We start from the raw sequence: 288,358 nt of genomic DNA, 5'->3' as shown, positions 1-288,358 counted from the left end.
CCTTGACATGGGCGCCAGGGGCAGGCAGCTGACATCACTGGATGTCAGCTGCCCGTCCACTTCCTTCTGAACATGCACGCCTATGTAAGGGTGCCTCAGAGCACCCTTACATATGATGTGTGCACGTTCCACACGTCGTCGACCATCGAATGATGTGGGCGTTCCCCTGCAGGCTGCAAATGAATGTTTCTGTAAAACATCCATTCGCAACCAGTGTGAAGGAATGCTGTCGTACCACCATTCGCAAGGCGGGGTTAGTTTGACTTGCAAAGGATGTGAATTCTCAAGTGCAGCAGCAAAAGCAAACCGGGCACTGGCATGCATTAAAAGGAGTATGGATTCAAGGGATGCCAATGTGATAGTGCCTCTTTACAAGTCATTGGTGAGACCACACTTGAAATATTGTGTTCAGTTCTGGGCACTGTAGCTTATAAAGGAATGGAACAGGTACAGAGAAGGGCGACTAAAAGTGCCCACACACTAGAACGATTTTTTGGCTGATTGGCCGATTTCCGATAAATCGGCCCATTATATCGTCCGATGTTTACCAATAATCGGTCAAAAATCGGCTGCCATTTGTCCAATGCACTCTCTCGTGGATCTTTTGCTAAATCTTCTGATCTTACGTGCTGCATGAAAGATCAGAAGATTTAACAAAAGATCCATAGGAACGCACACGGGATCTTAAGAAAAATCTTTGGTAAAGATGTGCGCTTGCCTGAAATCTTCTGTCAAGGACGGAAAAAAGATTTCAAGGCTAATTTATGCGCACATCTTACGATCGCAGATCTTTCTAGTGTGTGGGCACATTTAGCTAGTAAAAGGTCTTGAATCACTAGAATACAAAGATAGGTTAGCAGGCTGAATATGTTTATACTGGAGAAACAGAGGTTGAGAGGTGATATGATTAGTATGTTCAAATACAGGACTGGGAATTATATGGAACTGGGAGATGATTTGTTCACTAACAGGCCTATAGGACACGCGGGCACGTACTGAGGCTCGAGGAAAATAAATTCCGTACTGAATTAAGAAGAGGATTCTTCACCATTAGAGGGGATGCAGTTTAGATCCCGGCGGTCGGGATCCCGGCGTTCAGATTCCCGACGCTGGAATCCCGACCGCCGAAATCCCGACACTTTCTCCCTCCGTGAGTGTCCACGACACCCCTGGAGGGAGATTAAATTAGCGTGTCGAGCATAGGGAGGCACCGGGCCCGCTGCGTGGCGAGCGCAGGGTCGGCGATCCACGTCCCCCCCTTGTCGGGATTTCGGCGGTCGGGATTCCGGCGTCGGGATTTTGAACGCCGGTATCCCGACCGCCGGGATTTCATACTGAATCCCATTAGAGCATTAAAATTCTGGAACTCATTGCCTGTGGGGGTGATTACAGCAACTACTGTTAATAAATTTAAATCAAAACTGGATGCATTTTTGAAAACTAAGGGAATCCTGTAGATATGACTTACTCAAGTCAGTAGTTACAAGTTAGATAGGTTGAACTTAATGGACTAACGTCTTTTTTCAGCCTTAATGACCATGTTACTATATATGTAACCCCCTAACAAAATATAAAGTGCTGGACAGTTGGTAGAAATATTAGATGGTGTTTTTGGAATATAACACCACATTGATTACAATATATGCTAGTTCTGAACCCTATTTATGAAAAAATATATACAAAAACAATAACATTTGGCTAAGCTCTTTTATGTAGCTTTCACATCACATAAAACATTTTGAAATGTTTTGAAAAACTGTCATTTTAAATGGTATTTTAAACGGGTCTAGTGTTCATATTGCAGCAGATTACCATTTAAAAATACCGTTTAAGTACCATTCACATCACCAGTCAATCCGTTTAACCTCTGAACACGTTTCTACCCACAGCTTACAGTATTTCCTGGTTCAGGGAAGGGACACAAGACAAGGGACAGCCTATCACAGTGCTCTAACCTTTATTTTTTACTAAATACCATTTCAGTGCCATTCAGACAGCACAAAAAACGGCTCTGAATTGGCTTTAAAACGGGTAGGACTCTGCTTTTTAAACATGTTGAAATACCAGTTAACTTTAAATGGTATTTCAACTATGACACTTTCACACTGCAGCCTTAAACGTTTTAAAAGGCAAAAAAACGGCAATATACCGTTTTAAAAGTGTGATGTGAAAGCTACATATATTGAGTTACAGAAGCAAATATTTATGATCCTATCCTAGCCGTTCCATTGGGTTTCAAGTATGGCCATATGCATGTGAAGCAAGGTTAAACCTACTAGAATGTAGTTTTGTTTATCAAGTTCATAGATGTATTTGTTCACCATGGTATTTTATGGTATGTGTGCCATGCTATTTTATGATATGCAGTGTGTACAATTATTACAACCATTCAAAACGCATTGGACAAAAGAGAGTTGTTGCAGTGTGTACATCTGAACAGTTGACCATCTGTCCTAGTGCTATGGTCATACAGGCACACCCTAATGCGTATGCTGGGCCACCGCCCACCCGTCCGCCATGTCATGCCCGCCAATCGTGGGGGGGCTACTTCACACACTCCGGTTTTAACGGTATGGCAAAAGCCGGACAAACTTTGTCCACCTTTTTTGACGACAGAGCCTTTCACATGCACCGTTTTTTAGCTGGATAAATGTTGTGCTTATAAAGAAAAGGTACATAAAATACTGTATCCAATAAAATATGTACAAGAGAAAAACAAATTGCTCACTGGAAATGGGTTAGAAAAAACTAACCAGATTGCAAAAAAACCTGCCGCTTTAGTAGAGATATATTAGTTTAATAATCAGTTGCAATTTTTAAATACCCGCTGCATACATCGCCTGTGAGTATGCCTTTCTTTACCCACAGAAAAAACATATAAGAGAGAAAACACAGCCGTTGGCTCCGAATACCTCTGTTAGTACAAAATGAACCCGGACACACTGTTTACAATAAAATATCACATTTTATGTACTATATTTTAGTTCATTCTAAAAAATATCACATTATACAAGGTACAATATAAACAATATAAATAAAGAAAATAATAAAATAAATCAAAACAAATAGATAATAACTAATGAAATCATATAATAGCAGCAATTTGCGGTTGGGTCTCCACGTTTTCTATATAGCAAGCTTTCAAAAGCGTATATTGTAGATATATGCTAGCATATAGTTGCAGTTAATATCCACATTCTGTTAGCAATTAAAAGTCACAAGGATCCATATAGCATCAAATTAATATGTGGGAGATTGTATAATTGACGGCAGTCTTTTTAGCATGTAGGCAAACACGCATATATAATGGCTTTAGCCGTGTTACTGTAATAGATTGGGGAGAGTTAGTTTGTATAAAGCAATATGTTAAAGCTTAATTCCTCTCCCTTAAATCAAATGTAGTCCCCACCAATAGATTGGCTTTGTTGTTAACACAATGGAAATTAATTTGTATACCTCACCCCACTGTAGGCGGCATACGCCGCTAGTTTGAAGGTATTCCACTCCGTGAGAGGCACTTAGTTGTTCCGAACAGGACACTTTTTCTGCGGATGCCAGCAACCAGTCCTTCACAGCGTGCAGTGGGGGATAGGATAGAGGCCGCCCATTCACGTCACCGCTGGACGGAGGCTGGAGTATGGTAGTTGTTGGAGCAGCAAGTGTGCTAACAGCATGAAGAGTTGAGGGAGACCCAGCACCTGATATCTGATGATGTCAATGCGTTTTGTTTCCTCTATTGCCTGGAAACTTTTTCAAGATGGAGCGAACTCTTGAAAAAGTTTCCAGGCAATAGAGGAAACAAAACGCCTTTACGTCATCAGATATCCGGCGCTGGGTGAAAAAATGGGGGGTATGTAAAAAACAATCTGGATAAGTATTGCTCCAGTGAGTGGGTTAAAGCAGCAGTTTAAATGCACCAGTAATGATTGGATAGTTACCAATTGGAGGGAGGTAGGTTCAGGGGAAATGTTAAAAAGAATGTTAGAAAGAATTCCTTCACAGAAAGGGTAGTGGATAAGTGGAATAGCCTCCTATCAGAGGTGGTAGAGGCTAAGACAGTAGAACAATTTAAACATGCTTGGGATAGGCATATCCTTACAAAGAAATAAGGATTAAAAAGGGTTGAGATTACCTGAAGGGTAAAAAAAGGGGCAGACTAGATGGGCCAAATGGTTCTTATCTGCCGTCAAATTCTATGTTTCTAAGTGTGGAGCTTGACAGTCTCTCTCCTATGTTTTTTTTAAAGGAGAATTAGCAGTGTTCCGGAGAATTATCCATTGCTAAAATGCTGGATAATTCTCCGGGACCCTACTAATTCTCCTTCAAAAAAACATAGGAGAGAGACTGTCAAACTCCACACTTGGGGTGACATTCTATGCTATGCGCTAAATGCGCATGTTTTATTTGCGCACCACATCGCCGCAAATCGCACTTTTAGAAATCACATTTTTCAGTCAAAATGCGCATATTTAATGTGATGCGCATTGGAGGCTGAAAAGTGCGAAGAGGGGCGATTTGCAGCGAAGTGGTGCGCTGTATTTAGTCCGGCGCTGAGATGTTTCCTCCTCGGCGTCTCTGCACCGAATAATTTCTTGGCCAATCAGGAGCCGAGAAAGTCGGCTCCTGATTGGCCAGAAATCATTCTAACTAGAGACGCCGAGGAGAAAACATCTCTGCTCTAGATGCGCTGAGATGTTACTTCCTCGGCGTCTGTATTCAGAATGATTTCTGGCCAATCAGGAGCCGACTTTCCCGGCTCCTGATTGGCCAAGAAATCATTCTGTGCAGAGACGCCGAGGAGGAAACATCTCAGCGCCGGTCAAAGTCCTGCAAGCCGGGTACCAGATGGGAGCAGCGCAGTCACCGGTGAGGAGTCCTAGGTCGCCGCCGGGGACCAGGTAAGTTGGATTTGCTTCCTTAGGTACCCCTGGGGACTACCTCGGATCCCGGACCCCGGATTCTGCAGCCCAGGAGCCCCGGAACCCCAGGACCAAGGCCCCGGAACCGGACTCTTCTGCCCTGGAGCCCCGGAGGACGGACCCAGGATCCAGGGACCGACCTACGGGCTCAAGGTAGGTAAGTATCAGTGTGTGTGTGTTTTGTGTGTATTAAAGTTTTATTTCACAGTGTGTCAGTGTGATTTTGTGCACTATTTTTTGCACTGCAGAACTACAAGTGCCAGCGGGCCCTTTAATGCCCCGCATGCTGGGACTTGTGGTTCCCCAAGTCCCAGCATGCGGGGTAGGCTTGCTGGGACTCATAGTTCGCCAGTATAAAACAATAGTTTTAATTCTTTTTTTTTACACAAATCATCAGCCCGATGCCCACCGTCCAGGGGCATCGGGGACAGCCCCGGACTATCAGCATGGGCTGGTAAGTCCTGGAGGGGGGGGGACCCCTTCATTGGGGGTGTCCCCACTTCCCCAGGACCCCTGCCCATGCGGACCAGCCAGGGGGTTAATGCTTTGGCCGCGGGAGCTTATATAATAAGTTTCCCCCGGCTGTGGCATTACCCTGCTGGCTGGTTGTGTCCGGTGCTGGTTCTTAAAATACGGGGGACCCCTAGTCACTTTGTCCCCCGTATTTTGGGAACCAGCGCCGGACCTTGAGTCTGGTGCTGGTTTCATGAAATCAAGGGGACCCCTATTTGTCGGGGACCCTGATTTTATGTCACCAGCACCGGCTCAGTGAGCCCGGGGCTGGTTATACTCGGGTGGGGGACCCCGCGCTCGTTTTTTTTTTTTTTTTACCCTTTCTTTTATTTTTTACTGCAGAACCCTGCACAGAACATTGTGATCTGTGCAGGGTTCTGGTTAATTCGCCTAACAGACCCTGGTCTGAAATTAGTGCAATAATTAGCCACCTAAAAAATGTGATGTGCAAATGCGCATAGCATTAAATAAGCGACTTGTATACTTTTGTATTGGAAAACATCTGGATGCGATAAAAATGCGAATTAATCTCGCATTTTTATTCAGCATACCTTAACGCACATAATATGCGATTTCAGTCCCTGAGCGCATCCCATTAAATAAACGATTTAATGGGAAAATGCGATATCGCCATTTTGTGGTCTAATTACCGCAAAAAAACGATAATCGCATCCCATAGAATGTCACCCTTGGTAACTATCCAATCATTACTGGTGCATTTGAACTGCTGCTTTAACCCACTCAATGGAGCAATACTTGTCCAGATTGTTTTTTACATATCCCCCATTTTTTTGTTGAATAAGAGAATTCTCTATAGTCAATATTTTAAATTGTATTTTATTGATGTATAATAAATGTATTTTATTGGTTAAATTGTACTAGCCTTTTATTCAGTCAAACCTAGCGCTGTATAATTTTCTTTTTTCCATCCGCAGAAAAAGTTTGGAACAACTAAGTGCCTCCCACGGAGTGGAATACCTTCAGACTAGCGGCGTATGCCGCCCACAGTGGGGTGAGGTATACAAATCATTTCCATCATGTTAACAACAAAGCCAATCTATTGGTGGGGACTACATTTGATTTAAGGGAGAGGAATTAAGCTCTAACATATTGCTTTATACAAACTAACTCTGCCCAATCTATTACAGTAACACGGCTAAAGCCATTATATATGCGTGTTTGCCTACATGCTAAAAAGACTGCCGTCAGTTATACAATCTCCCACATATTGATTTCATGCTATATGGATCCTTGTGACTTTTAATTGCTAACAGCCTGTGGATATTAACTGCAACTATATGCTATCATATATCTACAATATACGCTTTTGAAAGCTTGCTATATAGAAAACGTGGAGACCCAACCGCAAATTGCTGCTATTATATGATTTCATTAGTTATTATCTTTTTGTTTTGATTTATTTTATTATTATCTTTATTTATATTGTTTATATTGTACCTTGTATCTTATGTGATATTTTTTTGAATGAACTAAAATATAGTACATAAAATTTGATATTTTATTATATATACATTTTATTATATATAAATGTTATTATAAACAGTGTGTCCGGGTTCATTTTGTACTAACAGAGGTAGGTACTTGTGTATTTAGGCGGCGCCCCCGATCTCCACCGCGCAATGTTTTAATCGCATCGCATGCCATGCACCCGATGGCATGTGATGCGACGCGATTTTTGCCCCCTATGCGATGAAAGATTGTATAAGCACCCTAAAGGGTGCTTTTAAGCACCCTAATGGGTGCTTACAATGTTAAATGCACCCCCACGCCACCCCCCACTATAAACGTGAACCCGAAGCGTGACGAGCGCAGCGAGCCTGCGAGGGGCGGCGGTACGCGTCCTCCGACCTTTTCATGCCCCCACTATCCACGTCGGCGTGGAGTTGAGAATAGAAAGTGTGGCGAGCGCAGCGAGCCACCGAGCCCGAAGCGTGGCGAGCCCCGCGAGGGGACGCGGATACCTTCACAGGTATCGGAGTCCCTTGCGGGCTTCACAGGTATCCGCGTCCCCTCGCCTCGCTGCGCTCGCCACACTTTCTATTCTCAACTCCACACCGACGTGGATAGTGGGGGTATGAAAAGGTCGGAGGACGCGTAACGCCGCTGCTCGCCATGCTTCGGGTTCACATTTATAGTGGGGGGGTGGCGTGGGAGTGCATTTAACATTGTAAGCACCCATTAGGGTGCTTATACAATGTTTAATCGCATCGCATTGTATGGCATTGTATGCCATAAACAATGTCATACAATTTTAAAATTGTATGGCATTGTACAATATCGCGCGATATCGCGTCGCATCGCATACCTTATGGTATGCGATGCGATGGGCGCCGCCAAAATACACAAGTACCCAGAGGTATTTAGAGCCAATTGATATACTACAGCGCAATACTCACCACTGTGTTTTATATCCAATAAAATATAAAAATATTTTAAATATATCTACATATATTTCTGCCATGCTTGGCAAATTAATTGTGCAGGCCGGGTCTCAATGTGATGTCAAGTTGGTGCGAGGAAAGCTGCAGTTGCACACCAAAAAACGGTGTGTGTGTATGTGTGTGGGCTGTTTCACACTCTCTGGCTGACGCCGGCCGGTAACACACCGCACGGACAAAAGCCGTGCCGTACACAGTAGTTAATAATGGACAGGATTGTGTAAGTTCACACAGGACGGTCATGGCCCATCCGCCCGGTTACAGCCGGATGTCACCACTGGAAAGGACGGCTGTCGGGTTGTGGCCATCCCAACCATTGTAAACTTCTGTGCATGACACGGCTTCTTGGCCTTGCAGGGCTTCGCCGCCCGGCGTCAGCCGGAGCGTGTGAAACAGCTCTAAGGCTCATTTGCCTGTGTAATATACTGTCATGTTGGGACGGTCTGGCCACAGACCGGCTAGGACCCGGATGTATCCATTGAAGAGGACTGCTGCCAGGCCGTGGCAGGACTGTGAAAGCACCCTAAACCCCATATTATACATTAACAGCCCACCACAGCTTTTTTGCACTCTGGCGTATTGCCATCCGGCCTAAGCCAGATAATGTAAAATAGCCCTAAGATGGACAGATTCACCCCCTTTAATGCACGGACAGGGTTTTTTCTTGGGGTGGGGGAGACACTGTATTTAATTATAGTGAGTGCAATATATTTGTTTAAATACTGCATGTGCCCATGTGATTATGTTTGTACTTCAGAGGCCAGTGTGATTGTGGTACTTTAAAGGCCAATATGAAAGTGTTACTGTGGAGGCCAGTGTGATTGTTTTACTGTGAGGGCCAGTGGGATTGTTTAATTACTGTGGGGGCCATTACATTTCTTTAATTGATGTGGTGGCCATTTTACATTGATGTACAGTAGGCGGTGATAGACACGTGCAGTAGGTGGTGATAGACATTCCCCCTTCAATGGTGCACCCTCTAATAAAATGGGCTGCGCACCTCTATGGCTAACTGAGGCCATTTTTCTGACAAGAGATCATCTTATAACATTTTGTCTTGTTTATTTATTTATTTATTTTTTGGGTGTGTATTAAGCAAAACGAAATTAAATAGTTGAAAGTTGTTTTTTTACCATGTAACCATGATATGAAGACATCTGTTATAAAGAGAGTAAAATATCCTCCATTTACAGCTGAGACAGCTTGACACGCTTCTATATAACATATAGTCTATAAGTGAACACACCCCTGAAATGATTTGTATCGGATTTAACAGCGGACAGAAGACACATTATTGATAACGTGGTTGTAATTTCCACTAGGGCAGTGATGGCTAACCTTGACACTCCAGCTGTTGTTGAACTACACATCCCAGCATGCCCTGCATCAGTTTTAGCATGGCCAAATAGTGACTAGGGTGTTAATATTACACTTTTAGTTTGTGCTCTTATTCTCGTTTTTTTTATTTTTTATAAAGGATGATTGAGAAGACATTGCTTTTGTGATTTTTTTACAACATCTAGGGAATCTTACAAGAGATGGAGACAGATTTTGTATCTAATGCTGGCCATACATCTACATCAGTGGTGGGATTCAAATAAAATAACAACAGGTTCTATGTCCTAATTCCCATTGCACATAAAGCTGCACGCCATAATGCCAATTACACATAAGGCCACACACCGTGATGCCTATTACACATTTTGCCACACACCATGATGCCCATTACATATTTGAAACATAGTGCCACTTACTTACATGATCATTGCTAGGGGAAGGGGGTTGCTCGATGCCAGGGGCTTCATGCTGGATGCCAAGGGACTTCATGCTTATTGCCAAGGGGGAATACATGCTGGTTGCCAAGGGGGAGTGAATTGCTCATTGCCAGGGGGAGTAAATTGCTCATTGTCAAGGGGGAGTGAAATACTACCGCACTATGTAAAGAACAGATCCGCCAGCCATGCACGATGTAAAGCTGTGACAGCTGGGCAGAGAGCTGCATGCTGCCCGGTTGTATACTGAAAGCAGATCCGCGGCTATTTAGAACTCTCCCACTCGACCGCAACCCAATAGGAGCTCTCGGCCCGGCAGCCAATAAGGAGCCACCACTGCCGCTCCTTATTGGCTGCCGGACTGCAAGCTCCTATTGGCTCGTGGTGCAGCAGTAGCATTCAAAATAGCCACGGACCTGCTTTGTGTATACAGCCTGGCAGCATGCAGCTCTCTGCCCAGCTGTCACAGCTTTACAGTACCTTGTGAGCGGCAGCTTCTGTCTAAATTACAAGGAGCGGACAGCGCGGCGCTCCTTAGCAAACGCTTCTGCAGAACGGATAGTATATTAGGTATTGGTTCTGCAGAACCGATGCTAACCGACTGAATCCCACCTCTGATCTACATATTTATTGTCCAATCTGGCTGGTTGGAACAAAACCTGGTAATGGATGAGAGGACTATGGTGTATTGTCGGGATACATACGATATCCTGGCGGCGGGAAGCTGGTGGTTAAAAGAACGTCAAGATACTCAGGCAAGTCAATACTCAGGTAACAGGGGGAAATTTACTAAGATGGGAGATTTATTCATATGGGATGTTGCTATTGGCAACCAATCAGATACTATCTATTATATTCTAGAAGGCGCTAAATAAAAAAGTAGATTCTGATAGGTTGCCCATAGCAACATCCCATGTGAAATAGAACTCCCATCTCAGTAAATTTCCCCCTGTTACCTGAGTATTGACTATTCACCCAGTCTACTGTTTTATTTTGCCACTGTCATTACTAACTCATAGGGGGCCAGATGCACTAAACTTCAAAAGGTATAAAAGGGACAGTGATAAACAACCAACCAATCAGCTCCTGTCTGACATTTTTCAAACACAGGGCAAGATGTATTAAAATACATTGCCTCCCCTCCACAGCGATGCTAACATATGTGACTAGCATCGCAATGCAGTGACAGAGACCCCAGCGATACCTGTGGTGTGAGGGGGTCTCCATCACATCCCTGGGAGAAGTCCTCCCCCCTGCAGCTGGAAGGACCTCCGTCTGTGTTGCTAGGGGGAGGAGGATTTTACCTTCCGGGACCAGGGTCAGGATTCCTGGAGCCTAGGAACTTAGGTATGCCAGGGGGTTAGGGGGGTCAGCATCTGCCGTGGGGGTCGGCCGGTAGATAGAAGCCCATAGGCTTTTATAGGGTATCGCCACCAAAATGTGATGATATCCTGCCTGGTGAAGGTTTTAGTACAGTTAAAAATGCGGTAAAACCCCCGAAAACTGGGTTTTTACCACATTTTTACCTTAGTACATCTAGCCCACAATCTGTGACGTGGCAGGTAGGAGCTGATTGACTGGCTGTTTATCACTCTCCATTTTATCACTTTTAAAGCTTAGTGCATCTGGCCCAGGATCTTTTTTTTATTTCTCATGAGTACAATCTATAAATAAATTGTGATTATTTATTGTTCTAGTGGGCATTTTTGTTTCTATTAGAACAGTTACATTATTTATATATTTAATAAGCATTGGCGCTGCCTTTCTAGCTTTCCTCTTCTGCCTCTGAGGATGGTATAGGGATCCTGATGCTTGCGATTCAGAAGACCGACAGCGGCATTCCGATGTGTGAAATTCCGGTACCTAGTATTCCCTCGAGTGCTAACCTTGACACTCCAGCTGTTGTTGAACTACACATCCCAGCATGCTCTGCTTCAGTTTTGCTATTTGGCCATGCTAAATCTGATGCAGAGCATACTGGGATGGGTAGTTCAACAACAGCTGGAGTGTCAAGGTAGTATTCTAACCCTCTTCCTTAACTCTCCCTACCAACTGACTAACCCTAAATCCTTGCTAATGCCTAACCCTCAACCCCTTTCAGCTTAACTCCATCCTTACCCCATTAGTGCATACTTGTATTTGGGGTGCCAACAGTCAGGATTCTGGCACCCGCATTGTGAATGATCTTGGAGTTCCATGGCAGTGTTCTGTATTCCGATTGCCAGGATCACAAACCCTGGTATGCCAAGCGCATTCCCTGCCTCTGACATGGTGAATTGTAGACTACCAAGTAATAATAATATGCTTGAAACTGCAATATTGTGAGTGGACAATCAACACCCTTCCTACAGTTTTGTAACCGCTTTTCCTGAAATGCAGTGCAGTGTAATTGATTGCAGTGTATAAGGAAATATACAGTTTTTGTTGTATATTTTATTAAAAAAATATTTTTAAACCTCCAACAAAACCAGGGGTATACTGTACATCACAATCATCCTAAGCCATCTTCAAGGAAACCAGTTTGGATATCAACATCGTGTATGAACATCATTACAGCCATACACCTTACATATGTTTTCCCACACGCCATAATAACACAACACAGTATTTTGGTGGCTACACGATCAACGTCCCTTTTTCCACAGTGTGCAGCTGCAGAACAAGCCCCCTGGGTGTTTCTCTGAACCATGATAACAACAAACAGGCCAGTTCCGGATAGGTTGTGGTTTCCAGAGGGAGACTTTTGTGGGACGGACCAAACATGGCAGCCCCCTGAGAATAATTCATGCTTTGCACCGACACCGGCGCCGTATTTATGTATTGAGTGTTTTCAGCGCCTGGATCCCCGGCTTCTGCAGGCTCCGGTCATGTTTGCCAAGCCCTTCAAAGCGAGGTCTAACACGGCCATGAAAGGCTCCGACAGGTGATGCCGCCGCTCGGGCTCTGTAGTATATAGCAGTATACAGCATCCATCTTCGAACATTGGGGTCTGTGTACTAAGTCTTGGTGATAGATAAACCACCAGTCAATAAGCTCCTACGTGGCATTTTTCAAACACAAAGTACAATTTGGCAGCTAGGAGCTGATTGGCTGATACTTTATCTCTCCCCACTTTATCATTACACAGTGTTAGTACGTAGACCCATTTGTTCCTGTTTTACTCCTGCAGCTTGTATACGGTGTCTGCTCTGTGTTGGTGGCAACAAAGCATCCTATATTATTATGTGACCAGGGGCCTAAGCTTCAAAAGTGATAAAATGGAAAGTGATAACCAACCAATCCGCTCCTGTCTGACATTTTTCAAACACAGTCTGTGGCATTACAGGTAGAAGCTGGTTGTTTCTCACTATCCGTTTTATCACTTTTGAAGCTTAGTGCATATTGCTGCACTGTTTTTACTGCCTGATGCAGGCCTGGCCAACCTGTGTCCCTCCTGTTGTGAGACTATACAATCCAACATGTTTTGCCACTGTTTTAGCATTCTCTAATAGCAAAACTGTGGCAAGGCATGCTGGGACTTGTAGTTTCACAACAGCGGGAGAGCCACAGGTTGGCTAGGCCTGCCCTGGTGGTTTACTTTGTTTAGGTCAGGATGTTCCCTTATGTTGCTGCTTAGTAGGGTCAAGGGTGAAGTATAATGGCAACATTTTCATTGCTGCACTGTTCTAATGATTTTCTTTTCAGTATTTACCAGATGTAAGCGTTTAACCCTAAAACCTTTTTCTGTATCTCTCACACCGTATGTTACATATATATGTAAGGGGATACATATGATATCACGGTGGTCAGGATGCTGGCACCCTCTCCTCCTACTCCCTCGCGTTAACGATCCCTTGCAGTCTGACCCTAGGCTGCATCTACATATTGACTTTTGACAGGACGCAGTTGAACAGGATCCTGTTTAGAGGGATGAAGCTTCTTGCGTCTACACACATCCTGTTTAGCAGGATGCAGCAGGCTTTTGTATGTAAGTCTTGAGTAAGCATCCTTATAAACAGCTCCTTTTCAATGGCATCCTGCTAAAAGGCAATGTGTAGATGCAGCCATAGACTTAAATGTGCAATCTCCTTTAAAAAGGGACCTGTCAAAAGGCAATGTGTAGATTTAGCCTAACTCTCCCACCTAGTGCCTAAACCTAACCCCTGGCGCCACAGCCTAACCCCAAATGTAGCCTAACCCACCCCACTAGAGCCTAAGCTAACAGCCCCTTCCCTGGCTGCACGCTAGCCCACCAAGCATACTTATCAATCAAGATGCCAGCTGTCGGTATTCTGGCATTGGCATTCTGATCCTTTTCAAAGTTTCGTCATGTGGCTAATTAGGGCACATTAACTTTTTTTGTGCCTGTTTAGCTTACAAAGTGCAAACGACTGTTGTAATAAAGGTCAGGCAGCTTTTCATTAGGGAACTGTGTAGCCAGACAACCATCTGACATTTGGGAGCCCTTAACTCATCATGCCTAGTGGAAACACTGCACATATAATAAGGAAAAACAAACATCAGTACGTGGTGAGGTCGACAATAAATAGGTCCACCACTATTGGTTGACACATGAGAAAGGTCGCCATGAAAAAGATTGTCATGGGTTTTACACATTTTTTTTCCAAAACAGGTGTTTTTATTTTCATTCTTTAGTATACAGATAGTCATAGATGAAGAATATAATAACGTAGCGAGCGAACGCGGTACACTTACATTGTATGTATGTCGACGTAGATACGAAGTTTGAATTTTGACCTAATGTGTGTGTTGACCTCTTGACCTGAGCCATGTCAATAATTTTTAATGTGTCGACTTATGGCCTGTCAACCAATAGTGGTCGACCTAATGACTATCAACCTTCTTAGAGCAGACATGACACTGCAGTACAGTCTACCCAGTATGTAGTTTCCACGTTTTGATGTCTCTGTGATACTGTGTTGCTTAGTGGGTGCTACAGACTAATACATTTTAGCTGTACATTTATGCTTATGTTCTTAAGACATATTTAAAACACTTACCTAATAGTTCAAGATGAGATTTTTTAGCTTTGATCTAGTTGAAATGGTCTATTATACTTACTGAACATGTTGCAGTTCTGTCAGTTTCAGACAAATTATCCAGATAATCTAGATACATTCCTCACGCCAGGTATATGCAGCTTGGCGTTCCATGACAGTGACACATTTGACTGTAGGTTTCTTTAATAATTGAATTTGGCAACCAGATTACTATGTATTTGTGTCCAGCTATTAACTTGTATCCGATGTTAAAAGATATCAGATAGTAATTAGTTGGTATCACATTAGCTGTATTTATTTATTATTTATTTATTTACAGTTTCTTATATAGCGCAGCAGATTCCATTGCGCTTTACAATAGTAGACAGTGATAAAACAAACTGGGTAACAGACAGACTTGGGGGTTAGAGGGCCCTGCTGCAAGCTTACAATCTATAGGTACATAGGAGGGAAACACAAGGACAGGCACCAGTAATAGCATAGCAGTCCCATCAAGTTACAAGTCCAGAAGGGAAGCTATATAATACATAAGTGCCTCAGAGGGTTATGTGTGTAGAACTTAAATATGATAGGCTTGCCTGAAGAGTTGAGTTTTCAGGGAATGCTTTAAAGTTTGGAGGCTAGTGGAGAGTCTTATTGTGCGTGGAAGGGCATTCCATGGATGGGAGCAGCCTGATGAAAGTCCTGTAATAGTGAATGGGAGCTAGTGATCCATTCAGAAGAGAGACGCAAATCTTGACCAGATATCATTGTTTGCGTGGCCTTCCTCAATCTTATTATGGTGATTTTGCTTTTTTCACGTGTTTACTCTAAAGTACAAGTTACCTTTGTATCACAAAGTAATGGTGCCTACACACAGGGCAACTTCAGCCATTTTTTAAGTGATCTGAGAGACTGCTTAGAAAATAACCCTACATCTCTTCATGGCCACAGTCCCGCGCGACGCTATCGCCAGGGGATTAAGATTCTGCATGCAGGATAAATCTAGTCAGATTACCAGTCAAGGTCAGTGTTCTCACATCTTTTTATTTAAATCATACTTAATGGACCCATATTACTGTGGTAAATGTTTAACTGCAGAAGCTCTTAAGTTAGAAATATATCCACATTCATTACCCTTTTACTTAGACAATGTCCTCTTGTCTGACCACAATGTTGTTTCAACAGTGAAACCAATAGATTGGTGAAAAAAGGAAATTGGTTCAGAAACTGTAGCAAGTAATGAAAATCTGGTAACCTGTAGCTGAGACAGTAAGAATAACCACCCTTTGCAAAATTGCGAGAGAAATGCGAATGGATTTTTAATCACTCGCAAATCCATTTCATAACCCAATGAAAGCATTATACTTTCTGCAAATCAATGTGAGTAGGTCTGAGGCTTCCATTAATCTGTGACTGAGACAGGCTGGAAGTGGTCATCGCTGACATCCCAGACCCTTCTCAAAAACACCTGGCACATCTGTATATTTTTTCCACAAAATGACAGGTTACCACCGCAAATGCTGACTTTCCATCAGTCACAGTGCAAGATGGTTAAGTTTATGATCCAAACACATATTCTGTCACAAATTTTCCATGCACATTCGCTAGTCAATTTTCCTTCTTATAGTAATGCCCCTTACACATTGTCACACAAACCGTAATGCCCATTACATATTATACCACACAATCAATAATGCCCTTTACACATTGTACCACACAATATGTAATGGCCGTTTTACATATTATGCCACACTTTAATACCCATTCCACACCGTAATGCCCATTACACATGATGCCACACACACTGTAATGCCTATTACATATTATGCCACACACACACCTAGTGTTCTAGCACTCGCCATCTGTGAAAACCCATGCAGTTCCTCTTCCCTGCCTGGGGTGTCGCTGTCTGCTGTCGAGCTTCTAGCAAAGTGATGTCTGTATATCAGCACTGATATTCAAACCAGACCTCTGCTAGAAACACCACAGCAGACAACGACACGCCAGACAGGGAACAGGAACTCAGGCATTCAAGAGAGTGAACATAAGGAAAGCAGCAGGACCAGATGGCATTACAAGTCAGGTCCTGAAGGCCTGTGCAGACAAGCTTGCTCCAGTGTTCACTGAGATATTCAACCTCTCACTGGATCAGTGCATCATCCCAACATGCTTCAAACAGTCCATCATTGTTCCGGTTCCCAAGAAACAACAGCCCACCGGACTGAACGACTTCCGTCCAGTGGCCCTTTCCTTAGTAGTGATGAAGTGCTTTGAGCAACTGGTCAGAGACTTCATCACTTCTTTAACGGCCACCCTAGACCCGATACAGTTTGCGTATCGCCCTAACCGATCTACTGAGGACGCCATTGCATACCTTCCTCATACAGCCCTGAGCCACCTGGACAGCAGAAGGGGGAACTATGTCAAAATGCTGTTCGTCGACTATAGTTCAGCATTTAATACTATAATCCCCTCTATACTCACCACTAAACTGGAGACCCTGGGCCTCAGCCCATCCCTGTGTTGCTGGATATCCAACTTTCTGACAGACAGCTCTCAACCAGACCTCCTAGTACCGGGACTTTCCTTCCTTCTACTAGACCTACCCCACACAATCTCTCTCTTCACTATTTCACAGCCGATCTACTTATCCTAACGTAATGTAGGACAGTTGTATAAGCATTTAACTACATATTGTACTATGTATGACTTGTATGTGACAAATAAAAATTTGATTTGATTTGAACTGCATGGGTGTTCAAAGATGCTAGAATGAACACTACACACCGTAATGCCTATTACATATTATACCCCACACACCATAATGCCTATTACATATTATGCCATACACCATTATGTCGCATACTCCATTTTATATCCCACACACACAAAAGCCACTTACAAATGATGCTACACAGTAATGCTTCTAAATACTTGCTGCCAGGTATTTCATGGGAAAGATGCCTCTTTCTGCATCTTCTCTTGGTGGCATTAGTGTTCCCGGCACCTTCGGATTACGCTATACACGCAATGGCATAATTATAAAGTTTTCAACCCCCATAGTATTTTTGTGGTGCTACACACATAATGCAATCCTGTAGTGCCACTTACAGACATAATGTCCACTCTACTGTCGCTTACCTGCATGGACAATGCCTGGGTGTTTCTTGCTCATTGCCAGGGGTTGCAAGATCACAGCCACCAGCACTCCCAGAATCCGCACTTTCAGGGCTGTACTGTGTGCCATGTGCTCCCCTGACGGACACTAGAGGTGCAGGAAGACCTCCAGCGCCTGTCCCCTCTAAGGTGGTGCCCATTTTTGGAGGTGTGCAGGATCTTTGTCTGCATGTGGACAGAGACTCTGCACCCATGTGGCGCCACTGTCCCCTGCCAGAGTCTCCCGATGCAGCAGAGGAGGGAGGTGAGGGGTAAAATGCGGCACCCTATATTATTTTCGGCTCCACCGAAGCCACCCTCCATATACCCCTGTGCTCAGTTATTCAATAATCTCTCCATTTGCAAATTCTCTAATTATCAATCAAGTCTGTTATGCACTTGGTTGGGTGCAGTCAAAACTGAGAAAAACCTGGGTACTGACAAAGCTGAAAAACTTGTGTTTCTTTTTAAGGTTTTCAATAAACCTAATGCTTAGGCTTTTTCAGATTTACAAATCAGGCAAGGCAATTGCCAACTACTGTATTGTAATGTTTACCTTCCTTGCTGTTTCTTTCCTTTTGCAGTTTGAGATTTTTGTGTAAAGTCTGCTGTGCCATTTCATGATTCCTGGTCACACCGTCAAGTCATTTACATTAAATATATTAAAGTTACAGTATTTCAAAAGAACTTTGTATTATTTGATAATTTATATAAAAATCTGATTTAAATCGAAGAGCTACGATAAAAAAAAAAAATATATATATTTTTTTTTTATAATCATGATTTTTTTCTTACATGGCAAATAAAGATTATTGCATCCGGGGACAGGACACTAATATAATTATTATGGTTGCAGAGACCTAGGGCCAGATGCAATGGGTTGCAAGTCCGACATCTGTGAGGGATGCTGGTAGAAGACAGCAGGCATGATTTCCCTTGTAAATAACTGCCCCTTTAAAAATACTTGATCATCCAACACACTGGGATCACAAACCGTTACATTCGGCCCCTTGGGGCCAGTGCTGTTGAAAGGCGTGAGGAGTAAAAAAGAGAGAAAAATAGAGAAAAAAAAGCATATGAGGGTAGAGCAGGCATGGCCAAACTATGGCCCTCCAGATGCTGTGAAACTACAAGTCCCATCATGCCTTGCCACAGTTTTGCTATTAGGGAATGCTAAAACTATGCTGGGATGTGTAGTTTCACAACAGCTGGAGGGCCATAGTTTGGACATGCCTGGGGTAGAGGGTCCTGCCTTTGAGAACTTGCATTCCTACAATGTATATTTACATTCCGACAATCCTTCATGATTGATGTTAGATTACTAGAGGTAAATAGTGTGAAACCATTAGTGAGACCACTTCACTGGTGGAGGTTTTGGTCCATGTCAGGAAAAGTCATTGCACTAAGCATTATATTAGGTGTCATTAATGAGGTTTTCTTTTGAACAGGAGAAAGCTGCGAGCGGATATCAGCTCTGCATTTCCTTCTCTAACTACTGAGAACCTGTCTGAACTTATGCCATCCAAAGAGGAGCTGAATGTTGTCAAAGTGTATGTCCACAAGGGAGATGCTGTGACCCTCTACACCCACAACCGGAATCCCATCATTTTTGAACTGGAGAGAAATCTTTATCCAACAGGTTTGATGCTTATATATATATGTTTGTAGCACATTATTGCTTTTCTTCTTGCTAACTTGTATACCTGGTCTGTCAACTTTCTGTGTCAGGTGCAGTACCTCCCATAATAAAATACATCATTCATGCAATGCTGTCACCAAGAATTACTAGGTTTTCTAAGCTGTAGCTTTAGAAAGTACAAGCATCTCAAGGTTGCCATTTCTTTACTGATCATACTTATTTCATTTCTTCATAGACAAAACTGAGATAAAGGGCCTAATTCAGACCTGATCGCTGGGCTGAGATTCCATCGATGGCTGAGATGGGAAGGTTCGCTCATGCATACTGTGGACCGTGCGCATGCGTGGTCATTTGATAACCGCTTGAACTGCAAATTTGAAGCCAAGCGATTGGGTCTGAATGAGCCCCATAGTGGGCACCATGTTCATCATTTTAAATTAAAATCACCCTCCGCCACGGTGCTTTAACCATAAAGGAATACAACAGCAATATTTTAAGTTCTATTTTTATATTGTAAATCCATTTGTATAGTTTTTTTTTTATTAACCTGTCTCAGAAGGTCTCAATGATGCGGGAGCGCGCATTTAGAGACACCGCTGGCCTGTACACACTGGATGGCTTTTGAGCTGAAAGCAGCTTAAACAACAAAACTGAGCTGCTTTCAGTGCAAAATCGCCCAGTGTGTATGGGCCTTTACAATGAACGAGTAGAGACGGGGCATCTGGTGTGAGGCGCTAGTTATTGTGTGTTCCTTGTCTAGAAGGGCATGTCCTAACACGTAAATGGCTTTAAGGTGCAAACACATGAAGCTTGCATAAATTAATTTTAGTTCTATTCAGTCACAAAGATGATGCTGTGTGTTTAACAAAAGCACTGATGTGAAGGTATTCTCTCTATACAGGAATGTGTTGTTGATGGTCACAAATACACATACAGAGATGAACATTTTGATTGACTGTGGGCAATCCACATAGCGAGCCCTTTCACTTTTGTCTCCCAGTAACATTGAGTGGTATGATGCGCACAACAATACAAGGATGTAGTAAGGGGGTGTGGAGCATTTTGTTGTCTAACACCTTAATAGCATTAATCCTGCCCTAGGGGACATTCTCACAGTCGCAATCCTAGGCCGTTTTCGGCCACCTTACCTGCAACTCGACAGGTGGAATTCAATGTCCCGCTTGTCGAGTGTCGAAAAGGGGGCATGCCGGCAAACGGACGTGGGTTCAACAGTCCACGACTATTTACGACAAAAAAGATCCGACTGGTTTTAAAGTCGGATCTGTTTTGTCGAATTCCGCCATCAATGCTGTCAGAAACGGCAGCTTTGAATAGGCGCCGGGCATTATTTCCCCTGTCTGAAATAGCTCCCGGGATTGTATACCCTCAAAAGTGTGATATGACCTGGCGCCTAATGTGATATGGCGAGGCTAACTTTTCTGAGGGGACTTGGCTGTGTCCTGATGCCAATGCATAGAATGTTGGTAGGGGTATCCGGATGGCTGACAGACAATTCCTAGGTCACCAGTCAATACTATAGGTCGACAACGTATGGTTGACATGGCAATGGCCGATGCATTAAAAGCTGTAGATGAGTTTCTTCCATTTTTTTTTTTTTACTTTCTATACTTTACCATCCATGTGGACTCCGATTGGGAGACATGGTGCGTAAAGCAAGACATGTGGGTTTATGCAGTACTCCAACTGGGGGGTCCACAAGCTCAGGTGTTGACCCCAAAAAAGGGGAAAAACTCATGTTGACCTTTTCCTATTGTTGACCTTGTGCATGTTGACCTTTTGGGATGACCTAGACATTGCCGACCTGCTATACTACACCTGTTGGGAGGTTTGTGGAGTTTGCTAGCTTGGGATTGATCATCTACAAAGTACTCGGCACTTGTGTATTATCACGGCACCCATCGCATCGCAGACCATAAGGCATGCGATGGTATGCGATGCGATGTCCCGCTATGTCATACAATGTTAAAATTGCATGGCATTGTATATGGCATACAATGCCATACAATGCGATGCGATTATAAATTGTATAAGCACCCTAATGGGTGCTTACAATGTTAAATGCACCCCCACGCCACCCCCAGTATGAACCCAAAGTGTGGCGAGCGCAGCGAGCCTGCAAGGGGCGGCGGTACGCGTCCTCCGACCTTTTCATACCCCCACTATCCACGTCGGCGTGGAGTAGACTTTATATAGTGTGGCGAGCGCACCGAGCCCGAAGCGTGGTGAGCGCAGCGAGCCCAGTACATTACTTCACAAGTATACGCGTCCCCTCGCGGGGCTCGCCACGCTTCGGGCTCGGTGGCTCGCTGCGCTCGACGTGGATAGTGGGGGTATGAAAAGGTCGGAGGACGCGTGCCGCTGCGCTCGCCACACTTCGGGTTCACGTTCATACTGGGGGGTGCATTTAACATTGTAAGCACCCATTAGGGTGCTTTTACAATTTAACATCGTATAGGGGGCTTACATCGCATCGCAGTACATCGGGTGTATGGCATGCGATAAAAAAATTGTGCGACTTAATATCGGGGGCGCCGTGATAATACACAAGTACCTTTAGCTTGTGATAATTTTCTTGCTGCTTTAGAAGACATTGCAGTCATGTAGTGATACTTGTTGGCAGTAGCCTACACTCACTAATAATTGCAGCGATACACAATGAATGAATCATACTTGATGAGGGAGATGATGATGGCCTGATGATACTGGCATACTCAGGCACTCGGAGGAACTGAAAGCGTGATCATTTGCTCTTCTATTGAAGATGAAGTCAGAAAGCAGAGATAGCTTAGTTCCCTCCATAATAGTCGATGGATCTGTACTAAATTCACACACGCAATTACAAATCAAGTCTGACGTTGGTAATTCTTATGGAAACCGTGCATATCTCTTTGGTTATATCATTTACCAAAGCATATTGGGCCTTATTCAGACTTGATCCCAAAGCACATTTTTGTCAAATGGACAAGAGTGCAGGTGAGACAAATGTAACATGTGCAGAGCAAGTTAGATGTGGGTTATATTGTTTCTATGCAGGGTAAACACTGGCTGCTTAATTTTTACACTGCAATTTAGATATCCGTTTGAACACGCCTCATTCAAATCTAAGGAGTTTATTTACTAAGATGGGAGTTCTATTGAAGGTGGGATGTTGCTATGGGCAACCAATCAGATTTGATCTCCTAGATTCAATGTGCTAAATAAAAATGTAGATTCTGAGTGGTTGCTATGGGCAACATCCGATCTTCAATAGAACTACCATCTTAGGAAATAAACCCGGAAATCCCTCTGCGCATGTTAAATGTGCCCCACCTGCATTGTAACATGGTTTTGTACATTTGAGGGAAAATGTGCAGGTCTGAATTAGGCCCATCGTGAGTACAGACTTTTACACAGAACATTTATGCTTCAGTTATATAAACAATCTGCTTACCAAATACCCAGTGGCATTGTAATATTAATGGGCAGCTTAGTAATGCTTATGTGGCTATATGTTCTAGCCTATGTAGGGTCTGGGTGTATGACTAGGCGCACTTTCACTTGGGCTAAACAGGTTAAACCTTAAATTATTGCCATGTTGTGAAACGTGTATATTACATCTCCCAGAGGCTAATTACAACAGGATTCCTTATAAACCTCAGGACATGGAACTGACTGTATGAACAGTCCTTATAGAATGGATATCACGTTCACAAATGTAAGAGTCCTTAAAAGCCATGGCACCAAGGCCCACACATACATATGCTGGGGTTCAGGGTTCAGTTTTATTGTGCTTTTACTTTTGTGTGTGTGTGTGTGTGTGTGTGTGTGTGTATTTAGACCATTGCATAAACAGTGTAATATGTGACAACTTCCTCATGCTAACGAATTAAGTGTTGGGAAATAAGGTGTGTGTATGATTAATGTATTATAGTAGAAGTCATGTTCACAAAGCATAACCACACCCTTGCTAGCAAGTGGTTCTTTAATGATGCATTGTTTCATATGAAAAGATCAGAGCTGTCTAAATAAGAATCAAACGGACTGTGTAAGTACTACAGACCATCGCCCTACCTCATACATATTTTTTCTGTTTGTCTGCATAATGCAGTTAAAGGAAAGTAATCTGAATAATTTAGCCAACCTTGATATATTTGGAATGGCCATTACCAGGAATATTAACCCAGTTCCTCTGTTATGCAAAAGCGTATACCAATAATAGCAACTTTCTAATTGGCTCTCTAGCAGGTGATGCTAAACCTTGAACTCTTTATTCAAGAAAGCTATAAATTCCACTTTGATATATTTACTTCCATTCCATTATGCCTTTCCCACCCCAAATCTAAACGAAACTTCAGACTTAAGCTGGGTACACACTGGGCAATCTATCATCAACGATATGGACGATATCGATATATCCTCCAGTGTTTACAGTTAATATAGTTAACGATACATGCGATTGCAAGTTGTTACCCCCCCTGTCATCTGTACATGCAGCTCAATCTAGCAATATTGTCATTGACTGCATGTACAGAACGGGTGGCAGGTGACGTCACTGACTGATATCGTGAACAATATCAGCGTGTGTGTACGGTCAATATCGCACATATATACACTTTAATAAAGATGGATTAACAAATGAGCACAGTGGGCACCTGACAGAGTTGGATGTAAAAAACTTGCTTATTTTCATGGGCCCTTCAATATGAGAAGGGCCATGGACAGAGTGGGTGGGGGTGTCGATGAGATGCAGTAAGATCAGTGGCGGGGATGACACTGGATAGTATGGGAGATGGATTTATACACACACACACACACACACACACACACACACACACACACACAAGCACAACAAAATTGGTGCATTTCAACTTTAAAAAATGATTAGAATAATACAAAGGTTATAGTTCAAGAAATAACTACAAGATTACATCGCAGGGGTGTGTGGGCAAAGTATAAGGGCATGACCAAGCAGAATGCATCTGATAAAAGATGTAAATGTGCCTGTTTGAGGGGACATAACTTGCAGGTACTGAAATCTGGGTGTAAAGTGCTGCTGATGGCAGCATACTCTGATTGCAGAATGCATCAAAAATAAACCTAGTAAAACAGCTGTGATTTCACTACAGTGTTTTGTACAGTATGTGAACTTTATGAGTGTATACCTGATCTAACCATTTTAATCGATTCAGGTTCTTCTTATTCACAATTTCCTGTAATGTGCATGATTTGTGCACTGTGTTTTTGCCCATATTTTGTGCTGCCAGTAAAGCTACGCATACCTGGTGCTTTGTTCCTGTTGCTATGGGCAACAGCCCATTTTCAGTAGATCTTCATAAATGAACCCCTAAGAACATCTATAAAACACTGAGGGTCTTATTCTAGTTCACTCTTTCTGACAAAATCCTTCTTAAATGGACACAACCATGTGCACTGCAGGGGGGCAGATGTAAAATGTGCAGAGAGAATTAGATTTGGGTGAGTTATTTTGTTTCTGTGCAGGGTAAATACTGACTGCTTTATTTTTACACTGCAATATAGATCTCACTTTGAAGTAAAACCCCACCCAAATCTAATTATATCTGCACAAGTTGCATCTGCCCCACCTGCAATGCACATGGTTTTGTCCATCTAAGAAGGATTTTGTCAGAAAGAGTGAACTAGAATAACCCCCTAAATGCCTATTTATTGTTTATGCTATGTCTTACAAATAAGATGGGAAATTAAGAGAAACTAATACTCACTTTGTAACATGGTGGTTTGACAAAATACAGATCATGTCTTTAAAGTAGCATAAATCAACTGTTTGTACACAAAAAAAAAATAATAATATACATATTTGTTTCTATCCACACAGTTTACACTCTGTGGGATTATCCCAATCTTCTCCCAGCTTTTTCTACTTGGCCACCAGTCCTTGAGAAAATGATAGGCGGAGCAGGTAAAGTTTTTTTTTTTTTTTTTTTTTTTTTTACATTCTCAGATCTTTATTTATATTTGATGTGTTTAGAAACAGCAGTACTGTACTTGTGCAACTATGATTGATTGTTTCCTTACTGGGCTATTGTGTTAAAGCAGAATGGTGCTACTGTCATATAAGAGGTTTTGCCTGAAGCTTATTGCTTGGCAACAGTTCACAATCTATCACAGCCAATTATTTACTGTCTGTATTCTCTGTCATAGAAGAGAGATGAGCTCATTTCACGATTTTTTTAATTTAACTATAATATTCACAGTAACCTATCAAACAATACAATAGAACGATTGCATAGAATTGTGCACACTTGTATGTGCACTTCTACCCAATGTGTTTTATCATGTGCCATGACTTTCTCAGAGGTGGGATGAAATGCTTTGGCATACATCCTAATCTCTGAATGGATGAAGTGGGAGATCAGTCGGTAAGGCGTGAGGTGATATCTATTACTTAGGGCGATATCCAATAGCTGTGATTATATTCCCGCAGCTAATGGCTTTGTCTAGGGCTTTCCAGTTCGCTCCAATAACCCAGCAGTTATCGGGGATTATGCTTCAGATTCCTCAGGCACTCAAAGCACAATCCCCAATATGCAGTCTGTATATTCGCGATAACACATTGTCATCGGAATTTATTCCGGATCCAATACGTTAAAGCCGCACCTTTTTCAGTTATCCCTATTTGGATAGCCCGATAATGACCATTGGTCATGTATCGTTTATCAGCATTTTTGTCTTATTTAAATGTCACTAAATTTGTCCCCAGAAACACATTGATTCACACCTGTTGTTGTTGTTGTTTTGAAATCTACTAAACTTGACCTTTAGTAAATATGGGGGTTATTCTAGTTCACTCTTTCTGACAAAATCCTTCTTAGATGGATAAAACCATGTGCACTGCAGGTGGGGTAGATGTGATTGTGCAGAGAGAGTTAGATTTGGGTGGAGTTTTACTTCAAAGTGAGATCTATATTGCAGTGTAAAAATAAAGCAGCCAGTATTTACCCTGCACAGAAACAAAATAACTCGCCCAAATCTAACTCTCTCTGCACATGTTACATCTGCCCCACCTGCAGTGCACATGGTTTTGTCCATCTAAGAAGTATTTTGTCAGAAAGAGTGAACTAGTATAAGGCCCTATATCCCTTATCCTATTTTTATCCATCACACGTGCCACTTACCCACACACATATAATGAAGAAGAATAAGCATCTCCTCTAATCTTGTCTGTACTATAGTGTACCATTTAATAGTTGCTACTGTTCTTATATACATATTCTTAAGGCTCTGTGGTTGAGGTATGCAGACCATATAAACGGATATTGAGCACTGTAGTACACATGAGTCACCGGTTATCTAACAACAAATTATATTATTGTAGGAAAGTTATTACAGATAGACACTTATATATGTAATGTCATACAAATACAATCCACCAACAAGCAGCACAAAGCGTGCTGTCTTCTGCTTATATGGACAAATCTATGGCTATTAAATGTTGGGTAAGTAAAGGCTCTCTTCGGCCATGAACCTATTTCACTGGTTAATGTGAAAGTCATTGCCCAAGCAAACAAGCCGTATTATGGCCTAAGCATGGGTTAAAGAGCGTGCTTCGCATAATATGCAATTTGCTTGCTGTTTTGTGATGGTAGTGGATGACTGCCACATGACTGCTTAAGCTCCGTACACATGGAGCAATTTGGAGGTTGAGCGATTTTGACTTCATATCGCTCAGCGACCAAACCACGGAGACCCTGCAGGAGAAAGCCTCTGGTCGAAGGAGCATGCTCCTCTGACCAGTACTGGGCTGGTCGTGGGAGCGCGCTCCTAGTGACCATCTCCCCATACACACAGGGATATGGTCGTTGGATAAAATCGCCCCATGTGTAAATATGTTTATAAATATCATTATTATTTACTTAAAATAAACAGAACATGCTTTGCTATAATTGACCAGACTGACAATAGTTTCCTTTGTGGGACTAAAACGAACCATAACAGAAGCTGGAGGAAACATACATACATACATACATACATACATACATACATACTTTGATAGTGCACAGTGGGTGGACACCACATTTGCCCAAACCCTCAGCTAATTTCTCTTGGATACCCATCTCATTGCCCTTATAAACTGGCTGTTATTTTAGCTGGCACGTTGGAATGATGCCCATTAGGGAAAAACAGTATGATGGCTTTGGCTATCTAGCCTTGGCAAAAGCCAAACAGAGATACTTGTTCTAGCATTCCTGAATTGGAGTATAATTGGAATCCTGTTCTGCTTTGAGAGAGAAGAGACTGGCAACAAAGGGGGGGGGGGATGGGGGTAATAATTACCCGGGAATAGGTGGGATGGAGGGGACCGGTAGGGACTTTGGAATGTTTCAATTACACCCATACAGATGTGGCCTCCTACACCTTTGGTACGGTCACTTCAAACAACCTTTCCGCATGAGAATCTTCTACCAACTAGGAAGCACAAGGAGACTGCTGATTAATGTTATGTATGACATTTCTGTGAGACTGACGGGGGTATTCAATCTCCCACAGCCATCTCCTGACAGGGGAGATGGCTGCAAGGCCCTATTCAATGCTGTCTTCCCCGACGCACCACAATCAATATAGTATACAATATCGAAGTGTGTGTACACACTGAATGATATCAGTAAATTATATTGTTCATTGACTTCATCGGGACTCGCTGAACATTCGGGTCGTTGGCTATATAGCCAAATTGACCTGCATGTTCAGCTGCAAGGAGGAGTCATTAATGACATTGAGCATGCACACAAGGACATTTTAAAAGATATTGCTCAAAAGCCCCTTTCTGAGTGATATCTTTTATAATATCCTCTAGTGTATATATAGGAGTTAATTCACACAGTCTCCTTGTCCTTGTGCATCCCAGTCACATTGTGTTGCGTTTTAATGCCAAAAAAAAGGGGCAAAGCTGCACAGACCTGGTTGTTCAGTCACACCAGACATCTCGCACTTTATGGCATATTGAGGCTAGCTGTATGAGGATACAACTCTTTCTTTTGTTAATCTCGTAGCATGGTCAACTTGAAATAATTCATCATCATCATTATCTATCTATCGTTCGTGAAACTACATCTAATAGGTTTCAAAGCATTTGCTTCGAGCGGGGGCTTACTAGTAATCTTATAATGCCAGTCTGTCTTGAATAGTACAACACATGTTATGGTCAAATTGTATAGATCTGAACAGTGATAAGTAACATTCAGAACCTGTCTGAGTAGTTGACCAGTGACAGCACATTTCTAAAGCTGGCGCTTACACTATACAATTATCTGCCAATTCTGGCTGGTCGGAATGAAAATCTATTAATGGAAGAGAGCAAATGACAATTAACAATTTGCTCCCAAACACTGGATAATGGACACAAACTGTTTAGCCAAATTGGGTAAATACGTGATTTCACAATTCATGTATTAACCATTAATTTATTAAATATCTTTTTTCCATTGTCCATTTCTGCTGACTGTTAAGTGATCCTTAAGGTGCCCATACACTGCCTGCGATGTCTCGCAGCAGTGTACGGACACCCGACAGCCTGCGAGCCGCCGGGACCTTCCAGGCGCCAGGGACGCATGCGATCCGTTGTGATGGATCGCATGCGTCCCTGCTTCCTGCCCCCCTCGCCGCCAGGAGGAACGGGCGGTCGGGTGGCCTGGTCAGGTCCAATGTGCACGGGACCGCGCATTGGACCCGACAGCATGTCAGGGAGGGACAATTTGGTCCGATTTAACGGGCCGATTGGTCGCAATCGGACAAAATCGCCTTGGTGTATGGGCACCTTTACACTGTCACATTATCCTGATCATTCGGTATAGTTTATTAAATCATACAACAATGTATACATATAGAATATGGTTTTTGCACACTCTAAGGTGACTTTAAAGCTTGCAATTTGTATACTATTATTTAGTCATTTAAAGTGATGAGTTATTTTTGTTCCCAGAAACGTCTGCACTAGATATTATTAAAAAAAACAATTGCTGTCATGTATGGCAGATGCCTCTGCAATGTACAATACTAGGTTGCTGTTCTAACCCATGGTATTATACTGTAGATGTCCTTACTCTATGGGGGAGGTGGCAGTTGTTTTTTCCTGTCATATGATGCTTGTTTCCTTTTCAGATCTGATGCTGCCCGGTGTTGTGGTGCCACCTTCTGGTCTACCTGAGGTACAGCAGGGCAGACTATGTGCAGTCACTTTAGTGGGAAACAGGTACACCAGGTGTATTGTAGAAGTAGAGTATATTTAGATTAAATATTTTGTTGACAACTTGTTTCTCGTTTGAAATGATAGTCTATGGTGGATAGGTGGGTTGTGCTTCAACGTTTGGGTTATTATGGAAAATAAAAAGTAGCTATAAGTATATGATACACACTGCAGGACCTCAAACAGTATTTACTGAGGTTGCGCTACCCAAACATAAAGATCTTATGACAAAAATTGTGTATGCGTGCGCATATGTGTAGTATGTATGTATGTGTGTGTTCACCAAAATGAATAAATATATACAACATTAAATAACGTGTGTTTTAAAAGCAGTAAAAACAGGTATCCTAATATTACCATAGAGGACATGACATGGTTAAGTGTGGAAGGAACATTCTTGTTGCTGAATAAAGTATGCCATTTTACTGCCCATTTAACAATTTAAAAAAAAAAGATTACTATTTTGTATATTGCATTTATAGACACTTTACATCTATGATAAGTAATTGCGTAGGGGATTCTGTTTATATTCTAGACCAGTGTTTCCCAACATGGAGTCCTCCTCGTACACTAGCATTCTGGGTTTGGGTTGTATCCATGTTTGGGCATGGGGGTTTGATGTTTCTGCTCTGTGTATGCATCATATCCATACTCCACATGGGCCGTGATTTGAAATGCCATCACATAGAAGATCCCAGCTCAAAGAGATTGACCGGTGGCCTGCATTCGGGACTGGTAACGCGGATTGCTAACTGAATGCAGAAGAGTCTGGTCTATTCAAACACCTTTCCAGAGGCACGCATACATTGGACCTTATTCTGGTCCACGCGATCCCATGTGAATTTGGACATTTTCATACGGATGCCCTGATGACGCAGGTGCCCGGGGAGCGGGCAGCTGACATTCCCAGCCTGCCATGTCCTCACACAGGACACACGCAAAACTAAGACACCTGAGAGTGTACTCACCACATCATTCTATGGTCGGCAACCTTCAAATGATGTGGATGTCGCCCCATAGGCTGCGAATGGATGTTTATGCAAACATCCATTCACAGCCGTGGGGGGTGAATTTGCCCTGCAAAGGGGGGCGGGCGGCAATGCGAGTGGCGTGCGGGCTGGCTAAAAAATAAATGCAGCGCTGTGAACTTAACAGCGCTGCATGTCAACCAGAATAACCTCCATTACTCATTGCTGTCTCTCTTGCTGCTGGTGAGCAGTGTGAATCTTATGCAGTGAAGGTTTGTTGGTCTTGCACACAGAGGAGTAAGTTTACTAAGGTGTTCTGTCTACGTGTGTGTGTGTTGCATGGTGTTTAGACAGTGGGGATTCCCACAGTCATTAGTCTGACATTGGAATCCTGACTGCCAGGACTCTGATGGGGGCGAGCACTACACAGCACCCCTGCAAATGCTGAACTTTCAGCGTTCCTTTGGAGGATGAAGCAGGGTTTAGGAATACTATGGATTGGAAGATGGAAAATGGTGTTTTAGTAAATACTGTATTATTATGTATGTGAATGTAATATTAAATCAGTACTCTATATGCATCTGAATTGATTAGCGCAGGCTCTGTAAAAGTTTTACTTTTGTAGCTTAAGACCTTGTGTCTGCTTAATAGCACCCCACTACCGTGTTTCCCCGATAATAAGACACTGTCTTATTTTTTATTTTCAGTCCAAAAAACACCATAGGGCTTATTTTCAGGGTAGGGCTTATTTTAGCCCCTCAGTCCCTGCTTTTATCCACATCATGCCCCTCAATCACCTTATACTTTAAGCACAACTGACGCTTTTCTTTCCTTCTGCATTTTTCAGCCACTCAGCCTTTCCGGCGCCGCTCAGTATCTCCGCTTCCGCCTGTGTACAGATGCCAATCAGTCCCTGAGGTGCGCAATGACGTCACATGCCCAATGCATCCTTGCATCAGCAGAGGCTTCAGAGCTACAGCAGCGTCCATTTCATGCGCGGGGGGGGGGGGGGGGGCAGAGCTGGAAGTTTTGCACAGGGACTGGGCAAAATGGGGATTTAGCTAGGGCTTATTTTAGGGGTAGGGCTTATTCTGGACCATTGTCCAGAAATGAGGGTAGGGCTTATTATCAGGGTAGGTCTTATTATCGGGGAAACAGGGTACTTCTATGTCGTGTCCACACAGACACATATAGGGGTCTGCTGCTTCCTAAATTACTTAATTATAGATACAGAAATGATTGCTTTAGTACACAGTGCCATGTCCTTTTCTTTTTTCTATTTTTTCATGTAAAGAAAACCTCATAGAAAACTTCCCTACCATATTGTCCCAGAAGCACATAGTTTGCTACTGCCCTAGGAATGGCAGTGACCTAACCGTGGGTGCAAAGAGGGAAATTTACTAAGATGGGAGATCTGTTTCACATGGGATGTTGCAATGGCAACCAATCAGAATCTACTACTTATTTGTTTAGCATATTCTAGAAGATAATAGATAGTATCTGATTGGTTGCCCATAGAACTCCAATCTTGGGAAATTTCCCCCAAACTCACAACAGACTTACTAACTCCAGGTCCATTATTTCACCAGACTCTAGTAGCCCACAATTGAACTGCCTGGAGATTGAGCGGAAAATATTAAAACAGAAGTGTATTTGTGGACATGTTGTCCAGATTTTGCTACAAGCAAGAAAGAAAACTCTTCAGAGGTTACTATAGAACTTGAAAAGCTTTCATCTCCCATATAGGAACTGAGGGTGAAGCAGTGACGGCAGACACCTCACAAGTATTGCAATTTTTACATAAGGGATATTTTTTTTTTTTAGATATTCTTTATTCATTTTTTAACATATAAACAGACAGTTTCCCTATTTTCATTTCACAGTATTTCAGTAATTTCACCGCACAGTAACATATTACGGAAACCAGAGACTAACATTTATACATACAAATATACATACAGATAAATCTAATTTAAAAAAAAAGAAAGAAAAAAAAACCTCATACCCTTCCTCCCACCCTCCCCCTGCTAGGTTGGTCTATTCCATCTCTAAATATATTCCACTTTTCATTTTTACTCTAATTTGGCTCGGTTTTGAATCGGTACTCCTAGTTTCGTGGTACTATAACAAAGTGCATGTGCTTATTACTAATTTTAACTCCTATTATTTAATTATCTCTTTTTGGTGCTGTGAAATGTCAATATTTCAGTTTACTTTTAAGTAAATTATCTTGTGCAGAAAAAAGCTGTTTTCAGCTGTGCATTAAAGTGCAAGGTGCAAGTTATGTGATTATTGGTCTTGTTGTGTGGCTGTTTTATCTCTATATTAAATTTGGTTATTATAAATCCACCTTATTTTCATGCCTAACGGCCTATTTATTGATATCACAGGTGCTATCTTATTTACATACAATTTAAATTTCTAAATTGGGATGTTGCTCTATCCAACGGTGCCAGATTTTTTGGTGCTTGGGTAACGCATTTCTACTAATATATACATATTTTTCGTGTTTATAGTTGTAGTTTACCAATCCTTCCCAGGATGTTAGGCTGGGACCGTTCTTTGCCATCCAGCTTCTTGCGATAATAACTTTCGCCAAGGAGCATAGGTTATTAATGTATTGCCGATGTCCGGGTTTCAGGATCCTAGTTTCCATGATATTCAAGAGACAGCCCTTCTCATTTGGGGCATGTTGCTGATGTTCGGCCCTTAAATTTGGCTAGGCGTGTCGTTGTCATATAGGATCTGTGCAGTATATAGAACTGGACCTGCTGTGTTCGTATGGCACTTGTGGATTGGGCGTATCTCCATTCCTCCTCTTCTATTGGTCCCAGGTCTTGTACCCATTTATTCCTTAAAGTCTCCATTACATCTCCGCCCTTTTCTACATTCAGCCTTTTATATATTCTACTGGTTAATTTCCTCTTGTCTCCCGCCCTTATTATTTTTTTGATTGGGGACTCGCATAGCACCGGATAGGCACTTGAGAATTGTGCTGCTTTCAGCTGCAGATAATGGAAAAAATATGATCTGGGAAGGTTGAATTCATCCCTCAATTCTATAAAAGTTTTTATATGACCAGAGGAGTATACCTGACTAATGGTCGTAATCAAATAACTATTCCAAACTTCCCGTATCTGGATTGTTGTTAGCTCTTTCAAGGTGATCTATTGGGTGTGACGGGTCAAGCCCAGGAGTATTAAGCTGTTTACCTACCTCCTGCCAGATTTTAATGGCTTGTCGTACCAATGGTGGGTCGTTTGGGTATACCCTAGGTTGTAAAATTCTATTTTTAGGGTGTATTTGAGGTGTGGCCAGGGCCACCACTGCCAGTGCAGTATTTGTATCCTCGAGGTCCACTATCCAGGGGCGACATAAGGGATTTATTACAGGTTTAGCAGTATCAATGAGTTAAAGTACAAGTATCACCTGTCAGTGTGCTTTTGTAAAAGATACAGGCAGAAGATGATTTAGAAATTCTGTCAAGTAATCAAAATAACTGACCCACATTCAAGTGTTTCGAAATATTTAACATGGAGGGTGAAATTTAATGGGGTCCGAATTTGTGACTTTTGCGATAAAATCGATAAAAATGGCCGAAATTGCACTTTTCCCGCAGTTTGCACTTTTTATAGGGTGCGATTTTGTGGCACACTTCAATATGCATCCAGATGTTTTTCCATTATAAAGTATACATCTCGCAAATTTAATGGGATGCGATTTTTGGTAAACGTTACTAAAAATCGCAAAAAAAAATAGACCAGGTTCTGACAGGCGAATTTGACAGAACCATGCACAGATCTTGTGCATGGTTCTGTTAAAATATGTGTATAGTTCCAAAAATACGGGGGACAAAAGTGTAGGGGTCCACAGTATCTCTGAAACCAGCCCTGGGCTCTTGGGAGGGGTATTCAATCTGGGGGTCACGGCCATGACCATGTCCCGTTCTCGGTCTGCTCGACCGAGAACACGCAGGCGGGATTCAATGTCCCTCAGTAGATGGTCCCCGGTGATTGAATAACCCCCTTGGACCGGTCCTGGTTCCAAAAATAAGGGGGACCCCACGCTATTATTTTTTTCCATTTTACTTTTACACATATTTTAACACAGAACCAGATCACAGAATCGCACATTTCCTGAAATTCGCACATTTTCATGAGTAAATATTGCACATTTTCATGAGTAAAAATCGCACTATATGGCACTTTTTTGGCTCAAATTCGTACCTCATTAAATATGCAAATTTTGTGGCAAAAAATGTGATTTTAAAAACTGCCATGTAGTGAGATTTCGGAAAATGCTTTTTTCTTTCGCATCCCATTAAATCTCGCCCAGAATATGGTGCTTTTTTATCATAATAACATCAACTAGAAGAGAGAGACAATTTAGGCCTTATGCCCAGAAGAGCCATACCTAAACATGGAGGACAAATTCTGAATTTATACCTAAAGTACAGTAGTTGCTACTTTTCCATCTCAATCAAGATTTTGCATCAAGATTCAACCAAGGAATGATCTATAGAATTGCATACATTGTACCCTGTGAGTGCAATCTCTGTCTATTCAAAGTGAGAGAATTTAGGATAATAAAGCACTAAACTGTTTTAACAACAGGAATCGGATAATGTCACGGGCCTACTACACAAACCATTGCTAGATGGATAAGAGAAGTCACTGGGCAGAATATAATGAGGTCCGAGTTCAGGAAATGTGCAAATTTTGTGGTAAATTTGCACATTTCCTAGAGTGTGGACAAGGTAATAAAGTGCGAGAACATGCATCTTGCATGTTTCATGTTTCTCCACTGCAATTCGCACTTACCAAACTAGCATCCAAATATTTGGGTTGTGAATTGTTTATAGCGCAAGCTCTGCCCAGTGTGGTACTGTATACGAACTGATGATCATTGTTGAGCTACACTTCTCTGTTGCTACATACAGAATTTGATTCTTTAATGTACTTTTCATCATCGACACACACACATAAGCTGGCTAAACAAAAACAAAAAACTTGTGCAGCGGAGCTCTTTGTCCTGTACATACACTGTTCATGGGTATGAGTGTTTTAGTCTAAAGTTTATATTATTCAGCCACAAGGCATTGTAACAAATACATACTTCAGTGTGGAATAATAGTGTATTGTTGTTGTACAGGGCTCCTGTGGCAATAGGCGTGGCTACTATGTCTACAAGAGAGATGCTGGCATCAGGAATGAAGGGCAAAGGGGTCAACATTTTGCACACCTACAGAGATCAGCTATGGTCAGTAGGCCTTTTCCTCATGTTTACTCAATTATCCAATATGTTAGATTGTCTATAAAGCTGGCTACTGCGATTTTGTCCGATTTCACCCTACGCTGACATATCGGTCCCAAAAATTGTTTGAAAGAGGGCAAATCGCATGTGCCGTCCTGTGTGCATCGGATAAGAGCCCCTAGATCTCAAGTGATGCACATCGGATCTGTCGGATCAGACAGACTCCTTCAGCACTTGCTTGGATCACATGCAAAAGGACCGCATGCGATATATTGCATGCAATCCCCTCGTATCTGCCTGCTAGCAGAAAAAGCATTTTCTTGGAGACTCCCATGGAGACACCTCCCCCGGCCCTCCCTCCCCACAGTGAACAGCACGGCAAGTGCATACGCAAACACCCCACCATCGGAATGGAGCGAATTCTGACCCATTCGATCATTACAGAATCCCCCCCTTTGTGTGCAATACATATAATCGAATGTCTTGTGAGCAATCATTGTTATTAGTCTAACATAAACTAGATTAACTTGTTATAACTTGGTTATTAATGGTTAGCATGTTGTTTATGCAAGTTAAGTCATTTTTAATTACATTTTCGGTATTTCAATTTTATTATGTCAGGGCTTATGGTGACAAGTCAAGTCTTCCAAATATGCCTCCAGTGGAAACCGAGAGCGCACCAGAAGTGGAGAATGTGGAACAGGTAATTTCCCAGGAGTCACTGCCTGAAAACCAAGTTAATGACAAGAAGCTAGAACGTTTGTGTCTACTGGAAGTTGCATCAGTCAGTCTCCAAGATGCAGAAGAAATTGTAGAGAATAGTGAAGATACAGAAGACACACAGGACTCTGACCACTGCCACACATCTCCACAAGGTAGGGTTGCTGTATTTTCAAAATAAAAATCCAGGACTCAAAACTCCAGCTGCACAAAGAAATACATTTAAAATTCCCATTCTCGTTATGCATTGACACTGCATGGTCACCTTTCCAGAAGTTAAATATGCCTTAGATGCTAGTTTGAGTGTCTTTGATTTAATATGAGCAGTGATGTCAGACCTCCCGCCATGGCCCATTGTAAACACTGTATATTGAGCATAATACAATTTCATTGGCATGCTCTTTAATGTTTCCTCTGACAGTGAGGATTCCCCCGGAATGGAGAATCAGCTGGTGCGGGGGTTAAACGGCGATGGTCGCTTGTTTTTGGCGATCCCCGCCACTTAACCAATTCACCATCCGCATTGAATTAGGCCCTTTATCTCTGCGGTTTGTAAAGGATGATCCTTTCAGACCAATGGAGAATTTAGATTTGCCCGTAGCAGTTGGGAAGGAAAAGATGGTCATCCATCACTGGCCTGCCATGAGACCTAATTTTGCAGCCAGATGCATATTTGTATGAGTAGTCCAATCTCGCTTCCTGGAAGTGGTAATTTGTTGTCTTTATGTTTAAGCAGAGGATCCACTATCATTTCCTATACTGCTGTATATGACAGTTTGTTTTGTCTTTTTGATTAAAGAATGCAAGTGTGTGTGTGTGTGTGTGTGTGGTAAAATAATGGCAATATCCAAACTATCTGAAATTTGAGTAAAAGACCGATTTGTAACTCTTTCAAATCTTTTTTTCTTAACACTGTAGAAAATATGGACAGCTTATTACACCAGTGCTTCTTTCAAGCTCTGAAGTACAAGGTGAAGAAGGCAGACCTTCCGCTTCTCACCAGCGCCTTTCTGCGCAACTATCTCTTCTCCTGTTGGTGAGTTTGCCTGTTCATCTTACACATTTAGTACTATTTAAAATAGGTCTTATCCTACTTTTGATGATTACACGACACTTCAGAATTCTTTCTGAAAGTCGATCTTTTTTTTCCTGCCAATGGTAAAGACTGGTACAGTGGGTGGAGCTTCAGCTACAGGCAACAAGGAGTTAAAGCTTCTTTGAGTGCAACCCAGTCTGCTCCTCCTCCATAATCCCCTACAGGCTCCAGTTTTTTCTTGGTGCCTCAACAGACAATGTCTCAGGGCAGGGCTTTTGTGCCCTGTAATTCTTTTATGTTACTTTTTATTCATTTTTTTTTCTTTTTTTATTGTTATTTTACTTTACCAGGAGACACCATGCATGTCTGCTGAGCTGCTCCCCAGGACTGGGGCCAGCGCACTGACTTCCACAGCTAGATATGCCGGCCGTCTCTTCAGCACACCGAAAACGCTGCTTTCAGTCCCAGGTAAGCAGGTTCCCCAACAAACAAACATGCACAAGGCATGTGAGCAGCGCTTAATAAATTTGAACAATAAAGTAAATGTTAAATAATTTTACGATATAAAAAAACAAGTACATAGACAATAAGTAGATATGCACATAACAATACACAGTAAAAAATGGATAAAAAATTCAAGCCACAGGAATGAGGAATATGAAATGGCCCAGGTGGACACAAAGATGAATAATGGGGTGCAGTGGGTCACTGGTAAGTGCACTTTACCGGTATTTTTGGTGACCTTTTTGTTCCAGGAAGGTCCACTTGTGTGACAATCAGATGTAAGTCCTCACTATTGATCACGGTATTTTGTAGGCCGTTTGGAGGTAGAAGTGAAATGTAGGCTTCCGCTGTTCCACTGGAAATCTGACCTGGTGGGCTATGTTGGGGTATAGACACCAGGGTGGTCCAGGGTGCGGTGTCCGCCAGGAGATGGAATGTCACTGGAAGTGGGCTTCTGCTCGCAAAGTCCCTCACACTGGGTTGGCTGGATGGTGTTGCCAAGGAGGGGCTGGTAGAGCAGTGTCCGCCACATGAAGGAGGTAGATTGACAAAAGTGGTACTTTGTATCCAAATGGGTCCACACAGGGCGATGAAATAGGCTTTTGGTTCCTGGGCATGAAATATAGGGGTAACCACTCAATGCGTTTCACTGCCAACTGCAGCTTTATCATAGCCCACCAGGTCAGATTACCAGTGGAACAGCGGAAGCCTACATTTCACTTCTACCTCCAAACGGCCTACAAAATACCGTGATCAATAGTGAGGACTTACATCTGATTGTCACACAAGTGGACCTTCCTGGAACAAAAAGGTCACCAAAAATACCGGTAAAGTGCACTTACCAGTGACCCACTGCACCCCATTATTCATCTTTGTGTCCACCTGGGCCATTTCATATTCCTCATTCCTGTGGCTTGAATTTTTAATCCATTTTTTACTGTGTATTGTTATGTACATATCTACTTATTGTCTATGTACTTGTTTTTTTATATAGTAAAATTATTTAACATTTACTTTATTGTTCAAATTTATTAAGCGCTGCTCACATGCCTTGTGCATGTTTGTTTGTGTATTTCCTTCTCTAGGCGGGGATTGACTACCCCCCCACTTTTGAGCAGCAGCTTATTCTTGGAATCACAGCTACTGCCATAGCGCTTGATCTCTTCCCCTGTGGAAAAAATCTCAGGTTCCCCAACAAGGCTGGGGTACTTTGCAGCTGTGGTGACCAGGGGTAGTGTGCATTACATGGTGACCCTGGCAGCGGCTCCCGGTCCTTTCCATGAGGCCGCTAGACCACCAGGGGATCCCACGGCCAAGGGGTGCCATACTGCGCAGTGATCCCCGGAGGTTCCAGGAGGGATCAGAATTACTCCCCGGCTCTCTGCGCCAACCCCAAGGGCAGATGCCTGTAGTGGGAATTTCCTGCTCTGGGAACCGATTCTCTCCGCCCCAGCCAGCGTTCAGGCACCATTGCACCAGCACCGCAACAGTGGAGAAGAGCACCTACCTCCCTGCTTCTCGGGACTCTTCCTACAAGACCAGGTTTTTCAGCTCTGATACTACACTATTTGAGTGTTGATACAGAGCTTAGTGTGCCCTTAGTGTGCCTTACTTTTTTCCTTTCTGCTGCGTGTATTGTATAGCTACAAAGGCATATTGTGCACCCAGACACACACATTACTTTTGACGTGCTTATCATATGGCTGTATGTTAACACATTACTGTTAAGATTGTACTTGTGCATCACTTATTTGCATTATATTGTGGGCACAGTTGCTGTACAGGTTATTTACACAGCAACTGTGTGGTGTTTATGGGTGCTGGATGGCGGGCCAACAGTCGGGATCCCATCGGTCAGTATACCAACATCGGAATCCTGACTGTTCAAATGCTCGACAGTCTGAATCCAGACTGGCAGGGGCTATTCTCCCTCGTGGGGATCCACGAGGCAGAATAACCTCTGTGGCGAGAGCAGCGAGCCACCAAGCCCGCTGCCTGACAAGTGCAGTGAGCCCACAAGGGTCTTCTTTGCACTCACCCCCTGTGGTAGTACCAGTGGTCGGGATTCCAATGTCAGTATATTGACCATTGAATCCCGACTGTCAGCACGTCATACCACACCTGTCTAATAGGGGTCCTCAGCAAAAACCTCACGGGTTAAGGATGCTCCTACGTTGCGAGCTTACTACTGTACTAATTATAAGGATATTTTTTTTATCCTTAGACCAGGATCAGACTGGTATATGTGACCGCTTTTCTTGGGGGGAATCCTGACGCACGTTCCTCTGGGGTTGCTCCATCAGTTGGACCTAAATAGGCTATGAGGGAACTTGCCTCTTACCTCACAGCTTCTAGGACACCCTTTCAGCCGGTTACAGCGACAAGTGTTTCCACACAGGCTGCACCTACTGCTGAGAACAGGTGACACTCTCAGAACCAGCATGGGTGCAGGAACGGTCATCTTCCGTTAATGGGTTGGTCCAGGTGTCTAACTCACTTCAGACTATGCTGGCACCTCGTTCTAAGCTTAGGGCCCCAAGGTTTAGTCCCACAGCCTCAGCTTTAGCTGAGATTTCCAAATCAGAGGTGAATTCAGAAGGGTGGGTATTTTTCCCATGATTCAGAAAGGGTTCCGCCTCCTTAAAGTAGAACCGTATGACTCAGTCCAGGATAGACTCCTTAATTAAAGCTGTTAGATCATTCCTTAAGATTAAGAATGATGCACCCTGGGAAATTTGGGGTTTCCCATTTGACCAGGCTGAATGCCTAAAATGGAAAAACCTCCTCAGGTTGATGCTCATGTGGCACAGTTAGTAAAATCTACCATTCTTCCCATTCCTAAGGTGGGCTCCAAAGCAATCTGAAAAACCAGCCGCATGATGAGTTGCCCCCCCCCCCCCCTGAGAAAAAGCTTGGGTGGGTGCCTTCTGCACTTTGCCACCATGGCAGGCCACGACTTCAGATTTGTGGGTAAGAGCCATAATTACCCACGTTTCCTTGTCTCCCAGACTGTTTCTTCCCTATTAGTCTTCTGGCAGGCTGGGACAAGGCAGCAGCGCTCTCTCACTCGATTCAGTCGCTCCAGTCAGCAGACATGATTATGTCTGCACCTCCCTCAGAACGTGGCACAGGTTTTAATGCAAACCTGTTCCTGGTCCAGAAGCCGGATGGCTCATTCTGACCCATTCTCAATCATTCTCAATCTGGACACCTGAACCTCTTTCTCAAAGTTCCGAAATTCAGAATGGAGTCACTACATTCCATCCTGCAGACGTTGGAACCAGGGGACTTTCTGGTGTTCCTCAATATTCAGGACATTTACCTGCATATTCCAATCAGACAGGACCATCAATGATTTATTTGTTTTGAAATACTCTCGGGGCCTATCAATAGCCTCAAGAGTATTTACCAAGGTCATTGCGATCATAGCAGCTTCCTTTGTGAACACAGGGATTCCACCTTTTGCCATACCTAAAGGATCTTCTTCTAGTTCAGTCACGGGGAGACTCTTTGCAGCTATCCTACAGCTGTCTTTGGACTTGCTCTAGTTGCATTGCTGGCTGATAAATTGGTGCAAATCCAGTATGGTCCCAAGACTGCAAGACCCAGAGGTGTTTCTTGTAGACGCCATGTCTGCTGTTCTCTCTGGCGTACTTGTTCCCTCCTGTGACCTTACTCCCTTTTTTTTTTTTGGCTGCTCAAACCATCAGTAGCCATCCTCTTAGCTCTCCACTGGCCATGGAGGGCCTGGTTTGCAGATCTACTATCTGTCCATTGCACCCCTGTGGTGCTTACCACTATGGGGTTTATTCTAGTTCATTCTTTCTGACAAAATCCTTCTTAGATGGACAAAACCATGTGCACTGCAGGGGGGCAGATGTAACATGTGCAGAGAGAATTAGATTTGGGTGAGTTATTTTGTTTCTGTGCAGGGAAAATACTGACTGCATGATTTTACACTTCAATATAGATCTCACTTTGAAGTAAAACCCCACCCAAATCTAATTCTCTCTGCACAAGTTACATCTGCCCCACCCGCAGTGCACATGGTTTTGTCCATCTAAGAAGGATTTTGTCAGAAAGAATGGACTAGAATAATCCCCTATGTCCGGATCTTCTCTTGCAGAGGCTGTGTCTTCATCTGACCCTGCCTTGGCTAGCTTTAACGGCTTTGCTGTTGAAATGGTAATCCTGATAGCGAAAGGCTATATAACCGTGGTAGTCAAAACCCATGATCACAGCAAGGAAGCCCTTGTCTGCCTTTAAAAAAGGTTTGGCGCACCTTTTTTTTATCCAAAGGAATTCCGATTGTTCTGGATTCTGACCTTCCTGCAGTATGGCCTGGGCGTCTGGCCAAACATTTAGCTGTCCAGACTTTAGGGCTTACTTCATGTTCAGCCTCCATTCATGCCTCTGGTCCATCCTTGGGACGTGTTATAAGTCCCCCTTTGAGCCTTTGGGTTCAGTAGATCTCCGCTGGCTCTCTTGGAAGACCCCACTTTTGTTATCCATTTCCTCGGCTTGTTGGGTTTCTGACTTGACGGCCAAGTTACATGCCTCTAGCTACCTGATTGTCTTCCAAAGGTGGTTTCTTGATTTCATATGAATTAGGAAATAGTGTTACCCACTCTTTCTCCTTCTGAAGAACCCCCAGACCTTTATTCTTTTGGATGTTGTCAGAGCTCTGGAGTTCTATGTTAACTAGATTTGGGAATTCTTCAAGGCTGATTCTTTGTTTTGTATGATGCCAACAAAAGGGGCTAACCGGCATCTAAACAGACTCCTGCTTGCTGGTTGCATTTTACTATCAGATAGGCTTATATACTAGCTCGTCAGTATATTCTGTTATCTATTACAGCCCACGCAACACTCTCGGTGGACCCCTCTTAAGCTGCACAATGTGGGGGTGGGGGCCTCTGCAGAGCTGCTGTGTCGTGCGGCCACATTTCCTCGGCTCACACGTTCATTTGTTTTTGTAGATTTGACACGTTCACAGTGGCAGATTCTGCTTTAGGGCATTGTGTTTTAAGTGTAGCTCAGGAACATTCCCTCCTGTGAGGAGACAGCTTTGGGAAGTCCCACTGTACCAGTGTCCACCATTGGCATGAAAGAAAAAATGGATTTGGGGCTTATATGGAAAATCTTTTTTTTCTGAATCCATGGTGGACACTGGTCGCCTGCCCTCACACACGTGGCTGACTGAGTTTTAAGGGAGCATCTTCTAGTGTATGGATGCATATTTCTGTTTCTTCTGTCCTTACACCTCCTGCAGTTGGATAGGTAACAAACTGGAGCCTGTAGGGGTTATGAGGGAGGGGGAGCCTGGGCTGCACTCAAAGAAGCTTTAACTCCTTGGTGCCTGCAGCTGAAGCTCCACCCACACCCACTGTACCAGTGTCCATGGTTTCATAAAAAAAAGGATTATCCAATTAAGCTCAAAATCCAGTTTTTTGTGTTTTTTTTTTTTTTTTTAAATCCCCTTTCCAAAAGTCTTGTAAGTATAATTCAGTGATATTCCCAAGCCATCCTGTGCATTTGCACACAATGTGTACTGTTTTTTGTTTTGTTTTTTATTCCTACCCTGTGTGCAGTTGCTTAACTTGGCTTCCCAGTTGATCTACAAACTGTGCACTCTCTCTGCCAGGCTTTCTGTAGCCATGAAATACTATTTTTTGTGGTCAAGTTTTTTTAATCGACCGATAACATATTTTTCTTTGTGTTTACTTCTACTATTGGGGTATTCAGTTGGTATTCAGTACTGATTTTTCCAATCATCAAAAAATCTGCAGTTTTCAACTATTTTTGATTGAATTTGAATTCAAACTATTTAATTAAAGTGTTGATTGTTCAACTGTTGGAAAAATCCTCATGGTTGCAAAACTCGTGGATTGGCGAATTACTTGCTGATCCATGTGTTTTTAGTCGAAAATGGATCCATTTTCGACTATTTTCTGCCAATGCAGTTTTGACTCTTTATAATAGGTCACAATTGAAGAGTCGTTTTTTTTTCCTGCTACCCCCCCAAAAAACAGACTAATTGAACACCCCCATATAAATCTTAATTTGTAGAATTGTAGAATGTACAAGCTTGTGGATCCCTAGGAGTCTACATCCGGTGGCCCAGTTATATATGGGCAGTTGTTTTAAATTGCTGACGGTATACTACTTGTGGGGGCGAATTTCTACCCTATTCTCCATACCCCAGAGACAAAGTGTGTTTATTCGGGTAGTGGTCCATTTTTTTAAAAGCCCTAATTTGATGGCAGTCAATTCTTCTTCATATATCCTAAGAACAGTGATCTCACTAGTGGAGTGTTAGTGTTTTTTCCTTGTATGAAGTGCCAAATTGGTTTGTTATATTCAATACCTTCCCAGCCCCTGAGGAAGTCAACGTTTTGACGAAACGCGTTGGGCCAACCTTTCTACTGGAAAACTTTTCATTGTTATTGTAATCAATGTATTATTATAATTTATTTGTTGCCCATGTGGCATCTTTTTATTAAATGTATTTTTTACTTTTAATTGTGTAAAATCATTGTTAGCGCACTCTGAACCCCTCTTTTCTCATATATATATATATATATATATATATATATATATATATATATATATATATATATATATATATATACATATATATACACAGATCCAATATATATATATATACACAGATCCAATATATATCATTTTTAATATGCCATGTTGTTCTGGTTTATTTTTAGCCCTGAAGGACAGCAAGTGGACATTAAGAAGTCTAGTTACAAAAAGGTAATGCAAGCAGTAAAGTCTCCCCCTCAATCTACAGAATGCATGAAAATTATGTTAAGGTGCATACTTTATGGTAAGATTAGTTTTTAAACGATATGGTAGTTTCTGACCATTCAGAACGACCGATTGTTTAAAAACTTATCGTGTGTGTGCTTGATCATGATCCAATGCGGGTGCCCGCAGGTCATTCATCAAGCCTGCTGATCCCTTCAGCAGGCGGAAAATTCAGCAACCCGTCATGCTGGATTATTCCAGCTTGGAACATTGTTCCATGAGTAGACATGATGAATGATGTGGCAGTGGCAACAGAAGCAGCATCTCCTGCCCCCACCGCTGACAGACCGAGAGAGAGGCCCGTGGTGGGCAGGAGAATTCTAAACTGTTATTCAAATGTATAGGTATACCGCTGATTGGCTGAGCAAGCATAGGGGTGAGTGAAGGCAGAGGGGCGGGCAGGGGAGCGACAGACCCTAAACACCCCTGATCATGGCGACACAGAACGATTGAGTAACCCTCTGATCGTTTACTCAAATGTTCTGTGTGAGTGGCCATTATCAGGGGTGTTCTGGATTTCAAGGGAAATTGGATAGATATCGGATTGGATCCAATATCTATCAGTGTGTGGGCACCTTAAACTGTACATCTATCTACCAAGGAGGCATCCTTAACATGAGCCTGTTGTAAAATAGAAGTCAACCACACTGATTGTGATTTTTTGTTGGTTACTTTTTAATAAATGTTGTGTACTAAGTCATTAATGTGTCTGATGCACCCCCACAGCTATCCAAATTCTTACAGGCCATGCAGCAGCGTAAGATCTTGCAGGTGAAGGAGCTGAGTAAAGGAGTGGAGAGCATTGTGGAAGTAGACTGGAAGCACCCAGAGTAAGTGCAAATTACATTATTGATGCCAGACAATGATACTATTATAACATTTAGAAGTTAATTATAATAATAATGTAGTATTTGGTCCCATTGGATCTGCACTGCATTATACCGGCTATACTGTAGCTGTTGCATTTGGTAACTCTTCTAATCCTAATAAGAGCCCTCTCTTAACTCTTCAAAATGAATACATCTCATCCTATATCTCAGCCAATCCATGTACAACTTAGAGAATGTTTTACTACTGTGGTAATGTTAGGGCATGGGGTGTGGTGTGGCTGAAGATGAGCTACTAGAAAAAAATATTACTTCTGAAAATGATGAAAGATAGAATTCTATTGCAGGGCTATGGGAGGATGTGTAACTTTACAATTGAGGTGTGCTGGTATGGAGGGAGCGGTTATACAGTAGTGATGTAAGTGGAGGGATTTCTTATTGGTAAAGCAAGAACATGGCATTACAGGGGTAGTTGCTACATGGTGGAGAGAGGCCGTGTATAATACAGGCCAAGTTTTATACAGTAAAAAAAGAAAAGGCATAGGGGATATTCTATTAGCAGTGGTAATTTACTGCTGCTAATGGATTCACCTGGGGCTATAGTTTAGCCCTGATGCTGGTTCACACTTCCCCTGATGCTGGCACTTATGAGGGATTATGCTTCAGGTTCCTCAAGCTGTGCTCTTCAAGCTCTATTAAAGGAGCACAAAGTAATGGCCAATGTTGAGGACTGTAGACTCTGTGGTCGGTCAAGAAAATTTGGTGCTTATTTACCTTTTTGAAATTGGGGGATGTCTGGCAGTGGGACCCAGGAACACCCATCAGTGATCTTTCTCCAAGAATTGAGGTAAAATTCCATTTCTTCTACATGGAAACCAGGCCAAGAACTATGCATGAAAACAAAGGCGCTGGTGTGTAGCAAAATGGACTGACAAATCAAAACTTGAAATATGTTCCTGTAGCAGAAGGCAGATTGTTCACTGAAGTGTTGGAGAACTGTACAGTGATGAGTGTCTGCAGGCAACAGTGAAGCAAGGTGGAGGTTCCTTCAAAGCCTGTGTCTGCCTTTCAGCAAATGGATTTCATGATTTTTTAAGAAATACAGGCAGGTACTTTTTCATTTTTCAATAACATCAGGGAAACCGATTGGCTCCAAAGTTATTCTACAGCGGGACATCGGCCCCAGAAATCCAGCCATAGTCATTCTAACTATATTCAGCATACAGAAGAACAAGGAGTCCTGGAAGTGATAATCTAGCCCCCACAGAGCACTGATCTTCACATCATAGAGTCTGTCTGGGATTACATGAAGAGACCAAAGGCATTAAGCAAGATTACATTCACAGTAGAACTGTGGTTCGGAGTGTGTGTGTATATCAGTGTATGTATATGGCACCTAACAATACATAATAATAGCAGCCACTAATGGTTATGCTACATGATTATAACACATACAAAATATATCTAAATGAAGGGTTAACTCAGCTGGCACTACAAGAAACAGCATGCTGGTCTGATCTAACCCTCTCAGAACACCAATATAAAATGGTAGCTTACTAAATCTCATGAAAGGGAAGGGTTATGCTAAACAAGAGAAAAAGAGTTTCCCTCAAGCAAAGATATGGTTTAGCCACCATGCCACATCAAAGCTTTTTCTGATACGTATGTTCCCTAAGCCATACGTCCTGGGGGCTTAACCAAATCTGTGCAAATATGTGCAACTACGATCTGTGATTTTTCAATTATAGTGTTCAAGTCTTACTGCTGATATGTTTTTGTGTGCTGAGTAAGCATATGGGCCTCAGCAAGATCACCTTCCAACAGTCAGGGATAGGGCAGCTTGGCATGTTAGCATCTGGAGCAGTTATGCCAGGGATTTGTTTAAGAAAGTTTTTATTGCCCCTTTAATTGAGTACTATAGTCCAACACCAGTCACAGACCAAAAAGTTTTTGCACCCCTACTCTGTTGTATAATTTTTATCATATATATTATACTACTACATGAGTATTTGCTTTCCAATATCTGGATTGGGCCCTTGTTTGGCTCACCATTTTGTGTTGTTTTTCTAGGGGTAATCTATTCCAACCAGGGTAATCCTACGCAGTGCGCCTAAAATGGCTACCTCACCTGGTGCCTTGTTAGGGTGGAATATACAACCCATGGGAGTTATTATCCAAAATGCCTGCACCTATCCTGCATCATGCTTGCTGTATGCTCCAGGGTTTCTTTTGTCTTTGACTTGTCCATTACTATACTACCTACAGTACATCCTCTGTATAATGTGCATTTTTTGGTACTTGTTTCCTAGAACGGCCACAATCGTGAGTGATCGTGGCTCTTAATTAAGGGACACGATCCTCACGATGTGGCCGATTTTTTAAAATTTTTTCACTTTGACAGAAATCGGGTCAATCGGTCGGTCGCGACCAATTAAAATCGGCCGCGATGCGACCGACCGATTGACCCGATTTTTCCATAGACTTCAATGTTAAAAAAACTTTTAACATTGAAATCGGGAGGATCGCGTCGGTCTTGTGCCATTATAATGGCACAAGATGAGATGGACTTGATTAAGTCCATCTCACATAGGGTAAAATGATAAAAAAGGTGAAATGGCCCAATATGACCCATTTCACATTTTTTATGTGCCCGCCATGACCCCACGATAGACGTCAACCCGAAGCGTGGCGAGCGCAGCGAGCCCGCGAGGGGCGGCGGTGCGCGTCCTCCGACCTTTTCATTCCCCTACTATCCACTAGGGCGTGGAGTGAGAATAGAATAGTGTGGCGAGCGCAGCGAGCCACCGAGCCCGAAGCGTGGCGAGCGCACGCGTATACCTGTGAAGTTAGACGCGTCCCCTCGCGGGGCTCGCTGCGCTCGCCACGCTTCGGGCTCGGTGGCTCGCTGCGCTCGCCACACTATTCTATTCTCACTCCACGCCCTAGTGGATAGTAGGGGAATGAAAAGGTCGGAGGACGCGCACCGCCGCCCCTCGCGGGCTCGCTGCGCTCGCCACGCTTCGGGTTGACGTCTATCGTGGGGTCTAGCCCACTTAGTAACATTGGGGGGGGCAATTGAAACAAATCTGGTGAAAAAAAAAAAAAAATCGGGTGAAAAATCGGTCGGTCGGATCGGTCGCATCGTGTGCGACCAAATCGCATGCGATGCGATCGATCCGATTTTTTATCTTACGACCACAACGATCTAAATCGTTGTGGCCGTGCTAGGAAACAAGTACCCATTTTTTTTAATGTCTGTAAAGCGTCTTAAAACTTGTTGGAGAAAGTGTGCTATAGAAATAAAACTTATATAATGGATTATATGTGTTTATATTTGTGTGGCTGTTCAGAAGCTGGCTGTATCATCTCCATTTGTGGTGAAATGGGTGTAGCAATGTGACAATAATATTTGTACTTAGGAGTTTGCCATGGGCATGTAGACTGTAAATTCTGAGGTAATAATATGCATAGTTTGTTATTTCTGATGGATCTCTTGCACCAAGGATAGGGCTCTTACAGTCAGTTGTATACAGGCAATACAACCACATAGATCTGGCCAACTCTCAATACAGAAATAAGTCTGTATTCATTTTCAAACACACACTGTCACCCCTAGGGTCTGTGTCTAAGGCCCCATACACACCAGAAAGATCAGGATCGTCTAACGATCGTCTAACGATTTTGTGTGCACTTTCCTGCGGCGCTCTCCCGTGGCCTTTTAACGATGTGCTAACGATCGTGTTCTATGTTCCATACGATTTACTAACGATGTACTCACGATACGACATCGCACATGATGGTCGTACGACAGTCGGATGTGCGGATCGTGAGTGCATCGTGAGTGCACTGGTCACGGTCGTTTTTGGAATGTAAATAAAGGGCCGGGCTACCAGAGGGGAGACAAGGTGAGGACAAAAGAACACAAAGAATTATGGGCTGGGCTAGCAGAGGAGGGTAACAAGACTAGGAGCCATTTTGCAGGACCTCATTTCTGCTTTGTGACTAGTGAGGCTTGGTGTATACCTGCTGAACGCAGCACATTGCTATTTTTGTCTGCTTTGTTTTTGCATTCCTTCTGAATGCTGCACATTGCTATTTTTGGCTGCTTTGTTTTTGCATTCCTGCAGAACGCTGCACATTGCTATTTTTGGCTGCTTTGTTTTTGCATTGCTGAACAAAGTGTGTTTTTTTCCCCCATTTTGCTTTTTTGAATTATGGATTCGTTCCAGCAAGATTTCCTGCTTTCCTACGTTGTGCTCAGGGTGAGGAGGATGAGGGCCCAGCGTAGGAAGGCTCGATCCTGCTGGACCAAGCAGTGGCTCCTGGGACGACAAGCGCGGTCTCATATGCCCCTGCTGATGGAGATTCGCGAGAATAATCCCCAGGATTATCGCAATTTCCTTCGCATGGACGATGAGACCTTCCAGGAGCTGCTGCGTCTGGTCACCCCCCACATCCAGAAGCAGGATACCAAGTACCGGATGGCTATCCCTGCTGAGGACCGGCTGGTGGTAACCCTCAGGTTTCTGGCTACAGGACGATCGCTGGCGGACCTCAAGTTTGGATCCATCATCTCCCCGCAAGCGTTGGGACTCATCATCCCGGAGACCTGTAAAGCCATCGTGAAGGTCCTGCAGCATCAGTATTGCAAGGTAAGGAAAAATATACCACACACTTGTAGTGAAAAGATAACGTTTTTTATTTAAATAATGGAACTGTGAGTTTCACAAATACTGATAATTTTTTTTTTTTTTTACAGTATAAATATAAAAATTGCCAAAAAAGTTATGCAAATATCAAAAATATAAAGCAAATGTATTGTCTTTGTTCGGACATGAGGTAGATCTCAGTATGACACATGGTGCTTGTGCAGATAATGCATGTCCCCTCCACCTCACGTGATGCATAGTGCAGATGCAATAGTCCTGGCACCATTGATATGCACTATGTGCCACGTGGCCATGTCCTTTGTCTGTACCACAAGTACCATGTGTCATACAGCACATTGAGTACACATAATTTTTAAAAGTGCTTTGTGTTGATTTAAATATTGTTATCCTAAATGCTTATATAGTAATGTTGTTTATTTAAATATTGCAAGAACATTATATTAATTGACTGGAATGCAGCAAGGGGGCAGCATGGCAGACGACGCATGTAGCGCGGACAACAAAAGCACCCTCATGCATCCATGGCGCATAGTGCAGAAGTAGTGGTCCCGGCCCCATTGCTCTGCACTCTGCGCCACTGTAGCATGAAGGTCCTTTCATTGTCTGCACAACATGCACCATGTGCCATACTGCTCCAAGCATGGACCTATAGAAAGAACACACATAGCATATAAAACATAGGCAAAGTGCCCTAAAAATAACAAGGCATTTCAAATGCTTCATTGCCATGCGGCAAGGGACAGTATGGCAGACGACGCATGTAGCGCGGACAACAAAAGCACCCTCATGCATCCATGGCGCATAGTGCAGAAGTAGTGGTCCCGGCCCCATTGCTCTGCACTCTGCGCCACTGTAGCATGAAGGTCCTTTCATTGTCTGCACAACATGCACCATGTGCCATACTGCTCCAAGCATGGACCTATAGAAAGAACACACATAGCATATAAAACATAGGCAAAGTGCCCTAAAAATAACAAGGCATTTCAAATGCTTCATTGCCATGCGGCAAGGGACAGTATGGCAGACGACGCATGTAGCGCGGACAACAAAAGCACCCTCATGCATCCATGGCGCATAGTGCAGAAGTAGTGGTCCCGGCCCCATTGCTCTGCACTCTGCGCCACTGTAGCATGAAGGTCCTTTCATTGTCTGCACAACATGCACCATGTGCCATACTGCTCCAAGCATGGACCTATAGAAAGAACACACATAGCATATAAAACATAGGCAAAGTGCCCTAAAAATAACAAGGCATTTCAAATGCTTCATTGCCATGCGGCAAGGGACAGTATGGCAGACGACGCATGTAGCGCGGACAACAAAAGCACCCTCATGCATCCATGGCGCATAGTGCAGAAGTAGTGGTCCCGGCCCCATTGCTCTGCACTCTGCGCCACTGTAGCATGAAGGTCCTTTCATTGTCTGCACAACATGCACCATGTGCCATACTGCTCCAAGCATGGACCTATAGAAAGAACACACATAGCATATAAAACATAGGCAAAGTGCCATAACTACTAAAATTATTTTAACTTAAAACCAAACCAGTGCCTCATTGCCTTGCAGTATGGAGCAGTAGAGAGACGGCGCTTGTAGCGCAGATAAAGAAAGGGACTCATGATTACCTGTTGCATACTGCATATACAATGGTCCCGGCCCCATTGTTCTACAAGTATGCAACAAGTCAGCATGGCCATTATCTCCGCCACAAGCACCGTGTTACATACTACTCCATGCCAACTGCGAAATAATTCTATGGGATGCGGTCATAAATCTTGCAAAACCGGTGTATCATCCAGGTTCGTGCTGTCTCCCAACAATGTTGTATACATGTGACTGTACCGGGGTGGGGTCTGAGGTTGGGTACAGGATTGTCTAATGGGCGGGGTGTTTAAAGGCAATGATGCAATGGCTGGTGAGGGTACGGCAGGCATCTGTTGCAGCGTCTGGTGCAATGGAAGAAGCCCCATCAGTGTGGTTTTGATTGACAGGCGGCCCTGTCGGCCCATAAACAGGAGTTCGCTTGTGACGCGTTCGAACGCCATCTGTTGGTCCGGATGTAGCTTCCGTAAGCCATCAGCCATGTACTTTCCAAAGGTGTCAAACTCATCAGATGGCCTACGCAGCACCTGTTCGGCTCGAACCAGAATATCATCGGGTTCTTGTTCAGGAACTGCCTTGGTTCTGCGTTTTTTCTTTTTGCCAAATAGTTGAGGCGGGGTGGGGGTTTCCGGAACTCCATAGATTGTCCCGATGAGTCTTGTGGCTCTGGGGTTGGATTAGGGGTTGAGGTGTGGACCACCTCTATCTCTGTACTTGTTGTCTGTGGAAAAGAAAACAACAACAATTAGTTAACATCACCTTCTCTTTTTTTCAGTTCCCCAACACCGTTCAGGAGTGGCAAAACATCGCTGCTGAATTTGATGAGGCGTGGAACTTTCCTAATTGTGGAGGAGCCATCGATGGGAAACACGTCCGGATCAATCAGCCACCCCACAGCGGTTCGTACTACTTCAACTACAAGGGGTACTTCAGTATTGTGCTGATGGCTGTGGTCAATGCGAACTACGAGTTCCTCTTTGTGGATGTCGGCAGGAATGGTCGGGCCTCAGATGGTGGAACTTTGAAGGACACCAAGTTCTACCACAGGCTCGCCTCCAACACCATGCACTTGCCCACAGCTCAACAAACCAAGCATGGGCTGAACTTTGTATTTGTTGCGGACGAGGCATTTGGGCTTCATGAACACATCATGAAGCCCTATGCCAAGCGTGTACTGGACCACGACAAACGGGTGTTCAACTACAGGCTCTCCAGGGCACGCCGGCTTGTGGAAAGTGCATTCGGGATAATGGCCAGCAGATTCCGCATTTTCCACACAGCCATCAACCTCCGGCTGGATAAAATTGACTGGGCCGTCATGGCGTGCTGCGTCCTGCACAATTTACTTCGCCGCAAAGAAAGGGCACATCGCCCGGCAGGACCAGCACCGCCGGAGGACCCAGATGATCCCAGGGAGGTTGCCCCAATTGTGTCCCTGGAGATGCCGGCCCAGCAGTACCGGGGGACAGCACGAGCCAAACAGGTCAGGGACCAATATAAGGCATATTTCAATGGTGTTGGTGCTGTCCCCTGGCAGGAAGACCACATTTAAAATCTTTTTGGATAAAGGAACAAAAAAATGATTGAAAGAAAGAAATGGGGCAAAGGGGTGATATACACATTGGACCAGTACTTACTGATAACGGCTGGGAACTTTCATCCATGGCCGCTGTCACGTCATCCGCCTCGCCTTCCACCATCATGCAGAGCCCTCGCCTTGGCACCTCCTGGCTGAGTGTGAAGGTCAGCAAGTGGTAATACCACAGCGACGTCTCATACACCTCTCCTGCACCAGCACCGGACCTTTTGGAAGACTGTATTTTTTTATGTTCCTTAAGAAACACAGTCCGCAAATTCTGGATCTTTTTACGGACCCATTCCGTATCAGCCTCTGGGTTGTAGCTCTTGCTAAATTCAAGGAGATCTTGCAGCGCTTGAGCTCTTTTGATTTTATTGCTATAGTCTTTCGACTTTGTCTTCCAGAGGCATTCAAGTTCGCGGTATTTCTCTATGAATGCCTCCACAAACTCCTGTTCTTTGGCCAGTACCTGGGACATTCCTGCCAAAAAAAAAAAAAATTTGACAATAGTCTATGTACATATTTTTCAAATGTCAATAGTTTGGTTAATATAAATAGTAGTTAAAATTAAATGTTTCATTAAACTGTATATAATTAATAAAAATAAATGTTTTGTTTTTATACATTTAAGAAATTTTAATAAATCATATTTCTATACATTTATCATCTTTACATTACATTTAGTGGTGGTGGCATAATATTTGGTAGGTAGGCCGCAGGGGAAGATTGGCGGCTGGGCTGGCATAATACATCTGGCCACCTTTATTAGTGGGCAGCGGGGACCCAGGTGGGGTGTTGAGTTCAGCGGTGGCCTGGTATGGGCAGCGGGGACCCAGGTGGGGTGTTGAGGTCAGAGGTGGCCTGGTATGGGCAGCGGGGACCCAGGTGGGGGAGTTCAGCGGTGGCCTGGTATGGGCAGCGGGGACCCAGGTGGGGTGTTGAGGTCAGCGGTGGCCTGGTATGGGCAGCGGGGACCCAGGTGGGGTGTTGAGGTCAGCGGTGGCCTGGTATGGGCAGCGGGGACCCAGGTGGGGTGTTGAGGTCAGAGGTGGCCTGGTATGGGCAGCGGGGACCCAGGTGGGGTGTTGAGTTCAGCGGTGGCCTGGTATGGGCAGCGGGGACCCAGGTGGGGTGTTGAGGTCAGAGGTGGCCTGGTATGGGCAGCGGGGACCCAGGTGGGGTGTGGAGGTCAGCGGTGGCCTGGTATGGGCAGCGGGGACCCAGGTGGGGTGTTGAGGTCAGCGGTGGCCTGCTTACCTGCTGTCAGGTGCGCGCAGTAGAAGACGCCGTGTGCTCCTTCGCTGCTGCATCCACGGGGCAATATGGCTGCGGTAGGAGTGTCCAGGAACTCGCGCGAAAACACGGATCGGATGGATGGTCGCGACGACGGAAGCACACTCAATGTGCTAACGATGTGCATATGATCAACACACAATCTGCGGTCGGATCGGCTGATTCTGCTGCAGGAGGCAAAACCGCCAATGCGACATACGAGCTGACGGGAGCGCGCATCCAATCGTTAACGACCACAATCGTGAGTAAAAAACAAACGATAGTGATAAGATTCATGCACAACCGTCGTTACGAACGACGAATTGTACCCTAATCTTGCATGAATCTTTCTGGTGTGTATGGGGCCTAAATGTTTGTAAGATGTGCTCACCAGTAGCACATATAACAAGAACTTTATTGATTAGATTCTATATGTTGGTAATAAAAAAAGCCACTAAAATCTACCAGCTGATGCATCAGTGAGTGTCCAATGTGGGCTGCTTTTATCCAACCAACTTGAGTCCAACCATTTGATCAATACAGCGCTGAGTGGCATTTGCATGTTTAATCATTAATACAGAGTTAATAAGTTAAAACTGCCTCATAATGGAGTTTGAGTTTTATATATTTAAATTTGACGGTCACTATGTTCTTATTGTTTAGTCCTTTGGAAATGACTTACATTATTGTTTTGTTATCTCTTTTCTCAGTATCCGAGCTTTTGTTGCCCCAGCTCCGATTCAGCTTCATTCTGCAAGTGCTGAAGGGGAGCACCCGTATCAGCCACCTGAAATTGTCTCACTCTATGGAATCTCTGCAAAAATGACTCCTCTATTTCAGGAATCTGGACACCGGTGAGAAATCGATGTGTGAGATTGATACTTTTCTAGTTTGTAGACCAAACCTTTTTTTAATGGTTTATGCACCCCTACTCTGTTGTATAAGCACAGATGTGCTCTGCAAAAAAAATGCATATAGACCCATTCATAGCTACCACGTAAGCATAAGAGCATAATTTAGAAAACCACCTTCACAAAAGTACAATAACCTCTCTAAATACCCCAAAATCTATATAATGAGTGTTTTTTTTTTTTTTTTTTTAAAGTACAATGTACCCATCATTAGAAACCACGTGGTAATGCATAGAGTCACAGTAGGTGGCTGAATAGTCCCAGTATTCTGCGGTCAGTCTCGGCTCTGTCGAATCTATGAATATTTAAATAAGATATTTCTCAACCCCTTCCTTTCTCACATAATGTTTCATTGTTAAACACTCACACACTTTACAATATCGCAAGGAACATGATGTGAACACTTTTGTTTCTCACACACCCAAATCTGTGGACTTTTTTTCTCCCTTAATAAATTGGGTATATTAATTTGAGCTTTTTAGAGCTGATTACTTGTTTATGTCTCTTCTGAAATCTGCAAATGTATTCTCCACCCTGCTTATATATGTCTAATTGCAGTATTGGTACCATTTTGTATTCAATAAACGAATATGCAAAAAATTGTCAGCAACACAATCATCCCTACAGCCTTTTGTCCATAGTAAAATAAAATTATTGACCCGGGGTGTTGAAGGACACATGTTTTTAAAATATAAATCGGTAAAGGTATAATAAACTGGTGTAAATATCAGCGGAACCCATAGTAAGTTTCAATGCAGTGAAGGTAAAATAATGTCGAAATTTCAAAACTACATCGCCCAATAACACTATGCTCCAAGAGAAAACCACGGTCCAAGTGGAGGCAGAGATAGTGGAGAAAAGCGAGTCTCTTTGCCTCTTGCTAATATACAATGGTGTTCGGGGGGGATCTTAGAATGCACACCCAATTTATATGAGGTGCTATCATGCTGGGACTTGTAGTTCTGCAAAGAAAAACATGTGGTGCAGATGCACACTCCATATTATTAATCAAAATATCAATCAACAATAGAGGTTCTTGGTATATTCATTGGCCAAGAAATATTTGCCCACCAACCAGCTTCACGGTGACCTCCTTTCTGGTGGGTCCCTAATACTAAGTTTGAATCTGGGGCGCGGAACGCCAAAAAGGCCAGCATAAGCCAGTCACCCCAGGGCAGCACAGAAGTGAAAAACTAAGCTATAAAAGTGTGTTAATATACAATGGTGCCCATAAATCATTTAATTTACTTTGCTTGTCCTGTAAATTATATGTGATGCTTTCCATGCATGTTATATACTGTTCTAGTAAAAAGGGTTAAAATACAATTAGCTACGATGATCTCGGTAGTGCGATTCATTGCAGCAGCAGAAGCCACTCTTTACGGTGGCTGAGGTTTGCACAAAAGTGCTTCCTGCACCATTGGGCTCCAAATACCTTTTTTTCAGCATGCAAAGGGTGTAAGTTCAGGTTCCATTGCACCTATAGTGCACAATAGGATTGTCCCCATGGTATTTAAATGCTTGAATAAAGAGCCATGTATTGGTTTGTAAGAACTTGGCACTTTATTGGTTAGCCATTGCTTTGGACACACACTCTCTTTTTTGAGGGCCATGTCACCATCTTGTTGCTTAAATATTGATAAGAAGGATGTTTCAGTCATTCTCAATAGGCCTTATATCATTTGATTAATTCAAATAATTTAGTATGGTCACAATATTTTTAATTGTAACTTGGAACACAAGATTTATTGTAAACTATCACTGTGATGGCCTTTTTTGTTAAATTATCAGTTTTAGATCAAAAGTGTAACCCGTAATCCCTGTGAATGCAGTGTCACACACTTTACTTTGATTTTCCCGGTTATTTTGCAGAAAAGGTGACCTCCTCACTCCGACCGATGTCAGAAGTGTCATCATCACTTACGTAAAGATCAATGAGCTAGTCCATCCTGACAACAAGAAGTGAGTTCATCAACAACTGCTGGCATGTATCTCACAAGTCTCGTCTCAGTCAGTGATGCCTTTTATACAGATTTCGAAGGGCCTGTTGCACCTACTGTATACTTGCTGCAAAACCTGTATCGTAGAGAGGACTTTTGAAGGCTGGTTAATCCACGTGACAGTTGCAATATCATATTTTAAATTTTAAAGAGACATATGCAATACTGATCCTTATATACACCCATGTTGGAGATCTTGGGACTTATATAGAGACGCGACTGAGACGCTGCCACCGTGAAACTAAACGAGTACCAAAAACCCTGCTAATGCACAACCAGTATGATGATTGCAGCATTAGCAGCAACAAAATCCATATCTACCAACAATTAAACTTTAACAACATACAGTAGACATTGTGTGCGCTTCCCCCCCCCAAAAGGGAGGCTTGTAGCACATACACCCTTTCCATCACTTTAAGGTTATGCCCAGCACACCGGAGTAAGTGGGCTTCCCCCAGGACTACCTTCCACCTTGTGTAGACCGCGCTCAAGCTCCAGGTATTTCCTCATTTCACTGACTGCTCTTCTTTGCACTGGTGATCGAGTGCTCCCTCCAACCCATCCTTTCCATCTTAGGGACACTATGGCAAATGCACGGGGCCGTGTCTGTAAAAACAGGGTGTCCCGCTTAACTTAGAATGGTTTGAGATACATAAATATTATATATATTTATATCTCCATAGAAAACAAATTGCAAGGGGGTAGGACAAATGGAAATGTCGCAGATAAAACTGTTGCACTCTGACAAACACATTCTACCCCCTCACCTGCGCTTTTTCAGAACGTTACTTTTACAGTTACAATATTATAAAAAGGTTGGGCACGCACTAGAAAGTTCTCGGCATGATTTGCAATTTCCAGACAAATCGGAATGACATATCATCCAGATTGTCCAGGGACATTGCACACTCCCACAGGTCACATGCAACATCTTCTGTGTAAATAACATTCCACGTGCAACCTTTTATCTTTAGTTCTATAACAAGTGTATCCTTTTGCAATGGTGCACTCTAGTTATGTTTTGTATTGCATTTTCACTGTCCATGTAAATGTATTTCTCAATTACTCTTCTTCCTTTACAGCTTTGTGACGGTAAATCCTATTATATGCGATTGCCTGCTGGACAAGTCTGAGCATCATGACATTCTGTTTCTGAAATGGGATGATCTAGTGACACGGTACAGTGCACAACTCGTTTCACTGTAAAGGCTGCATATAACATAAGTATGCTGGTTCTCTAGTGTCCAGTGTGGTAGAATAGGCCTTGTATTATTTAGGAAAATATATTGTCCCCATATACAAGGAGAATATGATTGTCATATCAGTGTATTTTATAATCACTACTATGAAAGTTGTTGGTGTGATGTAGAATTGTTAGTATTGAAACATTACATTTTTATTGCCAATTAAACTATTAAAGTTACAAAAGGTTACAAAAAACCCTGTATTAACATATGACACAAAAAACATAGCATCTTACCAAGATGTAGTTAGGTGGGTTGGGATCATTTGGTCTATTGCATTATGGTAGAAAGTCATTAGGTCGAATCCATTAGGTCGACATGCTAAAAGGTCGACATGATTCTAGGTCGACATGGGAAAAGGTCGACATGATTCTAGGTCGAAAGGTCATTAGTTCGACAAGGTCATTAGTTCGAATTTGTCTATGTCGACATTCACAAGGTCGACATGGGGTTTTTCACTGTTTTTTTACCTGAATGTCAACACAGTCGACATGGACACAGTTTAAAGTGCACTGCATCCCCTCGCATCGCTCGCTGCGCTCGCAATGCGTCGGGCACGGTGCCTCGCTACGCTCGGCACACTATTTTATTCTCCCACCACGCCCTAGTGGATGGTAGGGCATGAAATACCGCCTGTCGGCACATGTTGGCTCAAAAAACAGTGAAAAACTCCATGTCGACCTTGTGAATGTCGACATAGACAATGTCGAACTAATGACCTTGTCGAACTAATGACCTGTCGAACTAATGACCTTTCGAACTAGAATCATGTCGACCTTTTCCCATGTCGACCTAGAGTCATGTCGACCTTTTAGCATGTCGACCTAATGGATTCGACCTAATGACTTTCTACCATAATGCAGTAGACCAAATGACCGCATCCCAGTTAGGTGAGGAGGGGAGGGGGGGATATGAAATCTGTCAATATATATATAATTATATCAGTGATTTTCAACCTATTTATCTTGAGACACACTAAATAAGATTTTAAAATTGCCAAGGCACACCACGAGATCCCCACAAGGCAAAACACATTGGCCCACATAGGAAAAAAAAAACGACCTATTGGCTCCCATATAAAAAAACAATCACACTGGTCCCCACAGGTAACTAAAATAAAATACATTGGCCCTTTACATGAAAAGAAGAGACCAGTAAATAATAGTTGAACTGCTGGTGGCTGTAAACTGGTTTGTGTATCTCTAGATCTGGGGGCACACTTGAGGACAGCTCAAGGCGCACTAGTGTGCCACGGCACAGTGGTTGAAAACACTGAATTAGATATACAAATGAGGTGTTTGCATTGAATCTGCACCTTACTAAAGGTCCATACACACTGGGCGTATTTTAAGAACCAGTAACAGGTCTAACCAGCCAGCAGGGTATTGCCACAGCCGGGGGACACTTATTGTATAAGGTCCCACGGCCAAAGCATTAACCCCCTGACCGGTCAGCTTGGGCAAGGTGTCCGTCCTTCGTCGTAGTCCCCCCTCCAGAACTTTCCTGCCCAGGCTGAAGCCTGATGCTGTCTCCAGTAATAATAAACTATTGGGTTTTGCTGTGGAACTATGAGTCCCAGCAAGCCTGGTCCGCATACTGGGACTTGGAGAACCACAAGTCCCAGCATGCGGCCCATTAATGGACTTGCTGGGACTCTTCGTTCCACAGCAGAACCAATAGTTAAATAAATAGACACACCAGAAAAATAAAACTTTATTACATTCAGAGCCCATTCATACTTGACACCGTGGGTAGGTCTACCCCTATCCATCCATCCATCCAATGGTCCTGAAGAAATCCATAACGGTACCTGCGGAAGCAATCTATACTTACTGGGGTTCTCTGGCGTAGATCACGCCCTCTTCATTCGAAGTAGCATCCACGGGTCTTGGCAAAAAAAAAAAACCGACACACGCAACACCAAACCGGACTGAGGAGAACCCACAAGATGTCTTTGTTTACATCCTGCGGCTCCTCCTCCTGAATTACGCTATTGGCTGCCTAGTGGCCAATTAGGAGTCGCTAGGCGGCCAATAGCGGCATTCTGGTTTCTCTTCATCATACGACCTGTGGTGAGGGAGACTTGTGAAGGAAACAAAAACTTTGCCATAGAAAAACGACTGTTAAGAACAGGGCCGTTCTGCTTCTGCATTATGAAATGTATGGTATTGTTACTGTTACTATTCGTTTATTATTCCCGTTAAAATTGGATTAAAATAAATATGAATGGCATTTTTTTCGTACCTAAAATTGTGTAGTCATGCCACAGCTATCTGTTGCACAGTAGAAGGTATACTGTAGTTCCTTAGGGCACATAGGCATCTATACTTTTTTAGTAAATACAGTAGTTTTCTTACATAGTATTAAATGCAAGAGCCCTGGAATGTAATGTCTGCATGATGCAAACTCATAATTTTATCAAGAGTAAACAAATGTCCACATACACCCTGGTATGTTACATTTATAATGAAATAAAAGATTTGGAAATAAATAAAAGAAAAGCTAAACTTTCAAATGCATTATTCAGACTGCACACTGAGCCACCTATCTGCTGTTAGACTTTCTTCTCTTTGGCTGTTGTTCCAGGTGTTTGGAGAGAATGCAACATTCATACCAAGTGACTTTCCCTGGCTGCTCCCCTGTAATCCGAAAAGGATATATTGAGCCCATTGATATCAGCATGGCACAAAGGGGATCAAACAAAAAGGTGACTTTCTGACTTCTGTCCCCAAACAGCAGGCAAAAGAATAACTTTCCCACTGTTTCCATACTTACTCTTTTGTTAAATTCAACACCAATATACATGATTATCAAACTTTTCTTAATTCAAAAACAATATGTGCAGCCTTGGGGGACCTGGGGCAAATTATTAAGGCAGGGTTGGTGCTGCCAGCTAAGTTCAGATGGAGTACCGGGGTACAGCCAGGTAAAGGCAGTGCCTACGGCATTTCACATATGGAGCTGGCTGCAAACCATTTGGAGGCTGTGGACCAACAGCCAGTCAGGAGTCACTGCTGTGGCAGCTCCTGATTGGCTGCTGGTCCCATGTTATGATTGGCTTGCGATTGGCACTGTGTATAAAATGCCCCCGGCTCTGTCTCTGCCTGGCTGCAATAATCTGGTGGCACTGACAAACACTACTGCAACCCAGTAAACCTTTCTGTTCAGGCTTGGGGTGTCAGGTCCCACATTACCCTACTGTTAGCGGACCTGGTGCAGCCTTTTAAATGTTGTGACATTGTGTAGGGTAATTTTGCTTTATATTTATGTCATCGCCATTACATTGTAACTCATTTGTATGTTGTATATGTGGAGTTAGATCTTCTGTGTCTCCTACACATTGCAGATCACTGTGATTAAGAACCTGGAGCTGTACGGCCTAGATCCTCCTTTGGTTGCCAGTTTATTGCAGCAAAGAGTTCAGGCCAGCGCCACCTGCACAGTCCTACCCGGAACGAAAGACCGAGTTCAGGTGCAAATTCAGGGCAACCAGGTGTCACAGATTGGCAAGTTGCTGATAGGTAAGTATAATGGCCATGCAACTTATGCTCACTGTGACCATAAGGATTAGTAGGATCAATGTTTTCTGTAAAGTGTGCTTGTATCGATGTATAGAAGTCTGTATGTTTGTGTATAAATAAATATCTATCATTTTATACGGTCTTGCCCTTCTCCTCAGTGTAAGTATGTGTGCATGCCAAATGGATCCCACTGCGAAGGAGATGGGTCAGAATTATACCCCTTTTACAACGATAAATCGTGTGGCACCCAGGATTTAAGACCCGGCTTCAAACTGGGTGCGACCCTACTTGTGAACCTTTAGACTTGCCTCCCAAACCAGCATAATACTGTGTGTGTGTGTGCGGGGGGGGGGGGGGGGGGGGGGTTTGCAGGTGCCGGCTGCTCACCCTATAAAACATTCCAGGGGAATGCTTGCTGTCAGAGGATGGCGAGGATTCTGCCAAACATCGAGGCTTGCGGCTAATACAGGGACCCTGCTGCATTTAGCCGCGAGTCTCACGGTTTCTGCAGCTGCATATGCCGATTCCCCCTCACTCTAAAAATGGAGCGAGGGGGAATCGGCGTATGCAGGGGGGTCAGTTGAATACTGACAGAGCAAGCTGTGACATCGGGTGTGGATCACTTGGTTACCAGCAAGTTGTTAGACAGTCATTAGGTCTACACAAGTCTTGGTCGACATGGTCATTAGGCCGACATGGGTAAGGACAACAGGGTCATTAGGTCGACATGAGTAAGGTCGACAGTGAAAAAGTAGACATGGTTTTTTCTTTGCATTTTTTTTTTTTACCCTTATGTCCTAGTGCAGCGGTTCTCAAACTGTGGGTGCTGAACCCAAAGTGGGTCCCGACGTTCTCATAATGGGGTCGCGACTCCATGTTGTTGACCCTGATGGTCATCTCAGTCAGTGATTCAAGGAGTCTGATAAATCTGTTGAGCTGTCTGTTATTTTAGACTCTCTCATCATTTTGTGCCTCCACAATGCTGCTGTGTATGTGCTGTCTGCTGACTACACATGTGATGTGATGGCCTTCTGCAGTAACTTGCTGGGATCCTGTCATTTTTATTTCCTGATGGGGTCCCGGAGCAAAATAGTTTGAGGATCCTTGTCCTAGTGGATAATAGGGCATGAAATGCCGCCTGTCGGCAAATGTTGTGTTGACATGGACACCGAAACATACCAGGAAAAAATGAAGGATAAGTGATTCTGTGCGCTGACGACTGTCCACTAATTATGAGAAGACAATAAAGTTTGTGACATAGGAGATACGGCAAGAATAATTAAATAAAATATTACTCTCCTTATTCTTGCTGTCTTCGCCTAACTGGAGGCTCTCCATTTTTTTTTTTTTCAAATTTGTTTTTATTTTCAAGTTCAGAATCGTTAACAAACAATTGTAAAAGAACATTAGAACTTGCATACATTTTCCATTTTTGTTTTGTTAAATTTCGGTATTTTCACAGAGTTTCAAGTGCATGAGAAAAAGCATTTTCATTCAGTAACAGTTCAAATATTTTAAAGTATCTATATCAGTCAAGTAATGGGATAAACATTTTCCATGTAAATTATCTTTCTGTTTATCTTGATTTCAATAAACATGTTTGAATATTGATATAATTGCATTTTCCATTCTTTATGTATACCAAAGTAATGACATTTTCCTAGATACATATGTTATTTTATGTTAAATACGATTGAAAATAGATAGAAAATAAAGTCAAAAATTCTTATAGAGGGTGGGATTGGAGAGGGAGGGAAGGGAATAGGGGGGGGGGGGAAGAAGAACATGCGTGTCCTAGGCGATCAGTTCCAGTTGTTACTGGATGATTGGTGGATCCTGTAAAAGTATTCTGGTTTCATACCAGAGGGTTGTATGAAAACATTTGTATATTTGTTGTTTGATTTCTATTTGAAGTGTGTCTATATAACTTTCCCATATTTCAAAGAAGCTTTTGGTCTGGGATTCTTTGTGTAAAGTTGTTTCGGTCCATTCAAGTTTAAATATTTGAAACAATTTTTCTTTAAACATTGAGATTGAGGGAGGCGAAGTAGATATCCATTGTTGTAATATGCATTTCCTCGCCACTGAGGATATATACAGTAGCAGTTTTTTACAACCGACTGTTATTTTAGGAGTAGTTGGTAGGAAACCCAGAATGGCCCACTCTGGTGTTAATAAAAGATAATTTACTAAGTGATCCACTGCAAATTGTCTTAACATCCAAAATCTCTGAATTTTTGTGCATTCCCACAGACAGTGGTATAAATTTGCGTCAGAGTGGTTACATTTTGGGCATGATGACGAGTTGGCGAGGTTTATTAAGCTGGAGCGATAGGGGGATAAATAGCCTCTGTAAAATATTTTAAAAAACATATCCTTATAAGATGTGGCAGAAATTGTTTTGGTAGAGTATAAGAGAGTTTTAAGAATAGTTTTTTCATCTAGGTTGGGGAAGTGTCCCTGCCATTTAGTGATGCCTGTTTGGAATTGATCATTATAGTATGGTTCTCTTAGTATCTGATAAAAATATGTTATTGCTTTCCTGGTGTAGCTTCCATCCAAGAGCGCTTTGTCAAATTGGTTATCCCAATCTGCTTCTCCTAGGAGTTTTATTACCTTGTTGGCATAGTGTTGAATTTGAAAAAAGGCTAGATTGCAGGGTGGTAAAAAGTCGTGTATGGCTTTTGCTTGCATGTATGTTAGAATTTTTTTGGTTTCTTTATTTGCGAGTTGTCTAATGGAGCGTATCCCTTGAGAGTGCCATAGTCTGAATGGTTGTGTTGTTAAGCCATGTTGAAAATTATTGTTGCCTATGAAGGGAAGATGTAATGAATATTGGGTGTGTAATTTGTTCTTGTTGCGTACCGAGTGCCATGTGGACCATGTCGACATGAGGAGGGGATTTTCTAGTATCTGTGTGGATAATTCGTGCTTAGGTAGATGTAGGAAGCTTGTTAGATTAAGGGTAGGAAGGAATTGTTGTTCCATTGTGTAATTGGCATATTGGTCTCTCTGGTGTATCCAATCTTTTATGTATCGACATATGGCTGCTTGGTTATATAATTTGATGTTGGGGAAATTGATTCCTCCCTCCTGTCTTGTTTTCTGTAACACCTTTAGACTAATTCTCGGCTTTTTTTTTGCCCATATAAAGTTCCGAAAAAGATTAGTAATTTTTCTTTCATCAGATAGGGTAAGGACAATAGGAAGGACTTGAAGCGGATATAGAAGTTTCGGAAATGTAATTAGTTTGATTAAATTGGCTCTCCCTAGATATGATAACTGTAAATGTTGCCAGCCTTCTAATTCCGCTTCAATCTGCGAAATGAGTGGTGTTATATTTGCATAGTAAAGATTATGAATATTTTTAGTTAATTTTATTCCTAAATATTGTATGTGAGAAGAGGCCCATTGTAGATCTCCAATAGGGTTGTGTGGTTTGTATGGGTGTTTGCCTAGTGCTAGGGCCTTTGATTTTGAGAGATTTATCCGGAACCCCGAAAGTATACCATATTGGTGTAATATGTTAAACAAGGGTTCTAGGCTTGTTTCAGGGTTGGAGATAAATATCATTAAATCATCTGCAAAAGCTTGCAGTTTTAGTTCTTGGGATCCAATTTTTGCTCCTTGCAGTTCTGTCCATTGTTGTAGGTGGCGTATTAGGGGATCTAGTGCTAAATTAAATAATAAAGGGGAAAGTGGGCAGCCCTGTCGCGTCCCCCTTTGTAATGTTAGAGAGTTACCTAAGAGTCCATTCACCAATAGTTTGGTGGAGGGTTTACAGTATATGTATTTGATTAAGTTTATAAAGGGAAGGCCAAAACCTCTATGTTCCAAGACCCCAAAGAGATATTTCCATAATATTTTATCAAAAGCTTTCTCTGCGTCTAAGCTTAGCATCACTGTTGAAGTATTAGCATTATTAGACGAGGAAGTCACGACTGCTAGTGCTGAACGGATTCCCAGAACCGAATGTCGGTCTGTTGTGAATCCTAGTTGGTGTTTGGTCAAGAGGTCTGGCATCATTCCCTTTAATCTGTTTGAGAAGACTTTTGTCAGTATTTTATAGTCCTGGTTTAATAGTGCTATCGGTCTGTATGAGTCCATTTGGGAAGTGTCTTTATGTGGTTTTGGTATCAGGATTGTTATTGCTTCGTTGAAGGATGGGTATGGTATTTTATTGCTAAATATTTCTTGGTATAGTGAGGTAAGTGTTGGGATGATGTCTGTTTTTAGAATTTTATAGTAGTTGGCATTTAACCCGTCGGGTCCAGGTGCTTTATTTAATTTGAGAGAATCTATGGCCATGATTAATTCTTGTTCAGTAAATTTGTCATTTAGTTTTTCTATTTGTGCTGTCGTCAGTCTAGGAAGGCCTATGTTTTCTAAGAAGTCATCTATATCTTTTGGGTTGGGGTCATTGGATTTGTATAATTCTGTGAAGTATGATTCTAATAATTTTAAAATGTCAGGGTGGGAAGTGAGGGTTGTTCCATTTTTGGGGTCATGTAATTTAGTGATGTAGCATTTTTTGGTTTGTTTCTTTGCCATAAATGCCAATAATTTTCCTGACTTACCACCCCAACGGTAGTATTGGTTTCTCATGTAGTCAGTTTTTAGTTTTGCTTCTCGTAATAAAAAAGCTTCTAATAGGCCCTTGTTCTGTAAGTATATCTTTTTATTGTCCTCTGTCATGGTATTTAGGTAGTGTTGGTGTGATATGCGGAGTTTGTTTGTTAAGGAGTGTAGTTGTTCTTTCTTTTCCTTATTGCGTTTAGCTACATATGAGATTATATGGCCTCGCATGACTGCTTTGGATGTTTCCCAAAATAAAGCTATGTCGTCCCAATGTTGGATGTTATCGTCTGCATATAGCTGCCATTGGTTTTTAAGATACTTTTGAAAGTCTTCGTTGTGTGTTAAATATGTTGGGAAGCGCCATATTTTCGAAGTTTTGTGTGTGTTTTGTCGATTTTTGTCACAAATTATGGGGGCATGATCAGATATTATGATATTGTCTATGTAAGTGTGGGAGATACGAGGGAAAAAAGATTCTTCTAATAGAAAATAGTCTAATCTTGTAAAGGTGTCATGAACTCGTGAATGATATGTGTATTCTCTGCTTGAGCCATTTTGAAGTCTCCATGCATCTAGCAAAGCATGTTGGGAGCATAAAAAGGATATGCCCTCTTTATTGTTAGGAGGAGAGTTCATTGGAGTTTTAGAATGGTCTAGGTGTATATCATGTAGTGAGTTCATGTCACCTCCTATTATTAAATTAGGTGTATTATGTTGCATTAGTAAGTTTGATATTGTTTGGTAGAATGTGAAGTTTGGTGTGTTAGGTGCGTATAGGTTAAGTAGTGTGAAGGGTTCTCCATGTATTGTGACATTTCACAATAAGTATCTGCCTTCTGGATCTACTATTTTGTGAGTTATTTCATAGTCTAAATTCCTCTTGAATATTATAGCTACCCCTCGTTTTTTTTTTGTGTATGAGGCAGGGATACACTCCCCAATCCAGGGGCTTTTTAAGGTTGAGTTAGAGGTTTTAAGCCAATGAGTTTCTTGTAGAAACATTATATCTGAGTTGGATCTTTTCAAGTATGTAAGAACTTTACGCCTTTTGATAGTGGTGTTTAGACCAGCCACATTCCATGAAAGGAATCTAAAGGAGTTGGATGAAATTTGTGGTATTTTTAAGGGCGATGAGTGATTTGTTGTCATCCTATACCATCTCTGGAGAAAGTGTTGTGTGTGTAAATATAAACAAGTATCTCACCTGCTCTGTCCCAGCCAGCAGAGCACGTGGTGGAGTACATGATGGTAGATAGTTGTCGTCCGGACACGCATGTTCTAGGGTTGGAAGTGGGTGGGGAGAGAGAAGAGGAGGGGGGAGAGGGAAAAAGGAGGATATGCATAGAGAAAAATACAACAAAATTTTTAACATTTTTAACATCAATTAGTGTATTTTCATTGAGTCACTTACAACTAGACTAAATGAATAGAAATATAGTAATGAACGAACCACCTAAGGTGGTGTCACCAGCCAAATTTATCATTTATATATTAATGTGAGTTTTCATCCATTTGGGGGTGGGTTGTTGTCTGGGGCGGATTGAGTGATTTTAAAGTGATTTCTGGCCTGGATAGGGTCATCAAATATTTGTGTGTTACCATCCGTAGTGACTTTAAGTTTTGCTGGGTACAACAGGGCAAATCTTATATTGTTGTCGATGAGGTGTTTACAAATGGGGGTAAATTCTCTGCGTTTTTGAGTAACAGAGGTGGAAAAGTCTTGGAATATAAGGACCTGAAAATCATGAATCTGGAGGGAGCGTTTTTTACGGTACGCTGTCAGCATGTTTTCTTTGTCCCTATAATTTAGAAATTTTGCAATAACTGGGCGGGGTCTCTTGTCACGGGTGTCTCTGTCAGGTCCTATGCGGTGTGCTCTCTCAATCATGACAGTACCCGATGTCGTGGGGACATTTAGAATGGAAACAATATCGGTGCTTATTAGGTCTGTTAGGTCTGTTCCTTTGATTGATTCTGGAATGCCAATAAATCGCAAGTTACTCCTCCTAGATCTGTTCTCCAAATCTTCTAACTTGGATTCCAGTTTGGCATTAAGTTGAACCTGTTCCTCAGCAAATTGTTTAAGTTCAAGGATGGCATCTTCGTTGTCGCTGGTACGTTGTTCAACCTCAACCAGCCTTTTTGTATTTGTTTCCAAGTGGGTTAAGATTGTATTGATGGAGGCTTGGATTGCGTCCAATTTTTGTTCTATTTGTGAGGTTTGTGCTGGGTTTAAAGATTGTGAGGAATTGTTTGTGTTGTCCAGTATTGGACTGTCTGGGGGGCTGAATGAAGGAGATGGGTTTTCAGGAGCTAGATCCATGGGATTGGAGGTTGGAGTGGGTTTTGTTTTCTTTCCCATGTTTAGTGCTTGTGATGTGTTTAAGAATCTTTTCATACTACGGATGGTTAGCTTAGGTCAGAAATTGTGTATGGCCCCAGATCAAGCTTACAGGATTTTACATAGCTTTAGTAATTTAGTGACTCGCTGGGTTGTAGGGTTACATTTATAATGAATCAAAGGTCTCACAACTTTGAATAGAGATTACTATAACTCTAATTATGATATTGACTGGTTTTGTTTAGTTGTGGGAAGTACAGTAGAATAGCTTGAGTCTGTGTATAGAGTATTAATAAAGGGATGGTTTTGTTAATTTAAATTGTCTTCTGACAATCACCACAGGGTGGCAGTAGATAACTATTATATTGAATAAAGTTTAATATAACCGTCAGATATTTTGTTTGGATTATATTGTATAGGCTTGGAAACTAATATAGGAATATGTGGATCTTACAGATAGAGCATATACATTCAGGGTTCAATCGTCGAGCTTCAGATATTTTGAGATCGGCAAGTGTCACTGTTTCTTGGATAAATTGTGTGTGTGTAGCTGGGTCAGCTCACGGCGTGTGAGTTGTTACACACAGAGGGTCAGTTTACATCAGAAACAAGTCTGTGTGCTAAATGCACTGCTCCTTCCTGTGTATGGGCTCAGCGTGGTTTAATGAGGCTTTCCCAACCTACTTGTTGGTAGGGGGTGTTGGTAGATGGAAGTCAATGGGGCAGTATTTGTAATATAGCACTTTACTATTTCGACAGTATGCAGGTAGTAATTTTGGGTTTCGGCATAGGGGTGGGGTGTCAGGGCAGGTATTACGGGTGTTCTTCCGTTTGGGTGGAAGTGTTGGGTTATCTGGGGGTAAGTCAGTTAGCCGTCACCGGCCTCGTGCAGTTTTCAGTGCCACTGTCCCTATTATCTCTGTTCCAGGTCAGTTACAGGAGGGTGGGGGAGATCTCTCCCAGGTCGCCAGCACGTCTTGGCAACAGTCTTTAAGCCTCTCCTCACCTTAAGTTCAGTGTCGGCGGGTGTCCAGATGTCCAGGTGTCCGTTCGTCTGTATTGGCGTCACGCTGGGCTTAGTGTCTGCAGCGTCAGCCGCGGTCTTCTCCCCGCTTCGCGCTTCCACACGCCCAAGATGTCAGGGGGTCAGCGGCGCGCCGTCAGCGGGTCTGGGCTCCGTCTCCAGCGCAGCATCCACACCTCTCAAGCGGGCGCAGGCAGTCGGGGTCAGGCGGTCCTCGATAGGCTGTCTCCCAGGGGGTCTCGCTCACCTGATCTTCCTCCTTCTCCACGGGATTCTCACCACGTCAGCAGCAGCAGGGCTCCGACGATGAGCAGGCTCCCGTCACTCTCTCGTCGAGACGCGTGCCCCGGGAGGGTCTCCGCTGCAGGTCTCTCTCCCGTGCGCTTCCGCCCTCCACGTCCGTCCAGCAGGATCCCGTCAGGTGGGTTCTCTTTTGCCGTCGGTTTTGTCTGGTTCTGGGGTCTCACCTTGTAGATAAGGTGGCGGTGGATCTCTGCAGGGGAAGCTCCGGAGACGTTGTTTGGGCTTTTGGGTGAAGCTGGGGTTTCTCAGACTTCAGCGTATCACGCCATTCTCGTGGCGTTTAGGCCCCGATTTCAATGGGCTGGATTCCGGTGGAATTGTGCGGCCGTTTCACACTATAGATAGTGCTCCTGGTAGGAGAAGTTTTCCTTCACCAGATGTCGTGGTTTTCACGTTGGATGAAGTGAAATTTGGTGAGGATGGGGTTAGATTTCTTTTTAGTGAAACGGACCTCTGTTAAAATGCGGCCATCGCGATGCTCCGCCCACCGGCATCCCCTGGAGGCTCTCCATTAATTGATAGATTTGAGACATATGAAAAGATAGAATTGTAACATAGTGTGATATTGTAAATATAACACAATTTATTTGTACATCTCACACAATAAAACATATATGAACACAGATATTGTTACTAAGGTTTAAGATGGAGGTTTACCAGAAACTGGCGGTTTAAAATGCCTGTAGAATAGGTCTTTCAATTCTGTAAGATACCCTCGGTCCTCCGGAAAAACCCAGGGCACAGGTACTCCAAATCGCCAGTAATGGTGAGCTTTCCTCCAAAAAGTGACACAGTCCAAGCAGCAGCCTGGACTGTGTCACTTTTTGGACACACTGCATGTCTACTTTGGCTAATACTTGTCGACCTACTTGGTGGTGACCCAATGACCGTATCCCGTCACAGCTTGCCCCCGCCATTGAATACACCACAATGTGTGATGCACACATAGGTTAGCAGAATTGCTTTGTCACTTGTTATTCGCATTTCCAAGTCCATCATGGTCATCTCTGGGAAATGTCAGCAAGTTTGGTGAAGAGAATGATAGTTTGTTCTCATAGAGTTAAACATTAGCTTACAGGAGTAAGAATAATAATACGCTCTTGGAATTAGAAATGAGGCCAGTGAGGAAGTGCTCAGTATTCATTTAACAATGAGTTACTAGGGACTGTACTAGCTGCATTAAAATAAAGTTTAAATCATGGAAAGCAGAATGTCTTCATCTTGATAATATTGGTGTTCTCGAGATGATTCTGTTATTAAAAATGACATATCTTTTTTTTGCAGAATATTTTAAGATCCCTCGGAAGTATGTGAGCGGCTTAGACTTGGCAGCGAAACCCAGCAAGAAGAAATGACACCACCTGTACCCACCAATACTTATGGGCGGAGTCTGTTCAGACTAGTATAGTAACAAACCCCTGCTTATTAAACTGCCAGTAGTAAGCCCATCAACTATATCCGTCCTATATGGCCCTCGCAGGAGATTGTTAATACTTGAGGCTTTGTGATGGCAGCAAAATGGCAAATAGTCACAAGCAAAAGCATAAATTATGGACGGATAAGTAACATTTACGGCTACACGTTTTGATATTCATAATGCTAAAGAAGATAAAATAGGCTATCTTGTAACCAATTCTTACACCACAAACTGCATTATGTCCAACCAGATTATTTTGACTGATCTCTGCCATGTTATTTTTTAATTAGCTAAATATTAAAACCAAAAAGATGTGAAAGAGTCAATAATAAAAGTATTATATTGGTCTATTTTTTATAATGTCAGTGGTGTATTTAATTACTGCAATGGATATTCTGTGAGAAATAATGTCTCCTAAAATGACCTATCCTCCCCTATTACTGCATATAGAAATACTGTATGTACAGACCACAGTAAGGAGAAGTAGATTACTGTATTTCAAATAATTATCAGCAATGGTGCAGACCATTTGCTATAACACTAATGACTGAGCATACTGTTCTAGCAATCTCCATCAATCCATTCATTTTTATTAGTCAATTTCTGGTAATAATTCCTATATTAGGATCTTCCTAAATAGCCTATTATTCAATCTAATTTTAATGGCCTCTAAGCTTGATCAATTATCTACACTTTGGTGCCTCTTTATTAGGAACAGCTGCATACACAGATGTCAGTGCAAATATCGAATCAGTCATTAATGTGGCACCAACTCAATGGGCAGTATTCAATGCTCCTGATTCACCGTTTCTTTTCGGCAAATCAGACTGTTTTCACTCCTTACAGTGAATCTGATTCACCCTAGTTCAATGTTCACTGTTCGCCAAAAGCGAACAGTGAATGCCGGCCAGTTCTCCGTTTCATGCTCACTCGCAATTTGCTGGTGTATTTCAATGGGGTTTTCACTGTGATTCCCCGAGAGTGTATTCAATGCTAGGATGGAGAACTGCTTTCGGCATGATTTCGCCATGATTCACCATTTTTGCATTTGACATCTTTTTAAGGTGAACTGGAATGTGATCTTTTAAAATAAAGTTTTTTGGGTTTTTTTTTTTTTGGTGTAAAAAAAATCAGTAATTTTATTATGTGAAGGGCATGCTATTTTTATTCATGTGCGTGCGGCTCATGAATATATGTTTAATTTTTCTTTTTTTTTTTAACACATTACTCCAGCAGGGGACGGGGAGATGCTCATTACATATTCACTGCACACTGGTCACTGCACATTACATATGCACGAGCGGGACCAGCGCAGCAGCTCCCTCCACCGCATCCCCTGCCAGCTCTCCCAGCTTCTACTGCCTGTGTCCTCGGGAGCCCTCCTTCTCCCACACAAGTGTCAGGTGCAGGCAGGGAGGCTTCCATCTCCCTGCCTTGCGCCGGCTCCCTGCGGCATTTGCCAAGGGGGTTAACAATCACCGTCGGCGTTGAATAGGGTGAGAGCGAGGGCTGGCAGCGAATGCTCCAGCCCTCCGGAACACTGCGAATGTTCAGTACACTGAAACGGGATTCGCTGCACAGGGAGAAAAATCTAATTGAATACCTGCCAATGAATAAAAGCATGCAGACATGGCCAAGAGATTGGGGGGGGGAGATGTAATAAGCCTTAAACGGGGATACGATGGAGAGTGATAAACCATCAACCAATCAGCTCCTAACTGCCATGTCACAGACTGTGTTTGAAAAATGACAGGAGCTGATTGGCTAGTGTGTTATCGCTCTCCATTTATAAGTTAGCGTACCTTTATATAAAAGTCTGACTGGCCCTAAACTCCTTATTACGTGACTCCCTGGCATGATACTGACACTTCAACATGGACCAGAATGTTTCCAGCATATTTGTTTTATTCATTCTATAGAGAATTTGTGGCATAGCAGCCTTTCACTCTCAGTTACTAGAACTCTGTGTATTGTTACTGCTTTTTAAAGGCTATGACATGATGATATTGCAAAACCTGGAAAATCTAAAGAATATGGGGACAGTCAGAGATTAAGTTGTCCTTTTGCTCCTTGATCAATGGAAGCCATGAAATTGTTGAACAAAGACTGTCAATGCTACACTACTGGTATGAGCCGGTTAGATGTTGCTTGTTGCATATGATCCTGCCTTCTAGTAACATTGAAATACAATGGTCAAATACAACATGATTATGAACATAACATCATTATGGAATAATAATATTACTAATAATACCTATAAATAATCTATATTATCACAAATACTGTAGAAGTCTGGCGTCCAGCACATGCAGTGGAGGCTGGAGCATGGACCTCTGTGTGTGATGGGTTACTGAGTCACCACTGACCCCGGATGCATAATTAATTTCTATAGCCATGAGTCTTGGCTTATCAACATTAAAGGTGCCCAAACACTAGAAAGATCTGCGCTCTTAAGATGTGCACATAAATATCTTTTTTCCTTCCTGGACAAAAGATTTCAGGCAATATTAAGTGTACTGTATTTAGTTTTCTTACCTGACAGATTGAGTAGAGGTAATTTTATACGTTATAGAATCAAAATCAAATAGAAAATCAAATGTTTTAAATTTAAAACACATTTAAATGTGTTTATTAGAAACTGTTTATTATATGAAATGAATTCTCTTGAACCAATATTTTAAAGAATTGGAATTAAAAGCTACGTTTTATTTTCACTCATTATCGCTTACAATATAAAAGTGTGCCTCCCACAAGGAATCCTTTCTGTGAACAGCTACCCACTCTTTAGTGTTTGGCTGTTTCTCCCCCCTTTGAGTACTCAGCAATGTATCCATCTTTGCGGACGATACAAAACTTAGCAAAGTCATCAAATCATCAGAAGATGTCACCATGCTTCAAAATGATCTTGCAATTCTAGATGAGTGGGCAAAAAAATGGAAGATGAGGTTCAATGTAGATAAATGTAAGGTTATGCACCTTGGGAGACACAACCAGTGTGCAAGTTACAACCTTAGCGGAGAGGAACTGGGTAATTCCATACTTGAAAAGGATCTAGGAGTCCAAATAGACAGCAAACTGGGATGTAGTGCCCATTGTAATGTAGCTACAAAAAAAAGGCCAATAAAATTCTGGCATGTATTAAGAGGGGAATGAAAACTAGGGACTCAAGGGTAATTATGCCACTGTATAAAGCATTGTGAGACCTCACCTCGAGTACGGAGTGCAGTTCTGGGCCCCACACTCTAAAAAGGACATCATAGAATTAGAAAAAGTCCAAAGGCGAGCAACAAAGTTAAGCTACGGGGAGAGATTAAGCAATTTGGGACTATTTACATTAGAAAAGAGACGTTTAAGGGGGGACATGCTCAACATGTACAAGTATATCAAGGGCCAATATAAGGAACTGTCACACACCCTCTTTTCTACTAGAAAGGAATCTAGGACGCGAGGGCATGAGTATAGATTAGAAGAAAAAAAGATTTCATTCAGCTAGTAGAAAGAATTTCTTTATGGTCAGAACAGTCAAACTCTGGAACTCTCTTCCCAGAGAGGTGGTAACGGCTGGCTCATTAAATGTGTTCAAGGCAAAGTTGGACAAACATTTACTGGAGAAAAACATCCATGGGTACAAATAAGAAATATAATTTGTCTGTAAAATACCAGAACCTACCAAATCAGCAATGTATATCTATACCAGGTTGAACTAGATGGACACAAGTCTTTTTTTCAGCCTTACCTACTATGTAACTATGTAACTATGCTTATGATTTCCCCTTGAACTTCCTGTCAGTCCTGGACAAAAGATTTCGTGCAAAGGGCACATTTTTACAAAGCTTTATCTTATGATTTCAGAAATATGTGAAGCCATTTTGGTGGTATGCCCGGAGATTTTCCTGGCTGAGCTGTGCTTCCGGCCCTGGCTGCCCCGGTAAAATTTCCATGCATGCCACTGACATGTAGATGTGTGCCGTTGTTCGCCCACACACATGTCGCTCACCCCATCAACCGTGCTCCCCCCCGTGGATCACTTCAAATCCCAAACACTCAATTGAGTGCCTGAACATGTATGAGTGCCCCAATACCTTCTTTGTTGTGTGCCCTTCTAGTTTGAATTTGTGAAGCATGCATGGAATCATTGATTAAACACCAAAAAATAAGTCGGAAGGTAATAGTCAGTGCAAGAAGTGACTGGTTTCCATCATGGCTCTGTGGTTGTGAGTGTCATCCTGGTGGCTTATGTATGCCACCACTGTCACAATGTCGGACTGAACCTCCAACAGATGTCTATGTATGAGAGATTGAGCCAAGCAAAGGCCTTGTACAGAGGACTGAGGGCCCTATTCTAGTTCACTCTTTCTGAAAAAATCCTTATAGATGGACAAAACCATGTGCACTGCAGGGGGGCAGATGTAAAAAGTGCAGAGAAATTTAGATTTGGGTGAGTTATTTTGTTTCTGTGCAGGGTAAATACTGGCTGCTTTATTTTTACACTGCAATATAGATCTCACTTTGAAGTAAAACCCCACCCAAATCTAATTATCTCTGCACAAGTAACATCTGCCCCACCTGCAGTGCATAGTTTTGTCCATCTAAGAAGGAATTTGTCAGAAAGAGTGAACCAATTCCATGGACAGGATGAAAGAATGAAAGGATTTTATGTAAAATTAGGAAAGCAGAAAATAACCATCATAAACTCTGAGCTAAGAATAGAATTGAAGGAGCTATCCAGTTTCTGGACTAGAAAGAAGAAGGCATATAATGTGTACCTCTATGTGGCAGAGGGACCAGGATGATGGACTTGGAGGCCAGAAGGGAATGAACTGATTCCCTGCGCATTATCTGAATTTTCTTGAAATCTGGTGGAAAAGAACTTTGTTGGAGGACATTTCCAAAAAGTCAGGAGATAGTGGAAATCTCTGATCCATGCATACATTGAATTTGACCTCCCTTCTCCAAACTCCAGTGAATGACAGAATTTACTTCCATCTTAGGTGAGGAAAGCGGTTTTAGATGTTGCTGCGGTAACTACAGTATGGTCTTGAAAATGGAAAAGCTTCTAAGGATTTCTTGGAGTTTGCATTAGCTTGCCAAGCATGTAGCTAAAGCGCCCTCCTAGCTGGTATCTTCCACTTAGCCCTATCTTTTGTTGACAGTGGATAGAATGAAACTATACATTTGGATAATTGGAACTGTCTGGTAGGCTGAGTCCAAACCACCTCCAAGAGATCTTCTAGCTGTGCAGAAATAGGAAACTCTGAAGAAAACTATTTCTGAATCAACCCTTAGCCAGTGGAGTCTGCTCTGCATCTTCACCTAGGAGTATGACCTTGATCAGTGTGTCTACTTTAGCTTGTGACAAAAATTGTCCAGAATGGAACCTCCACCTCAAAAGTATCAGAAGCACTGGTATCCAGATCTGAGGGGAGTTTATTTCAGATTCCTTCTCTGAAAGGGGAGTAGAGATCTCCCATCTGGATTGACTATTGTTGGACCACTTGCTGCTGTCTGGAAGCTGTTGCAACAAAACCAAAACATATGCTAACCACTACACAAACTGTGTAAATGACTTCATCTGTGGAGGTTAAGCATGGGTCAGCTGTGCTGGGGGATCAGTGACCACAGATACGTATAGTGGAACAGTAGCTGAGGCCCAGACACAGGAGCTGCAAGTCTATCTACTAACTGGACATTACTTGAGTTAAGGTATAAACCCAATCTGGTTCCTTAGAAGATGATGTGGCAGGAGGCTCATCCTGTAGCTGAGCCATGTAGCAATGGACACATAGGTCATTGTCTACATCATGGGGGGAGAGAGAGTCTACAAGTGCAAGCCACAGGAGTACTGGCATCTTTGGGTGTTGCTCTTAGATGACATAGTTATGCAAGACAAGTTGTAAGCCCTCTCACACTATAAACTAATGCAGTAGTGTTCCCCATGGAGGTGAAGAGTGTAAAACATTACCCAAACACCATGAGAATGAGAAACAAATATCTATAAATATGCAATATAGATATGAAATTAGGCAACTGGGATCAATATCAGAAGGACACGCTGAGGCATCAAAATTTTACATGCACACATACCACTAAATGCACAAGACAACGTGAGAATAATACACATTAATCCAGTTATGACAGTAAGCATTCTATACTGTTACCAGTCTGCTGAGGGCAAGGTACAAGGGAGATGAGAGATAAGCCTCATCTCAGTGCTGTATACATGCAGACATTGGCTGTCCAGTGCCTTCAGGAAGTGAGGGAGAGGAGGCGTGATCTTAAGGTGAACAAGCAGGCTTAGGCTGTAGATGCCTCCCTCTAAGGTATGGAAACCAGTAGGGACCAGAGCTCTTCCCTGCTGTATCAGTGGCCTTTTTGAATATTGGCCTGTATTGCCACTTCAACCCCATGCCACCAGTGGTCTTCCACACTGGTGGTGAATAGCCACAATGATGCAGCACTTTGCAAGGAGGGAGCGGTTCTCTTACATGGCCCATGCACTGGCTGTGAGTTAGGGAGCAGCGTGTTCAGTCCCATAATGGGCACCCTTGGCAGAAGTCACTAGCTCCGTCACCAGTGCTGTTGGCACCTGCACTAGGGTGTTGGAGTGGGTGAATAGGTGTCCTATAGCAGGGGTGGGGAACCTTTTTTCTACCGAGGGCCATTTGGAAAATTTGAAAACCCGTCGGGGGCCATATAAAAATTATCAACTTAAAAATACATGTGGGCATTATACACAGGACAGCGGCATATACACGTGGGCATTATACACAGGGCAGCGGCATATACACATGGGCATTATACACCAGGCAATGGCATATACACGTGGGCATTATACACACTGGCAGCGGCATATACACGTGGGCATTATACACAGGGCAGCGGCATATACACGTGGGCATTATACACAGGGCAGCGGCATATACACGTGGGCATTATACACAGGGCAGCGGCATATACGTGTGGGCATTATACACAGGGCAGCGGCATATACGCGTGGGAATTATACACAGGGCAGCGGCATATACACGTGGGCATTATACACAGGGCAGCGGCATAGATGCGTGGGCATTATACACAGGGCAGCGGCATATACGCGTGGGCATTATACACAGGGCAACGGCATATACGCGTGGGCATTATACACAGGGCAACGGCATATACGCGTGGGCATTATACACAGGGCAGCGGCATATACACGTGGGCATTATACACAGGGCAGCGGCATATACACGTGGGCATTATACACAGGGCAGCGGCATATACGCTTGGGCATTATACACAGGGCAGCGGCATATACGCGTGGGAATTATACACAGGGCAGCGGCATATACGCGTGGGCATTATACACAGGGCAGCGGCATAGACGCGTGGGCATTATACACAGGGCAGCGGCATGTACGCGTGGGCATTATACACAGGGCAACGGCATATACGCATGGGCATTATACACAGGGAAGCGGCATATGCATGTGGCCAGAGACACCAGGACTGGCTAATTAATGCACAGCATTAATCCAGGGGTTGTCATTTACTCCTAAAAAGTGGAAAAAGTAGCAGTGTCACCCCCAAACATGTTTATGTGATTATCTCTGATTATGATAATCAGACATAATCACATAAACCTGTTTGGGTGTGAATCCAGGGGTAAATGACAACCCCTGGATCTGTCAGTCACTGGGGAAGGGAGGGTGAGAGGAGCAGCATTTACCTTTAACAGTTTTAGTTGTGGCAGCACAGCGTGATGGCTGCTGCTGTGGCTGTTGTAGGATGCTCCCGCCCATGCACTGATCCACGCGACCAGTCTCCCTCCCTACCGCCCGCATCATGCCCGCCAATCACTGTGGACGCATCACATCCACAGCCACTGTGATTGGCGGGTGCTGGTTCTCAACATCTCCCCGCAGCAGTCATCCATATGGGTGGGCGGGCGGCTGATTAGGTAGGAATAGGATTCTTGCTCGGTGGGCGGGCGGCTGCGATTAATCAGTAACATAGGCGGACGGGCGGGAGGGTGAATCAAGCTTAATCAGCCCACCGCCCACCCGCCTATATTACTGATTAATCAGCCACCCGCCCGCACAGCTATATTACTGCAGTAATATAGCCAGGCTGGCGGCTGTTAAACAATAAAATATGCAGTTGGGCGGGCCGGACAAGCAGGGTGCGGGGGCCGTATCCGGCCCGCGGGCCGGAGGTTCCCCACCCCTGCCTATAGGATGCCTGTTTAGATCGCTTAGTCAAAAAGACAATTGAAAAATAAGAATTGTAACCTAGGGGCCTCTCTAAGCAAGCCCCTAAAAATACTGTAGGTGTCTACTCCTAGCTGCACAAAACTTAAAACTGGGTGGGTTATAGTAGAGGAGCCTGAACATGCTTGGTAAGAATTGAGTAACTGTGCTCAGACTCTCCTTTTCAGGCTATGTCCCAGTGTACCCTGTGTTCCTTAGTAGATGGAAGAAGAAACTGAGATAGATGGGAGGGTGGTAAGTGATTGCTCCTCCACTCTTATTCAGTCTTAGTCTCTCCCAAAGAGAGAGAGAGAGTCTAGATAAAAGCAGGGGCCCTGATAAGCAGCTGCGGGACCGGCGATAATTCCACACATTTCTCCCCAATCGCTGGTCTATTTTGGGCCGATAAAAACCTCCACTAATTGAATACTGCTATAGTGACCATTGGTTATTAATTATAATATCTGCCCTTTTTATTAGATATTAAGACCTTCAATTTTCAGAAAAAAAAATTGGCAATTTTTGGTTTAATTGGGTAAAAAAAAAAAAATAACGTGTAGCTAGTTTTAAGATATTTTCATTAAGGTCTTGTGTGAGTGCTTGATTTCACTATTCCTCCCCAATGTATAATGTTTAGATTTATCTCTTCTGGGTTATGGTTTTTTAGATCTATAATGTCTAGGTCTACAGTCATAAGGTCGTCATGAGTTTTCAATTTCTTTTTTGGTGTCTTATGTCGACATAGGTCAGTATGGACACGTCTGTGTCCATACACACTCGGCACACTATTATATTCTCCCTCCACGGCGTTGTGGATGGTAGGGCATGAAATACTGCCTGTCGGCTAAATAAAAAAATAACCTCATGTCCACCTTTTGACTGTCGACCAATAGTGGTTGACCTTATGACTGACGACCTAGAGTCTAGTCTAGAGCCTTCTGTTACAATATATCCGATCATATCACCATCATATTCTCATCATCAGGAAATCTTCCAACACAGTCATAAAGTTTTTAAATGTACCTTGATGTAACATATAATGAAAAGATTATGTTGTTTGAAGGGAACTTGTCTTACCTATGAACTTTTTATTACTGATAGATCAACGGTATTGATTACAGCAGTAATAATATAGATGTATTGTCTACGAAACAGTCGAATATGAATAAAGTTGTTTTTATCAATTACTTTTTCATTGATAGTAGCAAAAAAATTCTCAAATAAGTCATATGTACAGGGGCAAAGCGCCCATATGGAAGAACCCCAGTGGTCCAATGTGTGTTGTAGACCTCTTTTGATTGTTGCCCTGTGGCTGTACCCAGGGGGCACCATGACAGGGGGATGGGAGTGAGCAGTGTTAGTAGTGCCAGTGTGCATTCTCAGAGAGTGAAGCGAGATAGAGAGGAGGAGAGCAGAGAGAGAGAGGGAAGTAATTGGAGTAGAAATAGGCCCTGACATTTTAAGTCCACAGGCCCACTGTGGAGTGAAAAGTGAAGGATGGAGTTGTGTGCGTGCCGAAGGTGCGCAGCCGTTTTTTTTTTTAAAGGGGGCGTGGCGATTCCAAAGGGGGTGTGTCCTTGAGTGTAGTGTACCACACCATATACCACCTTTACACATTATGCAACAAAATAGTGGACCCTATTATACTTGCCGCTTACACATGATGCCAAAAAGAGTGAGACAAAATTTCCATAATGCCACATGGATTAAGCCAAAATTCAGATAACGCCACATGGATTAAGCCATAGTATAGATAATGATGTATAAATAGGGACATTGCGCGCCGTCGCGAGCCAAAAATGTACACAGTAATGCCCATTACACATAATGTCACACACCGTAATACCAATTAAATGTCACACACTGTAATGGCCATTACACATAATGCCAACAAAGTAATGCCCATAAAACACAATGCCATACGTTGTGATGCCCATTAAACATAATGCCAATACCAAAATGCCCATAAAACATAATAATGCCTATTACATATTATACCATTTAATTGCTGCTTACCTACATAGTTATTGTCAGAGGAATATCACTTGCTGCCAGGGGTTACATGCTTCTTGCCAGGGATTTTATTCTTGTTGCCATGCCATGGGATTGATATTTTTTTTTTTTGCCAGGGGGGGAGCCAGGGTGCATGCTTGTGAAGGGTTCCATTTAAATAGTGCGCCAGCGCTACCCAAATCCACACTTTCGGGTAGCGCTGGCCGCACTCTTCTGTTCTGACAAACACTAGAGGTATAGCAGTACCTCTAGTGTCTGTCTCCTATAAGGCGGCGGCAGTGGTGTAGCTAGGTGCCACGGTGCCCGGAGCAAGGGCATGTTTCGCGCCCCCCCCCTCCCTCTCAATTTGTAGTAGGTGAGGCTCCTGCTCAGTTAAAAGTGGGCATGGACCAACATACCACTCACCGTAATGCCCATTGCACATTTTAGTGAACTTTGTAATTCCAATTACACATTAGCCCAACCATGATGCCCATTACATACTATATAACACACCGCAATGCCCATGACATACTATATAACCAGTGTTGCAAGTAAGGGGGTACGGCGTGGTACGGAGTACCTGTAAGAAATATGTTGCAGGTACACAGTACCACTTAACCCCTGACCCACTGTCAATTCTATTTTTATTTTAAGTCTAAATATAATGCATCCGCAAAGCGCTATGATTGGTGCTGTATGCAGCTACCGGCTACTGCCGACAGCATGAAGAGAAGGCTCCACAATTGTAAGCACAAACTGCCCAGCTCTCCCCCAACCAAGAGCCAACCCACCCCCATTCATTCCCTGTTTCTCATTCCCTGTCTCCTGATGCCACGCCTCTGATGTCATTTAGTCACCCCTCTAGCTTTTTGTGACCACGCCCCCTCAGACACATGGCCACGCCCATTTTTGGTGGAGGCTATATCAGTACCACCAAGAATTTTTTTTTACTTACACCACTGTATATAACACCGTAATGCCCATGACATACTATATAACACACTGTAATGCCCATTACATACTATATAACACACCGTAATGCCCGTCACATACAATATAACACACCGCAATTCCCATTACATACTATATAACACATAGTACTGCCCATTACATACTATATAACACACCGTAATGCCCATTACATACTATATAACACACCGTAATGCCCGTCACATACTAGATAACACACCGCAATGCCCATGACATACTATATAACACATCGTATTGCCCATAACATACTATATAACACACTGTAATGCCCATTACATACTATATAACACACCGTAATGCCCATTACATACTATATAACACACCGTAATGCCCGTCACATACAATATAACACACCGCAATTCCCATTACATACTATATAACACATAGTACTGCCCATTACATACTATATAACACACCGTAATGCCCATTACATACTATATAACACCATAATGCCCATTACATACTATATAACACACCGTAATGCCCGTCACATACTATATAACACACCGCAATGTCCATGACATACTATATAACACACCGTAATGCCCATTACATACTATATATCACACCATAATGCCCGTTACACATTTGACGCATAAGTGCCACTTACCTACATGCTCGATGCCAAGGGGCTTCATGCTCGACTGATTCTGCTTGGGTGCAGCAGGGTGGGAGGGTGCTTGCAGCAGGGTGGGTGCAGTAGGGTGGGAGGGTTGTGCATGCACCCCCCCACCTGTGCTGACAGCCAGCCAGTCCGCCCCGCTCGCCCGCGTCTCCCTGGTCGCCCGCTCCACAGTGTTCCCGGCCGGGAGAGAAATGTGCTCCTATCCTATGTAAAATTCATATCTCCTGCTGGACCGCTAGCCAATAGGCGCTCGCGGTCCAGCAGCCGCCAGTTGATTGGCTGCTGGACCGCAAGCGCCCATTGGCTAGCGGTCCAGCAGGAGAAGTGAATTTTAAACAGTAGCACATCTCTCTCCTGGTCGGGCACAGCGGGGGAGCGGGCAGCAGAAATAAAAAAAAACGTCTGAAATGACAGGGGGGGCTCGTGCCCGGGTGCCCCCCCTGAATCCGCCAGTGGCTGTACCCACCACAACAGACAGCCCATTGGCACTCATTACACTCATGTGCTACTATTGCATCTCTGTATTGTCTAGGGCACAGCCACTCTGCCATCCATCATCTCTCAGCATTGTGTGTGTGTGTGTGTGTGTGTGTGTGTGTATATATATATATATATATACACACATACACATAGTTCGAGGGGAGACCACACTCGCACTCACCCAATGCAACTTGGGGTGCCTTACAAGAGGTGCATTAGAGCATGCACCCAAATATAGTCCAGAGTTCCCACACTAATCTGTGTAGGATGTAAGGCACTCGCCGGAATAACAAGTATCCAAACTCTGGCCCTTATTCTGGTTGGTGCGGCCGGAGCCGCATATGCGGCTCCGACCGTGCAGGCGAATCCCCGCCTTCCATACGGATCGCCACGGCCGTCCGTACGCGGATATGTGGCGATCCGCATGAAATTGGACGGGGATACGCCTCCTCCATGGTGGGAGCAGCCCCTGCATTCGATGGTCGCCGAACATCGAATGCAGGGCCGCACGCTCCACCAGGTCCCGCAACACAAGACCACACGGACACTTGTCCGTGTGAAATCTTGTATGGGGGCGGGCAGCTGACATCCGGCGATGTCAGATGCCCGCCCCGTACCAACGCGTCACGGCCTCATTACCATGCATACGCCCCGCGTTTGCATGGGAACGCCCATGAAACGCGGGGCGTATGCATAGGGTAATGAGGATAAGTAGCCCCTCACGCCCCTCTACGCCCCCTGTGCGGCGTATAGAGAATCCTTGCGGCGAAATCGCCTGCACATGCGCAGAGTGACCTCTGCACATGCGCAGAAGATAAACATCGGCGGCCCGTACGCAAGCGGGAATATCCGCACCAACCAGAATAAGGGCCTCTGTTATAAATTCATCAAGGTTTTGGTTTTTATTCCAGTCATAGGATTGTGCTGAGATAATCACTATCCATACGACCCAATGTTTCGGTCCCTGCCTTGGACCTTTGTCAAGGAGCTTGGTATAGAAGAGTAAGAGACAGTCAGCGTAGTCAAATGGAGAAAAACCTCTAGGATGAGGAATCAGCACATTGGATAGTGCACAAATAAAAGCACTGAAACGTTGACACGACATGTCGACTTGGTCCAGTCGTCATTTTCGGTACTTGTGTATTTTGGCGGCGCCCGATTTCAGCATCGTACGATGAACGCATCGCATGGCATGTACCCGATGGCATGCGATGAGATTCGATTTTGTCCTCCTATGCGATGAAAAATCGTATAAGCACCCTAATGGGTGCTTACAATGTTAAATGCACCCCCACACCACTCCCCCCCCCCCCACTATAAACGTGAACTCGAAGCGTGGCGAGCGCAGCGGTACGCGTCCTACGACCTTTTCATACCCCCACTATCCTCGTCGGCGTGGAGTTGAGAATAGAAAGTGTGGCGACCGCAGCGAGGGGACGCGGATACCTTCACAGGTATACGCGTCCCCTGGCGGGCTTCACAGGTGTCCGCGTCCCCTCGCGTGGCTCGCCACGCGGACACCTGTAAAGCCCGCCAGGGGACGCGGATACCTGTGAAGGTATCCGCTGCGCTTTGCGCAAGTCCAATCGGCACTCACGTATCATCAGGTAAAAACTGTCTCCGGTGCCCTCAATGTAACCACCAAATGGGGTCACCATATAGAAGTCCACTTCAGCGGCACTCAAGGAAAAATATAACGCTTAACTCAGCTGGTTGTCATCGATGACAACCAGCTGAGTTAAGTGTTATATTTTTCCTTGAGTGCCACTGAAGTGGACTTCTATCTATATATATCTATATATATATATATCTATATATATATCTATATATATATATATCTATATATATATCTATATATATATATCTATATATATATCTATATATATCTATCTATATATATCTATATCTATATATATCTATATCTATATATATCTATATATATATATATCTATATATATATATATCTATATATATATATATCTATATATATATATATCTATATATATCTATATATATATATATATATATCTATATATATATCTATATATATATATATATATATATATATCTCTATCTATCTATCTATCTATCTATATCTATCTAGGTAGATGGGGGCGGCGGCACTCAGCGACAATAAAACACGATAAACCAGCAAGTGACTTGCCAACGTTTCAAAGCCGTGTGGCTTCTTTATCAAGGCATACTGTGAAGAACACAGTATGCCTTGATAAAGAAGCCACACGGCTTTGAAACGTTGGCAAGTCACTTGCTGGTTTATCGTGTTTTATTGTCGCTGAGTGCCGCCGCCCCCATCTACCTGCATATTAGGGACCGGGACACCGCTCCTTCATTGGAAGGCACCAGTGCATTATCTTCAATTACCTTAAAAGCCTGTCGGAGTGCCGCCTCAGGAAACTATATATATATCTATATATATATATCTATATCTATCTATATATATATATATATATCTATATATATATAGCATCTGTATATAATTATTTTGCCACTTCGTGATATATGATGGGGAATGAACTGGTGTTTTTGCTTGGCTGACATGCAGGATTGAGTGAATGGCAATTGGCATACCGTGGGTGTTATAAAAGATGTTATGTGCCCCTAATTTTTTTTTCTTTTTTACTTTAAACTTCACCCATGGTGCTGGACATTTCACACTCTGGGAGTATTCAATTATTGCCAGATTTTTCTCCAGATGAAAAGTTGCCACCTTTAGTCTGTTTTTAAGGCAAATTGGATTTGCCCTATTTAATTCCTGTGCTGAATCTGGCACGGAGGAAAACTACATGGACAGGCAAATTTGCTGTCAATCCACATAGCTTTGACCATTTTTTGGTCTCGAATTTCTGGCGTTTTAACTGATTTGGGGTCTGATTTCACCCATACCAATTTACAACCCCGCCCCCCCCCCCCCCCCCCCCAAAAAAAGGTCAAAAGGCATGGGGGGAAAAGTACTAAACAGGCAAAAACTCCCGCAACTGAATACTATTGGGGCGAGTTACTGTAGCCCAAAAAAACACTTAATTGAATATCCCCCCGCTCTGGTAAATCTTGGAGCTTGCTGCTGTTATGGCTACATGGTATGCTACACCTCTGGTCCTGGACATGCAAGGCTACTTTGAGTTCCCAATCTGCCCCTGTAAATGTGGTAGATAAGTGTAAATAGAGGAAACATGGTCAAGCATTGAGGTGTGTAGTAAAATCAGATTTCTGGATCTAAAGGACAAAGTATCTGCAGCTGATATTCATTGGCAGCTCGAGGTTTATGGTGATAACGTCATGTGATGGAATGTTTGGTGCACTGCCTTTGATAACACAGCAGGACAGGCGTTCAGGATGAGCAGTGATCTGTCCAAGCACGTCCGGTACAGATGACTATTTGTGCCACATTGAAGGTCTGATTCAGGACAGACCATTGAAAATGTACCTGGGTTAAATTCCATGGAGAAGTTCAGCAAACGCTCATGTCCTGGTTTGAGGTGCTTAATATTTTTATATATTTATTTATTTAACTACCTTAATATCAAACTAATTGTGAAAAGATAGTGACTGATTCAGAGATGGATGCAGCTGCTGTATGTAAAATGCTAATGCTGCTAGTGGCATCTTGTATAATACTGTAGACCCCTGATCTGTCTGAATCGGATGCATAAGTGTACATCGCAGGTGCTTTTTTTTTTTTTTTTTTTAGCACCCGCGATATATTGCATTTGATCAGGGCCATAGTTGTGTGCCAGCAGTGCCGCTATGCTGGCACATACCTGTAGTGTGAGAGCTTTTTTAACCAAACAAATGGGTGTTTCGAAGTCTCCTGGCCGCACACCGCTACCGCAGCCTGCTCTCCACTGGTTGCCCCTCGAGAGTTCTTTTACATGTAATAAATGGCACATTAAGTGCCAAATTGTATGTAGCCCTCCTGGGATGCTGAGGGGGAAGTTGAAGGGAAATCAGGTCCGATTTGTCCCTTGTACAAGTCGGACCCGTGTATGGGGGCCTTACGTCTCACTCTGGAGTTTTGTAAGCAGTGCTGTGGGACTGTAAACAAGTATATGTAAATCATGGTTTACTTTTCCAGTCAAGTCTGAACTGACTTTTATCAAAACCGATATCTGCCGAAAAGTGTGCGGGCGATGACATCTTGTGACATCCAAAGTATATCCCCATACAGTTTATGCTGAAAACTAAAAAAATACAATTAATCAATAGAACAGATTTGCTAAAAAATTTTGTTGAAACTGTTTAATATATATAATATATTTTAATACATCGGTATTTTCTACAATCTTTACATACCTTCAAACATTCTGCAAACAAAGTAAAATCAAAAGTCAAGGAAAATAACAGCAGCTGCAGAACACTATTCATTTCAACCATCAATAAGGACAATCATTTTGTGAGTACCTCACTGTTACACAGAAATATAGCAAAAAGCAGCTTGGCAGGTGTATTCAGACACACAACTGCGTGAAGCAAGGCACTGCCAGCAATGTCACATTCACCCGGGCATAAGCCCAAATGTACCAGGCACATTGTTGCAGTCACACTGTTGCGACCTGCTGCTTAGGTGCGCATTGAGCAGTACTGCATTGCTCCTAGGAAAATGTGCAGTTTGCCATAAATGGATGAAAAGAATGTATTACATTGGCTCAAGGCAGATTGTTTTACAACAAACTATATTGTTTTATGTAGGCATACAGAAAAAGTTTGAATACAGTAGGTTTCGGGAAGTCAGCGTGATACCCAAGGTTACTGCCAGTTTCCCACATTGGTGACCATCACTGGGACTTCTGTCCATCGCCTGACTACCTACTTGTGGTAAGTTACTGGTAAACTATCTTGTTTCATAAATGGAAACTATCAATATCATTTATTTTAATCCTTGTGTATAATAAAATATACTTGTCAATTTAGTTACAAAATGTATAGTTTAATTTTGTGCATTCTCCCCCATTAGGATAGCAATGGTGTCCCAGGATAAGTTTTTTTTGTCAACTTTAAATAAAGATAAGAGAACCCATAAACAACATAAGCAACATTGTAGATTGGTACACATTCCTTTCCAAATTGGTGAAAAGTGGACGGTACTACAATTATGGAATACTAGGGGCCAGCCGTACATAGTTCAAAAAATAATATCAGTATGTGAGTAAGCCCTGTTGCAACTCCATTTCTCCTCTTCAAACGTAAGTGTACACCTGGTCAGAGAGTACACCTCTATGTCACTGGCACAAGCACCATTAATGGAGTATACGCAATGTGAATCCATGCAAGACGTAATCTGTGTAAGTTTAAAGCTGGGTACACACTAGGCAATATTTTTAAGGATTTGCTGATGATGATGTCATTACGACAAACTCTTAAAATATTCCAGTGTATACCTACTACATCATTAGTGATGAGCGCTCCCACCACTCGCTAACTACGTCCCCCATTGTATGTACATGCAGCTCAATCAGGTGATGTCTCTAGCGATGCCATGCTACCGAATGCAGTATCCCCCACCAGCCAGGTCCAGTCGCTTACGAGGCTATTGGGTACACACATCCTCTAGTGTGTACCCAACATATCTCTTCATCAGCCCCTTAGATAATGTACTGTAACACAAATCGTAATGAAGGTGCATTTTCTATTCAAAATAATAAACCAAAATAGAAATTTCTCATTATGATATAATACCTTGTAACAATTGTTAAATATATTTGGATTTGAATATTTTAATCCGAGAGAAATAGTTTTTTTCTTTGTTCAGCTCTTTTTTTGGCTTCTAGCCGTATTCCATTCAGACATGTATGTATGTATGTATGTATGTATGTATGTATGCATGTAAGTAAATATAAAAAAAGGCATATACCCTACATAGAATTTGGCCAAGCATTTTTCTGCCAATCGGAAGGGGGAAAAAAAATCCAATTTCAAGGTGCAAACTTATACCGTTTTCAGACCACAAATGTCGGGTCCCATCCCCAGAGCGAAACTGCATTTGCGGTCTGAAAGCTCCGTGTCTGATCCGTCTTATTGCCAGGTCGGTGACCTCACAAGGGGCGGAGCTGAGCAGCGGCGCATAACCGGGGGCTTGGGAGGAGGCAGCACTTGGAGTTGACAGCGCTGCCTCCTCCATACTGTGAACGGGACCCGGGTAGCTTGACCCAGGCACCAGTTCACACTGCACTTGACACGGGTCAGAGCTGTGTTCAACCCTGGTCATTACCAGGTTTGAACTCCCATGTTGCTCGAACCGAGGTGGCCCTTTCAGACCGCACCTTGACCTGTGTTGGGGCCACAAGGACACGGCAATAACCCGGGTCTAGAGTGCGGTCTGAAAGCGGTATTATTTACACAGTGGTAATAAGCAGTTGCAATGTAATGCTCTCTAGAGGTTCCAGTCATTGTATGCAGTGTTAAGGGTACCTTAGCAGAGGACTCACACGCTACCCCTGCTTTCTAATACGAAATGCCTTCATTGATGGCTTATTACAAAGCACCAGCACTACTGGAATTATTTAACCATTCTGTTCTCCCCCAAATTTGCTATTGACATGGTTACAATATCATCATCCAGACTAAGGGTATATTTACTAAAGTATGGTTTTGTAGTAGTGGGGATGTTGCCCATAGCAACCAATTTCTCCCTATTATCCTCTGGAAAGTGCTAGAGAAATAAGTATAATCTGATATGGGCAACATCTCTATTTCTATAAACCTGAACTGGTAAATATACCTCTAAGGATCCATTTACTTTGCAGCACTGAGCTGGGTGCTAGAAAATATTACAACTGTGATATGCTATAAAGGAGAAGCCCAAGTACTGAGAACTTATTGGCAATTGGCAGAGTCAGACTTGGTTAAAATGTACTTTAAAGTTGCATTCAAGTCATGTTTCCCCAAACCATAAACAGTGCATACTTACAGTAATTCCATAACCTCCCAACATGACCCATTCCAGGAGGAACAAAATGCTCTGTTCCTGGACTTCCTTGCCAGCTGCATATGTGCAGCTGTAGCACAGTCCAAAATTCAATAGAGGAGCTACATCAACCGTCACTCCAAACTCTGAGAGACACTACAGCCAGGGACTCACTGACAGTTGGTGTGCCAACCCTCTTTGAATTTTGGGCTGTGCTGCGGCTGCAACTGTCACTGGCTAGGAAGTCCAGATACAGAGCATTTAGTCCCTCCTGGAATGGGTCATGTTGGGAGGTATGTAATTCTTTGTGTAGTATTAACTCTAGTTCTAGATAGAACAAATCTGTCCCTATTTGTATTTGACCTTTTTCTATAATATTGCATTGTGCACATGCTTCCCAGGCAGCACCAGTCTATTTGTGGGAAAGCAAATTGCCACCTGATACAAAGAGTGACTGTACTCTGAATGATCACCTTCATTTACTCGCAGCCATGGCTTATTCCTGCTATTGCAAACCCGCAAGTCTAAAGGCAGATGCATGTTTCCTTCATTGGAAGGTCTGTAGACAACTGAATCTTAGCTTGGTGTAAGGTGCAATGCCATATCAAAATAACTGTATAAAGCGTCTCCACAGACTATGGACCCCACCATTTAGCCTCACTCATTAGCTATATATAAAGGTGTCGCCATGTAGCAAACTGCTCTTCAGGCTTTGAAAAGATCTGAAATGAAAATTGTTTAAGTAGATTTCAATGTGACCTTTCAAGCTTGCATAACCTGACAATGTGCAATCAATAAATAAATAAATAGTATTCTGATTTGATGAGGAAAGAATACACGGTCCATAGCTGTGAAGCTTTGTTAGACCACATTTCACAAAATATACATATGGCTCTTTATCTAGTTTACCTGACATGTATCCAGCTCCTGTACAACTTGTTGCTGAGTGGATTTTGGTGACATCTCATGCTTTTTTGTGAGTTTAAAATACAACAATGCTTTGACCCTGAGATGTTGGAGCCTCGTACTTGGTCCATAGAAGCAGGTTTCATTATTGTGGGGTCAAAAAGTGCAAATGTGTCCTGCTTTTGACCTGGCCAGTGTAGGCACCTATTGAGACATCTAGTCTATAAGATACTGTATGGTTTGGTTTTCTAACCCAAATGATTGTATGTTATCCCTTGGAGTTTGCTGAACAAATGACTAAATATTCTCCTTACAGATGTTCTGCTATTTCTCCAAGAAATGTTCTGAAATCTTTTTGTCTGTCATTGTAGACTTAGAGTTATACAGGTTTTCTTGTGGTCTCAGTGAGGGCTTCCTGCAGGTGCTGGCGGAAGGAAGCATATTTCTTTTGCACTTGCAGTACTTTCTCCCGTTCCTCTTTCTCCAAAATAAGCAAGAAGTTTTGTAGTTCAGGAACGCTGAAGGCTCCCCACTGCCAATAGAGAAAGTACAACTGCAGTCACTCTGCATATATAGTAAAGCAGATCGGCTTTAGCATTCTACTAAATAGCCGTCTTTACTTGCAAGTGAATAATAACATAGAACAGAGCCCAATATAATATTCATTTTGGGATGGCTCATTTCTCATTGTAAGAGAATACATACCTGCACTTCTCCTGTTTCGTTCTCCTTTAGCACAAAACTTAGCACACTGTTTTCTGGCCCAGCTAATAGTCGCAGGTATAGCGGATGCTCAGCCAATGCCAGCTTCTGAAAAAGAACTGTACATCCACAAAAGTTAGGGGAAATTCAATTGTTTTGTGGGCACTCAAATGTAATGGACACATATTGGAGCAATTGAACTGTACCCATCCGTCGGGCGTAACGGCCTTGTGTGTGCACCCATTGGCACCAGATTTAGCCACACAAAGCAACTATACCCATCTATAGTTCTACTTATCACATATATTTATATATATATATATATATATATATATATATATATATATATATATATAAGGCAGGTGCCTATTCAATGCTGTCATTCTCAACAGCATTGAAGAGGCAGCTCGTCAGAACGGACCCGACTTTAAAAGCAGTCGGTCCTTTTTGCTAAAAACTACCATGGATTTTCAAGATCATGGCCGGATCTCGACAATCCATGTCCGTTTTCACAGACACAACCTTTTTGCCAATCAGCAGGCGGGACATTGAATCCCGCCAGCCGATAAACTGACGAGTGGGCAGAAAACGGGCCAAGGTCCCGACTGCTGGGACATACTGACAGTTGGGACAAACAATGCATAAATACACATGTGGGTATAATAAATCTACGGCAGTATCCTATTAGCCCTAATAGATTTTTTAGCCAATAAAAACAGCCTGATTACTGACTGAAGGACGCTAGCATTAGGGTTAATTGGATAGTACCTGATGTACCTATTATCAGCTGTAAAGTACCACTACTAATATGATACCCCCCCAAGTTATTCAAATTATCCAGAACCACAGTTGTTAAGACAACCATGCACAGATCACAAAACACTGATGCAATAATATAATTGCTTTATTTACTACAGCTAAGAGAGTATCAATTGATAATATATATAACTAAATGGCTTATAAACAAGAGATCCATAGGCAGACTGCCGCTTCATCATTTATAGTAAATGCTTGTAGTTTGTTAAATCAGCACTACAGAATTTACAGTCAATAAAAAAAATCTTCAAAAGGAGTTGATTGGCTGGTGCTATCTCTCCAAGGCTTAGCAAATCACTTAATATATCAGTCAATTTAATTTAGCATGGATATCCATAAAACTTGGAATGTAATGGTGGAGTCTGGGAAACTAATACTCGATTTATATAACACCACATACCACACAACTCTTTAACATTCAAGAATGTTTCTTGAGGTGCATAAACACTGTGTGATTAGGGCGGCCAATCCTGGGATCAGGATCAGCTGGATCCCGGTATTTGGCCCTACAATGTCTGGGATTTCAATTGTGCGGCCGGCCGAATCTGACTCACAGCGTCACTCACTGTGTGGGGCCAGGAGAGGTCAGGTGGCAAGTGGGTTCCGGCATGAGTGTCACTCATTGTGACCTCAGTGACTGTGTGCGGCCGAGAAAGGTCGGGCGGCGAGTGGTTTTCGAGCCTGCTCAGTGTGTGTGACTTGTGTGCAGCCGACTGGCGGGCAGGTTCTGACACATAGGCCACGCTGCGCAGGCTGCAGTGCTGCACCAACCGTGCCGGAACCAGCTCGCCACCCGACCTCTCCTAGCCGCACATGACACAATCACCTCCCTGCCTCCATTCTCTTGCCGCCTGCTCCGCTACACTAAACTAAGGCAATGTGGGGGACAGGGGCGGTTTTCTTTTAGGGATGCTAATCCTGGGATTGAGCATTTTTCAATCCCGATTCCTAGGATTGAAAAAATGCCCCACTAACCGATATCAATGGAAAAAGTTTTACGGAGGACAAGGGAAAAGCAGAACTGTTAAATGAGTTCTTCTCATCAGTGTTTACTAAAGGAGAGCAGACTGTGGAACGCACACATACCACAAATGGGATGAACAAGACGGACCTCAATATTGAATTCTCTACCGAGGAAATAATATTAAGGCTCAGCAAAATCAAAACAAATAAATCACCTGGGCTCGATGGGATTCATCCTAGGGTACTAATGGAATTAAGGGAGGAATTAGCTTCCCCTCTACGTTATATATTTGATAATTCACTATCATCAGGAAAGGTACCAAAAGACTGGAGAATAGCAGAGGTAGTGCCATTATTCAAAAAAGGAAGAAAGGAGGATCCCGCTAATTACAGACCTGTTAGTTTAACATCAATAGTGGGTAAACTATTTGAAGGATTTTTAAGAGATGGTATCCAGGAATATTTAGACCTTCATAGTTTACTCAGTAATAACCAGTATGGGTTTGTGAAAAATCGTTCATACCAAACTAATCTACTTGGTTTCTATGAAGAGGTTGGCAAAAACCTTGATAATGGAAACGTTGTAGATGTGATTTTCCTAGATTTTGCTAAAGCCTTTTGCTAAAGCCTTGGACACAGTTTCATATGTGTGGTAATATGATACCCCGCAAGTTTTTCAAATTATCCAGAACCACAGTTGTTAAGACAACCATGCACAGATCAAAAAACACTGATGCAATAATAGAATTGCTTTATTTACTACAGCTAAGAGAGTATCAATAGATAATATATATAACTAAATGGCTTATGAACAAGAGATCCATACTTAGGTTGATAAATAAAATGGAGGACATGGGATTAGGGGCAAATATCTGTAGATGGGTAGGGAACTGGCTGTGTAATAGAGAACAAAGGCCCTTATTCTGGTTGGTGCGGTAATATCCGCGTGCGTTCGTGCCGCCGATGTTTTGTGTCTGCGCATGTGCGAGCGGGGCGTACGGCCAAATCCCGCATGAAATGTGAACAATCCGAACAGGGGGTGGAGAGGGGCGTGAAGGGCTATTTGGGCTCATTACCATATGCATACGCCCCGCGTTTCATGGGCGTTCCCATGCGAACGCTGGGCGTACGTATGGTAATGCAGTCGTGACGCACGTGTAGGGGGCGGACATATGACATCGCCGGATGTCAGCTGCCCGCCCAGATCCCTGCTTTTGCACGGAAAAATGTCGGTGTGGTTTGAGGTTGCGGGAGCTGGTGGACCACTCGGTCCTGCATTCGATGGTCTGCGACCATCGAATGATGGGGGAGGCGTATTCCGTGAAAAATACACGTGCGGTCCGTTCGGCCAGCTTCTTACCGCGTACAGACGGAGTCGGCGATCCGTATGGAAGGCGGGGTTTTGCACGCACGGTCCTGGCCGCATATTCGGATCCGGCCGCACCGATCAGAATAAGGCCCAAAGAGTGGTCGTGAACAGTGCCGTATCAAATATGATACCAGTACTAAGTGAAGTGCCACAGGGTTTGGTTCTTGGGCCCATTTTGTTTAACATTTTTATTAACGATATTGGGATGGGGTTACTCAGCAATGTATCCATCTTTATGGACGATACAAAACTGAGCAGAGTTATTAAATCATCAGAAGATGTCACCACGCTTCAAAATGATCTTGACAATCTAGATGAGTGGGAAAAAAAAGTGGAAGATGACGTTCAATGTGAACAAATGCAAGGTCATGCACCTTGGTAAACATAACCAGTGTGCTAGTTATAACCTAAGCGGGGATGAATTCGGTAAATCAGGACTCGAAAAGGATCTAGGAGTCCAAATAGACAACAAACTGGGGTGCAGTGCTCAATGTAATATAGCAACAAAAAAGGCCAACAAAATTCTAGCATGTATTAAAAGGGGCATGGAAACTAGGGACTCAAAAGTAATTATGCCTCTGTACAAATCATTGGTTAGACCGCACCTCAAATACGCAGTGCAGTTCTGGGCCCCGCACTATAAAAAGGACATCATAGAATTAGAAAAAATCCAGAGCAACAAAGCTTATTAGGGGATTGGAGAATTTAAGCTATGAGGAAAGATTACAAATATTTAACTGCGTAAATGCACTAACGCAGAATTACTTACAGTCCAGAATCAGTGAAAGACGTATTTAATCATTGGAGGTAACATACAAAAACTCTGTTATATCTATTTGCATGGCCGGCCAGATATACTTATTTGCCGGATGACTTTTAAGCTGCCAAGATAAATGGCCACTATTGCAGCTGATGCTAAATTCTAAAATTAAACCTGGACATTAGTTCACTCATAGTCTAATTAAAAGAACTTAACATACTTCTTGGCTAAAATTGAACATTCAAGATATATTGGCATTCAGGTCACTGTATATTATATTTTTAACATATGTATTGTGTGTGTGTGTGTGTGTGTGTGTGTGTGTGTGTGTGTATGTGAATACATTTTTATTATATTGTGTACCTTTAGAGCGCCTTACATTCTTTTCTTTTATTACGCGTATGACATGACTTTTTCTCTGTACAAACAGACTCTCGTCCACTTCAACTATTTTACCCCGGACCGTCAATGCAGCGCTGGGGCTGCGACAGTAAATCCACGGTGCAGGCCTCCCGCATAAGGTTATTGTACAGCACGGTGGTTTTGTTCGACAACTTTAGTTGTCGCTCACAAAATGATATGCTTGTGAGCTCCTCCGCCCATGAATAAATAAAACGAATGAGGGTAAGAAATGGGATACGACACCACGGTAACCAATGTGCCGCACAGAGACTTATCTTCTTTCGGCAGGTTTTAATGTGGCAGTGCCACATGCACTCCTTCATACTCAAGCGCATTGGGTGTCCATTAACACAGGTTTGTGTCAGTGGCAGCAAATGGTGCTGCTGAAAAAATGCCACTGACTCCTCCTCTGTCTGTTCTGCAGCCATTCCTAATTAACAGCGTCAGAAAAATGCAGTCACTTCACCTCTGACTGACTGCGGTAACTGCGTAACACTGACTGACTGCGCTGGCCGCAGGAACACTACACTGAATCTGAAAGGGACGCTGAGTACGCTGGTCGCGGAAACACTACGCTACTTCTGACAGGGACGCTGACTAGGCTAACTACGCTAAGCGGCCGCGGGAACACTACGCTACTGACTGACTACGCCAACTACGCTGGATGCGCAAACACTATGCTGATTCTGACAGGGACGCTACGCTAACTATGTAACGGACACTGTGATATTACACTAAAGTACCTGCTGTAACATCTGTATGCTGCTTGCTGTACCATCCTTGCTTATGCTGATTACCTGGTAAGCTGTTTTTCCTGCTACAAAATAAAGACCAAGACTTCATCTTATCCAGTGTAGGTGTTTCTTTTAAGGGTCCAGGTCACAGGTAGATTCCTTAGCAACACAGAACTCCTGTTTCTAGTAACAGCCCAGAAGTATTTTGTGTGTATATAGCTATGCCATGTGTTTCTGACAGCCCAGCGATCCGTTTCATTAGGGGATGGGAGTCCCATTCCACTTTAAAGTAATGGGCCATTTCACCCATGAATGCTACATATGTACTTAAATGACTGTACCCCCAAAACATTACACTAAGGAGTGTACCCCCAAAACATCACACAGCATAACTTTATTAGAACCTTTTTCCCACAACTGCTCTACTTCACTATATAGGATCACTGCTGATTTCGTGGTCATATAGATCAGATCATATATAGATCAATAACAGCATCAGCCTTTAATAACTGAATAAAAATACAAACATAACACAGTTGGGCATCTTCCCCATTACCTTAACTGGATATGCCACAACCTACTTCCAATTAGTCACACTTCAGATTGTGGGGCATATGTATCAACGCTTGAAAAGAGATAACGAGATGACAAAGTACCAACCAATCAGCTCCTAATGGTCAGTTTGCAAAATGAGAGCTAGGAATTGATTGATACTTTATCTCTCCAAGCTTTGATTCATATGTCCCAAAATCCTTACATGCTGCAACAAGCACCACTAATTATAAGTTACATTCCCTGAGGAAGTTGCTATTGCCATCAAAGGAACACATTGGGTTTCACACGCAAAGCAATTAATGGCCGGTTCTGTATACCCCTGCTACAAATTAGTGGGCCGCAGTCTAAAGAGAATGAGAGGTGTTTAATGCGAGTCACAGACAAAATACTGCTATCTGACACTGGTAATAAAGCCGAACAGTGGCCCTGGTTCTAGTTAATTCAGCCCCAGGCGTGTTTGCACAGGGGACCGATGGTTTCTTTCTGCGCAGGGCTGCGGTGCGGATGCCTTCGGCGACTTGCATAATTGCCGTGGCACTTGCATGGGGCATAAGCATGCGTGCGCCCAGGAAATAGCTAGGTGTCCCCATGCGAACGCAGGCAGACTGACTTAGATTTGCAAGCAGGGTAGAAATCATTTGATGGTCGGTGACCATGGTGCATGGAAGGTTAAGCAAAACATCCATTCGCAAAGCTGCAGGGATATTCACACTGTGGCGGGGGCGGGCAATTTGCATGCCTGGCAGGTGGCGTTGGAAGGCTCGTTAAGCAAGCCAGACAACCAAAAGTGTTAGCTGACTCCTAGTCAGTATGCATAATCTCATCTCCATTTCTTTACCTTTGTACTGGTAAAAGCTCCTAATAGGACTAAAACATCTTTCAGACTGTGGAGCTATTATAGACCCTGGGCAATTGAAGGATTGGGTACTGTATTTAGCACAATCTGCCTTTTGGTCCATTTGCTTAAAACGATTACTGTGTTCTTGTGACAGTAGAGTTGGCCTATTTGCAGGTTCTTTTCACCTTGGCCTGATTCTGCTGGAGGGGACCAGTTGCAGAGGGCCGGGCAGTGGGGAGAGAGAGGATAGGCTACGCCGCAGCACAGCCTCTGTCCTCAGCTCAGCACACGCTGCTCAGTGCCGTGTGCTGAGCTGGGGAGAGTGATAGCTGCAGCGACAGAACGTCCACTCTCTCCCTGAGCGGGTGTCCCACGCGTTGGACGGTCGGTCGGCCGCCCGGACCCCATGCAATTTTTTTTTACAGGAGCGTGGCAACAACCCCTTCCATTGGCCATGTCCATTTTTTTTTATTATTATTCAATACTCATACTCATATTTTCATACATAAAAAACATTGACATCTCATTACATTACATTAATTACATAAACCACAAACACTACAACCTGAATCAGGCCCAACAAAGGGAAATTTGAAAATTAGTTGCTTGGTGTGCAGATTTTATATTATTACCAAAACCCTGCCCCCTTGCATAATTTTATTTTTTTGTTATATGTATATATTTGGCATTTTAAAAGTAAACGTAGGTGCTTTAACACACTTCTGTCTTGCTTGTTTTTATTTATACAGCACTTTACAGAGAATATTTAGACATTCATATCAATCCCTGCCCCACTGGATATTAATGTTTTTGTTGGAAGCCAATCAACCTAACAGTATAGTATGGAAGGAACCCAGAGTACCTGAAGGAAACCCATGTATAAGTGGGGAGAATATACAAACTGCACACAGTTACGGCTTTTGTGGGATTCACACCCAATAAGGTGTGTAGGCAACTTTTTTGGTCCCCTTAGCAACATTTTGAATGAGCTTCTAGAGACCCCTTTCTGTAGCAGTTGTTCATTTTATATCCCATAATAGTGCCCTAGTTAATTTCCTGGACCATAGCAGTGCCCTAGTTTATTTTATGAACTATAGTAGTGACCTAGTTCATGTTATGTCACATTGCAGGGCTGCCAGTTCACATTATGCCACACAGTATCCCCAATTCACATTATGGCATACACTGTCACCTGTTCATTTTATGGCACATGATAAAGCTCAACAGAATATGCTGCACTATATAAGAAACTGTAAATAAAGAATTAATAGTGGCCCCAGTTCATATAATGGCACACTATAGTGGTCCACTTCATATTGTGCCACATTACAATGCCCCAGTTCATATTATGCATCACTAGAATGTCCTCCAGTTTATTTTATTCTACATTACAATGAGAATGTCCAAGAGCATAACTAGAATTATTGTAGACACTGAAACAACATTTTGTAAGGGCCCCCTATGTACCACTCAATGGTGAAAAATAAATATAACACATGTAACTTTGACAGGAAAGGTGGGCCCCTCTCAATACTGCACTCATGGAAGCTACGCCCTTGCAACGACCTGAGTGCTGTGAGACCATTACACCATCTGTGCTTGATCTCTCTTTTATTTTCATACCCCATCTTCCTATCCCTGCCCACTCTTCCTACCTGCAAATTCTCACATTCTCTTTGTAGTTTGAGGTTTTTTTTTTCAATTTGTAATCTTTATTCTTTAATGTTTGCATTCATATGTACATTGTTGGGTTTTTTTTTTTTTTCATTGAGTCATAACAAATGAAGCAATCCTTGTGCCTCCTCATTACTGCTGTGGTATAATGAACACTCTTATTGGGCTCACCTTGTCCATCTTTTTGCATTTGCTTGAAGAGTGCAAATTTCAGAGGATCATCCACCACCTGGAATTTCTGCAGAAGGCCCCTGATGACCTCACTGGCCGAGGTCACACTGCTGATGTGCAGCTGTTGCACAGCATCTAGCGGCAGGTAGGAGGACGTCTGCTTCTCTGCTGGCTTATTAGGTGGCGGCTGCTCTATGGTGTAAATGGATAGTGTCTGAGAAGTGTCTGTTATGGTGACTGCACGTTGAAGCTTCAGATAGACCTTAATGAATCCGGTAAAGGTGCCATCATCTGCCTGACCATTGCAAGAAAAAGAGGCAAGACAAATTGCAACAGTTTTAATGCATTCATTAATGGACCGCTAAGTGAAAACTTAAATTTACAACTTATATATAAATGTTTCCATGCAATGATTGGACTTGAATTGTTTTAACACTGTATTCGTACAGAACTTGTTACTAAGCTGTGTCCACATGCCTCTCCATGATGTGTGAATACTTTTACTACCTTGGATTCCTCATATAAATGGATTCCCACCCACCCACCCCCCCCCCCCCCCCTATACACAGACAGTGGGTCCTGATGCAGACCTGTACTGCTTGCACACTGCACTCATGGAAACAAATGTGTGTATGCATCTATTTCCAGTGCTATTTTTCAGCAGGAACTAATCAGGAAAACCCCCCCCCCAGCGCCCAATGAGCATTCATTGGGCGCTTGAAGTTTACAACATCCTCCTCTCAAAAAGTGATGGTACCCAGAAAGGAGAAGAAATATAAATAATGTAATACCATTGTGGAGGAAAAGTAAAGTTGTTTTTGTGACAGGATCGGTCTCTCAATAAACGCTTGTGTCTACCTCATATGTAGACCTTTTTTATGGTACGAGTCAGTCGATTTACTTTCTTTGTAACCATTTGAATATCAATTATCCCTATGGTATTACACTATTTATATTTCTTCTCCTCTCTGGGTACCATCACTTTTTGAGAGGAGGATGTTGTAAACTTTAAGCGCCCAAGGAACGCTCCAAAATCAGTTTTTTGGGTATTGTATGTTGTCTTATTGAAGTGTTTCTTCAATCTTGTTATCAGTACCTCAGGCTGCTTTTATAAGCGCATGATATATTGGAACACAAACTATTTGCTTTTTCTGTTTAATCAGGAACCCACTTCCTGGACCTGTCCTGGCCAAAAACTTACTTTCCATAAAAAAAGTTTTATTTTAAAGCCTCTTTAAAGCTTCTTTTCTGAAGTGTATTAATATATATATTCTAGTAAGCCTGCACAAAGCAAAAGCTTCGAAAGCTAGTCTGCTACTGTACCTTCTGTGTTTGTACATGTGTGAGAAAGAGATGTATTTTCACTTTCTGCCAGCAGATGGCACTGTTTGAGACACACGGACACTACATATATATATTTTGAGTCTCCGAGTGCCGCATGTTACCATCCTGCTACAGTATACTATGCACCTGCGGGAGTGATCAAGCGGGCACCGGAGTAAGTAAGTCCAAGGGGACACGAAGAGTGCCAGGGTTTTCTATATGCTATATATTCCCTTCTATCTATATATCGATATACGTTTTTGTAAATACCTCCCAGAGTTCCTGAACCTATTTTTCCAGGAACTGTCTATTTCCATATGCATTCGTACATATTTCTATGGCACACCGGGTGCCGGATGACTCAACGGCAGTCAGTTTTCCGATAGTCGTTCCTCCAAAGTCGTAATCCCGACTGTCAGGAGCCTGACAGTTGGAATCCCGACATACAGTACATGGGCTATTTTACCTCATGGGGGTCTACAACCCCCACAGAGGGAGAATAGAATAGATGGCAAGTGCAGCTCACTACCGAGCCTGCAAGTGACTTGAATGCTCTCGCCCCCATCAGGCTTTTGACAACCAGGATACCGATGTTAAAAAAAACGACCGTCGGAATCCCGATGTTCAGAGAGTAATACCATACCCAGTGCACCAGCCCCCTATCTGTGTGCACTTCTTTGATACTAGACAGCATCATCAGAGCTTACTTGCACAGTCATTTACTTTGTGCAAGCGATACACCTGGAAACCAGTATATTTAATCTTCTGTCTATGGGCCTGAATCAGCAAAGCAAAAAAGCCAACAACTGTGCATAATCCATGCTTCACTGCAGCTGGGGCAAATGTAACATGTGCAGAGAGTTAGAATTGGGTGGGGTGCGTCCTCATAGAGGAGAAATCATTTGATGGTTACTCACCATCGAATGATTTCTCCTCTCCTCGTAGGTAACAGTAAGCGTGGACTTCCGTTTATCTTGCCTGTTCCTGTGCAAATTCAGGGTGGGTGCTGATGTCATGTGACGTCATCCGCCCGCCCCAAACAGGCAGGGACACGCCTGCATTTGCAGGTGTCCGCCCAGCGACTGCCACCTGCCTGTCAATCATTTTGCGAACGCCCTGGCGATTGTAAAACTCGCCAAAAGCGTTCACGCACGGGGTTTGCACATGCGCAGACCCCCACCATCAGAGACAAGGCTGAATTGGCCCCTTTGTGCTCTAAATTAGGGGAAAACACAAAAGTGTTAGCATTTTAGACATTTGTTGCATGTAAATATTATTATTAGCTATTTTATATACACCTTGTAGTTTAGTTTAATATATAACATGTATATTGTGTTATAGTTGTATTTATGAAGCAATAATATTATTACCGTATATACTCGAGTATAAGTTGACCCGAATATAAGCCGAGGTACCTGATTTTACAACAAAAAACTGGGAAAACTTATTGACTCATGTGGGACCCTTACTCGAGTATAAGCCGAGGGGGGCTTTTCCAGCATAACAAATGTTCTGAAAAAGTAGGCTTATACTCGAGTATATATGGTAACATTGCTCGTCTGTGGCTGATACACGCTGCTCACATCTCACGTACCATCTTCATAATTAGGCCGTTGTGAACCATCACGTTAAAGCTGTCTATTTTCTGTCTCAGCTCCTGAATACTCAGCTTCTTTTCTTCTTTAGGTGCATCCTGAATCTGTAACTAGAAATTGCACATGCTATCAAAATCAATGGAAAAAACAATAATAACCATAAACACTAAATCATTCTAAATCCCATAATTATCACATAGAATGTAAGACACAAGTTATGCTGTGTACACACGCTTCGAACCAGTTTTATTTTCATCCCTTCCTCCCTCCTCCTTGTTGATGCCATCACCCGCCGGGTTCCGGGAGACGTCGATATCCAATCTGAATCGACGGCCGCCGAGTTGAATCATGCGTACACATTTTATATTCTATTATTCTACTGCCCATAACGTTTATTAACGGGTCCCGCTTCTCTAGCATAATTTGGAGAAGCGGGCACGAGTTCTGGGCAGATGTATGATCCCCCCCAAGCCGATAAGGAGAGCCGTTATGTTCAGCATTTACGTCTCTCCTTACGCCCCTCCCCCCCCCCACACATGCGCAGTGCGCTCCCCCCCCCCGGACGGCTCTAATTGGCATGCTGGAGATCTCGCTAAAACCGCGAGATCTCCAGCGCTGCCTGTGCCAGAAGCAGGGCTAGCGTTATCCCCACAGTAGGGGATAGGACAACGCTGGCGAATTAATGCCTGGGCAACTGTTAATATATCGCCCCGGCCGCTAAACACTGGGGTGATTGCAGGGGACAGCCCCGCCGAGTGTAACTCGGCGGGCTGTCACTAGTGCACATTAGGTGCACTAGTAATACATTAGGAAAATCGTAATCCCTCCAGTTAACCAGCGCTAAGTGCATTTCTGCCCTTAACGCTGGTTCATACATCTGCCCCATTATTCGCTGACACATTTTAAAAGTTCACAGGTGGAGCTAATTATTTCTCCTGTGATTCTGTGTGGAGACCTGGAAAATGTGCACTGTTGAGGGGCCTGAGGACTTAGGTTGAGAACCACTGCTCTACAGTCTGTATAAGCTTATCTGGTAATTGAATATAACTTTGCTCTAGTGTGCTTAGACTGAACATGCGTGGGGACTGAAATTCATACAATCTCTCTACAGTGCTGAGTAATATTTTGGCATCATAAAGATGAACAAATGGAATCTTATTGCTCCTACAGTATGTTAGTGATCGCTTGGCTCAGTTACATGACCTGAATAGTGTTTAAGGCAAAAAATAAGCTGTCAAACAGTAAGCAATTCTACCTTTGGTGTGTTAACGTCTGCTCTTCTGTGGCCAATCATGAGAGAGCCCTGCCTGCTTACAATAGATGACAGCAGTGGGGTGTACATTGCTTAACAGGATATCCCTGGATAGTATGTGTGCCAATTATGTGACATACACATCAAGTCACTCTGGCATCTGCTGAGAAATTGCAATAAATACTCTGATGTGACCAGAGGTTTCCATCTACTTAGAACACAAGCTATGTGTGACCAAATATAGGTTTCCAACAGGATATTTTGGGTTTACTATGTACATTTCAGGCTTGTTCTTGCTTTGTTCTTATCCTTGTTTGATTTATATTTAACTATTACCATATTCTGGTCTCTGGGCAGTACCATGCATCCCCATTGATCAGTTGGCTGTTACTTTTGCCTTTGAATTTGCATATAATTTATTCTGGACTGATTTCATGTATCTAGCTTTCCTGTGGCATTATCTCATGTGATGCTATCATACCTGTGAGTCCAATGGGCTTTGTACTGGAGTTCTGATGGTGGATGTTATAGGGAAAGAAAATCACCTGGTACTTTTGTGACCGCATTGTGAAAAGTTACAAGAATGAATGTGTATATCAATCATACTGTACATTCTACACAAACAAACATATAGGTTATGCTACAGTACATGCTCTTTTTAATCACTTAGGACACTAATTACAGCTAATGCATTTTAACTATCATCAATTAATGCAGAGAGAACCCTAATGTGTTTATAGGTACAGGGATAACTTTCTTACTATGTTTTTTCCAATTATTTTACCTTAGCAATCTAACATTTCCCCACCTCCGACTAGGCTCATCCCTCTGTAAGTATGAAAATGGTAGCATATGTGCCAGTTTTATGGCATAAGCTGCTATAAGCCCCAGGTTGATGTCAGGAGACAGTAGTATCTGCGAGCGTACAGTTTACGCTGAGGTGTGCGGCTGGTGTTAGTAACAAATGCAAAAAGTTACAATACATGATTTGTATACAACACAGTATTTTAAGGAACTATAATATACATAAGATCTATTTAGGCAGTTTTAATAGTACCGTATATATGGTAATTATGTAGTACCAGGGCGCCAAATTAACATACGTATGCTAGCGTAGAGAAATCGCATTGCATCGCATGTCCCGTTTTACTGGCGTGCGATGCGATTTGCAAAGTAATTTGTTCACTGCTCTCTTGCCCCGGGCTTATCGCATCGCATGCCATCACACCTCACTCAAAATCGCATGCGATTTTATAGGGTGCGATGCCATTAACTTAACTTCACTGCAATGACTTGCAATGAGATTTTTAGGCATCCCCACTATCCACGCCACCACAAAGCGTGGCGAGCGGTGGTTGAACGTGTCCTCCCAACCTTTTCATAACCCCACTATCCACGTCAGCGTGGAGTTGACCTTATATAGTTTGGCAAGTGCAGCGAGCCACCAAGCCCGAAGCGTGTCGAGCGCACGCGGAAAACTTTTACATGTATTCCGCGTCCACTCGCCATGCTTCGGGCTCAGTGGCTTGCTGCGCACGCACACCCCACTATATAAAATCAACTCCACGCCGACATGGATAGTGGGGTTATGAAAAGGTTGGGAGGACGCGTTCCGCCGCCGCTCGCCACGCTTCGGGGTGGGGGGGTGCCTAAAAATCTCATTGAGTGTCATTGCAGTGTACTTAAGTTAATGGCATCACACCCTATAAAATCGCATGCAATTTTGCATGAGGTGAGTAGGCATGCGATGCGATAAGCACGGGGCGAGAGAGCAGTGAATAAATTACTTAGGAAGGTTGCATCGCAGGGCACTAAAACGGGACATGCGATGAGATGCAATGCGATTTCCTTACGCAGAATAGCCCACTAAGCAAATTGCTTAGTGGGCGCCCTGCTACTACATAAGTACCGTATATACCGTATATATATATATATATATATATATATATATATATATATATATATATATATACAGATCATATTTCCAAGGTAAATTATAATTATATAAAGTATTTGCAAAAACATTAACATACACATGCAAACATCATTGCAAACATCAACGCTGCTGTGAGAGATCCTCAAAATATCCGCTAAAATGCCAGCATCACAGCAACTGTTCTTTTAGTATAAACATAAAATTTGAAACATAGAATTTGACGGCAGATAAGAACCACTTGGCCCATCTAGTCTGCCCCTTTTTTTTAAACATGTTACCTCAAACCATATTTGATCCTTATTTTTTTGTAAGGATATCAATATGCTTATCCCAAGCATGTTTAAATTGTACTACTGTATTTGCGTCTACCACCTCTGTTGGGAGGCTATTCCACTTATCTACTACTCTTTGGGCGGGATGTTGTAACATCCGCGCCCATTATCGCTGGCTACCGCATTTTTAATAACGGCATATGCTATAACATATGCCGTTATTCATGCAAGGGACAGCTCTTGCGGTAAGAGCTGTCCCTTGCGATGCGGTGCCGGCGCTGGACTTCCGGGTCTGTGACCCGGGAGTCCATCTGCGCATGCGCAGACCCCGGCGCCGGCCGCAGGGCACGCTGGGAGGGATCCGTGACGGATCCCTCAAACAGCGCTGCGGTAAGAAGCCCATAGGCTTCTGCAGGGATTCGCCAGCTTTAGCTGGCGATTCCCTCCGCAGCGCTGACACTGCGGAGGCGCCATATAGCATATAGAGATGCGGTAGAAACCCCGAAAACGGGGTTTTTACCGCATTTCTGCTATATAGCATCCCGCCCTTTCTGTGAAAAAATTCTTCCTCACATTTCCCCTGAATCTTCCTCCCTCTAGTTTCAGTGCATGTCCTCGTGTTCTGCTGCTCCTCTTCCTGTGAAGAATGTCTCCCACCTGTACCTTGTTAAAGCCCTTGATATATTTGAAAGTTTCTATCATGTCCCCCCTTTCCCTTCTCTGCTCTAAAGTATATATATTAAGATCTTTTAGTCTTTCCTGGTACGTTTTGTGATGTAGGCCATGCACCATTTTAGTTGCTCTTCTGTGTACAGTCTCTAATTTATTTATATCCTTCTGGAGATATGGCCTCCAGAACTGAACACAATACTCTAGGTGAGGTCGTACCAATGACCTATACAGTGGCATTATTACTTCTTTCTTTCTACTGCTGATACCTCTCCCTATGCAACCAAGCATCTGACTTGCCTTCTTCATTGCTTTGTTACATTGCCTACCAGCTTTTAAGTCCCCTGAAATAGTGACACCTAGATCCCTCTCTTCCTCAGTAGTTTCCATTATAGTGCCATTTATACTATATTGAGTCTTTGGATTTCTGAGACCCAAGTGCATGATTTTGCATTTTTTGGCATTAAACTGTAGTTGCCATTCTTTTGACCATTTCTCTAATCTGCCTAGATCCTCAATCATTTGTTTTACCCCTCCTGGTGTGTCTACCCTGTTGCATACCTTTGTGTCATCTGCAAAAAGGCACATTTTACCCTCAATTCCATTTGCAATATCACCAATAAAGATATTAAAAAGCACCGGTCCAAGTACAGATCCCTGGGGTACTCCACTTGTAACCTTTCCCTCCTTTGACTGTACTCCGTTTACTACAACTCTCTGTTTTCTGTCCTGCAACCACGCTCTTATCCATTCAACTATCTTAGAATCCAATCCCAAGCTTTCAAGTTTATTTAACAGTCTGCGATGTGGGACAGTGTCAAAAGCTTTACTAAAGTCTAGATAAGCTACATCTACAGCCCCACCTTGATCTATTACTTTAGTCACCCAGTCAAAAAAGTCAATAAGATTTGTTTGACATGATCTTCCCCCAGTAAACCCATGCTGTTTTGGATCCTGTAAATTGCTGGTTTTGAGATATTCTACAACTCTTTGTTTTAAGAGTGTTTCCATCAATTTCCCTACTACCGATGTAAGGCTCACTGGTCGATAGTTCTCTTCCTTGCTTCCACTTTTGTGCAGTGGGACTACATTCGCTGTTTTCCAGTCCTCTGGGATTACTCCAGTAGCTAGTGACTGGTTGAATAATTCTGTTATTGGTTTTACCAGCTCCCCTTTAAGCTCTTTTAGTATCCTTGGATGTATCCCATCTGGCCCCATTGATTTATCCACTTTCAGTTTTGAGAGTTCTGTGAGGACTTTCTCCTCTGTAAATGTACTTGTCTCTCCCTCAGTTTTCTGACTATACTTGCAACTTAACTGTGGCCCCTTCCCCTCTCTTTCAGCAGTGAATACTGAGCAGAAATAATTATTAATATTATCTGCTATTACATTGTCCCCCTCAAGAAAACTTCCACTCTCTGTCTTCAGTCTAATTATTCCATTTTTTCTCCTTTCACTTATATACCTAAAAAAAGTTTTCCCCCCTTTACCCACTAACTGGGCCATTTTCTCTTCAGCCTGTGCTTTTGCACATCTGATTACCTTCTTAGCCTCCTTCTGTCTAACAAGAAACACCTCTTTGTCCTCATTCTTCTGCGTCTGCTTAAATTTCTTAAAGGCCAACTTTAACTTTAATAAATACAAATACAGCCAAGTAAATTCATTGAAGTTCAGTTAAATATTGCTCCCAAAAAAGAAGCTGCTGTGAGCGACGCTGGCATATTTCGCAGATATTTTGAGGGTCTCTCACAGCAACTTTGGCACTGAAAGGGTTCAAAGAAATTATAAATCCGCCTTCCAGATTTATGCTCTGGATACTGAAGGAATACAGTTTAAGGGGGTATTCAACCTAGACCGCTATTTCTGTAAGGGCAAATAGCAGCCACCGTCTATTCAATTCTGCTGTTTCCAACAGCAGCGGAGGCGAATTCCGACAAAACAGATCCGACTTTAAAACAAGTCAGATCGATTTTGTCGGAAACAGCAATGGCTTGTCGAACTCACAGCAGTTTTTCGACAATCCGCCATATTATGGTTGTGTATTTATTTATTATAGTATGTTTAACCTTTTCCTGACTACTTCTTATATATATAAGAAGTAGTCAGGAAAAGGTTAAACATACTATAATAAATAAATACACAACCATAATAGAACCAGCAGGAGACAGATATGCACTCTGTAAGCGCACTCTACCACCTCATGGTAAGGCTTCTGTCTCTAGTTCCTGACAGCTACTCTCTGCAGCGCTGTAACCCGTGCAGGCCATGCCTCCTTTGCCTGTGATGTCATGCACAGAGGGTGGGGTTGCCAGCATCCGAATACTACAGCAGTTTCTGGAGTCCAGGCTGCTGTAGGGGCATTACTGCCATGCTACTGGATGCAGGGTGCCCTTCCATGCACGGGCAATGGGGCGCAGCAACAGTGCTCCGACAGAGCCAATGCACTCAGTGCAGCGCACTGCTCACCCAGAACTAGTTATGGCATGGCTCTCTGGTCCATTACACTGATGGAGTGCTTAGATCCTCACAAACAACAAATTTGGCAGAAGAAGCTGCAAGCACTGGGCATGTGCGAAGCTAAACTCTGTACCTTAAACTGCATGACACAGCAGCTCTGGTAATAGTATATCATATACCATTGCTCTTATTGATAGGATTTGAGCTATTTGACACTCCTGCGTTTGCTTATGTGTATTATGATCTGTGCAAGACAATAATTGCAGTAACATAACATTATTTTACTTTGCAGATTCAAAGAAGACTCTGTCCTCACAGTTTTGTCTCTGAGAATAAAGTGGTGTATGCAAAAAGTGTGTATGGATGGATGTGTAACAATATTGAGTGCAAAAACACAATACAAAAATATGCATAATATGCATCTAAAACATACATTTATGTCAAACATTATATGACCCCCATGAAGAACTCCCACCGTGGAACTCCCTGGCATTCAGTTCCACGGCAATAGATAAAGGCTAAAAATAGTGAGCAGAATACTTTTTTTTAGAGGGGATGTTTAAATAAATTAAATGAAAACCAAAGAACAGGTAAACAATCTACAACAACATTTTCCTTGAATTTATGCTGTAAAGAAATGGAACATGATTCTAAAAACAAAACTACAATAGGGTAACCTAGATTACTCAGGAAATCTATACTGGTCATGTTGATTAATACAGTAAATATGGGCTATGCAGAAAAATACAGTTAAGCTGCCCATACATGGTCCGTTTAACGGATCCGTTTGGGACTTAAATAGCACACATCGCATCCCATGCCTTGTGCATGCAGTGTGCATGCAATGCGATCCGATGCGATGTAAAGCTAGTACAAAAAGTATGTGCAGCGCATACTTTTTGTACTGTACTATGTGATGCGCGGGAGCACGCATCGCATAGTACAGAATGGAGCCGGTCCACAACGGACAGTGTATGGGCTCCTTTACTGCTGTATTCATTAAACACATCTCCTTTAACTCTTAGTTTATAAGCAAACCTACATAAATAGAACATAGATTAATACAATAGTAAAGGCATATAAATACATGAGGCCTAATTCTGCATGAGTTGTAATTTTACGAATTTTGGCGGATTAACAAATCCCGGTGACAGTCTGAAGGGTGCGCCATGCACGCTGGGTCCCTCCCTGTGATGAGCCTGCAATATGTTGCTAGTGCGTCCCTATTGGCCAAGCTCTTTGCTATATAGCGAAGCACTTGCATGTTACGTTTAGCCCCCTGGCTGCGTGCCAATCTCAAACCCAACATCTTTTTGGTCGTAGCGGCTGCATGTGACATCTCACGGCCTCCACAGACTGCCCCCCAAACGATACAGACATGCTTGCATTGTCTGGACCGTGCCCAAAAAAATGGATGGTCGTTGCCTACACAATGCTTTGACTGCAGTCACATTTTTTGCAGTGTGATTGCAGTCCACAGCCTCACGCATGCATACATCTGCAAATATCGCAATCTGCAGGGCATTCTGAATTAGCCCAATAGACACATTTGTGGGTACACTTAAGGTTCATTGAAATAATGCTTCATTCCTCCAGAAAAGTGATGAAATGAAAAGCTATTGGGTGAAATTTACTAAGATGTAAAGTACACTTCACAAGTCATGTTGCTATGGGCAACCAATCACATCCTGTCTACTATATTCTAGAGCAGGGCTGGGCAACACCGGCCCTCCAGATGTTGATGAACTACACATCCCAGCATGCCTTGCATCAGTTTCAGCATGGCCACATAGCAAAACTAATGCAAAGCATCCTGGGATGTGTAGTTCATTAACATCTGGAGGGCCGGTGTTGCCCAGCCCTGTTCTAGAGGGTGGTAAATAAATAAGAAGTGGTACTTGTGTAGTTTCACTGCGCTGCCACGCGCACAGTCTGTCTCTGAAACTTGGCAGCTTGCCAGAGGCTCTGTTTAACTGTGCGCGTGCCGCTCTAGCTCTGCCTGACTGTGCTCGTGCCACACTAGCTGTAAGCTACGTATTGACAGCTACGTTAACAGCGGGCCCAGCGCTGACAGGTCACTGTGGGACTTGTAGTTCCATAGTAAAATAGGCAGCCCTGCGCACCGCTGACAACGGGGGCATGTAAAAGTGGACACCCCGGGCACCCCCCGGCACACCGCTACCAAAGGGGGAGTCCCCCATGCAGACGCTAAATTTAGACGCAAAAGCGTCTGAAAACCAGACTACCTGCTAGCCACTAAGAAGGGGGAGTCAGGATTCAGACGATAAAGCGTCTGAAACCCGACTACATGCTAGCCGCTACGAAGGGGTCGTGTCCCCCATGCAGACGCTAAAACTTAGACGCTTTAGCATCTGAAAACCGGACTACCTGCTAGCCGCTAACAAACCGGCGTGTCGACGCAACAACTGTCGACCTTGTAAATCCCACTATCCACGCCAACCCGAAGCGTGGCGACGCTTCGGGCTCGGTGGCTCGCTACACTTTCTATTCTCGACTCCACGCCGACGTGGATAGTGGGGGTATGAAAAGGTCGTAGGACGCGTACCGCCGCCCCTCGTGGGGCTCGCTGTACTCGCCACGCTTCGGGTTGGCGTGGATAGTGGTGCTGTTTCAGGAACACATTCACACCTGCACACTCACACACCTGAGACAGTAATGACGACATTTTTGGCAACTGTTAACTTTTTTTTTGTTGAAATTTAACTTGATGAGAACTTGAGGATATAAATGATTCAAAGAACATGTAGGAAATCAGCATAAAGAACAGTCCAATATTAATTAAAAAGTCACGATTGGTCGGTAGAACAGGAAGGAGCTTGTGCGTCGTCACCGCCAGCACTTGCAGAGGAGTCGGCCGGCTCGGTGCTCTCATCGTCCTTCTCGATCAGGGGGAGCAGGGTCAGAGCATGCACGATGCATTGGAAGGGGTCCTGGGCGCCTAAATTCTGCCTCCACATAAACTCCTGGACGTAGGAGTCCAGGTGATGGCGCGCGGTCTCCCTTTGGCGCTTATTGCGCCACTTGCAGCTGCCCCACAGGCGCTCTATGGTTTGGGTGTGCACCCCAGTGTCCGTGTCAACAAAATTGTACTTATGATTGACCTTGCCATGCAGGTAACCGGCCTGCTCGAGCTGCTGGGTGTTGTAGGCCCTCCAACAGTCCGTGTAGACGGTGGTGCCTGGCTCAACATGAGCCTCAATGGCAGCCATCAGAGTGGCTGCATCCCGCCGCTCCACCGTCTCCCTGGAGATGCCCCCAAACACCCACTGCTGGGGCAGGAGCCGTCCCACATTGTCCTTCCTCTTGACATAGAGGCTCTCATCGACCTCGACGATGTGACCCGGGCCTCCGATCCGCCGCTGAGGCTGCGCCAGCAGGTCCACCGTGCAGGCCTCCCTCATCAGATTATTATACTGCACGGCAGTTTTCTGTGAGATGTTCAGCTGACGATCACAGAACTTTATGCTGATCAGCTCTTCTGCCCAGCAATACAGGAAGCGGATCAGGTTCACAAAGCTGAGGTGAGACCCCCGAAACCACTGCGCAGACCTCACGCTCACCTTCTTGCGGCAGCTGCGAATGTGGCAGCGCCACATGCGCTCTTTCACTCTGAGCCTCATGGGGTGGCCATTGGGGCAGGTCTGGGTCTGCGGCAGGAACTGGCGGGCCTGCAGGAAAGCCACCGCCTCCTCTTCCGTCTGCGACAGACTGAACAGTGTCAGACGCTCCATCGCCATAGTCAGGTTCGCCACTGCCATTATGCACCTCAGTCTCTCACACAGTGCTACTACTGACTGACTACGCAAACTGCGTAGCGCTCTGACTGACTACGTTACGCTGTCCGCGCGGGGCTAAGCAGCAGACTGTCCGCGCGGGGCTAAGCAGAAGTAGCTTCTGATTGGTTGCCCATAGCAACATGACCTGTGAAGTGTATTTCACATCTTAGTAAATTTCATCCATTGTCTCATGTATACCTATACTATGTATGTCATAGAATAAAACTAAAAAAAACTTTGTGAAGAGATATAATATTGCTTATTACTCAAATATATTCTAAAATGGTATGGACACATTTTTGATACCCATTCAAACTATCATTATAATCCAGTGGTTCCCAAACTTTTTGTTATGGATAAATTCAGAATAAACATAAAATTACATAAATTGTGCTTATACAGTATGTCATCCTTAGGTTCAGTTGTAATGTGAGGGACAGGATTTGCTTCTATTTGTGCACATAGTTTATGATTGGCAGCCACCCGCACTGGTTCTTGTTTCCCATGGGTCCGCCTTTGTCCAGACGCATACGAATCAAAGTCAGTTTTCCCTGACTTCTATTTGCTAAGGCAGGAGAAAGCATTCGATGGTCAGCGACCATTGGATGATTTTCCTGCAGTGGAGGTATGCGAGGGATGTGTTTTCGTTACAGGGAATTGGCAGCGGGATGGGCGGGTATTCAGCACGGTGGTGTCTCAGGTGCTCGGTAAACTGCGATGTTCACAGCTTAGCGAGCAAACCAGAATCCGGCCCATGGTTTTGTCTATTTGCAAAGAAAATGTGCCCTGCGATAAGGTCTGAATGAAGTAAATAGTTCAGACTGATCCTTTTATATTTATGTACTGTTGGCACCTCCGTTAGCAATGTTTTCAGTACCATACGTGTACACAGATAGGGCCTAATTCAGCATGGATCACTAATCAGAGAATTTGAAGTGGACTGCGAGCAGAAAGCCGCCACCAAGACATTGGCAAAATCCGAACCAATTAAAAATTTTTTTCCAACTGCCCCCCCCTGTTCACGGCTATCCCACCCCTGACCACGTCGTTTAAGTAACTGGATTGGCCAATCTCCGATGAGGGGGCGGGGCCGATCTCCGATGAGGCCCCCCCCGAACGCCTGCTGAAAGTCTCCTCTCCAGACTTCTCCTGGAGAGGAGGATTAAAAAGTCGGCAAACCTGATACACGATGGCCAGCTTTGCAAAACTGAGCTTCTTTTCAGCTCAAAATCACCCAGTGTGCATGGGCCTTTAGTAAGCTGTTATTTTAAATGAAACGTGGAAGCAATTTAGCATAATTATTGCTGCACTTCCTCAGAGCAGACAGGATGCTAATGCAGAGACCACACAACCAGCCCCACATCCATCTAACTCAGGTTCTACTGTCAGACAGAACATATACAGTGGTAGATAGACCTGCTTAAAGACTTGCATAGCAAAGAAGATAGCAGCAAATTTAACAGGGTGCAGAATTCTGAGAGTCCCAAGAATCTGGCATGTTAGCAGATACATTTAAAGGAGCAATATTTAGCAAAGTCAACCTGGTCTGCTGTCATTTACTAACATGGTGCAGGACAAACAATCATACTTTTTTCTGTGCATTGGCTTTGCTTGCACTAAGTATCTGAGTTACTTAAATCTGCCTATACAGGGTTGCCGACTTTTAGATTCTCCTCTTTCAGCAGCCGTTCGTCATTAAGCCCCGCCCCCAGGATGTAAAATAGCCTAATTCACGGGTCTCCGTGGAGGGGGCAGGGCTAAACCGATGCCATTGTGTCATTTTAGCTCCGCCCCCTCCTCTGAGACCCGCGGATTGCAGTATTTAAATGCTGCGATCGGGGGGCGCAGTGGGGGTCCCCCTGAATCCGGGAGGGTTGGCCACCTTTCTGGGGGGCCGGGAGAAGGACCCGATTTTCGGGAGACTCCCGGCCATTCCGGGAGGGTAGGCAACCCTGCTATAGGATCATAGTATACAGTACATCCAGAAAGTATTCACAGCGCTTTTCCCTCAAAATTCTACACACAATACCCCATAATGACTATGTGAAAACATTTTTTTTGCAAAATCACTGGAATAGACTCTGCAGCAACCAGATTTGTGTACACACTTTCCATGTAATGTTTCCTGGTCCCAGCACTTAAATATAAACAGAAATACAGCAACAGTAGTAGTGCACCACCAATACGCAAAAATAGATACAAGCACATATCACCACCTATGGGGTGGAATATCACTTAGGGCCACTTGTAGTAATCAACCAAACAGTTGGGCAGATGTATTAAGAGATAAATTCAAGTGTGATACTGACTTTTTTCGAACACAGCCTGTAACATGGCAGTTAGCAGGTGATTGGCTGGAGGTTTATCTCTCCTTATCACACTTGCATTTATATCTTGTTAAGGCTTAATACATACAACAATAGGTGGTCACAACGTCATACTGTACAATTTGGCAGCCACACTACTAAGTACTAGATCTGCTCACTGGATATAACACTGCACCCTTATCCGATCAACGTTGTCTAAATCGGCCATGTTATGGTTGCCCACGCTTAGTCGAACCCCTCTAGTTAGATGAATAAAGATAGTCAACTAAGTCTAGATCGACAATAACAGAAGTAAGCATGGCGAGCATAGCAAGTACTCACTGTGCACTTATATAGTGTCCATATTGACCTATGTCGCCCTAGTAACATAAAAAAACCAGGAAAACCTAATGTGACTGTCGATCACGCTCCCGTTGACCTAACGCTTGCATGTAACTTTCGTTACTAGACGCTGTCAACTATCTTTAGGCATCTAACTAGACAAGCGTGGTCATCCATAACATGTTTGATCTAGTCACTGTCTAACTGCTATACCAGTGATACCTTTTTTCTCTCCCGTAGCCCTTGTTAAGGCTTTCCATTTATGAGTAACCACTCCTCTCAATTTGAAATATCCACAGTACTTATGAGTGGAGTGGAAGTGAGCGGTATGCGTGTACTTATATTGAGGAGTAGCGGAGGGGTATTGTGCGGTTAGTAATCGGGGGTCAGATGCACTAAGCTTCAACAGTGATAAAATGGAGAGTGATAAACAGCCAGCCAATCAGCTCCTACCTGCCATGTCACAGGCTGGGTTTGAAAAATGTCAGGCAGGAGCTGATTGGTTGGTTGTTTATCACTCTCCTTTTTATCACTTTTGAAGCTTAATGCATCTGGCCCCGGGTCTCTCTGTGTCTGGCCATTCACTGTGTGTACTGCCTCCAGGGTTCCCGATAACGCCTATAAGATTAGTGTTGCTGCTTCTGAACACTGATGTCTGAAGGCAGTGCAGGTAGCTCCCAGTGGACTGCTGGTTGGCAAAAGCACGAGGAGACGCTGATGATGCTGCAGACGCAACCAGAAGTGACGCAACATGGTTTATCTCTACGGCAATGAGAGACTTCTTCCACCATCGGGAGACTACTTTGTCTTCTGCCATTACCAATATTATTTAAGTACCCCCAACCAGTCTGCAGAGTACCCCCAGGGGTACTAGTACCCCGAAGTTGGGAACCAGTGCACTATAACATAACCCACTACACCTACAGTACTTGCTTTTAGAAGTACTCACGTATTTTAGTGTCACCTTCATGTATCAAAAAGATAACAAAGCAGACATTGCAGAAGTAATCCTTTATGTTATCACTAAGCTAAACTATTTTCCTTCTCACTTTCATGTATGTATATATGAAATATTTTGGAATTTAACCCCTTCCTGACAGAGCCAGTTTTTGCGTTCCTGACAGAGCCCTTTTTTTCAAATCTGACATGTCTCACTTAAGTGGGGATAACTTTTTTTTGCTTTTACTTATCCCAGTGATTTTGAGATTCTTTTTTCGTGACACATTGTACTTCAAATTAGTGGTAAATTTGGGTCGATACAGTCTGTGTTTTTTTGTGAAAAATACCAAAATGTCGTGAAAAAATGGAAAATTTAGCAATTTGCAAAATGTTAAATTTTCTGCTTGTGAGACAAATAATCATACCACTCAAAATAGTTAATAACTAACATAGACCATATGTCTACTTTATGTTGACATCATTATTTCAACTTCCTTTTCATTTTTTGGACACTAGGAGGCTTACAATATGAATAGCAAATTCTCAAATTTTCAAGAAAATTTCAAACACTGATTTTTTTAGGGACCAGTTCAGTTCTGATGTGACTTTGAGGGACTTGTATGTGAGACACCCCCATAAATGATACCATTTCAAAAACTGCACCCCTCACAATATTCAAAACAGCATTTTGGAAGTTTGTTAACCCTTTAGGTGTTTCACAGGAATTAAAACAAAGTGTAGGTGAAATTTCAAAATTTCATTTTTTTTGCAGATTTGCAATTTTAATACATTTTTCTAAGGAACACAGTACATTTTACTAGAGAAATGTGACTAAAAATTGATTCCCCCAATTCTTTTGTTTTCATAAATATCCTATATGTGGCCCTAGTGTGCACGTTGACCAAACCACAGGCTTCATAATAGAAGGAGCACCTACTTGATTTTGGAGCCTCCTTTTTATGAGATTATTTTTTAGGCACCATGTAGGTTTCTAGGCACCATAAGATGCTAAAAGTTAGGAACCCCCCCACAAGTGACCCCATTTTGCAAACTACACCCCTCAGGGAATTCATCTAGGGGTATAGTGTACATTTCAAACCCCCAGGGGTTTCACCAATTGTGGTACAACTGGGCAGTGAAAATGAAAAATTAAATTTTTTACACAAAAATGCAGTTCTGGCTCAAAATTTTTCATTTTCAGAAGGTATGAAGGAGAAAAAGCACCCCAAAATCTGTGCCCCAATTTCTCCCGAGTACGGCAATGCCTCACATGTGACCAAAAAATACCATTTGGGTGCATGGCAGGACTCAGAAAGGAAGGAGTGATTTTTGGATTTTGCAGCTCAGATTCTGGTGGAATGTTGGTGGGTGCTATGTTGCATTAGCAAGACCCCCCAAGCACCAATACAGTGGAACCCCCCCACAAGTGACCCCATTTTGCAAACTACACCCCTCAGGGAATTCATCTAGGGGTATAGTGTACATTTCAAACCCCCAGGGGTTTCACCAATTTTGATACAACTGGGCAGTGAAAATGAAAAATTACATTTTTTTTACACAAAAATGCAGTTCTGGCTCAAAATTTTTCATTTTCACAAGGAATGAAGGAGACAAAGCACCCCAAAATCTGTGCCCCAATTTCTCCCGAGTATGGCAATGCCTCATATGTGACCAAAAAATACCAGTTGGGTGCATGGCAGGACTCAGAAGGGAAGGAGTGATTTTTGGTGGTGGAATGTTGGTGGGTGCTATGTCGCATTAGCAAGACCCCCAAAGCACCAATACAGTGGAACCCCCCCACAAGTGACCCCATTTTGCAAACTACACCCCTCAGGGAATTCATCTAGGGGTATAGTGTACATTTCAAACCCCCAGGGGTTTCACCAATTTTGATACAACTGGGCAGTGAAAATGAAAAATTACATTTTTTTACACAAAAATGCAGTTCTGGCTCAAAATTTTTCATTTTCAGAAGGTATGAAGGAGAAAAAGCACCCCAAAATCTGTGCCCCAATTTCTCCCGAGTACGGCAATGCCTCACATGTGACCAAAAAATACCATTTGGGTGCGTGGCAGGACTCAGAAAGGAAGGAGTGATTTTTGGATTTTGCAGCTCAGATTCTGGTGGAATGTTGGTGGGTGCTATGTTGCATTAGCAAGACCCCCCAAGCACCAATACAGTGGAACCCCCCCACAAGTGACCCAATTTTGCAAACTACACCCCTCAGGGAATTCATCTAGGGGTATAGTGTACATTTCAAACCCCCAGGGGTTTCACCAATTTTGATACAACTGGGCAGTGAAAATGAAAAATTACATTTTTTTACACAAAAATGCAGTTCTGGCTCAAAATTTTTCATTTTCACAAGGAATGAAGGAGACAAAGCACCGCAAAATCTGTGCCCCAATTTCTCCCGAGTATGGCAATGCCTCATATGTGACCAAAAAATACCAGTTGGGTGCATGGCAGGACTCAGAAGGGAAGGAGTGATTTTTGGTGGTGGAATGTTGGTGGGTGCTATGTCGCATTAGCAAGACCCCCAAAGCACCAATACAGTGGAACCCCCCCACAAGTGACCCCATTTTGCAAACTACACCCCTCAGGGAATTCATCTAGGGGTATAGTGTACATTTCAAACCCCCAGGGGTTTCACCAATTTTGATACAACTGGGCAGTGAAAATGAAAAATTACATTTTTTTACACAAAAATGCAGTTCTGGCTCCAAATTTTTCATTTTCAGAAGGTATGAAGGAGAAAAAGCACCCCAAAATCTGTGCCCCAATTTCTCCCGAGTACGGCAATGCCTCACATGTGACCAAAAAATACCATTTGGGCGCATGGCAGGACTCAGAAGGGAAGGAGTGATTTTTGGATTTTGCAGCTCAGATTCTGGTGGAATTTTGGTGGGTGCTATGTCGCATTAGCAAGACCCCCCAAGCACCAATACAGTGGAACCCCCCCACAAGTGACCCCATTTTGCAAACTACACCCCTCAGGGAATTCATCTAGGGGTATAGTGTACATTTCAAACCCCCAGGGGTTTCACCAATTTTGATACAACTGGGCAGTGAAAATGAAAAATTACATTTTTTTACACAAAAATGCAGTTCTGGCTCAAAATTTTTCATTTTCACAAGGAATGAAGGAGACAAAGCACCCCAAAATCTGTGCCCCAATTTCTCCCGAGTATGGCAATGCCTCATATGTGACCAAAAAATACCAGTTGGGTGCATGGCAGGACTCAGAAGGGAAGGAGTGATTTTTGGTGGTGGAATGTTGGTGGGTGCTATGTCGCATTAGCAAGACCCCCAAAGCACCAATACAGTGGAACCCCCCCACAAGTGACCCCATTTTGCAAACTACACCCCTCAGGGAATTCATCTAGGGGTATAGTGTACATTTCAAACCCCCAGGGGTTTCACCAATTTTGATACAACTGGGCAGTGAAAATGAAAAATTACATTTTTTTACACAAAAATGCAGTTCTGGCTCAAAATTTTTCATTTTCAGAAGGTATGAAGGAGAAAAAGCACCCCAAAATCTGTGCCCCAATTTCTCCCGAGTACGGCAATGCCTCACATGTGACCAAAAAATACCAGTTGGGTGCATGGCAGGACTCAGAAAGGAAGGAGTGATTTTTGGATTTTGCAGCTCAGATTCTGGTGGAATGTTGGTGGGTGCTATGTTGCATTAGCAAGACCCCCCAAGCACCAATACAGTGGAACCCCCCCACAAGTGACCCCATTTTGCAAACTACACCCCTCAGGGAATTCATCTAGGGGTATAGTGTACATTTCAAACCCCCAGGGGTTTCACCAATTTTGATACAACTGGGCAGTGAAAATGAAAAATTACATTTTTTTACACAAAAATGCAGTTCTGGCTCAAAATTTTTCATTTTCACAAGGAATGAAGGAGACAAAGCACCCCAAAATCTGTGCCCCAATTTCTCCCGAGTATGGCAATGCCTCATATGTGACCAAAAAATACCAGTTGGGTGCATGGCAGGACTCAGAAGGGAAGGAGTGATTTTTGGTGGTGGAATGTTGGTGGGTGCTATGTCGCATTAGCAAGACCCCCAAAGCACCAATACAGTGGAACCCCCCACAAGTGACCCCATTTTGCAAACTACACCCCTCAGGGAATTCATCTAGGGGTATAGTGTACATTTCAAACCCCCAGGGGTTTCACCAATTTTGATACAACTGGGCAGTGAAAATGAAAAATTACATTTTTTTACACAAAAATGCAGTTCTGGCTCAAAATTTTTCATTTTCAGAAGGTATGAAGGAGAAAAAGCACCCCAAAATCTGTGCCCCAATTTCTCCCGAGTACGGCAATGCCTCATGTGTGACCAAAAAGTGTCAGGACTCAGAAGGGAAGGAGTGATATTTGGATTTTGCAGCACAAATTCTGGTGGAATGTTGGTGGGTGCTATGTCGCATTAGCAAGACCCCCAAAGCACCAATACAGTGGAACCCCCCCACAAGTGACCCCATTTTGCAAACTACACCCCTCAGGGAATTCATCTACGGGTATAGTGTACATTTCAAACCCCCAGGGGTTTCACCAATTTTGATACAACTGGTGAGTGAAAATGAAAAATTAAATTTTTTTACACAAAAATGCAGTTCTGGCTCAAAATTTTTCATTTTCAGAAGGTATGAAGGAGAAAAAGCACCCCAAAATCTGTGCCCCAATTTCTCCCGAGTACGGCAATGCCTCATGTGTGACCAAAAAGTGGCAGGACTCAGAAGGGAAGGAGTGATATTTGGATTTTGCAGCACAAATTCTGGTGGAATGTTGGTGGGTGCTATGTCGCATTAGCAAGACCCCCAAAGCACCAATACAGTGGAACCCCCCCACAAGTGACCCCATTTTGCAAACTACACCCCTCAGGGAATTCATCTAGGGGTATAGTGTACATTTCAAACCCCCAGGGGTTTCACCAATTTTGATACAACTGGGCAGTGAAAATGAAAAATTACATTTTTTTACACAAAAATGCAGTTCTGGCTCAAAATTTTTCATTTTCAGAAGGTATGAAGGAGAAAAAGCACCCCAAAATCTGTGCCCCAATTTCTCCCGAGTACGGCAATGCCTCATGTGTGACCAAAAAGTGGCAGGACTCAGAAGGGAAGGAGTGATATTTGGATTTTGCAGCACAAATTCTGGTGGAATGTTGGTGGGTGCTATGTCGCATTAGCAAGACCCCCAAAGCACCAATACAGTGGAACCCCCCCACAAGTGACCCCATTTTGCAAACTACACCCCTCAGGGAATTCATCTAGGGGTATAGTGTACATTTTAAACCCCCAGGGGTTTCACCAATTTTGATACAACTGGGCAGTGAAAATGAAAAATTACATTTTTTTACACAAAAATGCAGTTCTGGCTCAAAATTTTTTATTTTCAGAAGGTATGAAGGAGAAAAAGCACCCCAAAATCTGTGCCCCAATTTCTCCCGAGTACGGCAATGCCTCATGTGTGACCAAAAAGTGGCAGGACTCAGAAGGGAAGGAGTGATATTTGGATTTTGCAGCACAAATTCTGGTGGAATGTTGGTGGGTGCTATGTCGCATTAGCAAGACCCCCAAAGCACCAATACAGTGGAACCCCCCCACAAGTGACCCCATTTTGCAAACTACACCCCTCAGGGAATTCATCTAGGGGTATAGTGTACATTTCAAACCCCCAGGGGTTTCACCAATTTTGATACAACTGGGCAGTGAAAATGAAAAATTACATTTTTTTACACAAAAATGCAGTTCTGGCTCAAAATTTTTCATTTTCAGAAGGTATGAAGGAGAAAAAGCACCCCAAAATCTGTGCCCCAATTTCTCCCGAGTACGGCAATGCCTCATGTGTGACCAAAAAGTGGCAGGACTCAGAAGGGAAGGAGTGATATTTGGATTTTGCAGCACAAATTCTGGTGGAATGTTGGTGGGTGCTATGTCGCATTAGCAAGACCCCCAAAGCACCAATACAGTGGAACCCCCCCACAAGTGACCCCATTTTGCAAACTACACCCCTCAGGGAATTCATCTAGGGGTATAGTGTACATTTTAAACCCCCAGGGGTTTCACCAATTTTGATACAACTGGGCAGTGAAAATGAAAAATTACATTTTTTTACACAAAAATGCAGTTCTGGCTCAAAATTTTTCATTTTCAGAAGGTATGAAGGAGAAAAAGCACCCCAAAATCTGTGCCCCAATTTCTCCCGAGTACGGCAATGCCTCACATGTGACCAAAAAATACCAGTTGGGTGCATGGCAGGACTCAGAAGGGAAGGAGTGATTTTTGGATTTTGCGGCTCAGATTCTGGTGGAATGAATGTTGGGTGCTATGTGGCATTAGCAAGACCCCCGAAGCACGGTGAAATGATGAACCTAAAAATCCATAGATGTGTGGTATATTTTAAAACACTCCTTTATACATAGGCCGGGTTTGTCGGGGCAAGTGTCACACTGGAAAATAGTTTGCTTTCTTATTCCCTTTTTATAGCAAACTTTGCACCTTTTTTGTGTCCTGCCCTTTTTTCCAGTGGAGGGGATTTCATCAGGAAAATGCTGCCCTGGTACAATACGGGGGCCAGTACTAGAAGTACTGGGGCCCTCTGCCTGCTGGTTCCCAAATACTAGGCCCTTTATGACTTCCTCTTGAAAGTGCATAAATGTCCCCCTCTGGCCGGTAGAACGGAATAGCACGTAAGCGTTATACAGTGCCATCTGGATGATATACACGGCCAGCTTCTTGTACCAGATTTTTGTTTTCCGCAGGGCACTGTACGGCTTCAGTACCTGATCTGAAAGATCCACTCCGCCCATGTACCTATTGTAATCCAGGATACAATTAGGTTTGGAGGTGTGGGTACTGGTACCTCGTACAGGGACGGAGGTGGTACTGTCTCCGTGAATTGTTGTCAGTATAAGGACATCCCTCTTGTCCTTATATTTGACCAACAACATATTTTCGGTGCATATTCCCCTGCTTTCACCCCTTCTCATTACTTGGGCAATGTGCGTTTTTGGGAGGCCTCTTTGGTTCTTGCGCACAGTACCGCAAGCTGCTGTACCTCTTGAACCAAGGGCCTTAAACAGGGGGATGCTGGTGTAAAAGTTATCCACATAGAGGTGATAACCTTTATCCAGGAAGGGGTGCACTAAATCCCAGACAATTTTTCCACTAACACCTACGAGGGAGGGGGGGCATTCTGGCGGTTCAATTCTTGAATCCTTCCCTTTATATACCCTAAACCTGTGGGTGTACCCTGAGGTGCTTTCACACAGCTTATACATTTTTATGCCATACCTTGCCCTCTTACTGGGAAGGTACTGGCGGAATTTAACCCTTCCTTTAAAATGTATAAGGGACTCGTCTATGCAAATGAATTTATCTGGGATGTACATCTCTTCAAATTTGGCACTGAAATGATCAATGACCGGCCTGACTTTGAATAGCCGGTCAAAGGTGGGATCATCTCTGGGTGGGCACTGTGCATTATCGTTGTAATGCAAAAATTTAAGGATCGTCTCAAATCGAGCCCGGGGCATGGCCATACGGTAAAATGGGGTGCTGTACAGAACATCTGTACTCCAATATTGCCTAATTTCTGGCTTTTTTACTATGCCCATATGAAACACCAGACCCCAAAACGTCATCATCTCTACTGCATCTACAGGGGTCCACCTAGCAAATGATGACGTGGGGTTTTGAGCAATAAACTGCTGGGCATATAAATTAGTTTGGTCCACAATTAAATTTATAAAATCATCAGAGAAAAATAATTTGAAAAAGTCAATTTCTCTGAGACCTGTGGAATCAAATTGGATTCCTGGCATGGCCAAAAACTCAGGAACCTGGGGCTCAAAATTGTCTGGTGGTGGGGTCCATACGAGATCAATTATTGGGGGGGGGGGGTCTCAGCTGCTCTACGGGGGCGTCTTTGAGGGGGTCCCTCATCACTAGAGGAGGAAGATGAGGTTAAGATGAATCCTTCAAATTCCCCGCTTGCCTCACTGGCTGTGTCAGAATCAGAGGCAAGCATGGCATATGCCTCCTCCGCTGAATACATTCTTCTGGATGACTGGGATGACATTTGGGATGACATTTGGGATGCCATTTTTATTTTTGTGTTACTGGTAGTGAAATGTTTCAACACGTGTATAGTGTAGGGGGGGGTACAAACTTTATTTCAACCCGGGGGGTATGTAGTGTGTAGTGTGTATGTAGTGCAGAAAAAAAAAAAATACTTTATACAGGAATTTGAACCCAATTAAAAAAAAAAAAAATTGAAGGGGTTAAAAAAAAAAAAAAAAAAGGTCCTGCGCCAAAAATTGAGCACAGATGTTGGTCAGTAACGTCCGTCACTGAACAGCGCTCAAAGGCAACAGGAATTTGATCAAAAAAAAAAAAAATAGATCAACCCTGTGCCGAAAAAGCTGATCAGTGATGTACGTCACTGATCAGCGCACAGTGGCCACAGGACACCCACAAAATCGCAGTGTGTGTAAAAAAAAAATTAAAAAAAGACCCACAGCAGCCTCAAAAAAAAAAAAAGGTGATCAGTGATGCAACACTGATTACCAGTGAGGGGCAGCAGGTGCACAACCTTTGGTGCAACTGACAGTGCAACTGGCAGCAACTGACAGCAACTGACAGGTATATATAAAAAAAAAAAACCTCTGCGCCCCCAAAAAGTTGCTGATCACCTCAGATATAGTGATCAGCACAAAAGGCGGGGGTAGCAGACACAAAATATACACTCTCTATCACTCTCTGTCACTATCTCTCTCTATCTCTCTCTATCTCTCACTATCTCTCACTATCTATCACTCTAGGACACTGCAGCAGCAGCACTGACAGTTATATGTATAAAAAAAAACCTGCACCCCCAAAAAGGGGGGGTAGCAGACACAAAATATACACTCTCTATCACTCTCTGTCACTATCTCTCTCTATCTCTCTATCTCTCACTATCTATCACTATCTATCACTCTATGACACTGCAGCAGCAGCACTGACAGTTATATATATAAAAAAAAAACCTGCACCCCCAAAAAGGGGGGGTAGCAGACACAAATCTCTCTATCTCTCACTATCTATCACTATCTATCAATATCTATCACTATCTATCACTCTATGACACTGCAGCAGCAGCACTGACAGTTATTTATATATAAAAAAAACCTGCACCCCCAAAAAGGGGGGGGTAGCAGACACAAAATATAGCTCTCTCTGTCACTATCTCTCTATCTCTCTCTATCTCTCTCTCTATCTCTCTATCTCTCTATCACACTGCAGCAGCAGCAGGAAGTCCCAAGAAGTCAGATCCAGGAAGCGTCCAGCACGCTACAAGCAGTGATCAGGTAATCAGGTAAGGTATTTGCAAGGATCAGGTAAGTATTAGCAAGGATCAGGTCAGTATCACGGCAGATAGGCACGGTGACCGCTCTGCACGCTATTCCAGACCGGAATGGCGTCTGCAGCGCAGTCACCGTTAGTTTAAATGTCGCGCCTTGGCTGTGATTGGTCCGTGGGTCCCACGGACCAATCACAGCCTTGGGGGCAGGTGGGGTGAGGGTGGGGTGAGGTGTCATCGTCACCGATGACCCCCTCATGCCCCCTGACGCCCGGCGGTGATTGACACCTGTGTTACCGAGCGTCTGATTCGCTGGTAACACAGGAAAACGCTGTGAATGGCTGTTCACACTGAACAGCCAATCACAGCGATCGCCGACGGGGGGGCGACATCGCAGCCCCCCCTGGGCATGCAGGGACATGTCTGCTGTCAGGGACAGCAGACATCGTCCCTCTGTCACTGCGTCTCGAGACGCAGTGACAGTTTAAAGTCATGACGTACATTTATGCCATGTGTCGGGAAGTACATCCCGGCCATGACGTAAATGTACGTCAAATGTCGGGAAGGGGTTAACAGATACAAAATACCATTTTAAATGCAAATTATTAAAAGTTCTCTTTTATTAATGAAAGGGCTCTTTTCTTACTCTAGATGTAAAATGCTCTAATTACCTTTAAAATTATAAAGAATGTATACACTAAATACAGTAGATTCTTCTTTTTCCTCTATTTTGTCTTCGCTGTACAGATGTGTCTGCATACATCTATCCTCTGTGCACTACAAGTTGCATTATACATTATGCATAAGTGCCATGTGACATGGTAGTGCCAAGCATCCATTTTGTGTGGATTTTTCTGTTACATGCATGTTATTCATAAAGCAGCGCAAATAGGATGCACAAGCAGACTCTGCTAATTAAAATTACATGCTGCATGTCTAAATTATTTGTGCCACTGCAGCTGCAATTGTATATGAAATGGTAGCATTTGTTATGCAGATTCAAGTGATGTCGTACACATCCAGGAGTGCTGAGTGGTATAAACATCCAGGTCCTGTATTCATGTGTTAGTCAGAGTTTACATAGGCATCTCCTGACTCAAGCACGTACTATAGGCCAAATGTTTGCGTAAAAGAGCAGGTCAGGCATTAAATATGTTTTACATTGTATAGTACCTGATTACTGTGCCTCCTCAATATATGAGTTGGGTGTCATATCGACATAACTCCCCGTGCACACTAGGTGATATTGTGAACAAGATCGCTCAGAATGGGGCTTCTGAGCGATAATGTTCACAATATCGTCTAGTGTGTACACTCAGTATCATTAACGATATGCACTCCGGCAAATTGTTAATGATGATTGATTTCTTCCAAACATAAAGGTCAACTTGGCAATACAGCCAAATGACCTGCATGTTTAACAGGCTCCGATGAGGTCACTGAATGATATCGGTGGCCGATACCGTTCAGTGTGTATGGACAGTACCGGCCACCCGCAGCCATGGCTGATATGGTTAACGATACCGACCATGGCCCCGGTTGTGTAGTGTATATGGGGCTTAACAGGACTGTTGACATGCTCAGCATGTCTACATGGATGATATGTCAACATGATGAACAGCAGTCATCAAGCTGTCACTGGTGGTCCAGTGGTGTCTCACCTCGCAGCGACTGCAGTATATTCTTCTGGGTATTGAAAATCACGGAAGGATGATTGAAGTTGGTGATGTCTACGCAGTGGTGTACCAGTTATTATTAACCCTTGTATCACTAACCCTTATCCTTTCCTCTAACCTTCCTTTCTAATTTGATTCACTATACTTCAGTAATTAATTCTCCTACGCCCTCCATTTGTCTTTAGTTAAGGTTAATTCATGGTCTTCTTACTACAATAAAAAAAAATGCAGTATAACGGATGGACAATGGGCCTAATTCAGGATACAGATCACTAATCAGAGAATACGCAGTGGTCTGCGAGGAGAAAGCTACCATCAAGCCTGAAAGAAAAAAAATGGCCCTCACAAAATTACAGATGAATTGGGAATGGATCGCTAACCACGATCCACTCGCAGCTCTGTATGCAAATCCCAAAACATCAAATAGACTCTGTCTTATGAGCAAATGTGAGTAGGTCTGAGGCTGACACATATCTACGACTGAGACAGGCTGGAATCTGTCAGTGATGAAGTCAGGGACCCTCCCCAAAAATGACTGGGTACGCCTGCATTTTTAAGGCCAATATATAAAATACTCAAGCTAAGTAATCAGAAAAGTTTTAGATCTTTCTACTTTAATCTGAAAAATATTAGTATTAGTAATAAAAGTAGTTGGTATGGTTGCTTTATAAAAAAATAAATGCCTAAGCATTTGTTTTTACTATCTATAAAAAAGTTGTCAATGGCTATCCTATTTCCGCAATGGCTGTCCTCAGGGCCGTTTCTAGACAATTTAGCTCACAGGGCGAAGCAATAAAAATGCGCCCCCCCCCCCCCAAATACATAACATGGTATTGAAGAAATTGCGCGCGCCGAAATAGGGGGTCTGGCTTAATTCAAAATGGGGTGTGGCTTAATATAAGGGCGTGGCCTAGCAGGAAAACAATTACCTTGCATCACACTTTTGCAACCTGCATGTCATTGTCCTCCCGCACTTAAGTCGGCGGGCTGAAGGCCACACAGTGACATAAAAATATAAAGGCCCACACAGTGACCTAGTACGCCTCACAGATCAAGGCCAAACAATGACAGGCTACTTAAATCATTATACACTATTTATCAATGATGCCAATTACACATTACGCTGCACACTGTGATGACAAATACACATTACGCCGCACACTGTGATGACAATTACACATTATGTCGCACACCATGATGCCCATTAGACCCCACACTGTGATGCCCATTACATCCCACACTGTGATGGCAATTACACAATACTCCCCACACCGTAATGCCCATTACACATTATGCCCCACGCACCGCTGCCGCACAACTGATACCGTTTACTAATATGCCCCCACAGTGCCAGATATGCCCCCACAGTGCCACACATATATGCCCCCACAGTGCCAAAAGCTTCTTCTTCTTGGAGGGGAGCGGAGCGCATCGCGCGTCTCTCCTTCCCCTTCACTGTGTTCCTGAGCTGTCAGCCATTCATACATCGCGGGCTGGCTCCTGATTTGCTGCCGGTCCGCGAGCTCTGATTGGCTGACAGCCCAGTGACACAGTGAGAGGGGAAGGAGAGACATGCGATGCGCTCCCCTCCTCTCCCCTGGGAAATTAATCAGCAGCTGTGCCTGTGGCGCCGCACGGCGGACAGTGAGAGCCGAGAGGGGGAGGAAGGGAGGCGGCGCTGGTGTGCCCTGCCTCCATTGTTGGTCCAGATGACCACAAACCAATTCACATTATGACAGATCATAATGCCCAACAATTCATATTATACCATATCATAGTCCCCACATTTCACATAATGACCAAAAATTATTCTGCACAATTCACATTATGCCACATTTTTCAGGCAGGGAGACAAGGAGAAAGAGAGAGATAAAGGGAAGAGAATTGGGGAAGACAGAGAGACATAGCGGTGAAAAAGATATGGGGATATGGAGGAGAGATGGGGAAAGATACATAGGAGGGAAGTAGGGTACAAAGAGAGGGTAATAGGGGGGGGGGGGGCTTTAGGGGGAAAAAAAAACCTGCAATAGCTAGCAACCCTACAAATTATGGGTTTAAAATACAGTATTTACTGAGAGCAGTTATTTCATTTAATACTGTACTCTTGTCTACATAAGAATGCCAAATATCAGTGTGTGTAAATAATCCCTATATCAGCATATGCTGATGTTGATAGAAAAAACAACAACAACAGAGTAACAGAGTTTCCCTATACCGCCAGTCTGCAGTCTCTCCAGATGATCGCAACACTTACCAGTCTGATTTTTCTCACTGCTCCCAGTTACTAATACCGCTTTCAGACCACACTCCGAACACGGCTTATTGCCGTGTTCGCGGGGCCTAAACACGGGTCACGGTGCGGTCTGAAAAGGCCACCATGGGTCGAGCAACACGGGTGTTCAACCCTGGTAATGACCAGGGTTGAACACGGCTATGACCCGTGTCAAGTGCAGTGTGAACGGGTGCCTGGGTCGAGCGACCCATGTCCCGTTCACAGTATGGAGGAGGCAGCACTGTCAGCTCCAAGTACTGCCTCCTCCCGAGCCCCCGATGACGCGCCGCCGCCCAGCACCGCCCCATGTGACGTCACCGACTCGGCAATATGCCGTGTCGGTGTCGGAACTTTCAGACCGCATTGCCGTGTTGCTCTGGGGATGGGGCCCGTGTCCTAATCCCGTGTGCGACACGGCATTTGCGGTCTGAAAGTAGTATAAATTACCTTCAGGTGCAGGAACAGTCCCGCAGTCACAGCTTTGCCTTTGGAGGATGGGAAGAAGCAGGGCCCGTGACTCCCTGCAGGAGTGAGTAGTGAGTGAGGAGCCACCAGCAAGGAAAATAGGTGCTGTGGCTATCAAGGATGAGCATTGCTGCTGTCACTGCACAGCGCCCCGGCTAAAGGTACAGCACAAGACACCTTAAGTGTGCAGACGCGGCAATGTCACCGCGTACCACTGGGACGCAACTGCTAGTGACAGAAGGGGTCTGGTCCATCCAACAGAGTAGCCAAGCTGGTAGCGCACCAGGTGAAAAGATTGTAGGCTCAGGCTGGACGCGCTACTCTGCGCTGTAACGGGGGACACCACACGCAGAAAGTTGGGCAGCCAGATCTGAATAATATCGAGCCGTTCAGCGGCCATTTGAAAAATGGAGCCTCCTCACAAGCCAATTGAAGCTCGCCCAGCAACCAATCAGGAGCCACTGCTGCCTGATTGACTGCAAGCCATTGGCTTGTGGCCAGTGCTCTATTGTACTCAGCCTGGCCGTGTACCTGCTTAGTGGTCCGCACTCCGCAAGCCTCTCCCTCCCCTCCCCCCCCCCCCCCAGGCTAGAATAAACGTCAGTCTTCTCTTCTGCTCTAACCTACTCTGTCCCTCCGGAGGCAGTGAGTAATAGCTAGGCTGTGCAGCGTGTGCAGTAGCTGGGTGACGGTCGGTCAGTGAGTGATAGCCTGTGCATAAGCCCGGATCCCTCCTCCGTCCCCTGGGTAACCAATCCTCATAGCAGGAGGGGGAGGCATTAAACTACCTGTCAGTCACAGACTCACACAGTGCTGCGCTCCACTGCCGGGTCCACTCCGCCTGGTCTCCAAGGCTCCCTCTATGCTCCGCCTCCACCCATCAGCCAGCCAATCCCCACCCTGTGCTGTGCGCCGATCGGCGCTCACAGTCACAGCCGCCTGTCACTCAATATAGACTCTAGTGTCAAGCGGCTGTGACTGTGAGCGCCGAGCGGCGCACATTACTCACACTGACAGCCAGGCTCGTCTGCAGCACCAGTCCAGCAGCAGGAGCCGGCACTGAGGCAGCATTGAAAAAACGGGACGAGCCGTGCGGCGCCCCGGGCAGTTGCACGGCTCGTCCCCCTGTAAAAACGGCCCTGGCTGTCCTATTACCAAGCCAGGGTGTGCGCTGTTGTCTCCCACTGCTGGGACAAACAGACAGGAATACCACACAGAGTTAACAGACGAATGATGGGGAGAGAAAGAGATGCAACCCGGCAAATGATTGGTCACAAATACTGATATCCAGTAATGCTTTGTACATACGCTAGTTCAATAACTTATTTGGTATACTGTGACATGTCTTAAACCTTAAAATAAGAGAAAAACACGAGGGTGTTAATGAGTGATAAACATCCAGCTGAATCAGATCCTGTACTGTTATTACTGTGTCTAAAAAATAACAGTTGGGGGCTGATTGGCTGGACGTTTATCACTCTTAATCACCCTGGCGGTTATCTCTTTTTTTAAGCATAATACATCTGCCCCACAGTAACTAGAAAATTACTCAATTTCACCACAACATTACCATTAGAATATTATGGAATGGAATTTAAGTATCGTTATCATCATAGTGTGCTTCTGGTTTTCTGTTTTTGTGAGGAAGGAGGGTGGGGAGTTTATTTGCATGTGGTGACAAAGTAGTAACTCTGACTGGGGATTTGTACTTGCGACTTTCCAAAACCGAAAAAATATCTACAATGATAATTTCCATATATATTCACAACACATTAAAACATCTCAAATTTATATAGTCCTACATAATAACAAACAAACATATTTTACCTTGAATGTACAGACTAAAACAAATCTAATTATATTATGAGCATGACATAAGGGGCCTATGCATGATCCCTTATAAGCCTGTTACACCTTTTTCTTACAGGGCCATTCATTCAGTCTAGTGACCAGATGGGCTGCATAGTATTTCTAGTGAGAACTAACGCCATCTTCAGATATGGTTGATTCCCGGAGCCCTGATAGCAGAAGTCCCCGCACTGTGAGGCCTGCTTGTGCAGATGGCTGGGTTTGCACTTCTGCAGCAGTGTTGGCAGGGCTGGATTATAGAGGGGCAAAAGGGGCCGTTTTCCTGGGACCCCACATATTAGGGGCTCCCACACTGTCCCCCAGAATCTGTCACTGGTACTATAACCATAGCACAGCATTTAGCTATGTTTCCATTCCCCCTCCTTTTTGTTGACAGCGGTTCCTTAACAGCAGCCACCGAGGAGCTCCTTTATACTTGCATACTTTTGAAAACTAGTTTCAGGGAGATTATAGTTGGTAGTAGTGCACCATTAAGGGGCGTGTCATTCTCCACCCAAAGGACGTGTCTAGTTCCATATATGGAGAGCTTGTGAAAAGAGATTGCGAACATGGGACCTAGGAGCGTGGGTGTGTACTGCAGCATCTGAGAGGAATCTTTTAAAATTACTTATATGTAGATGAGCCCCAAACAGTTATTATGTCAGGGATTGTTCATGTATTGTGTTTTACACGTGGTTCCATATAAATGGCCACAAGACATGCATGTAGCCATAGGGATCATTGTGTTTTATTATCACCAATGCTGGGGAATGTTGCTGTTGATTCAATGTAAATGTATCTATCTCTCATTCCTGTTTTCCCCCAACAATGTAACAGCTACATAATGGGGTGTATTCAATGCCGCGGCGAGCGGCCAGCGAGGGGGTTAAACAGCGAGGATTGCAGAAAACCAGCGATCCTCGCTGTTTAACCCCCGCGCCGGCCGCTCGCTCTATTCAACGTTCCGGGGAAACCCTTGCCGTCACAGGACGGCGAGAATTCCCCAAAACAGCGAGACCCGCGGCTAATGCAGGAAACTCGCTGTATTTAGCCGCGAGTCTCGCTGCTTCTGCAGCCGCATACGCCAATTTCCCCTCGCTCAAAAAATGGAGCGAGAGGGAATTGGCGTATGAGGGGGCTGCGTTGAATACCGTCAGGGTGAGTGGTGACAGCGAGCAGGAAGTCCTGCTCGCTGTCACCACTCGCCCACAGCACTGAATACCCCTAAATGTACTCTAGGTGAAATTACATAATGTGCTCTAGGTGAAATGAGGGAGATTGCTAGTCTAATCAGGGAGAAAGAGAGATTGCTGCTATTCGAGGGAGTCTCCTGAAGAATGCAGGAGGGTAGGCAACTATGAGCTCCTTAGTACACAGTCGGTCTCATGGGATAGTAAAATCCAGCAGGACACTGTGCCAGAGCCAACGCTGCTGTTGTATGTGCTATTCACTGCCCCAATGTACCTATTATGTAAGGACAGATTAATTTCTGCACGCACTGTGGATTGTCAGGGAGGGGTTAGCATTAACCTAAGGATAATAGGCTCCTTAAACTCATACTAAAGTATGGATAGGAAATATTATTGGGTTGACGCAAAGTTTAACACTTACAACCAGACAGGTGAAACAGAAGTGGTAAGAGGTTATCTCGTGTAGGCAATGATCATTTAGGATGGACACATTTGCAAAATATGGCCTATGCAGAACTGGATTTAAGCCAGTAAACAAGTACCAAGTACCTTCTGATCATGACATCTAAGCTATTCACACAGTACACTGAGATACAGCTCTGCATACGGGAAAATATATGTACACACACATATATGCATGTGTATATAGATGAAACTTTGACCTAACCACAGCGCCTGGTCTATTATTAAGGCAGAGTGCTGCCATATGTTAATCTCCTATGTTTACTCAACGGCAGCGCTGATTGTCACAGAGGGCACCACTTTATTGGACACTGCCTTTCTTTAATTCTGTTGTTTGTTGGAACAAACTCCGCCATCAGCTATATAATATATATATACACAGTTGTGCTCATAAGTTTACATACCCTAGCAGAATTTGTGATTTTCTGGCCATTTGTCAGAGAATATGAATGATAACTCATAAACTTTTCTTTCACTCATGGTTAGTGGTTGTGTGAAGCCATTTATTGTCAAATAACTGTGTTTACACTTAGTAGTAGTAGTACGTTTATTTATAAGGCGCCACAAAGTGTCTGCAGCGCCGTACATAGCAAACAAAAAACAAATGACAAGGTAACGTACAGGGTGTGTTGAAAAATACAGTATAAATAGGGGTATAGCTGGTAGAAATAGAATCAGCATCAGATTATACGCTTACACTTATACGCTTATAAATTATAATGACAACAGAAACTACCCAAATGACCCTGATCAAAAGTTTACATGCCCCAGTTCTTAATACTGTGTATTGCCCCCTTTAACATCAGTGACAGTTTGAAGTCTTTTGTGGTAGTTGTGGATGAGGCTCTTTATTTACTCTGATGGTAAAGCTGCCAATTCTTCTTGGCAAAAAGCCTCCAGTTCCTGTAAAATCTTGGGCTGTCTTGCATGAACTGCACGTTTCAGATCTCCCCAGAGTGGCTCAATCATATTGAGGTCAGGAGACTGAGATGACCACTCCAGAACCTTCACTTTATTCTGCTGTAGTCAATGACAGGTCGACTTGGCCTTGTGATCATTGTCGTGTTGGAACATCCAAGAACATCCAACATGTGCAGCTTCCGTGCTGATGAGTGCAAATTTTCCTCCAATATTTTCTGATAACATGCTGCATTCATCTTGCCATCAATTTTGACACATCCCCAAAACATCAGCGATCCACCTCCGTGTTTCACAGTAGGAATGGTATACCTTTCATCATAGGCCTTGTTGACTCCTCTCCAAATGTAAGGTTTATGGTTGTGGCCAAAAAGTAAAATTTTGGTCTCATCACTCCAAATGACTTTGTTCCAGAAGTTTTGATGCTTGTCTCTGTGCTGTTTGGAGTATTGTAAGTGGAATGCATAGTAATGGCTTTCTTCTGGCGACTCGACCATGCAGCCCATTTTTCTTCAAATGCCTCCTTATTGTGCATCTTGAAAAAACCACACCACTTTTTTTCAGAGAGTCTTGTATTTCAGCTGATGCTATTTGTGGATTTTTCTTTGCATTCTGAACAATTTTCCTGGCAGTTGTGGCTGAAATTTTTGTTGGTCTACCTGACCGTGATTTGGTTTCCACAGAATCCCTCATTTTCCACTTCTTAATTAGAGTTTGAACACTGCTGATTGGCATTCTCAATTGCTTGGATATCTTTTGTATATCCCATTCCTGTTTTCTACAGTTCAATTACCTTTTCCTGCAGATCCTTTGACAATGCTTTAGTTTTCCCCATGACTCAGAATCCAGACACTCAGTGCGGCACTGGATGAAAGATGCAAGGGTCTGTCAGGAGACCAGAAACTCACTGACCTTTTATACACACACTGATTACAATCAAAGAGATCACAGGTGAGGAGCCATTCAAACCTGTTTGTGTCAACTTGTGTGCATGTCATGAGGCCAAAATCTCCAGGGTATGTAAACTTTTGATCAGGGTCATTTGGGTAGTTTCTGTTGTCATTATGATTTAAAAAGAGTAAACACAGTTGTTTGACAACAAATGGCTTCACACAACCACTAACCATGAGTGATAGAAAAGTTTGTGAGTTATCATTCATATTATCTGACAAATGGCCAGAAAATCACAAATTCTGCTTGGGTATGTAAATTTATGAGCACAACTGTGTATATATATATATATATATATATATATATATATATATATATATATATATATATATATATATATATATATATACATATATACTTGTAGACGGTCCGGCACTCCTGCTTGTCTTTGCAGCTGCTTCCGTGCCTTCTATTAGGATGTAGATACGATTAGCTGAAGGTATAGCGGCACTGGGAGACTTTTCAAACTTCTTTATTGGCGTGCAAACATACACAATGTCCCGACGTTTCGGGGATCAACCGTCCCCTTCTTCAAGGTGTGTAAAAGGTTTTTACACACCTTGAAGAAGGGGACGGTTGATCCCCGAAACGTCGGGACATTGTGTATGTTTGCACGCCAATAAAGAAGTTTGAAAAGTCTCCCAGTGCCGCTATACCTTCAGCTAAATATATATATATATATATATATATGCATATATATATATATATATATATATATATAGATAGATAGATAGATAGATAGATAGATAGATAGAGAGAGAGAGAAAAAGAGAAAATATAAATATATAAAATGCAGTGCCTTCCTATGATGAATTATAGAACGGTGGGCGAAGAGGGTGGAAGTCAGGGATTTAAATAAATAAATAACAATGCATTAATGCATATAGGCAGACATTGACAAGGGTACCAAGTCTGTATTTCCCACATTTCTTTATGTTTTCACAGAACAGTCATTTGTTGCCAGTAAATATATTTTTACAAATAGATCAATTAGATTAGTGCGAACAGAACGCCTAACTTTAGGCATACATACAGAAAATTGGAGAGGTCTAGAGCACCGGGATCTGAGGGTTACCACTGAGGATGCCTAGCTAGCCCTGTCACCCACTGTTTTTCCAATTCACACTCCACCTCCCCCTTCCTCTTGCTGTCACCCACTGCTGTGTTGCATATTGTGAACTATATGTTTTCACCAAGGCTGACAACCCACAAGTCCTGCCAATATACCCCTACAGCCAACACATAAAAAAAGCACCTGACAGCAGGTCACAGTGTAGCCAAGCAGTTGGGCATCATAGTTACTATATTTTCAAATAATTTTCAGGGGACAGCTGCTTACATATGTGCCTAAGCAACTGACAGGCAGAACAAGGGACATTGCTCTGCCATTCCTAGTATGATACCATCATGATTGTAATGCATATTTGTTTCTTTACAATCCAGTTGTTGTATAATATTATTATATTGTGCAGTTGTAATTACATTTGCAATTGCAAATCTAAATGTAGAATTATGCACTGTTGGCAGCTATGGACTATAGGAATTGGTACTATACATTTTTTAGATGAGGCCCTACTGCAAAGGGCCACCCACCCCCGCCCACAGTCACCTATCTACACGGGAGCCAATCGCAGAGCGTAACAGTGGCCTCTTTAACCCCTTCAGTTCCAGACCCCACTGACAGCTACATGGTTGTGCTGCAGAATGTTACTCCCTGTGCAATCTATGCACCAGCAGCCATGGCACTGATATGGCAGCGTGTCTCCTACCTTAGCACTCCTTCTGGAGAGGTTCTCCCTGGCTGTAAAGAAGTAATCCTCAATGTCTTCCTCCAGGCTGCAGTATCCACTGCTCATACTTCCGCTGACCGTCATTGAAACCCCCCAGCAGTGATACCCGTGCGCCGGCAAATTAATCCGTAGAGACTGGAAACATGTTATCAGCCTGTCAGTATGTCTGTGCTGCTGCTATAGCCTGTTCCCCAGCGCCGGGCAGACAAGCAGGCTGCTTCTGTATTGCTAATAGCGGGGCCACATACACACAATGGAAATATGGGATCATGTGCAGCTACAGTGTATGGGCTTCACTTGTGTATACACCTGGCTGCATGGGTAGTACTACTGCTCATGTATTAAGAGCTGTGGGTCTCTCTACTAACAGCACACTAGTACTGACCTCACGCAGCCCTGATATATAGCATTAACCCTTTCAGTCCTGACACTAAGCACTATCCCCCTCAGCCCTCATTCAGCCCTGACACTAAGCTCTGCTGCCTCTATCACTCAGCCCTGACACTTGTTCTCTGCTGTTCCCCTAAATCAGCACAGTCAGCTCTAGTTCCCACTCAACAGCAGCACCAGCACCAGCAGCCTCCTGTCTCACTCTCTGCCTCCTCCCTCCTCATTCACTGCCTTATGCAGTTTATTCGGTTACACCACTTCCCCTGAGCTTATTTATGCAGCGATTTTCTGGGTGCTGCAATAGAGCATCTTCATACCACTGAGTGACACCCAATAACAATACTTACATTTAAGTCTTTAGATGGCACTGAAAGGTTTGAGGTGTTTCCTCAACTGGGGAGGGGGTAGTGTAATTTTTGTTGATGGTATATTTCAGTTCCTATTGACATTTTAGATGAAAACTCCCTTATACTGTCATGGGTGGATTTTATTTAGGGCACACACAATGAGGTGATTTGCCATTCACCACTAAATACTATGTGTAGCACTGGTTATGCCTTCATGGTATTCTCACTGCAGGTTATTTTCCAAGTCATGCTCCAGCACATTTGTGGTGCATAATGGAAGAATATGTAGCAGAGGGGAACTTTTATACAAGTGTCGCACAGTGTTGGGCTACATGAATGGTTCCAGCAATAAAAAAGTGTGTACATGCATGTGTGCACACAATCATATTTGCCTACCCTCCTGCATTCTGCAGGAGACTCCCTGAAATAGCAGCAATCTCCCTCTCTCCCTCATTAGTCTAGCAATCTCCCTCATTTGAGCTAGCCCACATTACACTGTTACATTTTGGTGGGGAAAAAGAATGAGAGATAGATACATTTACATTGAATCATCAGCACCATTTCCCAGCACTTTAAGTATTTGTTACTAACTGCTTTGGGGCTCATCTGCATTTGGATATAAGTCATTATAAAAGATTCCTCTCAGAGATAGCAGTGCACACCCACGCTTCTAGGTGCCATGTTCACAATCTCTCCATATATGGAACTAGACACGCCCTTTGAGTGGAGCATGACACACACCCTCAATGGGGCACTGTGCAAAATTCTATTACCAACTATAATCTCCCTGAAACTAGTTTTCAAAATTAGGCAAGTATGGCACACATACACTTCATCTTTCACTGCTGGAACTCATGTACACACAAATGCTATATATATATATGTGTATATATCATCTCTGAGAGTCTTCCTCCTACAATTGTCACACATACCACCCCCCCACCCGCCCACACACACACACACACACACCAGTGTCCTACAAGTGTCTTACAGTATTGGCCTACATGGCTAGTTCCAGCAACGAAGTATATATATATATATACATACATACATACATGTCTATGTCATATATAACATAGACAGACACCTCACATGTATATATATATATATATATAAGGCACTTACCCCCCACACACACTGTGAAGGATCCAGACCAGCACTCAAAGATAGGTGAAGAAAAGCTTTTAATCCATGCTGCGCAGTACACTGTAACAGCTGCTTAGCCCGACGGCCGTTTCAACTGGGCTCAGCCAGTTTTCGTCAGGGGTCGACCCCTGACGAAAACTGGCTGAGCCCAGTTGAAACGGCCGTCGGGCTAAGCAGCTGTTACAGTGTACTGCGCAGCATGGATTAAAAGCTTTTCTTCACCTATCTTTGAGTGCTGGTCTGGATCCTTCACAGTGTGTGTGGGGGGTAAGTGCCTTGTTTCTAAAACTTTATGGACCTTGCACCGAGTCATATTGCCCTTTGGAGTGCCGCCCTGCATAACTTTACTATATATATATATATATATATATATATATATATATATATATATATATATATATATATATATATATATATATATATATATATATGCATAACCTCTTTTTTTCATACAAGAAGTAAACTTATTGCACCTTTCTTAACTTCCTCTTGCAAAAACCCAGCAGAAGTCTTACTATGTCGTACATCCGGAAAAGCTGTAAAAAATAACGTTGATAACACTCTCTCCCACAGAAACTGCTTGTGTAAAAGGTTAGAGCACGAGCAGAAAAGACATAACCTTGCTGGACTGAATGTTTGCTTGTATGATCTACTATATATATATATATATATATATATATATATATATATATATATATATATATATATATATATATATATATATATATATATATAGATATAGATAGATAGATAGATAGATAGATAGATAGATAGATAGATATAGATATAGATATAGATATAGATTCGGGGGTCGGTTGGCACTCTGGTTGCCTGTCTGCAACTGACCGTGTTGCCTTCCCAGTGCTGAGATGTACAAAGACGTGGAAAGAATGGGCGGCACTCACGGGTTTAAATCCAAGAATAAACTTTAGTGGGGGTGTCACAGGAAAACCGACGTTTCGAGGCTTCTCTGCCTCTTTTTTTTCTCTGAAAAAGAGGCAGAGAAGCCTCGAAACGTCGGTTTTCCTGTGACACCCCCACTAAAGTTTATTCTTGGATTTAAACCCGTGAGTGCCGCCCATTCTTTCCACGTCTTTATATATATATATATATATATATATATATATATATATATATATATATATATATAAAAATATGGCCCAGTGTGTACATACCATTAGATGTGCTCAAAATCTCTCAGCCAAAATACACTCACGCCTGTGCCGTCTTTCCCATTGTGCTTAGTGGGCAGTTGCCCAGGGGCCCAAGGATTCTAGGGGCCCACCCCAATGTGGAAGACAGCACTGTCCCGGGGAGTTGCTGTGGGTGGCACGCAGTCGGGGCTTGGAGCTTGTAGCGCTATTTGCCAGGGTGAAAGCACTGCTGATCCCGCAAGGGGACGCGGATTACTTCACATGTATTCTGCGTGCGCTCGCCACGCTCGTCACACTATATACAGTGAGTGAAGACTAGCCTTTACTTGCTCCTCGCTGGGTGTTTGACACCCTGCAGGCTTCTGTGGGCATGCCACCAGTGTTTTCTGGGGGTTCCTCGGCCATTGGGAGGGAAGGAAAGATTTACTTTGCTTGCGAGCGGGGAGAAAATGATTCGATGGTGAATAGTTTACCTCGTCTGCATGGCTGCGAACATATTTGCAGCTATACACAGGGACTGGAGGGTAGGAACACAGCGGGGTGGCGATAACCTGCTCGCTGGGCTCTCGACATTTGTAGGATGTCTGAATAGGGCCCATAGTGTAGTTATGTAATGTAGCATATAGAGGCACACAGTGCAGTGTACAGGTGTAGTGATGTGCTCCTAGGTGGTGACAACTCCTTGTGATATCGATTGAACTACTGGGATGGAGGGAGCTGATGGCTGGGTGCCCAGTGGGTAACACGATGGTGACTGTGGACAGTGATTCGACACATTTACCTGCTTCCCAGACAGATATGCAGCCGTCACACATTGGGCGAGCACCGTTCTATGGCCCTTATTCTGATTGAGTCGGAAAGCTGCGTGTGCAGTCGGACGGCTGATATTTGATGTTTGCGCATGTGCAGAGGCGTTTCTGCGCATGTGTGAATGCCTCGCACGTACGAACACGGCATGAGTTCCGTGCAGAAAACGATCGGTCAGAACCATCCGAGCAGGGGGTGGAGAGGGGTGTGAAGGGGTGTTTGGGCTCATTACCATATACAATATATATACCATATACGTACGTTCCCATGCAAACGCTGGGTGTACGTATGGTAATCCGGCCGTGATGCATGTGTGGGGGCCGGACATCTAACATAGCCGGATGCCAGCTGCCCGCTCATGTCCCTGCTTTCGCACGAAGAAATGTCTGACCACTCGGTCCATCATTCGATGGTCGGCTACCATCGGAGGATGGGGGAGGTTCCCACAGATGGGGGAGGTGTTCGCATGAAACATCCACTCGCAGTCCATTCGCTCGGCGTCTTACCACATTTAGACGGTGTGAGCGATCCGTACGAAGAACACTCGGTGGCCGTCTGAAAATACGCATCCGTGCGAGTCAACTAGAATAAGGGCCCCAATGTGAACTGAGTGCACTACAATGTGGCTTATTATGGAAGCACTGTGTAGAATTATATGCACTGGGGGCACTGTAGTATGGACTGAGAGCACTACCATTGTATAACATGAACTGAAAGCATTGGGGCAAATGTGTTAAGCCTGGAAGTGATAAAGTGTTCATAAGGTTATAATGCAGCAGCCAGTCACCTTCTGCTGTACATGTTTGTTTTTCAAACCAAGATTGTGACTACACAGTTAGGAGCTGAATGTCTGGTGCGTTATCACCTTCCAATTTATCACCACTGTATCACTTCAGCAGGATTACATACATCTGCCCCATTGTATGGCATAATGTGAACTGGGGGTACTTTTAGCAAATGTGAAATGGGGGCATTACAAATGGAATAGAGTGAACTGGGGAACTAGAGCATACTTGCCTACTTTTGAAAACTAGTTTCAGAGAGATTATAACTGGTAATAGAATTTTGCAAAGCGCCCCATTGAGGGTGCGTGTCATGCCCCAACCAAAGGGTGTGTCTATTTCCATATATGGAGAGATTGTAAAATAGATTGTGAACGTGGCACCTAGAAGTGTGGGTTTATAGTCAGGGGCTGGCTGGCAACTTTCAGCCCAGGGGGTCAACACCAGTAAATGGCCCAGCGACCCCCCTGCCCAAGATGATGGGAAAGTCTCCCGAATCACTGCTCCAGCCCCCGTTCCCCCCTTCTCCGCTGCATAAAATCCCAAATTTTGTGGGTCCGCGGGGAGGACAAGGGGCTAAAATGACGCAAATCGCTACTTCACCTACTGCCACACAGCACCCCCCTCAATCCACTCAGTGTCCACACCACAGTGTTTTCCCACCCCATTCAATGTGCACACTTACAGCACCCCCCCCCCCCCCCCCCAGCACTCCCTGGTCCTCCAATATTCAACCCCCAGCGCACACAAATTTACCTTTTCCCTAGTGAAGTGTGCAGGCTGCTCCCTGAGGGCAGCATGCTCTCAGCCTCCCAACTTCTCAGTGTCACTTTACAGTGCAGATCGTCGAACAGGAAGCGTCCTCTGTGCCTGTGCCTGTCTCCCTCACACACCCGGCTGTGAGCAGTGGGGCCGGGGACCTGAGAGCAGGGCTGAGCAGGGGGAGGTGAGCGGCAAAGCTGTCACCTTTGAACCCCCTTGTTCCCGGTCCTGGCAGATTGAGCAGGAGACGGACAGCGGAGCTCAGTTGTCAGAAGGAGAACAGGCTTTACCAGCAGTACCTGACAGCCTCCTGACTAGCTGCTGCTGCTCCCGGAGGCTCTCAGGGCTGGCACCGGCATTCTATACCCGGAAGCCGCCAGACGAGCTCTGCTGTCCATCTTCTGCATGTCGCCAGACAGTGACACACAAAGCTCAGCCCAGAACGCAGCAATACATACCGGCCCGGGGGGCATGTGGCACCCTGCCCCCTGGTCCAGCCCGCCACATTATAGTGCTACATCTGAGAGGAATCTTTAAAAATGACTTATATACAAATGTAGATGAGCCCCAAAGTAGTAAGAGATACTATACTTGGTAAAGTGCTGGGAAATGGTGCTGATGATTCAATGTAAATGTATCTATCTCTCATTCCTTTTTTCCCCAAAAATGTAACAGTGTAATGTGGGCTAGGTGACATGAGGGAGATTGCTAGACTAATGAGGGAGAGTGGGAGATTGCTCTTATTTCAGGGAGTCTCCTGCAGAATGCAGGAGGGTAGGCAGCTATGAACTAGAATGTGGCATAATATGTGTAAAGTGGTGTGTGTGTGTGTGTGTGTGTGTGTGTGTGTGTGTAGTGTGTAAATGGCCACGGAACTGCAGAGCTGTTTACTCTCTGCAAGCATACTGAACATTGGCTGCAGAGGACTTCCTGAATGACAAAGTGGATAACAATTTTGCAACTTCTACCATACACCTAACGAATACATCTACATCACCCTTTATTGACATAAAGAACAATAAACAGGTATTTGGTTGTAAGATAGTGTGACAGGTGTTTGTTGCAGGGACAGTGTGCAACAAAGAACAAACATATGCAAAGATAATGGGATAATGGAGTTAAGAAACATAAGACCTGCTCTGCACATGTGCAGAACGGGCCCTGTTACTGCATAGCAAACGTATTGATGATATTGTCAGTGATTAGCTTATGTGGTATGCTATGTGCACAAAAGTGTATTTGTAACTTGTTTAAGCCTGTAACACTTGTTACTTAAGGAAGACTAGACTAGGCAAGACTAGTTCAAGGCAAAGTTGGACAAAGATTTACTGGAGAAAAACATCCATGGGTACAAATAAGAAATATAATTTGTCTGTAAAATATCAGAACCTACCAAATCAGCAATGGATATCTATACCAGGTTGAACTAGATGGACGCAAGTCTTTTTTCAGCCTTACCTACTATGTAACTATGTAAGACTAAGTTTATCTTAAACCAACCAAAATATTAATTTACTAACACAAGATGCTAATTTTTACCTCCATTTAAATATATATGCCGCAAGTTCATCAAGCTCAATATCCTCAAGGAATGTTATTGGTTCCTTGGCATGAAGGGTCTTTAAAGTGTTGCAGGGAGTGCAGGTAGAGACAAAGCAGAACATCCTAAGCCTACCATATGGTGGGTTCATGCATGGGGTACCCCTGGTGGGCCTGCTAGCATAGAAATCTTGGAGGGCATAAGGCATTATGGATGCCCTCTAAGAGGGATACTTCATCACAGAAGGTGACGAAAGACTTGAGGTCATGATACAGTTCCCTGAAGAAAGAAGGCCAGTCTTGTAAGACAAGATGAGACAACTGTAACCAGAGGTCATCCATAAGTGCCTCATAACGTAGCTCCTTCATGCACCCAGTGGCATAAGTTTGTCCCAGTTGCCTGGGGGCAATAAAAATATTGGTGCCCCCTCACACACACACACACACACACACACACACACACACACACACACACACACACACACACACACACACACACACACACCACCTTAAATAAATACATGTTATGTATATTATATTTAAATTTAAGACAGCGTGACATCTATGGTCCTGCTAGGCGGGATAGTAAGCCACTTAACCGTTATCAATGACTTTCAATTAAGTGATTTGAATGTGCAGGGGAAGAGAGGTGCCCCCTTGAGAGCAGGAGCCCTGCAGCAGATGACTCCATTGCCACCCAGAGTTCTGCCTCTGCATGCACATCAAGGAGAGGACACCAAACACCATGATCTCAACAGCATCAGGGAGACCTGAATCTGAAAGGTGAGCATGTGACACGGCGTCTGCAGCATGTAGGCCCTTTCCACATTTGTGCAATATGTTTAGATGACACCTTTGGAGTTTAGAATTAAACATTTAATTAGTGCTGAGGCAGTACCCATCAGTTGGTGGTAAACCTTAACCAGCGATAGACATCCATAGATGAATTAATGGAATTTTTCATAAGCAAAGACAATTTAATTTGAGCATAATGCAACTCAGTAAGGCCCGGATGCAAATGCAAATACATTAAGGGCACTGGATGCAAAAGACTGAGAGGTTTTAGTAGACATGATCATAATAGGACCAGGCATATCAAAATATTGGCACATCAGGCTGGAAATAAACATAGACAGTGGCTTCTACCACTGGAGCAATAACACCCATTGCTGTCATGCAATCTAACTCCATTAAAACTTTGTCCTTCATGGCCAAAGAGCATATACTGTGGCTTAAACAGGACTGCCGGGATTTCAAGGGAAATTGTACACAATCATGAGCACAATCGATCTTAAGATCGATCTTTCTGATGTATGGCCAGCTTTAAGAGTCACAGTTTGAGAGCAGTCAATAGGTGTTTTGGGGTTTGTGTGCTGGAGGAGTTCATGTCATATGACATTACACTTGGCTCCCTTTTTTTTTTTTTTTTTAAGGCATTGTTTGTCTCCTTATCTATTTTGGTGTTAAATATTTCATCCTTTTCGGCCTTATTGCAGTGTAGATCGTGTCTGTGGTGTTTTCTGGTGGAGCATGCAATGTGAACTAAGGGGCTAATTCCACAAGCCCCGCTGCTTACTGAAAATGGATATTCTTATTTCTCATATGTCGAAGACGTGCTGTAGCTCATTCTCTGTCAGCTTTCTGAACAGCTCTGTTGTACACAATTGACTTCTTGAAAAAAGCTAGAGCTGGTGAGTATGGAGGTATTCTAGCACTGCAATATGTTTCTTGGCCAAAAACAGCTTCACAGAGAGAGCTGCGTGGGCTGGTGTGTCCTGATAGAGGATATCATAATTTTTTTTCACAAGTCTAGCCTCTTCCTTCTACTTCTTTTTGTTTGAAATTATAAAATATTTTTTGTAGTAATGTTGATTAACTGTTCTGTCTTTTGGTACCCAGGGGAGATATGGTATATTATAAGGTTGGTATGTGCCGTTATTTGGCAGGACCTACTTCGCCCATTTAGCTTGGCAAATCAGATTCCTAAAAGGTGGCATGTTTTAATAGCTACTTTGAGAGTGTAAAAATTGCCTGTCCTCCGATCTTTTTTGATATCTGACTGGTGCTTGCATACATTCTGCGCATACCAGGATCAGAAATTTCCCAGACCAAAAAGTGCTAGTAACTGCACAATACTTCCACTGTATAGTGTAATATGCTATCTTGAATGGAGTGTTAATGGATAAGACAGGCACATGCTGCCGCTGTAAGCTATGCTACATAGTAAATATGTATACATAATTACAAATACAAAATGTTAGTGGCTTATTTATTATTTATTGCTCTATTAAATTGCCTATCATCAAATGAGGGCTTATAACTAATTAATGAAAATAATTAAATTAGGCTGGGGGGGGGGGGGTGTTAATGTTGGGCCTAGAGCCGCCCTCAGCCATAAATCCACCCTTGATTGAAAAGTATTTGACTAGTAGATTTGAAGTATTTGAATCCTTGCTAGAGCAAGCACAGTGCAAATTAACACAAATAGGCCTTTGTTTAACTCTACATTAGTGTAGAAATAAAAAATGTGAATTCCATAATCTATTCAAAATATGTAAATTGATATCACTAAATGAATTAAATTTATATAGTCTGTACCCTATTATTAAAGCAAAGGGTAGAATATTATACTGTATACAGTATGTTACACAAACCATCTTAGTTGACAGTTACATTTATTATGGGATAGTGAACCTACTAGTTGTAAATTCTAAAACACAAGGGAAAATATATATGTAATATATAATCAGGCGCAAGTGGTTAATTAAATAATTTAATTGTGGCCTTGTCCTTGTTTGTCCTTGTTTAGAAATGAGTCTCCTACAATGGTTTTATGATGAAAGACAGGTTCCTTTCTAATGAAAATGCTCAGAAAAAAAATGCAATCACTCACATAAAATACCAAAAAGAATATACAGTAATAACACCAGGCTGGAAAATAATAATAGTTATAGAGCCTGTGGATTGTCGAAGTCACAGCTGTTTCCAACAATTCCCGGGGCGTTTTTAAAGATTTGAGGACTTTCCTACACTCAACTGTTGGTAAAGGTGAGTGCCGGGTGGTCCTCCCGGTCTTAACGCGTTTCTCCGTCGTGGGATCAGACGGTTTCTTCTGAGGAAACCGTCTGATCCCACGACGGAGAAACGCGTTAAGACCGGGAGGACCACCCGGCACTCACCTTTACCCACCACTTTGCTTCAAATCACCAGATTTATTTCCTATCCTCGGGACCGATACCTGTGAGCAGAAGGGTGACCTGCGGCGATCCTGGACTTTACCATCCACAGGCTCCCCCGAGAGGTGTGACTCGCTCCAGACCCCGAGACCAAGTGCGGCAGGTACCCCGTCACTCCCACCGTTGGCTCTCTTCCCCAGAACGTCACGGTGGTAGATGAGACAGACTTCTCCAACATACACCTAGCCACGCCGCTGGTTCACTATGGAGTGCTCCCGGCTCATTACCATCATCTGCCGGTTGTAGCACAGATACATCTATTTCCAACAGCGAGGCTGCTCTGCGAGTCACCTTTTCATCTACAAATCCCCCTCCGTTTTTTTCCCCCCAATCAAACATCACATATTTCCATAAACTTACTGGATGGACTTTGTCTTCTCATATCTCATCAAACTCAATTACAAGTTCCCCGCTACTGGACATAACATCATCCTTAGTGGGTAAGAGCAACTGGACATTATTCATATAGCATTGTGTGGGGCATCAGTGATTGCCCAGTGGTCTATAACTATTTTATATCATATTGATTTTATTGTTATATTTTATTAAATAATTGTGATCGTTTATATGAGCTTTTCATCTATTGTTTTTTAATAAATATTTGTGCTTAATTCAGTGCGCTCTCTATAATTATTTGATTAGAATAATTATATCCCGTAAATTCTAAAAGACTAAAACCCAAGATACATCGGTACTAAATATAGCTAGACGGTAGGAGAAATGTATTTTGAATTCAAAGCATCTCATATACCTTAAAATAGATCTTTAGTCAACCCTGTCTGAGGTTTCCTATTACTTTTGCAGATAGGGATAGGATAATATTTTCAATAAATATGGTTGAGACTAGAACATATTTGTCTATGCACTTGCCACATGGCCTAGAAGATCACTGAAAGCCGATGTATCATGCAGCTGTAAGTAAGAGGCATACAACCATTTGTCACAGCATTAACCATTTTCAAGTTGGTTTGATATTTCAATATATGACCAATTCTTCACCTGTTCTGTGTAAAGTCTCTGCAAGACATATTTTATTAACATTCTTGACATACCCCTGATGAAGTTCCAGAGGAGGACAAAACGTGTAGAGTGGAAGTGCTGTGCTATTTATTACAAAGGCCGCACTGTCATCACCTTACACCCATGCAGAGGGTGAGACAGGAAGTTTAGATGATCAGCCCCAAAGTGTGGTTTTCCTAATAGAATTTACCTCAATATACAGTACTGTGTAAGCAGCATAATGAACTATGTTGCAATTTTCTTTTATACATTAAAAAAAAATCACTAATTTTTTTTTTTCTTTTTGAGTGTTTTCAATTGGTGTGAGCGTGTAATCATAGGACTACAAGGAGCAATTTTGCAAGTTTGCTTGTTTCATGTAACTACATTAAATTAGGATATTTAAAGAACATTAAAAGGTCTAAGACAACAAAAAGAACACATTTTGATCCTGGAATTCCCCTTTAAACAATGTAAGTATTGAAAGGGTTATAAGGTTAAGTCTTCATAGGTTAAGTATTGTTATATGGTTAGGCAATGCAAATGTGGCCTTGTCCTTGTTTAGAAATGAGTTTCCAACAATGGTTTTATGATGAAAGACAGGTTCCTTTCTAATGAAAATGCTCAGAAAAAAAATGCAATCACTCACATAAAATACCAAAAAGATTATACAGTAATAACACCAGGCTGGATATTAATAGCAATAACAAGGGAAGAGAAGAAAGACTGTTATGTACGTGACGCACTGTTAGGACAAGAAAAATTAATAAAATGTAACCTTTAATTGTTGAAACAAGGGGTTACCTTATAAACACTGCCAGTGCGATTGTTCACCCCCCCTCTTTCTGGATAATAATAGAGATAGAGCCTGTGGATTTTCGAAGTCACAGCTGTTTCCAACAATTCCCGGGGCGTTTTTAAAGATTTGAGGACTTTCCTACACTCAACTGTCGCTACATTGAATGCCAACAGTCGAATTAGTGTCGGAAGCATTCAAAAGCAGCCAGGATTTCGACTGTCAAATAAGGAGACACTTTTGACTCCAGTCAGCTTCAGATCCAGAGGCCATGCTGCCTGTCCTATTTTAGAAGTAGTTTATGGGTATACTTGTTCTTGTTAAACTCAGCTGATACTATTACAAGATTTAGTAACATTGCTTATGTCAAGGAACAAATGGACGCATCACTGCACGTGAGATATTGTTAACATGTATTCCGCGACCCCGATATTATATGTATATAATATCAGGGGTTAACTGCAAATATTATGTATCCCGCTAATGTATCACAGGGGACCACAGCAGGAATCTCCGATCCCTGCTGCGATCCCCCCCTGCAGAGCCGCCGGCCGCATCCCCCATAGGTTTCTATGGGGGATGCGAAGCTGCCCGATGTATCAACATCGGGCAGCCCGGCATCGCACCCCTTGGCTATCGCCATTCTGATATGGAGATAGCCCATTGTAGCGGCAGTGCAGTCGCGGGGGGTCAGCACGTAACCGCGCATGCGCAGACCCCCCGGCTTCTGGCTCCGGGCTTCGCAGGGACGGGCTCCTTTCGGAGCCCTGTCCCTGCGCCTAGCAGGCAGTGGCGGATTCAGGGGGGGGCACCTGGGCACGTGCCCCCTGTCATTTTATAGCTGAGGACCAGGGCTTTCCAACGAGCCCAGCCCCGTGTCTCTAGCCCCTTGGGAACCAAAGATATCGCCTGGCAAAGCTGTAATGTTTTTTCCCCATAGGATAATATGGGACCCGGCAATTCTGACCCCCACCTAGTTCCAACGGCTTCCAGTTCCCTCTCTGGCATCACAGAAGCTTGGGGTTGATCTCATTCAATTCCAAATCGCTGGGCCTTCAATATGATACCAGGCTGGTACATATCGGTCAATCGGTTCCAGAGAGATTTCATGTAAGCCTATTTTTTTTATTTTTGAAATGTAATTTCATGGCTGTTCATGTTCTTTGATGGCAGATTACTCTGGAACCAAATGTTTCAGTTTCACTGGACCACAATCATTCAAAGCCCACTCAAATCAATATGATACTTGTCTCATGTAAATGGGTCCGTTGGTTCCGAAGATATAGCCGGTTAAATGAGATAACTGGTTAAAGAGGGGGAGGGGTGGTTTTCTCTCCCCCTCACACCAGAAAATGCAGGGACTAGGCTGGTGTAAAGGGGGCCAACCTGGGAATGCATTTTCTGGTGTGAAAGGGGTATTATTACAAATAGCCGGGACCTGCAGTGCTCTGAATACAGCCAGGCTCTGCCACTATCAGTGGCTATCACTTCTGCCTGGCGGCTGTCCCCCATTTACCGCAAGCATGTATTCTCCCTTGGCAATGAGCATGTAATCCCACATGGCAACGAGCATGGAACCTCTGGCAATGAGCATGGAACCCTTGGCAATGAGCATGTAGATAAGCAGCACTTATGTAGCATAATTTTTAATAGGCATTATGGTGTTTGGCATAATACATAATGGACATAAGGGCGTGTAACTTAACGTGTAATGGACATTATGGCGTAAATGTTTAATGCGCGCCTTTGATGGGCAATGTCCCTGTTTATGAAGCGTATTGGGAATTTTGGCTTAATCTGTGTGGCATTATGTGAATTCTGGCTCAATGCGTGTGGCATTTTGTGAATTTTGGCTCAATCCTAGTGGCATTATGTGAATTTTGGCTTAATCCTAGTGGCATTATGTGAATTTTGACACAATCCATGTGGCATTATGTGAATTTTGGCTCAATCCATTTGGCATTATGTGAATTTTAGCTCAATCCGTGTGGCATTATGTGAATTTTGGCTCATTCCATTTGGCATCATGTGTAATGGGCAAGTATAGTGGGGTCTAGTATTTTGTTGCATAATGTGTAGAAGTTGTATATGGTGTTGTACACTACACTCAAGGACATGCCTCTTGTTGAGTGGCCACACCCCTTTTCCGGAGCGCGCCTTCGGCGCGCGCACAACTGCGTCCTTCAATTTTGTCGCCATGGGGAGCCTGCATACTTTAAATGCCAGGGCCTATTATTAATCCCATTCCCACCCTCTCTCTGACGCTCTCTTAGCATGTACACTGGCATTACTAACACCGCCCCTCCCCCACCTTAACCTTCTTTTATCATGGTGCCCCCCCTGTCATTTTATCCTGGATCTGCCCCTGCTAGCAGGTGATACATTGGGGCGAAATGATAGCATTTAACAATGCGGTCCTGGGCGGTAATATTTCGCCCAGATCGCATTGTAAATGCGATCAATGATAAATGGGGCCCTAAGTCTTATACGGCTGTACCACTGGACTTTACAGCAGTAGCACTGGACTTATACGGCTGTCCCACTGGACTTAATGGCAGGACTGGACTTATACCGTTGTCTGGACTTTACTGCAGTACCATTGAAATTAATGGTAGTACAACTGCACTTAATAACAGCAGCACAGCACCGCTGCAGGGACTATGCAGCAGCACAGGACACCAGCACTGGCAGCAGACAGCACAGTACCACAGGACACCATAGCTGTGACGAGGTCACCACCCCACGCCAGCTTCCCAGAAACACAGCCACCAACAACCACCCTCAACGCTCTCCAATGCTGGAGTGAAGATGGCGGCGGTAGCAGGGGACTTATATAGAGTTTGGCTCTCACGAGAATCTGACGCCGGGAGGATGCCGTTTTGCCTCATTTTGCGCTCCAAGGGCTGGCAGGAAAACACGAATGGCACTCGGATATCCATACTCGGATCCATACTTGGATCCCTGCCATTCGGTGGCATCCAGATTTCAGAAACCCGGACGTGCACATTCCTAGTAAAAAATCCATAAAACTTTTGTCGGTACTTGTGTAATATCCCGGCACCCGGCCACGCTATATTTTCAGCTTAGCCTAAGCCACGCTGTCAGCGTAGCCCAACGGCTGCCTAGCATAGTTAGCGTAGTGGCTCCACAGCAGCTTGACGGCTGCCTAGCGTAGTTAGCATAGTGACTCTGCGGCAGCCCAAAGGCTGTCTAACGTATTTAGTGTAGGGACTCCGCGGCAGCCCGGCTCTGTCCCCGGCGTCTATAGCTCTGTCCCCGGTGTCCATGGCTCTGTCCCCATCATCCATGGCAAGCCTAGTGAGCGCCTCTCACACAGCGCCGGCGCCCGCATGATCCCCTCTCCGCTGGTGGACACCGGCAGAGACGGGATCATGCGGGCACCGGCGGAGAGGCGCTCCATCTGTCGGAGATGCAGGAGCGTCTGAGATGCTCCTCTGTCTGAGTAACTATTGTGGCAGGGTACAGTAACAGGGTTAGGGGTTCAGTAGCGCGTGCGTCTCCTGCACAAAGAGGGGGTGCGAATCTGACAGATACGCTGACCGCGCGTACACAATGCTGATTCTGACAGCGCCGCTACGCTAACTTCTTAATGGGCGCTGTGATAATACACAAGTACTCTTTTGCCTGCTAAATTTTTGTCATCCCCATTTGGGACAAATTTAATCTGACATGCTCAAGTTCATTTGTTGTGTATTTGGCAAAATGTCCATGCAGATTAAATTATGTAGGTAAGACCATGCGCTCTTTTAAAGACTACATAGATTCGAGCAGCCATTAATGGAAAGGAGGTGGATGAGCCGCTTGCCAAGCACTTTGCGGATGCGGGACATACTCTGGCCAGCTTTCGACATGTGGTTATAGATCATGTACCGAAGGATGGTAGGGGGGGAGACAGGCATCTGAAATTAATCAGATACGAAGCTAAATGTATATTTACCATCGATACCATTAAGCCTAGAGGGTTAAATGAAAGATAAATATAAATTAATATAAATGTCTTCTTATAGAAACAATATAATGAAATAGAGGCATATATAGATCTTTGTTCCCTTTGGTATACTAGATATACAAGATTAAATAATGAATAGTATCCCTTTGTTCAAGCATTGTAGCCTTTCATATTATACAGTGTATGTTTATCTATAATTGTTCCATTTGTCTTGTCATAATATGTTTTATTTTCATTGTAACGCTCCTTGCTGCAGCCGAGGATCCAACTTTTATTGATATCTGAAATTTCAGATATCAATAAATTAATTTCAGATATCAATAAAAGTTAAATTTTAAATAATTTGGGATCATTCCCTCTCTCCCAATTATCCTCTTCTTTTTGGTGTGCATCCACCGCGCAATATTTTATCTCTCTAGTTCTTGTCTTGATCATATTGCCCGGATAGCACCCATCACCAAAATACCTAATAAAGGCGATTGAAGACCAATTCCCATTATTACACTAGGTATTTATTTTCAATACAGGTGTGTGCGGACTCCCAACTCCCCCTTATCAATTGTGCAGCCGAGGATCCCCCTGATGTCATCTTTACTCTGACAGACAGGAGAAGTGGTCCTAACCCGGAAGGGAGTGCAGGTAACTTAATGTGGGTTACACACCAGGACGATAACCAAAACGAGCCAATTTAGATACAATCTCGACCGATTGTAAGTAAATCGGCCGTGTTTTGGCCCATTTCGCTGCCCTTTTGATGCGATCCTGATCCGATGCGCGGCCCCGCAGGTCGGTCGGTCTTTTCTGAGATCCTACCTGCTGCAGGTAGGATCTCAGAAACGACCATTGTAGTGGGTGGGGGTTGCGATCACATTAGGGGCATTTTTGCATCTGGTCGGCGGCACCGTCAGCTCGTGAGCGGGTCGTACATTTCTGTGACGACCCGCTCACGAGCACCATCATCCTGGTGTGTACCGGGCATAAAGGTGTTTTGTCAAGCATCATTGTGATTGTTTGTTTAGCCTGTGGACGGGAGAATAAAACTCCCGAAACGTCGCTATCAATTATGGCTCTTTGTCTATTGATTTGAATCCATGAGAGGAGTCCTGGATGTGTGGTACTATGGGATGCATGTATGAATAATTTGTACCAGCACCTGGGCAGTTACTATTGAAGGGCCGGTGTATGTATGTATGTATGTATGTATGTATGTATGTATGTATGTATGTATGTATGTATGTATGTATGTATGTATGTATGTATGTATGTGTATATATATATGTGTATGTATGTATGTATGTATATATATATATATGTATATATGTATATATATATATATATATATATATATATATATATATATATATATATATATATATATATATATATATATATATATACATATATATATACATATATATACATATACACACACACATACATACACATACACACACTATATATAGTTCCAGTTGCTAACCATTGTTGTTAGATGTGTGGTACTATGGGATGCATGTATGAATAATTTGTACCAGCACCTGGGCAGTTACTATTGAAGGGCCGGTGTATGTATGTATGTATGTATGTATGTATGTATGTATGTATGTATATATATATGTGTATGTATGTATGTATGTATATATATATATATATATGTATATATATGTATATATGTATATATGTATATATATATATATATATATATATATATATATATATATATATATATATATATATATATATATATATATACATATATATACATATACACACACACATACATACACATACACACACTATATATAGTTCCAGTTGCTAACCATAGCCGAGAGAGCACACCAAAATCCAACGCAATCCAGCAAAAGAGTTTTATCGATACATCAACAGTTCAGTGGGACAAAAGAAGTCGACATTTTGGACCTTTTTCAAGACAGTATCAACGCAGCTCAGCAGCAGTGCAGGGGACACTGCCCTGTAAACAGATAACAGGCAGGGGTTGCTGACGTTTCAAAGCCTGCAGGCTTTTTTTTTTATCAAGGTGCTGGTGAGAAAATGAAAGGTATACAATTTGGGGCCCACTGGGGATTTTCCCTGTGGCCCGGCCAGCACAGCCCTACCCGTTCATACAGTATATATATATATATATATATATATATATATATATATATATATATATATATATATATATATATATATATATATATATATATATATATATATATATATATATATATATATAAATGTCTCTTGCGTCTTTCTTCCTGCGGCCATGCTGCACAGCTGCAGGGCTACATCAATGGTTGATGTTTGCCTGATGTGCAGCCAATGGTTGTGTCTTTGTACACAAATTTCAGATAACAAACGCCAAATATGGGCATCTCTATGTAACTACCATTTGCTGTGACATTATGACATATGATCACATCCGCTGCTTGTAAATACATTTGTATGTATCTCTGAGTGAGACCCTAGGACCTAAAATACCATCTTGTACTCTACATCTTTTATAGCTGCTGCATGAAACGTCAGCTACATTTAGAAGAATCACAGCCACCCATTGCGCTCAGCAGCTGCTGCCCACATACAACCACCCACACATAAAATATCTAATTCACAGGTGTATGAATATGGCAATAGCCATGGCAACGGTTATAATGCATTAATCAACATTGTTCTCACGCTCCAAACTAAACTATAATAGATTGTAGAATCATTAGATTTGGAACTGCGTTGTTCCTATTGCTTATATTAACACAATTGGACAAATCTCAGAGACCCAAGTATGACAGCTGTCTGCAAAATTAAAAAAATGGTTGAAATGGAAAAACACAATTTTTTTGACATTACTACAATTTTCATTTGTATGCTTTTGTGAATTAGCTGAAGACAAAAACACATCTCAAATGCATTAAGGTTCATGGCATGGGGCTCTCCTGTGTTAGTCAGGGCATCATTATTGCAACAATTAATGTAACACTTTTGAGACTTAATTTGCTTTTTACTTATGTAACACTTTTTAATAACATCATTACCACTTCTCACCTATGTAACACTTCTAGTACTTAACTGCTACTGCTTATTAGTGTAACACTTTCTAACAATTAAGCAGCTACTTCTTACTAATGTGATGCATCGGAGCAGTTGAGTTGGGTTGGCTCGGCAGGTCGCGCGTCCTGGATTTGCACCTAAAGAACTGTTAGGGACCCACCTGATGAGGTCGTCTGGCTGTAAACAGTAAGCCCATATTTTTGGCCAACATTATGCTAAGAACCTCAGTTTTACCCCATGTATGCACCTACATTTTCTTTTTTTCTCTGTGTAGCACTACAAGTCTCAGCACATATTATTACGTTTAGACTTAGGATGCACAGTCCAGTCTTGATCAAGGGTGGGAATGGAAAAACAGTGACTATTGATGAAGGAATATTTGCTCAGCCTCCTGTATCAGTAGTCACTTTCAGTAGTCACACCATTTGTCATACTTTGGCAAAAGGCATGCCAATCCCAGGATCCTGGAACCCAGTCATTTTTGAGTACCAAAAATACTTGAAATTAAGATCATTACATTTCAGGTATTCCGTAATTCAAAACACACCATGGATTGGGCCAGAGGTTGTGGAATAATACTTACCTTTTCAGTCCCATTTCTGGTTCTCTCAGGCTATACCAGCTGCCCGTACAATAGATGTAGTCCCATGATGCAGCTGCTCTGTGGTGTCTATATCACTTTGGGTGTACCCCTAGGCAATTACAGGATTTCAAACAAAAAAAATATCAAAAAGATATTGAGGGCGCTCTGCAATGAGGTGCCTGGTGAAGCAGCTGTCACAATAAATGGAAAGCGTCACTTCTCCAATACAGAAATGTTAAGGTAAAAAGGGTTTTGTAACTGCATTGGACAAGCCAAATGAATAATTAAAGGTGGGTACATTTAATCAAATAAAATACAATTTTACACAAAAATTATACATAAAAATAATATTAAAGGTTTTTAAGATAGCGAATAGTCATCCAAATGGACTGGTTCCAGCTTTAGTGTAAAGTTACTGAGTCCGTTCCTATAATACCCTGATGGTTTATATCTCCAATGTGGTAAACTACCTGTTTACCACAGTGGAGATACTGTATACACCATTGGGGTAGCTAGCGCACTTACTAACCCCTTTTTCACCTTGACACTCAAAGGATTCCAGCTCTTCTACTGCAAGCTGAGTCTGGGAGAGGACCAGATAATGCACACACTGACAAGAGAAGTCCTTTCTGATCGCTGTGAGTAAATTAATGGGAGAGAAGAGGGAAGGATGCAAGGGTGGCCGAGGCAGAAGGAAAGCAATTCCTGGGAATCCTAGATTACAAAAATGGAATGGCACTGGCTACCCAATAGAAGCATAATTAGAGGATTTAAAGGTATCTCATCAATATCCCCACTATTAATTTACTTTTTGTCTAGGTTTATCAGAGGTGATTGTCACATATGTCCTGGCTTTTGAGGGTGGACCTTCCTAAATCTGAGATCCGATGTTACCTGCACAGTGGCGTAACTAGAAATTTTGCGCCTCCCAGCCAAAAACGTTTCTGGTGCCCCAAAACATTAAATCATTGTAATGTCTATAAGAATTTTTCAAGGTTTGATTACTTTTTACTGTGTCATCTGTGATGTCAAAAAGAGCCTGATCAACCGATCGTGGCTATACACATAGCAGTTCTCCTCTCTGGATATATGCGTCTCCCCGGCTCCTTCTATTCTACTAATAGCCTGTGCAGTTCATTATCTCCTTTCTTCAACAGCCCAACTCTGAACTGCCACACACTCGGCTGTTAGCGGCTGCCTGTGCAGGGGAGCAGAGCGGCAGCACAGTGAGAGCAGCCACAGCCCCCACATACATCACATACCCTCCAACATGACCCATTCCATTAGGTACAAAATGCTCTGTTCCTGGACTTCCTTATCAGTGGCAGTTGCAGAGGTGGGACTGCAGCACAGTCCAATATTCAAAACGGGGAGCCACACCTACTGACACCCCAAGCATCATTGTCCTGGACTCACTGGCAGTTGATGTGACCCCCTTTTTGAATATTGGACGATGCTGGAGTCCAACCTCTGTAACTGCCCCTGGCAGGGAAGTCCAGGAACAGTTGTCCCTGTGAGCTGGGATCAGTGGCGCACGCAGGGGGGGGGGTTCTGAGTACACAGAATCCCCCCAGGAAGCTAAGGACCCTAGACTGTAAGCTGAGGGTCCCCTCTTTCCATGGGTATAAGAATTTTAAAAATCAGACCTGGGGAACCGGAGATATTTGACTTCAAAGCAGTGGTCCCCATCCAAGCATGTTAATTGCTCTTCCCAGTCAGATATTTCAAGTTCTGACATAGAATTTTTCTGAGGGTATATTCCAAAAGCTAAGACTCTCTCCCTTTGATGGACACTAGTAGTTTGTCTCTACTGTGCCCACAACCAGAGATATCAGCCTTCCAGCAGCTGGTTACTGCTCCAGCTCCACACACCTGGTATGTAGTTTTATATACTCATTGGCAGATTGCTCTGCCTCCTGAATGCTGATCCCCTAGTCCCCAGTAACATTAGGTAGGTGGGATTCTCTTGTTTTCAATTCCATTTAAAGCTAAGAAATCTAGTTCCTGAAACTGGAGATATCTGCAGTCAAGCAAGCTGTCCTCCCACCCAGTGGCGTAACTAGATATTTGTAGGCCCCATAGCAAAAGTTTGTAAGGGCCCCTATTTAGCAACTGATGGTGGAAAATGTATGTAAAACATATTACTTAGATAGCAAAGATGGCCCCCCTTCAGCTCTGGGCCCCATAGTAGCTGCACCCCTTACACCTATGGTAGTTAGGCCCATGCTCCCACCAGAAAATTATGAATAATAAGCCCACTCGAATATACACCCCTCCTCTGCGTATTAAACATCCTCTACCAGCCTGGAAGTTATGCATCAGGACCCCTTCATTCAGCCCAATGCCCCCTTCTCCCACCTCATCTCCCACCATCTGTGCAGTAAAGGGGTAATCACTGGAAATTACTGATCCAGGCCCTACATGCTGAGCAGTTGATAGAATACCCCCTACCACCCGCGGAACATCAAAACTTCCTCTCATAGCACCCCCCACCCCTACAGCTGGAGGATAGGTAGGGGCCCCAATACATTGCTATGCCCAGGGGTCTACACTGCTGTTATGTATGTATATATATATATATATATATATATGTGGGTACAGAAGAAGGTCACTCGCCAGACTGAAGATAAAGGTTCAAGAAGTGCTTTTTATTTATTTACGCTGCCATGTCACTGGTCAACGTTTCGGCTCTAGTGCCGTGCTTGCACGTGCAACATGGTGGAGTGCGGAGTTAGACGCCGTAAGGTGTCCTCACACTTGTAAATCCTGATTGCTGTCATCAAGTCTTGACAAAGGCTCATACTAGAGCCGAAACGTTTATCAGTGACATGGCAGCGTAAATAAATAAAAAGCACTTCTTGAACCTTTATCTTCAGTCTGGCGAGTGACCTCCTTCTGTACCCACTTGTATCGGATATCCTTCTAAACAAAAGGATATTTTGAGTGTGCACCCCAGCAATATTGGATATGATTTGTGAGTGTCGTCCCCTTCCCTGGATATATATATATATATATATATCCAATATGCTGCGTGAGCCGGCACTCCCAGGTGGATGATGTAGTCGATACTGACCCGGTGCCTTCCAGCATGGACTGGCTAGTCCTTGTATAGGGTCAATGAATCAGGCAGCACTCACGGATTTGCAAAACGTGAACAAACTTATTTATTCATCCAACATGTTTCGGGCACTCGGCCCGTCCTCAGGGATAAAATCCCTGAGGACGGGCCGAGTGCCCGAAACATGTTGGATGAATAAATAAGTTTGTTCACGTTTTGCAAATCCGTGAGTGCCGCCTGATTCATTGACCCTATATATATATATATATATATATATATATATATATATATATATATATATATATATATATATATATATATATATATATATATATATATATATATATATATATATATATATATATAGAGAGAGATAGATATATATATATATATACATATACACACACACACACATTTGGTCTATCTATAATACTTTAACTGACCTGGTATATACTGGGTCACCTAAGTGTCCATCTCCGTGCTTTGCTCCGACCCTCTCTGGAAACCCCTTCTGAAAATCCTGCGTTTGCCCCTGGGGATAATTCTATTTGGTTCTTGACATTGGTGTCCTTTATTTTGGTACAGCTCCCAACCATCCCACTTTGATTCCTATGTGTTTCCTCTCCCCACTTCCCTCTTTTTATGTTATACATTTTTTTTAATTTACATTCTATATTTAAATAGCATGGCCAGGCAGGATCGGATTGCTTGTGAACATAAAAAAACACCACTTTCGCAGTGATACTGTGCGTGGGGCGAATGGAGCCACACTTAAATTGCTCTGTCAAGCTCCACCTAGTGCTCACTGATGAGCAAAGCACTTGCATTAACTTGATGATGAGATGAGGAACACCATTAGCCTTTTATTACATAGGATGTCACTAAAATATTACTTAGATCTCTGCTTACTGTGCAGGTGATGAGATCTGGTTATTGACACAATATTGGGGAAATGTACTAAGCCTCCATAGAGGCAGATGCACTAAGCCTTGGAGCGTGATAAAATTATGCAGCGCAGGGTTTTTCTGCAGCCGCATGGTTTTGCTATTCAATTAGAAGACAGAACATCTTTTTTTTTAAAACACCTTCTGATTTTTCCACAAATCAATATTTTTAGGACTAATTTCATAATTGAAAGTTCCCAATTAGTTTATAAATATTCACCTTCCAAAGCTGTGTCTTCTATCCCAGCACTGAGATCCAGACTCCTGCAGCAATGGTGTATATATGTGTGTGTGTGTGTGTGTGTGTGTGTGTGTGTGTGTGTGTGTGTGTGTGTGTGAGAGACCCCATGCCCCACCCCCTGTGTTTGTGTGTTCCCTCCCAGTGGTAGCAGCTGGGAAAATGACATCACACCGCAGTCCCTGAGGCTCCCAGCAGCCCCCGAGACTCCCAGCAACCCCCTCCCCAGTGTAAAGATGGAATTGAGACTACAGGGAGCAACGGAGGCCATGGAGGGGTATCTTTTTTATTTTCTTCTACAAACCATTTTTTTCAAATTGCATACTGCGGGAACCGATAATCCAAAATTGGGCACAAGGTTTCTTGAATGCACCACCTCGCACCCGATTGAGTTCCTCCATCTATATTAGCAGCTATGCCATAGTTGCCTACCCTCCTGCATTCTGCAGGAGACTCCCTGAAATAAAAACAATCTCCCTCTCTCCCTCATTAATCTAGCAATCTCCCTCCTTTCACCTAGCCCACATTACACTGTTAAGGGGTGTACACACATAGCTATCCTTCTAAGCGATTTTGACTACAAAGTCAAAATTGCTTAGAAGGTTAGTAAAGATCTCTGTCAAGGTTAGACAAATCGCCCTATAATATCGCCTAGTAAAAAAGAGTTGCCAGACAAGAATATTTTGACTAGGTCGCTAAATGTCTAGTCAAAATCGCTGCTATTCACTGCTGAGGGAGATATTCACTAGGCGATCTGCAATGAATACCAGCCAAGTATGTTAATTCTAGTATAGTCAAAATCGCCCATTAACAAAATCGCTTAGTCAAAATCGCTGGTGCATTTAGTCACATCGCTTAGTCAAAATCGCTTAAAGTCGCTCACTAGCAAACTTCGCTCCGTGTATACACATTTTTTGGGGAAAAAGGAATGAGAGATAGTTACATTTAAATTGAATCATCAGCACCATTTCCTAGCACTTTAGTAAGTATAGTAGCTCCTACTAATTGCATTGGGGCTCATCTACATTTGTATATAAGTCAATTTAAAAGATTCCTCTCAGATGTAGCAATTAGGGTGGCCAATCCCGGGATCGGCAGGATCCCGTGATTTGGCCCAAAAAATGCTGGGATTTGAATCCCGAGATTGGACCTTCCAATCCATAAATCTAATGCCGGCAAGCGGGTGCTCAGACGCTGCCCTGGTGTTTCCGATCCCAGGACTGCAGCCTGGAGCGGGTATGGGCAGTGCTGCCTGCGCAGCATGACCTCTGACCGTCACGCTGCGCAGGCCGCACCACCCATATCCGCACACCGAGTTCTGCAGCTTCGGACGCCCACCCTCTGCCTCTGCACCCACCGGCTCTGCTATCCGCCCACTGCTGAGGCTCTGCTTTCCGCCCGCTGCTGAGGCACCGCCGCTGTCTGCCTGCCCGCTCATGTAAGTAAATGAGCAGGGTGGGCAGAGTGGGGAAGGGGTGCCCTTGCTCACCGTGTGTCTACCGCATAGATATGTCAATCCCGATTCCCGGGATTGAAAAAATGCGCCGGGATTGGCATCCCTAGTAGCAATACACATCCACACTTCTAGGTGCCACGTTCACAATCTCTCCATATATGGAACTAGACACGCTCTTTGGGTGGAGCATGACACACACCCTCAATGGGGCGCTGTGCAAAATTCTACTACCAGTTTGCTGATTGACAGGTGAGCCACCGGCGCCCGGTAGCAGTACAGAGCAGCAGAGTGACGGCTCAGCTGTGCAATAGCGTAAGCTTGCTGGGCGCGCAGGCTGTTCAAAGAAGCAGGATCTGGACATAGTGTGTGACTACATGGAGCCGAACTTCCAGAGAGGCCGCCGGGACAGTGTACAGCCATGGAGGGTGGACCTCTTCTTTGTAGGGATGGCCATCGACGATTAGAAATCATCGATGGTTTATGGCCGATGTTGAATAGTTTTGACATCGATGGGGGAGAACCAGATGGTTTCCCACCATCGATGTCAGGCTTAACTGAATAGTTTCGGTTTTATTTTTTCATTAAGGGGTCGGGACACGGAGCATAGCTCTGCCCCCCACACCTATGAAGCCCCACCCCCGTATTTTGATTGGCCCACAGGCCAATCTTTCAAAGCGAATGGATGACCATCGATATGTAAAAACATCGATGGTCATCCATTGCATACTTATACACAATCGATGGCCTTTTGCACTTTTGCCATCAATGGCAACCATCGATGGCAAAGGCAACAATGGCCATCCCTACTTCTTTGATTTACTATATAGTGTCTATAATAGTGCGCACAGCTGCCAGTCTGTAGTAATCTATAACAAGTTTACTTCACACTGTACATTTTACTTCACTTGTACATGTCCTTATAATTGTTTCATATTAAAATTGAAAATAACTATGTACTCTGTTGTTTCTTCCATATTTATGTTCTGATTGTGGAAAGGGGAATGTGAAGTCTTTTTGAAAAAGACCAAACGCTGGTTAAGTAGTACTGTGTGACAAGATTATCTTACTGTATCACTTGTTTGCATGTAAAGGGGGTTAAACCCCAAAATGATAGCACTATCTCTGTTGAGTTGGCTATTTATTTCTGGGAAGTCGGAGGGAGTGCCAGGGGACACTGGAATCTGTATGCACATGGATTGAGCACCATGGCCATTGATTGGAGGTTATAGCGAGTGCCGTCCTAAAGAGGACATATACAGTATACATGTGTAATCGGCATTATGTGAATGGCAAAATGTTTAATGGTGCGGTGACTAAGGGGCTCTAGCTGGCACAGGGTGTCTAAGGGGCGGACAAAAATATTGTGCTTAGGGGCAGCCTGACCCCTAAATTTGCCTCTGTCCAGAGGAGGGGGGCTGCTGAGATGCGCCCCCACCCCCCTCTGCTGCTATGTTCCTGGTCCCCATCATGCGGCCTGCGAATGTGCAGTAGCCTCTTTAGTACTGCGCATTCATTGGCCCCCAGCCTCTGTGGCCTGCTTTTGCAGTAGCCCCCGAAGGCATATTCAGGGTCCTGGGTCCGGCGCATGCGCAGTATCATCCTCGTACTGCACATGCGCGGGACCCGGTTTTATGGGCTGCCACTCAGCAGCCCATGTAGAGGCGTCCCGGAGGGAGGAAACTCCCAATGGGACTGCATTGGGTGACTGGCAGGTCGGACTTCCAATAGGAAGTCACTGACAGTCACAGTGAAGCCAGAGCAGTCTCACAGACTGCATCTGGCTTCACTTAGTCAGAGACAGTGGTGGAGTTTACCTGGGGGGCTGCAGTCCATAGGTAAAAACCACCACCGGTCCTGAAGCACCCCAGGGTGCCTAGGCACACCATTTGAGAACCACTGTGCTATAGTGTTCAATATTATATGTTCTCTCTGATTCTTTCTTACATGCAGTATGTCCCTTTTCAAAATGAATTAATCTGATTGAATAATCAATTTTTTATTAAAATTACCCTGAATGCATTCAAATAGCACACAGGTAAACAATCAGTCTTTCAATTTAAACATGGTTTAATTTAGACATATCCTTGATTAAGTAAAGCTTTTTTTTTTAATAAAAAAATGTAAGTGAAATTCTTGTTTCTTGGATCATATTGATATAGCACCCAATGCCTCCCATCAATGCATACAGAAAGAGTTTGCTTTCAGCCATGGAAACAGATGGTGTTGCTAGGAGAGCATGGAAACTGTCATTTATGCTGTATGTTCCATGCACTATGTAGACAGAGCAACAGGAATGATAGAGAGGCACTATACTTTGCTTTTCTCTACCTGAACAATAAATAATTTATAGGCTTTGCTAAAATAAGATTCAGAACACTTAGCTGAAAATAGCACAAATATCTAGTAACCGAGCAATAAAGAATGCACAAATGGTTACCTTGTCAAGTCGTAGGCTTAATGTTTTCTCATGGGATATAGACTCAGTTCCATCGCTCTGCTCTAGCTGGATGAGGCTCTGACATTCCCAGTGACGAGATAGTTTATAATCTGCGTATAACGAGAGAGTGTAAGTTAATAATCATATAGCGTTTGCAGTTTTACTATATTTCGCTATGGCACTGAAACGTCATTAGACACGTGACGTTCTTTCCGGGTGTCAATATGATGCCAACATGACTGCAGAGTGATAAATTCTTATGGCCCTCATAAATTATGGATGGTTTCTAGCAATGTCCCGGTCCCCCAATGGCCTGGTCCAGGTCAGGAATAACAAACGGTTGGGATTGGCAAATTGGCAATTCATTAAATGTAGACTTTCCCTGGTTTCCTAGTGGAACACAGATCATCAATGGCGGTCAACTTGCAGATCAGCCGCGCTGGTCAGGTCGGATAAATGGTGGTAGATATATTGAAGCCTTTACATGAGTTGGACAAATTCACATGAGTTTAAATGACATTTGTGTACAACTTTTACATTAATCTATCTCTGGTTACCAGCTTAAGATGGCTTTAGCCTGTAGCGTATGGGATACAGCTTTGGTTGCTAAAAATGTGCATTCGCATTAAGCACTACTGGGTCCAATCCTGGAAATAAACTGATTGCTCAGGAGTCCAGGGGGTGGGCTTAACACTACAATAGTGTATGCTGATTCCCAGGCGCCATCGAGCATCCGATTCAAAGTTGGTGATCCCCGGGAATCAATCCAGCACATATATACATGCATGTTATCATGCCTGTAATATATGTGCTGTGTGATCTCCCCCTGCACTACAGCCCAGGGGGTGCACTCACCTCTATAAATAACCATTTATTAAAACTGCAGCAATACAATACAGAGGAAATGGGTATAGCGATTCAGACCTGATCGCATGGCAGCAATTTAGCAGCACTGAGCCATCACTGTGACAATAGTTGTCCACCACGCCGCCAGAGTGTAATCCCACCCTACGGAAGCCTGTGAATTGGTAGCGAAGATGTCGCAGCCCAGCAAAAATCTATTTATCCATTTGCAGCTCATTCACCATCAAATTATTTCCTCACTGTGTGCCGCCTTTGCCTGGATTTACTCACTGTGTGCGATGCAATCACCCTGATCTAGGCCGGAGCCGACATCACATACCCTCCCTCCAAATGCAGATGATGTTGAGAACATAAGCGAATACAGAGTGAAATGGTAAAGCATATTGACCAAAAAAAAAAAAAAAAGTCACCCATTGGTAATAAAATACAGTTATCTGGAGGTTTGTAAAGCAATCCCGGGATTCCCAGATCTTCCGGAAAGAGTTAGGAGGGTGTCAGTTTATACTGGTCCTATATTCCGTTTGCCAAATCCTGGACATGACATTGTCGATAATAGGAGCAAGGTGTTGCCTCTAAGGGGCACATTTATCATACAATATTTGTGGCTAAATCCCCCAAAACACCCATTTTCAGGCAGTAGCCACAAACACTAAGTATCAATGTAATGTATCAGGAGGGACCGCAGCAGGGATCTACGATCCCTGCTGCGATCCCTCCTGTCCCACCACCGGCCGATTCCCCCATAGGTTTCTAGGAAAATGTGAAGACGGCCAAAGTATCAACATCAGGCAGCAGTGCATTGCATCCCTGGGCTACTGCCATTCTGAGATGGCGGTAGCCCATTGTAGCCTATGGACTGCACACCGCACTGCTGCCAGGGCAGTGTGGTTTACGAGGTCATGATAAATGGGCCCCTCCAGTCCAGGGCCCAGACAGAAAGGGGCCCAGGACTGTAGTCTATCAAGTATAATTTGTCATAATTTCACTTGACACAATGTAGAGGTTGAGTACTGTAGCCAAGACACCGGAGGTCTCACCAGCCACACCGGGGGGGTTCAAGAAAGGGAGGGGACACTGTCTATTTTTTCAGTCTTAGGCATCACAATTTCTGATGGCATCCCTGATCTTTTGCTCCATATTTACTATATGTCACTATCCTACCTTTTACTGATAGTCCTTTTGTGATGCCTGTGGCAGACTATGGAGGAAAGGAACAGATAGGGAAGGTATTCTAGCAGCTATACATGAAACATGGCCTATTTATTAGCCAACATTAAGCTAGATACATCTTTATTTTATGTTAAAAAAGACACCAAGTCCTCTTTATACTTTTTCTATCAATAAACAGGGTTCCACCTCTGTCACGTAACATTTCTTGCTTATGTACTGTAAGCTTATAATTTTAGGTAGTCAAGATGGAAATGAACTGGCAATTAGAATGTACAAGTTTCTGTGAAATGAAAAAGAAAGGTACTAATCACAGCATAATTATCTCTCTCAGAGCAGATCACTTATGTAACGACTGACGTAAGTGAAGCATGTTTTTTTATCTCCTGTTTATCCATGGTGGTGCTAGAGCATAACGCTATGCACATATACAGCACCAGGCGACTGGATATGCAGGGGTAATAGCATACAAGAAGCTGGGGAGAATGAAGTTTGTACCAAGAATGGTCGTATTCTAAGCTACAATCATTTACAAGGTATGACAACATAGGATCTTAGAAAAATCAAGTCCTTGCTTTGCATAGCACAGATAGTGACTGAAGGGGAGATGTTTAACCCCTTCCCGACATTTGACGTACATTTACGTCATGGTCGGGAAGTACTTCCCGACACATGGCATAAATGTACGTCATGCCATTTAACTGCCACCGCGTCTATAGACGCGGTGACAGTTTAAACATGTCTGCTGTCCCTGACAGCAGACATGTCCCTGCATGCCCAGGGGGGGCTGCGATGCCGACCCCCCGTCGGCGATCGCTGTGATTGGCTGTTCAGTGTGAACAGCCATTCACAGCGTTTTCTGTGTCACCGGCGAATAACGTTCGCCAGTGACACAGGGATCGGAGGTGATTGGTGCTGTAAAGTACAGCACCAATCACCGCGGGGTGTAAGGGTGACACTGGTGTCACCCCACCTCACCCCGCCCGCCCCCAAAGGCCGTGATTGGTTCGTCGGACCGACGAACCAATCACAGCCATGGAGGGGGGTTTAAACTAACGGTGACTGCACTGCAGACGCCATTCCGGTCTGAAATTGCGTGCAGTGCGGTCACCGTGCCTAGCTGCCGCAGTATACTGACCTGAACCTTGCAAAATACTTACCTGATCACTGCCTGGATCTTGCTACTTCTTGTGACTTCCTGTGCTGTGTTGTGCTGTGTTGTGCTGCTGCAGTGTCATCGAGTTATAGATAGAGAGATAGAGAGAGAGATAGAGAGAGATAGAGAGGGCTAGTGACAGAGAGTGCTATATTTTGTGCTGCTGCAGTGTGATAGAGTTATAGATAGATAGAGAGAGATAGAGAGAGATAGAGAGAGATAGTGACAGATTGTGCTATATATTTTTTATATAACTGACTGCTGCCCCCCCTTTTGTGCTGATCAGTATAAATTAACTGATCAGCAACTTTTTGGGGGCGCAGGTTTTTTTTTTTTATATATATACCTGTCAGTGCTGCTGCTGCAGTGTCATAGAGTGATAGATAGTGAGAGATAGATAGAGAGATAGAGAGAGATAGTGACAGAGAGTGATAGAGACTGCTATATTTTGTGTCTGCTGCCCCCCTTTTGTGCACCCCCAGCAACTTTTTGGGGGTGCAGGGGTTATTTTTCATATATATAACTGTCAGTGCTGCTGCTGCAGTGTCATAGAGTGATAGATAGTGAGAGATAGAGAGATAGAGAGAGATAGTGACAGAGAGTGATAGAGAGTGCTATATTTTGTGTCTGCTGCCCCCGCCTTTTGTGCTGATCACTATATCTGAGGTGATCAGCAACTTTTTGGGGGTGCAGAGGTTTTTTTTTTTTTATATATACCTGTCAGTTGCTGCCAGTTGCACCAAAGGTTGTGCACCTGCTGCCCCTCACTGGTAATCAGTGTCGCATCACTGATCACCTTTTTTTTTTTTTGAGGGTGCTGTGGGGTCTTTTTTTAATTTTTTTTTTTACACACACTGTGATTTTGTGGGTGTCCTGTGGCCACTGTGCGCTGATCAGTGACGTACATCACTGATCAGCTTTTTCGGCACAGGGTTGATCTATTCTTTTTTTTTTTTTTTGATCAAATTCCTGTTGCCTTTGAGCGCTGTTCAGTGACGGACGTTACTGACCAACATCTGTGCTCAATTTTTGGCGCAGGACCTTTTTTTTTTTTTTTTTTAACCCCTTCAATTTTTTTTTTTTTTTTTATTGGGATCAAATTTCTGTATAAAGTATTTTTTTTTTCTGCACTACATACACACTACACACTACATACCCCCCGGGTTGAAATAAAGTTTGTACCCCCCCCCCCCTACACTATACACGTGTTGAAACATTTCACTACCAGTAACACAAAAATAAAAATGTCATCCCAAATGTCATCCCAGTCATCCAGAAGAATGTATTCAGCGGAGGAGGCATATGCCATGCTTGCCTCTGACTCAGCCAGTGAGGCAAGCGGGGAATTTGAAGGATTCGTCTTAAGCTCCTCTTCCTCCTCTGGTGATGAGGGACCCCCTCAAAGACGCCCCCGTAGAGCAGCTGAGACCCCCCCCCCCCAATAATTGATCTCGTATGGACCCCACCACCAGACAATTTTGAGCCCCAGGTTCCTGAGTTTTTGGCCATGCCAGGAATCCAATTTGATTCCACAGGTCTCAGAGAAATTGACTTTTTCAAATTATTGTTCTCTGATGATTTTATAAATTTAATGGTGGACCAAACTAATTTATATGCCCAGCAGTTTATTGCTCAAAACCCCACGTCATCATTTGCTAGGTGGACCCCTGTAGATGCAGTAGAGATGATGACGTTTTGGGGTCTGGTGTTTCATATGGGCATAGTAAAAAAGCCAGAAATTAGGCAATATTGGAGTACAGATGTTCTGTACAGCACCCCATTTTACCGTATGGCCATGACTCGGGCTCGTTTTGAGATGATCCTTAAATTTTTGCATTACAACGATAATGCACAGTGCCCACCCAGAAAGGATCCCACCTTTGACCGGCTATTCAAAGTCAGGCCGGTCATTGATCATTTCAGTGCCAAATTTGCAGAGATGTACATCCCTGAAAAATGTATTTGTATTGACGAGTCCCTTATACATTTTAAAGGAAGGGTTAAATTCCGCCAGTACCTTCCCAGTAAGAGGGCAAGGTATGGCATAAAAATGTATAAGCTGTGTGAAAGCACCTCAGGGTACACCCACATGTTTAGGGTATATGAAGGGAAGGATTCAAGAATTGAACCGCCAGAATGCCCCCCCTCCCTCGTAGGTGTTAGTGGAAAAATTGTCTGGGATTTAGTGCACCCCTTCCTGGATAAAGGTTATCACCTCTATGTGGATAACTTTTACACTAGCATCCCCCTGTTTAAGGCCCTTGGTTCAAGAGGTACAGCAGCTTGCGGTACTGTGCGCAAGAACCAAAGAGGCCTCCCAAAAACGCACATTGCCCAAGTAATGAGAAGGGGTGAAAGCAGGGGAATATGCACCGAAAATATGTTGTTGGTCAAATATAAGGACAAGAGTGATGTCCTTATACTGACAACAATTCACGGAGACAGTACCACCTCCGTCCCTGTACGAGGTACCAGTACCCACACCTCAAAACCTAATTGTATCCTGGATTACAATAGGTACATGGGCGGAGTGGATCTTTCAGATCAGGTACTGAAGCCGTACAGTGCCCTGCGGAAAACAAAAATCTGGTACAAGAAGCTGGCCGTGTATATCATCCAGATGACACTGTATAACGCTTACGTGCTATTCCGTTCTACCGGCCAGAGGGGGACATTTATGCACTTTCAAGAGGAAGTCATAAAGGGCCTAATATTTGGGAACCAGCAGGCAGAGGGCCCCAGTACTTCTAGTACTGGCCCCCGTATTGTACCAGGGCAGCATTTTCCTGATGAAATCCCCTCCACTGGAAAAAAGGGCAGGACACAAAAAAGGTGCAAAGTTTGCTATAAAAAGGGAATAAGAAAGCAAACTATTTTCCAGTGTGACACTTGCCCCGACAAACCCGGCCTATGTATAAAGGAGTGTTTTAAAATATACCACACATCTATGGATTATTAGGTTCATAATTTCACCGTGCTTCGGGGGTCTTGCTAATGCCACATAGCACCCACCATTCATTCCACCAGAATCTGAGCCGCAAAATCCAAAAATCACTCCTTCCCTTCTGAGTCCTGCCATGCACCCAACTGGTATTTTTTGGTCACATGTGAGGCATTGCCGTACTCGGGAGAAATTGGGGCACAGATTTTGGGGTGCTTTTTCTCCTTCATACCTTCTGAAAATGAAAAATTTTGAGCCAGAACTGCATTTTTGTGTAAAAAAATGTAATTTTTCATTTTCACTGCCCAGTTGTATCAAAATTGGTGAAACCCCTGGGGGTTTGAAATGTACACTATACCCCTAGATGAATTCCCTGAGGGGTGTAGTTTGCAAAATGGGGTCACTTGTGGGGGGGTTCCACTGTATTGGTGCTTTGGGGGTCTTGCTAATGCGACATAGCACCCACCAACATTCCACCAGAATTTGTGCTGCAAAATCCAAATATCACTCCTTCCCTTCTGAGTCCTGCCACTTTTTGGTCACACATGAGGCATTGCCGTACTCGGGAGAAATTGGGGCACAGATTTTGGGGTGCTTTGTCTCCTTCATTCCTTGTGAAAATGAAAAATTTTGAGCCAGAACTGCATTTTTGTGTTAAAAAATGTAATTTTTCATTTGCACAGCCCAGTTGTATCAAAATTGGTGAAACCCCTGGGGGTATGAAATGTACACTATACCCCTAGATGAATTCCCTGAGGGGTGTAGTTTGCAAAATGGGGTCACTTGTGGGGGGGTTCCACTGTATTGGTGCTTTGGGGGTCTTGCTAATGCGACATAGCACCCACCAACATTCCACCAGAATTTGTGCTGCAAAATCCAAATATCACTCCTTCCCTTCTGAGTCCTGCCACTTTTTGGTCACACATGAGGCATTGCCGTACTCGGGAGAAATTGGGGCACAGATTTTGGGGTGCTTTGTCTCCTTCATTCCTTGTGAAAATGAAAAATTTTGAGCCAGAACTGCATTTTTGTGTTAAAAAATGTAATTTTTCATTTGCACAGCCCAGTTGTATCAAAATTGGTGAAACCCCTGGGGGTATGAAATGTACACTATACCCCTAGATGAATTCCCTGAGGGGTGTAGTTTGCAAAATGGGGTCACTTGTGGGGGGGTTCCACTGTATTGGTGCTTTGGGGGTCTTGCTAATGCGACATAGCACCCACCAACATTCCACCAGAATTTGTGCTGCAAAATCCAAATATCACTCCTTCCCTTCTGAGTCCTGCCACTTTTTGGTCACACATGAGGCATTGCCGTACTCGGGAGAAATTGGGGCACAGATTTTGGGGTGCTTTGTCTCCTTCATTCCTTGTGAAAATGAAAAATTTTGAGCCAGAACTGCATTTTTGTGTTAAAAAATGTAATTTTTCATTTGCACAGCCCAGTTGTATCAAAATTGGTGAAACCCCTGGGGGTATGAAATGTACACTATACCCCTAGATGAATTCCCTGAGGGGTGTAGTTTGCAAAATGGGGTCACTTGTGGGGGGTTCCACTGTATTGGTGCTTGGGGGGTCTTGCTAATGCGACATAGCACCCACCACATTCCACCAGAATCTGAGCTGCAAAATCCCAAAATCACTCCTTCCCTTCTGAGTCCTGCCATGCACCCAACTGGTATTTTTTGGTCACATGTGAGGCATTGCCGTACTCGGGAGAAATTGGGGCACAGATTTTGGGGTGCTTTTTCTCCTTCATACCTTCTGAAAATGAAAAATTTTGAGCCAGAACTGCATTTTTGTGTAAAAAAATGTAATTTTTCATTTTCACTGCCCAGTTGTATCAAAATTGGTGAAACCCCTGGGGGTTTGAAATGTACACTATACCCCTAGATGAATTCCCTGAGGGGTGTAGTTTGCAAAATGGGGTCACTTGTGGGGGGGTTCCACTGTATTGGTGCTTTGGGGGTCTTGCTAATGCGACATAGCACCCACCAACATTCCACCAGAATTTGTGCTGCAAAATCCAAATATCACTCCTTCCCTTCTGAGTCCTGCCACTTTTTGGTCACACATGAGGCATTGCCGTACTCGGGAGAAATTGGGGCACAGATTTTGGGGTGCTTTGTCTCCTTCATTCCTTGTGAAAATGAAAAATTTTGAGCCAGAACTGCATTTTTGTGTTAAAAAATGTAATTTTTCATTTGCACAGCCCAGTTGTATCAAAATTGGTGAAACCCCTGGGGGTATGAAATGTACACTATACCCCTAGATGAATTCCCTGAGGGGTGTAGTTTGCAAAATAGGGTCACTTGTGGGGGGGTTCCACTGTATTGGTGCTTTGGGGGTCTTGCTAATGCGACATAGCACCCACCAACATTCCACCAGAATTTGTGCTGCAAAATCCAAATATCACTCCTTCCCTTCTGAGTCCTGCCACTTTTTGGTCACACATGAGGCATTGCCGTACTCGGGAGAAATTGGGGCACAGATTTTGGGGTGCTTTGTCTCCTTCATTCCTTGTGAAAATGAAAAATTTTGAGCCAGAACTGCATTTTTGTGTTAAAAAATGTAATTTTTCATTTGCACAGCCCAGTTGTATCAAAATTGGTGAAACCCCTGGGGGTATGAAATGTACACTATACCCCTAGATGAATTCCCTGAGGGGTGTAGTTTGCAAAATGGGGTCACTTGTGGGGGGGTTCCACTGTATTGGTGCTTGGGGGGTCTTGCTAATGCGACATAGCACCCACCACATTCCACCAGAATCTGAGCTGCAAAATCCCAAAATCACTCCTTCCCTTCTGAGTCCTGCCATGCACCCAAATGGTATTTTTTGGTCACATGTGAGGCATTGCCGTACTCGGGAGAAATTGGGGCACAGATTTTGGGGTGCTTTGTCTCCTTCATTCCTTGTGAAAATGAAAAATTTTGAGCCAGAACTGCATTTTTGTGTTAAAAAATGTAATTTTTCATTTGCACAGCCCAGTTGTATCAAAATTGGTGAAACCCCTGGGGGTATGAAATGTACACTATACCCCTAGATGAATTCCCTGAGGGGTGTAGTTTGCAAAATGGGGTCACTTGTGGGGGGGTTCCTAAATTTTAGCATCTTATGGTGCCTAGTAACCTACATGGTGCCTTAAAAATAATCTCATAAAAAGGAGGCTCCAAAATCAAGTAGGTGCTCCTTCTATTATGAAGCCTGTAGTTTGGTCAACGTGCACACTAGGGCCACATATAGGATATTTATGAAAACAAAAGAATTGGGGGAATCAATTTTTAGTCACATTTCTCTAGTAAAATCTACGGTGTTCCTTAGAAAAATGTATTAAAATTGCAAATCTGCAAAAAAAAAAGAAATTTTGAAATTTCACCTACACTTTGTTTTAATTCCTGTGAAACACCTAAAGGGTTAACAAACTTCCAAAATGCTGTTTTGAATACTGTGAGGGGTGCAGTTTTTGAAATGGCATCATTTATGGGGGTGTCTCACATACAAGTCCCTCAAAGTCACATCAGAACTGAACTGGTCCCTAAAAAAATCAGTGTTTGAAATTTTCTTGAAAATTTGAGAATTTGCTATTCATATTGTAAGCCTCCTAGTGTCCAAAAAAATTAAAAGGAAGTTGAAATAATGATGGAAACATAAAGTAGACATATGGTCTATGTTAGTTATTAACTATTTTGAGTGGTATGATTATTTGTCTCACAAGCAGAAAATTTAACATTTTGCAAATTGCTAAATTTTCCATTTTTTTACGACATTTTGGTATTTTTCACAAAAAAACACAGACTGTATCGACCCAAATTTACCACTAATTTGAAGTACAATGTGTCACGAGAAAACAATCTCAAAATCACTGGGATAAGTAAAAGCAAAAAAAAGTTATCCCCACTTAAGTGATACATGTCAGATTTGAAAAAAAGGGCTCTGTCAGGAAGGCAAAAACATGCTGTGTCAGGAAGGGGTTAAAGTGTTTGAGGGAGATAAAGTAGAGAAGTTAGACAAACAAATCAATAAGCTTTTGTCATTTCATAGGGCAGTATTCAATGAGAAAAATTTGCCGTGTTTTATGGTGAGTTTGTGCTTTTCTCGCGTTGGACGGAGACTTTTGCTCTCAAAAAGCGAGCAACCCTATTCAATGTGCACTTCTCGCCGTCTTTGAGTGATTTTCGCCGTGTCTCTCCGTGTAGCAATTCTCCATCTTTTCATGGAGAAGTGGAATGTGAATGATTAAAATAAATGTTTTTTTTGTTTTAATTTTGGTGTCAAAAAATCAGGAATTTTATTCTGTGAAGGGGCATGCAATTTTTTTTTTTCAACATTAATTTTTATTAGTTTTACAAAATAATGAACAGAATTGTAGGATACAGAAAGGTAAAATAAAAAGGAACAACAAAAATAATATTAGGGAAAGGGAGGGGGGAGCACACATTGAATTAAGTTTTCATTCACAAAGCAATATTTCCATCTTTAACTGTATCAAAAAAGATCTGTAATTGGCATTTATAGACTAACCTGTAGAGAAAGGTCAAAAGGTCAAACGGTCAGATGCCCGTTCCATGATAGTCAGGTTTAAGTGTAGACAAGGAACTAGAATCCTGACTCTACTCTATTCTACGGGGGCCCGCCCGTTCTAGAGGCCTGGTATTCAGTCCAGCTGAACCACTTTATTAACGGGTTGGAGGCCGAGGAAGAGTAATGTACTCCTGCGGTCTCGTATTCACAGTGATGTTGAACCGCTTGTTCTATTTGGGGGATAGTAGGGATTCGAGTGGAGCGCCAACACTGGGCAATCAGGGTTTTAGTTGTGATCAGAATATGGCCCATGATGTATCTGTCGTTATTGGGGAGGCCTCCGGTGGTCAGGTGGAAAATCGCCACTTTCGGGGTCGGAGAAATGGGAGCCTTCAGCACTGTAGAGATAAGTACGAAGACCGCTTTCCAAAGCCTGGAAATATAAGGACATTCCCAGAATATGTGGAAAAGGGAGCCCACACATCCACAGTTTCGCCAACATAGATTGGGGTTGGCTGGACTGAATTTATTCAGTAATACTGGAGTCATATACATGCGATGCAGAAGTTTATAGTATTGTTCGATGTGCGAGATACATTTAGACACATTTAGACACTTTTAAACCTATTTGAAAGATGTGATGCCACTCTTCCTCGCTAATAGGTTCATTCAAATCTTGTTCCCATTTCTGTAAGGAGGGGAATTTTGTGAAGCTCGATGGTTCTATTAATAAATTGTACCACCAGGAGATACTTCCTCTGCTACCCGCACTAGTCAATTTATTCTGGATGTATCGAGGGAGTGTGGACACAACATGTGGGTTCTGGGTTACGGTGGACAGCCAGTGTCGGAGCTGAAGGTATTTGAAGAAGTCCCCACGTGGGAGGGAGAATTGGGATTGTAGTTGTGAGAATGGTAATAGGGTTCCAGAGGTTGTAACCTCAGCGAGTGATGGTACCCCCCGCGAGGACCATGAGGTGAAGGAGAGATTTGGTATTAGGGAAGCAATGGCCTGGAGTGATAGCTGGGTGCAAGGTAATGATATGTCTGATCTTAGTTTTATCGCCTCCAGCCATGCCTTACGAGTGTGTATGGTAGAGGAAACTGGTGTCAGATGGCGAATATCCACTGAAACGGGGAGCCAGAGACAGTCTGAAAGTGGGCAGGGGGCCATTAAATTGCGTTCCATGGTCACCCACACTTTGGGGTCATCCAACTCAAACCAAGCCCCAATTTGGGAGAGTATGCTAGCGACTTGGTATTTGTGCAGGTCGGGGTATGCCACCCCCCCTTCCCGTTTTGGGAGTGACAGAGTTCTTCGGGCCACCCTTGGCTTAGACCCCCGCCATATGTATTTAGCAAAGGATGATTGGAATTTATTTAACAAAGGAGTGGGGATCAGGAGGGGGATGGTTCTAAATAGGTAAAGGATCTTAGGTAATATCATCATTTTTAGAGCCGCTATTCTGCCTAGCCATGAGATATGCAACATCATCCAGTCCGTGGACATCAGCGAGATCTTGTGAAGGAGTGGGGCATAGTTAGCTTGAATCATGTCCCCAATGGTAGGGGTGATGTGAATTCCCAAATATTTAAGGCTACTTGTTTGCCAGGAGTATTGAAATTTAGTTTTTAGGGATTGGAGGAGATCAGAGGGGAAGTTTAAGGGGAGTGCTTCTGTTTTGGACCCGTTTAACTTGTAATAGGATACAGCGGCATATTCATCTAGGATCACATGGAGGCCGGGAAGGGAATACTCTGGGTCAGTGAGAGAGAGCAGGACATCGTCCGCAAATAGGCAAATTTTATGTGGTTCACCCGATATCTTTGGGCCTTTAATAGTATCTGATGATCTTATAATCTCGGCAAGAGGTTCAATGGCTAGTGCAAAAACCAAGGGTGATAGGGGGCAGCCCTGGCGAGTGCCATTGGAGAGTCTAAAGGAGGGGGACAACAGGCCGCTCACAAATACTCTGGCTGACGGGGACGAATATAAAGCTGAAATGGATGTTAACGCACGGCCCACTATCCCAAACTTGCGTAAAACCGCATATAAGTAGCCCCAATGGAGTCTGTCAAAGGCCTTCTCTGCGTCTAAGGACAACAATAGTAATGGCTCCTCCGACCCAGAGAAGGCCTCAACTAAATCGATTATTCTTCTGGTGTTATCAGGTGATTGTCTGCCTTGAACGAAACCCACTTGATCCTGATTAATGAGTGTGGGAAGCAGCGGGTTGAGTCTATTAGCTATCATTTTGGCATAAATTTTTACGTCCGAATTAAGCAATGCAATGGGTCGGTAGTTGGATATGATAGTTGGGTTCTTTCCTGGTTTAGGGAAAGTGACTATCCTGGCTTCTAACATTTATTTCGGGAAGTTAGCTAGCGCGGATGCTTCATTGAATACCTGGGCCAGAATAGGTGAAAGAGTATCTTTGAAACAGGAATAGAATTTGTTAGTGTATCCGTCTGGGCCAGGCGCTTTGTCCGCGGGGAGTGACTCGATAACTGTATTAATCTCCTCAATCGACCATGGCTGAGCTAGTGTATGGAGGGCCGTCTCACTAAGGGAGGGGAGAGTAATCCGAGCCAGAAATTGGTCTATAGCGGAATCAGTGGGTTGTGGGGTCAATGGGTCAGTAGCCAAGTTGTAAAGGTTAGAATAATATGCGGCAAAGGCATTGGCAATATCCGCTGGGTTAGACACTTTGAGGCCTTTGTTGTCCGTGATTGACCGAATTCGGTCCTTCGCGAGTTTTCCTCTCAGCTTTCTAGCTAGAAGTCTACCCGCTCTATCTCCCTGTATGTAGTATTTTTGTTTAATTTTAGATAGGGATCTATGAACATCTTGTAAAGCTAAGACATTCCATTCTTCCCTAACCCGCATGAGGTCCCGGTAGATTTTGGAGTCAGAGGGGGACATTTTATGTCTAGCCTCCAGGTCCGCCAATCGGGTTTCTATATTTATCTGATGAGCTGCTGCCCTCTTGCGTATACGGGCAGCTGCCTGAATCGCGGAGCCCCGGACAACTGCTTTTAACGCACACCAGAAGGTAAATTGTGACGTTTCCTCTGGTGAGTTGGTTTCTACATACAAGGAGAGAGTCTCGGCAATAGTCTGCCGTGCCTCTGTGTTTAACAGAAGGTACTCGCCAAGGCGCCATGGGCTAGGGGGGGTTTGAGCAGAGGACAGGTTCCAGTGAATGCATACTGAGGCGTGATCAGACCATGGGACTGGCAGGATAGAAGCTTTAGTGATTTGTTGAAGGGCCCATTTGTCGGAGAGTGCTAAATCTATGCGGGAGTAAGTTCCGTGTGCTTGAGGGAACAAAGTGTAATCCCTTACATTAGGGTTTTTGGCCCTCCAGACATCGTAAAGGTCATATTCGTGTATTATTCTCCGAAAGGCGGAGGACTGAGAGGGCACTAGGCGATGACTATGTTTGGTGGGTTTCATTGATTTATCTAGAGAGGGGTCTACTACCAAATTAAAGTCCCCCATAACCATAAGTAAACCCTTTCGGCAGGATGAGAGGGTTTTACAGAATTTCCGTAGAAAAGGGATTTGCTTGGAGTTCGGGGCGTAAAGGGCCGCCAGGGTTACTTGTTTATTGTCTAGTCTCCCAATTAAAATGAGCAATCTACCCTCCTGATCAGTGACCTGTTGTTCCAGTACAAAGTCACAAGACCTAGATAAAAGGATGGCGACACCTGCCTTCTTACTTGGGACATTGGATTGGTAGCAATGAGGATAGAATGGGCTGGAGAATTGGGGGGGGGGGGGGGAGGATTGGAGGAAGTGGGTTTCCTGAAGGGCGACTACATGGGCTTTCACCTTATTGAAATATCTCAGTGCTAGTCGTCTTTTGTTAGGTGAGTTGAGACCCTTGACATTCAAAGATAACAGTTTAACCATTTAAACATCGAGTTAGGCATGTTACTTCACAGCTGATTCTTATCGTATTTAAAAAAAAATGTGTGCATTTCAAAATTAAAAAGGGAGGGACCAGAGGGGGAGACAAAAAACCAGAGCAGAAGATACAAAAGGGGGAAGAGGGTTGAAGGGAGTGGGATAGCTCCATAAAGGGGCTACAGAGGGCCACCATCTTAGGTGACACAGTAGGGGCGTGAGGGGGTAATTGACAACACTCGCACTCCTAAGAGAGCTGAGAAGGAGTATGGGGGATAGGGCACAAAGAGAGACAGGCCCCGTGCCCGCCTATTGGGGGGAGGATGAGAACTGCTAACATAGTAGCGGGCGTCTGTAAACAGAGACTGCCTGCGCTACATTATGAAAGGGCCAGGACACAGGGCATGTCTATTTATACTATACAACAATTGTAAACAAAAGAGTAGCAAATATGTCAATTGGCCTATAAAGACCTACTTTGCAGTTCCAGAGTGACTTAACGAAGTTTAAGGTAAGCTGTATAAAAAAAGAAACACAAAGTCAATCGTTTAGCAATATAGGCCAGTGGTGAGGTAGCGTCATGTAACAGTTGAAAAACTGGGCCATAATCCTGCGCGTGACATAATGTTAGTTAGACTTGTCTGCCACTGACCAATCTCGAGTGAGACGTAACTCATCGGGGATCTTCGGAGAGTCCACCTCCAATTTCCAGGAGGTCAGGAGTTGTGCACCCTCAGTGGGTGTAGTGGCAGTAAACATTGAGCCGTTTTTCCGGATGAGAAGTTTCGTAGGGTATCCCCATCTGTAAGGGATGTCAGCTTCTCGGAGGGCCTTTGTCACCGAGGAGAACGACCTGCGGAGAGAGAGGGTAGCTGCGGATAGGTCGCCAAAGATCTGGAGGTCTCCCAGGATGGCAGCAGAGTGGGTGGATGGTCTGGCGGACTTGAGTATTGAGTCCTTGATATGAAAATAATGGAGACGCATTAGTGTGTCCCGTGGGGCATCCTGGGGGGCGTTCCGGGCTTTTGGTAGACGATGGATGCGGTCCAAGAGGAAGTCAGTGATCTGTGTAGTTGGCATTAATTTTGAGAATACGTCAGTCACATATTGAGTGAGGTCCGAGTTAGAGACAGTTTCCGGGATGCCTCTAATTTTAATGTTGTTGCGTCTCGACCTGTCCTCCAAGTCGCAAATCTTAGATTGCAAGGCCCTCACCTCGTCTTGGGACCCCCTCGTGAAGAGTAAGGAGATCGTTGTGGGATTTGACCAGTTCATCCAATTTATTCTCAATGTGGTCAGTGCGATGTCCCACCGCCTCTATGTCCTGTTGGCAAGATTGGAGCGCTGATTTAAATTCAGCGGATATGTCTGTTTTAAATGAGGCTAGTAGCTGCTTCATCAGTCCCAACGTTAGGGGGGCATCGTCCCCTGCTGGAGGTTGTTGGTTATTGCTCATTGTGGTGGGATCGAATGGTGCACTGAGAGCTGATAGAGTAGGTGTACCGGGTCCTTTGTTAGCGACCGGCTTAGAGTTGGGTGACTGAGAAGAGGCTTTAAAAAAGCTAGCTGGGGGGGCGCCACCAAGTTCTTTCACTTTTTTAGGGGGCATGTTTGCCGCAGGAAGTGGGACGGTGGTAGAAATGCACAGACTTATAACAGACTTGGATGCGGGTGCAGGCTGATCTATTAGCAGGTTACGGCTGGATCATTGACATACCGCCACTGTAGTATTAAACTTCAAATCATATCGGGAGTGGTAAAGTGTGTCAGCACCCTCTAAGGCATATTGGGCGTCATATTTAAGGGAGAGCAGGACATATGAAACTGTATGCGTAGGGTGGCTACCATGCAGCCAGGGCCAGATGAGGTGGTCGTGTCAGCACTGGCCACCAGAGTCAGTGTCCTCTTTATTGGAGAGCTGTTAGTAGGGCTCCTAAGGCTTCTGGGGGAGCCAACCCAAGAGTGGTTAAGGGGTGTACTGTCAGTGGCCCTGTGGCTGGGGGTGAACCCTGGTGGTAGCAGGGTTCTGCGTGGGTCACTGTGTGCAGCTCTGTTCTGTGTGTCAGCAACTCAGGGAGAATGGGGAAATCAAGATGGCCGCCGCGAGTAGTGAGGCAGGGGGATAGAGGGGCTCCAGTGCTTTGCTGGGGCTCCTGGGCTGTTTGATTTTGTGCCCAGGGGCTGTGCTGGGTGTGTGGGGAGTCCCCTTACCTCAGAGGCCTGATCCAGGGGCTCCAGCAGCTCTGGCGCCCCCGTGAAGTGCCGCGATCCGGATGTGGAGCTCGGCCGCCGGGTAGCTGCAGTTCTTGAGGCCGCGGCTTGGTGCTGCGGGTAGGCCTCAGCCTCCGGGAGCTGGAAACTGGGATCCCCGGCTCCGTTTTTCGTGCCCCCTCGATCCGGAGGCTCCCCACCGGCTTGGGTTCAGGTGTCCAGAGAGGCCACAGATCGGGATTTTTAACGGAGGTATAGCAGGAGCTGTAAAGCTGAGCGTCCTGCTTCCTCCACGGCTAGGCCACGCGCCCGGGCATGCAATTTTTATTCATGTGCTTATAGCACATGAATATATATTTTAATTTAAAAAAAAAATATATATATATATATATATATATATATATATATATATATATATATATATATATATATATATATATATATATATATATATATATATATATATATCTTTTTTTACACAGAGCAGCCAGCAGGGGGCCGGGAGCCGAGCCGCTCATTAGATATTCATATATTCACTGCACCCGATCATTACATATGCATGATCGGGAGCAGTGAATATACCCGGTCCCCTGATGGCTCGGGGGGGGGGGGGGGGGGGCAGCTTGTGCTGCCTGGGTCCCGGGGAGCCCACCTCCCCCCCACATACATTCTGGGGCAGGCAGGGAGACTTACATCTCCCTGCCTGCCACCGTCCCACGGCTCCCTGCAGTGGTCGAGCGTCCGCTGCAGGGGTTAAGATTCGCCGCGAGGGGCAACTCGCCCCTCCGACATTGAATACAGGGAGAGCGAGTGGCAGCCAGCCCTCCGGAACACAGCGAGTGTGCAGCGAATCCTAAACAGGATTCGCTGCACACGGCGATAATTTACATTGAATACTGCCCATAGACTGTGCTCGATAAATGGCAGAAGCTGATTTGTTGCTTTTTCATACCCTCCTACAGTAGGTGTGACATATCTCCCCAAAGTCTCCTTACAGATGTCCCCCACTTAAAGCCTAATTGGAGTGCAGGAATTACTAATTTCCAATGGAAAATGTTCTACTGTTTACTTCTTATGTTCAAGTTTTTTTTTTTTTTATTCAATATTTTTAATTGATTTTTAGACAAACATACAGACGGTACAAACAAATAAGAAAAAGGTCTACAGTGTATAGTAGATAGGTTGCAGAATTACAGGATATGTCCAATGCCATGGTAGCACCATTGCATGTAGACATATAATAGTAAGACGCTTGCCATTTGGACAGGATCTTCCAGAGATACAGGCACATGTAGGGTTGTCACCTCTCCAGGATTGCCTGGATTCTCCCTGAATTGGTGGTAAGTAACCCTCCAGGACGTTTTTGCAGCCTCCCGGATTCTGGGATTCTCCCGGAATCCGGATGACTTTGAAAGCCTCCACAGCCTCCCAACTGAGTGTGCACACTGTCAGTGGCATAGGGAGGGTGGTTCCAGTGGAGCGTTAATGGCCACAGGGCATGCACAGTGTGTCTCCAGCACTTGCGAGTTGCTGCCCACCCCACAGCTCCCTCTGCTTCCAGAAATATTTAACCTGGGTCGCGGGAGAGGACGGAGGAGCACTGTGCAGCTAACAGCTTAGGATGCTGCAGCAGCGCTACCTCCCAAACTGAGCCTCAGATGAGAGATAAGCCTGCTGCTACTGTGTATCAATCCCAGGGGACCTCTGCCGTCTGTGCTGTCAGCTGAGGAAACGGTGAGGCCAGTGATGAGGGGGGTGTTTGAGTGTGTGGACGGTCAGTGTTTGGGGCAGATATGCATGTTAGAGAAGTGAGGGGGTGGGGGAGGTTGCTGCGAAGTTGTTGTCACTGGTGTCAAGGTGAGGGGAGGATGTATGAGGTATCTCTGTATAGGAGTTGTCATTAGGGGAAATGTGTTAGTAAATGTAACAATAGGGACTTCAATACATGTCTGTATTCGAGGCCACGCCCACTTTTCTGAAGCGGTCATGCATGTTTTACAAAGCCACTCCCACTTTTCCGGGAGCGCACGTGCACATGAAGGTGTGTGAGGGGGGAATCTCCAGGAATCGAAGATGCCTGAGGTGGCAACCCTAGGCACATGTCATATATAGGCACCAGCATGTAAGTAGAAATATAAATAAAGTAGAGGGGGCACATAGTGTAGCCGGATGTATACATACTATCCCCTGCTCCTTAGTAAAACTCAGCAACTACCCAAAGGCCCCATTTGGGTATATCCAACGATAAATGAAAAAGGGCAGATGATGAAATAGGACATATGCAATAGAATGCATAACCTCAAGTTTAACACAGGAAGTCTACGTGCCCAATTAAAATTCACCAGTACAAGTTCTTACGGTCAAGTTTAGCAAATTCCTGAACCATCCACATACTCGTATCATCCACTAGTTTGACATACAAAAGGTCGACATAACGTAGACCACTGAAGGTTGATAGGCCTTACATTGAAACACTCAGTGTTGACATGGCTTTAGGTCGACATGGTCATTTGGGTGACACAAGCATTAGGTCGACATGGGGTAAGTCGACAATTAAAACGTCAACATGGGTTTTTCACTCTTTTTTGAGCCGACATGTGCCGACAGGTGGTATTTCATGCTCTACCATCCATTAGGGCATGGTGGGAGAATAGAATAGTGTGCTGAGCATAGCGAGGCATCGTGTCCAAAGCATGGCAAGCGCAGAAAGCCATGCGAGTGGACGCTGTGCACTGATACGGTGTCCATGTCAACTATGTCGACATTTGGCACAAAAAAAATGTGAAAACCCCATGTCAACCTTTTGACTATCGTCCTTCCCCATGTTGGCCTAATGACCCTGTCGAACAAAAGCCATATCGACCTTTTGAGTGTGTCAACCTAAGGCCTGTCGACCTTCATTGGTGGACCTAATGCATGTCGACCTTCCTAATGATCCACATCCCTCCATAAGCTATTTGGACCAGTTACCACCCTCAACACAGTTCACACAAAACTTACATATTCTCCTTGTACACTCACCCATCCCACCAATCATAGGCCAACTTTGCTGTGTGGCTAAATAATATACCCCAACAAGAACCTATTATCTTTGCAATATGGCTGGACCAATTTGCAGTTTGTAACACCTATCTCCTCATTTATTAAATTCCTTTTTGTCTTTAGATTGTACGTTTTGTCTCTCTGTTATTGCCCACTTTTGTTTTAATACTGTTATGTTTGCAATTGCAGCAGAATATGTTAGCACTATTGAATACATTGTAATAAATAAATAAAGCCTCTCATACCGCTTTCACACATTTCAAAAATCTGTATTTTTAAATGGTATTTAAAACGGGTCTGAGCCTTCACATTACCGTTTTAAATACCGTTTAAGTACCATTCACATCAGTCAACCCGTTTTATCCCCTGAACACGTTTCAAGGCAGAATGCAGGGGACAGCCTATCACAGGTCTGTAATCTGTTGTTTTTACTAAATACCGTTTCAGAGCCATTCTCACTGCATAAAAAAAACGGCTCTGAAACATGTATAGGCTTTTTAAACGTTTTGAAATACCGGTTATCTTTAACCGGTAAATCAACTCTGGCGCTTTCCCACTGCAGCCTTAAACGTTTTGAAATGGGAAAAAAAACGGCAATATACCATTTAACAAGTGCGGTGTGAAAGGGGTATCATGCAGTTTATGCATCCCAAGCAACCTTATGTTAGCTGATGCAATGATTGGAACAGCAGCTATATTCTTCACGTGTATTCTGTGTGGTAGATTGGTAAACAGCAATGCATAAAATAGATCTAATTATGTGTTTTTTTATTTTTTTTATTTTAATTCTTATATAATGTAGTTAATAATTGGATGAGGGGAATGAATCTAATACCATTGCAGCATTTGGCACAAACTACCGTATATAAATGTTTCCATCTATGTGGCTGGCATGTTGCCATAGTAATAGCGGGCATAAAAGCTTTGCTACAAGTGCCCAAGATCCCCTTCTGTAATGATGGTAGTGTTGCTGAGTTACTATAGCAACCAAGCAATCACAAAATTCAGAATAATTCACATTATTTCCAGAGATTGCACAGCAAATGCAGTTCAGGTACTCTTTACTTAGATGGGCGCCAGCGATTGAAATCGCGGGCGTCGGGGGTAAAAATCGCGGTCATCGCGGGTAAATCGGGATGGCCGCGATGCCCGCGATGACCGCGATTTTCCCATAGGGAACAATGTTAAAAAGGCTGATTGACCGCGATTTTACTGTTAAATGCCTCAATGGACCCGATTTGGCCATAGGAATCAATGTTAAATGGGCCACAAGCCCAAATAGGCACAATTAACCCTTAAATGTCCCCCCCAATTTTTAACGCCACCCCACGATCCACGCCAACCCGAAGCGTGGCGAGCGCAGCGAGCCCGCGAGGGGCAGCGGTACGCGTCCTCCGACCTTTTCATGCTCTACTATCCACTAGGGCGTGGAGTGAGAATAGAATAGTGTGGCGAGCGCAGCGAGCCACCGAGCCCGAAGCGTGGCGAGCGCAGCGAGCCCCGCGGATACCTTCACAGGTAGACGCGTCCCCTCGCGGGCTTCACAGGTGTCCGCGTCGCCACGGACACCTGTGAAGCCCGCGAGGGGACGCGTCTACCTGTGAAGGTATCCGCGGGGCTCGCTGCGCTCGCCACGCTTCGGGCTCGGTGGCTTGCTGCGCTCGCCACACTATTCTATTCTCACTCCACGCCCTAGTGGATAGTAGGGCATGAAAAGGTCGGAGGACGCGTACCGCCGCCGCTCGCCACGCTTCGGGTTGGCGTGGATCGTGGGGTGGCGTTAAAAATTTGGGGGGACATTTAAGGGTTAATGGGCTCTGTGGCCCATTTAACATTGATTCCTATGGCCAAATCGGGTCCATTGAGGCATTTAACAGTAAAATCGTGTCCATCGGGTCTTTTAACATTGATTCCTATGGCAAATCGGGAGCATCGCGTCGCGGGCATCGCGGGTGCATTTATGGCCGGCCGCGACGCGACCGACACGATTTCCATGTTTAACATGGGTTTCAATGGGAAATCGCGGGCATCGCGTTGGTCGCGTCGCGGCCATACATAAATGTACCCGCGATGCCCGCGACGGGCGCCCATCTAAGTAAAGAGTACCCAGTTCATTACCTCCGTGCTTTGGTGCACCACAATTCCCATCAAGACTTGTTTATTGAACTTTTGTTTAATGTGAATTATTTAGCTTTCGCTATTTAAATTCATTTGTATAAAAAAGGCAAACATATAAGGCCAACACAATTAGAATAGACAGTGAGAAGGGCATTAGAATAACAATGAATTTGACCGTCTTAAAAATATTTCTGGATATTCTAGGAATTATGAAATCAGTGATTGATAACTGGTGAGAAATGTTACGTGGATCACCGGTGTTGTTTATACAGTGATTTCCAGAGGGCAACTGAATTGTAAAGGAAAGGAAGAGGTCTCCGCAGTATTGCATCGTTTTACAGAAGAAGCAGAACCAATGAATCGATAGCCAGCTCTGCCCCACCAGTCTCTTCATGTAACGGAGCCCAGCACAGGCGGATGACCTTTCTTCTGGTGTTACACAAGTCATTGATTCTACCAACTACTTAGACGCTGCTGCTGCTGGGAGCCTTAATGACATGTGGTAGTCACTAGTTCATCAATAACCCTTTCACTGCAGTGTAGCTATCAGCACGTGACTGTAGAGAGCTAGGATATGGTAAGGTCTACAGTGTCTAGGTAGACAGTTATTAGATTGACCCCAAAAGATCGACATTGACAAAAAGGATGACACAAGCACAGGAAAAGGTTAAGTTTTTCACATATTTTTTCTGTCCATGTGGACACGTGTCGACATTGTCCCCCAATTACAGTTACAAGTACCCTTGCATCCATCACTCCGCTTGGCACACTTTTCCGTTCCCAGTCATAGACCAGGTGAATCGTAATGCATGAAAAGAAAAGAATTTTCGGCCGTTTGTCAATGTCAACCTAGTACATATACTTAGTGCATGTCCTAGTACAGACCTTTTGTCATCTTCGACCTAGTGCAGGTTGACCTGTGGGTGTTGACCTATTGGTATCAACCTAGACTCTGTAGATCTATCAACTGGTACTAATTACGTTTCTGCTGCTCCCTGTTATGATAATCTGGGGTGAACTCAGGGTTAACCCTTGCTCTGACTGGCCAATCTGCAAGATGTTGATAACAGCCTGAAGTGTGATTTTGTGGCCAAAGTGGTGAAGCTCCAGCAGCACCTGACCCTGACTCTATTACTATATCCTGAGTCGGCTGGCACTTGTGCAGGTCTTAGACTTCGCCACTAATAGCCGCCTTTTCAGGGCAGACTAGCTCCACCCTGTACTTGGATGCAACCTGGTCTTTCGCGGTGACACAAAGTTCCAACCGAGTCAGGGTACTGGTAAGAGGATAAACTGACTGACTAGATAACACAAAGATAAACTAGGCTCTGCAAATGACAATGTACTAATATATGCAACCTTGTAGACAAGGACTGAACACAGGATTTGCAGCCTTTATCGCTATAATGCGAATCCTTTGCAATAAACCAAACAAGAACTATAACCAAGGTATTGCGGATAGGTTGGCAACCTAATTGCCTAAGGGACACCGTCGCAAGGCTAGACCAATATCTCCGGCATCTGCTGTGAAACAAACAAACATGAAACATAAACAAGACAAGTCAGCATGAGATTAGGCCTGTGCCCTAACCGCCTCCATGACTCTGTCTCAGGACAAGGGCTATGGCTTCCGCTGGCGCTGTGAGAATACCAATGGCAGATTGTAATGAAAGGTGCGACTTCCACCGCAATGTGTGGGGCAGCCACAGGTACTCACAAAACCTCTGGGCAGAAGCTGGTCACAGACAAGATCTCACACACTGGAAGCAGGGTTTCTCTGACACAGGCAGGATCTCACAGGACACCCAGCAGGTGTGCTTCCTGTAATACTCAGACAGTCGTTTGCTAGGAACTCTGAGAATCTCTGGGAATATAGAAATCACCAGGAACAAGGAGTATAGTAAGAGTATCACAGGAATATAACCGGCTGGGTTTATTGCTTGGAGCATACCTATATACCCAGTGGCTTAGGAGGCAGCCACACCCAAAGACTAAGGTATGCATGGAAACAAGGCAAGGTGGATCAGCCAAAACCTGGAGTGCTGATCCGGGAAGCACAAAACCCACCCATAACATGAATAACAATGGCTGCTGTGGTCGCAGCCCATGACACTCACCGTAAAAGGATCTATACACACTACACAGGGTCTGTAAATTTCATCTTGAGAGACACAAACACTGAACACAAAACTATTGAAATAAATGCATTAAGTGAATTCTATATTATTATGTGATAGAAAATATAGCTAAACATAAGACTGCCTAGCTGGCCAGCAAGTGCAGGCTATTAAATGAATTAACTGAATTGCATAGTTGCTTCAATTGGGTAGCCAGGGCAATAATTGAAATTAAACTAAATACATACATGCAAATAAGGCACATTTTTGAAAACCAGGGATGTTTGTGATATATTTTTGATAAATAGAGCACTTACTGAAAGATGCTTGTTAAACATTTTGGCAAGTTGGCATGAGGCCATGGGCCTATACTCCACATTATCTACAAAGCAAAGTTATCTTTCTTTGCCCTGTTTACATTTACCTAGTCTTCCTGGGTGCTTTTTTGCACCCAGGTAGTGCATGAAAAATTACCACATGCAATATATCAAGGGGAGATTGTATACGACTTCTCAGAGGGAAGAAGTTGCACAAATGTATGCCCAGCTTTATATTTGCATACCCTCCAACATATGAAGGGCAGAAATCGGTACACATTCGGAAAGGGGCGTGGTCAATGGTAAAATGGGCGAGGTCACTCACTTTCCGAATGTGTACTGGTAATTTTTTCGATATATAGATATTGGTATACACAGGCATACAGCCAAAGGATTCCTGCAAACTGCATATGACACATTGATATTGCACTGACCCACAGCGTGCCCCCCTGCCCCCGTCTGCTGCAGGGTACAACAGGGTTACCTTTGTTGGCCACTTCCCAGGCCGCCTCGAACAGCACAGTGTTGTCAAGGTCCAGGTCATTGTCCCAGTCTTCCAGTCCAGTGAGGGAGGTGACAGACAAGCTCCTGGCCAGGGGCATCTTGCAGGAGGGTGGGAGAGCCGAAGCTGCTGCACTCTGAGGGCTGGTTACCAGGGTCAGTCAGCGGTGCCAAGGGTGGCCTGTTCTTGAACTATCTGCTGCACCCAACAACCACATGGACCGTCTCCACTGATGCCCCCCTGCCACACTGAAAGCCCCCCCCCCCCATGCAGGCGGCGTGTACAAGTTGTATGACATGGACGCATGGGTGTGATTGGAGAAGTGGGTGCCGGCAACTGGCACCCTAAGCCCCCTGGGAGATGTAGTTTGGCCGGCCACTCACCCTCCCCCTCCCCGAAGAGCAGCCGGCTGTGAATGAAACTACAAATCCCAGAGTCGGAGGAGCCAGTTATCAAAAAACGGTACATTCGGTACACTTTGATTTAGCCGGTACAGACCGTTAAAAAACGGTACTGTACCAGCTAAATCAGTACAGTTGGAGGGTATGTATTTGGGTGAGTTACTGTATATTGTTTTTGTGCAGGGGAAATACTGGCTGCCTAATTTTGAAACTGCAATTTAAATTTAAGTTTGAACACTCTCCATGTGTTACTTTTGCCCTACCTACAATGCAACATGGTTTTTAGAACAAGATTTCCCCCTTAGGAGTTACGTTTTGAAAGCTTGGTGGGTGAGCCAGCAGGAATAGTTCTCCTACTTTGTAGAGCACAATGGGGATCAATTGTAAATGACAGGCGGACGTTTTGCCTCATAACTTCAAAACTAAGCAACCGATTACACACGGCCATTTTTATATAAATCTACAGCCCGAGACCTTTAATTTAGTATATGATCTGCCCTGCTCAGACAATGGCATCACAAACATATGTCACTCATAAAAGTTGTCCTTCTGATGCTATTAGATTGTTTGGTTGCCCTGAGCAACCTCCCATCTTAATAAATAAACCCCACATTTTTCCTCATTGCAATATGAAAGATTTCTGAAGTAGTTAAATGAGCCCAAATGTATATTGGTTTTATGCTTGAAGTGGTGAGACCTTTGTATTATACCAGCCCTTTAAAATCAAAATTGTAGGCTCTTTGGTAGCTATTGGCCTAGTCCATATAGGAACATCCCTTGGCATACTTATATACCTAGCACACGTACCTCTCACTATCAGCAGCTCATGGTTGGGTGTTGGGAGTAGCTGCAAGCCTTCTGACCATGACTTTGACTTTGGGAAGTGTCGAAAAAGGCTGCGGATTTTCTTCGTCACAACTCCGAAGCATGCTGCCGTAGTTTCCGTCCTCCGATGTGCCATTCCAGTTTTGTATCCTACTTATTGAATTTGACCCATGCAGGTCTCCATAAAAGAGAGGGTGCTATTCCAGTGCCTTGCCATCGCAGTCCTTAACAGAGAAATCAATGGGCTGGGTAACAATTAACAGCAAGAATCTTCGAAAGAAGGTGAAAGGCAATAATCCATGTATTGTAGAGATCATCAAAAGGCTTCTTATAGCAATACAAGTGTTGATTTCTTGCTAACTAGACTGTGCTTTGGAAAACCAGCATTTGTGTAAGGATTCTGTAATCCTAGGCTGTGACCACAGTCAGTAGGTAAACAGAAATGAAATACAGGCAGAAAACAGTTACTGGGTTGCACTGGCTTATAGACAGATTTCTCAGCCAAGTTCCACATCCCTGTCTTCTCTCTACCAGCTCTAGGAAAAAAAAAACTTTCTATTTCTGTAGGATAAGATAAAAAGGTGGAGTGTCTGTAACCTAACCCTGCAGTGATACACAGACAGCAATGTGCACACACTGCTCTCCCCCTTCACACTGTCAAATATCTTCAGTTTTTCAATCAGTTCACTCCTGTAACCCCTTAGTAGCAAGATGTGCCAACAACATATTGTGCCACCCACAGCACCGGCACACATTTTATTGGCACCACATCGAGCCAGTACTGATATGGATCTGAGCTTCCTTTCTGGCTTCTTCAAAATGAAAAAAAAAAAAATTGCACATGATGAATCCCTCTGTTGGGTTTTTCAGAAGCTTTCTGACAGAATCTTTACATTGCCATTGCAGTTATTTCTTTATTCATGGAAACTAACAATGACTCACTGGCAGATTTGGTTCCAGCACTAAACAATAAAAGAAATGGCATTTCTGTCAAAGGGGGAACTTTGTGTGTACTTACCTCACTCCTCCTGCTGCCACCTAATGGTGACTAGAGGTCCTGGAATGCAGGTCCATTGTTTCTCTTGGGAAGAGAAAGATGTCAGGATCTGGCAGCTACAGTACAGTATATGATAGATAAGATGCACGCTATACCAAACTGGGTAAAGTCATCCCTGGCACTGGCCCCAGACCGCAAATGTACCCTGGCATAGCTGCGCTCTAAAAAGCATATGTATCAAAGCTTGGAGAGAGATAAAGGGGTCTATGTACTAAGCCTTGAAGAGAGATAAAAAGGTCAGAGACAACCAGCTTCTCTCTGCCATGTTACAGGCTGTTTGAAAAGTGACAAATAGGAGCTGGTTAGCTGGTACCTGGGGCCAGATGCATCAAGCTTCAAAAAAAGAAATAGAGCGAATAGTGATAAACAGCTAGCCAATCGGCCAATAACTGCCATGTTAAAACTGTGTTTGAAAAATGGCAGTTGGGAATTGATTGGCTGGTTGTTTATCACTCTCCACGTCATCTGTTTTTGAAGCTTGATACATCTGGTCCTTTATCTCCATCCACTTTATCTCTCTCCAAGGCTTAGAACATAGACCCCATTATCTCTCTCCAAGATTTGAAACACATAATTTTCTCAGATTCACTTGCATCGCTAATTGGGATTTTCTGCAAACTGCGTATGCACGCACTTAAACTGCAGTCACATTTCAAAAAATGTGACCAGCCTTAAGCAAAATGGGTGGTAGCGGAGGAGCAGTAACTTGGTGGTGGCTTGTGTTGGGGGAGGCGCGAAAGAGTGTAATGGGGGCGCGGTATGGACAACGGAGTATCCAGACTGTTTAGGGGGGCTTGCAACCAGAAACAAGGCCACCCAACAACTAACTTTGCAGCTAGACCGCCCAGCTAGGAGGATACCCTTAATGTGCAAGCTGTTCACTATATAGCAAAGCACTTACACAATGGTGATACGCTCACAAAATCTTAGTGACAGCACACTCCTATGTGAAGTGCTACTCATATTCTGTTTTTATTATCATGGATGGTGTGGTAGCACTAATGTTTGTAATTGTGATGGAAGTAAGTCCTTTTTGTGCTAAGCGGGTTGCCATCCATAGGCGTACATAAGCGGCTGTGTAGGAAATATGGATTAATATAGACGGGGTAGAGGGGCGGTAGACAAAAAGTTGCTTGTGACTACAGCAATGGGGTCAACAGTGCGATAGAGAGAAGCTTTGCCTAGGGCACCAAGAAATATAGCATCAGCCCCGGAGACCATGCACAGAAGCCTAATGACTAAGATATCAATGCAGTACTGGACTAGATTAAATGTGGGCTTGGATCTAGCTCCTGAGTTATGGTAGCCAATACCCTGTTGGTCTAGAATAAGGACATATTGTTTGGGACCTTTCTTGGATCCAGACACCTCTGCAGACAACAGAGGGGTACCCCTGGGATTTTTTTAGCTTTAGTGCCTATAAGAGGTCTGTTTTGATCCTCCTTGATCAAAATCTCATCCAGGGCATGATCATCTTTTGATTTGGTGGGCTGGTCTCCATGTCCTCTGCCTAGCACCCTGCTTCATTTCCCACACCCTTATTATTTTTAGTGCCGGCACAAGTATATATCATTACCCCCATCCATTGGTCAGAACATTTTTTTTTTGCCAGCTCTGACAGAATGTGTTTGAGGAACCAATCCAGGCAGATATTGTCCCCACATCTCTCTCTTCGATTAGCTCTGGACTTTTGCACCTTGGACCTATTGATAATTTCTTTGTGGTCCCACTTTGAGAGTAACAGCTTCTCAAGGCCACTCACCATGGGGAACTTTTCTGGAGTAACTGTCTTTCCAGGTAGGACGATAATATCCACAACCCGATAGTGGCATTTCACAGTATTCTCTTACTTCCATGTATATGCTGCCAATTGCAGCACTTCCTCAGTGAACATACTAATCATGTGTATCCTCTTTTGGAACCAGCTCTCCCATGTCCCACAGACATCCTCTTCTTTAGAGTTCATCCTCATCACCTCCTATTTCCAGGCAGAGTGTCAGAGTCACTCTTCCAAGGTGAACTTCCTTAATATTGACAGTTTCCCTAGCACCTGGCTATCTCATAAGCTATTCAATTCAGCTTGTCTAGTTTCTTCTCTCAACTCTTGGAATCGGCCATCAGCATCAGCCCATGGACAATCTTTGAGTTCATGCTTTAGGTTTTCACAGAGCTCACACCAGGGATCAACCTGTCTCAATGCACCACTCAGGGCTTTCATCAGAAATGACAAAATAGTCAGGGCCCACCACCTACCTCTATACATGCACCGTAATACTGTATATCCACATAAAATACATTTAAAAAGCCACTCCTCAATTGCCATTTGAACTATTCCTCCTACTGTGCCACTTCATCCAGCCCCCTCATGTACCCCCTTCGTTCAGTCACTCCAGCCATCCCTCTTCATGTAATCCTCCAGTCCCATCATATGCACCTCAAGCCAGTCACCTAATGTGCCCCTCCATCCAGCCTCCCCTATTGTGCCACGCAGTCAGCCCCATGTGCCCCCGCCAGCCCTCTTGTGTGTACCTCCGCTCCAGTCCCCCACCTTATGTGCCCCTTCAGTCAGCCCATCCTAATTTGCAACTCCAACAATACCCATATGTCTTTTCAGCCAGGCACCCCTAATAATTTACTCTACTATTATTCTATTAGTGTATGTGAATTAAGTTCAAAAGGGATGATACGCCAAAATTCTCAGTACAGGGGTTTGCTTCACATCAAATATAATTCTGGAGATCTTTTTAAACCAATACACACAGTAATTTGCAGCAGGTAGGACTTAATATGGTCAAAGTGAACATCTTTTTAAATAAATATGTTAACTCAGTAATTAGCACACGTAAAATGATCTGTTTATATTTATCAGTATAAAACATTTATTATATAAATAAAAATTTCAAGTTGTAAACAGTTGTTAAAGTTGTCTTTGGCGCAATGGATCGTCATTGTCCATACTAGATACTACATTGACCAAGTAAGGGAAGAGCTATGTACTATGACAATTGTTCTTTGCAAGCATCACTGGGCAGTAGGTTGACTTAGAAACATTTACTGTACAAATAAAATAATATTTTTTCCTGCATAAAACACATTTTCGAAACTAAAAAATCCATACATTTACATAGTTAATGATTTTTATACAAAAAAAATCCACATTTCACAATGTTCCTGGTAAATACATGCATGCAGTAGGTGCCCACTGTTTTTTGCAACCGATGTTCTACATTTTATGCCTTAGGGTTTGAACTTCTGATACCTCATAGAGGAACCAAGCTCTGCAAATTACAATACATATCCTATATTTGTTTTTGTTTTAAACAAAAGGAGACACAATATCGTTCTACATTATTCTGTTACATAATAGATAGGGCCTGATTCACAGCAGTGCACAATGCAGCTGCCTTGGGTGCTTTATATCTCTGCGGACATCTACCATAGTCAGAACTGGATGGATCTATGCCTGCCCCACCCTAATACTTCCGCATGTGACAGCGTAGTTGGCACTACGAGCATAGATATTCCACCAGCCCTATCCTGGATGCAGAAGGGCAGTCACTGAATCTTTGCATACGCTCATGTCTATAGTACAGCACAATTTAGTCTGCATGTCTCCTGCATGATTTTGCTGATAGCAAAAGCGTAAATCTTCTTGCATGGTTACAACCAATAATTAGCTGCAAGTGAAGATTTTGGAGTTTTTGGAATCATTTGATGGTCCGCGACCATCGAATGATTTCTCCTGCTAGCAGAGGCATGTGGCGGGGTGGTGGGCGAATTAAGTTTTTCGCATCTGGCTTCTCTATATCCATACCCATTCTACAGAGATCAAGGAGAGTCTTTGTCCTGCAGCCCAACTCACTGTCTGGTATAATGAGGAATTACTGTCCTCCGGCACGCCCCCATTTGAATATCTTTTAACTTTCTTTTTTATATAATGCGGTTCTCCACCTTGGAATCATAATCTTTATACATGTTCCTGTATGAGCAGTGTCGTATCCCTGTTGTAGCAGACTTTATGTACCTCATGTCTATCAGTGCCCTTCGAGTGTGTGGTAGATTTTACTTTTCTTTTTAAAAATGAGTTTTAACTTGACCAATGTAATTCCATGTATTACGCAGTCTTACAATAAAATATAAAAAAAAACAACAACAGCTTTCTCAGCCTTGCTATGGTCTTGCTATAGGATACATATAAGCTGTTCCTTGGCCATCTCCAGTGTTTACACTCAAACAGCACAGAACTGTTAAATGCCATCTCCTAGGAAAGGTCTGCATATTTCTCTTTCAGTTGCTTGTAGACATTGTCCTTCCTCCTAGCCACTTCTTATTTGTCTATAGATCATTAAGTACACTTCAACTGATTTTCAGACTTGCCAAGGAGAAGCATACAGCTAACAACTGTCCCACAGTCAGATGCCAGTAGATGAAGGTACGTTCAACCTGGGAAAGACACAATCATTTAAAAACTAACAATACTCGCAAAAATACTGGTTTTGACAATTTACCATACATTAAAAAGCATAATGTGTAAACTATTATTAATGTTCTTAACTGTATATTCACCTTAAGTCATTTTTAATCCTCCACATTCACATTTTCTTGTATTTGGGATTAATTCAGTTACCTCCAAATAATTAATTTAAGTTCAACTTGAACTGTAAAATTGTGTTAAATCTACACCACTGCCTATGTATTAAAATTGTATTGCACCCATTATCTCTCCCATACGGCTATGTTACCTAGAGTGTTACCATTTTATAGTGAAGTCTCAGAACGGACATATCACTAGCTTTAAATATATTATATGTTGAGTCCCAGAAATGACATAATCACTAGCTTCAATCCATACTTACCACAGGGGGCGTGGCATCAACCTAAGTGAGCGATAAAGGGGTGTGGCTGCACAATTATGTCATGGCATCCCCACCTTTGCTATACACTGCCTAAATTACCAGCATTGTAAAGCAGGGAAGGGGCTACAAGAATGCAATTCAGTGGATCTAAGACCCTTTCTCACATTTTCAAATGGCTATGAGTGGCATCTGATTTTCAGAAGCCTCCCGGCCATTCCAAGACAATAAACAAGTATGCCAATCAAGCAGACATTGACAAAAGGTTAACAGAGGAATGTCAACACATGACAAGTTTTTCCATGTTTTTTTTTGTGTGTCATTGATGACACCTGATCACATGGACTTCCAAATAGTGGCCCAAATACCCTTGCATGGCTCGATTTGCTCGCCATGCTTTGGGTCAAGTATTTCCCGTTCCAAGTCTACATGGATGGTAAAAGCATTTTTAAAAGAACCTAATGAAAATTGGCTGGACAAAGTGGCACCTGGGCTGTCCACATGGACTGGAGCTGAAATCTATGAAGTAGCTAAACCAGAGCTTTCAGGCGATCTAACAGGACCTTTCTGTCAACAAAGTCACAGCTCTGACCTGCAGGATCACAGTGATGACCTCAAGGAGGAGCTGGAGGATTGCTGGGAGCACTCTCAAAGTTGCTGCTGCTCCCCCCAACTCTGGGCTGCCACCTACCATGTCACCCTGTGGGAGACTGCCCAACTTCTAGTGGGTTGGTTGGACATCACATCATTTGCCAAGCTGGCTTCAGGCGCCACAGAAGGTGGCTGATCATGAATGAGCCCCAGCGGAAGGACTCCTTAACAGAGACCCTAGTCGTCTTCAAGGCCCAACGCAGATAGTTACTGCTGCTTCTGTGCACCAACTCCTATGCTCAGCACAGGGAATTTGCAAGTTGCCGGTGCTGAAATCGCCCTCCATCAGCCGATGGAGAAGCTCCTGCCCCTGTTACTGCAGAAGATCGTCAGCAACTAGAGGGTGACTGTGTACTGGCTGGACATGGCTGTCTGGTCCCAGGTGTGTATGAAAGTGTTGCTGGGCACTGGCTGGGGGCTCTGAACAGGATTGCCTTTTAGAGTATCATTTTAATGCCCCTAAGTTTCCTGAGGAGGGTAGCAGACTTTAGGAATTGTACCTATAACTACCTCCTATCTCTTACATATCTGTAGTCTGTTATTTCTTTGTTTGTCTATCTATCTGTCCAGTATGCATTCAGACACTGTTGGACAGATTTGGACAAAACCAATGTGAGGTGGCTTGATTGGGTCCAGATTAGGTTTATGGTCACTATGACCCCCAACCCAGACACATCTGTGCCTCTGTCAATCCAAGAGCTCACTGCCCATGTCCCTCCAGCAGCTTCACCACCTCTCTGTTGCCTTCCAGTCCCCTCTTACCTTGTCTTCAGCATGCAGTGGCCCTTCTTTATGTCAGAAAAGAAAGCCACACACTTTACCCCCTCTATAACAGGTACAAGAAGGGTAAAAGGTCCTCATAAAGGTGCAACACCAAAATGGTTCTGTCGATTACTGGAATAGACCCAGATTGGATAAGGATATTATAATATGCCCTATTTGTTTACTGATTGATAGGCATGTTTGTGATTTTTTGGGGGGTACATTACATTTTAGTTGTGCGTAAATCGTGTTCTGGTAACCCGTATTTATTTATCCCCTGATGGAGTGAATTAATATGGACATTGGTACAGTATATTAAGTATACTGACCGGCACCCTAAGATTCACTACAGTCTGTAGTGTATCCTGAAGACGGGTGAGAGCCCAAAATGCTGAAGACCATGGGTCTTCAAACTGTGGCCCTCCAGATGTTGTGAAACTACAAATCGCAGCATGCCTTGCCACAGTTTTAACACTCCCTTATAGCAAAACTGTGGCAAGGCATGCTGGGATTTGTAGTTTCTTATCTGGAGGGCCACAGTTTGGAGACCCATGCCATAGACAATAAAAGTACTCTTTTTGTTCTGATCACTGGAGACCTGGAGCTGATCTTTTACTACTTTGCATGTAGCAGGTTTGCCTGCATGAGAGGGCACCCAGGCAGATACTGCAAGAGAAGGGGAGTGCCGGACATAAAAGGTGGCATATATACACATATATATATATATATATATATATATATATATATATATATATATATATATATACACACTACTCAAAAAAATAAAGGGAACACTAACACTAACATAACACATCCTAGATCTGAATGAATGAAATATTCTTATTAAATACTTTGTTCTTTACATAGTTGAATGTGCTGACAGCAAGATCACACAAAAATGATCAATGGAAATCAAATTTATTAACCCATGGAGGTCTGGATTTGGAGTCACACTCAAAATTAAAGTGGAAAAACACACTACAGGCTGATCCAACTTTGATGTAATGTCCTTAGAACAAGTCAAAATGAGGCTCAGTAGTGTATGTGGCCTCCACTTGCCTGTATGACCTCCCTACAAAGCCTGGGCATGCTCCCGATGAGGTGGCGGATGGTCTCCTGAGGGATCTCCTCCCAGACCTGGACTAAAGCATCCACCAACTCCTGGACAGTCTGTGGTGCAATGTGGCGTTGGTGGATGGAGCGAGACATCATGTCCCAGATGTGCTCAATTGGATTCAGGTCTGAGGAATGGGCGGGCCAGTCCATAGCATCAATGCCTTCGTCTTGCAGGAACTGCTGACACACTCCAGCCACATGAGGTCTAGCATTGTCTTGCATTAGGAGGAACCCAGGGCCAACCGCACCAACATATGGTCTCACAAGGGGTCTGAGGATCTCATCTTGGTACCTAATGGCAGTCAGGCTACCTCTGGCGAGCACATGGAGGGCTGTGCGGCCCCCCCAAAGAAATGCCACCCCAAACCATCACTGACTCACTGCCAAACCGGTCATGCTGGAGGATGTTGCAGGCAGCAGAACGTTCTCCTTGGTGTCTCCAGACTCTGTCACGTCTGTCACATGTGCTCAGTTTTACCTGCTTTCATCTGTGAAGACCACAGGGTGCCAGTGGGTGAATTTGCCAATTCTGGTGTTCTCTGGCAAATGCCAAACGTCCTGCATGGTGTTTGGCTGTAAGCACAACCCCCACCTATGGACATACCACCCTCATGGAGTCTGTTTCTGACTGTTTGAGTAGACGAATGCACATTTGTGGGCTCCTGGAGGTCATTTTGCAGGGCTCTGGCAGTGCTCCTCCTGTTCCTCCTTGCACAAAGTCTAAGGTAGCGGTCCTGCTGCTGGGTTGTTGCCCTCCTACGGCCTCCTCCACATCTCCTGATGTACTGGCCTGTCTCCTGGTAGTCCCTCCATGGTCTGGACAATAAGCTGACAGACACAGCAAACCTTTTTGCCACAGCTCGCATTGAAGTGCCATCCTGGATGAACCGTACTACCTGAGCCACTGGGCTGTGGGTTGTAGACTCCGTCTCATGCTACCACTAGAGTGAAAGCACCACCAGATTTCAAAAGTGACCAAAACATCAGCCAGAAATCATAGGAGCTGAGAAGTGGTCTGTGGTCACCACCTGCAGAACAACTCCTTTATTGCTAATTGCCTATAATTTCCACCTGTTGTCTATTCCATTTGCACAACAGCATGTTGCTTCCTAAGTGGACAGTTTGATGGCAGAATCCACGACACGGCACTCCAGGGACTTATATGCAAGAAGAAATTTTAATGACGTTTCGGGCGTCCTTGCCCCCGTCTTCAGACAACAGAACAATATAAAACAAACAATCACATCACCTTTATATTGTTCTGTTATCTGAAGGCCCCCGAAACGTCATTAAAATTTCTTCTTGCATATAAGTCCCTGGAGTGCCGTGTCGTGGATTCTGCCAATACCAGCATTCACTCGGTTTCTATACCCACTGCAGCAAAGGCACCTTTATATACCTAATATATATATATATATATATATATAAACATATATGCAGTGCAAAAACAAACAATTATCTGCAGTTAATAGGTTATTACACTAGCTGGTTCACTCCAGAAGACCAGATAACATATGCTTTACCTGTACATATTATCTACAGTACCCACCATGACTGGCTTATGTCACGGTTTCTAAGACATCAACAAAACGTTCCTTTTTTCTATGACTAGCCATATCTTTATTTTATAATGACATGAATAAAACAAATAAGACATAAAAGACCACCTACTGTAAAGACTCAATAGCTTACCTCTCTATAATACTGTTGTTTTTCTCTAACTCATAAGATACCCTCTTCATTTGATCTCGAAGCTTTAGCATCCTGGTAAATACAAATACTTATAACTGATTATATTCACTACAAGGACTGCGACTGCATTATATATGATCTCTGATCTGTACACATGGCCATTGGTGACTATTAATATATGTCATGGATAGCCAATGGTGTGTCCTCTGCTCTATGGAGCTTTAATTCAAACTGTAATTCATTTGGCTACATTGCATCTACCAGCTATACACAGTTACAGATTAAAGGGTTGACAGGTCAATAGTTCGACACACCGGACCTTATGCTAATTCAATTGGTCCCCTGAGCGTTCGCCCGGGGGAACGATGTTTTGCGTCTGCACATGACGCACATGACGCAGGGTGCGAGCGGGCATGGTGAACTACATGTTACATGCTACCTGACATAGAGATGTCTCTGATCTGCTAGCGCTGGAGAAATCATTCTATGGTCGCTGACCACTGAATGATTTCTACTCAGCTGCGAATGGATGATTATGCAAATCAACCATTCACAGCCATGCAGGGGATTGGAACGTGCGAGGGGGGGTGGCCTGCACTTCGGGTGGCGTTTGGCCCACAGACAATGCTGCAATATTTGCGGCATTGTGTGTGAACCAGAGTTAGGTCCACAAGGTCAACATTGACAAAAGGAAGACACAAGCAAAAAGTTGACATGGTAAAAAGGATGACCTGAGTTTTTCAGAGTTATTTATGTCAATGTCGACACCTGAGATTGAGGATCCCCCCATTAGTGTACCATGGGAGTGCTACGAAAAACGCAGACATGCCTAGGAAAACGCTGGGAGTGTCCCGGAAAATGTTAGGCGTGTCTGAGTGTTTTTGGGGAGGGCGTGTGACATCAGCTCTGGGCTGGTTTTACATCGCATCGACAAGTAAGTATCTGGCTACTCTGAGCCTGGGATCACTTGTGCCCAGTGTAAAAATCATTCCATAGTGAGCCTGCTAGATGTTTTTGGACATATCCGCACGGCTGCGAATATTTCCGTACACAACCATTCGCACAGCAAGCACATTGATTCGACAGGCAGGCTGTGCGAATTTGCGGTCGTGCGATCAGGTCTGAATAATCCCCATTGTCTCAGTCAAGACCTTATTTTCCCATAGGGCTACAGTTTGAAATGTAGATTTTAGTTACCACTGCTCTGAATGGGAGGACTGCAGTAAACAGTTCCCACGTTTACATGTCAATAGTGGTACTAGCACCTGCCACTGGTGGTTCCTGCACCTGTCACTGGTGGTAATTGCACCTGTCACTGACAGTACATGCACCTATCACTGGCAGTACTTGCACCTGGTGACTGGTGTTACTTGCACCTGTCACTGGTGATACTTGCACCTGTCATTGGTGGAACTTGCACCTGTCACTGACGGTACATGCACCTGTCACTGGCGGTACATGCACCTGTCACTGGAGGTTCCTCCACCTGTCACTGATGGTACATGCACCTGTCACTGGAGGTTCCTCCACCTGTCACTGATGGTACTTGCACCTGTCACTGTAGGTTCCTCCACATGTCACTGATGGTACTTGCACCTGTCACTGGTGGTATTTGCACCTGACACTGACGGTACATGCACCTACCACTGTAGGTTTCTCCACCTGTCACTGATGGTACTTGCACCTGTCACTGGTGGTACTTGCACCTGTCACTGGTGGTACTTGCACCTGTCACAGTTTAGGGGCACACTTCCACTGTGGTTTGGGCAGATAGTCCCCAGGTATCTTTAGTTCCCTTATTCCTATAGGTGAAAGGGCGGGATGTATCATGCATCATGTATTGCATGTGATACATGCCTCCACTTAGCGCATGCATAGCTATGTTTATTAATGCTGTGTGCTTAAATCATTGTAATTATAAATGTAAAGGACAATTCTTCTGATAAAAACTAGACTTTATATGACTCGGACGTTTATACCATGCATTTGCCAGCAGAAGTGGGGAAATCCCTTAGGGGCTACTTTTTGTGACATCACCAGAGTCAAAGCCCAATATACTAGAATAGGAAGCACATACATCTACCAACTTACCTAAGTGTTAGATCCTCTTGTGTTGGGCTGGGAAATGAGGTGATGGGGCTGTGATTTGAATGCACTAAACACAGTTGCTGCATTCTTTGAGATAATTTGTTGATTGGCTGCAAAGGAGAAGAACGTCCAATTATCTCACTCAGAACAGAAAGCATGAGCAGAGAGAAGTGTGCATACAATGAAAGCATATAGTAAAAGCACATTACAGTACAAGGAGAACAAAATTAACACTGAACCCGGGTTGCTGGACCTGGTTGCTCTGGGCAACATCCCATCTTCAATAGAACTCCCATCTTAGTAAATTTACACCATAATGTACTAAAGGATGTTGTGTTTACTCTGTTGTTACTATGTTCTCCTGTCAGTACATTTAGTTATATGTTATTAGATTATAGAATTATTTAATATTTATTAAGATTTTCCATGGAAAAGCAAAAATTAACAATGTACAGTCCCTGGATAGAGCTATCCACAATCAGTTGCATAACTACTGTATAGAGGAGACCCCAAGGCAATCCCCTGCGCCCCCTTTTGATTTTTTTATAAATTTAAAAAAAATTGTGCAACTGTCCCGTGACCCCTTCAGCAGTGCAATTATCCAGCAGTAGACCTGGTGGGGATAGGAAGGAGTAGACTTTGCACTAGTGGAGGGGCAACAAGAGACCCCCCCACGCCAGAGAGGGTCAGCAGGAAGCCCAGTGCCAAAGAGGGGCAGCAGGAGTGGCGCAGAAGGAGACCCAGCCCTGGGGTTGGGCAGCAGGAGACCAGGCCTCCCTAACACCCGTCTTTTTTGTCCCTGTCTCCCTCTTTCTCTCCCTGACATCCTCTTTCTTTCCTTGGCCAAATGTAATAGGGTGTGAGAAACAGAAAATTTGTGATTTTGGGATAGTTTTCCCATATGTTTTTTTAAAGCGGCAATTAATTACATGGCAAAATCTACCTGATTTTTCAGTATAAATGATTGCTGATTTAAAAAAAATGGGAAACATCTCCCAAAATCTCTAACTTTCTTATTCTCACACCCTATTGAATTTGGCTCCTTGTCTCTCGCCCCTTTCTCTCCCTGACACATTCTCTCTGTCCCTGTCTCTCCCCCTTTCGTTTTCTTGCACTCTCTTTCATCCCGGCTCTCCCCCTTTCTTTCTATGACATTTTCACTCCCTGTCTCTCCCTCACACCCTCTCCTCACCTCATACTTTTGAAAACTAATTTCAGGGAGATTATAGTTAGCAGGAGAATTTTGCACAGCGCCCCATTGAGGGGGCGTGTCAGGCTCCACCCAAAGGGTGTGTCTAGTTCCTTATAGGAGAGATTGTGAAAAGAGATTGTGAACGTGGCACCTAGAAGCGTGGGTGTGTACTGCTGCATTTGAGAGGAATCTTGTAAAATTACTTATATCCAAATTTAGATGAGCCCCAAAGCAGTAAGTAAGAGCTACTGGGAAATGGCGCTGATGATTCAGTGTAAATATCTGTCTCTAATTCCTTTTTTACCCCAAAAATGTAACAGTGTAATGTGGGCTAGGTGAAATGAGGGAGATTGCTAGACTAATGAGGGAGAGAGGGAGATTGCTGCTATTTCAGGGAGTCTCCTGCAGAATGCAGGAGGGTAGGCAACTATGCCCCACCTGTATCTCCCCCTTTCTCTGCCTAACACCCTCTTACTCCTTTTTACTCATGCTCCACCTTTCTCTCCCTGACATCCTCTCTCTCTCTTACTGCTTTTCTCTCCCTGACACCCTCTCTTTCATTCTCTCTCCTTCCCCAACACTCTCTTACTACTGCGCACAACCCTCCCCCTCTCTTGCTTTCCCATATCTTCCTTTTTCTTTTCTCTCATTCCCTCGTTTTCTATGAAGCTCTAGTCCTGAAAACCTCTCTCTCCCTCTTCCCTCTATTTCTCGCTCCTCTCTTCTTCCCCCAACGCCCTCTTTGTGCCAACCCCTGACTCTTTCTTCTGCCCCCCCCAAAGGGCTTTGTAGCGGGGGGGGGGGGGGGCAATAAACCCACCAGCCAGCTTGCCATATACCCACGGACATCATTCCACAGGAGTGGGGGTATGCTTTCCCTTGCGGCCCACCAGTTATAGAGGTACCTGGGATATACACTTACAGAACTTGGCAGTAACCCCTAAAGGGGCATTTCTACCAGGGTCTATTAGGAACGGACTCTCAGTGCACAACTTGACTCTATTCTCACCAACCAGCATTGATTCCAAGGGTGACTATATCATGCATATTTTATCTGATGTTTTAATTACGGTAACATGTATATCTTTTAAATTATAAAATTGACTTTGATTTTCACCAAATATCTGATGTTTATCAGCGCTGTCATACATCATTTTGTCTTTTCTTAGACACCTGTGAAGGATATTCATTTAAATGTGTGTTCTATCACTAAGCTTGAATAAGCTAAAAGAAAAAAAAATCACTAAAGCTATTTATAAGGGAGCCTCACTAGGCTATTGTAGCCTGGGCTGTTGGGTTCTGTAATGATACAACAAATTCAGGACTTATTCAGGACTTAAACAGGATGAAAACAGATGAACTCATCACCAAGACATCTTCAAGCATAAGAAAGTTTAAAAACCCTTTGCATTAACCACTAAAATTGAACGTATGTACCTAACCTGCACTCCTATATACTCACACTGTCACTATGCTGCCTGTTTGTGTATGTGATTCATCCATTCTAATAACATAATCTGCTTCTATATTGCAATACTTGTGTTTGTACATTTAGACATTGCAAACTTGCTAATTGGAGCCATATTAGGCTGGTGTCTGCTTCACAAAATACAGGGTAACTCTACAACTGAAAACATTTACTTCACTGCATGCCATAGCATTGTATGCAATCTATGGTCAGCTGTGCACTCACATATATGTAGGGTTTATAAATTACTATCTGAGCAACACCAGTAAGCTGGTATTAACTATTGCAAGTCTAATATAACTCTTGGCCTATAGAACTGTTCAAATACACCATGTACTACAAACTATTTCTCTGCTTCGCTCTCCATGGTTTTCTCTCAAAATCAGTCTCTTCTCTCTCTCTCCCTGAAGCTCAGCCCTCTATACACATTTCTGCCTCCATTATCCACACCCCTCTTATTAACACTCATGAGATTTTTACATATCTCTCTACATTGACAATAACATCCACAAACTGTCGCCAGAAACAACATTCACAAACCACCTGCAGCTACACCTATCTCTCTCTACTGCTTCTATTAGCTGTTGACATTTCACTTAATCCAGGCCCCAGCTGCTTGCCCCGCTCGCAGGCACCTAACTCTCAGGAACAAAGTAATCCAGCTAACCTCATAAACATCAAATGCCTCCCTTCATCCCCCAAATCACTAAAATGTGCGTTATGGAATGCACGCTCTGTTGGCAACAAATTAACATCCATCAACGACCTCTTCATTTCAAACAACTTCAACCTGCTGGCTATAACAGAAACATGGCTCTCACAATCAGACACAGCCTCCCCTGCAGCCCTGTCACATGGTGCTCTCCACTTCACAAACACACCCAGACCTGGTGACAGCAGAGGAGGTGGGGTTGGAATATTACTATCCCAATCCTTCACATACAAAGTTATACCACAGGTTCCATCACTCACATTCACATCATTTGAAGTACATTCCATCAGAACTTACACTCCTTTCTCGCTGCGTGTTGCAGCTATCTATCGCCCACCTGGGCAGCCAACACGATTTCTGGAAGATTTTTCTGCCTGGCTCCCTCACTTCCTTTCTGCTGACATCTCAACCATCATCATGGGTGACTTCAACATTGCTATTGATAGCCCAAAATCTGCTGCTCATGCCTCCAAACTACTCTCTCTAACCTCCTCTCTCAGCCTCTCCCAATGGACTGACTCCTCTACTCATCGGGATGGCCACTGTCTTGATCTGATATTCACTAAGCTGTGCTCAGTGTCGGAATTCACCAATTCTCCTTTCCCTCTCTCAGATCACAACCTTATCAACTGCATGCTGTCCTCTAGTACTTCTAACTCAAAAACACAGAAATCCTTTAATCCACCTCAAGCCCGCAGAAATATTAATGATATTAATTTTCAAGTACTCTCCTCCTCAATGCAACAACAGCTTGCTCCTATTTCTGCATTCACTACTCCTGAGATGGCGGTATCACACCTAAACCTAACCCTCAAAACAGCCCTGGATGAAGTGGCTCCAGTTACCCACCACACTCCACGTAGGCCTAGACGCCAACCGTGGCACTCTAAATTAACGAGACACCTACAAAATATCTCACGCAAAGCTGAGCGTAAATGGCGTAAATCTCACAGTCCAATGGATTTCTTTACATATAAGAATATCTACCAGTACTATAGTTATGCCCTGGAAACTGTCAAACAAACATATTTCCAAACTCTCATTTCTGCTCAAGCTTCTAACCCAAAACGACTTTTTAATACATTTAAATCCCTTCTCAACCCTCCCTCACCCAAGCCACCAACCACTATCCATGCACAAGATCTTGCTTCCTACTTCAGGGATAAGATTGACAAGATCAGAGATGAATTGGTATGCTCCAACTCAGTTGGTGATATGCTCAATTCCATACCTGAGCCCTCTGAAGCATTTGCTTCATTTGATCCCACGAATGAAGATGAAGTATCTACACTTTTCTCTTCCTCCCACTCTACTACCTCTCCTCTTGACCCTATACCCTCGCAAATAAGTAAATCTCTGTCTCCTGTGCTCATTCCAATCTTAACTAAAATCTGTAACCTCTCTTTCTCTACTGGTGTCTTTCCTTCATTGTTCAAACAAGCAGTTATTACCCCGATTCTGAAAAAACAGAATTCTGATCCAAGCTCTCTCTCAAACTACCGTCCCATTTCTCAACTTCCATGCACCTCCAAACTACTTGAAAGACTTGCTTATACTCGCCTCACACACTTTCTTAACTTGCACAACTTAATGGACCCGCATCAGTCAGGCTTTCGTGCCCAACACTCCACAGAGACAGCACTGACTAAAGTTGTGAATGATCTGGTCACTGCTAAGTCTAAAGGCCACTACTCACTACTAATTCTGCTAGATCTCTCTGCTGCTTTTGACACTGTTGATCACACACTTCTCATACAAACACTACAATCCATAGGTCTTAAAGACACAGCCCTCTCTTGGTTCTCATCCTACCTCTCTAACCGCTCCTTTAGTGTTCGTTTCTCTGATTCTACCTCCTCTTCGCTACCTCTTTCAGTTGGAGTACCTCAGGGTTCAGTTTTAGGTCCCCTGCTTTTCTCAATCTATACCTCATCTCTTGGCAAACTAATCAGCTCCTTTGGATTTCAGTATCATCTGTATGCGGATGATACTCAGTTCTACCTATCCTCCCCGGACCTGTCCCCATCTGTATTGAGCCGTGTCTCTGAATGCCTTTCTGCTGTTTCATCCTGGATGTCATCTCGCCACCTCAAACTTAATATCTCAAAAACAGAATTAATTATATTTCCGCCAATAAATAGTAGTTACCAACCTGATATCTCTATCGCTGTTGAGAAGATGACAATCACTCCTACCTCTCAAGCTCGCTGCCTAGGTGTTATCCTTGACTCAGAACTTTCCTTTGTACCCCACATTCAATCTGTCTCAAAATCATGCCACATGCACCTAAAAAACATATTTAAAATTCGCCCTTACCTTACACAAGACACTGCAAAAACTCTAATCCATGCTCTCATCATCTCACGCATTGATTATTGCAATAGTCTCCTTATTGGCCTTCCCCAATACAGACTCTCACCACTACAGTCCATTATGAATGCAGCTGCAAGGCTAATCTTCTTAGCCAGACGTTCATCGTCTGCAAAGCTACTCTGTCAGTCACTTCATTGGTTACCTGTATTCTACCGTATTCAATAGAAAAATTATTTTACTTACACACAAAGCCATAAACCAAACTACACCAACATACATATCTTCTCTTATCTCAAAATATCATCCAACACGACCTCTACGCTCCTCCCAAGATCTGCGTCTCTCATCCACACTCATTACTCGCTCCCATTCCCGACTGCAGGACTTTCTTCGGGCTGCACCCACTCTGTGGAATGCCCTCCCAAGCTCAATAAGACTCTCCTCCAGTCTCCAAACCTATAAGCGTTCCCTTAAAACTCATCTCTTCAGGCAAGCTTATCAAATTCCAGAACCAGTCATAGAACCTTGCGTTCTGGTGGAATCGATGCAATAAAGAATACAGTATCTATCCTTATGTATCAATGCCTATTTCCCTATAGATTGTAAGCTTGCGAGCAGGGCCCTCCTACATTTTGACTGTCTGTAAATACCCTGTTTTGTTGTATCACTGTCTGCTATTGTAAAGCGCAACGGAATATGCTGCGCTATATAAGAAACTGTTAATAAATAAATAATAAATAATACAAATCCAGCTTACTCTGTTAGCAGATGCCTCGAAATTCTGGAGCTCCCGAAAACAGTTTGCCAAGTCTTCGTTTAGCAGTCCTAAGTGGTTCTGGATCTCTGAGATTGTCCTGGTGAAGGGCAAAAATTTCAACTGATGCTCATCCATTCTTGACTTACGATCAATATTTTACTTAACAGTTTACAAAAATGCATAATTAACAAATACTCTTTAAGTACATGACAAAACATTTGCTCCCATGTGAAAGAAAGTGTTATATTAAGCATACATATTATGATACAGCATTGCTTCTCTGGCCTGCCAGTCCAGTGAGATTCTGTTACCATTGGGTGTGAAAATGCATCTCAGTTGCAATGCTGTAATAATTAATACAGTATGATATGCAACACTTTTATATATGCGTGCGACTGAGTCTCTGGGTGCACCCAATTATCTCTGGTAAATTACTACAGGTACTGGATCCCAGAGTCAAGGGGGTAGGGAGGGTGGCTCTGGTTGAGTGGAAGCTCTAGGAGCCGAGGAGAAAATAGAGTGCACCACTGGCACCCTCTCCTCCTTCCCTCACTGCGTTAGGAGACTCTGGTGGGGAAAAGTGGCACCACAGGGGTGAAGAGTCTCTGTCCACATGCAGACAAAGACCCTGCACTCCTCCATAAATGGCCACTGCCTTAAAGGAGACAGGCACTGGTGGTCTTCCTGCACCTCTATTGTCTGTTAGGGAAGCGCCAGGCGCATGCAAATGAGCATGTAACCCCCCCTGGCAAGGAGCAAGAAACCCCCTCTCCGCTGACAACAAGCAAGAAACACCCCGGCATCGCACATGTAGGAGGGCACTACAGAACTACAGGAGTGCATTATGTGTGTATATAGGAGGGTATATACAGGTGTATATCCAGGAGGGCATTATGCGTGTAAGCAGCACTAAGGGAGCATTATGTGTAAGTGGCACTAAAATGCCAGGGTGCAAAATGTATAATTATGCCATTGAGTGTACATCGTTACCCGGAAATTCCGGGAATGCTGGTACTGCCAAGAGAAGATGCAGAAAGCTACATCTTTCCATGAAATACCTGGCAGCATGTTATTAGAAGCCTTACTGTGGGGCATTATTTGTAAGGGGATTTTTTGTTTGGGATGTAAAATGGTGTTAGCGGGATAACTGTGTTGCATAATATATAATAAGCATTACGGTATGTGGGGTATAAAATGTAATAAGCATTACGGTGTGTTGCATAATGTGTAATGGGCATTACAGTGTGGCATAATGTAAAACGGCCATAACAGATTGTGTGGCATAATGTGTAACGGGCATTACGGATTGTGTGGCTTAATGTAAAACAGGCATTACGGATTGTGTGACATAAAATTTAACTATCATTACGGCTTCTGTGGCATAATGTGTACTGGGAATTTTGGTTTGTGTGCCATAATGTGTAAGGGGCATTACTAGGAAAAATGACTAGGGAGATTTGTTGAAATATACCATGCACCATGTCACCTAGCTACTTCTCTGCCCAGGGGGCTATCCATTTAGCCCAACAGGTCAAGCATGTGAAGCAAAATCCCGGAATACTTAGCCCTAGGACACCAATTCTGCCACAATAAACACATGAGTCTAAAAACTTATTCTGGATCCCATGTTCTATCCTTTGTGTTATAATTGGATAGCCTGATTTTATGGGCAAAAAATCAACGAGGCCAATGGGATACCCCTTCTGAATCTCTGAAAGTGCCACAATGTAGCAGCCACAGTTTTCTTCCAATACAAATTCCAGTTTTCTCCATATACAGAACCAGTCACACACAAAGGGAGTTATTCTGATTCACTCAGAAAGGCACAATCACTCTCTAATGGACAAAACCATATGCACTGCAGGTGAAGCTGATGTAACGTGCAGAGAGAGTTTGGTGTTTTATTGTTTCTGTGCAGGGTAAATACTGGCTGCTGTATTTTTACACTGCAATATAGATATCAGTTTGAAGTACACCCCCACCAAAATCTAACTCTCTCTGCACATGTTTTATCAGCCCCACCTGCAGTGCACATGGTTTTGTCCATTAGAGAGTTATTGTGCCTTTCCGAGTGAATCAGAATAACCCCAATATACAAATATCCCATATCAATAAATCATACCCATGTCTGGTGGTATGCTCTTCTGCCCTCCGCAAAGGAGCCCAGCCGGTGGGAAAATGTGGAACATCCCACCCCGGAAGAGAATACAGGAGGAGCCAGAAGCCAATCCAGTGCAATAAACATAATCCAGGGTTGCCAAACGCTTTCTAGTTACTAAATAAGGGACACATGTTGTGTGAAAGATGAGGGAACTGTATTTTTTGTGCTGCACTGCCACATACAGGGGAGGGGTTGGGGGAGCAGAAGAGAAGTAATAAAAGTCATTTGGTAACATGTCTTAATTACTGAATTCAATGGTTCAGTGAGACCGATTGCCACAGGCAGGGCTGCCGAAACGGGGGTCTGGGGGTACTTGAGTCCCAGGCCCCGCCACTCTGATAGAGGGTAGGGCCCGGGCAGCTCTATCCCCAGCAGCACCCCCACCCCTTCACCTTCCTTGTACACTGCCTCACGCCCCCTCATTCTTCCACCGTCCAGCATGCGGTAACTATGCAGCTAGGCCCGGCAGTGAGCCTGTCCGGCTCCGACTTTATTGCGGGCCGCAGCAGCACATCGCAGTCACATATTTCTCCAGGAACAAGCCTGCTGCCGGCCTGGGACTTGGCACAGGAAGCCCCCATCGCACGGCGTGACAAATGAGATGAGCCTTGCCGCATGCTGAAGAGTTGGGAACTTCGAAACTGCACTGCATCTGTGAGAGGAGCTGCCAGCTACCCCGGCCTTATGATACTGAAACTTTAATTCATGGGAAAGGGGGGGGGGGGGGACTGAAAATCTGTCCAGGGCCCCAAAATTCTTAGTGGCAGCCCGGGCCACGGGTGTATGAAATCAAGCACCTAGCCATGTAGTCTCCAGTCATTCTGAAGAGGTCAGTGACTCTAAGAGTGGTACTGGTAAAGGATGCCACCTTTGCAATAATACAGTCAACTTTAAGCAATATTATTAGAAAGTGGAAGCATTTAGGGTACTTGTTTCCTAGAACGGCCACAACGATTTAGATCGTTGTGGTCGTAAGATAAAAAATCGGATCGATCGCATCGCATGCGATTTGGTCGCATACGATGCGACCGATCCGACCGACCGATTTTTCACCCGATTTTTTTTTTTTTTTCACCAGATTTGTTTCAATTGCCCCCCCAAATGTTACTAAGTGGGCTAGACCCCACGATAGACGTCAACCCGAAGCGTGGCGAGCGCAGCGAGCCCGCGAGGGGCGGCGGTGCGCGTCCTCCGACCTTTTCATTCCCCTACTATCCACTAGGGCGTGGAGTGAGAATAGAATAGTGTGGCGAGCGTAGCGAGCCACCGAGCCCGAAGCGTGGCGAGCGCAGCGAGCCCCGCGAGGGGACGCGTCTAACTTCACAGGTATACGCGTCCCCTCACGGGGCTCGCTGCGCTCGCCACGCTTCGGGCTCGGTGGCTCGCTGCGCTCGCCACACTATTCTATTCTCACTCCACGCCCTAGTGGATAGTAGGGGAATGAAAAGGTCGGAGGACGCGCACCGCCGCCCCTCGCGGGCTCGCTGCGCTCGCCACGCTTCGGGTTGACGTCTATCGTGGGGTCATGGCGGGCACATAAAAAATGTGAAATGGGTCATATTGGGCCATTTCACCTTTTTTATCATTTTACCCTATGTGAGATGGACTTAATCAAGTCCATCTCATCTTGTGCCATTATAATGGCACAAGACCGACGCGATCCTCCCGATTTCAATGTTAACAGTTTTTTTAACATTGAAGTCTATGGAAAAATCGGGTCAATCGGTCGGTCGCATCGCGGCCGATTTTAATTGGTCGCGACCGACCGATTGACCCGATTTCTGTCAATCAAAGTGAAAAAATTGTAAAAAATCGGCCACATCGTGAGGATCGTGTCCCTTAATTAAGAGCCACGATCACTCACGATTGTGGCCGTTCTAGGAAACAAGTACCGCATTTAGAAACAAACAACATCTGCTGATCCCATAGCTGAAGAGTTCCAAAATTCCACTGGCATTAATGTAAGCACAAAAACTGTGCTGTGTTAGCTTAATGGAATGGATTTCCATGGCTGAGAAGCTGCATGCAAGCCTCACATCACTAAGTCCAATGCCAAGCGTCAGATGGAGTGGTGTAAAGTCAATGAAACTGGACTGTGGAGCTGAGAAAACGTTTCTGTGGAGTGATGAATCATGCTATTCTGTTTGGCAGTCCGATGACTTAGTCTGGGTTTGGCGGATGAAGGAAGAAGGACTATAAAGATATGGTTTGTGGAGTTCCGTGTGGAAGAACCTGACTGGCCCACACAGAGACCTGACCTCAACCTCATCAAGCACCTTTGAGATGAACTGGAATGGAGACTGCGTTCTCATCCAACATTAGTGCCTAGCCTCATAAATGCTCTACAGAATGAATGGGCACAAATTCCCACAGAAAATGTCTACATTTTGTGGAAAGCCTTCCAAGCTGTTATAGCTGCAAAAGAAGGACCAACTCTATATTACAGCATTTGTATTTGCATTACAGTCCCTGATAGTGTAATGGTCAAGTGTCTGAACACCTAAATGTACTTTACCTCATCTTGCCACCGTGTCCTGAAAGAGCTGCTTGATATTTCTGCACAACCTCATCTTGAAATATAGTTAGAACTTTCTTGGCCAGGTTTGCTAAATTGATTCTATAGAGATAAAGAAATAGAAATAAATTGGTCACACGATTTACAAAAATAAAAAATATAATTCTGGATTACATTATAAGAATAACTCACTTATCCAATTTATGGATTTGCTCCTCGTTGTGTGAAAGCTCTACAAACAATAAAAAATATATATTATGATGGAAAAAATATATAATGTGTTGTAAAATACATTAGACAACTGAGCAAACACAAAAATAAACATGGCAAAACTAAAGGCTTGCATGAAAATAGCCATGCTTTACGGGATTACGTTTTAAAGTCACAAGTGCTGACCAGACCACATGGAGTAGCACAGCAATATTGGTATTTGAAATAGGGATAATTTATTCCAAAGAGCCCCATGCCCACAGTGGGCCTTATTCTAGTTCACTCTTTCTGACAAAATCCTTCTTAGATGGACAAAACCATGTGCACTGCGGGGGGGGGGGGGGGGGGTGGGGGGGCATATGTAAAATGTGCAGAGAGAATTAGATTTGGTTATTCTGTTTATTTGAGTTATTTTGTTTCTGTGCAGGGTAAATACTGGCTGCTTTATTTCTACACTGCAATATAGATCTAATTTTGAAGCAAAACCGCAGAGTATGCAGAGTAAGAAGAAGCATGCTACATACGTAGTTTGCCTAGAATTCTCTCTGTGGACATGCTCTTCTAGATGACACCTGAACAGTAGCTATTTCTAGCTTATACTGCTTAAAACAATCAGTTAGACTATATTTATTTGTGAATCCTGACTTTGTTATACCTGAACCGGTTTGTAACTACTGGCACCAAGCCGGATGAATCGCTATTAACGATGCAGTATTACATTTTCAGATATCCTTTTATCTAACATCTATCTATACACACAGTAAGGCGTGATTTTAAAACACATCTTTTTAAAACTTTACTCTCTTTTCATGTCACAGTTGCGCATTTAACTAATTTTTATTGATGTACTTAATTTTTTAAACGTATGTGCATCCATGAAAGACAACACTTTTCCATTGTTTGTTTAAATCCCTTCCTAAGCTCCCCTTCCCTGGTTCGAACTTGTCTTAATTCTACATTTCCTCTTCAAGGGGTTCTGAGTCATTTTATAATTCAATTGTATGTTTTATATATCTCAAACTTTGTTTTTATAATAACAGCACCTGTGACCTGTAAAATACGTAGAATGATTTATTATCTCTGGAGAATTAGTTTAACAAAAGGACATAATTCAGTAAGTTGCCAATTTCAAATAATAAAAAAAAAACGTATAAATATCTGATATATTTCGGAAAGTGTGATTACCGGTATACCTTCTTGGATCAACTTTATTGAATAGTGGGCTGACCCATCTTGGAAAGGAGTGTGGTCTTGCTTGAAAAGATGAATGTTGAGACTAGAACGTGGTATTATTTATCCACATTTTTAGAAAGGAAATGTTGGGAGCTACTCAACCACCTCTGAATCGTTTTTTTGTGGTAATAGATAACCAATGTAGGAAAACACAGGAATTGGTTATAACTGTTCCTTACTGTATCTATTTTAGACTTTACATGCAGATACAAAACAGTTACTAGCATCTACGAAATTAAAAATTACATAGGTCTGACCTGTGGTACATTCTAAACCGCTGTTTGAAAGTATTAACTTACTTGGCTGTTTTTTTCTCTCCTTAAAATGCTTGAAAATAAGCAGCATTTTTTGTAGACATTGTTCCATCCTGCTAATACTACAGACAAGACAAAAGCAAGTTTTCAATTTCTTTGGCACATTAGTTAAAGGTACAGACAAAGGCGGGTGCAGCACATTTTATTAAGGGGTGCACCGTCAAAGGGGTGTGCCTAGCACCACCTATTGGGCATGTCTACCATCCTCTATTGGCACTCGATACAATATAAAAGGTCTCTCTCAGCCACACCATAATCTCCTGCCTATTTCAGTTTTAATCTTATAATTACTCTGTGTAACAGAACAGGCAAATAAAGTCACGAACAAACATGGATGACGCAGGTATGTAGTGATATGACAATGGTCTACTGTAATTAACAATGAAAAACACACATGATTGATAGGTGCTTCTTTTAATGGAATACATCTAAAAAGCAAAGTCTTTGGTAAAGGGTATTGCTGTTATTGCTAGAGGCAGGGAGGTGTTCATAAGGGTGGGCGCAGCATTAGGGTGTGCCTGTGCACCCCGAACACTCAATGTGCGCACACCTATGGGTATAGATAATAATAACACCACCTGTCTCCATAGTAGTGCATTGAAAATAATTTGTCAGGAACTGTAAAATTGTTAAGTGATGTTTACACGAGTGTCTCAAATATATTTTTAACATTTCCTCAAAGACAATGTCCAGGTCGAACGTAACTAGTACCAGTGACGTAACTTGAAATGTTGCCTTCCCCCCAGCCAAAAAAGTCCCTTGCGCTGTGCCACCCCCCCCCCAATTAATTCTTAAAATGTTGTACCTACATGCTCGTTGCCGTTCAGTACATATAAAAAAATATATATATACATTGGTTGCTTATGGCATCGGCAACATACTACATACATACACTAAATGATATATACAAAACCAAGCTTTAGAGAGAGAAAGTCTCACCACGGAGTCACTGTGAGCAGAGCTGTAGCTTCTGCTTAACATGCAGGCTGTGCATAGACAACAGGAGAGAGAGAAAGCATGCATGTTCCGCTGGCTTTCTAAGCTGAGGGATCCCGCCACCTTCACTGCAGCCTGCGTGCCCAGCTAGTCACTAAGCCACAGGTTGCTTCTTCAGACGTTACTGGACAGCTGAAACAACGTTCTGTTCCAGCCACAGCTGTCAGTAGCATTTACCACCTTTGTGTTGAGAGATTCCTGGACAGTGGCCCGCCCCTTGACCCTCCCATTGACCCACCCCTTGACCTGCCATATAATATTTTATTAATAACATTTGCTTCAGTTCTATTCTTAATTTTGCACACCGTACTACCACTTACACGTTACGCCACACACCGTGATGCCCATTACACGTTATGCCACACACAATGAAGGCCCACGTTATGCCACACACCACGATGCCCACTACACATTACGCCCCACACCATGATGCCCATTACATGTTATGCCACACACTGTGATGCCCAATACACATTATGCCAGGGCACGACAATTTTTTTTACAAATTTAGGAGCCAGGATGAAAGTGTAGGAGCCAGACAAACTAAAAATAGGGACAGTGTGCACCTAAGACACATGCCAAAAAAATTCTACCGTAATGCCTATTACATGTCACAATACCTATTACACCACACGCCATAATGCTCATCACACATTATACCAAACACTGTAATGCCTATGACACATTATGCCACACACTGTAATGCCCATTACATATAATACCACACGCTGTAATGCCTATTATATATTATGCCACATAAGTTTTGCTTACCTATATGCTTGTTGTTATGGGTTTCTTGATGCCAGGGGTTGCATGCTCTGCCAGGAGTTACATCCTTGTTGCCAAGGGGGAGATGCTTGTTACCACAGGGAAGTTTAAGAGTGGTGAGGGTGACAGAGGCAGCCAGTCGGGCAGTGAATGTTGCACAGCCCGGCCCTGGCTGTATCAGAGCATGCCGCGTCATTTCAAATCTCGCCCCAGCTTGTGTTACGGTAGCCAATCAGGAGCCACCACTGTAGCTTCCGATTGGCTGCTGGACCGTGAGCTCCGATTGGCTTGTGCAAGATTTGAAATAGCCGCTATGCTATCTCTCCCCGCTGCGCATAAGTGGCGCGATGGCTGCCAGACTCTGGTTGCCCTCTTCCCGGACATTGTATAGTCCGGGAACGCCACCCGGACTCCGGATATCGGATGCTAACCCTATGTGGATGCCCTATGTGAATGCCCTCTGAAGAACAGGTCAAGCAGGGGCCAGGGGAGCAACTTAGGGCTCCTCAGACAGCCACTGCCAGTCTGCCACACAGCGGCAGCCACATGGGTGGTGGCTGATGCCTGGAGCACACAGCACTCTGTTACTGGGTAGCTGTAGTGGAGGCACACTAGAACTGGCAGAAAGAGCCAGCCCAGGCAGTGCCTGCTGTTGATTTATACTGCACAGGCACAGCACAGCCACAGGCTGATTCTCAAACCCGGGCTGGCACACAGCACGCTGCACATTCTTGTCACTCTCCTCGGCTTGGCTCTTACAGACTGTCTCAGTCAGACTAGTCGTTAACTGAACAGCCAGTGACACAAGTCCGCTGTCCGAGCCCCAGCTGAGCCGGTCCCCATCAGCACTCACTCACTGACCCTAGTTGTCAGCAGCTGGGAGCTGGGGCAGTACCGCAGATTGGATCAGAAGAGATCCGATCTGTGGCATCCCAATCCCAGCGCTCCCTGCAAGCTGGCTCCCCCAAGCCACAGCGGGGTCTGCGGACCCATTTTTTGCCAGTCGACCTTGTCCAATATTGACCTTGTGCTTGTTAACTTTTTTGGCGTCGACCTAGACATTGGCCCTTATTCTGATCGGTGCGGATATTCCCGCATTCTTACGGAGCGGTCCGCACGCTACGGTGTTTTGCCGCATGCGGCCATCGTCCGTAGAAACGCCCACGTGTCCTCCGCATTCGGACGGACTCACTCTTTAAGAACAGGGCGTGTTTACGGACGACATACAAACCATGCGTGTGCGGGAGAAACACTCAGATTCGGCACGGTATTACAGAGTATTACAGAGTATGCTCGGGAATACCGCATCCGAACGGGAGCCAAGCGGTGCTACCGCACGTAAGCGGAGTATTTACGCCAAACAACCCACTATTAAGTATCTTCTGCAAGACATCACATGACCCACTTATTCAATTACCTATCCTCATAAAAAACTGCTTATTTGGAATTGGAATCAATTAGATGCCAATATATCCTTACAAGCATGCCTAACACATGCATTGCACACATTAACCGTTACAGCAATGTAAGTGCAATGGTTTGTATTACACCCTGTGTAAAAGATTATAAACAATCTACACATATACTGTTTCAAGTGCAAATAAAACCAACAACTGTGAACTTGCATAAAGAATTTATTTAAAAACACCATTAACATAGAAAAAAAAAAATATAAAATACTAAATTAAAGCAGCAGATCTCGGATGTCCTGCAGGTCTGCTAGAAGGAGCCTCAAATGGTGCTCCGCTCGCAGGACGGCCCCACGCACCCCCTCATCTGCCGGTGTGGTGTCATCTGTGGGCATGTCAAAGGGGCAAAAATTAGTCATGTTATTCATGCATACATTTCACATACTGCGACATAAATTGCACAAATGCTAGGTGACATGTGTGTATATATATATATATATATATATATATATATATATATATATATATCTATCTATGTAGAGAGATAGAGACACACATAGATAAATAGATATGACACATACATATATACATACATGCAAACTTATTTACTACATACTGTCTTTTTTGGCCTCTACCCTTTACTCTGCAGAAGACATAACAGTCATATTGTTTCTTCTCAGTCACAACCCACCCATGACTAACCAATGACAAGCATGTCATGGCCTCCGTCAATAAGAACTTGTCACAATCTGCTCAGTCTAAGTTCAGTGATGGTTCGTGGCATGGGAGTTATGCAAATGTCAGGAATGCACAGTACACATCCTCAAAATCATAATTCTGTCTAAACCAACCTACAATTCTGTGAGGGCAAAAAAACAATCTGAACTACAGGGGGTGTTTAGGTAGAGGAGGCTCCTGGGACACTGGCAACTTCTGACTCCATTCCAAGGTAGGCTGGCCCCTACTCCATTTATAGCATACATCCTAGAGTTTATAAATAACATTCACCAACAATATAGATTCCACTATTTGATGGGTCATAATCTACGCTTGCAGCAGGTGATTTTAATCCACAAATGATCCACTCATCCCTTTACTCCTGGATCCTGTTTAACTACAACGGTTATGTGGCAGTCAAAATGGACCTCCAACCCATCCCACAAACCTGTGTAATTGAGAGGTGTCCTGGATGAAAGGGATGCCTTGGACACCCCATCTAACCCGTACCTGTATCTGTAGCTACCCACTTTGGGGTCTATATGAATAGTATGGGCCCAAAATTTTTTATCACCAGTGCTACATAACAAATACCAGTACAACTACTTCATGAATGATGCATTATGTTAACATACCGATCTGCTGGGACTCCGGGGCCTGGCACGCCTCCTCCCCCTCGTCATCAGAATCGTCCGGGGCAACCGTGGCCTCCTCAGCCCCCTCCTCCGCCAGCTCCTCTGCCACAAGAACCTCCTCCTCCAACTCCTCCTCCACCTCCTCCTCCACCTCCTCCTCCACCTCCTCCTCCTCCTCCACCACCACCACCTCCTCCTCCACCTCCTCCTCCGCCACCAACACCTCCTCCGCCACCAACTCCGCTTCCACATCCTCCTCCACCACCTCCTCACGCACCTCCTCCTCCTCCACCACCTCCTCCACCATCTCCTCCAACATTTGCTCCTCCTCCACTTCCTCCTCCTCCACCCTTGCCGCCACCTCCTCCTCCGGGTCTTGGGCCTCCTCCTGGGCCAGGTCTGCCTCCGCCTCTTCACGGGCCTGTCGGGCTCGGGCTCGTGCTGTGTGGTAGAAAAAAACATCATGGTCAATGTCGGGTCATTGGTGCACATGTATTAATCCATAACAAGACATACATGGAAGGGTGATAATGATGGCAAACGATGCAGGAAAGTAGCTCCTTACTGTTAATGGACTCCAAATTGTGACATTTAAATTATTATGTGATTGTTAGTAATTTGTTCACACATTACAACCCAGGCATTTATCAATGTGTAACACATATTAGATCTGGCACATTGTATGCATCAGAATCCTCAATGCTATGGCATTACATATAAAAGCCACATGACTGCATGTTAACCAGGAAGAAGCACACATAACAGTCTATGGACTTTTAAACCCATGGACACCCACTTATCATGAGACACATTTTATTGTTTCTAGATGCTATGTTGTAAGTGCGAAATTTCATAGCTAAAATACTCACACTCAGCAATTTCGCCCCTGATTTGCTGGAGCAGCTGGGGCTGGCGCCTGCGGAGGTCCGACCACCGCCTCTCCAGCTGCCCGAGGGACCTCCGCACCCGAGTGCGGGCGTAAATACGGCGCCCTGCCGCAGCATACGCCCTCCGCTTATGGCGGTTTGTGATGAAGGGCCCCGCACGGCCCAGCCTTGTCTCCATGACGGAGACAAGAACCCTCAGCTCCGCATGTGTGAAGGGTTCTGCCCTTCGTGTCTCCGCCATGTTGACAATGGCATCTATCAACCAATCAGGTGGTGGCATTGGTTGATCACAGTTATTTGTGTTAATAACTTTATTGTTCATCTTTACATGAACAGCGTCTCTGCGCCAACACAAATGGTGACAAATTCGCATGCCTTCAAAACAGTAGTGTTGATGTATGGCAATGAACAAATCTGATATATATAAAACACAGTGTGTATGCACTTAGCAAATCCAATGACGCCTCGCTCCGCCAAGCAACGCGTGCTATAGCTTAGCAACGCATAGCTGTAGTTAGCATTACTTACTCTATGCATCTATGTGTATGCGTACATTTATGTGTAAAAGACACATACACACACTTGCAGGTATCCTGAGACCAGCATTATACACCAGCCCTGCCTGCCTGCCTGCCTGCCTGCCTGGCTGCCTGCTCCTTGAAATGTTGAAACATGTGAATAAATTCAAATATCATATATATAGATATATATATATATATATATATATATATATGCAAACAAATCAGACATCAACACATGAAAAAATCCCCAACACATTACAGAATAATATATATATATATATATATATATGCAAACAAATCAGACATCAACACATGAAAAAATCCCCAACACATTACAGAATAAATCAATGTACTCACCAGTCATCAGGGATAGTATCAACTACAATAATGAAGATATAACAAACACATAAGATCCCTTGAACAAGGTATAATAATTAGCACCTATATTTAACTTCCCCCAAAACTAAGCACATATGATAAATATCTCCTATTTCTTTGCCATTAGGAGGGCAGGCTGGCTAATTTTAGTTTTGTAACACTGACAACTAACACACTGTACTTATTTGAAGGGCTGATTTTGACTACAATTGGTGTGTTCTGTCAACTCGATAACATGTACCTGAAGTATCTTTGCGCCACAGAGTCCCGCAGCTGGTATCCCCTCCGGCATTCAGGGGCGCGGGATGGGCGCATGGGCGGATCTTGCGGCTCAGATGGTACCTCCCACTCATCAAAGGGTATCTCACGCCGCACAGCAATGTTGTGGAAAAATATACACAGGCCCACGATCCTCGACACCATTTGAGGCGCATATTGTAAGTCACCACCAGTGCGGTGGAGCACTCTAAATCGACCTTTTAAAAGGCCAATTGAGCGCTCCACCACTTGCCTGGTGGCAACATGCGCCCGATTGAATGCCTCCTGTGGGCCCGGTGCTGGGTAGCTGTACGGCGTAAGTAGCCAGGGCGTACATGGGTAACCGGAGTCACCCAGAACCCACGCATCACGGCCTTCCAGCTCTTGGAGTCTTTGCCATATCCCGGTTTGTCGGATGACATGAGAGTCATGGGCACTTCCGGGAAACTTCGAGTTGAAGGCGAGAATTTCCATGGATGGGCCACATACCACCATCACGTTCAGTGAGTGGAACAATTTGCGGTTCCTATATATCTTCTCACTTCGAGATGGAGGCACAAATGGTACATGGGTGCCATCCACAGCCCCTATCACATTAGGGAAGCCAGCAATTTGATGGAAGGCCTGCTGGCTTCTGCGCAGGGTCTCGGTGGCAAATGTCATGGCCATGAAGTGCCCCTTGCGCCTGAACATGGCCGACGTCACACGCCTCAGGATTCGGCAGAAGGCCGGCTGAGATATTCCAGCAAGTACTGCCACTACTTGTTGGAATGATCCTGAGGCGCAGAAATGCAACACCGCCAGCAGCTGTGTGTGAGGCGGAATTGCTGTCGTGATCCCGTGTAGAGGTTCCAGATCGCTCTGAATTAAGGTGAGCAGATCCAGAATGACATGTGGCGGTAACCGGTACCTAGTAAGTACCTCATCATCGGGCATAGCAAACAGAGTCACCCGTGTGCGATAGATTCTAGCACGTCCTGGCCTCCTTGGCCGACGAGTGGGGAGAGCCGCAAGTGCCCTTAGCCTCCTCTCCATGTAGCGCATCATTGCTTCAGCAACCTATAAAGAAATGAACATAAATACTGATGCACCTATGCACATAATGGCCATATCCCACTACAAATAGATTTGTAGCCTTCAATACGTACAATAGATGGCCGCCCCGTGAAATCCCTCAGATCCATTTGACTCTATAATGATGACACAATAATATGAACTCAATACACACCGTCCAAAACACTCAGATAAAGGTGTCAGCATTTTTTGCCGACATCATGTACTATGAGACATTTCATCTATTGCTGGGACATGTTGTCCTGCAATAGATGAACCCACACAGGTTTAAGACCTGTGAGTGAAATAGTGAACATGTGACATGTTGCAATAATGCTACACGCACTTTGCTGGCCCAACAATCTGTAGTCAGTGAGGCAATTGTGCATACATTCATACACTTACATTGTTAATGGATATCATATCTACAAGGAGCATGGAAGAGCTTACCTTAGACCCTGACAAGTCCAGATCTGGAGACAAATGATTCTAGCAGCAAGTCACTATTTATAGGGCTCTCACATGTGTGGTCTATAACAGTAGAGATGAGTATTGCATGACTTGTGGCCTGGATTATCTAAGGGATTGGGCTACTTTTAGCTTGCAAACAAACGCCACAATACCACAGTAGTCATGAATCAAATGTCATGTCATGCTAGCAAATAGCATGTGTATTGTGCAATAGTCACAGGTGTATCAGAAGATTCTATGCAATGTTAGCATTGGTGCCCAGTATTTCATGTAGAACTTTCGCCAGGTTTTACACAATGGAATTTCCGCCACCGTATGCGGCGCGAAAAAACAGCGACGTACGCTCACGCACGGAACGCAGCTGCCGCTGATGTCCGCCAAACAGGCTACACAAACAGTATATAAAGGTGTATTAGAAGGTGACCATGTTGTTGCTAACATGTCTGGATCACAACCAGAGGTGAACCCAGATCTGCAGCAACTATTTGACAAGATGGACTCCAGCACCACCTATGTGCCACTGCACATGCGGCCAGTGGGTAATGAGGAGGCTGCTGGACCTTCTACAGCAGGGCAACCTGCACCTGACCATTCTACAGCAGGGCAACCTACACCTGGCCCTTCTGCAGCAGGCCAACCTGCAGCTGGCTCATATGCACCATCAGCAGAATTGATTGGAACACAACCGGGGACTTCACAAGGTAGTACCATGGCCAGCACTTCAAGTGCAGCGACACGTGACAGGGGGCGTGGCCAAGGACGTGGCAAGGGGAGAGCCAGGGCAACAGAGGAACCACCCAAAAAAAATAAGGCATATGAAGCACAGGAGCTTGCCATCCTGGTTCCCCGAGCACGTGATTGGATTGAGTGTCCATCGGAGAAGCTGACACACACACGCAGATGGAAGATTTGGGAACAGATAACGGCAGAGATTAATGAAGTAGCGCCACAAGTTCGTGAGACGGACCATGTGAAGAAGAGGCAAGTTGTTTTGTCATACATGTGCCCAGTAATAGCCAAGTAATGATTGAATTGATGCTTAGATGGATTTAGCAAATGGCCCGTGAGGTTGTTACGATACACATACATTATTGCCATGTTATTTCGGTGAGAGTTAGAGTAGGGTGATTGTGAATGTGTATTGTAACGGTGGATATCATAGTTGCATATAATATTATCTTTTGGACATTAATCACATGTCGTAATATGTAGCACAGAGCAATGGCTGCAACAGCTAACATCTGGAGTGACATGTATTAATATGTCAACTTACATTGCAGGTGGCAGGACTTCAAAACCAACCTGAAGAGGAAGATGACCAAGCGGTGGGAACACAGCCAGACATCTGGGGCCGGGCCCATGCCATCAGGGCTAGAGCTCACCCCCCTGGAGTTGATGGCCGAGAGCTGTATATCAGTAGAGGAGATCAGGGGGGTGAGCACGATGGATAGCGAGGCCCCAGCTGAAGTGTTTGCGTCTTTGCTGGAAGGTAAATATTGGTCATGCCATAAACTTGTGCAAGTAATTATCTTAGAATGTCTCCTAATTGTGTTTATCTTTTTCCACAGACACCCCACCGCTTGGTGCCGACTCTGCTCAGGAGGTGGAGGAGTCCGTGCCACCTGGCCCCAGTGGTAGGCCTGTGCAGCAGCAGCCATCGGCCCAAGCCGATTTGGCCGCCTTGGCACAGATGCTTGGGGACATCAACCAGCAGGGAGACTTGGCATCAGAACGGATGCATAGGACCGAGGAGATCCTGGCGAGCTTGGTCAGCACCCAGCAGGCCATCGCTGCGAGCATGCAGGCCATGGCTCAGTCACATCAGGCCATGGCTGCAAGTGCTCAGGTGCTGGCCGAGCAAGCCACCCGCCAAAATGATCTCCTCCTCCACCATAATGAGCTTATGGTGGAGCTGGTTACCAGCAACAGGGTCCTAATGTCATCCGTTTCTGGTGCATTACCACCGGCAACACTCCCTGCTGGCAGGAGGGGTAGACCAGCCAACCCCTCAACATCATCTGCTCCACCTGCCCCAGCATCTGGCCGTCCCCGAAGAGCTGCTGCACAGGCCAAGGAGCCTACCAAGGCCAAACGTGGTCGCAAATGAACTTGTGGCTGCATTAATCTCCACCGTTATGTGGTCCCAAATCTTCCATTGTGCTGTGTGTGTCAGCTTCTTGTGTCCAATCACGTGCTGAGGGTAACCAGATGAGCCCTTGCTTCATATGTCCTTTTTGGTTCCCCTGTTGCCCTCTTTTGCCTGCCATTACTGTCAGCTGTACTTGAAGTGATGGCCATGGTACTATCTTGTGAAGTCCCCGGTTGTGTTCCAAATGATTCTGCTGATGGTGCATATGAGCCAGCTGCAGGTTGGCCTGCTGCAGAAGGGCCAGGTGTAGGTTGCCCTGCTGTAGAATGGTCAGGTGCAGGTTGCCCTGCTGTACAAGGGCCAGCAGCATCCTCATTTCCCACTGGCTGCATGTGCAGTGGCACATAGGAGGTGCTGGAGTCCATCTGTGTGCAATTATATTTGTTTTGTATTATTATTTATTTTGCTACATTCCTGCCATGTTGTTTATTTTTTTGATTTTGTATTTTTTGGTCATTGCATCACAGTGGCATTGACTGTGACATGTATAGAAATAAATTTTTTTACTTTACCCAAAAATGTGTGGTTTCATGAGTACATGTCGAATACACATGTGTATTGCTAGTATTAATATTCTGTCATGTCCATTGTTAGCAGTTTTAAAGTGTCTGACAAGTACAGGATATGTGGGTGTTTAGGAAGGGTTCCTTGAAGCAGCAATGGTTTCAATTAAAGCACTGACAAGCGGCCTATTAGTGAGTAATGAGTAAAGGAGTAGATTCTATTGGGTTCAGGTGTTAATGCTTGTAGTCATTAGGCGTACGTTCGCCTACCGCATGAACGAGTGGTGTCCGCAAAGCAATAGTACACTTGTGGACACCGCACATTTCTTCCCCTTTTGATCGCGTGCATTCGGAGTGCTATCCGAATGTACGCCCCCCAACATAAGTGTACTCCCCCGTGTCCGCCCATGTTTCCGCCCCGTTTTGCCCACTTTGAAACTACGCCCATGTGACATTCCGCATGACGCCCATAATACGCCCATATTTCCCGACTGATTGCGGGGAACAGTTTTGTACGGGATTTGGCCGAACTGGTACGGAGTCAAGGCGTGGCACATGCGCGTTGCGTTCTCCACGCATGCGCAGACGCCGAAAAGACGCGATCCGTAAGAATGCGGTAAAGTCCGCGTCAATCAGAATAAGGGCCCTTGTCTGGCAGCCATCCAAATACCATTTTCTCTGGTTGACTGGTGTGACTGGTATTACACACTTTCACAAGAATATTCAAATTTTTTTTCATGTGTTACAATGTTATGAAAGAGAAATTGTAAAGTTCACACTAACTTTTGACCTTTGATACAATATGAGTGTAAATTTAAGTGTTGGACATATCACCTTGTGTCCACTCGAATACAGTCCTGGTCCTTTGATACTTCCATCAGCATGAATCCCAGCATGCTCTCTTTCTCGGAGCTCAGAGAACAACTGGACAAAGCAGTATTTATCTGCAACATAGATCAGTAACATTCAGTTTCTGTAAATTCCTATAAATTAACTTGCAAGAATTGGCAAAAATATATAATACTTTTAGGCCTTGTATTCATAGATAATTTTTAATCTGCCAGTTATGTCTAAAAATTGCAGTTTGATCAACAGTCCATAGCCACTTATGTCAACTTTATAAATGAATGATGATAGAAAGTGATTTAGCAAACATTAAATGGACAGGGTTGTTTACACACACACACACACACACACACACACACACACACACACACACACACACACACACACACACACACACACACACACACACACACACACACACACACACACTTACGCCACTGCTCTTCCTGCTCGGCCCCTCTCTATATGGGTAACTAGTCCTCAGCAAATTCTGTCAGTCTTGCCTGCTTCACTGCAGGTTAAATCACTGGCTTGGCTTGCTTCCACAGCTTCACAAATGCAGCGTCTGAGTTTGGTGGTCTGCTTTTTCCTCCCGGCCCCGATGGCTTCGTAGCACACTAAAGGCCCCCATACACTACTGCCACTTCTCCGAGGGGAGACGTCGCAACTGATCCCCCTTGAATGGCCTGGGAGCATCACGTCGGCTGGATCCCATATGATATAGCGTAAGTGGTCCTTTTGCATATAGTACATCAAATGTGATAGCATCCACCACTGCTGAAGCGAAAAGGACCACCAATCGAACCAGACTTGTGACAAAACACATGGGATTTGCCACTTTTCATCTGATTTCTCAGCACGATTTGTTGGAATCAGATGAAAAGTAGCCATATCACACTAGTGTATGGCCAGCTTAAGCTCTGGCTGCACAGCCATATCTTGGACCCTCTGACTGCTCAAACATCTACTAGGCTCTGTCTCAACTGGGCAGCTACTAATTTTGGTGACATGCCCATTTTGTACCTGTGTTGGTGGATCCCTCCTACTTAGGGTTACCAACTCATCCCTTTAATCCGGGACACATATTAATTACACAGGTTCTGTGGCAGTTTAAAACCAGGTGAAATGGAGTCTTGAGGTGTGGCAGTTTAAAACCAGGTGAAAGCCAGCCACAGAACCTGTGTAATTAATATGTGTCCCGGATTAAAGGGACGAGTTGGTCACCCTACTCCACACAGAGTCCATGGGGGAAATTTACTAAGATGGGAGTTCTATTTCACATGGGATGTTGCTATAGGCAACCAATCAGAATCTACTTATTTATTTAGAAGCTTCTAGAAGAAAAGAGATATGGGGGGAGATTCTCTAAGTGAAAAATGCGGTAAAAACCCAGTTATCGGGGTTTTTACCGCATTTTGGGATGCTGTAAGCATCCCCCGCCGGGTTACCGCGGCGGGGGGCATCGCCAGAAAAATCTGGCGATGCCCCATAGAACCAATGGGCTTCTACCGCAACCCTCCGCCGCCCCGCGCCGACCCCCCGCCGCCCCGCATCGCCCCCTCCCCCCTCACCTGTGTCCGGGCAGCACAGCGCAGTGCTGCCCGGACCTGTGACCTCCTCCCTGCACTGATCCTCTTCCGGGTGCAGGGAGGAGGAGAGCCCGGCGCAGCAGCGCCAGGTGTGGGAGGGAGGGGGGAGCCGCCGGGACCTGCTGGGACACGGCGACTCTCACCGCAAAGGACAGCTCTTAACGCAAGAGCTGTCCTTTGCCTTAATTATCACATATGTTACAACATATGCAGGGTTCGCAAAAACGCGCTATAGCGCGTATTTTACCCCAAAACAGTCCCCGCGGACTCAGCTGTCAAAACTAAAGGGGTCCCCGAGGACGCGCTGTGCAGATTCAGATTCTGTACCTGTGACTGAGACGCCGGCGTGAGCCGCTGCGAGCCAATCACTGCAGCGGCCGCCGGGACTCAATCATTGTACAGTGGCCGCCTGGCAGCCAATTGTGGCACCCCAGCCTTCGCCACTGTCTTCCAGTGGGGGCAGGGTTAATACCCAGATCATTTGGGGTGCGAAGAAAACATCCCCAGGCTGATTGACAGCACTGGAGGATGTATGGGAGCGAGGAGGAAGTGAGGTGTGACTAGTGAGAAGAGGGGTCAGAGGTCCCAGCGAGAAGGGAAGCGGTGTGACCAGAGGGAGCAGCGCGTGTGTCCGCGGAGGAGTAGAAGTGAAGTGACGGCGGGAAATCAGAGGCGGACGGGAGAAGAAGCTGTCCTGACCTGAGAAGGCATGCACCCCGGGACCGCTGGAGGGAGAGAGGACGCCTCAAGAGCCAGTGACGGGAGTTGTGACTAAGTGCGGCAACGTTCCGGCGCCCGCACTAGTCCACCCGCTGGCTGAAGAAGGTAAGCGGCGCGCAGACATGGAGACGGCGTGGAGTGACAGCCAACTCCAGCGGCTGCAGAGAACAGCGCAACTGAGTGCGGCAATGCTACCTTTGTGTAGCATCGTCTGCAGCGGGAGACCAGGGACCAGAGGCCGGGTGTCGGGACAGGCTGGAGCCTGCAACTTGATCCAGCAGAAAGGTATCCCCCTACTCCCGCTGCCACACTTACCCAGCGCCAGGCACCCTCCAGCCAAACAGCACCCAACCGCCGCCATTACCCAGACCAGGTACCCTCCAGCCAAACAGTACCCAGCACCAGGACCCCCTTGGGTCACTTCTCCCCAATGTTGGCTATCTTCCCTCAAAGAGGCCCTAGCACGTAAGTCCAATACGCTGCTGAAAGCGTGGGGGGGGGGGGTAGGTGTCGGTGAGCGGGCTGTCAGGATGACGGGGGACTGGATGTGGCTAAAACAACTCAGAGCAGCGTGTCAGCTATTCCAGCCACATCCAGTCCCCTGCTGCGCTGATAGCCCGCTCACCTACTCTGCTGAGCAGCATGTCGCTTTTCCAGCCCTTGGGCAATGACCCCCCCCCCCTCCACTGTGGCAACGAACCTAAAATGCCAACCCCCTTCCCACCTCATGGCAACCAGCATAAAACACCCTCTACCCTGTGGCAACCAGCATAAAATGCCCCCCAGCATGTAACCCCTGCAAGGAGCATATAACCCCTAGCAACAAGCATGTAGGTAAGCAGCACTTATGTGCTATAATATATACTTGTCATAAAAGTGTGTGCTATAATGTGTACTGGGCATATCGGTGTGTTCTATAATGTGTACTGGGCATAATGGTGTGTACTGTAAAGTGTACTGGGCATAAAGGACTGTAAAGTGTACTGGGCATAACGGTGTGTACTGTAATGTGTACTGGGCATAACGGCGTGTGCTGTAATGTGTACTGGGCATAACGGCGTGTGCTGTAATGTGTACTGGGCATAACGGCGTGTGCTGTAATGTGTACTGGGCATAACGGCGTGTGCTGTAATGTGTACTGGGCATAACGGCGTGTGCTGTAATGTGTACTGGGCCTTCGGCGCGCACTGTCCCTTTTTTCAGGTTTATATAGTTTCTAGTGTATACTGTATGTATCTTTATGCGAGTCGGCCAATTCATACTTCCCCCCCCCCCGACCCACATGTGCCATGCTGGGGAGAAGGCGAGAGGAGGCTTTATTCCGTTGGGACCCAGAAAAGGTCAGGTAGGACCCCAATTTTTAGAAGTGAAGGGTCCCCGGGACCCACTTTTTTGGGTGGTTTTCGCGAACACTGCATATGCGATAATTAAATATGCGATGGGCAGCGAAAAGGGGGCGGAGATTATTAGAGAATCTCCCCCATAACCTCTCTTATTTTCTAGAAGCTTCTAAATAAATAAGTAGATTCTGATTGGTTGCCCATAGCAACATCCCATGTAAAATAAAACTCCCATCTTAGTAAATGTCCCCCCATGTGTCAGTAATGCAATTGACCCTTATGCTTTAAATTAACTTATGAACATATTGGTATACTGACCTAACACTGATTGTGTTTTTTAAACCTTGGAGAGAGATAAAATGGAGAAAATGCCCAAAACAAACAAATCAGGTTTTGTCGTTTCATAGTGCTAAATAAATCATAGAAGGGGATTGTTTGCTTTGAGAAACCTCTTTTTATAAGGCTTGCTACATCTCCCCAATGTTCCTGTTCTCATTGTGAACACTCTGAATGTCAAACCCCCATTCGGAACCCATAATGCCTTACTCTCCTCATATAAACCCATTTATTTATATTTGAGTTTTGTTTTTCAACTTCAAATTGACCATAGATTGTTGTGATGTCCCAAAAGAACTGGACCTGCAATGTCTGAACTTTATTTTTAAGTATAAATATTAGGGATATACTGGAACCTTAAACTTACAGTCTGTAGATTCCTGTGAATTTCCCCTTGATCTTGCATCTCCCTGATATCTGGGGTCAATGTATATAAAGCATTGTATCTATAAGACAGAAATATACATATATTATTCATTAATTGAATTCTCAACCAGTTAGTAAACACGTATTTCCATACTTATAGAGAAACAGTTGTTTTCAATTGACTATACTGATATGTGTATCCTAATTGGGCCCACATGTAGCAATTTTGTGTCATTTTACTTAGGGCAGTATTCAATGCTCCTGTTTTTTTTTGGGGCGAATCGGGCTGTTTTCACTCCTTGCGGTGAATCTTTTTCACTGAAAACCTGATTCACCCTATTCAATGTTCACTGTTCACCGAAAGCGAACAGTGACTGCCGGCCAGTTCTCCGTTTCATGCTCTCTGCAATTCGCTGGTGTATTTCGATGGGGTTTTCACTGGGATTGGCCGAGAGTGTATTCAATGCTAGGATGGAGAACTGCTTTCAGCATGATTTCGCCATGATTCACCGTTTTGCATTCAACATCTTTTTAAGGTGAACTGGAATGTGATCTTTCAAAATAAAGTGTTTTATTGTGAAGGGGCATGCTATGAATATATATTTAATTTTTTTATTTTTTTTACACACTCGCCAGTAGGGGGCGGGGAGACACTCATCAAATATTCACTGCACACTGGTCCTGCTCATTACATATGCAGGAGTGGGACCAGTGCAGTGGCTCCCTACCCGCATCCCCTGCCAGCTCTCCCGGGGGGGGGGGCAGCTTTGGCTGCCTGTGTCCCCGGGAGCCCTCCTTCTCCCCCACATATTGAATAGGGTGAGAGGGAGGGCTCACAGCGAATGCTCCAACCCTCTGGAACCCTGCGAATGTGTAGCGAATCCTAAACAGGATTCGCTGCACATAGAAATATTTCACACTGAATACCTGCCTTGGTTTGACTCGATCGCTTAGAAAATGACCGTACATTGCTCCGAGTGTAGGAGCCATAGTGATAGTGATGCACAGCCCCGCATGATAAATCTAATCAGATCGCCAGTGTTCTCACTGGAGAACACTGGCCGGACAAATTGCTCAGCACACAATGCTGACACATCGCTGTGTGATGAGTGATCTAGCATTCTGCAACATTGCCACGTGTGTAGGACCCTTAACTTCTATTGTACAAATACTATCAAAGTGTATGTAATTTGTAAATGTATTATGACAAATAATAATAATAAAAATATTAATACAGAAAGCCATTGCTGGTTCCAAAACTATAGGGGTATGAGGTCCTCCTTTATGTAAACGATCCAGCACCAGGCTCTTGGACCAGTCCTGATTCCCAAAATAAAGGGGTGGGGGGTGGGAGGTGTAGGGATCCCCGCATTTTTTAAACCAGCACCGTGCACCACTAGACAGTAAGGTAATGTTACAACTGGGAGATACGTTTATATCGGTCCTGAAGCCGTGACATTATTCCCAACTAATCAGCACTCAAGGTTGCGGTTTGTCCTAATTTACCTTGTGGGTTACCACGAACCACAAGGTTCCCACAGATACTTTTCTATGGGGATTTGTCCAAAATTAGCATATGAGCTCCACTTCAGTGACAGCTCAGATGAGCTCATCCAATTAGGAGAGCACTACCACATGATGCTCCCTGATTGACTCCTGGGTCTCCACATCACAGTCATGTAGAAGAAAATCCGTTTGTATACATGTATTCTTTTAAGTCCGTTGGTTTCGGGACTTGCAGTAGTTTTTTTCGAACTCCTGCAATGCCAACTTGGACCAAAGAGGACCAATCTACACTGGAATAGGTAAGTGTTATTTTATTTTTTACTAGTACCCTATGGATTGTCCTGGGCAAGAGGCCCTTGAGTGCAGTGGATGGGGGCCTCCTTTATTGTGGAGGTCCCCACTCCTTCAGGAACCCTAGCCAGGGCTGTGGCATTACCTTATTGACTAGTGGAGCCTGATGCTGGTTTCGAGGGACCCCATATTTTTATTTTTTCCCTCATATTTTTGGAACCAGGGGTGGTACATGAGCCCGGTGCTGATTCTTTAAATACAGGGGAACCTCAGAAATATTTACCCCTGTATTTTTAGAACCAGCATCAGCTCAAAGAGCCAGGAGCTGAGTAGCACAGTTATATAACTTTAACTATTTTTATTCACGTCCTGGGTCTGCCAGGTAGTTGTCAAACATATACTTTTACAAGATCTACTCTAGGTTCTCCATGTGATCTTTTGTAGATTCTGGTGTTTTTGCACAGCTGCCCAGCATTTTAAGCTGTCCCTTTGCTGCCTATTCCACACCTGTACATACACAGCTGCATATCCTCTGTTGCATAAGTAATGTCTTATGGTCGTGAGGTTGCTGGGTTACAGGTGTTACCATGTGATGTGGCTGTAGTCTATCATTTTTGAGTTTTAGCACCAATAATTAGTTTTGTTATTGTCAAAACTGGATGAAGGCGTGGGTACCAAAATGGCTTTGGGCACCTTGAATGATGTTCTGCTGCTTAGTGTAATGTTATCTTGCTAATGTTCTATGTACAGTATGTATGTATTTATCTGTCTATCTATCATACTAGATGGGATTCAGTGTGATAATACATTGTTAATGGTATTGGCCTGCAAAACACAGATCAGTATAGAAGGTGACCCACAGTGCATTGCACCCTTACAGTCTTGTATTTCTGTTTTCAGTGCTGACAAGGCAGTTAAAATAAGACATCACTGCTGATTTCTTTTCATAGATCCTTCTGCATTCTGCTTTCAGGCTCTCACTGTAGATAGATAAATGATATTAGATCACGAGGGTTAAGTGACATTCCAACAGAAGTTCTTCAAATCAGCATGCAAACACAGAAGAGGATAATTTACTAAAGTGTCTAAAAATTAAAAAAGGCAATGTTTCCCATAGCAACCAAACAGATTCTGTCTATTATTTTCCATAATGCACTAGAGAAATGATGCAGAGAATCTGATTTGTTACTATGCGCAATATCACCCCGTTTCATTTTTAGACGCTTTGGTAAATATTGCACCAAACTTGCTCCTTATCTTGTCTTTTGAAGAATACACAAATGGAACCAAATGATAAAAAATGTAAATACCGTATATAATCGAGTATAAATCGACCCGAATATAAGCCGAGGCACCTAATTTTACAACATAAAAACTGGGAAAACTTATTGACTCAAGCGGGACCCTTACTCGAGTATAAGCCGAGGGGGGCTTTTTCAGCATAAAAAATGTTCTGAAAAAGTAGGCTTATACTCGAGTATATATGGTAAATGTTCATGGAACAAAGTCTATGTTGTAATCTGCGTGGTATATAGAAAGAACATTAAGAAAAATAGTATAGAAGGCTTCCATTTAACCTCTTTATGAACTAAAATGATTTATCTAGTGGTGTTTTTTTTTTCTGGATTGTAATGACAGTTGAATCTACACATCCACGGTTAGTGATATTGTTAAAGCAGAATGTTTTTAACCCGTCTGTGATGATTCAACACTTGAGAAGTGTACATCTATGACACTGATTTGGTATCTTTCTACTTGACTTCAATATAAAAAAAAAAAAAAATACATTTTTTGTACCAAATAAATAAATTTGGAGGTATAGTGCAGAAAATGTACATGAGCTGGCAGGTTCTGGAAAAGGCAGAATAGATCTGCACTATAGAGGATACAAAATACTGGCTCCAGCTGTCCAAATATGTTTTGATCTGGAAACAATATGGGGACAGTTAGCCTTGGACAAATGATGATAATAATGTATGCCCAAATATTTGATTTTGAGTTAAAAATTTGTACCAGGGTAATCTTCATAATACAGTACTTGACATATAGAGGTTTTTGAAGTTTGATGCTATACCCTGAGAGGATACCATATTTAGGGGATATTCAATCCCAGCCACTATTTTCGCTTGGCAGAAATATCGTCCGTTTCCGACATTATTAGGTCGAATCTCATTCAACCTATTCAATGTGGGCTCTGTTTTTCTGACTGGTGGGGTATATTCAGCCTGTCAGAAAGTCCCAGCATTAGCGAAAACGGGCGCTGACTTGACAATCCAGTGGCTGTTTCCAACAAAACAGATTCGCCTCCGTAGGGAGGTGAACCTGCTGCAGGTGAGTCCCGGTGGGATTGAATACTGTCATCTGCTATTTCCATCCAGAATGAGTATACAAAGCAATGAGACTTGATACGTTACAGTAAAAAGAATATCATTCACAGTCAGATTCTGTGTTCAGATATTTAAACTACACAAACACACAATCCTATGCTTAGAATGCAACATGTTCAATCAGTAGCTAAAACACATAAAGAAAGGGGACAACCCTGCCTTGTGTTGCTGCAGGTAAGGAACGAAGGTTAAGTCAACCCACTGTCTGATCGCTGTGCCCCATGCACTTTGCGTTATCAGAAGACCACATTAGCATTCTATTCAGAAGTTAAATCACTGTGCCATGACCTGCCTCTTACCTCCTCCCCCGAGACACGCCTGGGCTGGGTGTGCTGCGCAGCTAGCTGAAGTCTGGACTCAGAGCCGCAGGGTGCTGCTGCAGGGGGGCGGATGCGCACAGCAGCTCCCACGTGGCTATTATATTATGGCCGCGTACAGTGCTTTTACGCATGTGCTGAGCCAGAGAAAGGAACAGCACTGTGCAATTAGAGAGGTCTGATCGCGCAAGCCGCCGACGCCGCATCAATGTTATTAAGGGCAATAAAGGAGGACAATTTTCAAGGGAGGACAGAACTTACAAAAGAAGGACTCTGCTCCCTAAAGGACGGTTGGTCACTTTAATGTTATGCAAGATCCATGTGTAAGAAATCTTTCTACACAAAGTACATATACAGCTTTCTTGGTTCTGCAGTTACAAAACATGGGACGGATGTTGCTTTGAATTTGGAGTTTAGCAGTGAAATACCTGTATGTGGACCTGCCTGGATTATAAACTGTATGCATCACTTACATAAGCCAATATGTCCCCCGAAGTATAAACTCTTGGCACGTCAGCAGTGACTGTGTAACTCGTAATGTCTGGTATACAGCACTAACAACATTCTGGAAGAAAACACATTTATCATTCTTTTTTTAGCTCTTAGTTTAGTTGTATTGCTTCTGTACTGTCTATTATACAGTATGTACATGAGAAATACAAGCATGTAACCGGATGCCAGTGATCTGAAGACAATGGCATTCCAATAATGAAAACTCCAACAGGGGCTGGGTAAGTATACTTACTATCTCCCCCTACCCCCTAACCGTATCTACCTAATCCCTGAGCCTCCCCCCAGCCTAACCCTCCCTGCTAGTGCCTGACCCTAATACCCCTTTCACATTGCACAAATAACCTGGGTTGCAGTGAAGTGTGAACGGGTAGCCCATTCACACTATAGGGTCCAGGTCCCCGATGATGCACCACTGATGCACCACTGCCGCCCCTCTCACCAATGGTGTCAGCGACCCAGCTTAATGCCGGGTTGCTGTGGGGGATCAATGCCGGGTCACTCCTGGGACGGACCCATGTCTAAATCCCAGGTGCGACCCAGCATTTGCAATGTGAAAGGGGTATAACCCTCCCCACAGCCTAATCATCCCCTCTTTCTTTCTTTGTCTTTTTTTCTTGTCTTTTTTCTAATTTTCGCTTCTTTATTCCAATGGACATCTCACATTCAGTATTATTTCTACCTTCCATTCCACCCACACTTCAAACACACCCAAAGTTGCCATCATTAAACATTTAAACTAAAGGGCCTAGGACAACCCCAGATACAGCAGCACCACTACTTATTACAGGAAGTGAAGCAGAGTCTATCACAATATCTATGTATCCCTTAAGTGCCTGATTTGAGCATTGGCATCAGCGGTGTTGTGGCCACACAGGATTTCTGGCAGTGGTATTTCAATCACCGGTATCCTGATTGCCAGCATCTTCACTGCATCCAGTAAAGTAGCAAAATATGCCATTCACAGACAGCAAGGCGCATACCGCTCACTCCTTTCATATTTTTCCTTTAAGTACTTTAGTAGTAGTGTTGGTGGTGGCATGAAACTGGTGTGCTAAACGTATGGTCTGTTTGTTGACCCAGCACAGAACCGTTTGAAAAAGTGATGGTAACGGCATCAGACCCGGGGTCACTGTCACACCTCTGACTGCTTTACTGGCAGTTTGCTGACTGGCATAGAGGTTTTAGTGAAACAGGATTTGGTACTTGTGTACTATCACGGCTCCCATCTCATCCCATCTCATTGCATACCATAAGGCTTAAGATGGTATGCAATGAGATGAGATGTGCTGTGATGGGACCCGATCTTATACAATTTAAAATTGTATACCATTGTACATGGCATACGATGAGATGAGATTTTAAATTGTATAAGCACACTAATGGGTGCTTTCAAGGTCAATTGGCCCCCCTATAAGATTTTTAATTGTATAAGCACCCTAATGGGTGCTTACAATGTTAAATGCACCCCCACGCCACCCCCACTATCAACGCCAACCCGAAGCGTGGCGAGCGGCGGCGGTACGCGTCCTCCGACCTTTTCATACCCCAACTATCCATGTCGGCGTGGAGTTGATTTTATATAGTGAAGCGAGCGCAGCGAGCCACCGAGCCCGAAGCGTGGCGAGCGGCAGCGTAATACTTTACATGTATTACACGTCCGCTCGCCACGCTTCGGGCTCGGTGGCTCGCCACACTATATAAAATCAACTCCACGCCGACATGGATAGTGGGGGTATGAAAAGGTCGAAGGACGCGTACCGCCGCCGCTCGCCACGCTTCGGGTTGATAGTGGGGGTGCATTTAACATTGTAAGCACCCATTAGGGTGCTTATACAATTAAAAATCTTATAGGGGGGTCAATTGACCTTGAAAGCACCCATTAGTGTGCTTATACAATTTAAAATCTCATCTCATCGTATGCCATTGTATGCCATATACAATGGTATACAATTTTAAATTGTATAAGATGGAAATCATGGGAGCCGTGATAATACACAAGTACCCAGGATTTTTTAGTGGCTGTTAATGATACCTATTTAATACAATGCATACACACCAGTACTTTTCCTCAAAATGCACATATTCCAAGTAACTACTAAGCTATTCTGCGTAAATATTTGCACCATCATTCTTTACTTACTTTTGCAACAGAACAGTCAACAGAAACTTCAACTGAGTGCAGGAACCTGGGGAAGTCCAATGCAGCTGGAAACAGGAGGAAAGTAAGGTCCACATTGGTCAGACGTCTCTGGGCAGAACACCCGTGCATACCTGTACACCCCTAAACATTGCACTATGAACAGAGAGGACAAGAAACCTAATTGCACAGCAGGGTATGGATCATTTGTTTGACCATAAGTTGGTCGACAGTCATTAGGTCGAAACCACTAGGTCGACATGCTGAAAGGTCGACATGGGTCTAGGTCGACATGGGACAAGGTCGACAGGTCATTAGGTCGACACAAGCATTAGGTCGACATGGGCTAGTTCGACAGTCAAAAGGTAAACATGGGATTTTTCATTACAGTATGCAACGTTTGCTCTTTGCCAACTAAAGGCTTTATTCAGTAAGTCAGTATTAAATGCAATTTAAGACTTTTTCACAATGTGCATGAGCAACGTTTTGTAAAATGCATTTTTTGTTTTCTCAAGTCTAACGTGAAACTCTTTGGGCCTTATTCTGGTTGAGTCGGATGGCTCCAAATGCGGACGGACGGCCGATGGTTGGTGTTTGTGCATGTGCAGAGGCGTATCTGCGCATGTGCGAACGCCGCGCACGTCCGAATACGGCGTGAATTCTGTACAGAAAACGATCAAATTGAACAATACGAACAGGGGGTGGAGAGGGGTGTGAAGGGCTGTTTAGGCTCATTACCATATGCGTACACCCCACGTTTCATGGGCGTTCCCATGAAAACGCTTGGCGTACGTATAGGAAATGCGGCCGTGACGAACGTGTGGGGGGCAATATGACATAGCTGGATGCCAGCTGGCCACCCATATCCCTGCTTTTGCACGGAGAAATGCCCGAGTGGTCTGGAGCACTCAGTGCTGTCTGATCACTCGGTCCAGCATGCGATGGTCAGCGACCATCAAATGATGAGGGAGGTTCTCACCGATGGAGGAAGTGTTCACATGAAAAATACACTCGTGGTCCGTTCGGTTGGCGTCTTACCGCATTCGGATGGTGTGAGCAATCCATACGGAAGGCGGGGCTAAGAACACTCGGTTCTTGTCCGAAAATACGCATCCGACCGAATCAACTAGAATAAGGGCTTTGTGAGTTGGAGGCTGAGACTGTGGCTTCAATGGGAACAGCAATGCAGGAAGTGGGTGTGAATATGAACACAGTGGATCTACAAACATAACAAGATTACATTCAGAGTATAGTAAGGAATGTATATTCTAGCACCCTGCATCTTCCAAAAACCATGTGATTCCTCTACCCTGCCTGGGGTGTTGCTCTCCGATGTCGTGCTTCTATCACAGCGTGGTATGTATTTCACTGCTACACAGGCCAGACCCAGAAGCACCATAGCAGAGAGTGACACCCCAGCATACCTCCCAACTGTCCCGCCTATAGCGGGAACGTCCTGATTTTTTGGGACATTCCCGCGTCCCTTCCGCGTCTGGCGGTGTCCCGCGGTGGGGGGGGAGGGCATTTGGTAGTCCCTCCTGTCACCTTGAATAGACGCTGTGCGCATGCACGGAGCTGCTGGGCATGCCCCTACAATGACGAAAAAGGGGGGCGTAGCCTTGCCGGAGCCGTGAGTATAGGCCACGGCCTATACTCTTCTGTGTGTTCCGACTACTGAGGACGCAAAGTTGGGAGCTATGCCCCAGGCAAGGCAGAGGAACTGCACCGGTGTTGAAAGATGCAGGGTTCTAGAATGAAGACTAGTAATGTAATTGCAAATTGAAACTAACATCATCGCCAAAATGTCTCAAATGCAGTCTGCTGAAAGGGTCTGACTTGTGTAGGCTCTGAACATGAGAAAGTGTAATGCTGGATACACACTACATTATGCATTTAGCAGCATGGCATTGCTTGCGACATCCCCAGATTGAGCTGCATGTACAGATGGAGAGTGTTGCTAGGGACCCATGGAAACGTGCATATCTAGCGATCCGGTGGGTAGGCACTGGACAATTTTAAGAACTTGTCAACATGTTGTTATCGTATATTCTTTAAAAATTTGTCTAGTGCAGGGGCGGCTGGACTTTTTGATCCCAGGATCTACTTTTTCGACACTTACTGAGCATTGATCTAATGGCGTTTCTTCCTATGTAAGAGGGGGTAACTGTAAAGGCTGGGTGAAGGAGCTAACAAGTGACTGGAGAGGCTGGTCTGACGGAGGTAACATGTGACTGAGGAGGCTGGGGTGACGGAGGTAACAAGTGACTGGAAAGGCTGGGGTGACGGGGGTTACGTGACTGAGGAGGCTGGGGTGACGGAGGTAAGAAGTGACTGGAGAGGCTGGGGTGACCGAGGTAAGAAGTGACTGGAGAGGCTGGGGTGATGGAGATAGAGGGTGACTGGAAAGGCTGGGGTGACGGAGGTAACAAGTGACTGAAGAGGCTGGGGTGACGGAGGTAACAAGTGACTGGGGAGGCTGGGGTGACAAAGATAGAGGGTGACTGGGGAGGCTGGGGTGACGGAGATAGAGGGTGACTGGAAAGGTTGGGGTGACGGAGGTAACAAGTAACTGGGGAGGCTGGGGTGACGGAGATAGAGGGTGACCGGAAAGGCTGGGATGACTGAGGTAACAAGTGACTGGAAAGGCTGGGGTGACGGAGGTAACAAGTGACTGGAGAGGCTGGGGTGACAGAGGTAACAAGTGACTGGGGAGGCTGGGGTGCTGGAGATAGAGGGTGAATGGGCAGGCTGAGGTGACGGAGATAGAGGGTGACTGGGGAGGCTGGGGTGACGGAGATAGAGGGTGACTGGGGAGGCTCAGGTGACAGAGATAACAACTGACTGGTGAGGCTGGGGTGACGGCTGTTCTCGGCAGAACGAGCCCGACTGCTTGTGAAGTCGGGCTCGTTCTGCCAAGATTCCCTGTTCAATGCTGTCAAAGAAGACAGCATTGAATAAGGCCCCACATCCATCTCCCCCGTCGGGAGATGGCTGCAGGAGATTAAATACCCGCTAAGTGGAGAAAAAGTGGAGATAAAGTGGAAGGAAATAAAGCACCAGCCAATCAAATCCCAACTATAATTTTTCAAACACAGATGATTGGCTGGTGGGTTATCTCCGTCCACTTTATCTCTTCACCAGGCTTAATATATTATTCCAAGCCACTTCAGTGCTTATTAGCTACACATGGCTCCCATTATCATTAAGATATTTCCAATATGTGCTACCATTTTTATTATTTCTGTACTGTCATACCCCAGTCACAATCCAGCCAAGTACTACAAGAGGATAGCTCTAGATTTGTTCATGTAACTGACTAAATAGGTTTCAGAGTGGTGACTTTTTATCAGAAAATCACAAATTGTGCTTCCACTTACAAGTGACTCTGAATAAGGCCCTAAGGGGCCCATCCAAATAATCCTGTAGCTAATTTTCAGCCTGGAATTATTCAATTAGGTCCTGCAACTCTGCTCACAACAAGGAAAAATATGCAGTAAAGACCGTAGAGTTTAACACATGGGCAAAATGATAGATATATTATTATTTAACAAGGAATCTATGAGTTTTAGCGCATCACCCGCATGAGGGAAATGAAGAGGTACTTATGTATTATCTGGGCGCCCAATTAGCATACGTACGGCACCGTAGGAAAATCACATTGCACGTGATTTTTGCGTGCGATGTGATCGCATGCGATACGATTTACCTATGTAATTTATTCACTGCTTTCTACCCGCGGTCGCACCGGACCGCCAAATTGCATGCCATTTCATAGGGTGCGATGCCATTGACTTTGCTATACATTTGTATGAGCTGCAATGAGATTTAGGCACCCCCCCACTATCCGCGCCACCCCGAAGCGTGGCGAGCAGCAATGGAACGCGTCCTCCCGACCTTTTCATACCCCCACTACCCACATCGGCGTGGAGTTGATTTTATATAGTGTGCCACCGAACCTGAAGCACGGCGTGCGCAGCGTGCCCCGTGAGGGGACGCAGATTACCTTACATGTATTCCGCGTCCCCTCGCGGGGTCGCTAGGCTCACCATGCTTCGGGCTCGCCACACTATATAAAATCAACTCCACGCCAACGTGGATAGTGGGGGTATGAAAAGGTCGGGAGGACGCGTTCCGCAGCTGCTCCCCACGCTTTGGGGTGGCGTGGATAGTGGGGGGATGCCTAAATCTCGTTGCATCTCATACAAATGTATATAATGTAAAAGTCAATGGCATCGCACCCTATAAAATTTTCTTACGCAGAATCGCCCGCTAAGCAATTTGCTTAGTGGGCGCCCTGCTATTACATAAGTACCAATGAAGACTTACTGAATAGCTCCAGAGCTTTACACATGTGGCAAACCCCCAGCCCGCTTCTAACTGGATATAACCCTAAATGTAAAATTTCATCCAACATGAACCAATCAGTATTTATAGAATGTAAGGGGTACATTTACAAAGATGGGAGTTGTACTGAAGATGTTCTACTGGGATGTTGCCCATAGCAACCAATCAGTAACCAATCAGGATGTTGCCCATAGCAACCAATTTATTTAGCACCTTCTAGTAAATATTAGATAGAATCTGATTCCCATCTTCAGTAGAACTACCATCTTAGTAAATTTACCCTAAGTATCTACTGCACTTTTTTAAATTAAATTTTGACTAATGGATAATTTTGACTAAGCAATTTTGGGAGAGATTTTGGGTAGATGCACTGAAGATTTTGACTAAGCGATTTTGTCTAAGCAATAATAGTCTATGATCTAGTCAAAATTGCCTTGCCTGCACAGTCTACGCTAAGCAATTTCTGCTACACAATATTGACTAAGCAGGAGAAAAATAGGGAGATTTTGGCTAACCTTCTAGGAGATTTTGACAATGATAAACAGATCTTAAGTGAATAAACAATTGGAGGGCATTACTGTTGCACATATAGCTATTATGAGATGATCCATTTAAAATTAAGGAGGAAGGAGGAAGACCTCCAATATCTTGGGGGCAAAAACGTGCCCCCATAGAGATAGGAAGAAAGTAAAGAGAAGAAAAAAGATATAAGAAGAGAGCGAACAGGAAAGGAGCATCCTTGGGGCAGAACTTCGGAAGAACGTCTATTCAGTTCGGTAGTGTATCCAAAAATAGAAAATTAAAGGAATGGGGATGAAACATTTTGTTGAGCTAGCCAGGGGTTCTGTACCTTATTAAATATTTGGCAGAGTGGTTATTTATACTCGTCAAGTATTCCATTTGATATATATGCCAAATACGAGCAACAGTATAATAGTTTGCATGGAAGGGGCTGCAGTTTTCTTCCAGTCTAATGCAATTTGTCATGTTGTAGCCAAAAAATTATGAAGAATCATCTTATTTTGATTTCTAGTTAGATCTGGGAAATGCAATGGAAGTAGGAAAAATTTGGGCTCATAAGGGATTGAAGTCCCAAGAATCTGTGAAATGAGATGTATGACATCATTCCATAATATCAATATTTTTGGACAGGACCACCAAATATGCATGAATGTGCCTTCCTCCAGGCAACACCTCCAGCATCTGTCCGAGGTGTCAGGGTAAATTGTAGACAGTCGAGAATGTACATAGTACCATCTATATAGCAATTTGTATACATTTTCTTTGATTCTAAGGCATATTGAACTATGTTTAGCGTTCTCCCATATCTCCTCTCAATCCCCAGGATCTAGAGCATTTCCCATGTCCTTTTCCTTAAACTTAAATTTTCAAAATTAGTAGGAGATCTTTTAATAAGCTTTGTGCCTCTCCTTGAATGAAGGTGTCTAATTTGAAGAGAGAGAAAAAAAGATCCTTAGAGGGAACTTCAGAATTTTCTTGGATTTGGGAGAATTGGGGAAGTCCCTGGTAATGTCATTAAGAAATAAGATATTGTTTTGTTTCCAATGGGGAAAGATCACTCTGACCAAACCAGGACGAAAATCTGGGTTATGAAATAAAGGGACTATTGGGGATAGTGTGGGAGCTAATGTATACTTTCTATTAGCAAAGTCCCAAACGAATAAAGAGTGTGCTACTACTGGGTGTGACTTTACAGATTGAGGGCGTTTTTTTCTGGTTAGCCACAAGATGGAGGAGACCGTGGACAAACCCAATTCATCTGCTTCGATATTAACCCACACCTTCCCTGCATCCGGATACCACCATTGTACAAATTGAGCCAGTTGAGATACTAAATAGTATCTTTTAAAATCAGGAATGCCTAAACCCCCACACCTCAAATGGCGCTTATCATTCCAAACAAAACGAGTAGTATGGAATTGTAGGAACTTGAATACAAATGGGGGATATATATTGGTAAAGATTGAAAAAGATATAAGAGCAGAGGGATTACATTCATCTCAATTGAGTTCACTCTACCTATCCATCTCACTTCTATCTTTTTAATATTCCAGTTTGAAATATATTAATTTTAATGCATACAAATAAAAGTTATGTTTTAGATATTAACCCCTTCCCGACATATGACGTACATTTACGTCATATGTCGGTTGCGGGGGAATCAAGCCAGCTCACGGAGTGAGCTGGCTTGAAAGAGAGCAGGTAATGGCTGTATATTACAGCCAGGTCCCTGCTCTCACGGCCACGAGCGGCGAGTTCGCCGATCGTGGCCGTTTAACCCTTTAAGCACCGCGGGCAAAGCGACCGCAGTGCTTAAATAGCTGATCGGAGGGGGGGCGCCCCCCTCCGGCGCCGATCGGGGCCCCCCCGCAGCGAGATCGGAGGGTGCCGATCGGTTGCCATGGTAGCCAGGGGTCTAATGTAGACCCCTGTGCTGGCCGTGTCTGCATACCTATCATATCCTGCCTGAGGCAGGATGTAATAGGAAGTGCATAAAATCACTACGTTCAGCCATAGAGCTCTATGGCTGAACCTAGTACAGGCGATCGCGCCCCCTAGTGGTCAAGTACACTAGGGGGCCTTGTAGTAAAAGTAAAAAAAAAAAAAAAAAAGTTTAAAAATAAAAAAAAAAATATTAAAAGTTCAAATCACCCCCCTTTCCCCATTTCCCAAATAAAAATAAATAAAAAATAAAAAAAATAAACATATTTGGTATCGCCGCGTTCCTAAAAGTCTGATCTAATAAAATATAACATTAGTTATCCCGCACGGTTAAAGGCGTAAACGGAAAATAATCCCCAACGCCAAAACTACGTTTTTTGGTCGCATCGCCTACCCAAAAAAAAATAGCTAAAAGAGATCAGAAAGTCGCCCATATCCCATAATGGTATTAATTAAAAAGTACACTTCAGCCCGCAAAAAATGAGCCCTCACCCAGGTCCGTAGGTGGAAAAATAAAAAAGTTATAAGCCGCAGAACATGGCGACGCGACGCAAATTCGAAAAACCGTAACATTTTCTATTTTTTTTTTAGTGGTAAAATGTAACGAAAACTATATAAGTTTGGTATCACCGGAATCGTAACGACCCATAGAATAAAGATAACCCATCATTTTAAACGAACTATAAACTCCAAAAAAAACGTAACCAGCGCAAAATTGTGGAATTGCGTTTTTTTTTCTTTTTACCCCACATTGAATTATTTCCTGATTCCCCAGAATATTATACGGTATAGTAAATGGTACCATTAAAAAGTACAACTTGTCCCGCAAAAAAAAAGCCCTCATGTGTCTATATAGCCGGAAAATTAAAAAAGTTACGCTTATTTGAACGCAAGGAGGAAAAAAAAAAAAAATTTACCATAAAAGGCAATGTCGGGAAGGGGTTAATGTTTCCTAGTGCACCCTGCTAACTAGTTACTTGCTCTCTTGTATAACTGTCTCTTGCCCTAAGTAGTGGGTAGAACCTCAGCATTAATTTCTGTGACTTCCACGTAACAATGTCATATCTGAGATTGACATTGTATTATATATAACCAACAGTACCAAACCGGTGTGGGAGAGGCTTCTTTCTATAAAAGTCAGTTTCCAGCATACATACATACATGGAATACTTACAAAAACATATCATACATACACACTGCAGACACAAACACATTTACACAGAGCATACATACACATTAAAAACACACACACAGCATACAAACACAGACACACACAAACAGCAATAGCACACAAATTATAATGCATCATATACATACTAAAAACACACACATAGCATACAGTACATACAGTACACACAAAAACATGCATATACAAACATAGAATACATACACACACACATAGCATATAATACATGCACACGGCATATACGCACAAATACACACATAGCATATATACACACAGACACACAGCATATAAACACATAGTATACATACATTCATTCACACAAAAAGCATACAGTACATACACACAAATACACAGTACGTACACATACATATACACACAAACACACACATAGCATAAGTAAATACACACGCACATACACACACAAACACACACATAGCATATATACACAAACACACACATAACATACAGTACATGCACATGGCTCATACACACAAACACACACATAGCATCACATGGACCTGGGAGTGTGGGCAGGTCCATGTGATCTCATGACTTCACACTGTATTCCTGCAGTTCTTTTCTCGAAACATTTTGGATGGCAATAATTTCTATATGGGGCCCCTTGGGATCTGCTGGGCCCTAGGCAGGCACCTAGGTTGCATTGTGGAAAATACACCTTTGCCAAAGGCACGAGATTGTTTGCATTTGTAAATGTCATACAATATTTTTTGATATTGAATATCCTTTTTTTCTTTCTGTTTTGTTAGGATTAATGGTCTACCATGCACAGTAAAAATATATGTTCTAAAACCAGAGTAAAGAGAAAACAGTTCCTATACATTATGCCAAAGCATTTTCACCCACAAACAGAAAGTATAGATAAATCTAACTCACGTTCTTTGTAGGAGACTCCCATTGGGCCATCACTCTCACAAACGATTAAAATAAATGGGTAGTGTTCCGTTGTCTTGGAAAGCTGCTGGACCTGCCAGGTTGGATTGATAGGGTAGATATGTCCCTCACAGAAATAGGTCTGTCTCTCTGGCACAACTCCAATTTGTTTGGCGATATTTTCCATAAATATACCAACACTGTAATGAGAACAGGCATAAGAAGGGGGAAAAACCCAACATAAACTTGGTTTCTGCCAAATGCAATAAAAACATTATATGGGTAGCATTACTGCTTCACAGAGCTTAAGGCCTCTCTATGTGGCGTTTGCATGTTATCCCTGTATTTGTTTGTGTTTCCTTGGGGTTTTCTGGTTTTATTTAGGTTCTGACAAAGGGCCTGATGTACTAAGCTTGAAAAGTGATAAAACGGAGAGTGATAAACCACCAGTCAATCAGCTCCTACCTGCCATGTCACAGGCTTTGTTTGAAAAATGACAGGTAGGAGCTGATTGGTTGGTGGTTTATCACTTTTCATGGTTTAGTACATCTTGCCCAAAGAATGGACTAGTGAAGCTGTGCATGTGTGTGGTAGAGAAATTATAACATAAGCTCCAATTGTACAAAGTTGTGCAAACAATAAATAAAATGTTTCCCATGATGCATAGAGAAGACATCCAGAGATGCCTCCAAGTGTTGCTCCATTTACAAAGCTATATAATAGATTTCCTGCATCATAATAAGAACACCATGGTTTAACATCTAATATTCACCAGATTTTAACTTTGAAAATCACTGATGTTGTCTCTGGCCCAGGACACTAACATATCCCAGGACACTAACATATTTATGGCTCTGCCTAAATGCTGTAGTTATATTTACTTATTAGCAATACTGATGCTTACGAGTTATAATGGTGTAAGTAAATCTTCAGCATCCGAGCATGGGGCAAAGAGAAAACATGGATGGCCATCCTCTCCAGAATGTTGTTGGTCTCGGCAAAGAACTGATCAAAGCCCCAGCATTTGTCCTGGTCAGCTTCAAGGATATTCGGAAGGATGGATTTCAGCTGGGTCTTCAATCCTCTGGAAAGAAATAGCTAACAATTATAAAAACTCATATGTTGTACTTTGATATGAGCTATACCGTGCCTCATAGGGCAGTATTCAATGAGGATAATTCGCCCTGTTTCACGGCAAATTTGTGCTATTTTCGCGTTGGAAGGTGATTTTTTGGGGTCAGAAAGCGAATCACCCTATTCAACGTGCACTTCTCGCTGTCTTTCTGTAGTGATTTTCGCCGTGTGTCTCCATGTAGCAAATCGCCATCTTTTCATGGTGAAGTGGAAAGTGAACTTTTAAAATAAAGTTGTTGTTGTTTTACATTTGGTGTAAAAAAAATCAGGAATTTTATTCTGTGAAGGGGCATGCTATTTTTATTCATGTGCTTATAGCACATGAATATATATTTCATTTAAAATATATATATATATATATATTTTTTTTTTTTTTACACAGAGCAGCCAGCAGGGGGCCGGAGCTGAGCCGCTCATTAGATATTCATATATTCACTGCATCCGATCATTACATATGCATGATCGGGAGCAGTGAATATACCCGGTCCCTTGCTGGCTCTGGGGGGGCAGCTTGTGCTGCCTGGTTCCCGGGGAGCCCTCCTCCCCTACACAAAAGTTCTGGGGCAGGCAGGGAGACTTCAATCTCCCTGCCTGCCACCGTCCCACGGCTTCCTGCAGCGGACGCTCGTCCGCTGCAGGGGTTAAGATTCGCCGCGAGGGGCAACTCGCCCCCCTGCGACGTTGAATACTGGGAGAGCGAGTGGCAGCCAGCCCTCCGGACCACAGCGAGTGTGCAGCGAATCCTAAACAGGATCGCTGCACACCGCGATTTTTTACATTGAATACTGCCCATAGTGTCCATCAGCGTATGAACAGCTATTATTGAGCAACGTAACATAATTACAGGCACAATGCCATGGTTAGGGCCGGATTATAATGGAGGCACAAGGGGTCAGTGCCCCTGGTGAGCGACCATCGAATGATTTCTCCCATGTAGCGCAGGGATTTGGGAGTCAGGGTGGGTGTGCGTTCAGCAGGGTGGCGTTTACCTGCTCGCTAGGCAGCGAATATAGCATAGCAAGCAGGTCTGAATCAGGCCCTTAATGGACAACCCCCCATATTGTAGTAGTCATTGTTGTATTTGATACCTCAAGAAGGGATATTGTAAGTCAACAATATAATATTATCATAGACTTGTTTTATTACCAATGATGAAATCTTAGCTAACATTCTTGTCACTATCCTACAACCAATTACCAGTCTTCCTCTGATCAATTCACATTTCATGTGACACAAGTTCATTTTTAAAGCTTCAGTAAACACACAACAACATCTAAAAATGCCCAGTACCTCCTCCCTCACTCTGCTCCTACCCTTATGCAGGGCTTTGCCGCCATTACAGAAATATAGTGATACACTGTAATAACAAACAAATGACTGGTAATTTCCCAAGGCAATCCTGTACCATTTTTCAAGAGGGTGGGAAGATATGCACACAGGCGTTAAACAGAAACCTGTCATGCCTCATTCACTCTAATTGCTGAACAATCAGAATAATTAAAACTGTAATTTAAAATTGTAATTAGCAGCCTTAAATAGTAGCCATATCATTGATAGTATCTGATCATTGAGCAACATAACTGTTTTACCAAAAAATGAGGAACCTGAACTGACAGACTGAGGGAAATAACCTTTTATTAATATCTAATTGTCTTACTCTGAGAGGCGGCAGTTAACGGGCAGATCATAAATCCACTCAATGGGGCCTCGCTCTTTCCTCTGCACACCTGCAATGGCTCCTTGTGGCTTCTCCGTCGTTATTTTGTGCCTGGGTGTTAATAAAAGACATGCACAAAGTTAATGATGCAACTCAGATATCCCAGCTTTATTCACACAACACTATCCCTGAGAAACATTACCAAGCAATTAGCAATGTTTAGACGTCATGACACTATTCTACATTTAATGAAACTGGTTAACATTGGATAAGATGATCTATATTACAATGGTTACTGGAAAAACATACAGTATACCCTGGATACAGTGCTCATAATCTGTAGGCCACATCTCTCCGAAACATCACATCCATGTTATATAGGGCCTTATTCCAGTTCACTCTTTCTGACAAATTCCTTCTTAAATGGACAAAACCATGTGCACTGCAGGGGGCAGCTGTAAAATGTGCAGAGAGAATTAGATTTGGGCAAGTAACATCTGCCCCACCTGCAGGGCACATGGTTTTGTCCATCTAAAAAGGATTTTGTCAGAAAGAGTGAACTAGAATAAGGCCCATAGTTCCAGAGACCATTCTTTTATAGTCTGTCAATTTCAAACACCATTAATGGCTAATTCAATATAAACATGAACATTGATATGGTTGACACTGGCTCCTGATTCAGAGTTGCACTGTATGAACGTCCACTGCAGTTGTGGCCACATTGTGTACTCAGGAATAAATAAGAGCCTTCACCTGTATTTCATGCTGGCTGCATCTACAGATGGAGCAGCTGTCATTTGAGCTGCTCCTGGTGATTCTATTGCCAACTGCCGTCCCACGCCAGCCACCGCTGGCACTAGATGCTTGCGTGCCCCGTTCTGTTGGAGCCCTCTGCCCGTCCTCCCCACTCCCTGCCCGTCCTCCCCACTCCCTGCCCGTCAGCAGCAGCCTGCCCCCCACCCGTCTCCCTGAAGCCTCAGTTCCCCGCTGTTTTGCTGACGGGGGTGCATAAGCAAGTGAGATGCTTGAGCGTCCCAGGCAGCCAGTCCTTCAGCCTGCGCCAGCAAATGCATTCTGGCTATCCGGAAGGCTGGCTGACCAGCGCTACATCTGTATGTACCGTACCGTCCCCACCCACCAGTAGTGAAAGTAGCTCATTTGTACCAGTCCTATACATGGTGCATGGGGAGTTCAATATTAAAGCTCTGCGCATGCGTATAAGTGAATATGCGCATGTGCATGTCTTCTCTGGAGGCGTCTTCGGAGACTTGCATAGCCTCTGAGGCGCTCGCACCAGAGGCGGGGGGGGGGGGGGGGCGCATCGAGTAAGCAGCCAGTGGGCATTCTCATGCGTTTCCTGGGCGTACTTACGAAAACGCTGGGATGCATACAGGGGTGGGCCTTTAAGCAAATTAGTGAAAGCCTCAGACTAACTCAGAATTTACACAGACAGCAAGTACTCTTTGATGTTCCTGAAATTGCAAATGGATCTGTGCATGCACAGCAATTAATGATGCAATCGCAATTTTGCAATGGCTATTTATTATCTCCTTATAGGCAGCGTCTTTTTGCTTGCAGCCCATTGTATTTTCTCTATATAGTGATCAATGCTGAATTAGGTGCAATGGGGCAGATGTATTAAGCCTGGTGGAAGGAGATAATGCACCATCCAATCATCTGTGTTTGAAAAATGACAGTTGGGAGTTGATTGGCTGGTGCGTTATCTCCTTCTACTTTTTTATTAATTTATCTATGTATTTATTAACAGTTTATTATATAGCACATACATATTCCGCAGCGCTTTACAGAGTATAGTTGAACATTCACATCAGTCCCTGCCCCAGTGGAGCTTACAATCTATTTTCCCTACCACGTGTAAATGAACACACCGCCATTCTAGGGTTAATTTTGTTAGGAGCCAATTAGCTTTCCTGTATATTTTTGGATTGTGGGAGGAAATCAGAGTACCTGGAGGAAGCCCACGCAAGTACGGGGAGAATATACAAACTCCGCACAGTTAGGGCCATGGTGGGGATCAAACCCATGACCTCAGTGCTGTGAGGCAGTAATGCTAACCATTACACCTTTTTTTCTCTTCTCCAGGCTTAAAACATATGCCCCAATGTTAGGAAATCAATTCTCTGTGATATGCTTCTGCTATGTTTTTCTGTGCATTACCCTAAGTGCCCAGCTTGAGTGAAATCCTGCCCCGTGCAAGGTCGTGAAAGGCTAGTGAACATTTTGCAGATCGAAGATAAGCTGCAAATCCATTTGCAACTCACTCACCATCGAATGATTTTCTAGCGTGTGCTGTCTGTGCGTATCCCTTACTCGGCCAGCACGATAGAAACAGGCTGATTGGGGACGAAGCGGACGTCACACCTCCTCCCTGAAAATGCCTCAGCGCACCTGCATTCTCTCGGACACTCCCAGAAACCCCCAAAGTACAGCTTCCTGTCAGTCAACTTGTGAACGGCTTGCAATTAAAAATAAGATGCTGGCTTTTATCGCAGTATGCCTCGCGCATGTGCACTATGATTCGTTCGTAGCTGTCAATTTGGAGCCCAGCGATTAAGTTAGCCTGTATTCCAAACCAAAACACGTCAGGGTTATTTTACACAAACAGAACATGGCAATGATATTAGAATCAAATTAAAACATTTGTAGAGGTCACTGAAAAAAGTATTCATGTGTTCTAGCTCTAGTCACTAGCCACTTACATACAATATATGCTTGCACATAAAAATAAATATGAACACTGCATATTCAACACACCTTAAATGTAAAATCACTTTTATACTACTTTCATAAATACAGTATGACCAGGGAATTTCCCTGCTCAGACCCAGGTGTTTCAGCAAAGCAAAATCTTGGGTTTTTGCTGGAGACCCCATTTCACACTACAACAGAGACCTGGAAAATTCCCAGGTCGTCTACTTTCAGACATAGGGCCAGATTCTCTAAGCTTCAAAAGTGATAAAATGGAGAGTGATAAACAGCCAGCCAATCAGCTCCTACTTGCCATGTCACAGACTGTGTTTGAAAAATGTCAGGCAGGAGCTGATTGGCTGGCTGTTTATCAATCTCCATTTTATCACTTTTGAAGCTTAGAGAATCTGGCCCACTAGCTGAGTCTGCCCAGCCATTCTGCAAGCCAGTGCTACCAGGGTAATCTCATAGAAACACTCATGCACAGACAGCCCCAATGAGCTTCTAATGCCGTGTTCACACTGTGTATGTGAAGTACAAAGCATTTACCAAGCATTTAAATGCCGTGAGCTGAGGCGAGGGACCCCCGTTCTCACTGCTAGGCAAATTTCCGGGTGAAGCAGTTCTACCCGGTAATTTGCCTTTTAACATAGGTTTTTTAGTAGTGAGAACGGGTCAACTTGTGTCTGTATACCCATGTTTTACCCGTGTATGAGATCCAGGAATGCAGACACAGTTGACCCGCTCACACTGCTAAAAAACCCGTGTTTAAAAGCAAATAACCGGGTCGACATGCAAGACCCAGGAATTTGCCTGCAGTGACAACAGGGTATAAGTATGACAGAGAGTAAAATCCCTGGTCAGTAGCAGGGGAGCTAACACGGGAACGTGCTTTCAGACATAAATAAGCCCTGGGTAGTTTGGTAGAACCCCAACTAAAGCCTGGGATTCTTGCAAGGGCAGGCTGCACTAAACAATTGAGGTATACAGTATATACCTTTTCTACACTTTATGTAAAATTACATTTTCAAACATCTAGACAAGACATTTATACTTCACTACTCAGCGGAAAAAACAGAAAATTACTGTTATATACAGACAGCAAATCTTAGATTCACAACTGATGTCACTGCAGTTCTTTGTATTTTTAGCCTTTTGTCCAATATCAGACAAAGGGAAAAGGGTTGTTCGGGAAGTGTGTGTGTGTGGGGTGTATTTTTTTTTAATCAAAGACAGTGCGAAGGGTCTTTTAGATAATAACACGAGTTATGCACTGAGCAGCATGTGCTGAGCGGGGGAGAGAGGCCATGTTGCTATGGCAGCTTCTGCTCTCTACTCCCACTGCCCGGTCTCTGCAGTAAGGGAGGGGGGCACTTCCAACAGACCTGGGCCCAGGTGAAAAACACACGCCCCCCCCCTCTTCTTGAGTACAACATAATAAACCAACAACCTTAAGTGGACCCTTAACCCATTGAGTAGTGGGTTTGGTACTTGTGTAGTTTCACAGCGGCACGCTACGCTGTCAGCGTAGCCCAACGGCAGCCTAGTACAGTTAGCGTAGTGTCCCAGCGGCAGCCCTGCATAGACAGTGTAGTTCCCCGTCAGGCAGCGTAGTCACGCCTAGTGAGTGCCTCTCAGAGCACGCCGGTAACCGCCAGATCCCCTGTGCTGGTGGACACCGGTGGAGAAGAGATCATGTGGGCGTCAGCGGAGAGGCGCTTCATCTGCCTGAGACATACGAGCATCTCATAAGCTTGTGCATCTTAGTAATTTGTGCAGCAACGTACAACAACCCTACCCGTGTCCGCTTCAGGGAGACGGTCAGGGTTAGGGGTTTGGTATTGCGTGCGTCTCATGCACAAAGGGAAGTGCGGTGTGCAAGTGCGTCTCATGCATAATAAAAAATGCATTTGCCAGTGCTCCATATTAAATACTGGCAAAGGCCTCCATTTGAAACCCTCACTATCCACGTCAGCCCGAAGCGTGTCGAGCGCAGCGAGCCGCGCGAGGGTACGGGGTACGCGTCCTCCCGACCTGTTCATACCCCCACTATCCACATCGGCGTGGAGTTGATTTTATAAAGTGTTTCGAGCGCAGCGAGGCGAGCGCACACGGAATACACGTCAAGTAATCCGCATCTCCTCGCGGGGCTTGTTGTGCTTACCACGCTTCGGGCTCCTTTTACGCGTCCGCTCTCCATGCTTCGGGCTCGGCGGCTCACCACACTTTCTAAAATCAACTCCACGCCGACGTGGATAGTGGGGGTATGAACAAGTCGGGATGAAGCATACCGCGGGGCTCTCTGCACTCGCCACGCTTTGGGCTGACGTGGATAGTGGGGGTATTTCAGGAACACTTTCACACCTCTCATGTCAGGGAGGATAAAAATGGTCACTGGTCAATGGCAAGCTGACTACGCTGGTCTTGGGAACACTACGCTGATTCTGACAGGGACACTACGCTGACTACGTAACTGCCGCTGTGAAACTACACAAGTACCATAGGTTTTCCTGGGGCAGGTCAAGAGCAGGTTTGTCCTGCACTAGAAATACTCACCACAGAAGGTGCAGGCACTGCCTTCTGCAGCAGCCCCTGCTCCCCTGGGGCTGCTGCTGCCGGCTTCAGCCACTTGGAAAAGTTCAGGGCCGCTTGGGGGGCTCAAGTGCGCTCAGGTGTTTGTCTGAAGTGTGCATTCACATTGTACCGATTATTGCTCCTAACTTGCATTCACTCAACTTGCATCCACCCCTGAATCAGACCCAGACCATGGATATTAATACTGATGAGTCTTACATGATCTCCTTGTTATTTCGTGGTCCACCAAATGGGATGAAGGGCAGGCTTCCACAGGCAGCATGATAAAAGGTCACCCCAATACTCCACAGGTCAACAGTGACGCCGTAAGCCTTCTGGTGGCATTTTCTCAGCACTGCTCTTTCGTACATATCAGGATGCTTTCAAGAAAAATGGAAGCACAATAAATAGATGAGCAAGTCTGCTCTGGAACGTAATCATCATTTTCCTTAACCGCCATGCACATAAAGAAATAAATGCCACATTCCACTTTATCGAAAGCATGCACAGCAATACAAAGCGTAACAATTTTCTGAGCTGCAATCCATCATAGGAATGGGCAGAGAGACTTCATTTTTCCTTCAAAGATACTGCGCATTGGAGGCTTATTTACTGTATGTGTCACTATGGTACATTTAATGGTCTAAATACATTGGTTTACATGAGCATATGAATTCATTTTCCCATATAACAGGCACAAAAGACACATACTTTCCAGCTCCTAACTTCCAGAGGTGGCAGTACAAGATGGAATGTTGTTTGTTTCACATGTCCACAGAGCTCTGTTTAAACATATTCCTCATAATCTAATTTTTAGCTAGTGACACTTTTTCGGCATAAATATATATATATATATAAAAGTCTAACTACTCATAAACTCTATGAGCTCAAGTACCACCAGTGACCACTAGAGGCCACTCGATGGACCAAATTACTCCTTTGTGTGCTAAAAGATGTCATTACAGAAAGTGAAATAAATGTTTGCATGGTCATTGATCCATTTTAAACTTGCTGGATATGTAGAAGACAGAGATTGGAGGTAGGAGTAGATCGGGACTAGGGTGGGGTGGAGAGTTTGTGAGCTAAAACTGTCACAGCTCAAAGTTAAAGTAAAAACTGTCACAGCTCAAAGTGAAAGTACTTTGCAGAGGCCATCGTTTTTATGGGCTTTTAACTAGTAATACATTTACAGGTTACATACAGTATGTAAGTGTATTAACTAAATGTTTGTGAAACTGAAGACAGATCATATGACTGGTTGAACCAGCCATATAATTTGCATTCTAATATTTTATTGTAATTATTACAAGTGGGCACCTTTACCTATATAATGAGTGCACATGCTCACCAAATATTCCTCTGTTCCATAAATAGACATGAATTTTTCATCATCTTGAAGTTGTCGAGCTGCACCAAAGTCTGTCAGTTTGTATATGCTGCGCCCGTCCTCTCCTATTAAACGCATTATGTTACCGGGTTTGATGTCTCTGTGCACAATATCATTCTCACGTAGGTGGTTCATTCCTGCCACTAATATCAAGACAGACATAATTACATACATACAAATCCCAGTCGATAGATCTTAAAATAAGGATGTCTTCGCTTGAAAATACTGATGAAACCTTATAAGCACCGTAGTTATTATAACGTACTCACTGCTAATAGGCTACGAGTTCAATTCTGCAATTTCCCTAACTCTGGTGAATTTTCATGTTCCGTGTTTTGTCTCACACGGAAAACATACTGTAGGTTAACTGGCTTCTAACTATAAAGATGATGGCTCTAAAATACAGCTGCCAATTTAAGGTGATATAATGGGCCGATATATACCATTTTTGCAACTTGACAGTCACATTTCCTCTCAGAAATGCCAGCGTGCAGTTGAGCTGGAACCACCAGTTTCCTAGTCTCTGTTTGCACTTCCCTTTGTGGACAATCCACAAAAGTGGAGATTCCTGGAGAGCGATAAAGTGAAAAGCGATAAGGTACCAGCCAATCAGCTCCTAAGAATTAGTTTGGAGCGGACTGGTTTATTACTTTGGACTTGGAGAGAGATAAAGTGGAACGAGATACTTCCCCTTCAGGGTGGAGAAAGAGCCCGGGAGTCCCTACAGCCATCTGCATCAGGATGCTCCCAGGCGTAGGATGTGAGAGGGCCTCACGGTGCCTCCACAATGGACAGCTCTTTTCACAAGAGCTGTCCTGCGCAATACTAATCGCATATGTTAATACATATATGCGATTAGTATAGTTGTGATGCGGGGCTGGATGTATTTTGCAAAGTACCAACCAACAAATCTTCTGTCTTTTTTCTGTAACATGGCAGTTAGGAGCTGGTTGGTTGGAACTTTATCCTCTTCCATTTTATCTCTCCAATGCTTGTCAGATGGAGTTATTTAGTTAGAAAACCTACAGTGTTGGAGTGCTGTAATATTCAGTGTCAGCCGCACATCACGGATTTTTGAATACTCCCTAAAATGTGGACTCGCACTGTGTCACTGAAGGATTTGTTAAAGTTAATCTTACCGACACACTGGACCACTATCAGAAACTCAGACTCAGACAGACCAAAAGCATTCTCTGGCTCTTCCAGGACAGACAGCAAACTTCCACTAGAACAGTACTCCATGATCAGCACCTTCTGCTTAGTGCTGCCCTAGGACATTAAAGGAAGCACGAGAAGTCATTAGGTGCATATATAAAGAGAAAAGGCCCATAATATACTCAGAAGGTAGAGCCTGGATCAGGATCGTAAGTTCGTTTAAAATAACTATGACATTAACAGAGGTCTAGTAACAGAAAACTATATCTTGGTTGGGATGAATGAGAGGAAACAGCAATGTCACATGGAAACTATCTTGCATGTTCACACTGCGCATGCTCTGCATGTGTGCAACTGTCGGTAGGGATGGCCATAGACCATCGATGATTGCAGGGGATACGGTCATTAGGTCTACAGTAACTAGGTCGACACCACTAGCTCGACATGCAGCAAGGTCGACATGGGTTAAGGTCGATATGGGTCATGGTCGACATGGATCTAGGTCGACATGACATTAGGTTGACACTAGCGTTAGGTCGACATGTGCTAGGTCAACAGTCAAAAGGTCGACATGGGGTTTTTCACTGTTTTTTGAGCCGCCATGTGCCGACAGGCGGTATTTCATGCCCTACCATCCACTAGGGCAGGGGTGGGGAACCTTTTTTGTGCCAAGGGCCGTTCGTATGGGGAAAAAATCCTTCGGGGGCCAAATGTAAAAATTTCTCTTACAAATTGTTCTGCTGCAGCCGTCCCATGCTCCGGTGGCTGCCACTGTATATGACTGACAGTCTCCGGCTGCTGTTGGTTAAGAGGAATCTTGCGAGAACTACCGACCTCTCAAGAGAATTCCCCTGTACTTGACTCCCCGCAAAGCCGCCGGGCGGGTGGGAGGGCCACTCAGAACGGCTCCGGGGGCCACATACGGCCCCCGGGCCTGAGGTTCCCCACCCCTGCACTAGGGCATGGTGGGAGAATAAAATAGTGTAGCGAGGCACCGTGCCCAATGCAAGGGGATGCGTTGCACTTCAAGCGGTGTCCATGTGAACTGTGTCGACATTCGGGTAAAAAAACAGTGAAAAACCCTATGTCAACCTTTTGACTGTCAATCTAGCCCATGTTGACCTAATGCTAGTGTCGACGTAATGTCATGTCAACCTAGATCTATGTCGACCTTGACCCATGTCGACCTTGCTGCATGTCGAACTAGTGGTGTCGACCCAATGCTTGTCGACCTAGTTATGGTCGACTAAACAATCCCAACCCGATTCAAGATTATCGATGAGTTATGACTGATGTAGAAGTAGAATATTTTTGCCATTGATAGGGGAAAATCAGATTGTTTCCCTCCTTTGATGGTAAAGTATAACTGAATATATATATTTTTTAAATTAAGGGGCCGAGACACGGAGCATAGCACTGCCCATGACACCTGTAAAGCCCCACCCCCATGTTCTGATTGGCCCACCACATATTATGGTACCATCGATGGTCATTTGCACTATCACCATCGAAGGCCATCCCTAACTGCAGACAGTGCAGAGTCATCTGCAAGTAAACCAAATCTTCATGTTGTAGGTGAAGTGAAGAATGTAGGCCGAGTTACAAGGCCAACTTACATTCAGCTTTGCATCTGCTCCATGTAATAAAATCTAGAACTAAATAAATCATAGCAGCTACTAAAAATTCTCGTAATTGTTACTCTGGGCGGGATGTACTAACTGGAAAATGCGGTAAAACACCTGTTTTAACGCATTTCCCTATGTATTAAAACCCTGCCGCCCCGTCAACGCATTGTAGGGTATCGCCTCTGGGCTTATTTCGCCACCCACCGTCCGCACGCCCCCCCCCCTCCCCCCTCCCGTCCTTCTTTGATCTCCTCCTCCCCCAGGTGTCACAGACGGGAGGACATCCGGCTTTAGGGGGAGGAGGAGACGCAGGGGGACGCTGGCAGCCGCCGGGAGGTGACGGAGACCCCCGCAGACCACATCACAGGTATCACGGGGGTCTCAGTCACCGCAACCCGATGCTAGCCGCATATGTTAGTACATATGCGGCAGCATCGCGGCGGCTGCCAGGCGAAGGGCGGCGATGTATATTAATACATCCCGCCCTCTATGTTATAACAAAAATAACTTAGTTAAAAGAATAGTGTTCTGAAGACATGCTTAAGGTGCAGCCTCCAGAACAGGATGTGAAAATAGCGAGTCTGATTAGGTTTACAAAGCATAAGATCAGTGCTCACAGTCTCCTCTACTGCAAAGAGCTTGACAATGTTGATGTGGTTGAGCTTTCCCAGCATCTCGAACTCTCTCATCTGCACCTCATAAGGCCGGAGGTAACTTGCGTGATTAAACACCTTGACTGCCACTTCCTCTCCAGACTTCTACAAGAACAGAACACAAAATGTAGGTAGACACACAAACACAACATCCAAAACTATAACACACTAAGGGCAAGATGAACTAAGCTACAAAAGTGATAAAATGGAGAGTGATAATCAACCAACCAATCGGCTCGTGTCTGACATTTTTCAAACACAGCCTGTAACATGACAGGTAGGAGCAGATTGGCTGGCTGTCTATCACTCTCCACTTCATTACTTTCCAAGCTAAGTACATCTGGCCCTAAATCAAGGAAACTGATGTTTCATTTATTTTTGTACCCTGTGAATTTTTACCTTTTTTTAGGTATCTATAGAAATGTTATATGAAACTACAGAAGCTAAAGGTGCCCATACACTGCCTGCGATGTCTCGCAGCAGTGTACGGACACCAGACAGCCTGCGAGCTGCCGGGACCTTCCCGGCGGCAGGGACGCATGCGATCTGTTGTGATGGATCACATGCGTCCCTGCTTCCCGCCCGCCTCATTGCCAGGGGGAACGGGTGGTCGGACAGCCTGCCGGTCCGACCAACTTGTCGGGTCTGATGTGCACGGGACCACGCATTGGATCCGACTGCATGTCAGGGAGGGACGATTTGGTCCGATTTAACTGGTCGATTGGTCGCAATCGTCCAAAATCGCCTCAGTGTATGGGCACCTTTAGACTTGGGTTGAACTCCCGTGTTGCTCGACCCGTGGTGGCTCTTTCAGACTGCACCTAGACCCGTGTTGGGGACGCAAGGACACGGCAATAACCTGGGTCTAGAGTGCAGTCTGAAAGGGGTATAACAGTAGTCTGATGGTAATAACTTTAGGTTTGATGATAGCAAGCACTTCACTAAAGATGTGACACCCTTGTTTAACAGCACCTATTTTTTTTTATAAATTAATTTTTATTTAAAATTCACTAATCTTTGATAGTTTATTTGCAAGTTTATTTAATAAGTATCAAATCTAAATTTAGAACACAAAAAGTTATCATACCCAGTGGTAAATTTACTAAAGCTCCTAAAAATAAAATAGGTGATGTTGCCTATAGCAACCAATCAGATTCGGTTTATCATTTTCTAGGAAGCTACAGAGAAATGTTGCAGAATCTTATTGGTTACTATGGACAACATTTACCACTGTATCCCTACCTTATTCCGTGCCTTGTATACAGTGGCAGTAGCCCCTTGCCCTAATTTGTCATCCAATTCCCACAGATAATTTGGGGTGCTCTGCATCTTCTCATGTGATGGTGCTCTCCTGTTTCAGTATCTGCTGAAAAAATATGGTGAATTATTTACTACAATTTATGCCGAAGGTAGACATCTGTTACCTTTCAAAACACAATTAGGTTAGTAGACTTTTTTTAAACATTCTGCTAAAGTGACTTTTGGAAGAAAATACAGATAATAAGATAGAATAAGAGGGGTATTCAATCCTGGATCACCACTGTCGATCTGCTCCCGACAGCCGTGACCCTGGCCCGTTTTCGTTTTGCTGGACGAGGGATGCAATGTCCCGCCTGGTGATCGGCGAAACGGGGGAGTATCCGTGTAAACGGCCGTGGATTGTCAAAATTTGGTCGTGATCGCGAAAATTCATGGCCGTTACCAACAAAATGGGCCCAACAGCTTTTAAAGTGGGGCCTGTTCTGTCGATCTGCCTCTTCAATGCTGTCGGGCAAGACAACATTGAATAGGCCCCCGCCGCTATTTTCCCCGTCGGAAATAGCAGTGGGGATTAATAACCCCCCTATTAAAACTTATTTCTTTCATACTCGTCCTGTTTATGACTTTGCATTTAAAATATAATTTCATATGCAGAATTTTAATAAAATGATAACACTAAAAAGGGCTTTTGCAGAGGTGTTTGTGGAGGAAAACATTGCATTGGGAGAAGTTGCATGGAATGATGGTGGACTCTGTATAATTAGATTTGAGGACCATTATTAAAAAAAAAATGGAATTTTAATTCTGTGCACCGATTATGCATGCGCGGTCATTAGTCAGCGGATACACCAGTGGCTGTTATCAGGGAGTGATCCAGACAATCCCTCTCTCAGTACATTGTGTTATGTAGTCCTACAATGGTTACCGTGACCGCTATTGCAATGGGAAAGCACAGCACTTATCTGCTGTGGAGCCCCTGTTATACCGTCAGGGAATACTAATTACATGTTAAGGCTATATCAATGTTTCATGTGATTTCCCAAAAAATGTGTTTCATTAATATACACCAAAAACCTAACTGTAACATGTGAGCAACTGTGTAGGAGACGAAGAGACAGGATCCACTCATAGCTGACACCCCAGCTGCGGCATTGAGGTAATGAGACATTACAGGATACATTTTCAGCAAACCAGGTCTGATATATGGGTGAGGTCAGGCAGTGCCATGTGGGAAGGGGTTGGAATGACAGAAGGGAGCTGAGAAGAGCACAGGGCTGGTCACAAAATAGGGGCCAGCACACTGTATCTAGCTAAGTATTGTACAGTGTGCAGAGAGAAGGGGATGCAGTTATAATCACGGCGGTCGGAATCCCGGCGTTCAAAATCCCAAGGCAGGAATCCTGACTGCCAAAATCCCGACACTTTGTCCCTCTGTGGGTGTCCACGACACCCATAGAGGGCGAGCGCACCGAGCCCGCAAGGGGGTGGTGATCCACGTTCCCTTGTCGGGATTTCGGTGGTCGGGATTCCGGCGTTGGGATTTTAAACGCCGGGATTCCGACCTCTGGTATTTTGTATCAATCCCAAGAGAAGTAGGGCTTTAGGGAGGGAGGGAGGGAGGGAGGAAGGGAGGAAGTAGAGCAGTCAGTACGTGGATTATCTCCATCCTTACACTGCTCATAATAACTATCGATGGTGGCTGCCCCAGAAGAATGGCACCTCTGAAATATTTTTACCCCCCATCCTTTCCAGCGCCTATAGACACAACCAAACATCTGATTTACAACAAATATTTTAGAGCGTAAACATTTTACTGGAGAATCAAGGTGCAGTTTTGCCAATTGTGAAAAAGGCTTCAAACACACAAAAAATGAAGCACGTAATGAATGTAGCTCCAATATCCCCCTCACTATTGTAAGCCAGAAATTACAGTTAATCCACTGTACATTAAGAGAAAATTGAAAATGTATTTTCAATGACAGTTAGAAAACGGGGGAACATTGTACAATGTTGTGACTTGTATACTTTTGTGCAGTGCGGCTCTCTCCGCACACTTATACACACGAATAGGCGAATCTAGGGGGTGTCCGGGGGTGCACAGGACCACCCCATGTCTCTAGTCCCCTGGGAACCAGAGATACTGCCAGGCAAAACTGGAACGTTTTCCCTATAGGATAACATGGGACCCGCTAATTCCGACCCCCACCCAGTTCAACGGCTGCCAGTTCCCCCTTCGGCATCACTGAAGCTCAAGGTTGATCTCAGTCAAACCCAAATCGCTGGGCCTTCAATCTGATACCAGGCTGGATCCATATGGGGAAGAAAAGAGTATATACTGCGCTTATAAGCAGCTTATTAGAACGATCTTTGATATAATATGGGAAATTAATTAAGCGCTTGAAAAATATGTATTAAAATGCAATCAGTGAAAATAAAATAAAAACATGTGCCATGCCGTATTTACCAAATAAAATCATGTAACCTTGATAATTCAATGTTTACAACTCCTTTTGGAGTTTTTTTTTTTGGAGGTGCCTTTTCTGCAATGATGGTACTTTTGGTATTCCGTTTCTCCGAAAGTGAGAGTGTAACTGCACAAGGCAATAGTGAGGCAGTCCTTATAGCTAACTGTCCCTATCTATTACCTTCTTGCAGCGTTTCTCCTTTCTCCGTCCACGGAACTTTCCAGCCGTAGCGCTCACTCGATACCGGAAGTTCGGGGTGTCGCTTCCGTGTAGCGTGTTTTGCGGCTTACTTCTGGCAAACTTGCATCGGCTCTTCTCCTTCTCCTCCAACGCGTTTCGAAGCACTAGGCTTCTTTTTCAAGGATGTTGGAATGGTCTGAGTATCTGTTTTTTATACCAGTGCAAAAATTATTTTTTTCTTTTTTTTCTTTGAAAAACTTTATTTTATTGGATCCATATGGCAGGGGTTCCCAATCTTTTTCGAATCACGGCACCCTAGAGTAGCAGAATTTGTCCACGGCACCCCTAGGCCCCCAAAAATATATATAAAATTAAGAAGATTGTGTTTGTATGTGCTTCTTAGGTTCAGTTATGTGGTAAAAGGCATGATTTGCTTCTGATTGTACACATTTTATGATTGGCAGCCACCAGCACTGGTTTTATCCATAAATAATTGATCATAAATAATATGAATTGGTCCTGGACCACCAACCCGTGGCACCCCTGCAAGTGTCCCGAGGCACCCCAGGGAGCCACGGCACACAGTTTGGGAACCACTGCCATATGGGTTGATTGCTTCCAGGGATATTGAGGTTAAACCGTTTTTTTTTTTTTTTTTTTCATTTCTTAAATGTAATTTCATGACTGTTTATGTTCTTTGAGGGCAGATTTCTCTGGAACCAAACAGCCCAGTTTCACGGGACCGAAATCATTCGAAGCCAACTCAAAAGTTCTTCAATATGATACTGGTCTCATGTAAATGGGTCAGTTGGTTCCGAAGAAATAGCTGGTTGGTTAAAGGGGGGTAGGGAGAGGGGAGTGGTTGTCTCTCCCCCTCACACCAGAACTGGAGTCACATACAGTAGCAGATACTGTGCAGAAGGGGATAGTACAAGGGGAGTGACAGCCTCCTACAGTAATGTTTCCCAAGCCTTTGCCAGAGATAAAGATGGTTATTCATGCACAACTACAGAAAGCTAATTTACAGTGACCGTAAAACATTGACAGAGACGTTATACAGTAGCTGCGCACAGAGAGAGAAGTAAGTTACACTGCAGCAGTAGAGACTCTTGGTTGACAGACCTCAGGGCTAATCTGTCTACAGCGCATTTGTGAAAATACATTTGTTACCAGCTATCTGCATGGGACACTTAACTAAGGGAGGATAACTACAGTCACAGGGAGAGAGACAGATTTGAGCAGTAAAGTATTATATTGTACTGATGGTACTCAAGGAAGAAAGTGAATTTGGCTCAATTTCGAACACAAGTTACCTCAGAAAAGTATGCTTATTACACTGAGATAGTGACATTGGGGCAGATGTATTAAGCCTGGTGAAGAGATAAACTGGATATAAAGTGGAAGGAGATAACGCACCATCCAATCAGATCCCAACTGTCATATTTCAAACACACCCGATTGGCTGGTGCGTTATCTCTTCCATGTTATCTCCACTTTATCTCTTCTCCAGGCTTAATACATCTGCCCCATTATTTCTTAACAACTATAACAGTACTGAGGGAAAGCACTAAGTAGTTCTTTCTAGCTACTATTCTGATTCCAAGAGAGAGTGACAGCTTCAATGATATTACAAGCCTACATGTAGGATACAATATTGCAAAGAGGAGAATATTGCCTTTGGTATTAGAGACCCTGTGGTGGATTACAAATACTTCATAGAAGTTATACTCCTATTATTCCCATACTCACCTTACAGGACTCAGGTGGGCAAAATAGTGACTTAGAAAATCCAGAAACAAATATGTGGAACGCTACAAAATAATCCAAGCGCTTATATTTTTTAGAACTAGTGTACACTTGCAAATACTAATATTATTGCATACCTCCCAACTTCTGTGCTGAAGAAATAGGGACACTCGAAAAGGGGGTGGGGCGTATGCAAATGAGGGCGCGGTTTATGCTAATTAGTCGTGACCTCATTTTCATACGAGAATAGACGCTGTGCGCATGCGCACAGCGTCTATTCTATTAGATTGGGGGGTCTCCCAACTGCCACCCCCGCAGCGGGACAATGCCTGCCGCGGGTGGGACAGCGGGACAGGACCCGAAAATCGGGACTGTCCCGCTGTAATCGTGACAGTTGGGAGGTATGTTATTTCACAATAATAATTCAAGGTTAATTAATATCTATTTATTTATTGTTGGAAACTGGGTACTTGTGACTTATCTGGGCGCCTGATTTTCTTCATCGCACCTAAAAATCGCGTCAAATCGCATCGCATACAATCAGATTGCATGCGATGCGATTTGCCACGATTTTAATATGTGAAGGCACCCAGATGCCTGTTTCATATGTGAAATGGCCCCCCAGACCCCATTTTTTATTGTATACCCACCCTGATGGCTAAATGCCCCCCATTGTTAACGCCACCCCACTATCAACGCCAACCCGAAGCGTGGCGAGCGCAGCGAGCCCGCAAGGGGCGACGGTACGCGTCCTCCGACCTTTTTATACCCTTACTATCCACGTCGGCGTGGAGTTGATTTTATATAGTGTGGCGAGCGCCGCGAGCCACCGAGCCCGAAGCGTGGCGAGCGGACGCGGATACCTGTGAAGCCCGCGAGGGGACGTGTATAGCTGTGAAGGTATCCACGTCCCCTCGCGGGGCTCGGTGGCTCGCTGCGGTCGCCACACTATATAAAATCAACTCCACGCCGACGTGGATAGTGGGGGTATGAAAAGGTCGGAGGACGCGTACCGCAGCCCCTCGCGGGCTCGCCACGCTTCGGGTTGGCGTTGATAGTGGGGTGGCTTTAACAATGGGGGTCATTTAACCATCAGGGTGGGTATACAATTAAAAATGGGGTCTGGGGGGCCATTTCACATAGGAAACAGGCATCTGGGTGCCTGTACATATTAAAATCGCATCAAATCGCATGCAATACAATAGCATACAATGCAACGCGATTTTCTCTTCAAGGAAATTTCAAGGGAAATCGCGTCAAATCGCATCAAATCGCATGCTTAGGGTACTGGCATACAATTTCAACATCGGGCGCCCAGATAAGTCACAAGTACTGGAAACTGTTCTATTTCCATTGTGTCTGAAGTCAAATGTGTTATATGTTTTAGCATACTACCTTAGGAATGTATAATATTTTTATTACAAGGAGGCATCTCTGAAGTATAATAAGCCGGAATACTCTGCAAACATTCCAGTCAAATAAAACTTTTAAGGGAGAGGGGGGATGGGATGTATCCGCACAGGCAAGTGCTATAGCACTAGTGAACCCCAAATGAGACAATTTTGTGTGTGAAGCTCGGAGGGGGTGCAGCCAAAGACAATGAAGTTTACCATAGAAAGAAGGACAGAGAAGAATGTCTTTTTTGTTGGCGCACAAAGATGAGTTTGAGAAAATTGTATATCCTTAAAATTTCAATGTTTTAATTCATATATTAAAATAAGTACTGTCCTATGAGTGAAATGTTTTCCGGATATATGAGAAAATTCTTTTATCTTTTAATACTGTTTTTAAATTTTAAAATATTTATATGGTTGTCAGTGTCCTTTATATATTCTTAAATTAATTCTTGTTTCCAGGGGAGGTTAGTTTTGATTGTTTTTCTAGAAAAAATTCTTTTAATAAACTCCCACTGTGTCAAAACCGTGTGTGTTGTAGTTATGGTTCCACTTCCTTAGTGAGTAATATAAGTGCTTTTATATTCCTTAATTTCTTCTGTATATTCACAGACTTAATATCCCGTTTTATCAAACAGTTCCTGCGTATCTTTGTTTGTCAAATATCTTGCAAGATATACTGGGATATTGGGTTGATGCAAGGCAATCAAAATCGCAGATTTGAAGAGTATCCAGCAATTTGGCATACACACCATCAAATGTCTGCAAGATATTGGGTTGATGCAAGGCAATCCAACCCGCAGATTTACAGAGTATCCAGCAATTTGGCATATACACCATCAATAAGAGTAAAATATCTTCTACTAGTATATCGCCATTAGTTTTACTAGGTTTGCGGTGTATCCAAATTCTGGTACACACTCCGTCACTTTATTGTGACTTGTATTGGGTTTTACCCTTTATCAAACAGTTCCTGCGTATCCTTGCTTATCAAATATCTGCAAGATACGCTGGGATATTGGGTTGGTGCGAGGTAATTAAACCAGCAGATTTAAAGGGTATCCAGCGATTTTAGCATACACGTCATTTAGATATCTGCAAGATACGTTGGAATATTGGGTTGATGCGAGGCAATCAAACCCGCAGGTTTACAGAGTATTTAGCAGTTTGGCATACACACCATCAATTAAGGTAAAATATCTTCTGCTAGTATGTCGCCATTGATTTTACTGGGTTTGCGGTGTATCTAGATTCTGGTATACACTCCGTCACTTTATTGTGATTTGTATTGAATTTTACCCATCTGCGGGTGTGTAGCAGTTGCACATTTATCAAATCACTGTAGCTTGTCTTCTATAGGTATGTAACAATTAGTTTAAGTCGTCAGCCAATTCTCTATAGTTAAGAGAGTTCATACAGATTTATCGCTTGGGATAGAAAATATATTCAAGATTTCAACATCTAGTTTATCAGCAATCTCTGCGTATCATCGCTTGTCAGATGTTTGTAAGGTATGCTGGCGTGTTGGATTGGTGCAGCATAGATCTTATCAATCTCGTAGATATCAAAGAGTATGTTTCAATTTGGCATACACATCTGTCAATCTTGTTTGATTTATCTCCTGCAAATATTGTACTGATTCACCAATCTCTAATTCACCAACGTTCTCTGCGTATTGTCGCTTGTCAGATGTTCATAAGATACATGTAAGATAGATCCTATCAAACCTGCAAGATTTTTTAGGGGTATGCACCGATTTAGCGTACACACTTATCAATTTCGTGTGATTTGTCTTCTGCAAGTGTTTTGCTAATTTTTGCGGTGTTTGGGATGTACACCTAGCATACACACCTGTCAATTTAGTGTGACTTATCTTCTGCAGATATTTCGTTGATTTTGCGGTATGCCACTATTTATTGTGGCTATGATTGCAGTGTGGCATATATACTCAACATACACACCTGTCAATTTAGTGTGACTTATCTTCTGCAGATATTATCTGTGATACACAGATAATCTTGATAAACTAGATGTTGGTGGCACACCATAAAATCAGCAAAATACTTGCAGAAGACAAGTCACACTAAATTGATAGGTGTGTATGTTGAGTATATATGCCACACTGCAATCATAGCCACAATAAATAGTGGCATACCGCAAAATCAACGAAATATCTGCAGAAGATAAGTCACACTAAATTGACAGGTGTGTATGCTAGGTGTACATCCCAAACACCGCAAAAATTAGCAAAACACTTGCAGAAGACAAATCACACGAAATTGATAAGTGTGTACGCTAAATCGGTGCATACCCCTAAAAAATCTTGCAGGTTTGATAGGATCTATCTTACATGTATCTTATGAACATCTGACAAGCGACAATACGCAGAGAATGTTGGTGAATTAGAGATTGGTGAATCAGTACAATATTTGCAGGAGATAAATCAAACAAGATTGACAGATGTGTATGCCAAATTGAAACATACTCTTTGATATCTACGAGATTGATAAGATCTATGCTGCACCAATCCAACACGCCAGCATACCTTACAAACATCTGACAAGCGATGATACGCAGAGATTGCTGATAAACTAGATGTTGAAATCTTGAATATATTTTCTATCCCAAGCGATAAATCTGTATGAACTCTCTTAACTATAGAGAATTGGCTGACGACTTAAACTAATTGTTACATACCTATAGAAGACAAGCTACAGTGATTTGATAAATGTGCAACTGCTACACACCCGCAGATGGGTAAAATTCAATACAAATCACAATAAAGTGACGGAGTGTATACCAGAATCTAGATACACCGCAAACCCAGTAAAATTAATGGCGACATACTAGCAGAAGATATTTTACCTTAATTGATGGTGTGTATGCCAAACTGCTAAATACTCTGTAAACCTGCGGGTTTGATTGCCTCGCATCAACCCAATATTCCAACGTATCTTGCAGATATCTAAATGACGTGTATGCTAAAATCGCTGGATACCCTTTAAATCTGCTGGTTTAATTACCTCGCACCAACCCAATATCCCAGCGTATCTTGCAGATATTTGATAAGCAAGGATACGCAGGAACTGTTTGATAAAGGGTAAAACCCAATACAAGTCACAATAAAGTGACGGAGTGTGTACCAGAATTTGGATACACCGCAAACCTAGTAAAACTAATGGCGATATACTAGTAGAAGATATTTTACTCTTATTGATGGTGTATATGCCAAATTGCTGGATACTCTGTAAATCTGCGGGTTGGATTGCCTTGCATCAACCCAATATCTTGCAGACATTTGATGGTGTGTATGCCAAATTGCTGGATACTCTTCAAATCTGCGATTTTGATTGCCTTGCATCAACCCAATATCCCAGTATATCTTGCAAGATATTTGACAAACAAAGATACGCAGGAACTGTTTGATAAAACGGGATATTAAGTCTGTGAATATACAGAAGAAATTAAGGAATATAAAAGCACTTATATTACTCACTAAGGAAGTGGAACCATAACTACAACACACACGGTTTTGACACAGTGGGAGTTTATTAAAAGAATTTTTTCTAGAAAAACAATCAAAACTAACCTCCCCTGGAAACAAGAATTAATTTAAGAATATATAAAGGACACTGACAACCATATAAATATTTTAAAATTTAAAAACAGTATTAAAAGATAAAAGAATTTTCTCATATATCCGGAAAACATTTCACTCATAGGACAGTACTTATTTTAATATATGAATTAAAACATTGAAATTTTAAGGATATACAATTTTCTCAAACTCATCTTTGTGCGCCAACAAAAAAGACATTCTTCTCTGTCCTTCTTTCTACAGTCAAATAAAACGTTGGTGGAGGTTGATGCCTTTGTCTCAGCTATGTCTGATGTGTGTATTTATTTATGTCAATGATATAATGGTTATGTAAATGAGTTGTAACTTTAGGGGTTACTTAATCTGTCTGAGGGTGATTCCCCAAGTTCGCCCTAATATCATCATCTAAATATTCAGATAGTCGTACCCTATAACACCAAATCTTGGGGTGGAGGCACTTGATAGCACCTGCACATACTTAGTGCAGAAGACAGCTTTACATTCAAAGCCAACTCAAAAGTTCTTCAATATGATACTGGTCTCATGTAAATGGGTCAGTTGGTTCCGAAGAAATAGCTGGTTGGTTAAAGGGGGGTAGGGAGAGGGGAGTGGTTGTCTCTCCCCCTCACACCAGAAAATGCAGGGACTAGGCTGGTGTATAAGGGGTCAGCCTGGGAATGTCCCTGCATGATCCTGGGACCATATTCCCGGGTAAATCCCTGCATTTTCTGTTGTGAATCGGGTATTATTTCTGGTAGTCAAATATATGTTATTAAAGATAATTCATTGAATACAAATAAAAAGCAAGTAATTCATTTATACAAATGCTCAAGTTCAGAAGTAATATTTTTAGAGCACATACGGAAGAGAGATACGGGAGACCATGCTCAACTGAAATGTAAATACTTCCCACAGACATATTTTGCATCAGCAATATGTAAAAAAAGAGGCGTAGCAATATTATTTGCAAAAGATATCCCTTTTATTCTTGAGAAAAAATATGAAGATACCGAGGGTAGATTTCTTATTTTGATAGGCACAATAGGGTTGGAGAGAATCACTCTAGTTAATCTTTATGCTCCTAATACCAAGCAAAAAATGTATTTCTTAAAATTATTTAAATTAATAGAGAAAGTCTCCGAAGGGCATCTTTTAATTGGAGGTGATTTTAACTCGGTCTTAGAACCTATTATTGATAAAAAAGCGGCATATCCTCTAAAACATTCCTCAGAAACAACGCTCCTTTCCCAATACCTAAACTCAAATCTGGCCAAACTGTCTGTTTTGGACACATGGCGTCTTAAAAATTCAATGGCCAGAGACTATACACATTATTCTAGCCTTCATCAACTATATACAAGAATAGACATGATTCTGGTCTCAAGGTCAATTGCATCTTCGATTACAAGAGTGGGCATTACCCCCTTTTCATGGACTGACCATGCTGGCCCATACATTCTTATAGATGCTCTTACATTTCAACATAAATCAAGGTCATGGCGTTTGGATGATAATTTGTTTTTAGATCCTTCTCTATTAGAAGAAATTAAATCTGAAATTAAATAATTTTTTAGGCTAAATTGCACTGAAGATATGTCGAAAGGGATAATCTGGGAGGCGCATAAAGCTACAATAGGAGGAACATTGATCAGTAAAACAGCTTTTAGGCGAAAGCAGGCCCAAAATTAAATCCAAAATTTAGAGAAGGAAATTTCTACGCGTCTATCTCAGCATCGGGTATTATTTCAAACAGCCGTGACCTGCAGTGCTCTGAATACAGCCGGGCAGCCTCCTGCTCTCTGCCCAGCTGTCAATGACTGTCACCCCTGCAGCTTCCACTCCAATTCTTCTCCCCGCTTTCACCTCAGCCCGCCCCCCCTTTAATCATGTGGTGCCGGCGCCCGGCGTGCTCCCCCGACGTCACGCACAACAACAGCGCGCACAATATTTCAAATGTCCACTCGGCTAGAGGGGACACCAGGAGGGGAGTGGGAGCATGCTCTGCGCTGGGCTCTGCTCCTCTCCCCATAGAAGCAGCTGCACTGCTCTCCATCTCTCCCTGCAGCAGCAGCGAAGGCTCATATAAAAATTCACAGTAAGTGGCACTTTTGGGGCATTGCTTAAGGGACGCTACAAGTGGCAGTATGTGTGGGCATTACGCATAATGTGTGGCTTAATGTGTAAGGGGCATTAAGGTGTGCAGCATCATGTGTAAGCGGCATTATGTGTGGAGCATCATGTGTAAGGGACATTATGTGTGCAGCATCATGTGTAATGGGTACAATGGTGCGCGGCATCATGTGTAATGGGTACTATGGTGTGCGGCATCATGTGTAATGGGTACTATGGTGTGCGGCATCATGTGTAATGTGTACTATGGTGTGCGGCATCATGTGTAATGGGTACTATGGTGCCATCAAGCAAGAACCCCCTAGCAATGAGCACGTAGGTAAGCAGCACTTATGTGGCAAATATGTAATGGGCATTACAGTTTGTTATATAGTATGTAATGGGCATCATGATGTGTGGCACACTGTGTAATGGGCATTACGGTGTGTGGCTTTATGTGTAATGGGTATTACGGAGTTTGCTAAAATGTGTAATGGGCATTACTGTGTATGGTCTAAAGTGTAATACCACACCCCTTTTGTGATGCCACGCCTCCTTCCCAGGAGGCCACGCCCCCTTTTGCCACGCGGCTACGCCGCGCACAGGTCCCCCTGGTATTGTGTCTACATCTGGGACCATCCATTACCATAATTCTAGATTCACCTAGGTACACACGTTCAGTTTGTATAGGCAGAGACCTGGAAGTGTACTCGGAGAACAGTCTATGGAGAACAATGCAAAACTGAAACAGTTGTCCTACATATCATAGTTGCGGCTCTATATATACATTTTACGGATTCAGTATTGAATCCCGGCGGTCGGGATCCCGGCGTTCAGAATCGCGACGCCGGAATCCCGACCGCCGAAATGCCGACAAGGGGGGGGACGTGGATCGCCCCCCCTTGCGGGCTCGCTGCGCTCGCCACGCAGCGGGCCCGGTGCCTCGCTACGCTCGGCACACTAATTTATTTTCCCTCCAGGGGTGGAGAATGTGTCAGCATTTCGGCGGTCTGGATTCCGGCGTCGGGATTCTGAACGCCGGGATCCCGACCGCCGGGATTGTAACTGCATCCCACATTTTACACCCACAAGAAAATATTTATCTTTGTGAAACAGAGTGGCTCTTTGTGACAGACTCTGTGACACACCCTGCCATTTATTTTTATAATTTCTTGGGTAAGATTTATCAAAACTTGGAAAAAGATAAAGTGGAGAGAGCTCTGTGTACTGAAGGTGCCCATACACAGGTCCAACTTGGCCTGTTTGTATTCGATTCTGATGGATCGGCCTGTTATAGTGGATGAAAACTGCCCAGATCGTAGGTGTTTGAAATTGGATCTGATGCGCATCGGATTCTGTAGATTTTACGTGCAACACATAAGATATATCGGAATTGGACCATCAGCGACGTTAGCACCTGCAATGTATCACATCAAATTTCCCTTGATCTCCCCCGGCAGCTCCCCGGGGGAGCTCTCCTTTTACATGCGTTAAAACGCATGCAATTTATCGCTTGTAAAAAATAGCACATCAAGTGTCAAATCCTATGGAAGTCCTCCCAGGGAGCCTCCATGTGCGTTCAAAGAAAAACAGGTCCGACTTGTGCTTCAGACAAGTCAGACCTGTGCATGGGCACCTTAAGCTTTGGAGGGCAAGATGCATTCACCAAATGCTTGTAAGAAAATCACAAATGAGATGGCTCTTGCAGTAAGAGTCCAATTAAATCATTCACCGATTGACGAATGTTGGTGGGGGGAGGGGCTGCGGGGAATTGCAAAGGGCAGCCCCATGCAAGCTCCAGAATCTATCATATTAAGTGACTAAACCTCTGAAAAACTAAATTTTCTGCGATTTGGCAGCATTTTAAAGGTTTGTGCATCCAGTTCCGGGGAAGATAAAGTGTACGGAATTACCAACAGTACCAACCAACCAGCTACTACCTGTCATTTTTCAAACAGCTTGTAACATGGCAGTTAGGAGAGCTGCTCATTCATCTCCATCCACTTTATCTATCTCCAAGCTACTGTACATAACCCAACCAATCAGCTTCTGCTTTAGTACAGATTTAGGGCCAGATGCACTATGCTTCAAAAGTGATAAAATCACTCAATATTTTATCACTTTTGAGGCTTAGTGCATCTGGCCCTGCATTTGAAGAGATGACGGGTCAGTCCTTTATCTTGCTCTACTTTCTCTCACCAAGCTTTGATAAATCTCTCCAATTGTGTAAACAATAAAGTCCTTAAGGTGCCGATACACGGTCCGTTCGTTGGATCCGTTCGGCACTTAATTAGTACACATCGCATCGCATCCCATGTCTTGTGCATGCAATGCGATGCGATGCGATGTAAAGCTAGTACAAAAAGTAAGTTCAGCACATACTTTTTGTACCGTACGATGAGATGCGCGGGAGCACGCATCTCAGAGTACAAAAGGTATGCGCCAGAACGGAGCGTGTATGGGCTCCATTAGACCTACACAGCCTTGTTGCTATGGCAACTTTTACATTACTTTCTTCCCAAAGAAATGTAAAAATGTACAGCTGTTTTCTTCAATCACAAAGATCGGTCACAGATCTCAGGTTATCTGTAATTCAGGTTTCATTGTGATAATGCACAAATATTAAAAAAAGAAAATAAAAAAACAGAAACCGTCTCCACCAACAGGGAAGCCATCAGGGGGCACTTCGGGGCTCCAGACCCGGGCCCAAATAGAAAGGGGGCCCAGGACTGGAGCATAATTTGTCGTAAAAAGTTTGCATTTCCCTTAAATCAAATGTAGAGGTTGAGTAGTGTGGGCAGTGCTGCAGACACAAATCTCACCAGGCATTTGAGAAATGGGAGGCATAGGCAAATGGTGTGTGTGTGGGGGGGGGGGGGGGGGGGTTCTGGTTGCCCGGAACTCCCCTCCTCTTAGCAATTGCCTTAAATTATGACAACATAGCACTGCTATATAATATGATCAATAGAGCTGCACATGCCTAGTGTACCAGCTTCTTATACCACATTTACTGCCCTCAAACATCATAAGAGTGCAGCTGGCAGGAGGAAGAGATAGGAGCCGTACCATGAAGTAGGAGATTGTAAGCTTAGAAAGTGCAGTACTGGTTCTATTATGTTTGTATATTTATATATTATTAAGTTTAACCTTTTCCTGACTATTATCTCATATATTTAGCCAGATCTGTCAATCTGTGACTGTGTGTATGACGCTGGACGGAGTCATAGAGTGTGCGCTAATAGGCTATGACACTATGTGCACAGACACCACCACCACAATGGCGGCGACCAGGCCACTGGCAGGCACACAATACCATCTGTCCTCACCATCTCTCCCGCCCGGACCAGCAGACAGACGCCGTCGGAATCACAAATTCTCAGCTCGGGGAACCTGCACACAGCACCACGGCAACACACAATCCCGACTCACTCTGTCTACAACCACGCCCGGCATGCAGCGACTGGACGATTGTCCTCCACCCCTCCCCGGCTGGTCACGGCTCCAGCAGACCACGGCAGCTGCTGCCACTCCCCCAGTTCAGCCGATGTCCCACTCCCAGCCGCCAGAAAGATAACACAGCCGCACGCTGTGTGCCACACTGAAAGTCATGAGTGTGGGTTCAGCCCCTCAGTCACACAGCGGCGGGGCCGGGTGCACACAGGAGCACTGTGGCATCACAGCTGGCAATGACCTGCGTCTGCCTGCCACACACACCAGTTTTGTGTCCCTGCACCTCCACACATCCCGCCAGCGTCTCACGGTCACAGCATGACTTCCAGTCTCCCCGTGTGTCCACCATACATATACACCTGTATACCGACATGTGCACAATCTATACACCCGCCCGTGACTACAGTGTGTCTGTACACACCCATCCATTCCTTCAGTACATGTCTAACACATACAGCGTGCACCTACCCATCTCTTTAACATGTCTCTGCATTATAAAGTCCGTACACACCATAGCCCACAGCATGTGCACACCTGCCACGCACCAATGCCACCCCCCACGCATACAGCTGTGCCATCCCCAACACCACCCCCTGCCCCCCACCCACCACTCCCCCCCACAACATCCCACCAACCCACACCACCTGCACACAGCACCCTCGCACACGCAACTCCTCCACCCACAGCATCCCAGCACCTACCACTTCCCCACCCACACCACCCCCAATCAACTTCCCTCACCCACCCACACCACTGCCACGAAAAAAGGGGATAAAAATATCCACAAAAAGGCGCTGGTGTATGGGTACGTTTGGCTAATTAAGCAGCAGTCTAAACAAAGGGGGAGTCAGCCCCAATACTATGGCAAAAAAAGAAAGAAGTAGTCGACTGCGCTACACAAGAAAAATGTAAACAATAATAATAATGATGCTTTAGATTGGTCAGGTGTATGGTGAAAAAGGTATAAACAATTTATTAAAATTTGGACATCAATTAAAATTGAAACAATAAAAACAAAAATGACACTGATGTTATAGTCACCCTTCGATCGGTCAGAGAGTCCGGTCCATTAGTAATTCTGCAATTGTAATCCGTTTAGGAAATTGGATGGGTATGGATCGATGGTATGCACTGGTGGGGAGCACTGGAACCTCTGCTATCTGTGCCGGGCTGTCTTTAGGGGGTGGCGTGCCTCCAGATTTAATGGGCCTCGGATGGATGCTGGGACCAGAGTGCCTCTCCCACCGATGGTGCAGGGGTTATCTGTGTAAGGCAGCAGTCCCACTGGAAAATGATAAACTCCTTGCTGGAGAGGTGAGGAATCCAAAATCAAATGCAGGGACCGTGAATGCCGAATCTGAAGGGTGGTGGGGGTCACTTGAGTGCACCTACGCGTTTTGCCGCCCTCAGCAGCTTTTTCAAGGGCGGCGAAACGCCTCTCCAGCAAGGAGTTTATCATTTTCCAGTGGGACTGCTGCCTTACACAGATAACCCCTGCACCATCGGTGGGAGAGGCACTCTGGTCCCAGCATCCATCCGAGGCCCATTAAATCTGGAGGCACGCCACCCCCTAAAGACAGCCCGGCACAGATAGCAGAGGTTCCAGTGCTCCCCACCAGTGCATACCATCGATCCATACCCATCCAATTTTCTAAACGGATTACAATTGCAGAATTACTAATGGACCGGACTCTCTGACCGATCGAAGGGTGACTATAACATCAGTGTCATTTTTGTTTTTATTGTTTCAATTTTAATTGATGTCCAAATTTTAATAAATTGTTTATACCTTTTTCACCATACACCTGACCAATCTAAAGCATCATTATTATTATTGTTTAAATTTTTCTTGTGTAGCGCAGTCGACTACTTCTTTCTTTTCACACCACCGCCACACCCAACAACGACACCACCGCACACGCCGCTCCACCACCCACAGCAGCACCCCCACATCCACCTAAGGAAACACCACACCCACCCCTCCCGCACCCACAGCACACCCGCCCCTCCCCCAACCAACACAACTCTGCACATCTCACCCTGCATCCTCCCACCCCGCAGACCCCGCTGTCCACAACATAGTTTCTCAAATACCAAACATGTCCTTTAATGCCTCCTTCACAACTCCATTCTGTACACCCCACTCTCCAAGCACTATTCACACCAACGAAAGAAGCCACAAACCCCTCACAATCACACACCCTTCGAATGTAAAATGCATCACCTCCAACCAAAGCAGTAATGCTGCCAATCCTCCATATAACACAAACCACACTTCACGCAACAAAGGTGCCCACAGGCCAAGGACGCGGAGTCACCAACTACGGTGCACACGCCCCTCCACAACCCAATGCTGCCCGCCACTCCCCTACCGTAACACCCCACCCGCTCGTAACACCCCCGCACCTCCAACTCCACCACCCACAGTATCCCAGGACCTTCACTCCCCCACCCACACCACCTCCAATCAACCTCCCTCACCCACCCACACCACCGCCACACCCAATAACAACACCACCGCATACGCCACTCCACCACCCACAGCAGCACCCCCACATCCACCTGCACACCCGATTCACAATCAGATGGCCTTTTAATGTTACATATATCACCTCTAACTAATATAGCAATGCTGGGAATCCTCTATATAATACAAACCATATTTCACGCAATTAAGGCGCTGACAGGTTTGTTTATTTTAATTCCTTGCAAAATTGTTGTAGACAAATTTGTTACACAAATTAAGCCAAACTATAATAGTTTGTAAGGGACCCCTATTTAGCAACTGACTGTGATAAATGTATGTAAAACTGGAGGACGGCCACTCGGAGCAGCCCCCACCTCCCCCGGATCAGGTGAGCATCTCCCCTGTGGTGAAGGACGCAGCTCCAGTCCCTCTCTCTCTCCCCCCCCCCTACCCTGTGGAGCGACGCATCATTCTCCCACCACTGCCCGCTGGCCCCCCTCCCCCTGTGGAGCAACACGCATCCATCGAATCCATCGAATTCAGGGCGGGTACTGACATCATGTGACATCAGCCGCCCACCCCGAGCAGGCATCGGCCCTCAGGGGAACACCCAGTGTTTTTATGGGGACACCCATAAAACACTGGGGGGGGGGGGGGGGAGTTTTTTTTTTTATACTAAGATGGGTGTTCTATTTCAGATGGGATGTTTCTATGGGCAACCAATCAGATACCAGCTATTATCTTCTAGAAGGTGCTAAATAAATAAGACACAGATTCTGATTGGTTGCCCATAGTGACATCTCATGCAAAAATGGAACTGGCATTCAGAAGGATTGGGCTGAAAAATCTGGTAAAAAGTGGCCAAATAGCATGCATTTTACATTAGATCCGACCCACAGTCCCTCACGCATCAGATCGCAGCCGGAGATTGGACCTGCCTGTACGTCCAACCTCCATCTTGGACAGCCTCCTGCAGTGAGGAATGGGATTGCATGCTATATACTGCATGCAAAAGTGCCACATGTGATATATCATATATATATATTGTGAAGCCTCCAGAGACTCTTAGCTACCGTGTGTACCTAAAAGAGATGTGACCCTGAGGGCCTTATACAGTGATGCACATTATTGCACAGCCATAGGGAAGCAGCTGTGTAGTACTGTACAACTAATATGGTAATGTTGGAAGAGGCATCTGTAAAATAAATGCATCCCTGCATGCATCACAAATCTGCCTCCAAAGACTCATATTTCATAACTATTGTGACTGAAATGCTGCAGCACAGGGGATGAGTCAAGAGAAAAATAATAGAATTTTAGAATTTCTCATTAATTTGAAGACTGGATCCAATTCACCTATAGCAAAGATCTAGGGCGGGATGTATTAAAATACATCGCCGCCCGCCGCGATGCCAGCACCTATGTACTAACATATGCAGCTGGCATCGCTGTGCGGTGATGGAGGCCCCCCACGATGCCTATACTGTGGTGTGCGGGGGTCTCCGTCATCTCCCTGCCGCGTGCTTCTCCCCTCACGCCGGGGACAGCTAAGCAGGCTATCCCCAGCGCCTCCTCCTCTCCCTGCAGCCGGAAGGACGTCCGGCTGCCTTGCTAGGGGGATGAGGGGTTTACCATCCGGGTACCAGGAGGACCTTTCAGGTAGGTAAGCCCAAGGGAGGGGGAGAGGGGGGTTGGCGAGGCGGCGGGGTTGCATCGGAGGCAGCAAAAAGAAGCCCATAGGCTTCTATAGGGTATCACCACACAAAGGTGGCGATACCCTACAATGCGGTATCTGTGCGGCTGGGTTTTAATACATAGGAAAATGCAGTAAAACCTGGGTTTTACTGCATTTTCAGTTTAACACATCTCGCCCCGAATGCGAAAATAGATCTTATGGGGTGTACACACGGCCGACCTGGCGGCCGGCGATACCGTTTCGATATCAACAGCCGCCAGGACACGGCGGGTTGCCGGCTTCGGCCAGGAGGGAGGGAGGGACAGCGACAGGGCTGTGGCAGGGGAAGAAAGGGGGTAAAGCTGCATTGAGCAGCATTGCACTGCTTTCGATCTTGTAGATCGAAGCAGCAATAGACTTGTCTGCAGTGGCGGCTCTTACCTCTGTGGAGGAGGAGGGCTGCCGTGATTCTACCCACCTCCTCCGCTGCTGGTCCCCTCTGCTGATGCCCACTGATCCCCACCGCTGCCTGCCGGTCCCGACCACTGTCGCAGTCGTGGGACTGAAGCAGCCCACAGATGCATGTACAGAACCCATTCTATGGGCTGCCGCCGCAGCAGCCCTTAGAGGCATCCCGTGAGGAGGGAACACCTCCCAATGAGACTGCCTTAGGTGACTGGCAGCTCAGACTTCCAGTAGGAAGTCACTGCCAGTCCCAGTGAAGCCACTGCAGTCTCACAGATAGCATCTGTTTCACACAATGGACAAATTTTACCTGGGGGAACCTCCCGAAAAACATGTTGGAAAGGAAATAAAGTTGTGATTCTTTTTGAAGTCTGACGAGTGCAGCTTTTCCTTCCTCTATACGGGACCCTTGGGTTCAAAGAACAAAGAAGGCACCGGAGCAGTCCAGGCAATTAATTAAGACAAGAGTGCCGGGTCAGTCTTATATATACACATACATACATACATACATACTTACATACATACATACATACATACATACAACCCAAGTGACTGCCTAAAAATCTAATACATTTGCAGTTGCAACCAGCAGAGGAGACTCTGCAGCTTCAGTCAGTCCACATGCTTGCACTGCCGGCTGGATCCTGCATCCTGCACAGCCTGCACGCTCCAGTCAGTGAGCTGTAATCTGCCCATACTTAGTCGTCACTCGGGGCGCCAGCGGCTCAGCCGTCAATGAGTGCATGGAGCACCATGGCCCTTATTCTGGTTGGTGCGGCCGGAGCCGCATATGCGGCTCCGACCGTGCAGGCGAATCCCCGCCTTCAATACGGATCGCCACGGCCGTCCGTACGCGGACATGTGGCGGTCCGCATGAAAATGGCGGGGGATACGCCTCCACCATCTTGGAGCAGCCCCCTGCATTCGATGGTCACCGACCATCGAAGGCAGGGCCGCACGCTCCACCAGCGCCCGCACCCATAGACCTCACGGACACTTGTCCGTGTAAAAGCATGTATGGGGGCGGGCAGCTGACATCCGGCGATGTCAGATGCCCGCCCCCAACACATGCGTCACAGCCTCATTACCATGCGTACGCCCCGCGTTTGCATGGGAACGCCCATGAAACGCGGGGCGTATGCATAGGGAAATGAGGCTAAGTAGCCCCTCACGCCCCTATCCACCCCCTTTGCGGCGTTAAAAAAAATTGTGCGGCGATTTCGCCTGCACATGCGCAGAGTGCCCTCTGCACATGCGCAGAGCGAAAACATCGGCGGAACGGCCGCATGCGGCCGTTACCGCTTAGAGCAGAATAAGGGCCCATATGCTGCAACTTGCAGATCTCACCTGTGGCAGGGGGCCCAGGGGTACTGGCCCCCTGCCCCCCCCCCCCCCCCCCTTAATCCGGCTCTGCCTACGGGCTCAAGATAGGTAAGTATCAGTATGTGTGGGTTATGAATGGAATAAAGTTTTATTGCTCTGGTATCAGTGTGTTTATTTTACTATTTGTATTACTGTGGAAGTACAAGCTATTTGTTTACACCACAATCAACCCCTGTGTGGTGGGCATCGGGGACAGACGTTTTTTTTTTATTATTTACTAATCTTTTCTTCTTTTTTTTTACACTGCAGCCTGCACGGATTGGACTGATCAGTGCAGGCTACCAATACGACTTTGTATTTTAAAATCCGAATTTGTATTTAAAATACAAATTCGTATCGGAAAAAATCCGAATCCATACGCCATGGGAAAATACGAATCAGTCAAATACAACTGACTAGTAAATTTTCCTCCGGAATACAAATTAAGCACGAATACGAAATACAGTCATAAGCATTCGTATTAAGAATATGAATATGATTTTTCGTATTTGTATTCTTAGTAAATTTCCCCCAATGGCTCTGTGCAGACAGCTGGGCAGGTATTTAAATTTGCCCATCCAATTGTGATGTCAACCCTGCAGCCAGGGATCCTGTGCATATAGCCAGATATACCAATAAATCTGCAAGATAAATCTGCATCGACTTTATAGTACAAAAACAACCATGGCTTAATGCTGCACAAATCCAACACATGACAAACCCCCAGATGCATAAAGTGCAATGTAATTACTATAAATACTAGATCACGCAGATAAAAATACCATTCCATTTATGTATATCACAAACTAGAAATAAACGTATGCCCGACATAGTCACACACTGATACACAAACAGGTACATATACAGAAGATAAATGGCACTGAACAATACTGACCTGTTGATCTTGCAGACGTAGAATAATATACACAAGTAGTGTATATAGAGAACCCCATACACTCTGGGTCTCTTCCCCTCTCTCTGTCCCCGGCTCTGACACTTTACACACACTCATACATCTACTTCCTTGTTTCCTTCTTTTGTGACCAGGGACAAGCCTTTTAAAGGGGCAGAGCATATATTTACAGTATATCACAGAGGTGATAGTACACTGAGCATTTTAGTAAATTCACTCACCACTCTTTAGCAAACATTTTCAATGAAGAAAGCCTTAAATATAGAGATATCTTATTTTGTATATTTGTTTTTTTCTGCCTTCACATTTGTTCCTGCACATTTCTGTTTCAGTGCCCCCAAAGTTTTTTAATAGCTAGATGGCATTATGGCATACTTGCCTACTTTTGAAAACTAGTTTTAGGGAGATTATAGTTGTTAGTAGAATTTTGCAAAGCACCACATTGAGGGGGCGTGTTCTGCTTCACCCAAAAGGGTGTATCTAGTTCCATATATGAAGAGATTGTGAAAAGAGATTGTGAACGTGGCACCTAGATGCGTGGGTGTGTACTGCTACATCTGAGAGGAATCTTTTAAAATGACTTATATCCAAATGTAGATGAGCCCCAAAGCAGTTAGTAAGATATACTATACTGCATACTTGCCTACCCTCCCGGAATGGCCGGGAGGGTCCCGCAAATCGGCTCCCCCTCCCGGTCCCCCGGGAAGGGGGGCAAGTCTCCCGCATTTCCCTACAGCCCCGGCTCCCCCTCTCCCCGCGGTCTAAAAACTATGACTTTCGCTGGTCCGCGGGGAGGGGGCGGGGCAAAATGACGCAATTCGCAGCATTTCGCGTCATTTTTAGCCCCTCCCCCCACCCACGGACCCGCAAACTGAGGCTTCATCCCGTCATGGGGGCGGGGCTTGATGACATCACCCGTGCTGATGATTCGATGTAACTGTATCTGTCTCTCATTCCTTTTTCCCCCCAAAAAATGTAACAGCGTAAAGTGGGCTAGGGGAAATGAGGGAGATTGTTAGACTAATGAGGGAGAGAGGGAGATTGCTGCTATTTCAGGGAGTCTCCTGCAGAATGCAGGAGAGTAGGCAGCTATGCATTATGGGGCATATGTATGTGGTCACTGTGTAGACAATGTCTAGGTCGACTGTTTAATGTCGACATAGACATGGTCAACATGAGTAAGGTGCCCAGAACACGGCGAGTGCAGCAAGCCATGCATGGGGACGTGGTACACTTAAATGGTTTCCATGTCTGCAAAATAACGGTATAATGAATGTTGGTATTTAGAACGCGTCTGTGTTTTTTTACTGTCAGTCAATGGGTAATTGACCTGAATGGGTATCCTGATGATAGTGCACAAATAAAAGCACTGAAACGTTGACACGACACGTCGACTTGGTCCTGTCGTCATTTCTTTATTTGGATGAGAAAGCTGAGTTCCGCACAGGGGCGGATCCAGGATAAAATGACAGGGGGGGCACCATGATAAAAAAGGGTTTGGGTGGGGGAGGGGCGGTGTTAGTGGTGCCAGTGTACATTCTAAGAGAGCGGCAGGAGAGGGTGGGAATGGAATTAAAAATAGGCCCTGGCATTTAAAGTACGCAGGCCCACCATGGCGACAAAAGTGAAGGATGTAGTTGTGCGCGCGCCAAAGGCGCGCTCCGGAAAAGGGTGTGTGGCCACTCAACAGGGGGCGTGTCAACACCATATACAACTTCTACACATTATGCAACAAAATACTAGACCCCATTATACTTGCCCCTTACACATGATGCCAAATGGATTGAGACAAAATTCAAATAATGCCACATGGATTGTGTCAAAATTCACATAATGCAACATGGATTGAGCCAAAATTTACATAATAACACACAGGGATTGAGCCAAAATTCACATAATGCCAAATGGATTGTGTCAAAATTCACATAATGCCACACGGATTGAGCCAAATGCATAAAATGCCATACGGATTGAGCCAAAATTCACATAATGCCACATGGATTGAGCAAAAATTCACATAATGCCACACGGATTGAGCCAACATTCACATAATGCCACACGGATTGGGAAAAAATTCACATAATGCCACATGGATTGAGCCAAAATTCACATAATGCCACATGGATTGAGCCAAAATTCACATAATGCCATATGGATTGAGACAAAATTCACATAATGCCACATGGATTGAGCCAGAATTCACATAATGCCACACAGATAAAGCCAAAATTCACAATACACTTCATAAACAGGGACATTGTCCACCAAAGGCTCGCATTAAACATTTACACCATAATGTCCATTACACGTTAAGTTAC

The 288,358-nt window shown here is 44.0% G+C and overlaps 3 protein-coding genes across 6 annotated transcripts; 1 reads left to right on the top strand and 2 right to left on the bottom strand.

Moving 5' to 3' along the window:
- Positions 1–12,327: 12,327 nt before the first annotated feature.
- Positions 12,328–72,615, top strand: EIF2D (eukaryotic translation initiation factor 2D). 2 transcript variants are annotated; one of them, XM_083173045.1, is made up of 16 exons: positions 12,328–12,586; positions 19,250–19,440; positions 25,295–25,378; positions 29,578–29,624; positions 31,478–31,548; positions 35,782–35,889; positions 36,505–36,758; positions 37,522–37,639; positions 44,866–44,911; positions 45,692–45,795; positions 55,626–55,769; positions 57,699–57,788; positions 58,909–59,004; positions 61,657–61,777; positions 62,417–62,591; positions 72,122–72,615. In XM_083173045.1, exons 1-16 carry the CDS (start codon positions 12,351–12,353, stop codon positions 72,190–72,192), a joined length of 1,956 nt encoding a protein of 651 aa, XP_083029171.1. In that variant the 5' UTR covers positions 12,328–12,350; the 3' UTR covers positions 72,193–72,615. The 2 variants fall into 2 exon arrangements, with proteins under 2 accessions (XP_083029171.1, XP_083029173.1); XM_083173047.1 differs by lacking the exon at positions 31,478–31,548 and having other exon boundaries at positions 12,332–12,586; positions 29,578–29,668; positions 72,122–72,614.
- Positions 72,616–88,847: 16,232 nt separating this feature from the next.
- Positions 88,848–193,796, bottom strand: RASSF5 (Ras association domain family member 5). Of its 2 annotated transcripts, XM_083173043.1 has the most exons (6): positions 192,974–193,796; positions 166,899–167,008; positions 104,302–104,412; positions 101,385–101,679; positions 93,106–93,221; positions 88,848–92,932 (listed from the first exon to the last, which is right to left on the bottom strand). In XM_083173043.1, the coding sequence occupies exons 1-6, from the start codon at positions 193,125–193,127 to the stop codon at positions 92,780–92,782; spliced, it is 939 nt and encodes a 312-aa protein (XP_083029169.1). In that variant the 5' UTR covers positions 193,128–193,796; the 3' UTR covers positions 88,848–92,779. The 2 variants fall into 2 exon arrangements, with proteins under 2 accessions (XP_083029169.1, XP_083029170.1); XM_083173044.1 differs by lacking the exons at positions 166,899–167,008; positions 192,974–193,796 and adding an exon at positions 139,189–139,828.
- A 3,126-nt stretch (positions 193,797–196,922) lies between these two features.
- On the bottom strand, positions 196,923–286,153 carry IKBKE (inhibitor of nuclear factor kappa B kinase subunit epsilon). Of its 2 annotated transcripts, none has more exons than XM_083173041.1 (21): positions 286,023–286,153; positions 264,199–264,319; positions 262,921–263,061; positions 260,663–260,792; positions 259,485–259,666; positions 258,356–258,516; positions 252,854–252,964; positions 250,967–251,146; positions 250,066–250,262; positions 241,182–241,246; positions 239,002–239,093; positions 236,703–236,804; positions 234,029–234,107; positions 229,665–229,774; positions 218,071–218,147; positions 216,521–216,560; positions 216,329–216,430; positions 211,653–211,749; positions 205,214–205,320; positions 203,123–203,194; positions 196,923–198,491 (listed from the first exon to the last, which is right to left on the bottom strand). In XM_083173041.1, the coding sequence occupies exons 2-21, from the start codon at positions 264,283–264,285 to the stop codon at positions 198,461–198,463; spliced, it is 2,163 nt and encodes a 720-aa protein (XP_083029167.1). In that variant the 5' UTR covers positions 264,286–264,319; positions 286,023–286,153; the 3' UTR covers positions 196,923–198,460. The 2 variants fall into 2 exon arrangements, with proteins under 2 accessions (XP_083029167.1, XP_083029168.1); XM_083173042.1 differs by having other exon boundaries at positions 264,199–264,322; positions 286,023–286,108.
- Between the last annotated feature and the right edge of the window lie 2,205 nt (positions 286,154–288,358).

This window comes from Crinia signifera, chromosome 2 (genome assembly GCF_055691185.1).
Source record: "Crinia signifera chromosome 2, ASM5569118v1, whole genome shotgun sequence".
Taxonomy (NCBI): domain Eukaryota; kingdom Metazoa; phylum Chordata; class Amphibia; order Anura; family Myobatrachidae; genus Crinia; species Crinia signifera.
Note: the sequence above shows the minus strand (reverse complement) of the source record. Positions and strands in the feature narration are given on the sequence as shown.

Excerpts from the sequence above, each read along its gene's own strand:
- IKBKE (XM_083173041.1), bottom strand. The coding sequence starts at position 264,285 with ATGCAGAGCACCCCAAATTATCTGTGGGAATTGGATGACAAATTAGGG. Across the intron at positions 258,517-259,484 it reads ATGGAACAGAGGAATATTTG|CATCCTGATATGTACGAAAG; the intron begins GTGAGCATGTGC and ends TTTTCTTGAAAG. Across the intron at positions 234,108-236,702 it reads GAAAACAGAAATACAAGACT|ATACAATGCTTTATATACAT; the intron begins GTAAGGGTGCAA and ends TCTGTCTTATAG.
- RASSF5 (XM_083173043.1), bottom strand. The coding sequence starts at position 193,127 with ATGGCACATCGGAGGACGGAAACTACGGCAGCATGCTTCGGAGTTGTG. Across the intron at positions 167,009-192,973 it reads TGAGCTGCTGATAGTGAGAG|ATTATAAACTATCTCGTCAC; the intron begins GTACGTGTGCTA and ends CGTTATACGCAG. Across the intron at positions 101,680-104,301 it reads ACGGCCTAATTATGAAGATG|GCAGATGATGGCACCTTTAC; the intron begins GTACGTGAGATG and ends TGCAATGGTCAG.
- EIF2D (XM_083173045.1), top strand. The coding sequence starts at position 12,351 with ATGATAACAACAAACAGGCCAGTTCCGGATAGGTTGTGGTTTCCAGAG. Across the intron at positions 29,625-31,477 it reads CACCTTCTGGTCTACCTGAG|CCACTCAGCCTTTCCGGCGC; the intron begins GTACAGCAGGGC and ends TGCATTTTTCAG. Across the intron at positions 55,770-57,698 it reads TTTCAGGAATCTGGACACCG|AAAAGGTGACCTCCTCACTC; the intron begins GTGAGAAATCGA and ends GTTATTTTGCAG.